We start from the raw sequence: 210600 nt of genomic DNA on the forward strand, positions 1-210600 counted from the left end.
TCCTATTAATGATGCTGCATTGTAAACAATATGTTCATTGGTCCTTCATCACAGAAATACACGTTGGACAAATCACATGGTGAGTTCATGCAAGACGACGACGCGCCGACATGCCTTTGTTTCTGTGTTCTCTTTTGGTGTCAAGATGGCCTCTGGGTTCATCATATGGAAATGCGTGTGAAACAGTCTCTGTCGGCACCTGCAGTACACAATATACCGCTGGGACACTAATAGACTTGCAGGATGGAATACGCGCGCGCACGCGCACACACACACGCACACACACACGCGCGCACACACACACACACACACACACACAAAGAATTTGTGGAGGATCACTGAAGTGTGAAATGATTCTGTTACCACGTCATCTGGGTGGAATATATTTTCCCATCCAACTTCTACCGGGTTCTTCTGTTTTTTTTGTTTTTTTTTGGGTGGGGCGTTGCTAGGCTCGTCGCGAGCACAATGGCCGAGCCACGCATCTTAAAGGGAACACTGCTAATGACTAACTTTTAAACTAGGTTCCAAGAACTGGAAATGGATTCATATTGTATAACAGATTGTGTCTATTAGACCAAGGATACTTGGAGGATTTATTTATTTTTATTCACTTTTCCTTGCAGCCTGCTGCTTTGAAACAGGTGAACGTTTCTCTGAAGCTTTCAGGAACCGGATAATGGTAAGATTATCCCTTCATGGTTGTCAGGGTCGGTCGGGATGGTTACTTTTAAAATGTTCTCCACTATTCTTACTAGTTACCTGTTAAACAATGTAGTTTGTGATGTAATCCAAGTCTCATAATATTAAAGTCATGGAACGCAAATACTTTTAATTATTTTGGGATACCAATGCTCATGAAGACAACATAAAAACAAATCTTGCTGCAATATATATTTGTATACAGTGGACGCCCCTTTTTGCTGGGTATTGAGACAGAGACGAGATAGATATGTTTTCACCCCAATAACGTTCACATTTCAAACTCCCAGTTTCACGTCATTCATTTTCCATTTGCCGATTTTGCTTACAACAAACACCTTTATAACGTCAACTTCATTGTAACGACCGGATTTTTCCCACAAAATAGTGAAAATGACTTTGTTACAACGCACCGTGGGAAGCTAACTGCCACCGCAACCTTGCTTACAAAACGTACAGCGCTTAGCAACGCTACTGATCGACTCGGTTCATTGTTGTACTTTCTGCCATAGCTCATTAAACTTCGTGGTTGGCAGCCATTTTATTTGAAACGGTTACAACAAACTACCGTTAGAAGGTACAGATTCGTTCCGACCGTGAGATCCAGCGGGTCCTCAATGTTTTCCTAGTTGCAGTCTTTTCTTCAACAGAGGGGGCAGTATTTAGTTGAAAAATCCAGAGTTGTTTTGTTGTTATGGTAACCTCACAGCGTCATAGTTACGTGGCAACCTTTCATGGAATATAGACAAGCTTTAGGTAAGTTAAATGCAAGCAAATTCTCCTAGCACGGGAATTTATTTTATGAGCGTAACATAGAGGTGCATTGACTTCCTTTTCAAACATAAACCTGAAAGCAAAACATTTTGTTTGAGAATTATATGACTAACTTCAAAACATAATCATGCTGACGGTATAAAAATATGGTCATGAATTACTTCAATACCCAAATCATGCACGTTATTTCAGACGCACAGTGAGAGCTTTGATGGAAGCAGATTTGATTGTAAAAACTTAATGCTCCATCAGCCGAGCAAGTTTTTACACCTACTGTATGCACATTCAACATGAAACATTTTTGCGAAACAGCGTACCTTTTTTGTTGTTGATTTAAGCAACGGAATTAGCCCTTGCCAAACAAACTCCTTGCGCATCTTCAGTCATTCTTTCGCTGCTTGTCAGATTGTGAGACTTTTTGGGATTCTGACATACGATTACTTCATGTTCTATACACAGTGATTTATATTGACTTTGTAAGGTTCAGGCAAGAATAAAAAAATAGAAGATATTGTCCATTCAATGGATTAAATTAATTGGCAGATGAATGGTTATGCAATACGCATTTGAACATAGTTGAAACGACAATCTGCTTTCAGGGTTGAAGGGTGAGCCTGGAAAGGAGCTTAAAATGCAAAACGTGACGTTTGCTCATACCCCGAGCTCGGCAGCAGGTTGTTATGAGGCACATTCAGAGTACTGCACCAAGAAAGCGGAGCGGCAATAATAATAAAGATCATGATGATGGTTTCTATGGAAGACACGACTCCGACGACGGAGGCCCTTCTGACACCTGGAGAGAAAAATGAGTGTGGAAAAAACCCCAAGGACGATGCAGATTCGCTCAGAGATGTTCCAGTGGAACTGAAGCTTGAGGTGAGGTGATACCGCTCTTGTTGTTGTGAACCTTGACCCCTGAAGGCTCATAAAGAGAATCTCTGCTTTCAGTTCCTCAGAGCTCTGAGGGCGAGAGACTTCCAGCAGGCCAAAAGACTGTGCAATATGAGTATGTACACCGCATCCATCTAACCGTCTGGTGCTGGCAACACGCAAAAATCACTTGATGCTATCTTTTCAGTTCTCATCTATGAACCACATCATCCAGAAGCTTCTGAGTTCCTCCCTCTGATCCAAAGGAAGCTGCTAGAAGGTAAAGACCAAACGCAAATCTCCAAGTGGAGGCTCACAATACACTGCTATAATTTCCTTTTAGAGCAACAGGCAGACCAGGACAGCGACGACAGTGATAGTGACGATGAGGCCGATGACCCTGGATGTGATGAGGAATGATGTCGCAATTCAGTCTGCTTGTCCTCACTGTCAAATGAAGATGGTGGAAGTGGGTGGGAAAAGCAAGTGAACTGACATATAGCTGTTGGGTTTGATAATTATGCCTCAATCAGAATCCCATCTCTTAAATTCCACTCCTTCAAGATAAACTGAATTAGATCACGACCACTTAGTAACTCCAAAACACAAACACCTGTGCAAAGTCTATCAAGCGGGGGTGTCTAATTTGCAGTCTTGGCCATATTGTGGCTTTGGTTTCTGATACCATACAAATGAATAACTCTCATCATATTATTACATTGTGACAACAAATTGATAGATGAAGAGAGGAGAAATATTACCGTCTCTGCTGCCCATGGTTCGGATACGAGACTCCAGTTCCTTTCACAGATGTTTATTGCACAGCAACACACCGTAAAACTAAAAGTTCAGAAATACAACATAAAACAACATATTTCATTTACGACAAAGACAGCTTTGCTAAGCGTCAAAGCTAATCACAAGAGACAATACAAAATACGACTGACCACTTTGGCCTGCTTTCAATCAACGGCAGTCTTCTCACGGAGATAATTCTTAGAGTCAAATATGTGATGCTTCGACAAACTTTCATTAACTTTGTATGTTCGGCTTTGGCAAAACGACGACGGACGATGAGGAAAAAGTACCGGTAAACAACTCGCGTGGCAAATGCCGCTACAAGTGCACCTGAGTTTTTGCGTAAAGTTTACGGAAATTCTGTAGAGTGCTCATTCCGGTATAACATTTTCAAGATAAAGGTATTATTTCAAAATACAGATCACAGTAATGACATCGTCTATTGTTCTAACAGCAAAGACATAGGAACAAAAATGCATGTAATATTTCACTCTTGTTCAAAGTTAAGACAATTGCAACTTTGGTACTGATTTTACCAAGATGCATGAAGAAGACAGTGTTAAAATAGAGATTCTGAAGAGATTCATTTTTCAAAAAAAACGAATTGATTGTTCATCTCGACATTTGGTGACAGACCAATTAAATGCTCTTCCACTAGAAGTTAGAAGGTCCAATTAGAGAGACAACATTTTAGTACAGTAGCTTGGTGTTCAACTAAATCAGATTTCGCACCGAATATGTATATTTGTGAGCAAATTGAGATAAGTTTGTTTATTTCTGAACTTTTTGGGACATTTTTGTTAGGTGGTGTTCTGTGAGATTTTTCCAATGTAAAGTACTTGCCTTGGATCAATAAAGGTTGGAAAACTCTAGTCTAGATGTCCATGTGTTACAGGTGGTGAGATGGTGTGCCCCCATGTACTGTATGTCAATCTGTCTTTTTGATATATTTTAAAAATATTTAATACAGACCGAGCGGTCCCGAAGTCGTGACTGATCAGTTTTCCGGATGTGGAAGGCAATCAGCAGGAGTTCTATTTTGGTTGATTTCACCCTTGCAATGCTCATCTTTTTGAGTTGTCTGCTCACGCAACATGTGGGAAGAGAAAATATGAGTGCCACCTGATATAGGCTGTATCATTGGTGATGGCTGAATGAACATAAGGGCCACTTTCTGCCTATTCAGTGGACCCAGTACACAAGCGCGAGGATGGCAGAAGGACACTAAGTCATCCCTGGGTAGCTGTGGTCCACTGTGATAGCTTGGTGTTATTGTCCATATCAAGGCTATAAAGAGGAGTTCAGGTCACAAGCTTTATTTAGGAATATAGAGATATGTATGTATACATTAATCGTCCTAAATTAAGTACCAAAGTGAATTGCGCTGATTCGAGGGTACTTAATTGAAAAAATATATTTTTCCCAGGTGCTACAACATTGAAAACAGGTTGAGAACCTACGGTTCTATATAATATAATGGCCTCCCTGTGCATGTTAGTAGTGCATTTGCATGAGAAGGCATCAGCAGTTTGAATGATCACAAATAGACTATTTGCAGGATTTCAAAATGGAAAAAGGATCCGAGGGCTGGAGGAATATCAACCTCGTGCAGCGCATATCGGCCCACCACGAAATCACCAAAATTTCCAGATTGCCACTCCGGCCCTGGATGAGTTTTACTTTTGGTCAGGGTGGAATGTACCGAGTTGGGCGTACTGTACAGATTTTTAGGTTTCAGCAAATTTCCTTCTGTTGAACCCCTAGGTAACCAGCTCACAATCAATGATCCAGATTGAGCTGTGACGCCAACGACGTGCCCAGAACTCCCAAAACCAGTGTCCTTGCAAGGTCACATCCATGCAAACGCAACCCACACTGGGCACAGGTTTCACAATCTGGGCTTTCGAGATTCTGTCACATTGCGTGGTGGACCCCAAAAAGCAGGCAGGAGGGAGGAGCAGGGTGTATTTGACGAACTGTATTTAATAAAACAGAATCCAAAACAAACAGTGCTAACAACCAAAACGAATCCAAAGTAGCAAAACAAAACCATGACTGTGGTAAAAAACTAACAGGAACAGAACCATGACAGTTGCAAGCAAACAGCAACAAACAAACATGACAGTAGCAAAGGCAACACACATGACAGTAGCAAGAGCAACAATGACCCGACACTGAATGTTCGGGCTGGGAGTCCTTTTAAACAACTAATTACCAAATGACCAACAGGTGTGCAGCTGCCGGGGGAGCCCTACAGTGCCACCTGTTGGTCCCTAAACCGAATCATGACAGTACCCCTCCCTCAAGGGACGGATCCCAGACGTCCCAAAGTTGTCCAAAAGGGTTGCCTCGCCGGGGAACAGGAATTAAAAGCGACGGCAACCCTTGCCTCGCCGCAGAACAAGAAGAAAAGCGACGGCGACCTTCGCCTCGCCAAAATACAATAAGCGACGGTGACCTTCACCTCGCCAGGGAACAGGAACAAAAGCGACAGCAATCCTTTTGGCTGGGCGTGGCCTGACGTGGACGGAGCTCGACGTAACGGGGGACATGGAACAGCCGGACGTGAACAGGGGCTCGGCCTGACGTGGGCGTGGACGTGGCACGGCTCGTCGTCGACGTGAATGCGACTCGGCTCCAACAGACACGTGACGAGCCTCGGCTCAATGTAGACGTGGACGGGGCTCGGCCCACCGTAGACGCGGCTTGACGAGACGAAAACAGGACAGCCGCATCCCCAGCGCTGCCTGAAAGGGGAAAGGGTGTCGGCCGCAGACGCGCTCCGCCAGGCACATGGTGGAATAGGGAACAGTCCTTAGTACCTGCGGGGTCCAGGTGGTCGGGTCATTCTGTCACATAGCGAGGTGGTGGTGGACCCCAAAAAGCAGGCAGGAGCAGGGTGTATTTGAAGAATTGTATTTAAAACAAAGAAAACTACATCCAAAACGAACAAAGTCCAAAGTATCAAAACAAAAACCATGATTAAAGCTAAAACATAATGAACTAAACATGACAGAAGCTAAGAGCAAACAGCAACACACATGACAGTAGCAAGAAGCAACACGCATGACAGTAGCAAGAGCAACAATGACCCGACACTGAGTGTTCGGGCTGGGAGTCCTTTTAAAGCCCTAATTAGTTATGACCAACAGGTGTGCAGCTGCCGGGGGAGCCCTACAGTGCCACCTGTTGGTCCCTAAACCGAATCATGACAGTACCCCTCCCTCAAGGGACGGATCCCAGACGTTCCAAAGTTGTTCAAAAAGGGTTGCCTCGCCGGGGAACAGGAACTAAAACCGACGGCAACCCTTGCCTCGCCGCAGAACAAGAACACACGCGACGGCGACCTTCGCCTCGCCGGAATACATGAACGATAAGCGACGGTGACCTTCACCTCGCCAGGGAACGGGAACAAAAGCAACGGCAATCCTTTTGGCTGGGCGTGGCCTGACGTGGACGGAGCTCGACATAACGGGGGACATGGAACAGCCGGACGTGAACAGGGGCTCGGCCTGACGTGGGCGTGGCACGGCTCGTCATCGACGTGAATGTGACTCTGCTCCAACAGACACGTGACGAGCCTCGGCTCAACGTAGACGCGGACGGGGCTCGGCCCACCGTAGACGTGGCTTGACGAGACGAAAACAGGACAGCCGCATCCCCAGCGCTGCCTGAAAGGGGAAAGGGTGTCGGCCGCAGACGCGCTCCGCCAGGCACATGGTGGAATAGGGAACAGTCCTTAGTACCTGCGGGGTCCAGGTGGTCGGGTCATTCTGTCACATAGCGAGGTGGTGGTGGACCCCAAAAAGCAGGCAGGAGGGAGGAGCAGGGTGTATTTGACGAACTGTATTTAATAAAACAGAAAACTGAATCCAAAACAAACAAAGTGCTAACAACCAAAACGAATCCAAAGTAGCAAAACAAAACCATGACTGTGGTAAAAAACTAACAGGAACAGAACCATGACAGAAACAAACATGACAGTTGCAAGCAAACAGCAACAAACAAACATGACAGTAGCAAGAGCAACAATGACCCGACACTGAATGTTCGGGCTGGGAGTCCTTTTAAACAACTAATTACCAAATGACCAACAGGTGTGCAGCTGCCGGGGGAGCCCTACAGTGCCACCTGTTGGTCCCTAAACCGAATCATGACAGATTCACATTTTTGTTTGTTTCTATTAACCCCCCCCCCCCCACACTTCTTAATCGATGGTGTGCGTCCCTTGACGAGCCTTCTGAGTCATCGGAGGGTGGTGAGGGTGTGACTCACGACTCTGTGCGCGTGTGTGCGAACAGACCAATGGGCAGCCGCAGCTCCTCATATAAATAAGGCATAAAAATGTTCTTGAGGGGGGGACAGTGCTCACTTGTGCACCACTGGAAAGGATGCTAATGGATGTTCTTCTCGCTTTGCTCTAGTCTCCAGACATCTGCCGCTCTGAGCCTTTTTTTTTTTAACCGTCTACTTTTGTGAATTCCGCTACCTGTAGGCGCTCCCGCGTGCCGGTAAGACGTCTTGCTTTTTTTTTTTTTTTTCCACGGACGCGCTCACGGTGGCTTATGCGTAAATATACTCACGGCGCCTTAAAATCCGTTTAAAAAGCATCTTACACATCAGGGTGATTTAGGACAAACACAATAACAAATGGCCGAAAACGAATTAGATGTGTTTGGTTGTTATTGTTTTGCCAACGATCTTGATTATTTAGCAATGTTCGTGTAAATGTAATGTGTCTTGATTCCCCCCCCACCCCAAAAAAAAAATCTGCGTGTTTCTTTTATCTACCCAAGGTCTTGTGGACAATATGTTTCAAAGTGAAAGGTGGTGGTAGTGGGGCGGCGGGGGGGAAGGGGGGTCATATTTTCTCCAGTGAGTTCTTCATGTCCTTTCCTTGATATCACGTTTCCTTTTTTTTTGTATTATTATTTTAAGGTATCCGTCTTCTATCGGCTGAGATAGACTGCGGCTCTGACAGAACTTAATGGCTAATTGAGTTCAAGAAATATCGCAGCGCATTTCCGAAATGGATGCGCGCGTTACCTATCACCGCGCGAGCGTTTATCCTTATTGTGTCAGTTCTGTCAGTGCGCAATGGTGCTTCCAAATTGCGTATTTCAAGAGTGCCCAAGCTGCTATCGTGGATGATATATCGTTTCTACAATAGCACATGCAAAATTACAGTAGTAATAATATTGACTTTTTTTTTTGTTATATCTTTCAGATTGACATACGCGCGACAAAGTGTCTGATTTATCGTTCCCGCCGGTCTGCTTTGTTTGCAAGTTGAATAATAGCCTTCTTGGAGATCAGATAAACGACGAGAGTGATGGCCACGTCAGAGCCGAGAACCACCAGCGGGGAACAGGACCCCAACACCGCCAATTTAAGACCCTCATCCACAAGTAAGTGAATGTAACACCTTGCTGTAAATGGACCCCCGAGGGTAAGGCACATCTCGTTCGGGCAGCCCCTCGCCGAGTTGCTGTGCATGGCTGACTAAGGGTGCCTTGCTCAAAGAGCGCACACTCACACCCTGCCTCTGTCCGTCTGGCTCGTTCCTCTCTGCCGTCACCCCTCCTTCTTTGTCTGGGGATGGAGGAGGGGGGGGGCGACTCTTGCCCGGGTCATTTGCTGTGTTGGCTCCGTCGTTAATCACTGCGGTTAAAAAACAGAGCCATCACATCTGCCTGTCTCCCGGGTTGTCTGTCTGCCTGTCTGCCTGTCTGTCTGGGTGCAGCGGTGCGAAAAGCAATCCGCCAGGCGAGGAAATGATGTGACATTCGATCTTTATTTCATATATGAAACGCGTAAAAACATATTTTAGGACATTTCAAAAATGTCACCATATGTGCGGAACGGCACGACGTTTGTATTCTTAATAATTACAGATATTTTTTTTCCCTTAGTAAATGTATGATCGAACGGATACATATGGGCAATAATGCTTATTATTTTGATACGACTCGCCCACGTACTGCTGCTGGATGTTGCCATTATCGCTGCTCTATGCTTCATCTCACTCTGGATGGCTTGTGGCGTATGTGGTCGCGCGTGGGCTTGTGCGTGCGATTGCGCTTCGGCCTAAACGCTTGAAAAAAAAATCATTGTTGTTGTTGTGAAGATCTCTTGGATTATTATTATTATTATTTTTGGTTTGGTTTTGTTTTTTCACGCCGTGAATCTATCGCTTTGCTTTCGCTCCACTTGGACGTCATCTCCGCTCACGCATGTCCACGCTCTCGTGTGAGATTCTTGAGTGTCTCCAAGTGTCTGCTGTAGACTTCCACGACCATCACCAGCTCGCTCCCGTCACACACGGCGTTTTACTCAATTAATTTCCACCCTCCTCCGTGAGCTCATTTCACGGGTGTTAATTCCCACTCGGCCTCTTTGGCTGCATGGGCGTGCGCGAGTGTGTGAGCCAGCGTGTCCCTATTGATTTGGCCTTACTGGTCATAAACGTTATGGCTTACCCCTTTTGCCCAGGACAAGGAATCCCTAAAAAGGTTTAATTATAACAACACCAAAAATGACTTTTCACTAAGACAGTCAAATGCACCACTTCAAATCTGGGAATTATTTTGTATCTTTTCGTGGAGTAAAAATGACGAAATGAGATGCAATGGTGTTCCCAAATGAAAGAAGACGCAGAATCCATTGTATATGTTTTCTCCGAGATGATAGCCTCTTTTCATACAGTCTGGTTGTCACACACCCGGCCAAATAGTCGCCCGCCTCACGCTTCCACCGTGCTTGGCCGCCTTTGCATCACCCTCCCGCCGCTGTACCTCCCAAAACCTAAAGGTCTAATTCTGTTTTAGCCTACGAATATGCGTGGATGCATGGCTGTACAAGGAAACTGGGCATGAGGATTTGTGGTAAGTTGTCTCCTGCATCCTGCAAATATTATCAGCGTGCAGGTTTTGGTGGTCCTCGGTTTGCGACGGAGTTTTCGTTCGGACGAATGTGTAAGTCATATTAACGGTCAATATCTGTTTGGGGGAGAAAAAAATCGAGCCTAATAAACAAACAACATCAAGTAGTCCCACTGCAGTAAACGAGCGCGCCGTCGTGTGCTTCGACATGCAAATTAATTCATTGAGCGCCGTACTGAACGCCACCTTGTATGTCGGGGGGGGGGGGGGGGTAAACGGGAATGACATTACTTGCTAAATACATAAATACATAATCAAATAAATCCAATGGATCCAACAAGGTGCTTTTAATTTGAATGACTGTCGTTGATGATTGTGAGTAATACTTGCATTCGTCGTTCCGCTGTCAAAACCCACCTCAATATGACGCCGTCAATACAGCAACAGGTCAATAAAATAAACGTGGCCGCCCTTACAGCGTCGACTATTTCATACTTGCAGCTCGTGACATTTTGTTGGTTTCCGATGGCGTCGGCTGAGTGTTCCCAAACATTCCACCGTGTCGCGATTCTTCTTCCGTTCGCGGCCATTTGCCCGCCCTTCGAAAATAGGCCACTGTAAGAAGCAGTGAGAACAAAACTGTCACAGTGCGTTATCATCTTGGAAAGGTCAGTGGACATTACCCCGTGGGTCTGATGATGAGCGCTCCTCTCACCCACTCTGACCGCCCCCGGATCCTCCGCATGTCTTTTGCATTCAACAAACCCGGCGACAAACCGACTTCAGACAGCAGAGGAAAAATATGCTCGCAAGCATCCGCGGTCAGATAAATTATTGTAAATGTAAAGTTACATAGGTCACAATTTAGTGAGTGTTTTTTTTTGTTTTGTTAAGAAATAACAGAACATATATTCGCAGCTATCAAATGTAAACTCCTAATTAAAAATCTAAATGTTTGTTAATTAACAAGACATTTACCAGACAGCTGACTAACAAAAAAAAATGTGGGATCTTTTTTGCGATTATGATCTATGGGAAATTGACAAATCGATGACAGATTCGTTTAATTACATTTCAATGGATTTAGAGCTTCGTGGCTTGAGATATTGATTTTGAAAGTGTGATATTGGAATTCCCTCTATTTCTAAATGTGAACTGAAAATGATAGAAAATCCAAATGCTGTGTTAATTCCCCCCCCCTCTTTTTTTGTCAATATAAACTTGTATTTTATGTTGCGCAATTAGCGCGGGCCTTATGGCCTTCACGCAGGAGCGGATCAATCACCGTGCAGGCCTATATAGTGGAAGCAGACATGCTGCGCCTCTGGCATCCTTCATTAACCCTCTTTATGGGGGGGGGGGGGGGTCTACTGGCGGTACGGGGCCATAGCTGGAAGCTGTCGGGATCACTGAGTCGATCAGTGTGCGTGCGTGTTAGTGTGTGTGTGTGTGAGTGAGAGAGAGAAAGGGAGAGAGACGGGGGTGTGGTTTATAGCCAAGGTTTGGTTTAGTTTGGCCTCCACCAGAAATTCGTTGTTTTAAAATGATGGCGAAGCACCGCTAGACTAGTGACGCTTTTTTTTAAACATTCAAATCTATACATTTTTACAGCTCGAAATATTGCGTGATGGAGATGTTTGGTGATAACTCGTGCACTTCGCCGTGCAACACACTAGGGTTCCTGCAGAAAAACAACAGCTTGGAGGAGAAAGGCAGACTGAGCCAGAAGAACCTGCTCTCCTGCGACAACAGTGACAGGGACGCTCGGTTTCGACGCACCGAGACCGACTTCTCAAACCTCTTTGCCCGAGGTGAGCAGAAAAAATAAAATAAAAAAGAGAAAAAATGATGGTTCATCATTAACACTATTATATTTAAAAACAAACAATTTAACAAATGTAGACCCCCTCCCCCCCAAACAAACCCAAAAGTTTAATTCAGTAATTATTGTTTTATGAATAGTGTTTGGAAAGATAAAATCACTCACAACTGCACAATAAAAACGTGATTTCTATCAGCCTGAAATGTATGCTAATAAAATATGTGAATAATGAGTGTTATAATTCACATTATTTAAATAAAAGTTGGCAATGCATATATATATATATATATATATATATATATATATATATATATATATACGTACATAAAGAGAGAGAGATTTTTTCTTGGGTTGCATATATATATATTTTAAATTTATATATATATATACGTACATAGAGAGAGAGATTTTCTTGGGTTGCATGGTCAAAAAGCCAAATTTCCAGCCATTTCAAGACTCAATATGTTTTGATTGATCTGCTGATCATTATTTTATGCAGTGCAGCTAGTATTTAAAAAAAAAAGTTAAAGGAAGAGTATAGACTACACATGTACATGATACTTCCTGAGTTGAGAAGATGCATATTGACCGAAACATAAGCATGTATAAAATAGTACTTCCTCCCAGAGATTAAATTTGAATGTTGTGTTTAATACATTGGTAAAAAGGTGCATATTTTCACCCAAACAAATAAGCTGTACTCCGAAATCATTTGCCCCTGCGTCTTCCAGACCTGTTGCCTGCAAAGAATGGCGAGGAACCAACCATGCAGTTTTTACTGGAGGTGGTTGACATCCTAACCAACTATGTGAAGAAGACGTTCGACCGCTCCACCAAGGTGCTGGACTTCCACCACCCTCACCAGCTTCTGGAGGGCATGGAGGGCTTCAACCTGGAACTGTCCGACCAGCCCGAGTCTCTGGAGCAGATCCTGGTGGACTGCAGGGACACGCTCAAATATGGTGTGCGGACAGGTAGGCGGCAACGAAATGGATAAAAAATGTACAACACCATATCTGGACCACGAGGCTTTTTGGTATATTTGCATAAAAGCAGATGAATTGGGAGTGGGGATTCAGGAGGCTTGATTGTGAATCGCTCTTGGCCAATTAAGGGTGGAGGAAAGGTGAATTCATGACACCAATGCAAAGTCAAATTCAGCTCCCCCGCTTTCAAAGAATCTGTTGGCAGTCGACTGCCTTATTTATTGCCCCCGTGGTGTATTACGTCCCTGTGCTCTCCCGTCTCACTTATTAAAGTAAGTGTCGCCTCAGGGCGTCCTACCGCGGCCTGTTTGCAGCTGTTAAAGTGACAACGCTCAAACTGTCCCTTGGGTTTCATACCGTATATCACTTTGCGTCTACGTCACCTTTAATTCGGAGGTTCCTGATTGCTTGGATGAGATGAGGAGCTGGCCGTGGCATTGAACGTGAACTCCACATCCTAGTGTAGTCTGCAGCTATGCATGTCCGACTCTTTTACACGGTAACTCCAATACTGTACGCTCAACTACTAGTATTGCAAATATTCATGCAATATGCAAGCCTTTTTGGGGGGGGGGGGGGTAGGAAAGTGTCAAACAGTCCACAAATTTGCCGTAGCCTCTTCCAAACCAACATTGCAAAACGGGACAGCATTGGCGTCACAGAGTTTTGTATAAACCTTTATGCGAAGGATTACTGAACACAAATGGTGGGGCAAATTATGTCAACAGATAATATAACAATACTTGCAGGGATAAAAAATTGAAAATGACTACCACACTGTGTTCATAATATCGATTGGTCTTTTTAATACTGGCCTGTTGAAACGACAACATTACATTCTTTTTAATGTATGGATGGATTTTTTTGTTGCTGTTTTGCAAAGTTGAAACGGATTAGTAGCGTTTCATTTCATTTTGAGTTTTAAGCATTTTCACGGGATGAATTAAACTCATCACTTGAGGCCTATAAACACCTCTCAAGATGATACGGTGCAGTTTTACATGAGTGCAATCTGCGGTCTGACTGTACTATCGTCGCAATTTATAACAATTGGCTCTTCTGACAGATTGTCACTGTCATTTTTGTATCTCCTTCAATAGCATCGGCGTACCGACTGCTGTGACTAAGCGCAGCTTCACTATAACACCTACTGATCATGTGGGCCTACTAACACCACATTTGCATGCTATTTATATCCATGACTGCATTTAGGCTGTAGGCATTGTTGAGGCCGAGTGTGTGTGCATGCACCTTGAGTCTAAATGGCTGTCAAATTATCACCTTGTTACCAGAGCGGTGCAACAAACCATTTCGGTTTAGTTGCCTTACAAAAGACACAAATTGACGTGAAGTTAGCTTATTGGTGATTGCAGTAGCATCGCCCCAGACAATTAAAATGCTTGCGTTCTCATGTCTTAGTTGTTGTTCAACAACCGGTTGTGATGTGTTCCTTTGCTTTTCTCTAGGTCACCCTCGTTTCTTCAACCAGTTGTCCTCGGGTTTAGACATCATCGGTCTGGCAGGGGAGTGGCTCACCTCGACTGCCAACACCAACATGTAAGTCATACGTGCTTGTCTTTATTGGCGTGCTTGTGTTTGTTGACACCATGAACCATAAAGGGAGACCACCCCTCTGCATGCCGTGACAGAATCTGCAGTTTGTAGGTCACTTGGCTCAGTGGAGCACCGCTTGTCATTGTAAATGCAATTTTTTTCCCCCGTAAAGACTTGTGAGTTGGGAGAGTGTTGGCAGCCGTCGAGCGGCTCCGTGTATCACAGTCTGTCCCGCCGCAGGGGTGGTTAGATTGCATATTGATCCCGGCTCACGGCTACGTTGAGGCCTGGTCTGATCGAGGGCATGAACCACATCAACGTCACACCTTTTCGCCACACGGGTGCACCCAAACACGGATTAAGTCCCAATAAAAAATAAAAATAAAAAAATAAAATAAAAAGCATTCTTGCCATTGTATAACGTCTGAATGACGAATCGCTCACACTTAGCCTCTTCTTTTGGTTTTGGCTTTCAATGAATAAAATGAGGAATAATAAATGAGAATTATGAAGCGATAGAAAGTACAGAACCCGAAGAGAGGCAGATTTGAAAATGGATGGATGGATTATCATTTTATGCTTCATAATGTGCCACATATTTTCAATCAGAGACAGGTCTGGACTGCAGGCAGGCCAGTCTTGTACCTGCAGTCTTTTACTACGAAGCCACAGGGTAGAATAAATACAGTTTTGAACTCCGTGAATAATGGTATTCGTTTATTGGGATTTCACTATTAATCAAAATATTCATGATTATTATTTTTCAGCTCTATATGTATTGGGAATATTTCAGCAGTCATTTATTTTACCTACTTCGTTGAGGAATAAAAGCTCAATGCAGACATAATCAACACAGATTGAGACACTCAAAATATGCAATTTCTCAAAACATTTCTCCTACAACCACCCCCTCCTCTATGTCAGCATATTGTAGGACCACACACACACACACACACACATACACACGCGCGCACGCACACGCACACACATCCATGAGCGAGTGTGTGCTTTCCTAATGACACCAGTTTTTACACTCACACGAGCTCTGGCTGTCCCAGATACAGCAGCAAGAGTTTCCAGTCCATTGACTGCGGGCTCATTGTGAGCTGGTCTTAGCAGATAGGCCAGCTGGGCCCCACACTGTCACAAAATGTCCTCAGGCGCCCCACAAAACACTGCCACACTGTGGAAAGTGGCTGCTGCGGCTCCCCGCGGACCGCTCGTTGCATTGTCCCCCTTGGACATGGTCGGAGTCGGCGGGGGCTGCACGCCGCAGAGGCACGATGCGTGTCATGGGGTTAGTCACATAAAAGCCACACATTCAAAGGGACTCGCGCACGCAAGGAGCGCCCTTGATGATGGTAATAAGGGCATTTAGGGGCTTTCCCTGGAGACTGCCAGGTGACTGAGGGGTAATTTTCACCCTCAAAAGACCCCTGATTGGCTCTGATTGCGATCATCATCACCATCATTGTCATTATGCCGTGAAATGACTCGCAGGGAAGAGAATTTTAAAGAGGTTTTGTGTCTGAGATTGGAATATATTTGTTTGGTCTCCTTATATATATATATATATATATGAGAGAGAAAGCGTATGCCTGCGTGTATGCAATTCACAGTGGCTAATCACGATGTATTTTTCTTTTTTTCTTCCTCATTCGATTTGCCTCGTGCCAGCTCTCCATTATTAAGACTTTTATACATTTTTTTAGTAGCCCTAATGTCTTTTCAATGTCCTCTCATGAAAGTCACCCCCTCCTTTTTCTTTGTTTCTCCTCTCTCTCTCTCTCTCTTCTTTTTTAATCTCGCCTCCTTTTTGCACACAAAAACACAAAGCTTTTCCTGCGCTGCAGAACATGCCGAGTAATTGCGAACAAGATGTTTTCCACGGTAATGGTAGTGCCCTAAGTGGCCTCATTACAAAGAGAGATCAACCAGTGTGGGAGGTGTGGAGTCGGTGTCGGCTACCGAAAGATTTATGTGACACATTTCACCAACTTTCACTTCTGCCCGCATTTCTTTTGTTGTCCGACACCACTTTCATCCCTGTGACTTCTAATCGTTTTCTTTCATTCAACTATACAGGGGAATTCATTATCACATTTTTTTTCGTATGTTGTGGTCAATACACGCGCGCACACACAGACACACGCGTTATCTTTCCCAAACACACACCGAAGCCCTCTCAGCTGTCAAATCAGCAGCATTCGGAATTGTGACTGAGGTTGGCAGGATTGACAGATAGCCATCGCAGCATTGTGTGCTTTAATTAGACTACTAAGGGATTTCACAAGGCATTTGAATATGAATGTTTGCCGCCTGTAAGACTCCTATCGCACGCTTTAATTAGCGCAGTCGGCACAGGCTCCGATTTGCGCTCTGCGGATGGAATTGTGGAGGAGTTAATGGAAAACCAATCGCTATTTATGCGCACGCATACAAAATGCTCTCTTCTTCCTGAACCCGTGGTTGCTAATGACTCAGACGGTGCCGCGATGACCCACGATGCGCTGATGCGAGCATTTTGTGCCTTGTGATTGACAGGTTCACCTACGAGATCGCTCCGGTGTTTGTTTTAATGGAGCAGCTGACCCTGAAGAAGATGAGAGAGATGATTGGCTGGCCCGGTGGCGAGGGAGACGGCCTTTTCTCGCCAGGTTAGCAACATGGATTAGCAAATATGGTTACTTTTGTCTTTTACTGTAAAAATAAAATCAAAAATCGAGGGGGATTAGCAGTGAAACAAAGACAAATGTAACAGTCACTCAGCTTTACCACACCCGCCCGAGTCTATGACAAAAAAAAAAAAAAGTGTATTCCGTAAGTTTAAAGAAAATGTAATAAATTGAAGAGGCGCCACCGTGTGGCGTAAGACCGAACTATAATATTGGACTGTGCATTTGCTGTCAGTTTCCATTATTTTGCTTTACATCTTCCTGTAAACAGTAAACAGTTTTGACCGGGCGACATACATACAGAATTTTTCCCATAATGCCACGGTGTATTGACATGCACCATTGTGCGCCACAAGCACTCTTGGGGGTCACAAATGGACAATTCACTTTGTTTACTCACTTTTCATTGTTGGTGAGCTTCGTCCTCTCCACCTGTTAACTGGCTGTAGTGCACAATTGCGCATGCGCAAGTCAATACCCCATGGCATTATGGGAAAAAATGTCCTGTTTTTAGCAATTTGTCTATATTTTACCAATATGTTCAGACAACCCCATCTATTCATTTGAGCTAATTTACTGTACTATACATTTTGTTCCCGACAGTCCTAATTGTGCTATTACTTGTACTTTTCACGTTCGAGGGAGCCATACTAGTTAATTTAGATTTTTAAAAAAGCAAAAAGATACATATTTGGATGTGAACTACAGATGCTCAGTGTGAACAATGTTTATGCTGTGCGAGGGAAAGCCAAACAGAGAGTTTGGTTGGATCAAACTCTCTGTTTTTGGTTGGAACCAATTTGTTCCTAAACATGGTGGTTTCAAGAACTGAGGTTTGTGTCACTTGATTGAGCCAGATTTCCGTTTGAAACATGAATGTCTCTTCTGCTCCATAGGGGGCGCTATTTCTAACATGTACAGTGTGATGATCGCTCGTTACAAGTATTTCCCCGAGGTCAAGACCAAGGGCATGTCTGCTGCTCCTCGTCTGGTTCTGTTCACATCGGAACATGTATGTTGGAGAAGTTTACTTTTAATGAATGTCCTTGGAGTGGGTGGGGGAAAGCTCGATTTTGTAAAAAAGACAAATGGGCCAAGTCATTTGAAGAAAAAAAAAAGGATGTTGAAACATGTTCATAAAATTGTTTATTTTAACAATAAACAAGTCAATTGTTGCGATCACTCTTTTATTAAAGTAAATAATTATTTGGACTGTATTTATCATTGATCATTTTGTTACAATTAATCAGGTAATTATTTAATAGACGAACTAAAAGCATTTTTAAATGATTAGATTTAAATGTTTTTGTTGATTCATAATAAATCAATTCACCAATTATGTAGTGACATGAATGAATGAAATCGATATATTTTGATGAAATAATTTTATGGCTTAATTGATGCTTGGTAGGCGGGCTTAAAGAACAGAGCAGGTCGGAATATTTTCCCCAACCCGGCCTTAGAGAACTGCGAAGCTAAGATTAGGCCACAAAAGCTCCATCGCCCTTGATGGCTTATTGAGCAACCGTGTCAATAAGCGAGTCACCATGAACTGACGCGTTTTGTTCCTGCAGAGCCACTACTCCATCAAGAAGGCCGGTGCTGCTCTGGGATTTGGCACCGAGAATGTGATTCTGCTGAGCACGGATGAGAGGTAACGCATTAAGTCCATTTGAAAAGTAAAATGAAGGAATGCAGTAAAGGGTCAACAGCTGGACATGGATTCTCTCACAAGGCTTTTTTTCCCAAGGCCTCAATGTATTGACTTTGTTTTTAATGATTTATTTGTTAGTTTCAGTTCCTTTGAACAAATGTGAGGCCTTTGACAGCTTTGGGCGTTGCAGGTTTTGTAAGCATCGCGTTGCCGTGCCCGTGACTCGCCAATTGCCCTTGGAGCAGTGTTGCAAACTTGTTTTTCTGTCCCCGACTGCAATTTAGCGCCAATTTAAGAAGTTTTATGGCTATCGCACTGCTCCAACGCTTGGTCCAATTTATGGCAAGTTTCCCTAAACAGGATCCGTTGTTGATCATTCACGCCGCGTAAAGCCCGCTACGACCGTCGCACGGAGCTCCTACAAGAGGCCTTCTCCAGAGAGTTCTCAAGCTTGTTTGTTCAAAGGCTTCAAGCGAAAGAATATCGAGCTGAACAACTGCAAATCGTTACGGGTGGAGCTTCATCACTCTCCGAAGCGTCTGCTCAATCGAGCTTTTGCTGAGGCTGAATTCCAGTGAATGGGATCGACTTTCTTTGGCTTTGTGCAAATGCCTAATGAAGGAGGTTGACGTTTTCATCCACGGTGCGAGTGGTAGCAGGCCGTCGGCTGTGTGCTTTGGTCGAAAAAAGAGAAACCGTATAGAGAAACGTGTCAAGTATTGCATAAATTGTGCCGAGTGTTGAAGCAGTGTGAGCAGTGCCATAAAGCTTCTCGAACAAGAACAGAACTGCGGTTAGGGGAAGAAAAACGGCTTGGCAGGCCGCAAGAAATCAATTGGGTGAACCGCGGCGAGGGGAAACGATATGCTGACAAAAAAACGCAAACTGTCAAATGCCTGATGGCCAGACCCCATCTAACCGATACCTGAAACAAAATAGAAAGAAAAAAAAAAAGGAAGTGTGTCGTGACTTTTGGGAGCCCCGTTTTTTTGTGTTGTTCCACTCTTTCAGGGGGAGGGTCATTCCTGCGGATCTGGAGGCCAAGATCCTTGACGCCAAACAGAAGGTGGGCTCTTGATTTGACTTTCCTCTTCCTTGTTTGCTCTGTCGCTAACGTTGGTGATCTCCAAGTGTTAAGCGTGCGGCGCCTTTCGCAGGGTTACGTGCCATTATTTGTGAACGCCACCGGTGGCTCCACCGTCTACGGTGCCTTTGACCCCATCAATGAGATTGCGGACATTTGCGAGAAGTACAACCTGTGGCTGCACGTTGACGTAAGTCTCAAACATCATTTAATTGAACCTAATATGCACTGATGCACGGGCAAAAAAAGTGTCGTCTTATCTTCGAAGGGAGCGTGGGGTGGCGGCCTGCTGATGTCCAGGAAGCACCGCCATAAACTCAACGGGATTGAGAGGTAATTTCCGGAAACGGCAGCGTGCTCCCCGTATCCCCGGTCAATTCAATGCAACGGAAACTTTGCAGAGCCAACTCTGTCACGTGGAACCCTCACAAGATGATGGGCGTGCCGCTCCAGTGCTCCGCCATCCTCGTTAGGGAGAAGGTACGCTACGGAGCTCGCGCACTGAATAAGTCGCATTCCGCAGGGGTCACCTTGGTAGCGGCGCGCGTTGTACCGTCAGGACTTGAGAGCTCATTTCTCTTTCTGTTTTCCCAGCGGGTCTTGAGCAGAGGAGTCACGGGGAAAAAGCTGAACAGAGATTTGAATGTGACGCGTGTTTTGCAGGGACTGATGGGCGGCTGCAACTCCATGTGCGCCGGTTATTTGTTCCAACAAGACAAGCAGTACGACGTCACGTACGACACCGGGGACAAAGCCATCCAATGTGGCCGGCATGTGGACATATTTAAGTTCTGGCTCATGTGGAAGGCGAAGGTAAAATTGGACATACAGCTTTAAAACAAGCTTACACAAACACACACATATTTAAAACCACGCCGTCGTTTTAGCGTCATGACGGGCCCCTTTCACATTTTTACTGCGCTGTTTCCCCCTCACAGGGCACCACTGGGTTTGAGCAGCACATTGACAGGTGCTTGGATTTGTCTCAGTACCTGTACAACAAGATCAAGAATAGGGAGGGGTATGAGATGGTGTTTGATGGCGTGGTAAGCCGTCCTCATTTGGTTTTAACGTCGCTCTGCGTCTTCCATCTTGAGTTTAATGCACTTGTGACCATTTCCGCCCCCAGCCTCAGCACACCAACGTTTGCTTCTGGTACATCCCACCCAGCCTGAGGGGAATGCCAGACAGTGAGGAGAAGCGGGAGAAGCTCCACAGAGTGAGATGCCTCTGTTAATATTGTTACCAAAGAGAGATTAGAGCAATTTTCATCAGGGTGGTAAATGATCGAAGCCACAAGAGTTCTGGGTGGCAAAAAAAAGAATTTGGCTACCTCTGACCTGACGTTAAACAATAACAAAAACAGATAGAACCCCAAAGCTTTCGGTTTTCTTTTTACACCCCCCCCCCAAAAAATCCAAATAAATCCAGCAGAACGTGTGGGTGAGGATAATAAGTCGAGTGGACTTGTAAATTGTGATGCAGAGAAGAACACAAGACCGCCTTCAAGCTGACACATAAGCAATTGTTTAACTCGTGTTGTCCTCGGATGATCAATTGGGCGTTTGCCACCCAGATAAACATGTGACGTCATCTTGAAATGTCCTGAGCTGCATTTTTAAAAATGTTTTTCATCGCCAGGTTGCACCAAAGATCAAGGCCATGATGATGGAGTCAGGGACCACCATGGTGGGCTACCAGCCTCAGGGCAATAAAGTCAACTTCTTCCGTATGGTCGTCTCCAACCATGCGGCCACCCAATCTGACATCGACTTCCTCATTGATGAGATAGAGAGGCTGGGTCGTGACCTGTAGACCCCCTTTTCGCACTGCACCTGTGTTGTACGTGTTATATTTCGATTTCACATGATCCTGAGGAGAGAACCAAACAATAAGACTGCAACCCCCCAACCCCGCTCCCCGCACACACATTTGTCCTCCTTTAGCTCCATATATGGTGAGATAGTTTCAGGTAACTGATGGATGTGTGCTGGTGGGAAGTCTTGTACTGCGTGTGTTCAATCTAGTGTCATGTTAATGTAGATTGTTGTTCAACGTGTGTGTGTGTGTGTGTGCGCGCTCGTGTGCGCGAAAAGCAGTAAAGCACAGCTCCAAACCTGACAAGCATCACAAAATTATTCTTGTGTAAAAAACAAGAGTGCGGGTGGCACCCCGCGTGTATATAGAAGTATTTTAGAGAAATGGATTAAAGATAACATAACGACGGCAGTATACGAGTACAGCAAAAGGTACTAAATGCTGAGAGGAACGTCCGGCTGCTTGGATCTCTTATCTTCTGGAAGCTAGACAGGTCACGACCATGTTGGTAGTTCTTCTGTCTGTGATCATGATTTTAAAACGCCGGCTCATTTTCTGTTTCATGCAATCACGTGATACCCGTATGTGTGTTCTCAAAGAATATTTATTCATATTTGATGATATCGGAACTATTGCATTCTCATTGTCGACAGATTCAGGTATTTTCATGTCAATGTATCTTCACGTGTCGTACATGGTGATGATTTGTAAATTTAAAATTGAAATAACACTGACTTTGTTGGCCAAAGAAAGTATAGAGCGGAAATAGTGCGAGTCATTATTCCTCGTCCATAAGTTATCGATGTTTGTAACGTGTGACCCTCAACTGCGATGCAATTTCTATCGTGCGTTTACTGATGTGATTGTGAGTCTTTGAATGTCTGAGGTGACTGACTGGCCTTCCGACGGGATGGAGAAAGAAACCTGCAGTATGTGTTCCTCTGGCTGAGCGAGTAGCATAGTAATGCGAGAATGTACTCTCCTCTGGAGAACGGGTAGGAAGAATCAGTCAGAATTCAAACGCATTTACTGTAATATAATATATTTATTGTTATACATATTTAATGTATTTCTGGTATTATGGGAGCTCAACAGGATATCTTGTTTGAGGAGCTCCTCTTTGTGTCTTTGCACTAGGTTCACCTTTCTTCCATTGTCAATGGATGTGTATTATGAGATATTTGATTTACCAGTGATGGTAACCAGGGACCATGATTTGAATTGCATAAATCCTATTGAAAATTGTTTGTTGTCAGGAACTCCTTTATGTGACCTGTTTGGTTTTGAGATTAATATAGCTGTAAGGAATGTTACCCAGGAGATTATCTGGTGGCACTTTAACAAAAAAATTAAAACAGCGTCTCTGTAAAATGTTTAATAAAGTCTAATAAACTTGAGTGAATGAGTCTTCAATTTCTGTCTTATATTTGAAGCACAAAACACGTACACATGCACGCACGCATGCACGCACACACGCACACACACGTACACGCATGAATACATTTTTTTAGCTCCAGGCTGTGTGTCACATTGTCCTGGATTGTTGTTTGTTGTCATACCGATTCTACTGGTCAGCAGTACATTTTAATCAGAGATGTCAGATTCTAGTTCTTAATCAAATTTGCTTGCTTTACCATAAGTCCCCCGCTCTCTTACATCAAATGATAATAATAATAATAATAATAATCATCATCATCATCATCACGGCAAAGACATCAACAATAATGCTTTGGTGCATCAATGCGCCTTGAAGAAGCATTTTGCTTATTTGTTTGTTTGAAATGTCTAAGGAAGCCTCACGGATTTTAGGAAGGGATGGGAGAACATAATAGGAATCAGTAACTCCGCGCCAAAGATAGAAAGGTTGCAGAGTTTCATCACATTCCGAACGACCTCATTAAAATATCGGAAGGTCATCGTGGCGCTGAAAAAAAGAATACGTGCGTCCTCTGGTGGTGAAAATTAGGTCTTCATATTTCACCTTTTGAGCAAAGTCACGACTGTTGAACTACAATGTAAGGTTTTATCGTCACTATGACAAGTTCGAGAAAAATAATCGTCACCTTATAATAATGACATTACAGTCGTAAATCATATATTTGTCATGTTTTTAGTATTTACATGAAACCTAAACAAATGACAGCATATATTTTGAAAAACAAGTGTTCGTCATGCATTACCGTATAGTGCACGTGTAAATGACTTGCAGAAGGCCTGCAAACAAGAGCTCTCTTTATACTGTACTCATGAAACGTGTGGCTTGTGTCTGAAGCGCTCATAATAAAATGATCATATTGTACGGCGCATTCAGAAAGGATTCACGGAGCTCCCCTTTTCCCATAATTTATTGTTATCAACTGATTTTAAAATGGAATTTAAAAAAAAATATTGCAAAATTATACAAGCAACACCCCATAATTGCAGCGTGTAAAAGGCTGACAAGTTTGCAGTGGCGGGCCGTGCATTTCAACCTTAGGCCTTCAGTGACGTCACATGCATTAACACAATACAGTATAGGCTCGTCAAGCAGCACTTAATTTCAGAAAACAAACTTTTCTTTGAAAATAAAGTAAACAGATCATTTGCATTTTGAGAATCGGCTATACAACAGCAAATAACTGACGATGTTGAGGAGCTGTGTTTGAACGAACTTTTGTGCACGAAGGTGACTACAATGCGCCATTATAAATTGCAGGTGAGCAGATTTATTTGATATATTTTTGTATCTTTTTTTTTTTTTTCGTTACCCTTAACTTAATACTAACGAAATAAAATGACAAGAAGAAATGTAAAATAAAATTCATTTACTCACCAATGTAGTGCCTGTTCACTGATCTGCACATCTGCGCGAGTGTCCCCAAACGTTTTTAAACGCACGGTAGTTTGTAAGTGCCCAGCCGTGTTCCGATGTTTCCTTGCTGCCTTGGGTAAAACAATTTAAATGGGTAAATCCAGTGTGGCTCCAAACACCAAATCGGTCCGTTGCAAGCAATAGGCATTCCCAGCAGCGTTTCTCAGAGGCTGTGAGCCGCGGCTACCGTTCATAATTGCTCGTCTGAAAACGACGGACAAACCCTTTTCTTTGCTGGGACAGGCTAGCTAGCGCAGGAGTTGGGCGACCTCTTCGCACAATATCCTAATTTCGTGGAAGGTCGTGGAAGTAGTTCTGCAACCAGATCAACGTCTTCTTCTTCGGCCATTTTGGGTTAAAATGCAGTGATAGCTCCCTCTAGCAGGTGCTCATCCAATCACCGAACGCGCACGTCCAGTCTCGACGTAAGGCCTTCGAGCTGGCCCTGCTCCGCAGACTCCGTGATCTGATTGGCTATTGCAACCTGACTGTGCCCGTTCACTTACAGCGCACAGGGGCCCCGAGCAAGTTTAATTTACCTGGCAACACAAGCTAGCTGAAATATGATTGGTTAAACACTCTACCATAATCCATCCATCCATCCATCCATTTTCCGAACCGCTTGATCCTCACTAGGGTCGCGGAGGGTGCTGGAGCCTATCCCAGCCATCTCCGGGCAGTAGGCGGGGGACACCCTGAATCAGTTGCCAGCCAATCGCAGGGCACACAGAGACGAACAACCATCCACGCCCACACTCACACCTAGGGACAATTTAGAGCGTCCAATCAGCCTGACATGCATGTTTTTGGAATGTGGGAGGAAACCGGAGCACCCGGAGAAAACCCACGCAGGCCCGGGGAGAACATGCAAACTCCACACAGGGAGGCCGGAGCTGGAATCGAACCCGGTACCTCTGCACTGTGAAGCCAACGTGCTAACCACTCGACTACCGGGCCGCCACTCTACCATAATAAATAAGTTATTCATTATTATTATTCACTCAACTAAGTGGAAATAATATGACGTAAAGAATACAGAGAATAATTTTGTTTACATATTTATGAAAATAAAATAACATGAATTAAATTTATGTTATTGGAGGAATGTTTAGGCCAGCAGAGAAGGCCTTGCTGGCCCTGAGGGTTCGCCACTGCAAGTTTGCCAATCTTGAAGCATCGAACCTAAGTTTTGACGTGACAGGCTGACAGCGTGATTGTGCATGAGATGTTGACGAATGACTTGCCAACATCTGTCATTGTGTGAGGCGAGAAAAATTGTCAGGTGGGTCTTCTGCTTAGAACAGTTAAAGTGCAATTGTCCCTCACTGTCTCTTGAGCGCCACCATACCTTTATTTGCCAGTGACCCATTCACCGATGTTTACAAAGAAAATTTCAAGGTACTACTTTCAACATGCTTATTAATTGATTGAGTGACTGATGCTCGATATGAATTTGGGACGCTAATACTGTATTTCCTACCGAGAACACTGGCGTCTGCAGTATAGTACTTCCTGCCACGTAACGGCGCATGCGCAGCAGATGACTACCCATTTGACGACGTGTACCCAGTGAGTACAAGTAGTTGGGTACTTTGATCGTTCCTCGGAATCAGTTTGCCATAAAACCTGCAAAAGCCTTAAGACAGCTCGATCATGGGAGGATCGCAGAGTGTGGAGATACCGGGAGGTGGCTCCGAGGGCTACCACGTCCTCCGGGTGAGTTCTTTGCACGCATATCCGGAGCGAAATCCTGCTCCTAGCATATAGCCTAGCATTGCTCATTTGCCAGGAGTGTGTTGACTAAGAAACTGGATGTCACGTCGGGCCTGTGTGGTGGAGAACCACACATCTCACGAGGGACTTTGTCATTTTTGTGTCATGTTTGCTACTTGAGCCCGACGAGTGGCAACATGTCAAACATACTTGCCTGAAGCATTACAGTTGCTAAAAGCTACATGCTACGCGGCTACAGTGAATGACACCTGCCAAGGCTGGTTGACATCGATCAGATGGGGCGTGGAACCTATTTTATGTCATGCAGAATATTCAAAATGGGCATGTAAATATGGAAGTTTTTAGACAATTGTGCACCATGCTCAGATTTATTTTAATTTTCGCGTCGTGAGCTAAATGCCAATTTTGGCAGTTGTATGCCATTGACATTCGCTTGCATGGGCAGAAAAAAACAAACCAAAAGGTTAAGGTGTTCGCTTAAGGTTCCGTGTTTCCGACTACTTTCTGACTGTGTGATTCACATCAAATTCAGCGGTCCAATTCCTTGTGCTCATGCCTACTTTCTGTCTTGCAGGTTCAGGAGAACTCCCCAGGTCACCGAGCAGGACTGGAACCTTTTTTTGACTTCATTGTCTCCATCAATAACACCCGACTGGTAAGTCAACAGTGGAATGTAGAAGAGAGGAAAGCAAGCTGCTTGTTTCTGCCATGTTGCTAGTTTCGCCATGTTCTCACGATACATTTAAGTGGATTTTCTGAACCTCCTAGCAACAAGAGAATCGCAAAAAATGACAACCGTTTTCCTAATGTTAGCAACATTTTTATTTCCTGCACGATGGAAAGAAGAGGGCCAAGAAGACTTGGCCCGATCGCACTGGAAATCTTCAGTTTTGTAATACTGTACCTATTGAGTGTACTATAGATCGACCTGGCTTCTATTTGACTCCCGCTCCACAGAACAAGGACAACGACACCTTGAAGGACCTTCTGAAAGCCAGCGTGGAGAAACCAGTCAAGATGTTGGTCTACTCTTCAAAGACCCTGGAGCTGCGCGAGTCCACCGTCACACCCAGCAACCTGTGGGGGGGGCAGGGCTTACTCGGCGTCTCCATTCGGTTCTGCAGCTTTGAAGGAGCCAACGAGAACGTTTGGCACGTTCTTGTACGTAAGCCTCACTGTCGCGGCCGTCTCGCTAACCAACTCCCCAAACGCTCACTTGGCCGCGCGCTTCGCAGGAAGTGGAGCCAAATTCGCCCGCGGCCCTCGCCGGTTTGAGACCACACACCGACTACATCATTGGAGCTGACACTGTCATGAACGAGGTGGGCGATTGCGAGAGAATGTCCAGACATGTCGCTCTCGCACGCTGTGTCGTGATGGGTCCTCCGGTCGTGACGACTGCATCTTTTTCCCGTGCAGTCCGAGGACTTGTTCTCCTTGATCGAGAGCCACGAGGGAAAGGGCCTGAAGCTCTACGTGTACAACACAGACACAGACAACTGCAGGGAGGTGGTCATCACACCCAACGGTGCCTGGGGAGGAGAGGGAAGGTAATGCACTCCAATTTATGCAAGTATGATGAAATTGATTCATCTCGGCAGCGCTGTCTAACGTCGAGACCAGTCTCTCATTTAATTTTTGTATGAGCGTTTATTCCGCCTGCCTCACAGTTCTGAAGTTTAGGCTTCGAATCTCTATTGCAGCCTTTCTGTGTGGAGTTCGCATGGGTTTTCTGCGGGTGTTCCGGCTTTCTTCCATTCCATCCATTCGGTGCATAGAAGACTTATAGAAGTCTTGTGTTTGGAACATTCCAACAATGGGGGATCAAGGTTCCAATTAGGAGAAACATCTTGAACTGGGCTAGTAACAAACAAACCAAGGTAATGAGTCTGTTTACGGCAGATGTTGTTAGTTCAAGCGGCTTTTTCCCCAAGCTGTAATACCAAACATTCCATTTCATTTATGGCGGCGCGCTTTGGGGATTTGGACTTTGAGAAGAAGCGAGACGATACTTTGGGAACCCCTTCGTCGTCATTTAATTAAAACGGTTGCAGGCAATAAACCACAATTGTTCTTTTTGCTTAAGGGCCTCACTTGAACAGTTGAGAAGTATCTTTGGGAGTACAGAACACGGTGAAAAAAACACTTGGCCAAAGTCAAGTGGAGCCAGCAAATGTACGCATTAGACACCAACCAAGACTTCTGTTCCTTGTAGTACAGATTATTATTAAAATCGTCTGTCGATCTGTCGTCTGTCATGTTGGTCTCCCAAAAGCACGTCAGCGGGTGATTTTCAAGCCGGGCTCATCTCAGACAGGTTTGACTTGAAATGTCATCCTTGTTGTTTTGGATCATTTTGCTCCCCGCCACAGCCTCGGATGCGGGATTGGCTACGGATACCTGCATCGGATTCCCACGCGACCTTTTGAGGAAGGGAAGATGATCTGCTTCCCGGGGAATGCTTCTGGGGAGCCGGTCAGTCCGTTAAAGGACGGATTCACTGAGGTCTGACTGCACTTCACTCTCAGATATGAACATTTCACTCCGACAAGCGGGGAGGGACAATGTCTTTTAGTCGCTGTAAAAAGGAATCAATAATCCCTCAGGTCCAGTTGTCGGCCGTGACCCCGCCTCCTACCGCCCCCACACTTCCCTCTGGCCTTGAAGACTCGCTGTCGGGCCTTTCAATCAGTACAGCCCCTCCCACCATGCCGAGCGAACTGCAGACGGGTAAGTCTTGTCTATTTCATAAACGAGGATGTGGGAAAAAAAGCTTGTGAATCTGACATGTTTGAATTTGGGAATGGAAAATGCTCGCCAACCCTGTTCGTGGGGCACCGATAGAAAGTGTGCTGACATGTGCTCTGGTCAACTGTGGCTCTTGCCTCCCTCACCAGGTTTGCCCACAGTCCCTCTGCTCCCCTCCTCCAATCCGTCCCTCAGTCCCCTCACTCCTCTCAATCCTGCCACGGCCAGCTTCAACCCCGCCACCACGTTACCAGGTGGGTCTTTTTGGAGTGCCGCAAGGGCACGTGGCTCGACTTTGCAACGATGACAGTAGTTCGGTGTACCTCTTTTTTTCTTCACACGTTCTTATCCAAAGTGATTTAGCATGTTGTGTTTTCCTTTAGGCTTGATGCCCCTTCCGGGTGGCTTACCGCCGCTGCCCAACCTTCCCAATCTCAATTTGCCGCTCCCGGACCTCGGCGCCATCTCACTAGCGGGCACCAGTACCTTAATGCCAGGTGGAAGCACAGGTACATGACTGCATCATGACATGTTCACAACCCGGCTAAGAAAACACTTCACTTGACTTTGAATTGTAAAAAAAAAAATATATATATATACAGTATATTGTGTATCATGCAACTCACAACCCCCCTGCTCTCCCCCTGTTGCAGTCACCCCGCTGAATATACCTGGCCTGGCACCTCTGCCACCTTTGCCTGCCATGCTGCCCTCCCAGCTGACTCCTCTCCTGCCACAGGGCGTTGCCCCCATTCTGCCCACTTCCATCGCCGTCGCCCCTCCGGCCTCTGTCACGGTAACACCTGCCTCGGCGTCTGTCGGCAACGTCACAAACGCCACGGAACTGCAGCCTTCTTCGGAGACAACGCTTACCTCCTCGTAACCTGGGAATGTATCTCTCTCAACCATCGAACCAAAACACACACACACACACGGCTTTTCTTTCCTCTCATCTCTTTCTCTCTTTAGTTTTCTATTTATTTAGCCGAGAGGGACAGGTTGCACCCAGTCAGAGATTCCAAGTGTGAGTGAGGTTTATGAAAAACATGTCTTCATAAACGGATTGTTATATTGCAGTGGTGGACCGGGCCGCACTGCAGCTTGCCTTCAATCACACTTCACTTTGAGATTTACTTCTGCGTGTTTCTTTATTTGCCCTTCTGCGGTGTCATTTCTTCCGTTTGAGAATGTTCAGTGTTCCGGTATTGACTGAAATATTCATTCATTCCCTTTTTATATACTGTATGAGTAAACAAACAGTTTATAATCATTCATCATGCGGTCTAACACAGAAAAAAAGAAACCGCACTGTTGTACTAATCTTGGTACAGTCATTGTATAAAGTGAATTCCGTATATAAAATGGTGAATAATTAAGAGTCTGTCTAACCTTGTATTCCTGGCATTTACCAGTGCATCACAAAGTAGAATACAGCATTATGAAAAACTTCATTTCTGTAGTTCAGTTCAAAAAGTGAACATTTTCTTTTCTGAAATTACAATATAGAATAATCAAAACGATTTTAATATTTAAAATAGGCTGAGTATTTTTAATGAATCTACATCAACACTACAAATATGCAAGTTTCAATGTTTGAATTGAACTACTGAAAGAAATGAAGGTTGATGTGATACTGTAATTTGAGATGTGCCAGTACTTTTCGATCAGTTAGTTATGTTACCATTACCCCGCTTTATTTTCTTTGAAATGACTAATATAGCCAGACACACACAATAAACCCAAAAAAACGGAGGCAGGCTGAAAAGTCACATCTCACTGACTTGATGTACCGACGTAGTGTGGTCAGTCGCTTGATAGGGACGACGGGGAGTTCAGCTCTTTCCAATTTCCTTTGAGACCATCGTTCCATTGAGTTCGAAGTCACGCAGAACAGCCACAAGATGTCACTGTAAACAGAAACTTGAGAAAGATCTGCGGTGTGCAAAATGCAAGCAATAAAGCCAAACCAATTTTACACGCAGCCTTGTGCTTCCATATGACGACAAGTGGTGGATGGCTTCCAAAATGGCTTCCTTTCGTGCGTCATGGACTATAGTACAATATGTCAAGGCAATGTCCAGTCGACCCTGGCGCCTTTTGTCCAGAATATCACGTTTTTACACCACTGGAGCCCGTCGTGACCATCAACACGTCAATGTACCTTTTGTTAATCGCATGTGATTAAAGGACAAAAAAAAAAAGCGTGTGCTGCAAGCCCCTCATTCACTTCTTATCGTGCTCGTCCATGGGAAGCCAATCGAGCAGACTTCGGTATCCAATCCAATTACTCGCGGGCTCTTTGTACTCACAAAAAGGTAATTCAGTCGGCTGGAAGAACTACGGTCTTACGAGTTAAGTTTTCTTTCGCACCACGAGTGCCGCGTTTGGCCTACTATTACGATGCTAAGCTGAATATTAAAAAAAAAAAAGCTCAAATAGCATTACATATAGCCGTTCAAGCATTTATTTGATATCCTTGCTGTCCAGCTTTGTCAAATGTACTTCGCTAGTAGACCCCATGTGTCAATTAGTGAAGTTTTGCCTCAGTAGTGAGGTTTTGGTCTTACTCGTAGAAACTCGTCAGAAATCAACCATACAATGGGGAATAATATTTTAACTCCCAAGTTGAAACCTGCAAATGCACATACGGGTGAGAGTTCAAGATTAATCTTAAGAAGCATCATCATCTTTATTGGTGTGTTGTATGATTGGCCAGCCTGACTTCGTAAATTTGAACGAGGTAGTATGCGCTCACGTAAGCAAAGAGAGCATCAATGTAGACATTGAAGGCAATCTTTATTGCATTTGAATGGCATGGCCAAGCGTTGACCCCTTCCTGCAAATATGGTCCGACATGTTGCTTACTAATGGCTGCGCATGACGTCTGTTTCCACACGATAAATGTCATTAAACAAGGTATGCACGTCATGCTTCCAACTGAACAAGAGGGATGCATGATTTCTTCCTCCCACCTCCTAAATGGGCATACGTTACAAAGGGGGGGACAAGGACATTGATTGAATTGCTTTCACTCAAAGGAATGCTTCCGTCAAACATACATTAAAAAAATCTTTTTCGGGCCTTGGTGGCTTCGAGTAGTGATGTTTCAACTTAAAATGACACATTAAAGTTAGCACAATATGGGTTGAAAAGACTCATTGACAAGTCCATATAGGCTTGAACAGGGACACCACGCCAAAAGCAACAGACACTCGGTCTGCCCAGTAACTATTAGTGGTGCCTCAAGTGTATGGAAATACAAAATAGGCAAGCGTATCCTCAAGTGTAACAAAAATTGAGCTATTTGCTGTCAATGAGATGAGAACGAGCCGTTAGTCAACCTTTTGCTATGAAACAGCGTCGACCTAAATATAGCAAGCCCCCACCCTCCAAAAACAAAACAAAACATTGAGCTAGCATTTGCCACACCCACTTGGAAACATGGCACACCACGACTTACTCATTCATTCACAAATTGCACTCATGCCCTTTCACTGCCTCACAGATTGCAAGCCACAATCCACATGACACAAAATTGAGTTTTCTGTGCATGTCATAATTGCATTCCATCCTTTTTATGCCGTGCTGCAGCGAGTGGCAACCCTGCAGTTGTGCTATTTGAGATGGGATGACGGCACCGGGCGACGGGGAGTCAGCTTGTATTATTCGGAGCCTGAAAGCAAACAGCTGTGCACGCAGCGAGTTGACAACTGAAAATTCGTAATGACGTCATTAACCTTTGCAAGGACAGCTGTTACTACAGTGGACAGCTTATCATGTTCTCAGGCTACATGAAAGGGTTAATTAATCGACGTCTACTTGACTATCTTCACGTGAGCGTCGACCACAAGAAAATCTGTAACCCCTGATGGAGCTACGCCAACGTATAGCCAGTTGCATTCATGGGAATCAATCACCCCATTTCCTCTCCTGCTCGCAACATGTCCGACTTGGAAGCTGAACAACAATCAAAAGGGGAAAACGATTTCAAGTTTGTCATCAATTGAGGCCGGATCCATTCACACATTAGAAACTAAGAGCAATACTTGTAGCAGCAAAGAGTTGAGCTTCCTGAAGGAAAACAACGGGAGACGAGGGGGAGCAAGGGAAAGCCTCGTCATGTACTTGCGAGTGGGAAAGGAACCCAGTGAGCAGCAGCTCCGGCCCTCGGTTGTGTCCAGGTAACCGCAGGCCGGTGCATGATTTTCCCTGGACAGCAACAATGGATTCTGACATTTCTGTTCTAATGTGCGGACTGTTGTACTTCAACAAACCTGCGGCACCAGAAGAACACAATCTGGATGGGAAGTGGGAAGTGCAAATCAACACCAGATTTTTTTTTTGTTGTTGTTGTTATCTGGATTTCATTAATCATCACCGTCCTGCCCCCTGCCCAACAATGAGACGCATCATCCTTTGTGTCAACGGATGGGCAAACTTCTCCGAGTCATTGTCCTGGGAGGCTGAAGTCTTTCTGACGAAGCTTCCCTCGGCCATCTTGAGCGGCGTAAACGCAACAGGGCGTCTGCAAGCTGTTCAAAAGTCAAAAAGGGTTATTGAATATAGTCCGCGGGGGATGGGGATCTTGTTTCTCTTCCTCGCCGCACGTGGCTCCACTCCAGTTGTTTTCCCCCTTTCACCATTAAAGCCAGAGCACAACAGCCGACTGTGTCATCTTTTTGCGAGGATTTCCCTTGAATTCGGCTCTTTTGCTCATCCATCCATTCATGTTTTTGCGAGGATTTCCCTTGAATTCGGCTCTTTTGCTCATCCATCCATTCTGGAAGTTCTCTGGTTTTAAAAGAAAATCTCCACAAGCGATGATCCGGTGCCATCGATGAAGTGGCCAGGTGGTGCCGTCAATCTTAAACGAGAGCCCGTCAGTAGGTGGCGAGCGACGAGGCGGCGGGCTGCAGCGAGCCGGACGAGTTTGAGCGTCTCATGTGAGGGAGAAGGTAGGAATCGGAGCACAGCTGGTGCACGTCGAACCTGTCCTCCTTGCGGTAGGCCAGACAGCGGCGGATGAACGCCTGCCGAGCAGAGGCGGGATGAGTGCCGCTTTTATATTCGAGGATGACTTTTGATGACGAAACAAATCATTTCACAGCGTTTTGTACATTACAAGCGGAACGATTGCTGCATTGTTAGACTGCACTCAAAATGTATTTTGGACTTTTAATGAAGGCATCGAGTGCGGCGGGCGGTGAGGGTCTCGCACCTTGGCCTCTGTGCTGGCCTGCGGTTTAGCGGGGAACTGGACCTCAGTGGCTTTGAGGATGGTGTTTTCCTGGAGGATGTCCTGCTGAGACTGGTTGTGACCAAACGGCTGGGAAAACAAAAACAAATCACGACGCACACCCACACATTTTTTAAAAAATTGATCTTATCGATTAAATTGTCAGCGTTTTATATGCAGACATGGATCTGTTCATTTGGCGTTTACCTTGCGCCCATAGAGGCACTGGAAGAAGATCACGCCCACAGACCAGACATCCACCTTGTTTGAAATTTTTGGCGGCTCCTTACCCACCACAAAACACTCCGGAGGGAGGTACCTGCACACTCGCACACGTTATTGTTGCACAGTGCAAAGCCCTGACGGCACCGACCCGATACGCTAGCAGTCGTGGTTGCAATTTTTACCAGTAGGTGCCCGCTCCCTGAGATGTGAGGTCCATGCCGTCGACGCCGTAGTTGTCGTCATCCATAATCTTTGACAGGCCAAAGTCTGTGATTTTGATTTCGCCACATGCAGTTCCATCCACTAATAAGATGTTGCCTGCAGCGTTTGGCACAATTTGCAAGACAAACGGTAGTCGGACATTTAGGCAATCCAGAGTCAGTCAGTCGGTACAAGTCATCGAAAAATGGACGTCTACCGATGGAACGCGTGCGATGGCAAAAGTTGCATAACCACCCCGTTTCAGGATTTGAGTCATGAAACATTCGATGGAAAATTTGATTTTGAAGCATGCGTATGCAAATAGTTTGGTCTCTGGTGGGCTCGCAAACCCATCAAGTGTGAACGTGCACAACCCAGCGGGTCTTTTTTTGAGCCGCCTATTTCCGTCTGATGCGGTGAGCAGTGGCTCAATACCACGAGCTCCATCAAAACAAGCAGAGCTCTTGGGGACCTTTCAAATACACGTTTCAAGTGCGCTCCACTTCTTGATCCTCAGGGTATTTAATTTTATTATTAAGGCATCTGGGAACCGTTTTAAACTTGTGAAAATGTGTTCTTGAAGTCAACTAATTCCACTCACCGGGCTTGAGGTCGTAGTGAATGATGGGCGGTTTAATCTCGTTGAGGTAGCGCAGCGCGCTGACAATCTGCATGACTATGGAGCGGGCCTCCTTCTCGGACATCAGCTTGTTTTGCTTCAGGTAGAAGTCCAGGTCGTTGCCTTCGCAGAACTCCAGAACTGTACAGAACCTGGAGGGGAAAGAGAGTGCGGGCATGAGAAAACTATCAGTGAACTGTCGCGGATAAGGTTGAGAGAAAATAATGGAGCTTGTACTCGCACCCAAACTTCGCTTCGACTCATTGTTTAAAATCGGAGAGCCGAATGGATTCCCAATTGTTCAACAAAAGGAAAGATCCAATTTCATCCTAACGGTCAACGGAGCGGATTTAGATCCCGCTTTGCAGCGGCTCGCGAAAGTATCCGGCCCACTTGAACTTTGTGACCTTTTGCTTCATTCCGGGCTTCAAACATCAAGATCTAAAAGTGAATTTTGTTGTGAAGAGTCAACACCAAGCGGCACGAAATTCCTACGATATTTGAACAACCGCAGGGTGCGGTGGAGCCAGCTCCCGGTCAAAGGTGACTCACGTGTCAGTATCCAGGGAGAAATAGTCATAGAGTTTGACTATTCTGGGATGGTCCAGCTGTTTGTGTATCCGGTACTCTCTGCACGCGTGCCTGGGAGGGCATAAACGACAAACACCGTTTTGTTTGCGGCGCGAGCGGGTGCGTCGTCGGATTCAAAAGTCACCGGCGCTTACTTGTGGTAGTTCTCTTTTTTCTCCTCCCTCCAGTTCTTGTTGAGCTGGTGGATTTTAACAGCGGCGTAGCGCTGCTCAAACAAGTCAAAAGCCTGCGGGGTGACAAGGCAAACACGCATTTGTATCGCGACGTGCTGAGCGAAAGACGCAGCGGGTGCGGCCTTCGGAGACTTTTACCTTGTAGACTTCGCTGAAGCCGCCCCTGCCCAGCAAGTGCAGCAATAGGTACCTTTCGTTCAGTGTGGGATGGTCTTTAAAGCTGTGTGAGGTAGGAGGCGAGCCATGTCAGACAAGCTGTGCCTTTGCCTCCATTGTGAAGCAAAACTCTTTCAACGCCCTTTCGGAAATGAACGGACGGAGTTTGGACTTACGCCGAGCTGTCCTCGTTGTTGATCCTCTTCAGCTCTCTGATGTGGAGGTTCCTCACGCGCTCCAACCGCTCCAGCTCCGCTTGTATCTCAGCCTCCTCCTGCACAAGAACGCACCACTTCTAACCATTTCGGCCTTTCTGTCCTGAATTCGGGACCGTCTTTAGCGTTTGTGCGCAGGAGAGAAGGAGAAAAATGCACCAAATGTGCTTTGCTACCGACCTTCTTCAGATGTCCAAGGCGAAGCTTAAATATCTCTTCCTGCTCATGGTACTCAGCAAGGGTCAATCTAAAAAAAAATATTCGGCGATCATGTAAAAGAGTTTGGGCCAATGTTTTGCTGCAAGGTCTCCTTTCGTGTCACTCACAGCTGGGGCAGCGACGGCTTGAGGAAAGGGTCGGAATCGTTGCCGTTGACCACCTTGGTTTTCCTCTGCTTGGGTTCCGAGGTTGAGGCCACAGAGAGGGAGGGTGACGCAGGGTTGGGCGGCTTCCTCTTGGCGAGCAGTTTTCGCTGTCGCTCGATGTCCTCTCTCTGCTGGTTGATGCCTTCTTGTTGCCTGCGCACAGCCGTGCGTTTGTTTTGTGCCGCTAAACGCACCATCCCGAGGTAAAGGAAAGCGCTGATGCACGTTTAGACGGGCTCTCACTTGATCAGGTTCTGGAATGCATATCCGTCGGTCCACTGCTCCGTGTAGGACGCTCCGTGTCTCACCGTGGTGAAATGGCCGAGACGGAGGCGGTCCTGCATGCTCTTCTCACGGCACGACTGCTTCTCCTGGGTGCTCTGTCCAAATGGAAGCGGGGACATGTGCTAACACCATTAGACATGAAGAGCGTGATGGCAATTTCTCTTCCTTAGAACCACTTTTTTTTCCTCTTCGATAATACCTCACATATGGATATGCTCTTATTTTATGTTTAGATACCTTTGGGTGTTTGATGAAGATGACGTTTTGGGGGAAAATGAGATTGCATACACTGGGAGTAGGAGTACAATATGTCATGAAGGACGTTGAAAAGGATGTCTTATTAACCGTTACCTCCTCTGAAGGGATTACAAGTCACCCAATTAACCAAAACGTGAGTAACAACATACTGATTTTGTTCATTTTAAATGACTTCTCTGAACACCGAATGAATACTTCTTTTGTTTGATTACAGGATTGTTCAATTTGCATTTTTTCCAGTATTGTTTTCTGGGTCTGCTATTGGCCCAAATGATCTTGCCTTCTTTATTATTATTTTTATAGTCTTGAGACAAAATATTCAAGATATGACCGCTATTTCAGTATTTTGATACATTGAGGCCGAGAGTCCGCTCGTGTGCCGAACTCAAATAACGCCAACGTGCTTCTCAACGGAGCTTCCGCACACATTTCAAGATAGTTCAACCTCAAAGACATGCAAGAGAACGTGGCTGCGCACGCACGCTCAGAAACCGACCTTCTCGATGAGGAGTTTCTTGCTCATAGTAATACACTTGTTGAGCCTCTCCTTGTATTTCTCCAGGAGCTTTTGTTGTTCATCAATCTGCCTCCGCAGGTCACAGTTAGCCTGTGTGGGATGAACAAAAAAAAAACAAACAAAGGATGGGCGAGAGTTCCTCCGCACGATGGAGAAGACAGAAATAAAACGCATTCTACGGACTAAAGGGTTGCAGCGTCTCTGAGCGAACAACTATCTGGTCGCCAGAAGAGCATCGGTGGTCAAAGCTGACTGCTGTTGAAAGGGCGTCATTCGCAATCGAGTTCAACTTCACCCCAAAGGTGTTTCAAGGTGATCAAATCTGGCTCCCAAACTCATCCAAGGACATCGTTATGGACTTTATATGCTGGAAGTCAAAATTCTCAAATCTAACTGTCGCAACGTAGAACAGTCGAGAATCAGTCAAGGGTCTCGCCCAGCCAGTAAGCACTATTAATAACGAACTGTGTTAAAAACAAATGTTTGCGTCCATCAAACGTGTGCTTGTTGGTAACTCCGAGTGTGTATGGATATTCAACCCACCCTGAGAAGATCATCTATTCGTCCCTCTTTCTTCTCCAGGTCCAGGCTCTTGTTGCTCTCGAGGGCAGCAAGTTTCAGTCCTGTCAATTCCGTCTCAAATTGCAGAAGAAAAGGATTTCGGTTGAGTGACATCATAGCACAAAAAATAATAGAAAGCTTCGGGAAGAACCGCGCGCGCGTGTGTGTGAGATGACGATGCTTTGCAATACCTGGACAAATTTACTGGATCTGGGATTGTGTTCCCCAAAACACAAACTGGTGGGGGAGGAGCTGTTCTGGCGGACCTGCAACGACGGCATCGTTGTTGTTAAAACTGCGTAAATGACGTAGAGCCTCGGCCGCTCTATGCAACGTGTAGTCATGTTAGACGCTTACAATTGAGCCAGGCGCCGAGTGCGAGTTCTGCGGAGAGCGGCGAGCTGATGGCAGGCCTCGAACCGGACTCGAGCCATTTCCACCCTGGAACTTTGCGGGTTCAAGAACACGAATGAATTGTGATTGACATGAAAGGAAACCGGAAGCTTTTTGAGTGCCGAAAGCTAAAGCGGGCCTCACATCGAAGTAGTCGCTGATCTTGGGGCCGCGCGTAGAAGATTTCCCTGCATGATGAATTGGAAGACAAGATGATCACAAATTATACAAAGGCTTGGAAAATTTTTTTTTAAAAAGATTTGTCTTGTGCAGGTTTCCAAACCTTGACTGCTCTCGGAATAGGTGTCAGCTTTCCTTTTCCTCCCTCTGGGTGATTCCGAGTGCTTCTTCTCTGGGGTCTGTAAGTCGACACGGAGAGGAGGAGAGAAAATGCTTAAGCCCCCTGAGTTTTACCTACCAAGGCTCCTGTGGCGGCTTTCAACAGGAAGAGAGAGTACATACTGAGTAAGCGGGGGAGCTCCCTCTTTTCATATCAGAATTCTATGCAGAGAAGAGAAGGAAATGTGCAGGTCGTGGGAGAAATAGAGAAACAAGTGGGTCGAGCATAAAAATAACTGAAAGAAAGACAATCCAGTCCCCTAGAAATCGGACCAACTGTTCTTTTGTACTTATGTGGCTAATTATCTCCGGCTATGACAGTTTCTTTCTTTTTTTTACTTTACTTTGTGGGTCCATTTGTTTATGTGTGACCATCGTCCAAGGAAGGCCTTATTAATTCTGGTCACAAATGACACATTGGTGACTTTACAAAAAATTTGCCTTCAGATATCCACACACGGTGTGACCAATCTCAATCTGTAATTATTTGAAATGTCTTCTGAATTTGAATTCAGCCTGCAAACATGGATGCAATTCAAAAACGCATAAGCCGTCAAACAAGGTTGCCGTGACTTGTGCTAATCTAGCATCCTAAAATGAAGGTGCAGATCATGCAGATCCAAGAAAACGAAACTGGAAAAATTAAATTGGTAGAAGGGGTCCTCACTTAACGTAAACAAACTGAGTGCGCCTTCTTGCGCCGCAGCGCCTCTCGTAACCTCGAATCCTCGTATGTCGGGAAGGTCGCAGACTGACGACCTGCGTCTCGAGTGGTTTCAAAAGTGACAAATGTTTCTGTTTGAGGTCTGCACTTTTCGAGTGGCCTTACGACATGCGAAATTTGACGGTGACAATAAAATGGACGATGCATGTGAGCTACCTCAGACTCCTTGTCGCTGGATGAGCCGAGACTTCCGTAGCTGTGGTTGGACGACTCGTTGGCGAGACCCTGCAAACAAGCACAAAGGACCATTCAGAAAAATAAGTGGACATATGACTGTGTGGTGGGTAAACATCAGCAAAACAAAGATCATTCTCAAGATGTCCGGGAGCAAATGAGCTCTTCCGTTATTTGGTGTGTCACTTGGCCATTTTCCAGCACATGGACTGTAGCACAGAACTGAAATCCACAAAACAAACATTTCCACTTGTAAGATAACTTTGGTGTAGCCTCAGTTTGAGCAAGTGCCTGACTGAATACTCACCGAATCACACTATTTGACAACGAATGCATTTCTTTATCAGTCTTTAGGTTCAAATGCAAACAGGTTGCACAAAAAGGGCTGCCGGGCTAGCTTGGCCGCCACGGTCCCTGCGTTGACTAGCTTTGTGTCCACTGTGTGTGATGGAGAAAAACAAGACTTTCTGCGGTGTGCTGTTACCTTGGCACCTCCACTCATGCTCCCAGTGCTGCCTCCTGTGTTGCCACTGACAGCTCCCGTGAACCTGGCCTCGAGAAGCTCCTGTCTCCGGGGGTCCAAGCTATGCAGCTCCTCCATGGGGCCTGGTGCAAGGTTACATGCATGAAAACAAAAGGACACTGTGTGACAAATAGAAGGAGTGAAAGCAGACAAAGTGACTGGGAAGGAATGAAGTGACCGTATATCATGTAGGCGAACGGAGGGTGAAATAAAGGCAGTACTGCAGGTGGCTCATTAAAAGATGCACTGTCATGCAACGATGACCAATGACATTGGGAGGCGGCACTGCTGATTCTAACAGCAGACAGCAGACTCAATGAAACAACAAGCAGAGGAGGCTAATTTTAACCCCCAAAAAATCTTATTCAACTGCTGCATCTCATTATGTCACTGCGCTATGCCTCACTAGAATGACATATGGTAATAACTAAAAACAGCTCAGATTGGGCAAGAATCACTTTTAAAATCAGGTAACATGCATTCCCCGAAATAGTCTTGCATTACAAAAAAAACAAAAACAACTGCTTTAGATGAAAATATCCTCACTATGACTATGTTAGTAAACCTATCTCAAAACCTGCACAGGCACTACAGTAAATAAGCAGCCTGCCCGAGTCTTGATTTGTGACATTCTCTCTCCAGGGAGAGAAGCTCAGGTTTTCTGCACCCGACTGCGTATTGATGCTGCAGGGTGCAAGCTTCCTTATTGGATATTATCTGGCTGTCATCACTACATAGCTTTTGGCACCAGGGCATGCCCGAAAAGGAATAATGGCTATTATGAAACCCTCAAGCATCGTACCACGGCACACAACAAGGCCTGTGCGAGGTTATTTGAGGACAAAGGACCGTGTGTGTGTGTGTGACTTGTGCTACATTTGCCGGACATACATGACATACATATATGTATGGGTTTACTGTATATATAATTTAAATGACTTTTACAAATTCAATTCCGAACCTCACGGTTATTTTCTTTTTAATAGCGTTATCTTTAAAATGTAAACACTACAGTAGCACTCCTACATTACAACCAATTAATATTTCACGAGTTATTTCGCCACATTAAAACTAAACGGTGAATGGCCTCTGAGGGGCATGTCGAAAATTACAGTTCATTTTAAGGATCAGTTAAATGCCCAGCATCAAGAGCGTCGCAGCGCACACGCCAACTAAGTAGTTGTAATTAAACTACAGCTGGCCACCTAACAGTACCAAACGTCGACAACTATGCAACGAATGACGACAAATTTAGTCATGAGACCTTCTACAGTCCAACACCAGAGGCCACATTTAAGATAGCGCTGCCTTTGTGCACAGTACGTGATAGCTCGAAGCTACGTTCGACTAGCCGTCAACACAAGTGACAGCTGACGTTTGGCTTCCAATACACGCACCATCAGTGAACTTGACATCCATTTTCACTCCGACAAACGTTAACGCGACATTGCTCGAAAAAAGCCACATCGCCCCTCTCCCGAAAATGCAAATTCGGCGCAGAAAGACAGCCGTCCGAACACTTGTCGAGCTCCATGTACCTTCCTTGAGCTTTGCGGTCGCCGTTATATGTTGTTGAGAAATCGTTGGGGAGGAGGAGAGCTGCGACCAAGATGGCGTCGCCTCCAAACTTCCACCACCACTTCCACTGTTACTTTGGACACTCATCAAGCCACTTTGCCGACAAGAGGAGCCTGCCCGCACACGGTCGGTCGAGGAAACGCCGAGCTGCCTTCCATCGAGTCACACCTGCTCTCGTCTTCCCCGAAACCCGGCCGGTGACTTTCGTTGGTTTTCGCTAAACGTCTCCTATGTTGCAGTCGTAGAGGAGGGGCTTCCTCGGAGGCTCGATGGAGCGGATCCAGCGTAATAACCTTTGCATGATGACCGAGCGACTACACCGCGCGGCGCGCCTGTCAGCATCCACTTCTCGAACGGGGCTTTGATTCCAATAGGCGGCTATCGCGAGGCCAGCGCTCACCTAGCAGCGAGATGAGCGGGAATGAGGAAGGAGGGGGGGGGGGCGTGACACTAACGAGACACTGATCTGGGATCGTTTCTTCGGCCTTGACACCAACCGTATGCTCACCGGAAGGCGCCGCTTCACGTTGACTCGAGAACAGCCTGTCGCTTTGACGAAAACAACAAACACCCCGAAAAAAATGGCTGAAACCTTTGGAGGGGACCAGACAATTGACACCTACTGTACTACAGTACAGTACACGTGGGCGCGCGCATGGATAGAAAGATAGATAACCAGCTATCACCTAAAAAAAATACTTGGTTTACAAGTACCATCATAATGACCAACAATAATATATAGCTCATAGTAGGTCCTGAGTGCTCATCAGAAACATTGTCAAAATTAGCCACTGAAACATCATGCATTCCTGTAACATTACCACTGTGTTAAATACAGGGAAAACCCCATCTAAATATTGCTTGATAATAAAAGCATTTTAAAAGATTAAATGCAAATGTATTTTACATAAACGTGAAGTACTACTGAATTGTACGTCACCAATGTGCTTCATGGGATTAAAGTTTTAGCCACTAGCACAGTTTGAACATTTGACTCAGTGAGTCTTTCACGTACCACCAGAGGGGGGCTGCATCGCAGTGGTCGGTCGTAGCCCCTGAATTTTAAAAATTACTGGTCTAAATTTTGTGAGTGTGAATGTTTGTCTTTCTGTGTCCTGAGATTGGCTGGCGACAAGTCCAGAGTGTACTCCGCTTTCCACTGAAGGCCACTCCATCACACCTGCGACCCAAGTGAGGAGAAGCAACTAGGATGGATGGAGATGCTATACATCAAGGGCTTTGTGCCAAATTTTTTCCGTGGCCACTAAAACGATTTTAGATTTTCAAGTGTGTTACAGCGGCGCGCGGTGAGGTTCATGGCTGGTGAGACACTGACATTACGGTTAGATTCTCAATTTCATGAACCAAACATAGTCACATATTTGCCATTAAATTTGCAGCTTGACATTTACTGGTGAACTAGTTGTTTTCTAGTTCGAATTGATTTCTGTATCGGACAGTACTCGAGGCTGCAATATCTGTATCGTACCCCTACACAGTCCAAGTCTTGTGTGTATGTATTTTTAGGGGACAGTGGGGACGGTCTTCGTGCGAACATTTGAAGCATTCCAGAGAACTGTTTGTGTATCCAAGATTGAAACATTATAAGAATGGTGAGAGTGGCATTTGGTCGCACTCGAAGATCCGTGACTCATCAGCGCTGATGACTCTGCTGAGCAAGTCTGGTTCCATTCCTCTCATCATCATTCACGCTTCTGCTCTTTGCTTGACCTTACGAAGAGGAAATGTACTGTATATAAAAGCATGTGCAAAAAAAACAAACAAACAAAAAAAAACCTCAGAACAAAACATGACTACAGAGATATTAGGGCTCAATTTCATACTTGATTCATTTTGAAAGGGAGAGTTTAGTTTGGGTTTAAAATACTGAATATCATTTCTGATATTTTTTCAAGCGTACTGTGTGCTTTGTATTTTGGCATTGTGTGATCCATAAAGTGAGCATGTCTGCATTCGTTAGGGTTGTGGTTGCAGCGAGGTGTGTGCAGGTGGGATGCAATAGTGATCCATCCTGAGCAGCAGAATGTCTTTTGTTCCCAATTTGGTGCAGTGCATGAATATGCCGTTGCCTCCATGTAGGGTCGTAGACACAAGGAGATCAAAATATGTTTCAGCAGTCAGGTATTTGGACCAAATTTTGTCCTTTTGTTACCTTTGCAACGGTTCAGTCCGTGTTTCATTGTAGATACAGTTGGGACAACAACTAACCCAACATTTGAAAATAGAACTGGATCGTACATCCAAGGTTACATCCAGGTTGCTAATTATGAACACGCACGTCCCCCCAGCCCAAGTCAAACCAGTGTAGCAGTCATTTTATAACTACACTTGTCATTCGGGATCAGAGAATAGACAGAGGCACAATCATACTGCAACTCATAAGCACCTGGCCGCGGTTATCTGATTTTTTTTCTTTCTCGGGCCAAATGGCTTCCATGGTAACAGAGCAAGAGTCTTAAAGCTATGAGGAGGATCCTATAAACTGACTACCGAACTATGTTGAACTATGCAACACACACACACACACACACACACACACACACACACACACACACACACACACACACACGCTTTTGGATGTCCTCCCAGGCTGCAGGGTATTCCAGGACATTCTGTCTGACATTTGATAAATTACCTCCAAAACTGCCATTTTTATTGAACAATACAATATGCGGCCACAAAGTTAAGATTAAATACAAAGACTGTGTCCAAAAAAAAGTCTGACTTAAAAGGATTAGGCTCAGTTTTGATGGACACGGCCAGAGAGTTATTACTTTAACTGTGTTATTGTGGTAGGAGAAGCTCAGTTTAAAGTACGGAAAGGTCTTTGTTTTGGCAATCTTATTTACCTGAATGAAAAGGGCAACAATTTGTGATCTAAATCGGTAAGTGGTGAGTGTTTAATGTTATATAAAAAGCATATGTTCGCGGTCGCTGGAAACTAAAGAATGTGCTTCTGTTATACGAATGATTTATGAGCTGCAAATAATGAATAAATCCCCAAACGGAAGTAATAAAACAACAGCTGGAGATGGACAATGTTTGTTTTCATAATTTATGGTCTTGCTACAGTGAGTCTGTACAGGAACATATATATATAAATTATTTCTTCTTCTCAAAATGACAGTATACGAATTGGAATTACCCTGATGAAAAATACAAAATGAAACCTTAAATATTCTTCCTTTATTATGAAGTCTGGATACTCATCTGATCTTAATTACGGTCATGACAGAAGCTCAGGTAAACATGTGGTTTTTGGATCGAAAGGCCTGTCTTTGCCTTTCATACATCCGGACGTATGATCTTAGAAGGTCCTCCATTGTGTGACCCTGAAACGCGGCGTAGCAGTTATCAGCAATCGTTCTTTTTGGAAACCAATTACTTTGAATCGGGAGAATAAAAGTGGTCGCTTCACCTGTGAGGTTTCACAGACAAAGACGTTCCCTCGGACCACGGTGCCGATGGTCATCTGGAAGAAGCCGCCGACGCTGTGGCACTCCGTGATGCGACTGAACGGGTGAATGACCAGCAACTCCTGCAAGGTTCATATCATAACCCAAGATATTAATAAGTCATTTTTGGTCAGCAAGGATTTAAAAACAAACGATGTCATAAAATTGACGATGCTTCGGAATTAGGTAAAAAAACAAATAAATAAAATAAATTGTGAGCCAGGGCCCTGTTGTCTAACATCAGTGAGCGTTGGTGGTTAGTGTGCATACCTTTGACTTTGGGTCGATTAAGCTTACACCTTGCTTGCTGATGGCAATCCAAACGGTACTCGGGTAGCTTGACTCGCATGTTTGCTGCAAAAATGGGAATGACATCATGAATGGTGTGGCCGGGGCAATTGGTACGGACGCTCTAATCGCCTGCGGATGTGTCTTTCACCCCTATAACGTACTTTAACTTCAAAGAAGGTACAGCCGAAGGTCGGCCAGCTCGATATGGCTTGCAAGAAGGCGATTTTGCATTCCTCCACCGTGATGCCACTCTGCTTGTTGTAGGATGACATGATGTGCTGCAAAGACGAACCAAAACGACACACGACTCATTTTCCTCTGATGTCAAACTGCGCAAAAGGCTCCAAGTATTGACGTGGAGCGCACGCTTTTGAATGCGCCGCTTGCCACCCTCGGCTACCTTCTTCCATTCCTCAGGGGAGGCACTTTTGATCTGGTCAGCGGGGACCAAGTTTCTCAACATTTTGGGGATCATGACAAACTGTGACCTGTCGGAGTCCACTTTGGCTCTGAAAAGCAGGCCACCGAGCCTGATCATGTCCTCCTTGCTGCAGTTGTGATAGCCCAGGAGATATTTCGGCAGCTCCTTTACGGCGGCATTGAAAAACATGTTCAAGTGACATGTTGAAAATGATTGATTACAATCTGGAGTGGTAATGAAAGCGAGTTTTGATACCTGTGGGAAATGGAAGGTGAGGTCTGCAACCAAGTCTTTGCCTGGTATCACGTTGAACCAGAGCTTCCTCTTAAAAATCAGCGCGTAGGCTAAGGGGCCTGGTGAGGAACATGTCAGTTAGAAACCATCGGGGAAGCTGAGAAAATCCGGAATTAAAACAGCGCGTCTTGGTGATCTTTTACCTTCTCTGACTTTTTTCCCTTTCTTTGAAATATCGGATGCCTCCCGTAAACTGTCAAACAAATACGTCTGCTCAGCCAAGCTCAGCATCTGAAGTCAAAAGAAAACATTTTAGAAAGTGCTCCCCACTCCTTTGTCCTTGCGTACCAGTTCAGACCCATTTTGCCCGCAAAACAAGGAACGCACACACCTTATTTGGCGTTTTCAAATAGAGGCCATAACCATCGGGCGAGCTCAGTTTTAGCTGAGATGCGATACTGTAGCAAAGATCTTGGATTGTGGTCGTGGATGTCACCTCGAAAAGCTGGAAAAGAGCGCGAGGGGCAGGGAAGAGAGCAGATCTCAGTGTAAACGTGTCTACTTAGATGGACTTGGAATCTTACGAAACAAGAGTTTCGTTTTCAGTGAAAACCAGGATAATATCAAAGTGCGGAGGATAGTTTTGCGACTGACCTCATTGGTGTCATTTGGGAGGTGAATTTTGTGGAAAATGTGGGTGCTGTTCTGCTGGATGGCCTCTACTTCGACCAAAGGTGGCGGACGTTTCCTGGGCTCCTTACTGAGCACATCAAACATTCAAGAGACAAATGTTCAAGGACAATATTGCAAATTTCAATCTCTCTGGCGCTCCGTAGGGAATTGTGCAATGGCGAGAGGAGAGAACCCGACGAGTTATTGTTGCAATCGTCTTCATTGGACACTGGGTTGTAAACAACCAACGGAAATGGGATCCAAAACAAAACATGAATGAAACTTTCAAAATGTAAGTACACTCCCCTCCAGAACCACTGGAGCAGCAGGCCAATACCTCTTTTTTTTGGTTTGTTTTTTTGTCCATATATACACAGGAATGTTTTCAAGCGCAGCCTGACCTGCGCATCTGCTGCAGCCTCTGGAGACATCCTGCAGCCAGGGGTTCTCTGCGTCGTGACTCCAGGAAACGTTGAGCATGCCTCATCAAATACTGACTGGGCGGGAACAAGCCCGAACACAACCATAACAGCTGCCACCCGCGCTCCATGCTCAACCTGCGGAGAGCAAAGAGTTCGGTGGCCTTTAAGAATCGAGTGGCATTGTCGCAAACTATCCGACACACACACACACACACACACACAGGCAGACTGTAATGACCTGTTGTTGTTACTGGTCATCTGTCTCATGATCTGGCAGTAGATCTCATCCTGCAGAAGCTCGTGTTGCGTTGCGGGGCCAAAGATCTGGTCGGTCAACTCTAAGGGACTGCGAACCTGTTTGATGGGGTAGTCACCCATGTACTTCAAAATGGGTAGCGACCGACGTCAAGGACTCACTCATACCGTCATCAGAATCACACCGAAATCCTTTTTTAAGGACCCTTGATCCACATAGCTGACTTCCAGGTGGCATATAATCAATTTCCACTTCATGCCCAGTTCACGACAGACTACGCAATCGAAAACGGATGGCTCATTTTTCAATCGCGAGTGGTTTTGGGCACTCTGGAAAAACACCACGCTACTTCAAAAGGAGAGGTTTGCACACAATCTGCTCGGTCAAAGGCTAATGCTGCTATTCAAACGGATGTTGCAACGGCAGTTGGCGATGAGGATATCAGTGAAGGCACTGCAGGCGATGGAGTTCAGCTCAGAGTTGCGGACCAGACTCTTCATGAGTGGCTGCTTCAGCGGTTCTCTTGAACACACCCACAGCCTTTCCTTACCTAGAGGTCTGTGACAGAGTGAGGGGTTAGACATATATTTTGGGGTCCCCGCAGACATCAATACGGTCCAGTGAAGTGCAAAATCGTTATTGTGGCTTTTATTTTAGTACAGGCAAATGCATTGGAAACACTGCACTAAATAAAACATTTGCTCTATAACTGCAAAATGGAGGTCGACACCACTGATTCTAACATCCGTGTTGCATCAAGTTGGTCAATACGGGCAATGTGGATGTGGAGCGGTTTTCAGAAACAGTGGCTACACAACACAATATTTGTACACTGATTAGAAGACATTTAACTTTGACTTGTAAAGAAGATTGCAGGCATTTTGTTAAGTAGCATATTAATTCCACTTTCGACATTTGATTCAGGTTTTGCTGTTCAATGTAATGTACATGTGTTCGAATTATGGCCGACAAAATAAATTTGGGCGAGGGAAATCAGCCGTAGGCTGAGAAATCATCTGGATGTCCAGTTCTGAAGGATTTTAAGCTTGACTCGCTTCAACACACTTATTCGGAACACAACTGTAAATGCCTGCACATAGTCTGCGTCCAGCAATTGAAAAATGTTGTATAGTGTCTGTATAGTAAAAACAAAACATATCACCTAAAATGGTCAAGCGCAAACTCTCTTAAAGAGACAGGAGCAACTGCTTCTTCTCTTTGGGGCCCACTTTGTGTAACAGATGATTTCCTCTGGCCTGGACTGAGCAGCTCCTGATAGGGGCATTGAAACGAAAGCGAGGCTTCATTTGTTGTCGTCCACACCACTTCCAATATGTCAATATTATCCATGTATAATATTAAAAATGTGGTCCAAAAGATGCCATCCAGTACAAATGCTCAATGATATCTTCTTGGCCAAATCAAATATGATTCAAGATACAATACCAGCACGTCCTCGGTGGGTCTGCTGAGAGTTGGGAGAAACTGCAACGCATCCTTATAGATGGCACCACTGATATTTGTCTTCTGATTTATAGCTTTGACCATGTTCTTGTCAGAGGAATACTCCTGATCAATTTCTATCAACAAGAGGTCTCCTTGTTTATAGCTCAAGAATCGGGGATCATCTGTTGGCAGGGTGCAGCATGAAGGTCAGAGGTTCTTCATGCTTGTGTCTCTTGGCTTTCGAGAAATGCTCGAAACTCCTACCTGATTTATTGGAATCCTGCTGGGCAAGCGCAAACATCGAGCGGGCTCGTAGTCCACTCAAGTTTTGCTCGACAAGCGCAGCCATGTCATCAGCTTCGCCACACATGAGCACAAATTCACCTCCAACTGTGGATACACTCACCGACTGCTCACTTAAAAACCACATCATTAGAACAAGTCAGAGCTGCGTCAGTATGACTTAGCCCAAATTATAACGCGAGCAGCAAAGGTTCAAAACATGGACCGTACCTCAACTTTCTGACTTCTTTTACCTCCAGGTAAGGCAGCTCAAGGAGTTTCTTGTCTCTCCCATCCATGAAGAAGATGCCACTCCAGTTTACAGCCACAACAAACCTGCTTTTGGGCAAAGTAGGTCCTGTGGACGTACATGCAGCGGTGCCTTGACTTAGAAGTTAAATTTGTTACGCGGCCACACTCGCAACTCAAAACACGAGTATCTCAAAATCATCTTTCCCCATTGAAATGGATGGAAATGCCATGAGGTTGCTCGAGCCCACTTTTCTTTTTTTTTTAGGATAAAATACATCCGTCCAAGCATTGTTACATTGTCTGTCTACACTTGTCGCCTCGCTGTGTATGTTCAAATACCCGTTGCTAAAAGGGTTGTAACGCTGCGACATTGATGCTAATTGTTAGCCCGACCACGGCGATTTGCATTGTGCGCTAGCATCAAGCTAGCATACTTTCCTAAAGTAAAATTAAGTGGCTGTATCAACTACACAATGAGCAAATCCCTTTGGTGTTTCGTTTGACAGTAACGGTGTTAAAATACGCCGCATGTCGACTCACCTGACACCATTGTAACTTCATAAAACTTGGAGAAGTGGATTGGCCAGTCCACTCGAGCACAGTCAACAAGTTCTCCTTTCACACTCTCTTTGCTCATGGTCCCCTTTGTGTAATCACCCTGTGAAGTGAAGACAACATTTTGACAGAGTTCTCGCCCAACTCAATTTTTTAATGTAGGCATATGATCCGAATAACAACCAGGATTACATCTTATGTATTATGTTTGAATATATTGTATGTACTCACATACGGTACATTGTGTGAGCAGAACATTTGGAAGTATTTGGCATGAAAAAAGGGACAGGCGCTACATTTTGCCTTACCTGCAAGTACGCTGAGCTGATGAGCTGAATCCACTTGGCCATGGATTTGTTCTCGATCAGAGGTATAGCAATGCAGTCCTCAACCACCCTCTGCACATTCTCTTTGCTGTATGTCGAGCCAAACTGGATGTAATAGTGTTTTGTTGCCAGCTGGATATATTCATCCTCCTGAGGAACACATCGCCATGTTCGTGACTACTGACAGAAAGTGTTTTTTTTTTTGGTTACACCTCACACTGGGCTGCAAAGGATTGTTCCAGTGAACCTACTAAGGGCCTGTGACTGTCTACAATACTGTTTTCTAACACACTGTGTTCCGAGCCTCACCTTCTCACTCGTGTACTCTCCTGACTTGAGGCCCTGAATGACCTGCTTGTAGATGAGATCCGTGCTGACGGAGTCTTCAGCGCAGTTGTGCCAGGGCGTGAACAGCTCTTTGCGGACTGCGAACTGCACAGGGGTGTCCTTCTCCTGCTTGCCCTGTCGCCTCATCTCCTGCTCGCACTGAGACACAGCATCCAGCACATGCTTCCCACAGCTGCCCAGAGACCACATCTGGAGTCAAAAAGGTCAACGCGATTAGTGTGCTGTCAAATATGGCGTCCCTCTTAAGGTTGACGTGAGATTTAGAAAAGCCGGCCTTTCAGTAAAATCCCTCTCCTATTTACCAGAGGAAGGAAAGCTCACTTTATCAAAGAGACGAATGTAGAGGGAGAATCCATATGTGTCTCGCAGATTAATCTTGTCAGCCGCAGCTTGACAGACCTCTGCAGAGGTGGAGGCAGAGTCCAGCTGCAGGCTGACACGACTGCCATCTGTCAGAGTCACAGTCATTTCTATAGGCTCCAAAGCTTTGACGGCCTGTCAAGAGGGAAAACGATCAGCCTTTAAGTGACTCTCTCAGGTTCTCGTTTCGGCACCTGTTCATAAATGAAGACTCTCGCCAACCTCGCATTTATTTGCACCTGCACAATTAAAGAGCTTAGCGTAAGGAAGCGTGTACCTGTAATTCCTTCCAGCAGGGAAGCTCTTTTCTTTCTCCATTGGCTTGAATGCGATGCAGGCGCTCCTTACAATATTCTGCATAACCATTTGGCCCTCTGCATATAAAGGTCTCCAAATACTGTGTGTAAGAGTGAAATAAGACATAAATAATCATTTAAAGAAAAAAAAAGACAGCCCAAAAATGCAATAGGGAAGCTAGATAAGTACCAGAATTAAAAACAAACAACAACAACAAAAAAATAAATAAAAAAACCAGACGAACGAAGCACTGACTGAAGTGGGACATGCAGTGTAAATACAGCCTTGGTCCTCCGTTTATTAAACATGGCCTTTTCTGTCAGGGTCCACACGCAATGCAATTTCAAGAAGGAAAATTGGCAGAAGCTGACCTTGATGAAGAGGTCTGTCGGGGGGAAGATCCCCAGACAGATGGAGAGTAGGGCCCATCCTTGCAGGCGGCTCGCTCGGTTATTATTGTTCGTCAGCTGCTTACAGATCTGACAGTAAATCTCGTCTCTGTGAGAAACAATAAAACAAAATACCCAAGTGAGGGTTCGTATCTATACATACAGCATTAATATACAGTATATATATAAAAAGAAAGAAATTCACTCCGCATTTCATCCTGTTGATGAGCCATTCTGAAGAGCCACCATATTCTCACCTGATGTCTCGTTTGGAGAGCGCATATCCAACAATGATGTGCAGTTTTTCCAGAGGGGAAAGCGGCCTATCCAACGTCGGACCTTCTCCAATCAAAACATCCTCATCCTCTGTGAAGCTCTCCGGCTGGTTTGTGACACAACGGAAATGGTTGAATTCGAAACAAAAGCACAACGAAGACATGGTCGCGTTTATGGAGGAGGTTATGGTCACTAACCTCCTCAAGAATAGCCGAGGGTTTCCTGTTCCCGTGCTTTTTCTTGTTCTTCCTGAGTATTTTCTAAGAGGTAAATGTCAATATTAAACTGTATTCATGCTGAAAAGAGGGACATTTGTAAAACCATTGTTGTCATTTTAGCTTCCCATAACCGAAAATATTTCAGAGGGCTTTGCATTTAGTCTGGGCGTATAATTGCTGACTATTAAAGAGACACTTTTTTTTTTTTTTTAAATGAACACACCACAACTGCGGTTCAAAAGTTCTCCCATTTTTCCTTCCTTACCTGGTCGAGTCCCACCAGGTTGCTCAGTCTCCTGGCCTGCCTGTGAGGCAGATGGCGAGAAATGCTGATCGAGACCTGAGAAGTCGCATCCTGAGATCTGGGCTCCGGCATGTCCCCCATGAATCGTAATATAATCCACCAGACGGTCAGACAGGCCTGTCCGGAGACGACAGGTGGCGGGCGATGTCCAAAGAGAGAAAAATCAATCCCGGAAGCTCAAGTATGCATACCGCATGCTTTACGACTCACCAGTGTGTCGCTCTCATCGTCGTGCTGCAGAAGAGGCTTCCGGAGTCTCTGATTTATGTGAGTGTGGCTCGCATCACCCTGGAAGTGAAGGATACTAAACTTGTAGAACGAATACTCCACTGTGAAATCTTCAAACTCATCTTCCTCTTCGTCGATTGACAGACTCCGGCTGGTTGTGTCTGAGGCGGCGATGCTTATCTCAGACCTGGTCTCCACTCTCTATGTCGTTCAAATAAACTGATGTCAGGCTGTACGGTTTGAAACGCATTTGCTTGATCAGTGTGAGTTTTATTGAGCACTTTTAAAGCTACGACCAAACCTCAATTTCCTCCGATTCCAATTCTTCACACGGTGTAACTGTCACGAGAGGTACGGAAGGGACATTTCTTTTATCGTCCTCCAAATCCATCTCAGTGACTGACTCAAGCTCCTCCTGAGCTTGTTGAGCCTCTACGATGACTTCTTCGAGTCTGCGCTGAAGCTCCAGGGCAACGTCATCTGCGGTCACGTGCTCTTCTGGTGCATACGGTGCATGCGAGTCAGGAAGGCCCTGGTAGAAGTGGGAGATGGAGTGTGGAAAACATACAATGCTTTTCATTTTTCATTTCAACAGGTTGCGCACTTACCTCAATCCTCATTCCTGAAAATAATCGTCGTGCCAGGACTCCTCTGGTGTAAGCTTGCAGCAGTATGACTGCCTCTCTTTTCCGCTTCCAACTCTTCCTTGCCTGGTAACCGCGTACCTACACATTATGTCAGTCATTATTCATCGATTTATGGGTCATCCCAGTTACAGTTGTCCCACCCATCAAATCTTGATTAATCCACATCCAAAATAATAATACATGCAGTTTCTGAGTAAAAATGTACTAAGAATGCTTAAAAATAGTTTTAAAAATAGCTCGTCTTGAGTGCCAAGATGCCGCTTTAGACTTAAGCTGCAAAGCAAGATCGGAAAAAACTTGAAAGTGTCGATCATGATCATCCATCCATCTGTCCATTTTCAACACTGCTTATCCTGTTGCAAGTCAGGTAAGTGTACCACGACACCATCAGCGACCAGTTTCGTGATGATAAATAATAATAAAAAAAATAGATATAGTGCCTTAGTACGAAGCGTAGATGAAAACATAATTCATATTGTCTGTTCTATGTGTGAAGTATAATTAGAAAAAAAATATTAGAAGGAGTTCAATGACCGAAAACATGAATCTCCTTGAAAATGTGACATTACAAGCCGCCTTGTCAAATGCAATACAGTACAGCAAATGGCTACAGACTGTGTGCAAGCACGATCTCGATTACATACGTGAGTCTGTAAGGTGAGCGCTGCTGCTCGCTGCCTTTGATACTGAGACTGAAGCTTCCGACCACGGAGCTTTGACACCAGGCGTTCAAAACCTTGCAGGAGCTATTCAGAGCAAGAGTGGGAGGGGGGGGGGGGGGGTTCGACAATTTTACTGCTGGTGCCAGAATAACAGCAGGATGTCAGATGCTGGTTCCAAACGGTACCTTTTGTCCTGTTTTGTTTTCCCTGTAAGCTCTCCAGTTTTTCTGCAGGACGACAGCCGCCCTCCGCTTCTTCAGAAACGACTTTCTATAAAAAGTGGCACACGAGAACACGTCGATGTAATACAACCGCAGGGGCCACAACTTTTGGTTGTGGTAGTTTTTTGGTCGTTTGTTTGTTTGTGGTAGTTTGGTGGTAGGGCTTTGATTCGTTACCGGGATTTACAACCTGAGAGGGACAAAATAGTTCGTCTCTACGTATGATTACAATATCCAATTAGAACACTTCAATCGACACGAAGAAGCATGTTGTTTGGATCAGGTACTGTCAGTCAAAACCGTCTCCGTTCAAATTATCGTGAATATGAGTTCTGTCTAGAATTAAAACTGCACCTGTGCTTGTATCCCAGCATGAATCGCTGGATCACAAGAGCTTTCACGCTGAGTTCATTTTCCCTCAGCCGTTCCAGGACAGCATCGTGAGCATCCTGGAAAAGAATAAAAGAATTTCCACTCCCTGGATTTGTCCAGGAAATTTCTGCAATACATTGCCAGGTTTTAAAAAATAGCTGTAAGGAAGGTCAGACGACCTGAAAAGCAAATAAATCAATGAAAGCCACGGATGTACAGTTGATATAGACATATTTTGGGGAGCAGACTATAGCGCCAGCGTGTGAGAAAATACTGTCAACTCATACAAGCTAAATGCAAGCAAAACTTGTTCAATGAAAAGTTTTGAGAACCTTCAGGAAAATCTTGGTCTTCCCGATTTTCCACTCATCAGGTCTTGCCAACGCCGTCTGGCAGATGGCGTCACAGCAGGCAGCAGCTGCGTTCTGTGGCGAAAACATGCAAACCGTGAATAGTGACAAGAAGCCGATGCCTCCGTTCGTCCGATGGAAACGTGACATGAAGGAGAAACATCCACTCGGCGGCATCTCATTCGATCCAAACAAAACAAAATCTGTGTGCAAAATGAACGCTAAGGACCAGAGCGTGACTAACTGTTTTGGGGTCACAGATGGCCGTCTTCAGGAGCACTCTGTAGCGAGTCAAGAACTCGGCAAAGGTGTGACGAACAGGATAGCCCAGTTTCCTGATGCGGATGGTATCCATCATGCCGGAGTATCTCAGCTGACGCATACAAAGTTCTCGGTCAAAGTCCTTGGAGCGGCAGAACAAATTAGGGCTTAAGTACAGCATTTTCACCATCCGTTTTTTTTTTTTTGGAGAAATGACAAGAAAGAAGCCAAATTGCTTTTTCGGTGTTCCTCGGCACCTCAGACTGCTTGTTGTTGTTTGGTTTGAAGCAGCGGATGAAGTACGGTTGGCAGACAGAGAGAGCTTTCATGAGGGCATCCAGGGACTGCCGGAACTGACCGCTGAGGGTTGGCACTTGCTTGCGGGTGTCAGCAGGGGACTGCACGAACAAGAACGTAGTGCGCATGGGAGAGTGAGCGGGGAACCGTGGTTATGAGAAAATATGGACGCTTTCATACCCGCATGGAATTCCTGGGTGTGATCATGACCCTCTTGTTTTTGGTCAATTTCAAGCCGTTGATTGAAAACTCTGCCGCGAAAATATGCTGAAGCAGCTTGTTGGTGGACATGTCAACCATGTTGAAGATGTCAGAGCTTACGCCATCTCTATTCTTCTCAAGGAACCCTTACCATGCAAACAGAAAAAACAAGAAGGACTTAGCGTACAACCGGTTCTTTCTTGGGATTTGGATTGGAAATCGGTCCGCCTACCTTTGGAGTCGTAATAAACCACGCCGGCAAAATGGTGAATCCCAAAGTCGGTGTCGTGCTCCCTCTTAGAAGGGATGAAGGTCTTGTCTGCACGGTGCCGCTCATTCATCTTGCTAAGCATCGTCAGATCTGAGCCCTGCCGTGGACCACAATAATAACGCGACATGAAAACTGGCACAAGCGTTGAACATGATGTGTTGCGGCCGAACCATCCGGCTGACGCAGCACAACGCTACCTTAGGAAAATGGCTCTCTTCATCAATCAGAGCAAGCAGGTTACAGGGTTTCCCCGCCAAAAGGTCCAGAATCTTCTGATTGTCACCAAAGTTGATGTTGTTCCACACAATGTTTTCTTTCAGATATTCCTTCTGCTCCAGCTTGAAAATGTGACCCACAAAGAACTGCTGCAGCTTCTCATTTGCAAAGTTGATGCACAACTGTTCAAAACTGGAGAAAAAAGTGACATTTGTTCCATTCCCGAGGCGTCTTTTATGAAAGAACATTAGTGTGCGTGCAAAGGAGCGGGGTGAGTCTTACGACCTGTTTATATGGAAATTTTCAAAACCAAATATGTCAAGAAGGCCGATTGACAAAAAGGATGATTTGGGGTAGTCGGCGATTCTTTTGTGGATGACACCGTTGATTTTCCCAACAATCCAGATGAAGAGTTTATTGTAGATTGCCTGAGAGGAGGCGACACGCACGCACACACACACACACACACACACACACACACACACACACACACACACACACACACACACACACACACACACACACACACACACACACACACACCATCATCATCACCGTTCAATTAGCACTCAGTCAACACTTGTAATGTGTCATGTTCACAAGAGAAGGAAAAAATGTGATCCGATGTTCGTGGATCAGACCTTGACAAAGGCGTCCCGACATTCAGAGGCCTGCTCACAGTCGAGAGGTTTGGTCACCATCTCTCTGTTGGTCATGAAAGAGCGATGGGTCAAGCTGGAAGCCAGCACGGAATTCGTGACCTGTTGAAAACGTGCGCAACAAACAGGATATTTCCACGTTGATGCAGCATTCAATGCGTTACGCCGCGCCGGCAGGTGACGAGGCAAGACGAACCTGTAGCAGAGATGCCGCGATGCTAAAATGTTCCGATTTACTGACGTCACTGGTTTCCAAGTTATTTTGGGTGTTTCCTGCAGAACAAGAACAGAAAGACAACCAGAGCAATCTTAGTTCAACCGCTCAGGGGGCCATACAATGAGTGGATGGCCCTACAAAATGCCCGCAACCATTTGGAAGCAAAAATTGTCTCTGAGGTTTTGCGAATTCAGATTAAGGAAAAACCGGGTCAAGATTATTACCATAGCATCCTCGAAAATGGCACTTACCTTCAAAGTGGACGTTTCCCATGTGTAATATGGCCGCAAGCAGCCTGAGAATTTCGTAACACTGCTGATCGGAGAAGGTCAGGATTTTCATAGCCGATCGAATACGCCTGAAGTCCTTGGCATCTTCCCTCCCTGCGCACGTGATGCAGTCGCCCTGTAATCAAGAGTGCGGTGGACTTGGGTGACGGTTAACGATGTGAACTACGTAGCTTGCACACTGCCTGGACAGTTAACAAATGACTTCGACTGCTGAACGTTTTGACTTCAAAATTATTCCAAATATGAAGCTCAATGGGGTAATTCTAATTTTGTGAGTGTACCAACGAGTGTAAATCGGAAAAAAAAAAAACATTTTTGGAGGTAAAAGTATTCTGAGTAGTCATAAAAAAAATCTTACCTTGGTGAGGAATATGTAGTCCTGTGCATTTTTTAGATGCAGACTTTTCCTTTCCTCTGCTGTGATTCCTGCCAGCATGCAGTAGAAGATATGATAATTTCTCTCCTCCTGGGCCTGAAGTGGAGAAAATAATTTGTTTTCGCCAGGCTTGACGTGTACACAGTGTCGACAACGAGTTTTCGGAGATGTTTAGGTCCTCGAAAATTCAATGTACTCCATCCGATATTTCATACACTCTCTCAAAAGTGAGTACAGCACTTCATTCTAAGAAAATCAACGTCAAAATGTCTCATCTCAGGTGAGCTATTTTTTAGAGGAGGCCTGCAGGCTACTCGTGGGGTCTTTGGGAGTTACCTGGTGACCCCCGGTTTACACCGATGCGAACTCGATGCCAGCCGATACGTACGATGACATGAATAGTCTGTTATAAAGATTTTCTGCGGCCATGTGTTTTCTCTTGTACCAGTGAGAATGCGCTGAAGCCGTTATCTCAGTCCGCCTACAGCTAAAGACCACCACTGGAGACCGACCCCTTAGATAGAGAAGACGTGGCTTTGTCAGTTCCCTCACCTGATGGCAGACCCGAGATTTCTCCAAAAGGTATTGCTCCACACGAGCGCCCTCAATCACTCCAGCCTCGTTGAAGAAGATCTCCAAATACTTTCCAAAACGACTGGAGTTGTCATTCCTGATGGTCTTAGCGTTCCCAAAAGCTTGGAAAGTTTAGATTGCGCAAAACAGGTTTCAGCGTAGGAAATTCTTGAAAATGTTTGTGAACGACACATGGTGATGCAATTGAAATATTTCTGGAGGATTTCATGTAAAAAGCGGGATTCTTAAGTATTGAGGTACCTTCCAATATCGGGTTGGACTCCAAGATCTGCTTTTCAATCTGCTGCTCAGAGAGCTCACCGCTGACTGCTGCCAAGTACTGCAAGATCAACTTGGTGCTTTCCGTCTTGCCGGCTCCAGACTCTCCACTTTGAGAGAGAAATGACGAGAAATTCTCACTTTTTTTGTAATCCGGATTCAGGATTCTCTAAATTCAAAATCATCTGACCTGATGATGCAGCACTGGTTCCTAAGATGGCGTTTCATGTTGAAGTAGCAGGATTCGGCAATGGCAAAGATGTGTGGAGGGAGTTCCCCGAGCTTTTTACCGCGGTACAGTCTTACCTGAAGGACAGCATGATGAACAGATAAAACATGTGGCAAAAAAAAAATAAAAAAATTAAAAAATCAAAATGTATATGATTACTGAGGTACTGACAACTCACCTGCTCATTTGAATATATGGGGAAAAATTGGTATGGGTTCACTGCAACCAGAACTGAGCCCGTGTACGTCTGGGAAATAAGTGTCATGTCAGTACATGCCTTGTCGCAATGTACACAGTTCATCAGAATTTTCGGGTTTCAAGAGATCTGTCGAAAACGTCTCACTCGAGAATATTTTTTCCTATATGATACATCATAATTTGTATCACGCTTTCACAAATAACATTTAACATAAATAATCATTCCCGCGACCCTTGAGAGGATTAAGCGGTTCGGAAAATGAATGAATGAATAAATAATCATAAATAAGCGAGAGCACATCGCCGTACATAAGAAAAGCCACTGAGTAAAAAAGTTTCTGACAAATACATGAGTCCAAAAAATAAATAAATATAAATATATACAGTATATATATACTGTGTGTGTGTATATATATAACATATCTTGTTTGTTCAGTGGCAACATCTAAAAGTTATTTTCTATCAGTGAATGTTACTTTTAAATATACTTTTTTTTTTTTTTTTTTTTGCTGGAGCTGCTCAACATATTTCGAACATCTGTAGCCTACGTTTCATTTTCCTAATACGCCGCTGAAGCAACTTACATAGATGATTCCTTGTTTGTGGCGCAACAGCAAGTTTCGTAGTAGGCCAGCCTCCGTCATGTCACCCAGTTTGATCATGTCGTCCACCCCCTCCACTGACGTAGGGTGCATGATCTTGAGGGAGCCTTCTAGCTCCGGTGACAAACTGTGCTCCTGGGCAAAAAAAGAAAGCGAATTGTAAGTCGGGAATTCAGTGACACAGCGGGTTCAAGTGGACTCTGGAATGTCATCGGTGAGTTTCGAGTCGATTGAGAATGCTTCACCTTTCCCGCATCATCCACCAGTAAACGCTGGCCGCTGGGCGTTACTTTGACCTTAGCTCCAACTGGCACGCCGATGCCCGAGTCCAGCCAAACCCATTCCCCCTGAAAGCAGCAAACCAGATTCATAGATCACATCATCAATTCGCGATGGGCTACTTTTCTTTTTTTGTTGTTGTTGTTGTTGTCATCTACAGCAATTCTTGGATAACCATAAAGCGTCGGGTTTTCCGGCCTCACCTTTCTCAGCATCACCGATTTGAAGTGTTCCTAGCATCCAAAATACAGAACAAGCAGGATAATAATCAACCAGTTTCATTTGGAGAGCAAAGCTCGAACCCAAAATGTATACATCAGTCAAATCGAGCCAACAGTTCACAGTACACTTGATCAGCAGTTCTGTTCAATCTTCTCACACTGACAAAACAAATGTAACCGGTGGGGTACCTTTTCAATTCTTGTATCGGTCTTCTTCGTGAAATCCCTTCGTTTAGCCTCCTGTTGAAAGCTGCTCTCTATGTTCACACCGTCCCACTGTGGAGCGCGAGGAAACTCCCGGGGCAAATAAACTTTATGACACTTTGACTTTGTACCGACAGGCCCAGAAGGAAGTAGGGTAGAAGGTGGCCAGTTACATTAGGTTGATCGTGTCACGCATTTTATAATAAGGCGGCTTACAAGAGAGGTCACGTCGGTGATCTCGATACAATGACATCGACTGCAATACCGTATCGCGATGACGCCCTAAAAGATTCAAATAACTGCTTGTGTTTATGGGCTCAGCTCAAACTTTGAGATAATTGTACAAACCTAGTTGGCATCATGACATGCAAGTGGGTGTAAATGTGGTTTATTGAAAGCTCCTTGTGGGCATTGTGAATTTACTGGGTTCAAACGGAGCGTGTTGGTGAATTTATATGCAGACTTTGGACCCTGGTGGGGTCTACGAGGCGTGCCTGTCAGGAATCTCTCAGATTGTCTCGGCAATAAAGATGTAAATAGGAGATAAAACGAATCAACAGAGAGGGAATAACTGCTCTCTTCGGGGAGCATCCATGTGGTGCTTATCAGTGCGCTCATATCTGTTTGGTAAACGTGAGAGATTTATGTTAAGTTTGCTTTACTGTCGCTGTCAGTTTCCAGAAGCCAGTCGGTTGAATGTATACTTCACACTCTTAAGTACATGCTGCCGTAACCGTCAATCAAGCATAGGTTGCCGGGGTGTATTTTTCCAAGTGGAGACGCCGCAACTGTTATCAGCATGGACACAGTCAAGGCAACCAGATTTAAATTGACGCAAAATAAACATCAAATAAAAGCAATTCCGTTCCTCGCGCTACTGGGCCAATGGTTGTTGGCAAACCAAAAGATGGATGGTCATGACTGGAGCGCTTACTGTCGGTGTGGTGACAACATACCTCGCTGGATCATGGTGACGTGGACTACAAAAAGTGGATGTTTGGCCCGCGTATGTTTATCATGACGCTAGAATGCAAAGTGTATCTTGTGTAACGTTTCTGAGGTGCACCTGGTATAAAAGGTCGACATGCCACAGATAAACGCATTGGCGTTTGTTGAAAATAAAAAATTATAAGCTGCCGCAGTCGAAAAAGCGCTATACTGGATACAAATAATGATGTATTGTACTGTAAGTGTGGAGTGAACACCTGCAAAATTCAGTTGGGATAGCAATTGGTGGGCAGGCAAGAGGGTTAATTAAAAACTAAAATAATGCGGTTGCATAACTTTATACACACTTCAACTATTGTACTTCCGTGTCAAACAACTTTGACACACCCTTGTATCAGCATCACCCATTTTCACGATGCAATATTTGAGACTTCTTCCATGTAAAGTCTTAAACATCTCAGATGTGGAAATCATCTCGTGTAGCATTTCACCACACGTGATCGTCAACTGTCGGCACTCAAGTTATCAAAACGAGAATGTGCTCTCTCTTTATAAAGAGATACGGACAATGCATTTCCAAGTATTTTTATTTCTCCAAAGATCAACGATCAGTCTTTCCGTGTGCAGCTTTCTTTATTGCTGCTTTATGTCATGACCTATTTACAATCAATCCAATACAGATGTAAAAATGGCTGCTGGGAAAAGAGCCAAGCACTTAGGAGGAAGACAGAGAAACACAACTGCACTTTGAACACTGGCAAAAATAAAGTCACACATGGCAGTGACACTGCAACAAAAAAAAAAAGCTGCTGAAATTTGCTCATTATGAAACATATCATAAAATATTCAACAGAATCCGGTTATATGTCAAGTAAATATTTTTTTTCCCTTGAACTTAAAAGTCCCATGCCATATTGTTAAGCCTGTTGTTGTTTAATAACTCCCTTCTACACGCTCCCCAAAATTCACATGTAACAAGTTATGACTGGAAGACGTCTGTGTTACAGTATTTTGTTTGCCACATAGCATTGCCGAGTGGTGACAAGAAATACCTTTTACATTTTATCATACTGCCACCAAGTGCACTGGCCAGATCCACTTGAATCATGCTCGATTGTAAATTTCACATTTCAGGAAAGGGCGTGGCCACAGCAGCGCTGTGAATTCTGATGATCAAAGGCGGCAACAAAATCTGTTGGAACTTGGGTCCAGATGGTCATCCGCCCATTCATTCTTGGAACCTTTTACTTTGGAGTCAGCCTATCCTCCATTAAGCGTCTCCAGTTGGTCCAGAATGCTGCTGCTCATGACTCAGCATGAGACTTGAGGTTTAGTTTGACTGTTTTGTGCTTTCTACTGTCTTTGTTATTCATTTATTGTTTGTTTGTTTGTTTTATGAATGATTTTTGCTCCATGTACAGCACTTTGTATAGAGCGGTGGTTGTTTTAAAGTGTTCTATAAATACAGTCGAGTTGACTAATGAATAGCGCTGACATGAAACGCTTTCACCTTTTATCATCTATTGCAAACAATTAGCAAGCCGCATAGATGTTCAACTCCAACCATATCACAGACTCACTGTGACCTTTACAATGCGTAAAACAGTGAAAACGTTCTGATTTTGATGGCATGGGAGCTCAAAAACACATTTAAAGCTCAGGCTGAAGCAAAACAATAACAGTGCACACGGCATGAACTGGAAACAAACAAGAATCACTTGTTCACTATATTGAGGTACGGTACTTAGGAAGCATGACAGGGGCTTATTCAAAAGTAAAATCTCAACATTTTTAAAAGTCTCCACATTAAAAAAAACAACCCCAAAACAAATCAAAATACTTCGCTGTCAGCTAAGTTCGGCTAAGCTAAGTCATGTTCAGCAGCAATTTATATTCAAGTTTCTCCCAAATCTTATAATAAAAAAGCGCGAATAAATTATTCATCTCATTACAATACATGAGCTTAGTCTCAGCCTTGCCGAAACCATTTTCAAGAAACATATTCCATTGTGACGTCACAAACTGTACTATGTGAAACATACATGTTTCACTACTTAAAATGGAGTAGCCACATAAATAATACAAGTTAAGAAATACCAGTTGAGGTATTCACCTATCTTAGTAAAAGCAATTAGTTTGTTCAGCCATCTACAAGGGCCAAATACATCAAAACATAGGCTGTATGAACTCACAACAACTAATGATATTTTACTTAAAGAAGGTTCAGTATCTTAAGACCGGATGAAATATATATTGCACTAAATGAAATGACATTACAGTCTCTATAATCGATTTTGTCGACTCAATTGACGACACCGGCATGCCATGATTAATTAGTGAGTTCACAAAGCGTCAAAAGTGATAAGTCGCAATGTCAGACTGCATATCTGAGTGTTTTGCAGCTAAGGGAAGTGTCCATGTGTAAAACAATAACACTGCTTACATGACGTGTCAAGCATTTATGGCGCAATCGCATTGGGCCTCTTGAGTAATGCGCTGCATTTCATGGCCACGCCGTCTGCCTTGAGCTGCACCTCCACTCGTGTGAAGATGGAAATGACCTGTGGAGATGGCAACAATTCACAAACACACTACTCATCGCTACAAATGGATTTTACCATCCTGACCACATCTTAGTTGCCTGTTTTTGGGCTTCCTGCCATTTAGTCGTAATTATGGTCTCAAGCAAAAACAAAACAAACAGACAAAAAAAAAAACGAAACAAAAGAGCAGAAAGGACACGACTAAAAAAAGCCAGAGGAAGACTATCATTAAACGTCTCACCTGCTCAAAGGGAGGCTCCTGTGGGTCGTCTGCTGTCCACAGGAGAGTCAACTCAGATTTCTTCCCAACCTTGCGATGGTGGAATGAGGCCAGACTGGTGACAGACTGATGGTCACAGAAAATAATAAAAATGCTTTGATGAAATAAATCAAGCTTCAGGCTTGTGCACTGTTCTTCTGCCCTTTTTATCAAACGCCCGGGGTATCAGGCAGCCAACGTTCAGCTTAGCTGTCACGTCACTGGTAGATAAGAAGTGCCAGAAGATATGCTCCATTCATCAACAGTTGTGAGGTCACAGATAATTCAATTGTTTGAGTGCAATGCTTGGGTTTGAAATTGGCCAGAGTAGCTGCTCTGAGCAGGTGGCAGTACATTGCTTGGCAATGTTTGCCCTCGTTGAAGATGAAAAATGGCGCCATCTAATCGGCTTTTGGATAGATGCACATGAATGTAAAGGCTGAAACATTTGGATAGAAAGTATATGGCGGAAAACCTTGCAGTAGATGCGTTTCTGCACTCCGTAGCGCAGAACCAGCACGTCGAAGGACTGATCCAAAACGGCCATCACCATAGCCTCAGAATCCAGGGGGCCACAGTCCTATTGAACAAAGCCTTAAAATGACCGCGACATTTCAAAGCCATAACAAACAATTGTCTCCAAAATATAGCCTTACAAATAGATACCACGGGACAATAATTAATGATGTGTCGAATCATTTGTAGCCAAAGAAGGGAATAAAAACACTTCATTTCAATACACACTCTCAGTTGGATTGCAGGAAACTCCAACCACAAGAAGAACCGTTGCGCTTAAGTACCCCTCGAAAACCTGAGCCTCATTGTCTTTGTAAGCGCCCAATCTTTCACAAAAGTCTACCTCAAGTCACCTGCATTGACTTGAGGTTGCACCGACCTTGACGAAAACTCCAAAGAAGAGCTCAGAGCTCAACTCTTGCACTCTTTTGGATGCCGTCTTCTTCTCATTGCAGTGTGAAGCCTGTTTGTGGACTTCTTCTGTGGACACTGCTAACTTGGGACCACAGTCTGAATGAAAACATACAAAGCAGAAATTGTCAAAATGTTAAAAAAGTGGCGGTTTTCATGAAACGTACACATGCATTGTGTTGAAAGCATATACTGAGTGAAGATGCCAGCAGTCTGTGCACGAGGATGTCAGCGTAGCGCCTGATGGGTGAGGTAAAGTGAGTGTAAAGAGGAACATTCAAGGCGTAATGCTTAAAAAGCTTTTCCTCTTGGAGCATCCCCGAACAGAAGTATAACGCCATCTAGAGAGCACAATAGTCCAGAGGAAAAAAAAGATTTTGCAATGATTATGATCATTATTTATTCATAAATACAGTACACACTTTGCAGGTACATAACACAGCAAGGAGCATGTTTTTCTGACAATACAGCATACGAAAAAACGTATTTTATTTTTTACCCCCACTTGACCAAACAGCAAACGCAGAGTGAGACAATCGAGCTCACCTGCATAGGTCTGGAGCACATGTGGGTGAGAACTTCTTTCCGGGCAATGGAATATTCATCATTACCCAGAATGGAAAGTAGGCTCTTCTACAAAGTTGGAAAAACACAGAAGTGAAAAGATTTTGGGTGATCTCATTTGAACTTCAGCAGTTCATCGTGTTCGAACGATAACCATGAAACGGTTTTGTCTGAATTGCTTGTATGAAAACCAACGTTCAACGCGCCAGCGGAAGAAAGGTCGATGTCGATGCCCAGCTGGTCACACAGCTCTTGGAGCTCATCCACCATCTTAGCTTTGGGTGGAGGGTGGCGTCGGAGCAATGCTAGCTCAGGGAAGCATTTGTAAATATGGTGGGCTGTGGCAATGTTAGCCAGCAGCATGAACTCTTCAACCAACCTAAAAAAAATAAATAAAAACAGAGGGGATAAAACATATACTGTCTTGAAGTATAACAATGCATCCAAAATTCAGCAATACAAAAATGGCAGTTTGAGATTCAGCGATAGTGTACCGTAGAATACTCACTTGTTACTATCTCTGTACTGGTAAATGTAGCAGCCTTGGGGCATCATGGTCTCTTTATCCAACGTGAAAGAGAGTTTCAGCTGAAACAAGAACAAAAACAAAAATGGGAGTGCTGAAGTTTATAAGAGAGAGACAAGCAGTCCGAGCACAAAATTTCATGTCAGTATCATCACCACCCGTGAGTCGTTCATATTAAAAAGAACAACATTCGGCAAGTGAAGAAACCTGGTCCAGTCGGAGAGCTCCTCCGGAGAAACGCTGAGCTCTCAGGTTCTTGGCAATAGAATGCAGGTTGAGCACAGCTTGGTGGATCATGTCAATGCGGTGCTCGGGGTCCACCGGGGGCAGTTCTTCAGCAGCAAACGTCTTCTCGGGGGCCTCGATCATACTCTGAGCATGATCATAACTCAACTTGACGCACGAGCGGATCACGGAACGGCCAAACCACTCGCTCAGAATCTGTCCGCAGGAAGAGGAATGAGAAATACAAAAGTTATTTCAAGACCGCGGGCAAACAAAATGCATTTTGAATTTTCATTTGACTAACTGACCATATGATTCACTGGACCTCATCAGCACAAAACATTAATAAACCCGTGAACGTACCTTTCCTTTGGGTGTGATTTTCCAAATGACGGAGAAGGTAAGCCTGTCAGCCAGAGGATTCAAGCTACACAGCTCCTCACAAAGCAGCCTTGGCAACATCGGGATGACCTGGATGGCGACAAAAGATCACGGTAAAAAGCAACAGGTGCACCATAACACAAGTCAAAGACCCGTTCTCATTTTTTTTCAGCCATCAAAGAAAGTATGGAAATCATCCAGCTCATTTCAATGACTAAAACTTGAGGTGACTCACTTTTTGGACAAGATACACACTTGTGGCTCGCCGGCTAGCAATTTTATCCAACGCGTTGCCCTCCTCCACAAAATAACTGACATCGGCAATGTGGACCCCCACCTCAAAGTTCCCTGTGTCAAACACAAATATATCTTGAGAGCAAGCTACTGAACAAGTATGAGTTCAAAGTGGAACATACCATCTGGAAGCGGTTTACAGGACAAGGCATCGTCCAGATCTCTGGCGGTTGCTGGGTCAATTGTGAAGATGCACTCCTTCCTAAACACGAGCGCACGATTCTTCTTAGTGCGGGAACGAAATGTTCCAACTCAATACACCATTGGAGTGGCAGACAGTCAATCGCAGGGCTCGTAATCATGCCTATTCACTTTGCATGATGCGGCAAAACTCTACTTTTGGCTAAAATAAGGCTCCTCAACTCACATCAACATAGTTCTTTGGCACTAAAATGGCATAAAATGTCAGAAAAATACTTGAACTGCTTCGGCCAGAGCACAAAAACAGATCTGCAAATGGGTAAATCCGAAATATACAACAGGACAGCGGTATTTATTGCCTAGTGTGTTTTTCATGCAAATATTAACTACGATGATAGCTTTGCTACTATGTTACCAGAGTGTAGCGAATACGTGCGTTCAAACAAATTCGGGGATAAGCAAGTCCCACCTTAAGTCTTTTCTCTTGGCCATCTCTTCAGGCGGGATGTTCCAAGGCACATTCTTGGGCAAGCATTCGAGCACGTTATCTGAGAAGTCTGAAAAATCTACATCATACTCGGTCAGAATGCCCTCCGTTTCTGGCTCAATTTCCCCAGCCTGGCCCAACGTCTTCGCCAGTCGACTGACGGGACACAGAGCAAAGGGAGAGTCAGGAACACGAGAATCCAAGTGCAGTCCGCACACCGCGATATTCACCCGTCTGCAAAGTTGCTGTCAGCAGGACAGTTGGTGATGCGGCAGATGAAAAGTGTGTTGGCGTAATCATCGGGGCGGGAAATAAAATCGTCTGGACAATCAGACAGCGGGACATTAATCCTGGGCACGCGGTGGTCCACAGGGGAGAACATGGCAAAAGGTTTGTCGGGTAGAAATTTCAGGGAGCCTGTCACAGCCCTCGAGTGCTTCTTCTCAACAATGTACACCACCTGGTACATTCGTGATGAGAAAGGTGTCAGAAGGAATTGAGAGTTGATATCGGCTTCCGCAAAATCACAATGTACGGGAAAAAACTCACTTTAGCAGTCATTTGAAGTACGTCACTACTAGACTGTGATGTTGAGGTGTTTTCCAGATGGTCTGCAAACAAAAAGAAACAGCTGCTTTAATTCATTCAAGTGTTGGATTCTAACTAAATCCCAGCAATCCTTTGCACCGTCACAGTTGGTCATGCCTTTTCGCTTTTTTTTTTTGTGCTCTTCCCGAAATGCCCTAAGATGCTGCCGAAGCCATGGCTACATCGGAAATAAAATGCAGTAATTGGTGTGAAAGAGGCACGCTGAAGTGATACATCTCGACTGAGAGACAAGTTTAGCTTGTGTGGGGTTTACAGAATTCTGCCGCACGTACATTGTTCGCTTTCGCTGTATTATCTAAAAATAAAGTGAATACTAGAGAAGGATGAATATGGGTTGAAATGATTGTAACCTGTTTTGTGATCACAGTTTGTTCTATATTTTTTGTGTAAAATATGAATGCAGGCAATTAGAGCCATTTCTCTGGATAGACTAAGCTCTCTTCATTCCCTTCATTATATTCTGCAGGTGTAACGAATCATGAGGCCAAATAGTGTTTGTGAGGGAGGGTCGCGTTCTGACCTTTGCTTGCAAACTGACGCTGCTCTTCCACAGACGTATGCTGTGCTTGCGCAATGTTCTTTTGGATCAGGTTTCCCTTCTGGGCTTCTGCCTCGCTGACTCCCTCGCAGTCAGTGTCCGATCTCACAACCTGCAGGGAAAAACATTTAGATCGGTTGAATTCATGACAATAATGCCACTTCAACCTTTGAAAATGACCGTGGTGGTTTATACTGTCGTGTGGGGATTGAAATCATGACATGGATCAATAAGGAAGTACTGTATAGAATACCTTCCATTGTTCCTGCGGTAAGAGCTGCACCACGACTATGTCACCATTTAATGCCCTGTTACGAGCAATTATGCCATCCAAAAATATATCTCGTGTGTCATCCTGTAAATAAAAAGAAGTAACATAAAAGTTTCTTTGTACATTTCAACTAGACTGGTACTGGTAAAAAGGTTAGGAGTATCACCCCCTCCCCCTCCCAAAAAAATCTCATCAAGTTATTTTTAACTATTGCCAAGATTCACTTACAGGAGATGGGATGAAAGCATCATGGTACTTCTTGGGGTTTATTCGCAACTGTCCCTGAAGAAAAAAAATATTTACATTTTACAATAATCGCGCAGTAAATGCTTCATGCTTCACAAAATGACTCCTTTTGGAGCACTAGCAGAACAGTGGAGTAAATTAGACAAATACAGAACATGGGGTCAAATGATTTTGTGCAAATTCACAAGAACACCTCGAAAAATGTGATGTCAATTAACACCGATGTGTTTTTTCACGTCACATATTCATGTATAAAACCATTTTAGTTTAATCCCTGCTCACAAATGTTGCCACAATCTTTAAGATATGATAAGAAAACCTTTATTAGTCTCGCAATGGAGAAATTCCCAATTCACAGCAGCAAAGTTATGAAAGGAAGAAGTAGAACAACAAAATATAGGAGCTCCTGGAAAGGCAGCCACTCTCGCGGCGCCATTTTGAAGTCAAAATAACAAAAATAACACAACACAACACATAGGACACAGTGTTCACCAGTGTTGTCTGAAGCAGTTCGGAGACCACCCTCGTAACAATAAGTGTACCTGAATAAGTTCTCCTCTTTTAAGGCCACGAGAAACATCTTCAGAGGTCATATAGGGCTCAAACACTTGTTTCCTTGAGCCTCTACCCCCGTTGTTCTTATTCTTGTCTGTAGATAGAATAATTCAAATCTCAATACAAATCAATGAGTTATAATCTTCCAAATGCATTCATTGCCATGATCAGATTTCATTTCTAATGTACCTGTGGGTTTTTGTAGTTTCTTTAAATCATGAGGTGACCTGAAATTGTGACTGTCACCTGAACATTTAGCGATTAGAGCTATTGGCTTCCCCTCTTGCAACTTGGGCAGATTATTGTTCTTTGTCTTTTTCGCGTCTTCCTGTTCCAGTTGGTTTAAATTGGCTTTATCTTGGGTGTTTTCAACAAACTGACTAATGTCCTTCGAGACATTTTCCTTGCTTGTGTCTTTATTTTTCTTCCGCTGACGCTGGTGCTTCCTGGAGTCATTTGGGCCGAAAGAACTTAGCTCCTCTCCCGACTCAATGTCCCCATCTTGGCTCGTGGCAGTATCCCTTCTCTGTGCCTTCCTGTTCTTTTCAGACACACCTGGCTTCCTCTCACTGTCTTGCTGTGCATTTTGAATGCTTAATTTTACCATGTACAATGACAAGGAGCTCTCGTCTCCTTTGTCTTTTAAGGAAGAAGGGGAAAAGTCACTGGAATCGGAGAGATGATTTGATACGAGGTCCCTTTTTCCTTGGGGTATGCTCATCTTGTCACTCTGGGCTTGAAGTAGGGTGTGCGGTCCATTATCTTCCCGAAGGAGGGACGACTCCTTGGCATATTGCTCCAGAAACTTCGTGAAGGTGCTGCTGCGGTGCTGGCTCAGAAGTCGAGCATAGGCATCTTTGCGACCGGGAGCTTTAAACTCACTTTGACCGCCTTTCGCATCACGTGTTGGGTTGGTCCTCTTTGGAGGCCGAGAAGAATCCATCGTGCGTTAAAAAGACCCTCTGAGGATAAATGGGAAAGCGATGCGACAAACAAACGATGAGTCACTACACAGCAGTTCTTCTCGCGTCGCATTTGTTGAGTTAGCGTCACATTAAAAAAACTGCACTAAACTGAGGTTATAAGGGAACCAAGCGCAATTGTCCTCTTTCACACAAGCTTGTGGTTTACTGTGCCAGTAAACTGACGGTGGATTCTAGTCATAGTAAACATTCTAATGCTAACTGTAGCCGCTAACATTGGGTGCTAGCGTTGTTTTGGGACAGCGAGCACCGGTTTTAACGCACAAGAAGATTTATCGGCGCTACACAGACTTAATCATGAACTTTATTAAGAGCTGAGCAAAAAATGTGACTAGTAACTTAATGCCGATCTTAAATCGATTACGTACCAGTTATGGACGCAAATTCTTAGCTTGGCTCAGTCAGTCACTTCCGGTGTTGTAAGGAAAAAAACAAAACAAAACACTTGCCTTCAACACACATTTCTACCATAGGGAAACATTGAATGATGTTTCCTTTTTTTCACAAAAAGTCCCAACGTGAATCAAAGTGTAATATATTTAATTGTGTGTGTATACACATTCAATGTTATTCTTGCTTTATTTTAAAATGTCAAAGAACAACTGGATGAGATTATGAAAGAACGCGCTTGATTTTTTTTCAGGAAAAACACTCCAGAGGGCAGCAAAGATTAAATTACGTACAGCATATGTACTTGGTGAGCGATGAGCAAATTGGTGATGGGAAATGAAATACTGTACATCGTATATTCAGATTTTGCATTTTGCCTCGCTGATTGTCTTTCAATCTCATAGTCAAACAACAGATTCTTAAGCAAGACCAGGACTAAATTTGCGATGAACTGTGTATTGCTGCCAAATTTTCCTTCATAATTGGTTGTTTGCATATTTTGTCACATAAAACATCACGTTTTGAATCTAATCCATCCATTAATTTGCTGGAGCCCGTACCGTCTGTCTTTGGGCAGAAGGCAAACTACGCCCTGGACTGGTTGTCAGTCAATGATTGTTACAGACAGAGACACACACACTGGGAATTGAACCCAGTCTATCTGCACATAAAGCAGGCGATTCACCACCAGCGACTGCATTTACATATATTGTCTGTGAGGAATTTTGTTGAAAGCAATGGCGATGAATCTGCTCTTACTGTTAAGCATTTGTTATTAACAATACAGAAGACCTTTGGATGGAGTGATGTTGGACTAAATACAGAAACTCTATACACAGTACTGTACACATAATTCCCAACATAATCCTCTGAAAATGTGGCTGATTCATAAAAGATAGGACGTCATGCTTGTGAGTCATGACTGGTAACGTTACATCGACAAACATGGCCTCAAAACGCAAGCCGAAACAAAGTGGTACATTTTTCATTCAATGCCACAATCATGAAGCAAAGCCATTTTTAATGCAGGATGCTTGTAAAAGCTTTCTGGTTGCCAAACTCGTTTTTTTTTCTCCATCAACCCCAAAGAAACCTCAAAGTGAGCAGAGCATGTGTAGAAAAGAGGGCTAGTGCAGTCTCTACCATGGTTGTGGTTGCACAAACCCAAGTTGTAAAGCATGCAGATGAAGAAGCAAATGACGATGAAATATTCATCGGGTTAGGAGAGGGAGTGCAGCTGGTAAAAGGGGATGAAATAGATGGGTCAGGAGCACTCATATCACACAGAGTGTCATTTTTCTCTCCCTTATGCATCAGCTTGATACACAACCGGCTCTCTGCTTTCGCTTGCATGTACTCACCATCTTTACCTTCGTCTAATGTCATCATAAACGTGAGATAGTGTAATTGCCAGCGATGTTGGGCCAAACAGGATGCCGTTTTCATTATCGGTTGGAGTGGGCATCATGTCAAGAGGGCTCTGAAATGCACCTCTACTGCTATGGCAACGGCCTCTGAGTCACCCCAGACATTACATCGCCTATCTTCAGTCGTGACCAAGTGCCAGAGAAGACCAGACATGTTTACACAACACTGCAAAGCAATGCTCCCATGGTGTGCTCGTTAAAAGAACTCAGCAAAGAAAAATCACACAAGCACTTGACAGAAATAGAATATGAAAATATTTGATTGATCCATATATGCAACGTTTGGAGGGAATACATCTTTAAAAAAGTACAATGCACCGCAGTAATTATTCATGCTTGGTTTAAATTCCGAAAAGGTAGCAGGGTTGGCTAGTGGTTGGCACATCTTGTTTCACACTTCTGAGCATCATTTTTAATGTTCTCCCCATGTTTGCCTGGGTTTTCTTCGGGCACTTTCCCTTCACTCCGAATTGATGCGTCGTAAGTCTTGAAATTGTCCATAGGTGCAATTGTGAGTGTGAATTATTTGTTTCTATTTTATTTTATGTGCCTTACCATTTGGTTCACAACCAGTCCAGGCTGTCCTCGCATACTCTCACCCCAAGTCAGTTCCATGGGATAGGCTCCTCTGCACTCATGACTCAATGGAAGAGCAGTATATCATATGGACGGATGGAATACATGTATTTTAAGTGATCCCTGAAAGCTGGCTTGGGAATAAGAAAGGAACGATACTCATTTTATTGTATTTTTTTTCATTGGTTGATTTTACTGTTTTAATACCAAAGCCCTTGTAAGTATGCGTTGAGCAGTGTTATATAAATACAATTACTATAATTCTTGTTAAAGGTACAATGATGAATTGTGAGTGTGCCCCCTCAACACCTTAGACGAGGAGAAAATCGAGACGGACCGCACCATAGACAGAACAAGTAAACATCTAATTTGTGAGATGGACGCGGCATGTATTTCAGCATAGCATCAGCTGTTATGATGCCAGTTTGAGTAAATCGAGTAAATCGTTCAGTATCCCACCTTCAGTTTTCTTCCCACGGGCTCTACTTTCAGAACCGGACAGCTCCAATCCGTTCCCACGCCCCGCCCACCTCCGGCAGACTGGCAGGGAGAAAAGACCACACGCAGTCGTGGGTTGAGGCGATTCAGTACCTCAGGTCTGTTGGGATTTTTTTTTTCTTGTAGAGAGAGGAACTTCAAGAACAATTTGCTCCTCGCCTCTTTTCATCAATCATACGGAGTGGCCGCTTCCACTTCGAAGAGGAGTCACGTTGATTTGTACCGTTACGAGACTTGTCTTGCACGCGAGGCTTGGGTGGGGGGAGCTTTGAGGGGATCCTGCGTGCAATGAAAAGTAGGGAATTACTGTCGGCTGTGCCTTCATTGTGCAGGACACATCCTTTTGTCAGTGCTCGTTAAATCGGCGAGGCTACTGGTTATGCTCGCAGCACTTTCCCAAACGCTTTCTTCTCGGTGTCCCTGAAGAAGAAGACGAAAAAGAAGAATGGCTCTCCTGGTCGTGCTTCTGCAAACGGGGCTCGTTTTGGGCTCCAACTACGGCTACGTGGAGTGGTCGGAAAACGACCGTGACGAGAACCCTTCGGTGTTCAGCACGCAAGGAATCAACAGGGAGCCGCCCCACCACCATCCGACCTATTCTCACTCGACGCCGCCTACGGAGCGCACGGTGGTGGCGCACAAAATCGAGGAGGACCTGCCGAGGGTGGTGACCGCTTTCCTCCACAGCGGCGACTCCTCCGCGCTGAGACAGGTCAACTGCTCACGGAGGTACGAGCTGAGCAGCCTGCGAGGCGGCCTGCGTGTCGCCACCCACTACTCGCTGCACGGCATCCTGGATACCATGACGCACGCCACCAACTTTTTGAACATGATCCTGCAGGCCAACAGGTCCCGAGAGGACACCCTACAGCGGGACCTTCACTGGTATCAGGCGCTGGTTCGGAGCATGCTCGAAGGGGATCCCAAAATCCACAGAGCCGTAGTAAGCTTCCACGGGGACGTCTTTCTGCAGGCGACCCGGAACCAGAAGGAGGTGGTGTTGCAGGATCGGCTGCTGAAGAGCAGGAGCACAGAGTCCGAGTGGTTGAACGAATTTGGGGACGGAAGGAGAGCATATACGCTTAGAAAGGCATCGGAACCCAAGAGTGGAGTTTACCTTCTGGACAAGAATCAGATCAAGTGGTCTGCGCCTTACCTGGAATGTGAACACGGGGCTTTTGTGCCCTATTGGCTTCTCACCTTGTCAGCTGGCTTCTATGGACTCAAGAGAGACTCTGCACTAGAGTTCAGGTGAGAGAAATGTGTTGTGCGATCATGCGACATAGAGCTCGGTAGAGACAAACAACTTCAAAATGTTGAAGTGTGGCCGGAAAATAAGGCAGAGGAGAAACTGAAGGAACAGTTTATTTTTTTTGTCTTGTTTGTGTACAAACGACAGCACAAATTTCCCAACATTAATGAAAAATAAATAAAGAACACTTCATGGAAACAAAAAAAGAGCCTCTTTTCACCACAAAATGTTTTATATCAAGATATTATGCAGATATATATCCATCCATTATCTGAACTGCTTTATCCTCACAAAGGCCGCAGGTGTGCTGGGACCGATCCCAGATGAATTTGGGCTGGAGGCAGGGTACCACCGTGAACTGGTTGTCGGCCAATCGCTGGGCACACAGAGATAAACGCCAACCATTCGGACTCCCCGTCACACCTCAGGACAATTTAGAGTGATTAATTAACCTAGCTTGGTACACCCCGTTAGGGTTTGGATGTGACCCCAATAGCACGACAACAGGCAGGTATCGTTGAAGCCAACACTTGGCGTAGTTTATTGAAGAGTCTTCACAAAGTCACTCAGGGGGAAGCACGAGGAGTCCACAAGGAAATGTCCACACAAGGAACAAGAAGCTGCAGGAGATGGCAACAGAGTCCACTGGCGTGGTGACGGTACGAACTTGCACTGAGGAATGGTCTGTGAGTCACTTTGTACCAGTCCAAACGAGCAGATGGGCAACAGGTGGGTGATGAGCTGACGAGTCTCAGGTGTGAGGTGCAGAGCACCCTGGCTGAGGAGGCTGCCTGGCTGGCCCCTCCCTAACACACCCTCTGTCACTGAGAAGTCATCGTTTGATCTACCATCCACAGGCAGGGCTTCATGAATTCAAATGCACCCATATCTTGAACCATTGCTCAACAGACTCATAATACAAACACCATCAACTCAAACTAAAACGCAAGCTTAATTTACTAGCTACTGCCATTTTATTTTCCGTTGTGCTACTTACAGGATCCTGTACTTCTATCTCATGCATCAACTTTACATTTGGCACAAGCTAGCAAGCAGGTTTCAGGAATGGTGGAGGAAACTAGCAAACTCCACACTGAAAGGTCCGAGCGGAGATCCATTCCACGCTGTGCCGCTTGGTAAATCACGATTCCAAAAAGTCGCATAAGGCAAAAGTGATTGACTGTCGTACAGTAACGGTATGGGCTTCGAGTTTACAATTTTGTAGTATCATATGGGTGCCTTAAAAATGATCGCAATAGACCACTTTGAACTAATTAAAATGGTGCTCCGAATTGAAAATCTGGTGTGGTGAAAATATTGCAACTCAAGTATTGGCTCAAGTCAGGTTGCAAGGAGAAATGTGATTTCCTTATCATGGACGTGTGTGCTTGAAATGTTTTGCTGCTTCTTCCAGTCATCTCAGTGCTGCGATGATGTTTCTATAAATAGAACGTCTGGACAGAAAAGCCTAAGCCTTTCTTCCTGTGAAATCTCCCTATTTTTTTGTTGTTGTTGTTTTTTTACTGTCTGCACAGGCCATTTTTAATCGAAAAAATTCACAAAACGTGACAGCCTGACAGTGAGGGATGCCGAAGCAGCTGACACATCTCCCTGCTTTCTGTCTCGGTCAAGCTTTGACCATCTCACACATACGCTGACTGGTTCCCTCCTCTCATTCTGTCTGGTTGTGTACCACGGAGTAGAGGTGGAGGTGAAATCCTCTCTCCATGGTCGTTTGTTCCACTTCCCTGCAGGCAGATGGAGGCAGCGGGTGTTAGGCTCATCTAAAGAAGCGCAAAAGAGAAAAGGAGAATGGCACATTTCAAACCGTGACAAGAGGAGTTCGTTTGAACTTATTTTGCTAGCCAGATATTCTGTCACCTATTTTCGATATGATTCACAAGAAATGCTTTAAAAGTCTTGGTTGTAGTACTTTTTCAAGTACTGCAGTGAGACCGAATTGTAATGAGAGCAACAGATACCTGCATGTGTTTAAGCTAAGTGTCGCTATTTTTTGTTAGCGCTGTTGTCTATTCAACAGAATTTCAAGGACATCGCAGATCATGTGTCTAGTATACTGTACGATATGAAAGATTTGTGTTCTCTCTCTATTGTTCTTTTATGGCTTTTTGAGCACAACATGACATATCTTTCCTTGCGGACATCATAATACTTGGAGCTGTCGCCATTATTCTCTGGGATGCTTTATCTCTTCCTAACCTTTGGTTTGTTTTTCCTCCGTGCCAGGGGTGTTGTTCGTTTGGACGTGAACTTGCAGGATGTGGATATTGACCAGTGCTCCGACAGTGGCTGGTTTGCCGGGACACATCGCTGCAATCTTACCAGTATGGAGGTAAGTGCCGCTTGAATGACCTTTTCCCTAATTCATCCACTTTAACCCCGATGGAGAAAAGTGTGGTTCCAAAAGTTCTCCGGGTGGGGCAGTGCGTACATCTGCTCCCTATCGTAACCGATGACACGCATTCCCAATTATGAAGCCAATGCTCCTGGACAACAGCAACTATCTTATTTTATCTGAATTCAAATGCCATCGGTGGTGGAGGAAACACCGTCATACATCATGTTTGTCACCTTTCGGCGTGCTGAAGGGACAGCGATGACCCATGTTCTGTCTGTATGTGTCAGTGTGCGATGGCTCTTGCGCATTGGCTTCCACCTTCATGTGGGTGCTGATGAGTTTCATGCGATGTATTGTGGGAAACCTCCTTGACCCCACCGGGGGGGGGGGGGGGAGTTCTGTAGCTGTTCATGTGTGCATGGCATGTCGCTGCATAATAGATGCAGTGTAATGGATTGCATCAAGATGGTTTGAATAATTGACTCTGCTCTTTGTCTGTGTGCCTGCCCTCACCCCCACCAAAATTTAGTTTCCCCCCCCCAAGTATGCCTGATTTACAATAGCATGCTTCTCCTGTTTGCACACTGAGTAGCGAATTGCATGACAATTATTCCTCCAGCCCGAGACACTCACTATTTTGTATTCGCTCAAGCGGCCTTCTGTCATGAGTATTTCAATCATTTTAACTCATTCAGTACCAGCCAATTCTAGACCAAGTCTGAAAAGACGTTTAAAAACGTCTTTGGGAGTGAATGAGTTAAGAGCGAAGAAACTTCTTTCGCAGGAGGCACGACTAACTTCAGGAACAAACAATTTTCACCTCTTTTTTTGTGCCACATAAAGAATGTACACTTGACAGTTCACTTGGATCATCGTTGGCACATTTTATTAGCTTCGCTCCCTAATATTTGAAAGATTTTTGTCAACAAGACGCAAAGCAGCGCCAGCCCACCTGGGAGAAATAACATCTTGTCATTAGGAAATGTGTTCTCCTCGGAAGAACGCGACTTGTGTATGACACTACGGCACGTGTGGTGGTCGAAGAAAAGGACGTGTGCAAGCGCGAGAACTTCGAACTGCAGTAAAGACAGTCAGGGTTGCCTCAAGACATAGTTTAGGGTCTGGAGCAGGTCTTTTTCATGGCCCTTCTCCACCGCGCTTGTGCTAGTCCGAGTGCTAGTTCCAGTTCCGGGCCAGTGCTCAGGTTCGCACCAGTTCTTTCTTTTTCCACCACTGAAATTGGCTCTAGCTCGAGCTCTGGTGCTTGAAACTGGTGCTTAAGATACCCACAATTATTAGTTAATGAATAGTTAGTATAATTAATGCTATGCTAAGTTGCCTAGCAGATGCTGACAGCGCATTACGATGATGATGATGATGATGAGCGTCAGCAAAATTACTGCCCCCCCGGTGCCTGTACTTTGAGGTTCACTACAGCTGACGTGAGGGTAGCCTCCCCCTTCGCTTTGAAGGGTGTGAGCGACAGTTCCTGACAGTTAGTTAGTGATGCATAGATGGAGCCACATAATGTGTTGCGGCACACTGGACGAACTGTCGTGATACCGCGTTAGCACCGCGTCGCTCTGTTGCTCAATAGGACACCCGCTGGATCTTTTATCATCATTGCATTGCAGGCTACGCCGAAAAAAGCTTTTGTTGAATTTCCTCAATGTTTCGTCAAGCGGTGGCATGAAAGAGAATCCAGATAAATGTTTTTAAAGAGACTATACATCCACACATGCCGTATTATAGCAGGCGGCATGAGTGTCTTTAGAAGAATTCATGACAATATTCCACATTTTACTAGCTCTTACTCTTCTCTAATGATAATTCTCCTGACACACACGACATTTCGCAGTGAGGCGGTGATTCAGTGGCAACTTAGTCATCACTGTTCATCTTTTTTGAGGTTGCGCGTGGGAGGGGCGAGCCAAGACTTTGACACAGAGCTCTCAATTCAAATTCTCTCCGCAACTGAAGATGTTTTGTCAGAGAAGACTTGTATTGACAAACAGGCAATGAGACATCAGCCTCCCCGATGCAAAGCCGTGATTCTTTTTTTTCTTTTTTCTTCACCAGCTATAAATGCAAAGACACTCTGTGAAATGGCCACCCAAGGCGAACTACTAAAAATAATTCATCCTCATCATCATAAAGCCCCTGTAGCCGTTCAGTTTCAGACTTCGGCTCCCGCTCGCAAAAGCTCTTTTCGAAAGGATTAGCTTGTGGGTTCTGCTCTCTTAGTCTTTTCACTTTGTGTGCTCGTGCTTTTCACCGCTGTTCCCATCGCTTGTTCCTCCTTGATGCGGTGAAATGATCTTTCGAGTTCAAGAGCCCGCGGGCCGCAGCTGAAGTGGATGGTGTTTAAAGTCTGCAAAGAAAGTGATGACACTTTTCACACGCCGCAAACTTTGGTTCATTGAAATAAAAAAAAAAGCCATCTTTCTCACAAAATACATTGTTTGCAGCAATGGCCTGCGGGAAGTCAATTCAATGCTCGTTTCCTCCCCCCAAAAAACCCTGAAGTTCGGTTTCCCAAGGCCAAGTCATAACAATGAAGTCTTTCTTAATGCGACGGAGCGTCGTGTGCTCTGCAGAGTGTGCGCTTCTCACTTAAGGTCAATTTGTGACGTGCCGTTTCAGTGCGGCTCAACGGCATGAGCGCCTCTCGGATGTGTTCGGAGCCGGCAGCGGAGGCATCGTGATCCCGCCTCATCCTTCAAACTTTATGTCTAATTGAAGTGAGAGCGGTGGGAATTGTTCTGCTTGCCAATGTTAGGGTAACATAACAAGCCATAAAGGCACCATGATGCCCTATAAAACCCTTTGATCCAACGAGCTTCCGGGGTTAATTGGAAACGGGTCAATGTCACGATTGCGTGTCAAAGGAGCATTTCCAAAAGGCTCCGTTACTCAGCACTTTCTTCCTTTTTTTTTCTTTTTTACACACAAGCTTTAAAAGTTACTTCTCCACACTACTTCCGCCCAAGCACTCATTTATTTCAAGCTCATGTGCAGCCGCTCGATGACCTTTTTCACTGGCCGGGTCCATCACCTTCAACTTGAAAGCTGCGTCGGAGGCATTTCCTTGCATTTTCAGCATGATGAAGTATGATCCAAATACTTCAAAAGTGTGCAGGAAAGTGCGCACGTAAGCTGCATCACTGTTTAAGCCACAGGGGTTGAAGCTGGGGGGGGAAAAAAAAAAAAGCCTGATCACTTTTTTTTTTCTCGTGTCAAATGGGTGCCTTGGCTTTTTTTTCTTTTTCTGTTAGACTTTTTCACGTCTTGTTTCTGTTTTCTCTTATACGTTCCAGCAAAGGCTGAGTAGGAAGTGGGATCCGTCACCGTGATCTATGCACACACTCATGCATTTATGGATGAGTAGACATAGGGGTGGTCTCTTACATGGTTCCTGGCGTAATTATACAAGCGCTTCGACGTGATTCGTTCGGGTAATTGGGACGGGACGCATGTGAGGATGCGAATCTGGCTTTTCCATCGGGTGTCAGCGTAGTCAGCTTCAAAAGGGGCAGAGTATGTTTGCATATGCACACGTGTGTTTGAGGAAATGTGTCGTCTGAGATAACGGACTTCGCCAGAAGAGCTCTGATAATGAGTGTAAACTGCCATGACAGCCAAAGAGGGTTACCCATTCCTTCCAGCTCTCTGCCTCACTTTCTGTTTCCGTGAATATTTATGCACCAATTTTCCCTCGCTTGTTTGGTCGCTTGTTATCACACTCTCATTGAAATGTGGTCTTCTTGAATGCGCGACTCCATTTTCTTGAAGCCAATTAACTCCTCGGAAAAAAAACACGAGGAGCCCGGCGGGACTGATAACTCCTTTGGTCAGTGCGTTACTCCCTTTTTAATGACTTTTTTTTTTTTTTGGATCATTTAGAACACCATTTCAATTTTGACATCAGTGCTCATCCAATTTTTTTTCATCAACCGCTTCCTTGACACCCTCTTTCATTCTCGGCACACCTCCTTCCAACAAAGACCTGCAACGCCGTTGCAGAGAGCAACGCAATTAATTCTGGCGACAGCTCAGCAAGTACAGTATTTTTAGTGGCGTGAGTTCATCTGAAAAATTAATCGCCTGTACATATGTGGCTCGTTCCCCGCGCCGCTGCGAGAACCTGGACTCGCTGTCGTCCTCTAAACACAACAATAAGATAAGACAAGATGAAAATAAGACAAGAGAGAACTGTTGTTGAAGTTGAAATATTCAGACTTGAAATAGTCAGTCGATATCTCAAGAGCAGCGAGATGGCTCAAAAAACCCTGTGGGGGCAAACGACACAGAGAGGGAAAAACGACATCAGTTGTCTTCATGATATTTACCATGTGAAAAAATGGCTTTTGTGGAGACTCACCGGCTGCCTGCGTTGGATGTGCGTGCATCTTTTTCATCATCAAAGAGATCATTTATGAGTACTTTAAACTGCATTTTTTTTCTCTTCAAGAGTTCGATTCAAGGTTAATAAGATCTCAGTACAGAGCTGTGAACCTGCTGGAACTTTCTCTGTAGCTGTATGGAATTGATTGCTGTATTGAATATACAGATTTACTTGTAAAATCGCACTGCTTGACAAATACGTCACCCAAACTCCAATTTTGTATTGTAAGATCTGATACTCTTGTTCCTACAATCACTCAAAATATTTGATTGCTTCAAAATGAATTGGATGGAAAGTAACATATTAACACATTTCACTAGTTTTTTACATTTTTGTTTAGCTCAGATTTTATAGTCATAATGAATGATGTGCTGTTTCGACAAAGACGCTAAATCTGTTGCTGCGACACCAGTTTTATATCTGGAACATAAACCTTAGCAGATAAATTAACTTTTGGTTGAATTTAAGAAGACTCAGTCATTTACACTTTATTTTGTGATCGATTTTCGAGCTGTAATAAATGATAATGTATTTTGTAGAAGGTGTTGTTTGCTCTCGGTGCGTTTGTGGTGAGAAAGGAAGAATATCACTCAGGCGATAGGAACTGCCACAGACGTCAGAGAAGCATCGGACTGAATCACTGTAGTTTTCAACTGCATGAGGTTTCCATGGTGACGGCAACTGCTTCTCATTTCAGGAGTGCGACAAGGGTCCCGCTGAGAAACTTCCATCATCCCATTGTCGTTTGCTCCAAAAGGCTTGACATTGATTCGACCCCCCCCCCCACCCCTCTGTCCCCCAATTGTATGCACATCGCTCAGTGACCTCATTTAGACTCAATGACTTTTTGGGGTTCAAGTCAGACCTGTTTCACCGCCAAACCATTCAAATTCAGAGAATCCTTTCAAATATTTATTATGTCGTGGAATTGTTCGAGCGACATGGCTGACGGCCATTTTTATGTTGCATCAAAAAGACGCTTTGTCCTCCAGCCTGCCCCCCCCCCAAATATCTAAGGAGTGAATTCCAACACCTCCCACTGAGCGCGCCGCACCAACTGTGCTTGTGCTGAAAGCGCCATCAGTTAAAAACACTTGCAATATTCGAGAAAGACATAAGTGTGGGCATCGTCTGCATTGCTTAGCAAATGTAATAGACCACCATGTAAGGTTTATGCTTGAGCAACATTTTAGTTTTAAATCTCAAACTGGATGACCACTGGGCTAATTCTTTTGTGTGTGTGTGTGTGTGTGTGTGTGTGTGTGTGTGTGTGTGTGTGTGTGTTTTAAGTGTACAATTCAGAACTAATTAGTTCTTTCCTACAATGCTGCACTCCATTACTCCAGTGACAAACAACAAAATTCCAACCGGGAAAGTACTGCACCGCCGATCAAAGAATTACTGCCAAGCTTGCAGGATGTACGAAGTCCATATCCATTCCTTAATCTTTAATTATGCCGATGACTCATGCGTTGCAGCATGAAGTATGCAAGGACGACAATGTACAGAAGACGAGACGAGGAGAGAGAAGACGTAACAGTGGAGAGGGACAATCGTCAAGGAGGATTCATTTTTCCATCGGGAGCCACCAATCACTCCCTAATCTGTTCTCCCGCAGCTCATAACCGCTGCGGCAAAATGCGGGAACTGGTTGAGACGGCAGCACATTCGGATCATAGTTGAGCGAGCACCGCTCGAGTCCAAGTGGAGGACTCGGAGGCCACCAGCCCAGTTCTCGAGAACCCTTTCATAACCGAAATGGCGAGTCTCTTGCTTTGTGTTTGTGTCGTGTTGGGCTTTGCTGTTTGTTTGCTTTTGTGTCACAATTTTTTTTTTTTCACAAGTGGTTTCCAGGTGCCTTAATATAAAGCCCTGATATTCATCGACCTCCGAACTTTGAGGCAGATTTGATATCCAGCTGTACAAATGTGTATCATCTCATATATATATTATAATATACAGACAATTCAATTACATATTCTGGTGCCAGGATGCTTCCGGAAAGCAGAAAAATGATTCATTGAGCTCTATTCTTGGAGACAAGCGCCTCTGCGGTAGATCCTGATTTTGCACTCGTGCCAATTTGGCAGATCGGTCCCCACCACGCTGGCCGTGCCAATGCAACATAGGGAGTGCCGTCGGAGAGGCGCCTGGCCGAATGACAATTTGGTGACAGAAAGTTGTTCTAAAGTAGCACCTGCTCAGACCGTGTCTAAAAGAGCTTCTTGGGCCAAATATGTTTTTACTGAGATTTGGTTGACTTTGAATATCTTCCATTGGGTCTTACTATGCATCAAATGATCCCAAATATCACTTGGATAGCAGTTGATCTTCCCGTCATGTACTGTATGTACTGCTTATTTGGATTAATTTCGAGGGTGTGCAGGAGGATATCTGACATTTGGCAAGAGGCGCGCATGGTACACCCCGGACGGGTTGCGAGCCAACTGCAGCCGATTCAGTTTGTCCTTTGGTGGGAATCGTTGTTGGGATCGCAATAGAGGTGGTGTGCACCCGCACACGCCAACCGTTTCACCATTTCAAATTGGCCAGAAATACAATAATCAGCAGAGGACAAATCTGCACACACAACCAAGTGATATGTTGAGCTGTTTTGTGGCCAAAGCTTCATGTTGTAAATTTAGTCGCCCGCATCACCCTCCCCGCAGAGACGCTGTGCAGTATTTATGAGGGTTTCATGCCAAATTTATTGCGGCTTTAATTTCAGTGCATGTTTGCAACCCGCATGCACGTGCGTATTCAAACCAATGCGAGTGTTTCAGCTCCAGATGGCGCGTTAACTTGCCGAGTTATAAAGTGAGCGGAAATTATGCAGAAGCTTGAATTCCGCAAACAAGCCTTAATTCTTAATTTGGATATGAATTAGTGTCCCTGTTACTTGGCAAAGCTCTGTGATTTCCCCGGACGCCAGGCGTGTTTATAGCTGGGCCTGCTGCCTTCTGCAGAGGAGCATGTGGATAATATTGAAGACTCAATAACACAACTTGAGCAAGTTCACTTATCAACTCACATGGGGAGAGGGAAAGAGCAGAAGTAAAAAGTATGAGCACAGGTTATGCCACGCAGATACGAGTATGTAGATGACACTTAATTTCACACAATCCTCCATGTTGTTCACCTGGTTGTGTAATCAAGAAAGCCACCCCCCCCCCAAAAAAGAAATTTGCTAAAGTGAATGAAAAATATGTGGTTTAAAGTTGAAACTGCACTGAGATGTCATTCTTTGTTTTCTCTTCCCACAGTGCGTGCCCATCGCTGGCCACGGATTTGTGTTGGACAAATACAAGTGCCGATGCAAGAGAGGATTTTACCATCCAAGCCGTGTGGCGCTGAGTGGCTTGAACAGTAGGTTACAAATCCTTTTGGGGGGTTTTACAATACATATTGCCCCTCCTTTGTCACATCAAAACGTTTTGTTCGAATCCTACTCTTTTGGGTTGAACAGGTTTAGCAGAAGGATGAATAGTCCATGTATCATTAACTCTCCCGATCGTGGACTGGAATCAAATGAGTGCGTTCAGTCTGACATATTTGACTGAGAGCACTGCAGTGTCCTCGGGCAGGAAGTTTGGATCCGATGAGTGAAATAATCAAGCGGCTGCAGGGATTCTCGGCTCCGGCAACACTGTGCTTCTGAGGCCATGATATGATAAGCTTCACCTTTATTGTAATGCCGCATGATATGAGGCTTGAGGCCCTTAGGCTCAATCTGTGATGAGACACTCGATTAAGAATCACATTGGTGCACTTTGGCTCACAGGTCCTGGAAACCGCCTGCTGTATTTTTTTGTTTTGTTTTTTTGTACACACGTGAGGTTCTGACAGATAGAAAACAATTTTGCATCGTTCCCTAGCAACGAGGAAAAAGGGCACAGGGGTGAGGTCAAGGCGCAGCATGTGATGTCAAATCAGAAACTCTGCAAAAGAACATCCTTTCTACGACAATGCATATAATTTGAATATGCAGTACTGCTTACATTGCAGTTTCCATTCACCAAATAATAGGCAAGAGGTCCATAAAACGGCAGGGTCAAAAGTTCACAACCTCAAACCTTCCATGAGAATGTCACCGTGGCGAACCCTGATGAGATGTGCCCCTAACGTGCAAAATATTTCCACTAAAAGAGGACGCTAACAGACAGTGAAAAGGCCATATAGACAGAGGAAAATGGTCTTATGTGGCCAGCAAATGACGGCGTGGATGGCGTACAATAATACCAGCAATAGCAAAGGGCAAAAAAAATGGTTTCGACCATTTTTAGTGACTAGTTTGGTCGACTTTATTGCACAACCCTCAACCTGGTTAAGGTGACAAAATATTGGAGGGATTCTGCATTATTTGGGACCGGAGACTGTTGATATTTTCCATCCCTTCTTAATCCGCCGACATATTGTAAGACCCGATTGCTGCATTTGCATATGATACAAGCAGTAAGAATTACCATGGAAATGTACGTTTATTGAGCACACTTTTTCAGAGGTGCTGCAGATGCTCAGTGAAGAAATTGGAGGATTTCTATCAGAACTAATAGACTCCCAATCTGCCCTCAACAGGCATGTTGCCAAAGGAATCTGTCTTTTTGTTTGTTTGTTTTGTTTTTTTTTTGGATAGATTATTAGAGCAAATGACATTAGAAGTAACTCGAGTAACTCGCACAACACTTTCCAGATACATTGGAAAAGCAATCAGGGAGAACAGACTTGATAAATCCATTCAGACATGAGCGATTAAAAATGTAGCGTGTCGGTGCTTTATTCTCTTCTCTCTCATCATTCCCTCATGAAAGCTTTTATTTTTGTCGTGGTAATTATTGTGACGTTTTGATGTATTGGCTTCGTGATTGCTACTCATGAAACAAATCAATTAAAGCCAATCCACTCATTGGGGTGTCACTCCTAATAAAAAACTCAAACACAAATTGCTGTAATCCAAGAAATAAAATAAATCAAAGCAATGTGGAAAAATCCTCAGGAGGGCCTTGCCGCCTCCGCGTCCTCATCAATATTGAAATTTCTGACTAAGCCCTTTTCTGTTCTCAGGTAAGGTGCAGGGCTCTCGCAGAGACGACGTTTCTGATGTGGCGAGTAAGTGCCTTCCTTGCCGGGTGGGCTGTCACTACTGCAGAGACAACACACCCTGTCTGGCCCGGGAGGACAGCGGGCTGCGGCTTGCCGTGGCCTCCTTCCAAGGCCTGTGCGTGCTGCTGGACTTGGCCAGCATGGTGGCCGTCTACCACTTCAGGAGAAGTAAGGTGAGCGGAGATATCATGCTGCGGGCACCTGTCTCATAAAATGACCTACCTTCATGTGCCTACCTGCCAAGCACGTACCTGTCTAGCCATACCTACTCACAAATCCCCCTCCCCACATACTGTATGCCTACTGATATAACCCTAGCTAATTTTCTTGTGTTTTATCTTTGCACCCACATACATCTGTATGCACCGTTATCCGCCCAGCTACAAATACCAAGTGATGGATCAAAGTGTGAATCGTCTAACGAAGCGTGATGCATTTATAGGAATACAATACAGGAAGGAAAAAAAAAATCTTTCTGAATAAAAAACGTTCCCAAATAGATCATGTACATAAACACATCATGTCCCACCGGATTTGTTTCATTTGTACCATAGCATTCACCGCAAATGAATCATCAGCAGATTAAATGAATGAACCCCACAAGATCTAATTATGCTGTTTTAATTCCAGTTATTATTCCCACGCGGACTGCAAAGAAGCAATCACACATCGAACAAATGACACTGAAGGTTTTGGCCAACGGGGAGTTTGTGTGCACTTGAATCCCCAAGCGGTGAAATCTTTTGTGAAGCAGTCGGATGGAAATCTTCAAGTGTTCAGATGGCGTCATCCGTGATGACAAACATGTACTTTGCTTGACATACAGTACATACTTGCCTACGATATGTCCGCCAACCATCAGTGACGGAATGACGGCCCTCCCGTCAGTACTGACGGAACGTCCACCTCCGCTGCCTATCTTACCTACACTGTACCTCCCTTCCTCTATCTGCCAACCTATTTTTCGACTTACTTCGACCTACAATTGCACCTTCCCACATATACTGTACATACCAAAATACCGACACTTAGCCACTCACCCACCTAGCTTACATCTACCAGGCTACGAACCTCTACTTTCCAACCCTCTGACGAGTCTTCCAAGCGAGCTACCCAAAGCCACCTACTCCCTAGCAACTTGCTCACCAAGCAACCTACAGTACATAGCCATCTAATTTAGCTAGCCCTAATCTAGCTAACCAATCTACGCGTCACTAAAATGCCTACAAATATTGCTCCTGACAAACCAATTCTTTCTTTCGTCCTCCGCAGAGTATCCGTACTTCTGGATTCATTCTATTGGAAACACTGTTGTTTGGAGCTTTACTGCTGTACTTCCCCGTAAGTAGATCTTATTTCCATTACTCATCCGTCAGTAGGCTATACAATGCAAGAGATGCATTAACTCGGAATCACTGCGTTGAAAAAACCCCTCCAGGTGCATCTGTGATCTCCAACCTGCCCAGCTTGGACATGAATCTCATGAAGTTCTTTTTAATCACTTGGATAGAACGCTGAACTGCCGCCGCTGATATGATTGACGTTCAACAAGCAGCAGAATAATATGAAACTATGAAGACGTTTAAGACACGATCATTAGCATCGCGGCGCTGCATAGAATCAATCGCCTTTGCGTTGCTCAACTCATGTCAAGTGGTTGACAGTAAAATCATGAAATTGGGATTTTGATTTATTCCTTTAAGGCAGACACGCCCATGAGTACCATAGCAGGTAAAGCCCGTTGGTCACATCTTGAGCTCGGAAACAGATGGATGGAATTTCCACGTGACAGAGAGATCTGAGGGAAACTGGGGATTCTCTCCCTTCAAATACTTCTTGAAGTTTCAAACGCTGGCTTGAGCTTTCCTTTTTTTTTTTTATTCTCTAAACGAAAAAAAGAGCTTTAGAATGTTCAGCACGATACACACCTGTGCTTATTTTTAATGCTTCTGGGGCAGTATCTTGCAAAAGACAGTAAGCACCTGTTATTTTTGTTCCTGCAGACGTTCACCTTCACCTGACAGGGTAGTCAAGATGAATTGGAGTTTGCATCCCTCCGTTCGGTTCCCTCGGTTGCATGAAAGATACCAAAAATAGCTTCCCCCAAATATGCTTTCACTCTCTTCGGTGCACAGCCAGGAGGTCCTCGTCTTCTCTGTGCTCTTTTCTTTTTTTCTCAACACTTCCCATCATCTCGCTACCTTTTAAGTATGTCTCTACCTTTCCCCAGGTTCTCCTTTAAAGCATTTCCCTCTTCATCGCATCTTGATGTCTGCCTCCTCGCCCGTACAGTTACACACACAAAAATACAGTTTGTGTCTTCTCTGCTGTCTTGACTAGCGCGGCGCAGCTGCCCCGTTCTGGTGCTCAATGCATTTTTAAACAGTCCATCAAGTTCCAGCACCGCTTGTTTTAAAAATACAGTACATCTGTTTATTAATTGATGGAGGAAGCATGGTTGGTTGCATGCGAAGCGAAGAGGGCCACCGCTCCCTCGGGGTGGGATAAAAATGTGCGGTCCCCCGTGACTTGTGGATGTCGGTAGCACTGCGCAAAGGGCGTGACACTGTTTGTCGGCATGACTCTCCGCAGGTTTGTGTTCAGAGTAGTAAAGTCGGGAGTGGTCTAATTTTGCCCGCTGTCTGCAAAGGTGACTTAATATTGTTGCGGCTCCGTCACGTGGCATAAAAGGGCCCGTGGCGGAGTGGAGGCTTGCTATGAAGACAGAGCGATGATGAAAGGGCCCGTGGCAGGAGGCAAATGCAAAATACAGGTTGACATGAGGCACCCGCAAAGAGGATGAGCAGGAAATAGTAACCATAAAAAACATAGTAAGGCTTTTTTGTATGATTGTTTGTTTGTTTTTTCCCCCCGTGGGGCTCAGTCTGTTCTGTTCCTGATTGTGTGCCTGTGTGTATTTTATTCTTTTCGTTTCCTGGGTGAATGGTTGATGGGCGGAGCCTCCGAGGTCAGACCCGCTGTTCATGGTAGTCAGCGAGATTGCAGCAGTGACTGAAGGCAGATACGCGGTAGCATATCCTCACATTATTGATTGCGATATTCTGTGCTTAGGATCAGCGCTATCATCGTAAGCAGTGACCGTTTTTATGACCAATAATTGATGAATTGAGCTCACGATGAGATCAGGCGAGCGCCAGGTCCCGGTTGCATGATCTTCAGACACGCCATCGTCAAACGCAAATCACGCGTGGGTCTAATATTTGACACATGTGGACGGTTCATTTACCATTGCACTTAGGCAGTGGTTCTTAACCTGGGTTCAATCGAACCCTCGGGGTTCGGTGAATCAGCCTCAGGGGTTCGACGCAGCCTCTGCCATCCATCCATCCATCCATCCATTTTCCGAACCGCTTAATCCTCACTAGGGTCGCGGGGGGTGCTGGAGCCTATCCCAGCTGTCTTCGGGCAGTAGGCGGGGGACACCCTGAATCGGTTGCCAGCCAATCGCAGGGCACACAGAGATAAACAACCATCCACGCTCACATTCACACCTAGGGACAATTTTAGAGAGTTCAATCAGCCTGCCATGCATGTTTTTGGAATGTGGGAGGAAACCGGAGTACCTGGAGAAAACCCACGCAGGCCCGGGGAGAACATGCTCTGCCATACAATGAAATTTTAAAAAACTATATTATGTCTTGAAATTTTATTTACTTTTTTCTCTTTTTAATAAATGCGTTTTTTAAGTGTCTTCAATTTGTAAAAAATATTTGTATTTTTCACGAATGAAGGGTTCAGTGAATGTGCATGTGAACTGGTTGGGTTCGGTACCTCTAACAAGTTTAAGAACCACCGGACGAAGGTTTTGCATTTATCGTGAATCTTCTCGCCGACAAAGCTGCGGCTTGGGTGGTAAAAAAACGCAAAGCCATCAATATGTTCATCAATCCCCTCCGAGACGAGGAGCATTTTTGGCTGGGCTTAACTGAGGGAGAATCGTCCGTCACCGAGTACTTCATCGCCTTCTGCATTTTAACTGCCGAGAGTGCATTCAACAATGTCCCCCGCAATCCGCGGCCGGGGGATTAAACACAAGTCAAGGATGAACTGGTGCGGTGGAGCTTATTGTCTTGTGTTGTGGGAAAAATCTAAACACTTTAGTAGACAAGAAGACCGCACAACGTTAGCAATGTGAGCGTTACAAGTGAATAACAACGTGCACACGAGGAGTGTGTTAAAATACAACCAGGACGGCGGGCTGCTCAAACGGTGCTTAACTCTTCCTCCTGAAGCGAGGTCATAAACATGCAGATGTCATCTGCCTTATGCAATGGCCGCTGCCCCCGGGCTGCTGCAATCTTGCTTTGTCTCACACCAAGGTGACATCAACAATATCAGGGAGAGAGAGAAACACGGTCTACGTTCTTATCCTTGTCGAAACGAATGCATGAGGCGATCATTCACAGGACAGATATTTTAAGGACAAAGGCATACATTTTGTCATCCGGTTCGACAATCAAAAAAGCAGGGGGCAGAGTTACCATGCCAACAAGTGGTTATAAGTGGAGATTTGGATTTCAGCCGACGCAGACGTGGTTCCACTTGGCGTCACTTCGTTCACAAGTAGACTCACTGTTGCAGCACAAGAACCAATGTGGAGGATGACTCACCTCTGTTTTGTTGTCGTGTTTTTTTTGGTTGTTTTTGAAGTGATTGTAATTGTATTTTAGTGGTTGTACATCTGTCCCGTAGCCAGTGAAAGAAGACTGATTTAAATTCATGATGCTTTTCTTCTTGTAACGGGATACTGTCTGTTTTTATTTTGGTTTAATGATTTATTTATTTTTTTGATGGTGTGGGCTGTGATTGTACCTCCCTGCAGGTTATGATACTATACTTCCACCCTAGTGTGTTCCGATGTATCCTCCTGAGATGGGTTCGCCTGCTGGGTTTCGCCATCGTGTATGGCACCATCATCCTCAAGCTGTACAGGTAAACTGCTAGAATGGATGAGATTCGGTAACTTGAGTTGAAAATATTGTTTGACTCCCAAACGTTTGCCGGATCTGCATCAAAAGAGCACGTTTCAATTTTCACCATTTTCTTTTGCATCATGTTTGTCGACTGTTGCAATACAAAGTCTCTTCTCGGACGCACGCTCGTTTCTGTTTGAGCGCTTCGGAGACAGGAGCAAGAGGTCAGCCCGGTCAGAGTGTTCTCCCCGTCAATGTACCGATTTGATCATCATTCCGAGCTGGCTGTTTGGCTGCGAAGTGTGCCCTGGGGGAGCCCTCTTGCAAGCTGCTCCTTATGACTTTTGACTGTTTGTATATCTGCAGCAGTTGATGATCTTATCTCGACCGCCACATGGCTCCTCATCTCCTCATTTTGGCTGGAGTGTTGTATTTTTATTTTTTATTTTTATTCCCTTTACATAGATACATTACCATTACGTCTATGCAGTGATAATGAAAACTCCTGTGCAGATTATGAATAAAACGGATCTTCCGGTTGAGCCCTATGTCATTTCCAATGAGCTGAATCCTTATTAGTGAAAAAAAAAAAGCAGATGCATTTTTCTTTCATTGAATTCCTCCTTGAACCTCCGTTAGGAATCCCGTGGGGTGGCAGGAAGTTCAATTGGGAAGGCGGAGGTGGTAACACACAAATGCTCACGCATATACTGTACAAGCACACACACATTTCTAATTCAGGCTTGATGCATTCCATTTCATGCATAACACCAACCCAACACGTGCAGGCTATGCGGTAACACTTCTCACCTAGGGCTACCACAAAAGATGATTTTGTGCACGTGTGTCCAATGATGTCTTAAAGCTGTGATCACTGCTGTCCTCTCCTCTCGCTCCATCCAGAGTATTGAAGGTGTTCCTGTCGCGTACCGCGCAAAGGACACCTTACATGACCAGCTGTCGGGTCCTGAGGATGCTGGCAATAATTCTCTTGGTGGTGCTGTGGTTCCTGGTGGCCTGGACCTCTGCGGTGTGCCAGAACCCCGAGCTGAGTCGGGCCTTAATCACAGCCGGCCTCTCATCGGAGGGGCTGCAGTTTAGTATGTGTCTGCTGGACCGGTGGGACTACATGATGGCCGTTGGTGAGTGCGTTCAACATTGTCATGTACAAAAATCAGAGAATTCTAAATTATTTGGAAAAGCCCGGCCTGCTGACAGTTACGCTATGGTGTCAATTAAGGCTGCTTCTTTACTAGAATAGACAGTATGCTTCACTTTGTTAATATAAAACTGGAGGAGAGGGAGAGGAGAAGATAATAGTGAAGCCCTGAAGATGAAAAAGAAGCTGTCAGAATCTCACACACCGGGCGGGGGCTTTCAATGCACTGACTGACGTCAAATACAACAATCTCACCATATCTGTGTGCGTGTGGTGTGTGCAGGACAGGAAATGAAGGCGCCTGCTAGTTACCATGACAACCTTTGAGAACACACTAATGTGTTGAGGCCATGCTTTGAACAGGAAGTTCTCTGCAAAGCTGCTTCCGAAAACTCTTCACTGATGGCATACAGGACATTTGACAATAAAGTGATACTTGATTACTTGATACTCGCAAAATTACCTCAGCGATTTGGCCTGTTTAGTAATACTGCCAACGAGGGAGCACTCATCTACCGAAAAAGAAATATCCATCCGTCCATCTGTTCTCCAAAGCGCTTATCCTCCTGAGGCTCGCCGGCGTGCTGGAGCCTACCCCAGCTGTCTTTGGGCACAGCCCGGAACTGGTTGCCAGCCAATCACGGGGCACACACAGACAAACAACCGTTGGCGCTCACAATCAGGGACGGGGACAATTCAGTGCGTTCAATCAACCTCGCACGCGTGTTTTTATGGAACGTGGGAGAAAATCTCTGCTCTGTGAGGGTGATGTGCTAACCAGTCGTGGTACCTCTAAAAAGAAATAAATAAGAAAGATGTCTTTTTTTTTCCGACTCGCAAAGTAACAGCAGTCTTGAGAATATCAACAGTAAACAAGCATTTGTTTGATTTGTTATGCTTCCCATCATACAAGAGGAGCTCCCTTTGCACCCCGAGACTAAGTGGCATGTAATTTGATGATTTATAGATCGGATCTATTCATGACTTTTAATAGGCTCCAAACTGAAAAGAATTTATGGACTGTTATAGATCTGATGGCAGAGTTAAGAGGGCCATTTGAAGTCTGTAAAGCATAAATCAAGCTTTATAACCTCTGTTCTTTTGCCATTTTCAAAATGTCATTTACACATAATTGTTTTCACTTTGGACTTTTACTAGACGTGTGGGTAGAATGCACCGGTAGCATATTCCGGTGCTTGCGGGGTTTCTCCGGGTACTCTGGCTTCTTTCCACATTCCGAAAACATCCCAAACACAACAATCAAAGACCTTTGTCCCAAATGCGAATGAATGGCTGTTCATTCATATGTGCTCTGAGATTGACTGGCGACCAGTCAAAAGTCTGAAATGACAGACTCCTGTTCAAACGGGGCCCTACTGAGGGCAAACACGATAAAATGCACCCGTCAAGGCTCGAACTCAGCAGTTTCGCATCAAAACGCAATGAATAGCAAAACTGAGGATCACAGACTTGTTTACATTGCATAAGAAAAGAAAACAAATTGGTGATTTGTTACAAGTGTCGTATATTTATGGTTTCTGAAAAACATTTGCTTCTGGGTTTAACCTGCAAATTGTTCCTAAAAATTAGAAAGTTGCTCCTCGAATGAAGTCATTGACGAGCAAAACTGCTCTGCAAAGGGAATTTAATTAATTTTTTTACACACCGAATGAATTTGACTAATAGAGCAAATCCAGTGGAAGTTTTAACATTTCAATCCAATTGCATTTCTTTCGCTTCCCAGCGGAGTTGCTATTCCTGCTGTGGGGTGTTTACCTGTGCTACGCCGTCCGAACGATTCACTCAGCTTTTCACGAACCACGCTACATGGCGGTGGCCATCTACAACGAGCTACTCTTATCGGCCATCTTCCACATCATCAGGTGGGTGCGGAAAACTGGAACGATCCGTTCTAAAAAGCTGATCAGACTTGTTTGGCGCCATTCCGCAAGTAACACGCTCATGCTAGCATGTGTTCACGTCTCCACATTGTAGGACCGCCTCCGGGGTCAGAGTCAAGTTTCAGAAAAGCAAACCTCAAGCAACGAGTCTCCGAAAGAAATGTGTCAACGTTTATAGAATTACAGCGTCAGGTTTTAGAGAGGATCTCTAAAGTCATCAGGCGTCTGGTGAGGCGGACATGCTAGCTAACCATTCGGCCACCGTACCGCCCAGGAAAACGTGTGTGTGCGGTTATTGTATGTCTGGCCGACCAGAAAATGTGTTGATAGACGTGCGTTCGCTCCTCAGAGATTCCTCCTGAAATAAACATGAGTGTGACCCTTGAGTTTTGTTTAAGTGACAACAGTCATCACTGCTCTAACATAACGACCAGTTTGTCGGGTTCATTCTTCTTCTGAAATTAGCCATGAAAAACAACAGCTCGTGTCCTTTCCCCCTGACCTATTTTCAGTTAGACGTCGTTTATGGCTCAATTTATGATTAGTTTGTACTTCCGTTCTTTTTCGTGTTCCTCAAACCTCCTTTTTGTTTCTGAGTTCACATTGGCAAAATGACCTTGTGTCCGTGGCAATCAACCAGTCCTTATTTAGTGGTGAAAAAAAAAACCTTAAAAGCTTTCAGTCCAAATAATTTCATTTGCCACACATTCTCGATCAAAAACTGTGATTGGAGATGTTTTGCACCAGCGGGAATTCAGAGTAACCATCACACCAAAATGGGGAAAGATTCTTCTACTCCACGAAGAAGCTGAAGGGTCCAGCGGACAAGCGTTCATTATTTTGGTCATCTACCGTGTGGTTTTAATCAAGCAGCTCTCACTTGCTGAGAAGGGAAAAACAACTGGTTTTGTTTTAGTTTACAGTTGACGTGGATAGAGAAGAGAAACACCGTGGGCTCTTATTGATGTCTGGCACACCGGAATTTACAGACCGCAAGAGTTCTCAGCTCTTCTCGCTTGTAACTTTCAACTCTGATACCGTGGCTGAACAGAATCTTTGTGTTCCTGCAGGTTCTCCGTGGCGCCCGGCCTTCACCCCGACTGGATGCTAATGCTGATCTTCGCTCACACTCATCTTACCGTCACTGTGACTGTGGGACTGCTTCTTGTTCCAAAGGTATCGCTCCAACATGTGCAGTTCATGAGCTGTGCCCACCTCTGGTGCAGCAGATTGTAAGTTTACATCCGACTGCACGACTTCAGCGCCATTTTTGAGCATCGCAGATCGACGTAGTGTCTCGTAGCCGATTTGAAGCTGTTTTGTCGCATCGTAACATACTCCGCGATTGGTTGTGAGGCATCATGACAGCACAACGGCTCATTCATCTGTTTGAGCTCATGTAATCGGCGCAATCAGAAACACTCACCAAAGCAGAAAGAAGAACATTTGCGGCCTGTGCCGTAAACCGATTTAAATGGCGTTACTCATGATTGTAATTTTGCTAAGCACTCCCATCGGCGTCTTTATATGCAATCTCTTACGTCTGATGGAAAACATTTAATCGCCCCGCTGTGTGATAAAAGCAGTACACCATCAACGTTCCCGCTTCTTTCATTCGGTCTTAATTAGGATCCTCAGATATTCGAGTCAGTCGAGTAGGCCGGGATAATGAAGCGCAACGGGAGTGTGTTAAGCTCACACGGCGTCTGCTTTTCAGTCTGGCCTAAATATTGGGCCTCCCTTTGTTGTTTTGCTTTCACTTGCTCAAGCAAACCTAAATAATTAGACCGTCATCCGCTGCCTTTATGCGACTGAAATTCCCTGAACAGCGGAACCCTTATTTAACTGACTAATTAGAGGGAGGGGTTATCCGATTGTCCAATATTTGGTTTGGGTTTTTTTCAGGCTTAAAAATGCTCAATATAGTACAGAGGAGTTCTGCACTTTTTTTTCTTGGCCTAAAAATAACCAGGACAGTCCAAAGTTATTGTAAATAAATATATGAAAAAAAAGCTTAACTATTTATCCAAACTTTGGTGCTGGGGTGGGGATAACGGCGTGCAACTCCTTTTTTCACTTCATTTATAATTGGACATCATTGATAGTGTAAAATTGCTGAGAAAATGTCTTCACTCGGTTTTGTTTTTTTTCCTAATATTTAATAAAATATTGTCTGTGCCCTTATCCTACGAGCCAATATTATTGGCAGAAATGGCTCATTTGTCTCAATAGAGCAAATTTAATTTCAGAGGGGAAAGCGCTTTAATTTTCGAACATCCATCTCACTAACGTATTTACTGCAGGAAATTATTTTTCACGGCCGTCACACCTCCGATTGCCTTCACGGATATTTTGGACATCATCATTACGAGCGCAAAAAGTGCTCCTTTGCAAAATATTTTCCTTTTGGAACCGTGTACTGATATTTTCGTGGTACTTTTCTCTCTCAGTTCTTTACAAAAGGGACTCAGGCTCGAGATGATATTGCCACGGAGGCCTATGAAGAGGAGCTGGACATCGTAAGGTCCGGTTCTTACTTCAATAACAGCATCACCTCAGCCTGGAGTGAGCACAGCTTGGACCCTGAGGACATACGGGTGAGGAAATGCACACGCATCATCAAGTTGGTCGTCGCATGCTTTTTCTGTCGATTCAAAATGCTGGTCAAAGTCACAGGAGAGGACAAATAATTGAGGATTGGCCATGTCAGACTTCATAGATCAGGAGTGTCAAACTCCTTTTTGTCGCGGGCCACATTTTGGTGACCGTTTTCCTCAGAGGGCCGTTCTGACTGAAACCATCTCAAGAATAACTGTTGATTCAACTCGTTTAAGTTACTATCATGAGAAAATGCTTTGTCTTATTTATTACATATGAGAATAAAATTTTTTTTTGGTCGACATTTTAGAAAGCATCATGGAAGTTGCTGTGTTTAATCTGATTTCGTGGGCCACATAAAATGATGTGGCGGGCCAGATCTGGCCCCCTGGCCTTGAGTTTGACACCAGTGTCATAGAGGAACTGTCGACTGAATGGTGATTTTACTCCATAGATATTAGGATCTGCTTAGTGATCTGAAAAAACAAACAAACAAACAAACATATTCTTCCCTTTATAAAAGGTAGTCATTGCAATCGTAAAAAAACGTGCAAAGCAGTGGGAAATCACTGTAGTGCACGCAGAGATGAATTTAGATTGATCCACAGTTGCCTCTCTCAGGATGAGTTGAAAAAACTCTACGCCCAGCTGGAAGTCTACAAACGCAAGAAGATGCTGGCCAACAACCCTCACCTCCAAAAGAAACGCAATTCCAAAAAGGGCCTCGGTCGCACCCTGATGAAAAGGATCACGGAGATCCCGGAGACCATGCACATACACCGGCAGTGTAGCAGAGAAGACGGCAGCGAGCACGGTAGCAACCGCAGCACTTTGAGACGAAACCACCCGGAGAGCAATCAGCACGGTGAGATCTGAACAGTCGTCATCTCTAAAATATGACTTGGATACCTTTATTTATATTAAAATTGTATGAGACAGACACCTACTTGCTGATTAACCGCCGCTGTGTTAACATTCGAAGAAAAAAAAAGTTCCGCAAAGTGATTAACGGAGACAGTCATAATCGTTGAGTCAAACCGGTGCCATCGTTAAACCTTCATGAATAACTTTCAAGTCAATGTAATTTTTTTTTCGGACCGGGAGTCACACTTTTTGTCGCAGTGTGTCTGGTTGTGCGACTTATGCTCAGTTGCAACTTGTATAATTAGCACTCAGACTGGCACCGGAAATCCCCGTTACAGGGGAATGGTCTTTTCTTTTTCATTTGTTTATTCAACCCCGATTTGTGGACCTTGGCCTCCTAGAAGCTGTGCATTATATAACCGAAACTCTGTGAGCTGTCAAAAAATAAATACACCAAAAGAGGTCCAAGGCATTGAGCTGCGTACTAGCGTGATGCCAGCTCTGTTTTAGGAATAAAATGGAGACAGACAGTGACCTTGCGGGCATCCTGTAAACGGCGTGTGTAAAATTCACTTGCAAAACTGCGCGCCGTCGAGATCTCAAATCCAATTCTTGTCAAGATATTCCAGTCTCGACTGAGAAAGGGCAACCTATAGCTGAGAGCCACAAAATGTTTTGCTGCTGGTATATCAACCAGGGATGTGCGTCTTTCCAATAAATGACGATTCGATATGGATTTCGAGGACGCGTCTTTTAATTCAAAACCGATTTTCTGATTCAAATCATTTTTGTTACACCCCCTGACATCGACCTATGACTTACTTCATTCACATTGAAGTTAGAGCAAGATTTTTCCACAAAGGTCAAGAATCTCTCAAAAGATTCGAATCTCCCTTCAGGAAAACCTCGAGAAGATTCACTCAAGAACAAAGTCGCAAGCTTGCAGAAATCGCTGAGCTACGATCACGTTTGCGACCAAGATGACGAAAGTGGAAGTCAAAGCGGCTCGGCAGCGGGGGACAAAATGACTCCGGTGGGCAATGGCGGAGAGGGTTCGCTACTCGGTTCCCTCATTGGCCGCAAACATTGCAAAAAGCATCTGGAACCGGTCGCGCCGCCCTCCAAGCTGGAACCGGCAAAGTCCACCGAGTCGGTTGCCCTCTTCTGGAAGTCGGCGAGCGTTCACAACTTAACGCACGAAAAGAAACCGGTGCACCTGCGCACCTCCATCATGCAGAAGTCTCTCAGTGTGATCGCCAGCGCCAAGGAGAAGATGCCGGGGCTCGGCAACAAGACGCAGAGCGTGGAGGATGCCAGCAAAAAAGGTGCGAAGGGCCCGGAGGGGAGGATGTTGTCAGAAGTGGATGAGACCCCGGAACATTTTCCCAAAATGATCATCAGCCAGTCCGTGGAGTACTCCAAGACGCATATGAAGATGGGCATCATGAAGCAGCAGGTACCTTGCGAATGGGTGAGGTGCTGCGATTCTTTGGGTCAATTCACGCTAACGCATTTTCTCGCTTGATTCTAGGTGAGCGGTAGCCAGCCATCCATTTGCTCCGAAACCGGCAGGAACTTGTACGATGTGTCCGAAGTTTGTCCCTGGGAGCCGGAAGAGCCTCAAACACCATCTGAAGCCAAGACACAGAAGCACGTGTCCATCGCCCCGGACGAAAGCGACGCCGGGCGAAGAGGGAGCGGCGGCTCGGGCCTCGGCAAATGCGGCCGGTCTCAGCAGAGGCCGAAAATGGGGCAGTCTCCTTCAAACAGACGACGCTCCAAGGACAGAGGAGGGGAGAGGGAGGAGAGCAGGGAAACCAGGAAAGCGCGCGGACCCAGATCACCTCTGCCTCTAAAGCTGGATGTGAGCCCCTGGGATTTTGAGGAGCAGCCCATGCTCGGTGGCGTTTCGGAGGCCATTTCCCCCGAAAGAATCCGCCGCAAAAAGAGCGTCACGCCGACGGACGGTAAGCCCAAGGCACTCCGCTCAGACCACTCCAAGTCCACGGGAAGCCTGTTACAGCCTCCCTCCTTGATGGTGGAGGTCTGCCCGTGGGATTACAACAGCCCACCCTCACCCAAGCAGGAGAAGATCTGCAGCAGCCCTTCCGCGCACAAGAAGAAACGGAAAGGCTCCTGCTCATCCAACCATAAAGCGGAGAAGGAGAAGGGCAGGGAGAAAAACCGGGAACGACGGAGCTCCTCCGGCAAGCCGCCGTCGGAGAGAAGGCGCGTCAGCCAGTCGGCCGAGTGCGGCGGGCTGGTCTCTGAGCGGAGGAGGAGCTCCAGCAAAGACCCAGAGGGGGCAGAGGTCAGGAGGGCACGTGAAACCGAAGCCTCCGACAGCAGTTTTGGTCAGACTAAAACTTCCACCGACAGGAAGAAAGAGCGGTCTCACAAACCTGCGGTCGGTAGCGCTCCAAAGATGGCTGACGTGTGCCCCTGGGACTTTGAGGACCAAGACCCGGCAGAGAGAGCATGATGACCGCTGTCATTGACCGATTGTCGTCACAGACTTACAGCACGACCGAGTCAAGTTTCAAATGTTTGATTGAGAGGAACCAAAAGATGTTCACGGCCATTTTTAAGTCCTGCTTTCGCACTTTTCATTGAGAATGGTGGCAATTTGCCAAAACGACATCGAGATGTGTTAAACCAATTTTATTTTCGACACAACGCGGTCGCTAATGGAGTGGGGGGGGGGGGGTTTGCCAATACTTGGTGCACTGATTTTAATGCACGAGCTGGAGCCAGATCGAAATTCCTACCAAGACAACTCGGTCTGGATCTGATCGTCATGTGGAAGAAAACCGATGTTGCCGATGGTAATGGCATTTGAAGCAATACGTTGTCATTCCACTGCAAATTATATCAGTGACATCATTTGTTTTTCTTGTTTTTATTTTGGACTCCTGAATTTTTGACCGTTATGACACTGCATCAGCGTGTATCGGTTGTTTTGTCCATGCTGGAGACATTTAGAGCAATGAGAGGATTTAGTCAAAGTGCCATGGCTTTTTTTTCTTTTCTTTTTTTTATTTCTTTGCATCAGCAGCGCACTTGTTTTTCCGCCCGTCCGATTACTCCGTCAATGAAAATGAATGGAATATTTCTCGACCAGATGCAAACTCAAGCACGGTTTGATTACATTTAAATCCAATAATAGAAGTAATGAATTAATGTATGACCCATCAGCAAATGTGTTTGACGAATAATTATGTCAGTACTTGTAAATTGTACGGTATGGGCTGGAGTGGGATTTGTTCTCCTTGTTTTTACTTTTATTTTATTGTTCTGAAGTGTTTCCTGATCGAATTAAAATCAACTGGCAGATGCTTCCTGGTCAATGACCCCGATGCCGATGAATACAATTCAAATATTTGCATGTTGCTGTTGCATTGCTTTCAACGCAACATCTAAGTTGCTATGAATGAGAGTTTGTTCTGCAAATACTTTGCTTGCACGCCGCGCTACCTTTCCACATCATATGCCTCCACTTCTTTTACACACGGGAACTTGGATCTCACTTGTATTTTTTCAGATTTTTGACACACAAAAACAGGGGATGCTTCTTCCAATCATGTTGTTTGATATTGGTGCACGCGTTCCCTGAAGAGCAAAGATATTAGATACTAACAATGCACCAAAAAAATAAATAAAATAGAAGCTGTGTGAATCCGACCAAATACTTTCTTCACAGCATGATGATGAAGATGATGGCGTGTGTGTTTAGAAGAAGATGGGAATGACCGAATATTGTTGTCCAGTCTTTATACCTACCGTCGGCACCATGGAAAAGCCATTGCATGGGGTAGCTAATGAGTCTCCGCGTGTATATTGGTTTACTTGTTGCAACGGTGGTAATATTAATGTCGTTCCGGTTCGGTTTCAACGTTTCTAATTTCATAACTGATCTTCTCTGCTCATCAAGCTTTCAGAAAACAGCACAGATGTAACAAGTATTTTCCTGAACATGCATCAACACTCTTTTTTTACTTGTCAAACATTCACTTCTCACTGTTTTTTTTTTTTTTACTATCAACCTTTAAATACATGTTTTGTCCAGTATTTTATGCCTCTTGGTTTTCACTCCCAAATTGCTGCAGACTCTTTAAGCACAAATGGGAAAGTATTTCTTTGTGACTATTCATATTGTGTTGCATGTATATACAATGAATACACTGTTGTCAATTCAGAATTAAATATTTCTATTCAAACTCACGGGTCTCCGGCCTGTCTCACTTATTAATGATTTTTTTTTCGTAGTCTCTACTTCTACTTAAATTTTGTACAATGTGAGTGCATTTTCTATCTCTGATTATTTTCTTTATGGCCTAAAAATGCGCTATTGTGCATCTATGTTAGCGTCACTTTCGAGCGACTGATTCAGGTTGAGGTGATTAGTCTCACCTGCTGTCCTTCCCATCTGGCGTGTTGCCAGGTGCTCTTCAACCAATCGGCTGCCTCGCTAGGTGCTCACCGTTGTCGTTTTCCTTGTTCCAGTTGTGTAAGTAGCTACATTTGTTCATGCTTAATTCTTCTGTTTGTACTCTCGCCTAAATCGTGATTAGGACTGCAATAAACTGTGACGTCTAACCTACGATGCCCGCAAGGGATAAATATATGGTGGATGACATTTCAGGAGGAATCTAAAATGCACTTCGTTTGACCCCGAACCTCAGTGGGTGCTGTTCGTACCCGTGTTTTTACGTCTGGATAGTCGTCAACTTCTTTTTTTCCTCTAATAATCACATTAGACAGTTCTTGTTCACCGATATTCTGCCAGGACATAATGTGATTCTTTTCCTTCAGATTTTGTTTTCTTTTTTACAAAGTAAATTTGTCGTAAGAGTGTCTAACGCCGCTGAATACTTGCTCAAAGGTCAAGTTGAGCAAGTATTCAGACGAAGATTTGACTTTTTTTCACGTCAACACAACAGTGTCGGAATATTTTAGATGTACAATACTGTACAACACTGCTATCTTGTGGAAAAATAGAACGACTGCATCGCTCACACAGTAAATACAGCAACGACAAAACGAGCACACATCATCGAATCCCTCCGTAATAGTCAGATTTTGCTGCATTGCACTTTTAAAACAGAATGTGGCAAAAACTGCATAAAGCTTGCTGCATTTTTTTGTTTGTTTCCTACCCCGATTAATACGTAAGAGTGACGTCATACCCGCGGAACCGGACAGGGCTGATCCTCTCTGCAGGACCTGCCACTCCTCCTCCTCCTCCTCAGCATCATCATCATCATCTTCATCACAGCCTCCGCACTCACAACACACTCATAACCTTTTCTTGTTGTGTTTTTGCAAAAACACACACTGCTCCGGACCATCATGGGGAACGTGCAGGTAAGAAAACGTCGTCAGATGTCAACTATCCGTATTCTAGTAGAATGAGGACGTCATGCTTTTCAGGTTTTGGGGACTCTTATGCGCATGTTTTTCAAGATGGAATGTCCAGATCAAATGTACTGTACGTGGGGCAAAACATTGTCGGCTTTTCTGGTACTTTTCAAGAGGGCGCTATTGAGGACGTTTACGTCATTTCCCTTCAAACGACGCACCTTTCCACCAGGCCCAAATTGTAAACTTTGGACGGCGTATTTAAAGTGAAACAATTTTTTTCCCCGTCGGTGACAATATGTGCTCCACCCTTGAATCGGTATCTGGAGTATTGCATTTATTTTTTTAAGTCTTTATGGCTCAGGCCTGGATTCTAAGCTACTGTGTAACAACATATGGTTGGAGTAAGTGCAAGGTCATTTTTTTTTTCTTAAGATGACTTGCTTTCTTGCAAAGAGAACATGCAGAGAGTTGCTCACCATAATAATGCAAGCGGCAGTCATTTGGAATTTGTGAGGAGGACTAATCGATAATGCTGCATTGTGTGCCCGGCTAGGAGTTGGGTGGGTGTGCCTGGCAATGACTCAGCAGCGCACAGGCTGCACCAGACTGCAAGCGGCCTGGATGTCACACCCAGTGACCAGACCTTGTCCGGTTTCAGATGGGATTAAACATTTTTCATAAGGCTCGCTTTAAAAACTCTCGCAAGCGGCAATGTTGGGAAGGAAGTGTTATCTATAAACTCATCGTGACAAGTTGACATATTTTTCTTTTTAAAGATGATAATGCTGTACTATATTTGACGCAGTCAAGCTGAGAGGTGTTTGCCCCATTAAAAAAAAAACAACAACAACCTTTGTCCAATAAAATGAAAATGAGATGATGATGAAATGCAATTCTGGACCACTGCGCATTACAACAATACTGTATTCGAAATACTGTGACATGAATCTTTCTCAATGAGCTTTGTCTCGGTAAATGCACAATTTCTTTACATTGATGGGATGTGATAACGACTAAGCCCCGATGAAAAGTTTTTTTTGAAACACCTTACAGTTAAACGTAGAGTGCACGTGAGACATTTTCATGATCCTTTCTACGTTTCTCCTTTCTAGCCCACGGTCGTCCCGTTCGAGGACTTTGATGTTACAACTGACATAAAGGCCATTCGACAAGCATGTAAAGGTGTAGGTGAGTACTTTCCTGAGACCTTCATTTCTTTTTAAAGCATGTCAGATTTCTTCTAGGGCACCGGGGTTCAGAATTAACACGTTCAGAAGTGCAAAAAATAGAAATAGAACAATCTGTTCATTGCTCAGTAGTTGTTTGCTCCTGTTGGGAATTCCGGTTCGGCTTGGGGCGACGCGCCACACCAGAGTGAAGGATCATGATTGAAAGGGTCCCCACTTCATCCGATCAATTTATTTCAAGTGGCTGACTGTTTGCGTTTGGCCTTCAGATGACGAGCCCCGGCCGTGGACGGAACCAAATTGTGCTTCAGTCGTGGCTTGTGCATTGATGAAAAAAGCAGCTTCTTGGAGCTGCCGGAGTGTATTTTTACGGTTGCACGAGCTGATTATCGTACATCGCTTCTTGCTTGTGTTTATGAGGCGCAAAACGTATATAAGAACGTCTTAAAAGAGGTACATGATCAAGGACAATTGATCGCCGTCAAGAAGATTCGAATCTTTATTTGTGTATGTTCCCGAATGAAAATGTCCTCCTTCCAGGTACGGATGAAGAAGCCATCATTCAAATCCTGGCCAATCGCTCGGCAGTTCAACGTCTGGAGATCAAGCAGGCTTACTTTGAAAAGTACGACGACGTGAGTGCCCGCCCTCGTCGTCTCGCCCTCGGTGTCGCACCGCCGCGTCGTGCCCTACAGTATGCCTGTTGGCTTAGGAGTTGGAGGAGGTCCTGAAAAAAGAGCTGACCGGCAGCTTTGAGAACGCCATCATGGCCATGTTGGACCCTCCCAACGTCTACTTCGCCAAGGAGCTGGGGAAGGCCATGAAGGGGGCGGGCACGGATGAAGCCGTGCTGGTGGAGATCCTGTGCACGGCCACCAACGAGGTCTGTCAAAATACGCTCAAGTCATTTCGGCATCGCGCAGAAGATGTTCCACATTTTCAAGAAGCAATCGGAAGGAGGCAGCTTGCTTCCGACGCACCAACAAATAACTTGGTCGGACTCTCCAAGTCGGCTACAATATTCCCACCACAAAGAATCGTCGAGGACATTCTCCAAAAACATTCGAGTAGACTCATGACGGCCATCTTGTTTCTGATTAAATCATCTCTCTATTTTTTTCCCCCCCTAACAGGACATTATCAGTTACAAAGAGGCCTATGCCCAGGGTAAGCTCTTCTTCTTGGATGAATTGTACAAATATTCAGCCATTCAAATGTCAAGAAACTTTTTGGGTTTTTTCCGAAGCACGCTATAGCCGAAAGATCTGTTTTGTTTTCTTTCTAAGATATTGAACATGTCCATCCCGACTTGCTACAAGTGTACGTATCACAATTAGGGGAAAAATATTTCCACCAGCATGCTGATGTTGTTTATCATGACTATTGGATGTTTTGGGAGTCATAGCGTTTGGACTCGTGGCTTTCTCAATCTCGTTTTAATCCACGTTAACATACGTTCCCTGGGATCGAGTGCACATTTGATGTTGCCGTTCTTGTTTGTCGAGCATAAAGTGTCCAAGGAGTAATTGATGACTTTTCAGTGCATGAACGTGACCTGGAAGCTGACATCGAAGATGACACCAGTGGCGACGTGAGGAACCTCCTGATGTCACTCCTGCAGGTGAACGTGTTTCATTCTCTTTCACTCCCTCATGGAGTCGTACTTTGAAGTCGCCTTTCAAAATGGACAACAAGGAAGCGTCGGGATTGCATCCCCGCCCCCATAAGATAACGTTCAGACAATTGCTTTGCAGGCTTTTATTCGCCTACTCGGCTATTGAGCGACACACGGCGTCATTGTTATGCCTGCATGCCATCTCCGTCCCTCTCACGCTCCCGCCTGTTTCCTTCCCCTTTGTGAAAAATGACAAACGCAGCATGACTTATGTTCCAAGGACTCGCCACGGACCCGCGGCTTCCAAATGGGGCCTTTTCATAATGTGTTGCGGATGATTGTGATCCCACCAAATGCGTGTGAATATTTGTTTAAGCCATCGTTCGGGCTCCCCCCCCTCCCGTCTTCTCACTAAATCTCTTGATCTTCGTCATCAAATCTGTCTGCAGGCGAGCAGAGACGAGGGCTACGAGGTGGATGAGGGCTTAGCCGAACAGGACGCCACGTCTTTGTTTGAGGTACGTTTTGAAACGCGTTAAGAATAAGCGGCTCGCTCTGAATCCATTATCTTCTAGTCTTCCTGCACGTGAGCTCAGGATGGTTGGTAAACCTTTCTTCCAAGACAGATTAGGTCTTGCTGCTTTTGTTCAGGAGAACTTTATGGAAATGTCACATTCACGGCGAGCAATAATGCGCCGTTACACTTAGCTGCACATCCGAAGGTATTTATGCTCAGTTTTATGGTGATCCAAAGTCTTCTTTTGATTATAATGGTCGTCGCTGCATCAGAATGTGTTTGTAATATTTTGCTTTTCTCACTTCATGAAATCTACTAATTTTGTCAGTCGCGATCTACTTATATATTTTTCCGAACAGTTATTTATGGTGGGTTTTTTTATTTGTTCTTAATGTAAAAAATTGATAACCACTTAGTTGGGAAGTGAACGTGCCATTTAGCGCCCGCCATTTGGGATCCGGCTGACAGATCTTACTCGTAGCGGCTCATGGACATCATGCCCACCAACAGCATGCGCTATTTGGCGTTTTAAGGCTTCATTGTCCCCGATCACACTCCAGCTCCCCAAAAAGTGCTTTAACTCCAACCGATATCGGCCAAATGAGTTTAATGAGCTCCAGATTGAAAATGAACGGTTTCCTGCTCTCGTTTGATTGCAACCACCAGGCAGGAGAAGGCATGTTTGGCACGGATGAGTCGACCTTCAGCTACATCCTTACGCACAGGAACTACATGCAGCTTCAGGCCACTTTTAAAGCCTATGAGGCGGTAAGTGGTGCGCACACTCATTCCGGAGCAGCATCTGACTTTGTCAGTAACGCGTCACATTTTGTCTTTCAATTGAAGCTATCGGGGACCGATATTTTGGACACGATTGACTCGGAGGCCACAGGAACTCTAAAGGACTGTTACGTCACTCTAGGTATGCGAGTTTTCAAGGTGCAGTCTCATGAGACATAAAACTGCAAACACCATATTTTTAAACACATCTTACATCAGTGAACCATATGACAACGGTGATACTGATGTCTTCTTACCCAAGATGCGTATTGTGCATTTTGTATAGTGCGGTGCGCCAAGAACCCTCAGCTGTACTTCGCGCGACGCCTCAATGCTGCTATGAAGGGACTCGGCACCGACGAGGATACGCTCATCCGCATGATTGTCGGTCGCTCCGAGGTGTGTGTTTTGGTGTGAAAATATTGGTCAGCCGCATTTGTGTCTCGTTGCATGCGGATGACGCCGGTTTGCCGCGGCTCTTGATTAACACCAGTCGAGTCGCGCTCATGTTTCATTGTGGCGACGTGAGTAAGCATAGTCGTGTAGCAGTACAACTCGTTGCTTTACTGCTATGGGTTGATGGCCCATTTGTCCACCAGATTGACCTGGAGACGGTGAAGGACATGTACCTGGAAAAGTATGATGTCACCTTGAAAGACGCCCTGGATGGCGAGTGCGGTGGGGACTTCAAACGTCTCCTCCTGGAGATCTTGCACTGAGACACTTTTCTTCCTCTTACTAGCCTTATTTAACAAAGTTAGGTGTCTTCCTCTCTACCTCCTCCAAGCACCTCACCCATTTCCCCTCGTACACTGTGTGTCATTATCACCGGTCTCTTGTCTTAACACGTACTGTACTCTGTATTAGCTTGATGTCCGCTGACATAGTCTCGCGCGTCTTTGCGGCGAGGACCAAAAAGCAAAATGTTGCCACACGTTAACTGCCATTTAGTGCGTCTCCAATCTGATGACATTCAGTGGAAAGTTTCATACTGCCGTTAATCTTCATGGATCCAGCAACTAGCTTTTGGCAACTTTGAAGGAGAATAGGAACTTTAATATATTTACATAAACTATACATACCATTCTTGTATTCGTAAGTACTGTCTGTGTTGTTTAAACACAACACACTGTCTCACCATCTGTGTAAAAACAAAAAAACTATCTGCATTATAAACGTAACGCATTTTGCCTCAAAGATGTCTTTCATAGGCACGCAAATTAATTTCTGCCACACCACTTAACACATAAGTGTCGACTGGCCACATGAAATCAGCAGTAACTTAAACTGTTTAGCTGCACATTGTTGTTAATTCCCTGTCAAGTTTTATTCAGCTCTCTTTAATCATAGTTAACAAATTGCAGTTGTATGACTTGATTTTGCAATGGTACACAATGACAGTTTTCATATCGTTGCTCACTTTCTAATTTGAGGCCCTAACAACAATGGAGAATTTGTGCTTTTAGGATGGTTGGACACTGCTGGTAAGGCAACACTGAACAAGACAATTGCTCTCACTGAAGTCTGAAGTATGTATGTAAGCATATGTTATCCAAATGAAAGTGGCCACTATAATAGACTGTGTCACGGTGTATTCTATTGACATGGAAAGTGTAATACAGAAATAAAAACGGAGCTAAATATCTCAAGTTGTTTAATGGTCTGTTAATGTAGCAGTGTGCCATGGAACACAAAATGTATCCCAAACCCACGTCACTGAGTTTAGCCAAACATTCTTAGGGGCCAATGCTGGTAGCACTGTTAGCTAACGCCAGGCAGCGCTAACACTGCAGCTCTGCTAAACCTTTGATTTTGACTTGATAGAGCCATGGCAACGTTTGGTTTTCACCCTGGAACCAGGCCAGCCTAGTTTATTACCTTTTTTTTTAACTGTAGTTTGTAGGGGCGGTTATTATCAAATTAATCACACGGCTACGTCATAATGGGATAGAAGGGCTCACTCACAAACATATTTTCAGATATGGACAGATAACTGCAGATTGACCTGGTAGTTTAATTTTACTCTTCTTGGGTGGGGAGACATTCTTGACACCCAACTATTTGGGTACAAAACAAAGGACAGGTTTCTTTAATAGTGTATGTGCCTTTTAATAGTGATTTTACAGTTGCAGGGGCAAAAACCGGCCACAAGACGGCAGCAAAACACCTTATGCGTGTGTTCGTTTGACATCATAAATCATGACCAGTTTGATCGTTTCATCTTCTGAAAACCCCACCAAACATTTCTTTCAATGCCCCCCAGGCCCTCCCCATTTTCCCAGCTTCTAATATGCCATTGAATGTGACATCACATCAGAGGCATTTGCAGCGTAATGTGACCTGCTTTCAAGATGTGGCGACGATCAGAAGAGGAGAGGGGGGAAAGTCAGTCTCCTCTGTCATGTTAGACTTTCCAGTCTGCTTTTGAGCTGCCATAAGTCCTCAGCTGCAGGTATGTTTGAATGAAATATCTGTACAGCCTTTATATTTTTCACTTCTACCCAATGTCCTGTCGAGGAATCACAAAGTGAACAGGTCTTCAGACCTGGTAAAGCAGTATGTGGCTCACAGTCCAAAGTTGGGACGATCGTATATTTGTGATGACGAGTTAGGGTTTTTCACAAGTCGCTGCACATCAAATGCTCAACTGGTTTTCATAAGGATTTAAACTTTTAATTTCATGCCTTAGCAATTTAGCCTGGGGGAAAGATGAGGTTTGTCGGAGGGCCACTGGGGGTAGAGAACTAATCATTTCATGTCATTTCAACTCACGAGAAATGAGCTCGTTTGCTTTTCCTGTGTAATCGGTACCACCTGGAATGTTCTGACAAGAATTGTGGTGCAAAACAGGTTGATTTAATTGAATTACATTTTATTTGCATCACTATCAAATATAAATGCAGTACTTCTTTGCTGTGCTAAATGATAGTTACATCTTAACGTGGTGTATGATAAGAAGCTGTCCCCCGAAGACATTTGCACGTTAGCGTGACCTTTGTGGAACACGTGAGTCTGTTTAAGAGGCAGAGCGCAGCCATTAAACAAGGCATGCAGTGGATATTCACATTAGAAAATGGTGACTAACATGAAACACATGTTCACAACAACTACTTTTTTTTTTGTAGGGGGGGGGTGAGGAGGCCTGACAGCAGGAAACGTGGCCAGAAGGGCTATATTACTTAAAAGTCAACAACCGTTGTGGTATTACCCAACGCTACGCGTAGCATGTTTTCCTTTCGTGGCTGCTAAATCACGCTACATGTTAGATTAGAGGCGACATGATTCAGAAGTGGCAGTGTAGGAATAGATGGATAACAAATTATATGAATGGGGTGGAAAAAAATAAGAAAAGAAAAAAAATCAAACTGGTTCCCGCCCACATTTCAAAAACATGCATGGCAGGCTAATGGAACATTATCAATTGTCCCTAGGTGGGATTGTGAGCGCGATTGGTTGTTCGTCGATGGGTGTGGCCTGCGATGACCCCGCTTGCTGCCCGAAGCCTGCTGGAATAGGCTCCGGCACGCCCGCGGCCCTTATAAGGAGAAGCAGATTAGAAAATGGATGGATGGACATAGGCGGCACGTAGTCGACTGGTGAGCACGTCCGCCGCAAAGTACGCAGGGTTCGATTATGGCTCCGACCTTCCCGTTTGGAGTTTGCATGTTCTCCCCGTGCCTGTGTGGGCTTTCTGTGGGTATTCCGGTTTCCTCCCCCAGTCCAAAAAACATCCATGGCAGGCTAAAGGAGCACTCAAAATAGTCCCTTGGTGTGAGTGTGAGCACGGATGGTTATTTGTGTATGTGCGCCCTGCGATGGGCTGGCAACCAGTTCAGGGTGTGCCCGAAGACAGCTGGAATAGGCTCCAGCACGACCCTCGTGAGGAGAAGCAGTTCAGATCATGGATGGATAGATAGATGATGAACTGTATTGTCACCCATTCAAGTAGTAAGTAATAAGATCAATTCTTCATGTTACAACTTAATTCAAACAGTTTGGGGAAACCCAATTTATGTTCTGTTGAGAAAAAAAAATGCTGAATTTGAGAGGCCTGACCTCAACCCACTTCAACACCCAACAGTATTTAGATATTCTGAGCCAACAATAATGAGCTCAACAAATCATCTTGTGGACAAAAATGACTACTCGTAAAGACAAGGCAAACTTTTCAACTGCTTGACTTGTTTGTCTGAATGTCATTATAATTTATAGCGAAAATGTGTCTGTTCTTTTTGTGGCTTTCAGTCCGCTGAAATGGAATGCACGTGGTGAAATCGGGTCAGAGTTGTGATGTTATGCAGACACCCAGAGGACTGACACTCCGCTTCCTGCGTGGTGGCTGACCTGGTTGACTCGCCCTCGTACACAGTCCAGCGTGAAGAACACCGTTGTGCCATTGTGCACCTGGAAAGATGCCCGCAGGCTTACGCTGGCCCACTGACTACCATCAGGCATTTGTCCGCTGACATGCTGGGCCAGGGGGGTGGGCCGTGCGCCCTTTGCCTCCCAGCCTGCTCCAGGGTCATTTAGTTGGAGTAGAGTCACCTTGAGCAGGCTGCAAGAGTGAATCAGTTTTAAGTCCAGAGCCACATTGGCAGTGCCGCTCTCCCTGAAGAGCAAATCTTGGCTGGGTTTAGCGGCGCCTTTCTCCGACAGCCCCATTTGGGACACTCGGGGACTCTTCTGATGGAAGAACAGAGGCTTGTTTCGGACGGCTCCTGAGGGAGTTTGAGCTACGGAGACATAAATGGAGGCGGAGATAGCAGCGGGAACCCACACCAAGCTGAGGCCACTGACGCCTGCGTCATCGCTAAAGAAACGGACATTGCACTGCGCAGGAGACAGAATCTCAAAGGCCAGCGTGTCTCCGGAACCAACTTCAGTCGCTCCGGAGAGAGAGATGGAAGTGTCGCGATAGTGGACACCTGGTTTGAAGGTCCGGCAAAGCTCCAAAACGCTCCCGTTACGATTGACGTATGCCAACATTTGGAAGCCCTCGCTCACACATGCCTGGCCCATGGAGTACAGCGCCTGCTGAAATACAAAGCGCACGGTACCGCTTTCTGCAAAACGTATCCCACGGCCGTCGTGGGTCGGAACCACCACGTAAGGGTCCGAAGTGGAGGTGATACGAAAGATTGGCCGATGGTTTGTGTGGTAGTGAGCCGACAGCGCGGCTTGCGCCGTCACGGCGACGGCGCCGGTATCGTGGGACAGCCACATGAAGCTTAGCGAAGCGGCCGAGGGCTCGTAAAGCCGCAAATTTTCATCGCTCCGGTTGCAGTGTTGGTTAGCGCTCCAAAGGGAAGTGGAGATCACGTGACCCGGGGCGACCTCTGCTACTGCGCTGATGCTGACGCCCTGGAAGGCCCTCGCTTCCCGTTGCTCAATTCTGACACCGCTGAGGTCACGGCTTTCAGAGCCGTCGCTGGCGTTAACGTGAAAACACACCTGAACAAAGCTGCGGCAGCCGTGGTTCACAGAAAGGCTCTGCTCCAGCCACACCAGCCCGTGCTTCTTCATCACCAGGTGTCCGTCCTCGGCCGAGACCAAGTTCATGCGGTCCCCCGCCCGGATGCGAAGCCGCACGCCCGGCGAGGCCAGGCTCACCGCGTGGCCCCTGGTGTCGGGCAGACTCACATCTCCGGTCCAGGAAAGAGAGAGGAAACTCTCACCGGCGGGATGTCCGGAGCAAACGGTGTCTGTCGTAAATGTACATTGCGATGCCGCTGGTTGTCCTTCACACTCGGTGCAGGCCTGACACTCGTCCATGTCCAAGTTGTAGAAATAGTCGTGGCCGCACATGCCGGTTCTGGCGTCTCGCTCTGTCATTCCTTGACATCTAAATCCACCTGGGAATAGAAGGTGCGCCACTCAAAACATTGATGGATGTGCAGATGTGCAATTGCCGTCTAAATACCAAAGAAACTCTGTCAAGCACCCGTGTTGGCTCCAGCTTTTATGCCATCGAAAGGACGAGAATTTTTGAATGGCTGAAGTTTGTGTTGTTGTTTTTTCAAAGACCAGGCTGTCAAACATACGGCCCGCGGGCCGGAACCGGCCCACAATGAGGTTTGATCAGGTCCGCATGATAATTTAAAAGTAAAAAAAATGCATAAAAGACACGGAATTAATATTTTTAATAAGGTGCAATTCATGGCGTATCCGCTAGGGGACACGTTGTTTTGATCAGAGTAGAAGACAACATTGTTTTGATCAGAGAAGAAGACAACAGCAGTCTGTCTGTCACTGAGACAGACCCAACACAGCAGACGCTATCAATAGCACTTACACATTTAATAGCACTCTCCTTAGTTTGTAAGGTGTAGGCAGGGATTACATTTAGATTTTAGATGCACGTTCATTCAATTTTCATGTTCATTAAATGTCAACATTTTCCTAATGTTCTTGTGCTTCTTTAGACCAAAACAAAGGAAAGACATATTATTTTGGTTATTTATAGCAAAGTATGGTATCATTTTAATGGTCCGGCCCACTTGACATCTACCAAGGCCATGTGTGGCCCACCATGTGAAACGAGTTTGACACCCCTGTTTTAGACTAACATGAGACACAACATGTTTGGCACAAAACATTCTTGAAGCGAACGACGCCATAGATCAGGAATGTCTGGGGTCGCCAAATCGCTTGTATCATCCTCGTTAATGTTCCCTGTTTCACATTCTGCTGCAGAAGTCTTGAACATGTCCAGTCAGTCAGTCAATTCAAATCACAACCATTTCATCTCTTTCTGGCTTCCCCGGTGAATTTAAACAAAAAAGTCGAGAGCCGATCGAGATTTTGTCGAATTCCTACTTCTCTGTCAATCAAATGTAGTTGATTTGTGAAGGTGTTCCTGTTTTGTCATTTGTCAGCGTTACCTGGTGTGTTGAGACATTTATGTTGGTCCTCGCAAAGGTCGGCGAGCTCAAGGCATTCATCTCTGTCCTGCAACCACAAATTGTTCTTAATAAGCCGTTTCCAGTACTTTCCCTCCGTTCTGACCCAATTAACCGCTTCAGTCTCACCTGACAGATTCGATCGGCGTGGACCGAACACTGCGCCACCAGGAAGAAGCCGGCGGGACAGACGGTGCATTTTTCACAGCGTGGATGACCACCACTGAAGTCGCAGTATTCCTCGGGGCCGCATCTCCCGCAAGTCACGAGGGAATGGCCCACCTGCTGGGCATCAAACACGTTTGGGCCAAATCTGAGCGTGATCGTACTCGAATTCACGAAACCGCGTATGGCATACGCTGCAGTTTATTATGACGAATGGACGTGGACGTTTACCTCCATGACACTGGCTTCCATGTCCACCTTGTGCAAAGAGAGGGCCTGCTGAAGTCCATGCGGGCCGCCGGGCTCACTCGAGACTTCCCTGTGGCTGTCCAGCTCCTCCTGGAGGTTCTGCATGGACATTTGCTTGACGGTGTCCAATAGGATGTTATACTGTGCCTTGACCTTGAACAAAACCATCCAATCAGGTGAGCGGAACCGATGGCCATTCCGACGCGTATCCGGTCACATCTCACTTGCTCCATGTAGTCGTGCATTTTCCTCTGTTGCGCCAGGATTTCTCTCTGCTGGTGGAGCAGCTCCTCCTGTTGCTCGCCGAAGATCCGATGCATCTCTCTGACCTCTTCCCCCTGACCCTTCAAGGCCTCCACAACCTTCTCTTGGTCCTTGGACAGCTGCAGCTGCAGGATGACCGCGTCGTTGGAAGGAACGTCGTTGCTCCCTGCGGCGAGAGAGGCAAGAGGCCATGTGAAGGATTTTCCCCTACTTCGCAAACCACACCAGGTACAGCAGCTCGGCCTGGACACGACGCAATCACTCTCGGGTTAATGGGAAAGTGTTCGTCCTCACTTTTACCTGATCAATTAATTGTCGATCCATTTGCATCTAAGAGTTAAAAAGTACAGTGTGAACTCACTCGTCTTTCAAAGCATCGGTCGTCCAGTTCCAGAATGGGTACACGTTTGTCCTCAACTCCTTTGGAGTTGTTACGAGGTGATAAAAGATAATGCTGACATTTTTAGAAGTGTTTTTCGCATTACCGGTATATAGCGTTTTTGTTTTGTTTTGTTTTGGGGGAGGTAGAATAGATCACTTAAATTGCCACTGAAGGTCCGGGTCCGAACCTCACTCACTGCCCGCCACCGTGTGGTCTGCAGCCTTGTTTTTCCACCTTGAGTGCTAGTTTTAACCCAATCTGCCAAAACAAAGATCACAACCCTCAGGTGTCGATCAGAAAAGGTTCGAGACAACCCACTCATGCTCACACTGTGACATTGCCAAGCAAACATAAACCCGGTCTTGGTCAGCAGGTCATTTTTGATGCAGTTCTTGTACCATGACAATAAGTAAAATCGCTTGATGATTTTGATACCAACCTGATTTCATGTCACATGTCAACTGTATCCACGCGCCGCCGTCTGACCGCTCCTGCGCAAATTGCGCAGCTCTGTCTCTTACGTGAACCGGCGAAGAATTCCCTCCGGCGTCTTCTCCCCTTTGTGCATTGCAGCCAAGGCACGGTTTTGGTTTCTGGCGGCTGCACTCATTCCCTTTGCATTCCCGTAACGCATCCCTGTCATGCGTTGTCGGTTGGCGGTTGACGGCGGTCGGGCAGGTTCCGCCGGCACAGCCGGGATGAAACACCTCAGCGGTGATAGTTCTCGGGTTGGTCCTTCTTGTGCCATCAGGACCAGTCGGTTGGGCAAAGCCTCTGTTGTGATGGTGGCCGTTGGTCTGGTGATGGCCGTAACGAGCGTCCTGGTGGTAGAAATTGGCGTAGGCTTGCCCTTGCCTGGATTGTGTCGAGAGGTGAAGCTGTGGCCTTGACGCCGCCGCGCGGGCGTCGCTCCGCCCCTGCGCCGCGCTCCAGTCCTGGTTGGAGAGGCATCGAGGCCCCGAGCACATTTCCGAAGCGCTTTCAATTCTGTTCGGTAAGAGAGCGAGACAGAGTAAAAGCACCGCAGAAATATGGGCCATGTTGAGATGCTGGAAGTAGAACTCTGCGAAAGGTTCTCGTCGTCTTCGGTGTTGAGCCGTCAGGTTTGTTTTATCTTTGGTATGTCTTCCCTTGGTAAATGTCCATCGATGTAATGAGCAACTGATTTGGAGTCGTAGTGCTCTGGATGGTCTCTGCCCCCTTTTGCTCCTTGTTGGGGAAAGCATGCACGCATGGCCCACATGTGGCGTTCGCTGTACCTAATTGGCAACAGCTTTTGCTTCCAGTCTTAAATTAACCCGTAGCTTTCCCGGACATGCCACTCTGCCAAGTCACACCACAAAACATACTGCATCCTTCGGGGCTGCTCTGCTCTAAATTAGCCTGCTACCAGATATCTGACAAAACAGTCAGAGTCGGGTTTTGTGCTTGGAGAAGATACTTATGAGCAAGAGGCGTGCAGAAAAAAAAATGTGTAAAAGTGTATATGTGACTTTCCCTTTAAAAAGCGACTATGTTTTGAGTCTTAAAATCTCATTTTAAATAGACACCAGAAGTGTCTTTCTTGTCAGTTATATACTTAGTTGCAGCAGATGAGTGCAATTTAAATTTTCAACCCAAAACACCTCACACAAAACACTCTTGAAAGCTTCTTGCATCAATGTGTGCAAAGCGTTTGTTACCCTTAGCTACACTTCTCTCCCTTTTGCATTTGCACATTTCTACATAAAAAGAATATTTCAATATTTCTGGTCACGTTTTCGATGTCCCTCTTTCACTCACAGGCGCACACAAGAGCCCACATTTCTAAATTTTGATATGAACAGGGAGTATCACTATGTACAGTGCACTACTTACTGTCATTCCGGAGCCTATTCAAGAGTTAAATTTTCCTCCCCATCAGCTATGTTTCATAGCAGCCACTGCAGAGTAATGAGAAAACAGGGTGAAGCTTCGCAACCACACAAAAGGGGAAACATGTTGATTTTACTGCATGCAGGAAACACTTTGGGACTCCTTTCATGCAGTTAAGTCTCAATAAAACACTCTTCAAATACTACGCTCTGGGCTGGGTTTGCTTGCCGCCGGTTCTATGGCGGTTCGTTTGCGAGACGACAGAATGAGAGAGCAGCAGCAGCAAGCGTTTTAATGAGGCTGCGGGATTTAGAAGCAACATGTGCTTTGATTAGTCGACGCTCAGGGCAGCGAATTACAAGTTTGCCGTACTATGCCAAATATAGAAACAGGTGGTGCATTGAAGGGTGAAAGGGAAACATTTGATTGGTTTTAATGCTAGTGTGGTAGTTCTCGCCCACTGTATACAAACGCTATTTACGATATTCCACTTTCATAGGAATCTCACCAAACCGCCTTCTAGTTTAATGGACCATGTGCTAATAGTGTATATGAACAAAATGAGGCCCAAGAGGGGAGGGAACATTTTCAAGGCCATCAATGCCTGAGCTATATTCAGGGACCTATGCTTCTTATTTTGGATCAAAAAGAACATGAAACAAGAAAAAAAAGAAGTTGTTGATTACAGTACAGAGAATGTGTGTGAACTCGTATCCATGCAAAATGCATCGAACTTTCACTGCATGTATTCAGTGGTTGCCACTCAACTTGTTGCTCAGACCGTGAATGGACAGAGAGCTGCAGCGACAGAGGAAGAGTAAAGTAGAACAAAAAAAGAAATGTCTAGGAGCGATTAAAAAAAAAATGGTTTCAGTTCAGTTCTCGGTTTGTATCATAAGCAGCTGTGCACCCTACGGGATGTCAATCTGCAGATGTGGAACCTGTTGAACGCTTTCGTTATTTTGTCCCACCCCTTCGTTTTATTAGTGGCGCCAGTAAACATTATTTTATACTTGCTTAACTCTGGAAATAACTGAAATTCAACACACTTGCAGCTAACCTCTATCGTACTATTTCCACGCTGTAACAGTACTTTTTTGATACTATTTATGGTTCCATTCTATTTTGCATTCATCAACGCGCCTACCTATAGTCGCGGCCCCATTTCATTGTCTCTGTAGCATGCTACAACAATTCAGGCTTTGTTCTCTCTTCAATAGCCATGTCCAAATAGCTAGAAACTCCCCCCCCCCCCCCCCCCCCCCCAGTCTATAAGCTCAAGTACTGTATGTGTGTGACCTCCAATAACACTTGAACAAATGCAGAAACCTTCCTGTTTTGATCCGGAATGGTACGGAACGCGATGCTAACGCTCTAGTGGCTGTCCCACTTTTTACAGTCCGACAATTTCAAAATGAAGACTCAACAACTTTGATTGTTTACCGTCTCGATGTTGATATCCGCCTGTAAATAGCGCATGGGTCATTTTGCATTGAGAAAAAACCCGAGGCAGTTTGACATGAATTAACTTGAGTCACATTCTTTCTCATGACCACGTGAGATGAGCTCGAGCCACACGCTGCTGCATGGATGATTTATTTGAAGTTGGGGAAAGTTACAGGAGGTGATTGGTGGATTGTAATGTACCTCGCCAATCTGGGAATGATCTGGTCACCCCTGGAAGCCTTTGAGGTACAAAACAAACAAAAAAATCGAGTGTGACACAGTGATGTGAGGTCATCGCATCTGGATTTGACCATGGGTCATGGCCACAGATTCCGTCTAAAGCGAATAAGCCTCTTATTGTATAAGAGTGACTCGCCAAGAAAAGCATTGCATACATCTGACTGAGGCAATCACAGCTCGAGATTTGGTTCATTATTGTGCACATAAGCTTGAATGAGAGCGGTCCAAAGACTAGGATCAGGCATCATCATGACATAAGCCATAAACGTCATTGCGGTGAATTCCTCCATGCCACATGCTGTAACTGCACTTTGTTCAAACATAGTTGTGATTAGATTCTCAGAGTTGCGGAAACAAACGGATTTAAACTAATACCACTTGACCGGATTTGATCCATTCTATGCTTTGCTGCCTGGGAGCCAAAAAAAAAAAATGGTGTAAAACAACACACTGTTATCGTAAATGAAAGTCAGACACACTTCTCATCTGAATGGAAAGTTTGGCATTACTAGCGTCGTTTAGAAGTGTGCCTGATGAAAGAAAACCAAGTACCACGTGTTTGCGGCTACTAATGTTTTATCCTTCCACCCCTCCATTTCCTAATCCGCGTATCCTCACATGGGTCGCGGGTGTGCCGCAGCATACTATTTTTTCATGATATGGATTTCGAACATAAAATTAAAAACAGTAAAACCAATAAACCCGAAAATGGATTAATTGATGGTAATTCAAGGTAAATCAGACAATGATGCATCCATCATCAATATGCTCGACGGGTCTGGTTGTACAGATTTTTTTAAGCGTTCTCTAACAGCGTTCCCATCTGATACGCGCCATTTACGATGTTACTTGATGATTTTTTTTTTTACTTTTGCCACACGTTTGTTGTCGTTAATGAACTATGCCTTCATAAATGAAAATGCTTTTAGTGTCTGACTAAAAGAAGTCACGCTTATAATGCTCGGCGACTTCCAAAGCTTCAGTGCAACCTAGCTTAATTTACTCTGCCCTCTGCTGGATTTAAAGGAAACTACAAGTAAGCGTCCAACATGACGCAACTGCAGTTGCCCAAACTTTCTTTTTGACTGAACCGTATCTACTTTATGCGCAGCATATGGCATCTTCCTGCAATGAAACCTTGGAACTTATTTTTTTTATTCCAATGTATGGATTGGAATGAAAAAAGGTTGGAGCACAATGACGTTAAAGAATCTCAATAATTAACATGACACGAATCACTTTTCCCCCCATGAATGTTTTATTACAAAAAGACTGTACATGAATTTAAATGAACAACAGCTATGTACAAACCGAGAGAAGACTAATATTCCGTTCTCTTCTCATGAATACTTAAGTTACCAATCTCCGCCATCATCATACAAAAGACACATAAAAAAGAAATGGGCGTCTACACTTGTGATACCCAGAAATGACGTTATGTGATAAACATTACAAAGTTCTGCACATTAGTGGTTGTCACATGATTTCTCTATGAAAAAGTATAAATAAACCCTTGACATAGAAAGTGTGCGCAAACATTTGTCCGCTGCTCCAAACAGACAGTAGATGTAAAAACGAGTGGAATGCAAAGCTAGAAATACATAGAAAAGTAATTTTTGTTTCCCCGCACAAGTCACCGCATGATGGAAACGTACAATCGTATGTGTGATGTGTTCACAGGAAATGTTGACAAATGTTCATGCAAAGTGGATGAATAAATACTGAATTGGCAGCATGTTTTTTTTTATGAAAATGTTCCGTATGAACATAAAAGGCATTCCACTTTTGTTCATTTTTTTGAATAAAAGTTCACAATTAAGCCCCTTTAATATACAGTGCTCAACATAAACGTGTACACCACGGGTTTTCAGATTTTGATGAATATTTGACTCAGCGCAGTTGGAAACCTTGTGAATTCAAATTTATATCTACGGTCGATTAAGTTTGAGTCAGAAAAGTTTGAGTAAATGAGTACAACCCGGCGGGTTGTACTCATTTATGATGAGCGCCATCAATGATTGTATGATGGCATCAGACAGCAAGTTAGCTCAGGCATTGTTTTTTTTCCCCATTAACAGTATGTGAAGAGTCATGCTATGTGCTGCATTGGGGATTTTCCATGTAGCTCATGACATACACTATATGGATGACGCCAAATGACTCACTTGATCATTTGGGAGTTCAACCGCACCCCTCGGGCTCTTGATACTGCAATTCGATACCTCCGACTAGAAGGTAGAATTAGGAAAAGGGTGTTCCAATACTTCTGTCCATACAGTGTGTATTGTACTTTGTTTCAATCGTGCCGCTCTGACAGTAGATCAACTACATTCACGACATTGTCAAGACGATTACAATCAAAATGGCCGACTCTTCTCCCACTGCAAAATGAACCAACAAACAAGGCGCTACCTTGTTACATTTCTCCTTTGAGTCGAGGTTGTTTGGGTTGACGATTGCTGCGGTTCAGCACCGATGGAAAGCACCACACCGGCAAGCGCTCGACCGGCAGGCAACGGCTTTGCGCCAGAATTCTGGACTTGTGTGATGCAGTCAGGAGAAAAAAAAAAAAAAGAAAAAGCAGTGCAGCTATTGATACGCGGTGACCTGACGCACACTCGACTCCTTCACTGACTTCAAGACGAGACACAACTTTGCTACAGTGGCTGGACAGCACATTAGTCATATGCGGCGGCGGTGATAAATATCACTGACGGTTCCCACGGTACAAGTTCGACGGCAACGTGGCCGATGAAGAAAATGCGCACGTACAAATGAAAAGAATCCAAATGTGTCATCGACTCTTGGCACCGCCTGTACGGAAACTGATGGAAATTCACAAGGAGTTTTCACAAACAGACAGATGCACTTTACCCTACTGTTAGTGTCTCACGTCACACTTTATGTACAAGTTAGAGCAGACGAAAGAGTGTCTTGTTTTGTTTGTTTGTTACCTTTTTTTATATTCTACATCAACCCGGTTGACCAGTTTTAAAGGGATTCTACAAATATCATCTCAAACATTAGAAAATGTGGACTTTTAGAAGATCGAGTCACTGGTGACATCGTGTTATTTTTTTTTTCTCCATTTGTGGCACAGTTACACATGCGGCTCGCCAGGCGGACTCACAACTAAAAGATCTGGGCTCCGACCTTTCCCCGTATGGTTCTTTCTGTGCTTGTGTTTCTTTCGATGCCGGTTCGTCTTATTTCCTCTGATTCATAAAACGGGTGTGCCGGGTCAACGGTTGGTGACACGTGTTCAATCATCGAGAGGCAATCAGAGCAGTAGGTAGCCTGCCTCTTGCTGACAAGTCAACCAGTGTAAGCTCAAGTTTACTCGGAACAAAAAAAAAGTGGTCGAAAATGGACGTTTTCCTGCCCACTGCAGATCTTCTACTAAAAACATTTTCAGTGTTTTAGGTGATATCACAACAAATCCCTGAAAGGTGAGGTTGCCTTCTTCCCTCTGTAACATGGGAAGATTGACATTCAGTCGCGTGCTAATGCACTTTTTGACCTTTTTTTTTTTTTTGTATTTCAGTCTTGATAAGGTAGAATGGAATTTGCAGGCAACATGGCCAGTCCGCGTAGTCTACGGCGCAAGATGGCGCGGCGACGCAATAAGTTGAATTCACAGTGATGCAGCACCTTGTGGAAGAGCCGGCCGGGTTTGAACACGGCAAACATGATCAGGGCTGTGCTGCACTAACATATGAACGCAAACATTGACAAATATTCAGCCTTCTCATTTCTCGTGTGGCAGAGAATTGAAGTTGGGAATCAAAAGCGCTGCCGCCGCCCACCGCCGCGTGGCAGCACTCTGAAACGCTTTCATCTCCTCCCTTCGTGTCAACAGTGTAAAACTAACAGAACGGGCGCTTCGAAAAGCTTCGGCGGCCATTGTGCTTCTCTCGAGCCAAAGTGGTAGACTGTTATTTCCAAACATTTTGCCGTGGCGCTTCCATCGAAAAAGGAGAGATGACAGCTGTAAGAACTGCAATCATCTAGACACCTTCCCTGTTTTACCTTAGCATTGCGGGTTGTTTTTTTTTTTCTTCCCGCTAGTCAGCATAGTGCATGATGGACTCGACGTAGTTTCCCGGGAAGAGACCGGTGACGCCGTTGCAGACGCCTTCGAACCAGCCGTCGTCGTTCTTCTTGATAATGTAAATGATGGCTCCTTCCATGAAGGACAGCTCATCCTCTTTGTCTTTGCTGTAGTCGTAGATGGCCACAACTATAAAAATGACAAAAAATCATCTTCAACGAAGGTGAAACCCCCCACCTTGCCGAAACCAGGTTGTTTTTCGACATACCTTTCTCTAAATAGGCCTTTGGGGCCCACTGGGGATCTCCATCGGCATAGGGGTCACTGTAATGGACAACCGCAGCCTCCTCTTCTTCATAGTCAACAGGTGGAGGAGGAGGTGGGGGCGAGGGCTCATCAAACACACCCATTTCCTCTGGTGGAGGCGGAGGAGGTGGAGCTGGGCTGTCTGTTACTGAAGGTCAACAAAATCAGAGGTTATCATAAATTACGGACGCTAAAACTGAAAAAAACCAAAACATTTTCTTGAATGAAATACACCTAGAGACCATTTCGAGTGTTCTGTTAGCCTACCATGCATCTTTTTGGAGTGTGGGAGGAAACCCGGAGAAAAGCCACGCAGGCACGGGGAGAACATGCAAACTCCACACAGGAACGCCAGAGCCAGATGTGCTAACTAGTCACACACCGTGCCGCCCCGCCCACACCCCCACAATCCCAAAACATGCATTTTAGCTGAAGTGAGGACTCCAAATGGCCTGTAGGTATGAATAGTTGTTTGTCTACATGTGCCCCACGATAGGTTGGTGACCAGACCGGCGTGTAACCATTCAGTCTAACACAGGGGTGGGCAAACTCGGGGGCCGCATTGACTTTTAAAATTTGACAGAAGGGCCAAGTCAGCACGAGCTATGGTACATTAAAAAAAACTGCATTTGTTGACAGTCCATATCAAACATCAACAGAACAAAAGCATGAAAGTACGGTATTAATATACTTTTTTTAAATGACAAAAGTGTTGTTGATGACCTATTTTAGCCTGTGCATCACTGCAGATGGGTTGTGATCAGACCAGTAGAAGTAGAGCGATACAGAGGTACTAGGTGGTCGAAAAGATTGCCCCGCCCCCCCGTGTTCTGCAACTTCAAGTCAATGCGCCACCTGGCGGTGAAATGCCTGTCATTACAAGTCCAATTGAAATGAATGCAATCATTCACATCGAACCTTAATTGTGGACCAACCTTCGGCGGGCCGGATTAAAAAGACCAACGGGCCGGATTCGGCTTGCGGGCCGTAGTTTGCCCACCACTGGTCTAACACCTTGTGAAAGTCGAAGATGAATTGAAAGGAGGATGCAGTGATCTTTCTGCTCAGAAGAGGGCGACAGAGTTGTTGAAAATCTGGGGCACGTTGTCGCGTGAGTGTCTACTGTGGATCTTCAGTCCACATTATAACGGTCCAGAATTTTGTTTTACCGGAGATGATCAACATCAAACTGTTTTTCCGACAGACAGTCTGATGGTGGACGGGGAAATCGCCGTCAGGTCACATTTGCGCCCCTCAACGGAGCGAGAACAGGTCGCTCGCTTTATGTGATCCATCGCCATGGCAACAGACAGACGTCCCAAGGACTCGGCACACAGTGCAAGCAGAGGTACGAGTGTTCAAGTCGCCAAGCAAGCAGAGTCCATGTTAAGCAGCATGTGGACGCTGAGATACATTGAATGCTCTGAGAGTGCGTAAGGAATGTGTTTCTACTCACACTTCCCAAACCCGTTTACATACGTCGTAGCAGCCTGTACATGTTTATTGCAGTTAAACACCCAGCAGCAACGCAATGTCTGAGTACTTACTGCTCTCCTGCATTCTGGCCACAAAGCCGGTCAGAGGGATCTGTGGTGTCAGCTGGACCATCGGAGGAGGCGGAGGAGCCACAGACACTACAGCGGCAAACCGGCAGATGAGAGGAGGCGGCGGCAGAGGGGAGGTTGATGCGGTGGATAGAGAAAAAGACAAGTGAGGAGCGAAGCAACGACATGGACCCGATGAAGCATCGAAGAGTGACGAATGAGGGAAGGTGAGGACAGAACGATAAAGTACTGCTCGCGATGTTTGCGATGAGCAATCTTTTGTGTGAGCGTGAGGTGAGACTGCAATAGCTCTGTGTTCAGACGGCAACAACGAGGCACATCTTTGATATAGAGCAGAGGCGCCTTCCTTGCCAAATGACCCTTTATTGAGAGACGGTATTTTGTTCCTGTCTAATACCCTTGAAGATTGGCTACCTGGGGATAAGATATGTTTTAAAATCAATGAGTGAACAGCTGCATTTTAAATAAATAAAAAGAGCAAACGTTTTCCCAATATCCTAACCCAACCTTAACCTAACACAGACCCCGAAATCCAACCTCGACCCTAACCTAACCCCTAACCCTAACCTTACCCTGGGACTACATACTACACCAGGCACCATGTACTGCGTATGTCCGTGAGCAGTAAAAACATTCCAACAGTCTCAAAGAGGATGTCCCCGTTTTGGTAGCCTGCTGATGGGTCATTATCGCTTCCCACATGAGACCACAAACCTCCTCCCTCTCTGTTTTATGTTGTCCTACGAGAGAAGCCATTAGAGTTAAATGGCGCCGAGTGATGCTGCCATGATAAACTGCGCAGTTCCCCAACAAAACAACAAAGCCAAAGGTCTGGGTTTCTCTTTCCCCCCCCCCCCCCCCCCCCCCATGAAGTGTCTCCTTCCTCTGTTGTAAAAGAGGCCGGCGCCTAGCAGCTGGCTTAGAACTGGTGCGGACCAGGGGAATCCGACTGTTTAATTAAAACAAAGCATCGCGAAGGCCCGCGGCGGGTGTTGACGCGATGTGATTTCTGCCCAGTGCTCTGAATGTCAAAGTGAAGAAATTCAACGAAGCGCGGGTAAATGGCGGGAGTAACTATGACTCTCTTAAGGTAGCCAAATGCCTCGTCATCTAATTAGTGACGCGCATGAATGGATGAACGAGATTCCCACTGTCCCTACCGACCCTCTAGCGAAACCACAGCCAAGGGAACGGGCTTGGCAGAATCAGCGGGGAAAGAAGACCCTGTTGAGCTTGACTCTAGCCACTGATTAAAATTTCAATCAGAAAGAGCAATTAGGAACATCCAACGTCAGACTTTTGAGCTCTTTTCCATAATCGGAGACTGAAAATTCCTCACACCAGATTTCTGGCAAAGCTTTGCAAATGGAGTCATTGCACACGACAAGCCCGCCGTTACCTGAATTCTGCGGGAATGCCGGACCCCCGTTAATATGGGGCTGCTGAGAGGAAACGGAGGGAGCGCGGCGATACGTCCCCGTGGCCGACACCATGGAGGCCGAGGAGGTGGTGGAGGAGTTGTGACGCGAGATCTGCCGAGAGATGGTGCCAAACTGCGACATGGGGATCGGACCCAGCCCGGGCCCTTGTGGCACTGAGGCGGAAGATGTCGCCGCTGTTGGAGCAGGAGTAGCAGCTTTACAGCCTGAAAATTCACTTCTGTGATTTACATTGACAACATATTTGAAATAAATGCATTCGGTAGACTTCTAAAAGTAAGAAGGTCAAAAAGACCGAAGCATAGAGAGTGGATCTCAGAGCTGCAAGAACTCACCTTGGCCCATACTGGGGGGAGAAGGTGTCGGGACCGCCAAGGGGACACCCACTCCACTGTTTCCACTGCTCTCCCTGCCACCGCTGCCACCACTGCTGCCGCTGCACATGAAAGAAGACTCCACTCAACTTTTTTAAAATATTTTTTTCCGAGCAGTATCTCAGGCCAAATTAGCTCGCATCTACCGTACATGCGGTCCTGAGCGTACCTGTGTGTGCGGGGCCTCTGATTGAGTGAGGCTGTACGCGCAGGGCTCTGCTGGCCGCCCAGCCGGGCTGGGCTTGTCATGTAGTCGTTGGGCACCACCGGAGGCTTCACCGGTTCCAGCGTCTTGTAGGGGGTGTTGCGTCTGTAGGCAGAGAAAAAAAAAATTGTGACAGAGGTTCAACCGACTGCATCGGAAGTATGTAACTTGGAGTTTGAACGTGCAGAATAAACACAAAACACACAGTCGTTTCCTTTAATAACACAGCAATTTTTATCCACCCTTACCCCAAGGTGCCACGGCCAGCCATTGGGGGGCTGGGGGGTTTTTGGGTTGGTGGGTTTGTCCTGGACAGTGTCCCTCCTCCTCGTCCTGCAGCATTGTTCCCATTTTGCTGGAGAGAAAAAGAAAAAGCCCTGTCAGTGACACTTCCAATTACTCACTAAAACTTGGATTCATATTATTTAAAATGGCTGGGAGAACTTGGGGGGGGGGGGGGCATGCCTATTGGATGAGCAAATGCCCATATCGGGTTGCATGAATATTGTGAGTGCATGGGGTTTTAGTACATTCTATAAACATAAAAGGTAACTTAACTCTTACCTTGGCTTTAAGCCACTGAGTGCAAGCAGATAAAAAAAAAGGGGGGGGGAAAAAAAAAAAAGAAAACAGTTTATGCATGTTGGTTAATGGTTTAATAGGCAGTCATTTATTTCAGCAGCATTATGTGATGGGCTGTTAAGAAATCATTGGAGGCGAGTCACAGATGCATTTGACACAACAGCAAGTTCAGCTTCCGGCCCATTCCACTGACGCTGGATAAACCGGCGACGTTTGGAGCGAACACATTTCAGGAAAAAGGGGACTTCTCTCAGGCTGTCTTAGGAACTCAAGCTGAAACTTGGGAAACAAATTGCTTCCCTTTCTGGCAGGGAAATGTGTCCCGTCAAGGGCTCCTCTATTTATCTGCCTCCCATTCCTCATGCCAAGAACCCCGCGGGGACACTTGACAACCGACTGCCCTGTTCTGCCAACAAAGTAACAAAGTACAGTAGTGGAGCCTGTTTCCCAACCGTTTTTTTTTCCAAACGGTAGTTGAAGATACATGTGACAACATCTTGCTGTTGTTGTCAGCACGGACCGCTTTAGAATCAGTTGAAGACAACAAACCGTCGTTATGGACGGGCCAAAAGCGGGCCGTGCCCGCCCACTCGAGGCACAGATCTCTAAAAATGAACAAAGCTTTTTCAAAATGGAATGCGCGTTTTTGTTTAGAATCTTAGCTTTTTTTTTTGTTCCTGTGAAGAAATACAAGTGTTGAAGTCGTCGTGGCTAAGACAAGCCAAATATCAAGAAGCAATGGTGCCATTTTGTCAGATTGATAACCAGGCTCATCCACAACACTACGGAGTTGATCGGCAGGTTTATCTGACAAATACGTCAAAGTTGGCGCGCAACAGTCCCTCATGTTTTCCCAAGTGGATTTCTCGTGTGATCATCAAAAACTTGGAGAAAAGCAAAGCACGTAGGGTAAAGATAATAATTGCCCCCCCCCCCCCCCCCCCCCCCCCCCACCACCAACGCATTTTATGTGCCACCATTTAAACTGAGGTCTGGCAATGACGGCGCTACGAAGCATGGCGGCCCAGATTGGAAATATTTTTGAAATAGTAGCGTGGTTAGAAAAATCTTTCAACCAGTCGTGATTTTTGCTGAGATTCATCATTTCCAGCAATTCGGACCAATCCGGAGGCAAAATAAAAGCCGCCGATTTTAAATCAGGAAATCCTTGAAAACCACAAGACTGACACTATCTTGGCGGACACAGGGACAGAAAACGGGATGAAGAGGCCGACTAAAACGCTGCAGGGGGAAGAAAAAAATGACACCAGCAATCAGTGCACATAATTGTGTCGACACTTTCAGAGGGGCACACACACACACACACACACACACACACACACACACACACACACACACACACACACACACACACACACACACGCTGCTTGGTCGAAAAAATGAGCAAAGAGGGGGGAGCAGATGGATCATGTGGAAAGTGAATACACATCAAGCATGACGCAGGAAAGAGTCAACAAACCATTTCCTGCGGATTCTCCGTAGAAAGCGATGGGTGACATTAGGCAAAGATGACTCTTTCCTGTACACTAGCGGCCGATTGTGAGCTTGTCTTTGGCGCTTTTGCTCGCATGTTAAAACGACAGCCTCTTAGCATAAAAATCTCAATTGGCGTTGTCGAAACAGACTGCGGTGAAACAAAATGACCATTGATTTTATCCGGACAGAAATGAATCTTACTTTTACTCCGTGCCCGACATCATCCAGCAGCGTGTAATCGATCGGTTTTCGAATGTAGCGCACGGGCCGCTCCATGTTGCCCGGGGCGATGATCTTATGGGTGCGAGAGGTGTTTTTATTGGTGGTCAGGATGCCAATCTCACGACGGGCGACCTTCTCCTTGTGAATGTCCACCGTCTGCGGGAGATAAAGCAGGGAAAAAAAATACAAATAAAAACAATAATAATGCCAGTTGTTCATATATGCACTGTAACTACGTACTTGCTCTTTGGCTGCGACATTTTGACTGATTCGCTTGATTTATTGGGATGTAAAATGGAATGGAGCATCATTTTCGTTCGCTGTGTCGCGGCGTGACAGGTTGAAATGGATGCGATGGAAAGACTTGAGATCTGCTTTCCGTCTGCCCTTCAGCGGGCAATGTGAGGAACTGATCTATGCCGTCAGTGCCCCGTTAATGTCAAAGCCCAAATATCAGGAAGACGAGGGGCCATTTTGGACCATCATCGACTATGTGTGACGACAAACGCAAAAGAGCAGAAAGCATCGCGCTGTGCTCCGCCCGGTGGAGTAAAACGGGAGCTGAAAATGCTAAGCAAGCATGAGTGCCAGTGTCGGGATTTCCCTTCATAGGCTTAGTAAAGCACACAGGAGGGGGGCAAGGCGGGGGGGGGGGGGCATTCACTGGTTGACGGGCAAGGGCCGTGGCCTTGTGAAGCACAGAAAGAGCACGAGAAAAGGAATAATGAAGAAAGAGGGGTCGAGGGGCCGTGGGTGTTTGGCAGCTCTTGTATGATTGATGCCCTTTCTATGCGGTGGACGGGTGGCGGGTGTGTTTTTCTGGCATCGGCTCGGTTCCACGCGAGCTGAGTGCTTGAGACTTAAGGTACTTGCGTATGATCAGCCTCCATCCTCGCAATTCACCTTAGCTGACTTGTGAGCCAGTCACACTGCTACTTCATAAGGAAAAAAAAAAAACGACTTCGCATTAGTCAGTGGCTATAAAGGGGCCCGGAGTTGCTCCAAAACACATTTGAAGACGCCGAGTTGAGCGATCCATGGAGAGCCATTTAAAATATTTTTCATTAGTAATCAGGACAGGAGGAGCGGTTTGGAAAATGGATGGATAGTAATTCATGTGTTTTAACCTCAGTGTTGATTAGTTACGTATCGGTGAAAAACAAAAATGGCAAAACCGTTGTGTAGATGTATGGTCTACTTTAAAAATGGATCTGGATGCTTTTTGTTTTTTTTCCAGATATGCAGAGCTTCCATTGGAGTTCCAAATTCTGTCGTCTTGGATTTCAAGCCGGTGGACTCATTTCATGCGGTGACTTTGGTGCCGGTGTGCCTCGATCTTTCTCGGGTGTGCTTTCTGTACCTGGGAGATGTGGTTAATGGAGGACTCCATGCGTCGTAGTTGCGAGGCCTGGATGTCCAGTAGCTGGAGCACATTATTGGCTAAGGCATTGATTTGGTAAGCCACGCTGGCCAGAGACTGAGTGGTGTAGGACTTGGTCTCCTCCAGGGCCTTCCTCTTGTCTTGAGCCTGAACAAAGAGAAGACGATCTGAAGTGCTCTCCCGTCGTAAAAATCCCACGTGTGCAAGGAATGTCGACAGCAGCCAGTAAACGCGCTGGCATGCAAACCATTTGGGTCATTTCGGCGGAAATCGTTCCGATGGAAGATCTCGGGTATATTGTTTACTCTGAATTAGAATAGCCGTTTTACAGACACGTGACACGCTCAGATGGATGTAAATACCCCGCATTTACGTCGAGACGAGACACGCGCGGTCAGAGCGCAGCCTGACAAGCGACAACATTCCGATTGGCTGTTTACGTGGCGAAAAATGACCTCTGATGGATTTGGCAGAATGCATATTCCACTCGTGTGAAACCAAATGAAATTCCATTCGGGGGTTGGCCTGTTTTCTCCCAACGAGGTGTTTATTAGAGAGCATTTTCATTCAGTTTGGGCTTCTAACCCCGATTCTGATCGGAAAACAAGGCGACATGTGAACGTTAGTGTCTGAGGGAAGTGTGTAGACTTTGTTGTCACAACTTTGGGGCGATGGACAATGCTGGAAAGGTGGCGTGGCTGGAGTCGAGCCAAGTGAATAGGAACGCCAAACGCATTTCATCGAATCACAAACCTTCACTCGGCTGCTTGAACCATCTGTTTCCGTGTGTCTTTAAATAGCTGGAGGAACTGAAAGGCATATTTATAGTTTGGAGGCAAAAGAAGCCTCCACATTGATCAAATCTTTTTTGGAGGATCTTTCTTTTTGAGGGTGGTGGGGGGGGGGGGCGGTCCTCGGGGAACTGTCATCAGGACCGCAACGTTTCAGATGCTACAATTTATCTGTTTCATACACTTTATTAGCTTGTCCATGTCCTCTTGTATATCCAAACATCGCACACACAGTCAAGCCCAAAATTATTTATACCACATTACACCATACAGCAACGCAATGAAACCGTTGCTGTGTGTATCTGGTGCGAAATCCACAAAAAAATAAAAAATAAAATAATACCCACACATGGTTGTCATCAGGCACTAGTGACATTAGGATTATGGTTATGATTAAATGACACTGAAATCAACAACAATTTCCTCTTCTGTCATGACAAATCAATTGATTAATGGCTTCAGACTGAATGCATTTACAAAATCGATCGGAGTGTAGTGAAAAACACCAACTGCTCAAGGAGCAATTGACGATTTTCTACAGTAGTTACAACACTCGAATGCATCCAAAAGGTAGACCGACAGTTTTGAGGGAGCAAACCATAATATTAGAACTGACTTTTGAGTATGAGACAACAGCCCAGGGAATATTTTATGTTGTTAGTTAACCACAACAATAAGATCAGGAATAAAAAAATAGCTGTGTATATGAGTATAGAAAAAAAAACATCTCAGCAGCTAAAAATAATAAATGAACATATTATCCTAATTTCCAGCTGTTTTGTAAAATGTTCTAACGCTTGGATTTGCTGTTATTCTGTTCAAGCGGAGGGATTATCCTTTGCCTCGTTTTAAATCTCTAATCTAAAATCCCATCAGTGTTTTTTAAATATCAATGCCATTCAAATACATGCGCACATTAGGTTCACCTGCACAGGCTAATGAGAGGCACTACAGGCTGATGCGAAATTCTTCCTTGATTTCGATGAGTTGTTATGATTGTTGACAAAACAGTAACCAATGTGTATCACTGTGGCTGCAGTTCGCAGGAGTGTAGAACTGCATTACATCATACCGAATTATGGGCCTCGTATTTTGGTTACTTGATTTAGCTTCAAAATGCCCACCCGTGCAATAAATAGCATTCTTACACAACAGAAACACGAAGCCTTTGCAATGAATCATGAAATCCCATATGTGAGTACATATTCAAATATACAGACCACTGACTAACCTGCACCTGCATTGGAAATCCATTCAATTCCATCACATTCAACTTGTAATATTTGCAGACTAATGTAATGACTTGCAGGAGATACGAATTACACATAGTAATGAAATTGTTGTCTCACCGTGAGGTGGTAACGAGTGCCCAATTTTTTCGTGTAAGTGTTCTGTAAAAATCGAATGCTAGCTCACCATTTTCAAAGGGAAGAAAACGCTGTATTACGATGCCCACCACCCACCCCAGATCACCCCCAAAAATGTTATGACGCTCACATGCGACAATCGGATACTTGTTAAGGCATAACCGGCCAAAAGACATAGCAAATGCCATTTTATATATCGGCCAGTAGCACGTTACGCCGTAAACTGCAGTCAGTGACTAAACACTTGGCCAGAACAACGACACACCCTCTACAACCACCAGCAGCTTTGAACACATCCATGAGAGGCTCGCTTTCCACACCTTCAAAATAGTCGTATTACTCTCACCGCATAGACGGCTGAATCGCGACAAAGGGTGAAATGGGGCACTTTTGGATCGGTTTGAAGATCATTTCCCTCACAAGACGTGCATTTCCTGTCGCTGTGGTCTCATTCACTTCTCCCATCCCAGCACCGCATAGACGACGAAGATAAGCATCAAATCGTCGCATGGAAAGCCTTCTATCTTACCTGAACATAGTTGTTTTCGCAGTATTCCGCCACCCGGGAAAGGTTCTGATAGCTCTCGACAAGAGCTCGTTTCCCGGCAGGGATTTCCTCCTCTAACAACATTTGTAGCTCTGCCATCTTACATCCCTTTGCATTTCTCTCCTCTCCCTGCCTTGTTCAGTGAGGCGAGGCGGTGATGCTGCTCCACTGTGGCGGGGAGGGGGTGTGAGTGAGAGAGAGAGAGAGAGAGAGAGAGAGAGAGAGAGAGCGAGAAAGAGAGAGAGAGAGAAACGGAGCCTGCTATTCGCGACCGCTGCTACGAAGTCAGAGCTGCGGTAAAAAGAAGAGAGGAAAAAAGACAAAAGCAATGACTGGTGGGAAATATTATTATTATTGTTATTATTATTATTAATAATAATAATAAAAATAATACACCTTTCCACGATCAATTCTACGACGAATTGTTATGCTTTTAAATGCTTTATTTCATTACATTGAAAGATTTTAACAAATAATTGGTACCGAAAAGAGAATGGCTTGTCCCGTGCGATCGCCGTTATGGCTGTCAAAGAAAACCAAATTGATGAGTGGATGCACTACGTTTCCCATGCATGACTGCGGTTTAAATCCCCCTTTCCCAAAGCATTGTGGGAATTGAGGAACTCCCTCCAAAGGTCATCTGATTTTTAAAAACTACATTTCCCGAATTGATTGTACTATACATCTCCTGCTTATTTGGCTCCTCCGAGTCGAGATTCATTTGAAATATTCGGCATTTGCAGATTTTCGCTGTAAAGGCGTACTTTTTGGTGAGTTAAAAACACGTCACCTTATTTACGCGCTTTTTAGTGATCGATAAAATGGCAACACGGCTATAAAATAGGGGGTTATGATTAGGATTATATTTTTGACAAATGACAATTTACCTTGGAGGGTTTTTTTTACATTTTCTCCATCATGTATTTATTGTTGAAAGGTGAGGACTCTCGCGTTGACGATATCCATGGCGCAGGAGGATCAACACAGCCCGCAGGCTAAATTTGCTGCTGCGGTTAAAGTCATCTGGAGTTTACCGAAACAAGGTTGACCCTTCTGTACATCATAGGGAAAAAATATGATCCGATGGCACAAATTTTTATTTTTTAATTAGTTGGAATTTTGCACAACACAGATTGACATGCTGTATTTGTTCATGTGCAGTGTGGGTCAAACTGACCTACATGCAGAGTTTCAAGCTCACCTTCTGTTCATCAAGCTGATTAACTGAACAGTCAAGTCTAATAACATCTCCCGAAGCTCTCATGTATTGCCCTAGACGGTGAAACCCATATTCATAATGTCCAATGTTACACTTATCGCCCTCAGGTCCTTTCCAGCTGTCTGATGACATGATGCTCATGTTTTATAGTTATTACAAGCAAGCCACCGTAGGGCCTTGCACCTTTACCAGACCAACTGGTTTCTGGGCGTCACATGAAAAAAACAAATGGTAAGCACTTTTGAAAATGCCCTTTCAAGTTACATGCATGCAGTAGTAAATATGTTATACTGTATATACATAGTTTATTATCATGCCAACTTTGCACCAAAAGGTCATGAGTCCCCCTTTTGGCCACTGTATGGCTTCCAAGAAAAATATCATAGGTTCAACTCTCAGCTGGTTGAGATCGAGATCACGCTACCGGCATTGATTTTTGTATTTTTATTTTATTTTATTTGCCAGGGATGCATGGAGCTCTTTAGGAAACATGTCAAAGGAAGAAGCCATGAAGAATTATGTTGAAAACATCCAACTGGTAAGCCTTTTGTTGTTTTCAAGTTAATAAATTGTAATGGAACCGATAAATACAATTTATTGGAACAGTTCACCATTGCCTTAAATCACATACTGTATGTCTAACTGGCGGAATGCGGCCCGCCACATCATTTAATGTGGCCCGCAAAAGCAATTCATGTGTGTCAAATTCATGTTGTTTTGCTAAAAAGGTACTGTTAAGTATTTTATGTATTGTTTACAAAAAAAAAAAGATCAACGATAGAAAATTTGCTGAAGATGTCAAAGTATAGTTATTGTCTTGTCTATTGAATTCAGTTTACAATTCCTTGTTACTGGCTCAGATGGTAGAATATTGAGAGCATACTGAAAAAAAGGAGGAGGTGGTCGAACACATTTATTTAGCATTGCGTATTCATCATATACTCCATGTAATAATGATTACTTACTAAAACTCTTTCAACTGTACTATGGCAGATTTTGGAGACGATGCCGGTCTCAAATGAAGTTTCTGACTTGGTGCGGCAGCTTGGCAACTTCTACTCGGAAGAAGAGGAGGGCGGAGGTGAAGAGAATGAAGCGGCGAGCAGACCTTTCACAAGGCCTTTTGCAAAGCAAGCAGGTATGACTTAAGCAGCAGCCAGGCTGATGCAAATACTTCTTTTAAATGGTCTTAACTTCACATTATGTGCACTTCGCCTAATGACTGATTGTCTTTCTTTGTTTAATCAGAAGAGCTGGTCAGTCCAAAGAAACCCGCAATGGAAGGCAAGTATTTTAATTATCAAGTAAATCAAGCAAATAATCAACTGCTGCTCAAAGTCAAATGGTGTATGTGATGTGCAGTTTTACACATGTTGTGTGTTGCACTCGTTGCCCTTTTTGTCTGTGGTTGTTTGGTTGAAATATATTGTAAGGAGAATTAATACAACAGAGTTGTCTTCAGTATTTTGGCTGACATGGACACAAATATTTATGTGCAACCAACTCTGTAAGTCTGGAAATGAATGCACAGTGCTTACATTCTTCTTCTAATTTGTTGTAGATTTAATCACAAGTTTTTCTGTGTCCCTTTACAGGCTATGGAGATCTGTGGGACGATATACAAAACTTCCAAGAAGAAACTAGCATGAGCTTTAACGGGGCGGAGGCGGTAGAATGCGAGGAGGATATCGGATATCTGAGAAAAGAAGAAATGGGTGAAGCGGACAATGTAGACGAAGAAGACGAGGCAGATGGAGAAGGCCAGCATGAACAAATTTCTCGCTTAAAAATGATAATCTGTACCTCCATCATTTTTTCAATGATTCCTGTCTTTCTTTTCCACTCTCGTCACAGGGTGGGGCCTCGAGCCGAGGCCGCACGCGCCACAGGACACAACGTGGAGGTGTTGCACCGTGGGGTCCGGCAGCAGCGTAGAACCGAGCATGTCGTCGTTGACCAACGGCACCCACAGCTCCCTCGATAGTGAGGTGGAGGAGGAAGAGCTGGCCTACTCTAAACAACACAGCACATGCGGCCCCATCTACGTGGACTTTAATGGACACTTGCTCGGTAACAATGTGCATTTGAGATACGACCGCGGACATCATTGTATCCATGTATGGAGTGTTGTATTTGTACTCATGGAAACCATTAAGTGTGTTTATATTTGTTGGTGACGCTATTTATTTTGATCTTGTCTCACCGTTTCAGATGTACTGTTGTTAATCTGATTTACAGAACATAAACTGCATTTGCGTTTTAGATCACAATGATGCTGTCAAGCAGAGCTACCACTTGGCAGACTCTGACAATGAGGAATTCTGTGATTCAATGGATGATCCAACCATGGGCAAGGTTGGTTGAAGGATTAGGTTCCACAATGTGGGAAATGTGCAGATTTTATATTTGTTTTGGAAATGAGCTGAGAAAGTTGCTTGCAGCTGTGAGACACTTTGCTCACAGCTGCAATTGTAACACATAGACATGATTTCATGTTTCTCCAACAAGCTTCTGTCTACGTCACAAATCCAGTCAGGCGGCTCAACATGTACCTTGGGGAAGGAGCACGGTCTTTGGTTTGAGAGCTCCTCCGCCCTTAAAGCAAAAGACCGTTCACTTCGAGTCAATTCTTGCGACGAGGAGCCTCAAAAAGGCGTTCGAGGTAAAGACACATGAAGTAAATGAAGTACACTGTAACTGTAGCCCGTTCTACAGCAGTACTTAAATTGCGTCATAGCGAGCTTGCACACGATAGGTTAACCCGTCACTTCCTTCTTTACCTTTCAGAGTCTCCGTCACCAAAGACTGCTTGCAGCTGTCAACTGTGGTTGCGTACCTGTGACAGCGTGTCAGAGTGCACGCGCCACAGCGCCGCTTCTTGGCCGAACGTCAATGAGCAAATAGTTAAGGCACTTTTGAAATTGCAGGACGACATGAGCGATGCGCTGCATCGGCTGCACACTTTAGAGGCACAGGTAAAGCTCCGAAGCTTTCAAAAAAGGTGTACTGTAGATTTTGCTGCTCTACAAATTACATTATCATAAGAGTTAACCTTGATAACACAATGTGATTTTAAATTGATCTTCTTCCTAATGACAATATAACCACTGTAAATGGTGACACTAGACACAGCATACTCACACAAAAAACCTCTTATGATCAGAATAAGAAATATACTTTTAAAAAATTGAAAATTGAGCCGAACTTTCAGAGAGGTTATAATTTGCAGCGGTGTAGAACTGGACAAAGCAGCATACAACGGCAATCAAAATTGAGCATTTTTATCTTGCATTTTTTTGGGGTGTTTGGTCTCATTCGATCGTCCACTTGTTTTGTTTTTTCAACCCGTATTTCTGCATTTCAGCATTTCAAGTCAAGCTCATCCTTATCGAGGTGTGCAGATACTCCACCGTTAGCACAAAAGGTATTCACACACAATTCCCATCGGAGTGTTTAATTTGAACGATTGACAGTTAATGGTCAGGTTAATCACTGGGACCAGATGATAGGATATTTTTCTGTTTCTCGAAAGTTTTTCACACCTTCCTGGTGGCCGTTTGACCATTCTCCAATTACCATGGTGATGACAGCACTTTGGCCTGCAATTGCATTTGGTCTGGTCCAGCTTTATTCACGGCGAAAGCGACGGTAAGCGTGATGCTGATTTTCGTACAGTATGTCTTGGTCTTTTGTTTTTACTTCGCAAACAAATATAATGTAGTCTTGTTCCAGGAAAATCACTTGACGTAATTGTTGTAGTTCAACATCATGACCCCTGGGTGATATAGCTGCACTCTTGTTTCTCTGACAGATGAAGCATCATGGAACAGCTTTAACTAGAATAGGCATGACGAAACTATCAAGATTGAAACATTTGGTGAGAGCTTGTTGATTCGCCACTCAGTTTCATCACAGCAGTAAATGTTATTGAGCTACATTTCCGATTGTACATCTTATTTTATTATCAGTTGCAGAATAAACAAGTCACCAAGTGTAGCTGCCCCATTGTCTTTTGGTTCATGGTATTCACACAGGTACTGTAACATTTAGAATTTGAGGAAGGAGGAGGAGGAGCTGCGGTTGCCAGTGTGAGTTTGTCATGGCTGTCGCAGAAGGCCATTTTCAATAAAAGTGTGAACATTACAATAATAAAGATAAAATGTTGGGAAAATGTGTACCTTTGTTATCCATCCATCCATCCATTTTCCGAACCGCTTGATCCTCACTAGGGTCGTGGGGGGTGCTGGAGCCTATCCCAGCCATCTCCGGGCAGTAGGCGGGGGACACCCTGAATCAGTTGCCAGCCAATCGCAGGGCACACAGAGACGAACAACTATCCACACCCACACTCACACCTAGGGAGAATTTAGAGCGTCCAATCAGCCTGACATGCATGTTTTTGGAATGTGGGAGGAAACCGGAGCACCCGGAGAAAACCCACGCAGGCCCGGGGAGAACATGCAAACTCCACACAGGGAGGCCGGAGCTGGAATCGAACCCGGTACCTCTGCACTGTGAAGCCGACGTGCTAACCACTGGACTACCGGGCCGCTACCTTTGTTATTTCTTTTATTATTATTTTTTTTTACTATTGTAAAACATCCATGTACCGCACAATTAGTTAAAGCTAAGATTGGAGTCTTCGGTGCAAGAACAGGTGGATTTGAATCTTTACTCAGGCCTGGGGCCCTTGAGCATGGCGTTTAAATGTTCTCCTTTTATTTGCATATGCTCTCAGTCTGGCAGCTTTACAATCTAAAAACATGTTTGGTTGCTTTCAGACCTGCAGCTATAGATGTGAATGTGAGTGAACGGTTGTTAGTTTCTAGGTGTCAGTCAGTATTAAAATATTGTAGGTATTTATTATCCCCATTGATGCTCATTTATGTCATTTCTAGTGTACGGTAGCGGTTATCATTTGTCCAGTTGACTGTAATGTAGTGCACTGCACTGAAATCAGATTTTTTTTTTGTTGTTGTTTGTTTCAAATACGCAATACATAAAAACACACAAAAAGAATCTGAGATGAAGTGGGAGGAGGGGAGATGCGGAAAAAAAAGAGGTATGTTGCCGATACAAAACAATGTTACATCATAATAGACGTCACATCCGGATTTTCCACGCTAGCTGTCGCGCTTGCAAAAGTTAAACGTGACAGCCGCGGACAAGTACGTGCGAAGAGAAGTTATTTAGATGCGTTCACGGTCGCTGTTGGCTTAAAATGCTTTCTTTGTCAACGGCTGTTCAACCACAGGTAAGAACGCATCGGATGTTTGTCACGCTAATAATAGCAGAGTGTTTATTTGTCTCTAACCTTTAGAAGTTGAGCCTGTTAGCTAGCTAACCTTAACTATAGCTTTCAAACTCATCCTGCTACATTTGTTTACGTAGCAGATTTTAGGCTCGTTCTACTTAAGAAAAATTAACTTATCTACATTATCAGAATATTGCCCGTAAGATGCGGTAATTTACGTGACGTGCGTGATCGTTGCGCGATGGCGTGAGGGGGAGGCAGATGATGGGTTATTGAAGGCTAAACTACCCAAGCAGATTTGACAATGCAAAGCATTTTGAGCATCCATCGATATCAGTGGTATTAAGATGATCGTCCATGTACTAGTACGCCCTTTGTCCTCACTGTAGACAGTTGAGCGCACTGAAACGAATGCGTTTTACTGATGATATTTTTGGCACTACTGTACTGTATGTCATACGGTGTATGTTTCTGCACACTTGTAGGACAATTTGGCATCCTACCATTTCGGGGGCGGTCTATAGCCTTGCTTTAAACTCGTTTTGTTAGCTTATAATAGAGCTTTACATGTGTAAGACTCAGCTTAGTTGGAATTTTCCCAAATAAAGTACCCTTAAAACCTTAACCCAGTAATCCAATGGACAGTTTCAATCACACTGGCCCAATAGGGTGAAATCATCATTCCCCCAAAATATGGAAGTGGCCATCTGATGTCCCCCCCACATTTCCTCCAGCGGTAGTGGGATCACAATTGCGTTTGTGCAATATGAATTACCGTAAGAAGAAAATCCATCCTTTTTCATCCATCTCAGAGGCGGGCATTTTGCCACTTGCTGTCGACCGAAAATGACATCACAGTAACTAAGGGCTCAAGTAACGACCACTCATGACTCACCTCTTTTCTCGGTTTAATCATGTGATGTTTGCAAGCTAAGCCTATTGCCACTGTGATGGCCATTTTCAGTCAACAGCAAGTGGCAAAATGGCCGCCCCCTGAGATGGATGGAGTGGGTTTTGCTGTCTTAATATTCCACAAATGCAAAATTAATCAGAATGCCAAGTTTAGTTTAGCGTGGGGGCATGAAACATATTATTGGAAAGAGAATTTTTGACTTCCCCTTTTAATGGGCAAACGTTAATCTTTCTTGTTTTCTTGAAATGGCAGGTGACTGTTCCCCTGAGTCACCTCCTCAATGTTCTCCACGCTTTGAAGAGCTCAGTTGGAAGCAGCAGCACCTTAAGCAAATCAAGACTCCCCAATGAGCATGTCTGTCAGGCAGAACTACATTATCCTGAGGTAATAATGCCCAATGATACGTTATTGGATACTACCTGCAATATTGATAAGGATGACATTGATAATGAAAGTTATGCGTACAGCCCCTGTGGAACCTGCGGGACCTTGGCCTGTCTGACCTGGGAACGCAGCAGCTGAACGAGTTGGCGATTCGGGTGTTACCATGTTTGAATTCACAGGAAGCACCAGCCCCGATAGTGGGCAGTCGGACAATCTGGCGAACGTCTCACCTTTCCACGCACTCTTTTTTCCTAAACAAGCATGGTGAGTTTTGGTAGTTTTTGCTCTGACTAAATCGACCACCGTTCATATCGTTCCTCTTCATCAGAATATTGTGTAATTGTCTCTCAAATATGCATAATTCAACGTTGATGGTTAAAGAAGAGGCAAAATACGTTATAAATCCAAATATCGGATTTGCATGAAGTCATCCAATACTGGGCCTGTTGTACCCAAATGCACGCAGACATTTTAATCTTCCCCCGCCAATTTCCATAAGGTGACCGTAAAATGCCTGTTGCTAATTACCACCTGTCCTTGTTGCTAGGGTTTTCTTCTCAGCGAATGTCAGCTTCACTTTATTCCAGGCAAAGGCCGTCTCCTCTTCAGTCAGTCTGCAAAGAGCTGCAACACTGTTCAGGTGACACACACGAGGTCACCTACTTATCGACATTCACTGCCAGTCCAGCTCAAATCATAGACCTTTGACATCTCAATGGCAGTGAATGAGTTAACTCAAACCCAGAAAATGATGTAAAAAAATGTTGCCTTTATATTTTCAAAGTGTGGATCCAGCACAGAGGCTTTAAAACATTAAGGAGCAAAACCAAAAGACTGCAGTCAGCTATTGAACGCCCTGTGGAACCTGAGGGATTCCCTCCATCTTTAATGAAGGTAAAATGCTACTTGGAGCTGTCTTTCTATGAATGATACAGACTTTTAAGTTTCAGCACTAAAATTGTCTCACTGATATCACAATTGACAATGATGCAATGATTTTTGGGTACGTTTGAAGCATTTCACACAAAAAGCTGGAAATTGTACTTGGAATTTATTCTGTGACGCTGCAGTTCTTTCTCTGCATTCATTCATCTTAAGTGAAGTCAACTTATTTGTAAGGGCCACTAAATGTGAATTGCTATCATTCACTTATAAATATCTCATTCGAATAGGGCTTCCTGACACGAGACAAGGGGATCGATATAGAAAGTCTTGAAAGTCTAACGAAAAGTGGGAACGTACCCGATGGACAGCAGGATGCCTTTAAGAGGGGCTTTGCTGAGGGTTTCCTGAAGGCCCAAACACTGACGCAACGCACACAAGGTAAGTAAAAACGGATGAATTACATTTCCCTTAGTGGACAAGAATAGTTACTTTCATGAATAATGTCACAAGCTGCTTTACTTGTCCGGTTTCTGCCACAAACACATATTCATACATACATTACACACTCACTTTATCACAATTCTAATGAAGTCTCTTTCACACTTCCCCTTAAAGTTTGCTCCCATTAATGGCGTTGTTCTGTATAAAATAAATTGACACAGAATGGGACTCACTTTTCCCGCCCCCGTTGTGGTGAACTGGGCGTGTTTGTTTGGATCGTGTAGTATTCGTCACATTTGTGCGGACATCACCATGGATCTAATGATCTGTTTGCATGACGCCGCCTTGCCACGTGAAGGCGCACAGAGTCGCTTCAATGTCTCGTTTTCTTGGATTCCGTGTGGCAGGCACAGGAGAATAATTGCCTGTGCCAGTGTTGCAGAAACTCTGTGGAAAGTTGATGTCTCCATGCATCCAACTGTTTAGACTCCCTGAGACGGAATCGGCTCATCTTGTTGGTGTTGCTTCTTGTCGGGCTCTACGGCATCTCAAAGATCCCCTTCATATCAGGTAAAAAGTCCCTCTCCCTTTCAGACTCATCTTTTTACTATGAAAATAATAGCAGTAATAATGTTCCAATATGACTAATTATTGTGCAGCATGTTAACCCAAAAAGTATCCTCTATGTGAACTGAAAGACAATGTCTACTTGTCGTGCAGAGTGATTTCGAACTTCCCGTTTTTCACAGTGCGGTTCCGAACCACAACAGGCCTGGACTCCTCAGTGGATCCTGTCCAGATGAAAAATGTGACATTTGAGCATGTCAAAGGCATCGAAGAAGCAAAAAATGAGCTGCAGGAAGTGGTTGAGTTTCTGAAGAACCCTCAGAAGTTCACCACCCTGGGGGGTAAACTGCCAAAAGGTCAGATCAATGAAATCAACAGTCCAACAAAATCGTGTCGGAAATCATTGAATCAGGTGCAAAGGGATCATTGATGTATTTCCCTTATTTTTCTTTCTCCCTTTTTCCACATCACTCTTTAGGTGTCCTTCTGGTTGGCCCACCGGGGACCGGAAAGACTTTACTCGCCAGAGCGGTGGCGGGAGAAGCAGATGTCCCGTTCTACTATGCCTCTGGGTCGGAGTTTGATGAGATGTTTGTTGGCGTCGGAGCCAGCCGCATCAGGAATCTTTTCAGTATGTCTTTTTATCAGGATTTGTCAAATACCTTACACTTTGAATTGCTTGAAAAAATATAGAATCATTCGCACTGAATGGCCGACTGTTCTTGTTGGTCTTGTCCAGGGGAGGCGAAAGCTAACGCTCCCTGCGTTATCTTTATTGATGAACTGGACAGTGTGGGCGGAAAGAGGATTGAATCTCCCATGCATCCTTACTCCAGACAGACCATCAATCAACTGCTTGCTGAGATGGATGGGTAATTGCTTGAATGATCATGTATATATCGTCACGGAAATGAAATATTTACTTTTAAAAGTCAACTACGAAGCTACTTGGTGATGTTGATCCTCACTCACTTGCCTTCCTGACTAAAAACTAGAACGGTACAGCCGCCCTCTCCTACCCAAACATTCCATATTTTGTTTACAAAGAAAATAAATTGCGTTCGGTATGGGGAAAAAAATGCTGTTTTTATTTACCCAAATATTAAAACAAAACATTTTTAGAGCTGTCATTTTAACACTGTGTGTCAGTGATACTGTGTATGTGTTCACGGCACATGCCTACTGTGGAATTGTGACTACATTTTCATTTTTTGACAGAAATAAGTAGCCAGAATACAGAAGAGCATTCAAATCGAATGCATTCACCGCCACAATGCTTCATTAACTCGTCATTTTTATGAAATCGTTCTTGTGTTGAAGATTCAAACCAAATGAAGGAGTCATCATAATTGGAGCCACCAACTTCCCGGAGGCTTTAGATAAGTATGTTCACATTCGGCACATGCATACAAAAAATGTGTCAACTGTCCTGCGGAAAGGAACCATATGTAAGCTGTTGATGTTCTCCTTTAGTGCCCTCATCCGCCCGGGCCGATTTGACATGCAGGTGACCGTCCCCAAACCAGACGTGAAAGGACGAACCGAGATTCTCAACTGGTACCTCAGGAAGATTAAAGTGGATCCAGGTGTGGCATGAACATCAGCAAATTGGCGTATTGCTGCATGCGGGTGCTATTATTGGAAGGCTTGGGTAGATTAATCAGTATCGTTCTCTTGCAGCGATTGAGGCGAAGATTATTGCGCGGGGCACCGTGGGATTCTCTGGCGCTGACTTGGAAAATCTGGTCAACCAGGCTGCCCTGAAAGCAGCAGTCGATGGTAAAGACATGGTCACCATGAAGGAGCTGGAGTTTGCCAAGGACAAAATTCTCATGGGTGAGTCCAGTTATTGAGCTCTACAACAATGTCAGACAGTGAACTGTATCAATATGGAAGTGGATTTTTGCAGCTCTTATGACTTCTTCCAATTCATTAATTACCACCAATCGGGCCACACCCAAACAAAAAAAACAATGAAACCTTCCTTTAATTAAGGTCCCGAGAGAAGGAGTGCCGAAATCGACAAGAAGAACAAGATCCTCACAGCATACCATGAATCCGGCCATGCTATTGTGGCTTATTACACCAAAGACGCCATGCCTATTAACAAAGCCACTATCATGCCAAGGGGCCCCAGTCTGGGACATGTAAGTCAATCAAACACTTGTGCTGTATGCTTCAAAACACATGCTCTGCAAAAAAACCCACAAAAAAAAAAGAAGTGTTGTATTTACCTCACCTTCATTTTGTAGGTGTCATTGCTGCCAGAGAATGATCGCTGGAGTGAGACACGCTCTCAGTTGCTGGCTCAGATGGATGTCAGCATGGGAGGGCGAGTCGCTGAGGAGATCATATTTGGGCAGGAGTACATCACAACAGGTTAGAAGTTGAAAGATTCAAATTAATGAGAGAGTCACACAGATGATTGAAGTCGTGATCAAGAACGTTCTTTCACTTTCGGTGTCTTTTCTTCTCTAGGAGCATCAAGTGACTTTGATAGTGCCACCAAGATTGCAAAGATGATGGTGACAAGATTTGGAATGTGTGAAAAGGTGAGCTGATTCGAAAGAAACACCCAAACGTTCGGGCTGTTTTATTCATTTGTGATGTGTGTTCACGTGTTTTCATTTCTCCTCATCTGCCATCACAGTTAGGTGTGATGACCTACAAGAACATGACAGAACAAAGTCCAGAGACTCAAGCAGCTGTAGAGCATGAAGTCAGAGTTTTGTTGCGGGTATGTACGACTGTTAAAGACCGGTGATGAAAACAGGACCATTTTATCCTCCCTTTTCTAAATTGACATGGTCTTCTTTTGACCAGGAGTCTTACGAGCGAGCCAAAGCCCTCTTGAGGTCTCATGCCAAAGAGCACAAGAACCTTGCCGATGCGCTGCTGTCGTATGAGACGCTGGATGCCAAAGAGATTCAGCTGGTCTTGGAGGGGAAGACCCTGGAGACCAGATAAAGGCAGCTGGGAGACACAACAAAGGGGGGCTGGTTTGGGATTTTCTAAGGACTCAGAGCTGGCGGAAAAGAGCTGCGAATCTGTTTTAGAAAACTTGTGTGCTTACATGCTCATTTACTAAATTGCCTAAGTGTGGTAAAGTTCAAACTTGTGCATAAACATAGTGAATTATCTGCTAGATGTGCTGAAACCTCCTCGATATACACTGAGTCATCATGCTGGCCGAATAGTAAATACACGTTTTGAATATTGATCGGGACATGATTGTAAATACTCATCACAACCATAAAAAGCTGCTAGCTGTGATGATCTTGTAAATTACAGAGAATTAAGAATTATTTACTGGTAAGTTCAGCTGCGCGGTGCATTTAACGATAGCATTAGGAGCCAATTCTCAAATTCTTGACTTGAACTGTATGTCTGTTATCTACTTGTCTTTTTTTGTCATCCATTGCTCAAAGGCTGGTTGGCCAAACTACTGTCGACCTAATTTTTCAATCAGATGGCCCTTGAGGAATGTATTGTAGGTTGAGGTTTGTCTATTATGAAATCAAAATTTGGCCCGTGACTACAAATGAAACATACCTGTACATGTTGTGTGTACAAATGTGACATAAACTGCTAGTGAGTGGCAAGAAACTGCAACTGCGTAGGGCGCTACACCAGTTTGTGAAATAGTTGCTGGTACTTGGAAAAAAATGCTCATTTTTGCTGTTTGTACATTGAGAATAAAGCTATCTTGTAACCAATAACTCATACTGCATGGCTAAAGGAAAGTACTTTTTTTTAAAAGTAGCAACTTATGTTATTACCACAACCTTTTGCTGCCCAGTTTTAGCTTTTTACAATATTGATTCATCTGGGGCAAAAACATGGTGAAAATGTCAATTTTAGTTTTATGGGTCTTATTTCTTCCCCCCCTCCCTTTTAATGTGAGGGTACATTTGTATTTTTGGCCTTTGCCCATACATAGCTGTATATAAGAGTGGGTTTCTCATAGCAGGATGGTAAATAGATCTCTATATAAGTATGTGTTTGTGCGTTTATATATATACTGTATATATATATATATATATATATATATACAGTATATACAGTATATATATAAAAACCTGTTTGTGATCGCATTACACATCCATGTGATTGGCAAATCTTGTGTAATAAAAATGATGTGAATACAATAAAGCAAAACCCCAGCATGAAGAAATCTCTTTTTGCTCACACACACACACACACACACACACCACTGAAAATGTATCTTTCTCTCACATACACTAATTCCTGCAGTTCCACAAAATTTAATTTTACTTTTGGAATTTATTACATTTTAGGGTATACTTTTTAACTTTTATTTTGGGAATAGAGTGGAAGTAGCCTGTGTTCAGTTTTGACATGCCAATATTTTCGGAACGTGACGACTGTTTCATGTGAACGTTATCCGTGACGTCAGACGTAAACGTTGGGCGGAAGCTGTGCACGCCGTCAACAGCTGCGCACGGGAAAAACAAACTAAGCACACTCTACATTGTTTTTCAAAAGCGTAGCAAAGTACCAAGGTAACTAACGTTACATTAAAATATGGATGACGACGTACTGACAACTCTGAAACTGTTGATAATCGGCGAAAGTGGAGTGGGGAAGTCCAGGTTGGTTTTGCACTGAGCTAGCTTGCTAGCTTAGCACTGTTAAGTCTGTTGTCATTAGTTCATTAGCACTGTTTTGCCCGGCGGTCGTTTCGGCCGCCACGTAACGCAATTATGTTTTTCAAGGTCGTTCAACTTTGTCAGGAGTGTTGCCAGTAGTGTAATATTTTTAAAACACGTGTTATACTTACTTTTGGCTGCTTGTTTATTTTGGCTGATGCCCCTCGTTGTTTACAGCCACCGAGGTGGAATGCCCACTGTTACATAAAACGTTTAAAGGGTTTTGTCCATCGTACATTACCTGCCTGTCTTTTGCTCACAGCCTTCTCCTGAGATTCACAGAAGACACATTTGATCCGGAGCAGTCAGCGACAATTGGTACAGTATACGCCACACACGAACTCGCAAGTTCACATTTTTGGAATGGTCTAAAAAATTTTTTTTTGCACTCTGAATAAGGTGTGGATTTCAAAGTGAAGACACTGGCCATCGACGGAAATAAAGCAAAACTCGCCATATGGGTAAGTCGGATCTATTTTGTTGACATCATTTTATTGAAAAACGATGCAGTGCAATATTTGTCCACTGGGTCGCGACATTGTACAGAACAGCACCCAAATTAATGGGTAAGACTTGCGTCACTCTCTTAGAGAAGTGAGCTAGAATATTCTTGACAGGGCTTTCTTTCAACGTCACTGTATGTACCTAAGTACATGGATAGGCAACTTAAATGATGGAGGGAGTTACAGTTTTTCATCAGGCTTTCTGGGGTCCCACATAGGACTGCAGACTTCCTAGCCAGAAAATAATAAAAAATAACCTTTTAAATAAGCACACAATACATTATCATTGGGCGCGTTGAAATATACCGTTTGTTTGGGAAAATCCCCAAATTCCCCTGAAATTACCAATTGCCCTTGATCAGTACCGTAGTACATTTAATGACGTTATTTTAAGACCTGTTTGGGAGATTCTACAATATTAAAACAGTGGACCCTCAACAACTTGCGGTTTGGCACCCGTGGATTCACCTATTCGTGGATATTTTTTTCTTCAATATTTTTGCCAATATGTCTGCCATTTTTTAGAAAACTTTTCCTCTTCAAATAGGACACAGCTGGACAAGAAAGGTTTCGTACGCTAACACCCAGCTACTATCGTGGTGCACAGGGAGTCATACTCGGTAAGTGCTTTTTTTTCAATCACACTCCAGAAATCTGTGTGCCACAATTTTTTTTTTCTTCCTATAATTTTATTGCTGTAGACTTCCTTTTGCATCACATAAAAACTGTCATTTGATTATATATGACTTGTAAAGAAAGCACAGTAAATAGGCAGATTTAATGTCATGAATTGCATAACGCTGTCTGTTTCTATTCATTATTTCTTTTGGGTTGGCAGTATATGATGTTACAAAGCGCGACACCTTCACAAAGCTGGAAAACTGGCTGAATGAACTGGAAACCTACACAACTCGCAACGATATCGTAAAAATGCTTGTAGGCAACAAGATTGATCGGGTGAGTGCAAAGAGAATTTGCTTCTACAGTTGACTCTTCTTCTTACGAATATGAAAGCACATTTATATTCCTGTAGGACATTTCACCATAACGAGTTCAGTCATCGTGAAATCTATTTTTTTTAAATGGTTTTAAATTGACTCAATTAAATTTTGTCAAGTGGTTGCCCAAAATAAAATGATAAGAATATTATTTTGGGCAACCACTTGATGAAATAAAATTGAGTCAATTCAATGACTTTTTTTCACTGTTTACATGTTAAAAAATGTTTTTGGTTTCTAGGATGACCATGAAGTGGACAGAAATGAAGGCCTGAAGTTTGCGAGAAAGCACGCAATGCTTTTTATTGGTAAGTGTCCATTTTGGATCGGGCTGGGCAATTAATTGACATGTAATTGTCATGAATGGGTATGCGCGCACGTGTGTACGTGTGTTTGTGTATTAATCGTGATTTCAGTCCAAATAAATGTGAATACAATTTTCCCCATAATCACCCAGCCCTCGTTACACAGTTGGAAAAGGCCTGCGCATCACTCAGCAAGTCATGCTTTTGATTTGTGCTTCTGGCCTGATTTTCGCGGCTTTGCTCTTTTGCTTGGATGCGGCCTGCCCAGATCATTTGCATTGTGATTCTCATCTAGACAGGCTTTAAATGTTGTTACTTTAAATGCGTGTCTGCACGCTTTCCTGAATTTCTAATTCTTGCCCTCTCTGGGAAATTAGGTTAACTTTGCTTTGGAGTTTCCATTTTAGTGCAGCGACATTAATGAGTTGCTTTGGGGCGAGCCAGGCAAGAATATGTTGTCCATTTGATCCACTGTGAGCCCACTGCATGTCTTTTGCTTTCTAAATTGAGTCATCATGTCTTCTTTTTTTTTTAATCATTACTTGTGTTCCTTAAATGTCATTATCATTAAAAACCTACATATTCAAGGAATCAGTTTTTTTTTTGAATGCGACAAAAGGCTTTTGTAGATTTTCTTGATTTTGTTTCATGGTAACCTTCTTCCTTTTTATTCAGAGGCAAGTGCAAAGACCAAAGACGGCGTACAGTGTGCCTTTGAGGAGCTTGTAGAGAAGATCCTCCAAACTCCGGGGCTTTGGGAGAGCGAAAGCCAGGGCCAGACGCTGCGCCTGGGGAATCAAGAGCAAGGCGGCGGCAGGGCATGTGGAGGATATTGCTCCGTACCGTGAGTGGACAAAACAAACATACAAACAGAAAAAAAAAGAAAGCTTGATTGAAATGACAACAGTCCAGAAACGGGAAGTAGATGGGAAAAATGTGAGTTGGTAAGCAAGAGCAGGGGTGGACTCTTTGCACATGACACTTCTTTCTGTTGAATTGAATGGATCCGGTAGAAATAAGGCTTTAGGCCCCGTTTAGAGTTTGAATTAAATGTATGCCAGGGTGGAATGCGCGCGATGTCACTCTACAACAGCGAATGTGAGAATGTAGCCGATGCTTTGAACCAATGTTGAGGTGACATGGCCGATCCTGACCATCCTCCGCACGGAGCGCCATTTCATACGGGGAATGGAGAACCTCCGTTCACCCGCTGGCCTTTTCATCTTTTACCACAACACTGTGCGTACAGTACTTGCGTTTGACTGTAAACTCAGTGGATGGTCATTTAAAGGCCTTATCCATTAAATGTATTGATCCATCCCTTCTTTGTCTCACGCAAAATCCCCTGATCAGTTGATCATCATCTTGCTCCTCAACAAGTTTGTCAAACCCTTAACTATTTTTGCTATATGTACCTCACGATGCAAGAAATGTATTCAAACCAGTTTCATTTAACTGCTTTATCACAAATGCTTAGCTTGCTGTTTTCTTATGTTAGGCCAGCCACCGTTTCTCATGATTTCATTTTCGATTTTACTGTTTGTGTGCGATGTGGTCCATATTTAGTCTTCTAGGTGATTGTTTCAGAAATCATTCCCGGTCGCTTTTTCTGCTCCGCAGCGTCCAGTTTTTGTCGCACTGTCGCTATTTGTCAACTTGTTTTCACACTCTCCAGCAAATTTATCTTCGTCCCTTTCTGCGAATGTTTCCAATCAAATTTCGCAATGTGGAATGTCCCAATGAATCCTGCCTTCACAATGGATGACATTCTCTGTGTTTTTTCGGTCTTGTTAAAATTGTCCTGTTTCAAAAAGAAATAAATGACATTCGGGGTGCAGCCATTCAACACTCTTATTTAGTTGTCATGTAGCTGTCATGTACTTTCCATTTGATTTCAAGGCCCATCTAATGAAAAGCAGGCGGGAGAGAGAAAGCGGGGTGCCTTTCCACCGGCAACTCGATTGATGAAAACACACGAGTCCGCAAATATTCTCAGTGCAAAATGTAAAAATAAAAACGTGAATACAAGTAGGTCGTGAGTGGAAAGATCATGCTAATGATCTTTAGTCCAATAACTGTGCGGCGGTCGATGTGTGATTACAAGCTTATGTTTGGTGTCAGGATGTGCTCACATGGAACAGGATGCTCCCACTCTCCACTCAAGGCACACACAGTGTACCAGGCGTTTATTATTTTTTTTTTCTCCTGGATTACCATCAGCCATTGCGGCATGCGGTGTCTCTCGTTACCAGTCATTGCGTTGCGGGCGGAGGAGGATTCTCTCATCTTGGCAAATGTCGCAACTTGGGGAGGTGTTGTCTGCATATTTTTTTTTCACCAGAAGTATACAGTGTGCCCGCCACGCATTTGCGGTTCAGCATTTGCAAATTTGCCTATTTTTGAATTTTGAGGGGAAAAATGGGTCTTTTATTTCCAGTTAAAACATCTACTTGCTGTTTTTGTGCACAGGAAAAGCCATGTCTGATATGAACATATTGCTTAGGCGATGTCTTGTTGTCTTATATATTTACCTCTTCCAAAGAATCCTTCATTTTTGGATTCTTTCTTTTTGGGTTGGCTGGAATAGAAGAATGGCATCCTCATTTCATATCAATGGAAAAGGATGACTCGTCTGTATATTGCATTCAAACCTGGAATATGTCCCACCAAAAATGTGGAAAACAAGAGCTTGTTTTTGGTTTGTTTTTCCTCTGACATTATGGAAGCGAAGTGATTAATGTGTTGTGTAATGCCGAAGCCAGAACACTCGAGGGGAACTTCATCCTAAAAGACAATCACTGTTTGCGCATTCATGAAGGCGTGGGTCAGCCAAGAGGTGCGTTCTACTTAAACATTGATTGATTACAATTGAGGGGCTCATTCTTGAGAGACAAATGATGAACGCCTTGTGTCAAGTGTGAGGAAAACAATGGTTGAGAGACTTGCGTTGTGTTTACATGCTACAAATGTCATGGCCAAAGCAATGACTCAATAAGACAATCTCTTGAGTGGGTTCTTTCCATATTGTTACCACGATTTGAATGCGGCCATCGCAAAATCAAGAACTTCAAATGACACAGACAAATACATCATGGCAAGGGCACATTTGGCACGTGTTAGTGTGTTACGGCCTTCATGTTCGATATTGAACCCAGTGCAGTTATTTTTGTCCCCCGTCAAATAGGAGACAGGGCGACGTTGGAGAAAAAAAAAGGTTCGGCGATGGCTGCAGAACAAACAATTGCCAGCCAACGGCGACTGATTGCGTGATGAAATGTGCAGCGGAACATGAGATCAACTCACCTTCCAGGTCTTTGTCCATTTACTCCCCCCGCCCGCCAGCCCCCACCCACCACCATAGCAGTGCCGTGACCAAGGGGCTGTTCCTGAATGATTCAAGGGGTTAAATGCACACTGTTGTCATGTTCACAAATGAAATACCATGACATCCACCATGGACGGTCATGGTTCTTCTCAATCACAACTGATGAAGAGACTTCACGTTAACTTTATTGAAAAGCTGCTGTCAAGTTAAGCGCATTGGATGATGATCCAGTCTCCAAGAAGTTAACTTACACAATAGAAATACATGAGCAACATTGTAATTAAAAAAAAAGGGCACGAATGCATCATAGAAGAATACAGTATACACACACACACACACAAACAGTTTGGTCATTGCAAAGGAGAAATCTCAGAGTTGAGGCATGCTGTGTTCTCGCGCACGTTGATGTGGAATCCCTATGCGCTGTTAGCCAGGCCCACTTTGATAGTCTGCACTTCGGAAATGTGGGATGACTTCTGGATGATGCGGCTGGTGAGAGCGCAGCGCTCGGAAGCGCAGCTTTGCCTCAGGGCCGAGGCGGGCACCGCGATGGGCGTCCTGCGAGGGATGTTGGTCCTCGCGATGCACAGCGGCTCCCTGTGGCAGCCGCGCCCCGCGGCGCTGCCGAGCGCCGTTGCGTTGTTCCGACAGCTCTGCCCGTGGGCCAGACTGGTGAGGGCCACAGCGGCGTTGAGCTCTCGCCAGCCTTGGTTGCTTTGACTCTGTTGACCCCTTTCCGGAGGCTGACCGCTGTATCCACATCCAAGAAGAAATGGGAAATAAAAATCAAATAGAGTTCGTTCGCCACAACAAAACGAGACCCGCTTTGACTGACAATTGTCAAGAGTGATGCAAGTAGAAAAGGGCCGTGAATAATTACCTGTTGGATTTAGATGATGTATAGTCCAAAGCTTCTGCAAGATAGGAGAAAACAGTTTCCCAAATAAATATTTGTAATTGGAAACAGAAATTCTGGACATTCACTGTTTCGATTGATTTATATGGGGCGGGCGCTATTTGAAATACATGACATGATGTTTTAAAACCTTGGTGAGCCAACTCCTACTTCCTTATGATGACATAAAATGATGTTTGTATTTGATTGCAGTGAGTAGTTGTTGTCATTTCGAGTATAGACCAAAAAACATTCATACCTATGGACAATTTCGAGTCTGAAATGGTCCTCACGTGCATGTTTTGGGAATGCGGGAGGATGTCGGCGGACCCCGAGCAAACTCAGGCAAGCTGCAGACTCAACACAAGAAGGACTCACGACCTCAGAACTGTGAGGCAGATGTGCTAAGCACTCGCTCCCCGTGCTGCCCTCCGTATGTCTAAATCAAGTGAAAAGAAGCTGATCACATCTAGACCGAAAGATTGAAGTGCTCACAGCCCAAACTATTCCATCCAGGATCTCTTCGCTGGCCGGGTACCAAGAGTAACAATTGACTAAATCATTTTCGCATTGCTTATTTTTTTTTTCCCCCTTGCTACTGAACGTCTTCAAGCATTCTTTTTTTTTCTCTTTAGCCCACAACATCCTTTTCCAAGAAACTATTTCTAAACCTCTTATTTTATAAAGCGAGAAAACATTGTTTTTACCTCTTGCCAGTTTGAAATTTACTGTAAAGGGAACTTTGCAGCAAGTGGAATGAAAGGCCTTGCTGCTTTTTTTGTCCGGTTGTGCTGCAGACCGACTTGACAACTTCTGATTTTGGCCAGGCTATTTCTTGACAGAGTAATTGAAATGAAAACAGAAATAGCGATTTGTCCTTTTATTCTTTGTCGTTTGTGCAAATCAAACAGATGAGCCGCTTGTATTTATAGTTCCACATCTTTCTGTAAACGGGAGCTTCTTGAGCTACGTGATCGGAAACACTTTCGATGGCGAACAAAGCCACGGCGGACGGCGTCGTTGTCACGTTCAAAAGTGAGGACGATGGGACAGAGGATGATCCAGATTGAGTTGATGTCCTGCTGCAAAGCTTGTCCTCTGATCCCCAGATCTTTCAGCAGCTTTGTTGCTGATGTCCCCGCAAATCGCCCGCACCCCACCTCGACTGGGTACATCTTAGTCTTCCATCCGCCGGGTGAGACTGTTGGGGGTAAGGTAGAACTTTGGATACAGATGGGCGATAAGGACGCTGTTTGGATGTGCCTCAATCCCACCAAAGTCTCCTCCCGTCAATCTCTTCCCACCGCATCCGTTGGCCCAGCTTTGCATGCGCGACTGCTTGAGTGCCTATTGTGGACCTCTTCGACCGCCAGCCGTGAGCGTTGTGAAGAAATTGCTTCCAGCCAAGATGGTCTCCTCTCCCCCAGTTCCAAGCCTCCTCTCCCCAGCTGGATACAACCGACGATCTCCTGATGGTTGAGAGCAGCCACCGCTTGATGAGTTGCAGGCGCGAAGGACCACATCCTTCCACCCAACACGGCGGGGATGGTTTGGGCCACCGCGGGGTGTCGGCACTGCGCCAGGGTTATTTCCAGCGTCACCTTGGAGTATTGAAACTCCTTGTTAAGACAGTTTCAAAACTTCCTTTTCCATACAGTGCTGTGTTGGTGATAGACCTTGCCTGGCCGTGCCATTTTTGGGCCAACTTGTTGACTTTGGAAAGTGGGACGTTTTGGATGATCAAGAACAGAACGAGACGTGGAAAGAGGCGAAACTGGAAGCACCAGAATTGTAACCGGTCAGCCAGTAGGGAGTTATCGATCATCTTCATAGGCTGCTGATGGCGTCTTCCCGAGTTTGGTCCATCTCCGCTACCGCATGTCCCGAAGTGAAGCGTCATACCAATGCCTAAGACTCTTGACGGATTAACATTAAGCCGCTGGCAGAGAAACCGCCGTTGGCTTCATGTCTATCCAGACCCACTTGATGTTGTCCTGCAGTTTCCCCAGGAGTATCCTGGTACCGGCCTTCGCGGCGATCAGAGTGTGAAGGTCATCCGTAAATGCCCTGACGGGAGGGAGCCTTAGTCCGACTGTCAGACATTTTACTGCGATGCTATTTGAATCTACAACCGCAACTAAGGATGGACTTAGCATTAATGTCGCCATATGTCTTTGCGAACGAGAAACTCCCAACACAGCATGCAGGCATGTTTTCATTTGAAACAAAAAGGGGGCACTGTTCTGCCGTGCGTTCGTCCAAGCAGGTTTTTCATAGCTGCGTGGTGTTATAAAACACAATCCTGGTGACATTGATGGCCCTCTGGGCTTTTCAGGGCGAGGTATCGACCACGGGAGAAAGCACCGCGTCTCTCGTACTGGAATATAAACACACTTTAGGTGTTTTATGGAAATGTGACGCTTCCATCCTGCGAAATCTCGACAGATATGTTTGAAGCGACCTTGCGAGTAGAGTCGTGACATCACTTTTAAAGTCCATCAGGTGTTTTTGTGGCCGTTTTCGCCTTCTCGTGCTCCGCTAACGCCTGTGTTTTAATGGTGTTCGGACCTGTCATGAATCTGGCAGGCTGACTTTCCACTTCAGTTCCATGGAGGAGTCGCGCAAGGTTGCAAAAAGTCATAACATAGCCAGCAGGGATACATTAAAAGTGTTCGCAAACATTTCAACAGGGCTGTCGCGGTGGGTAATGAGTTCAAGAAAGCACAGAATAGTCCAAAGGAAATATGATTTGTGGCGTGCTAACTGACATGTTTAGGGGAGCACTTTTGCGCATTACCCCCCCCCCCCCCCCCCAGTGCAAAGTTGATATGACCCCATGTGACCGGGAGCTTACTAGCTTGGCTTTGCATTGCATTGGGAAATAACTAGCCCTGTCATCTTTTGTTTTTCTTTGCTGAAAACATGAGCGTTAAAATGTGTAATGTGTTCCTTGTGTTATCAAGAAAAGTGGTGGCCTGCTCCCCCCACCCTTTTTTTTTTTTTTCTGCTCTAAGACAACCAGCCTCTTGTTTACTGTAACAAAAAGTCAAACATGATTCCGAGAGCATCTTTTGTTATTCTCGAAGGTCTTAATCATCAGAATGGATAAAAGAGTGTAATAACATCTTGTAGTCTTTTCGGGGGGCGGGGGGGTTGCAGTGCATCATACGCGTTTGCATTTTACCGAATGGCCGTGTATACCTTTTAGTCAGTCTGAGGTTGAACTCAAGGTTCCCGAAGATGAAGTGTTTTCACAGACCGTAACCTAAAAAGCACTCGTGCAACTGGAAAGATTGATTTGTTTTCGGGGCCATAAAAACGGAACTTAACGCAAAATTGTAAGCAATCAATTGTGGTTTCCCGAGTCTAGAATCGTAACTTTTTTTTTTTCACGAGAGCAAGTAGGAAAGCGGCACGGAGAGAAACGGGCGGCCAACGTGTACGTGACTCAAGCAGAAAACTCCAAATTGGACGGAGCCAGACGGACATGAATGCTCTCGAGCTGTATTCTCTCAAAGCCGAGTTGTCACTCTGAGAGACGTTGGTGTGTCCTGCTCACAAATGGCTCTATTCCTTGAGATTTTGCCCGACTTTTTCACTTCTCACTTTGGGAAAAATACAATCTCAGACATTGTGTAATTGTCCTTAAGGCCCAACTGGACATTTCCACCATGGCAAGAAGCTGAAGCGGAACAAATGGCACATACTCCTGTATGGAAATGAGATTTACTGTGTGCAAGCAGACGAAGCCAGCATCGACTCCTTCCAATTTTAAAAGAAGGGATTTGTGTGGCGGCGGCGGCAGGGATTTGATTAGTAATGTTCATTAAAAAGGAAAAAAAATTGGCTCTCTGTGTGGCTGCTTTGTCGTAAAGGGATGTCAGAATTGTTCAAAATGTATTGATTTAATGTTGCATTGCTACTGAACACCAGCAACCTGAAGAATCAAGTTCTATTTTGGTTTTACTACACTTTGTACTGAATTTTTATTCCACGTCTCTCCTGGAAAAAAAAAATCTTCAACTATGCAGGCACTCAGTCAAGTAATGTTTAAAAAATAAAAAAATAAAGGGGACAAGATTTTTTTTCTCTGTAATTAACAAATAAAAAAGGGATACTCTTGTGGGGGGGGGGGGGGGGGGACTATGATTGAATGCAAAAAAAAAAACTTTCCGTGGACCAAAACGCAACAGCCTGTGTATAGCTGATGTCTTCTTTTGTGTCGGGACCCGGCATATTTTCATCCCTCAGATTATGACATGCTCATTGATTAGTGAATAAATAAATTCATCATCACACGATACTGCTCATACTGGAATTGATCTGCCAGATTTGCAATTTGACTGAACGTACATTTATGCTGATTTTATCTGGGTAATATTGGGCCTTCCCCCCAACAATTTCATTCTTGTATAATCTTAGTCTTGTATTATTATGATGATGATGATGATTATTATTATTTGTGGCAACAATCGCTCATCTGTCATGACGTGGATCATGTAAAATGGTTGGAGAGTTGCCAGTCTGTTTCCTGACTACTGTTGAGGAGCCCTTGAGCAAACGTGAAGATTTATCAGTGGTGAGCTGTCAGGAACAGCAATAATTTATTTGCCGCTCTCACTAACAGAAGCGCTGACCTATAATTACAAACTCCTTTTCATTATCTGCCCCATGAAATTGTATTATTTTTCTTCCCCCCACCAACAGTCTCTCCTATTCAGTTTGTAGTTTGTCTTTTGACTGCATTGCTTGCAGTACACGTGCGTAAATGCTATAGTTTTTTTTTCTGCAATATGTAATTGAAATGATCTGAAAATAGTACTTATTTTCTTTGAGCTGATCATATTTGTAATTCGCCTCACAGCTGGCCCACGGTGATGTTAGCATTTTTTCCATCCCTTGATTGATTGTTCAGACTAAGCCAAGTTGGACTCGTCTGGAGCAATCTGCAAACATTAATAAATTTAATAATCAACATTTCCGGTTAGTATGGTGTATTTGATTGCCATCTGTAATGTTTTTTTTGGGATGTTATTAGCTAAATTTTGAATCCGACCTGCTCTAGATGATGCATGTGGCACAGAGGCAGGCCATTATGTGTTTTTGTGTACTGTAATAATCATGGTTTCTATAATTGTGACCCGCTCGTGCTGGGATTCAAAATTGGATTCAGTCGGGCGCATCCCCACTGAAGGCGTAGGGACCAAATGCCGCGCCGGCCACTGAGCTTGATGTTCACTGAGAAATTAATCAAAATCTTGTCATGCTTATGTACAAAATATCCTGTTTTGTGGAAACTGCCGGATCATGGAATTAGAAATCCTTCAGCATGGATGAAATATGAAAGACGAGCGACACTATGGAGTCTCTTACCCATTTGGTAGATGAAGTTGGTCTCCGTGTCGGAGGAGGACGCCGGGGACACGGCGTCTCGGTCGCACTCGTTTGAACTGAAGGACTCGGAGTGGCTCCTCCTTTTGAGGGCGACGCCGTCCGCCTTGCCCGCCATCATGTGCCGTAGGGTGTCATTCAGGTAACGATTCAGCAAGCTGCTCTTGTACTTTGACGGAGGCGAGGCGCTATCATCGCTGTTGGCGGGGTCCGCCATCGTGAGTACGCCGCCCTGGTTCTTTATGGCACACATGTGGGACGAGGACCTCCCCATGTCTGATGAACACATCGGGGTTTGTAATCGACAGTCATCATCTGCAGCAAAGCACGTGCCCCCCCCCCCCCCAAAAAAAACAACCATTGTAAAGGTTGACTGTGGGCAGTCAACTGATACATCATTTGTAACACCAGCAGTATCTTCCAATATCCAATCGGAGATGTCACTGCTTTAAATGCGCCGGTGGCGCTCGGCGTTCTACTGAGAATCATTCTTGTTATCTTTTTTAGGCAGCTGGCTAAAGTCAAGCCTCTCTTTTCTCAAGAGTACTTTGAAAGAGTCATTCATGCCTTCGTCACATCCATGCTGGATTGCTGTAATGCACTTTACTTTGGAGTCAGCCAATCCTCCATGAAGCCTCTCCAGTTGGTCCACAATGCTGCTACTTCCTATGCATTTTAGAGTTCCTTTTAAGATCCTATTATCTGTTTTCAAATCTTTAATTGGCCTGGCCCCACCTGACCTTTCTGAGCTCCTACACATCTGCCCGGTGCCTCAGGTCTGCAGAACAGACACTATTAGAGGTACCGAGAACCAAGCGGAGGCTCATAGGGGCTCGAGCCTCTTCCGTTGCCGGTCCCTCCCTTTGGACTGACCTCCCACTGAACGTTCGGCAAGCCTCCTCGCTGCCCATCTTTAAAAGTCATCCTAAAACTCATTTTTATTCTGTGGCTTTTGACTCGGCATGAGACTTGATTTTTAGTTTGACTGTCTTTGTTATTAATTTATTACTTCATTGTTTGTTGTATGAATGATTTTTGCTCCACAAGCAACGCTTTGTATACAGCGGTGGTTGTTTTCGAGTGACCTAGAAATACACTTGAGTTGAGTTTGAAGTGATGCGGCATTGACGAGGTGAAAGTTGCCCTCACCATCCGAGTCGGTGTCATCGCTGCATACGCTCAGTCTCTCTGCATTTCCCTGGATGTATTTGTTGTACAGTTTGATCCTCAAGGCCCAGCTCAGGTCTGGCTGCCGAACCGTGTTCTTCAGCCTCCGTCGGGCGTTTGCAAACCAGTTTGACACCTAGACAGAGTTCGACAATGATCAAAGTGAAGGCCCGACCAAAGTAGGAAAGCGCCGTACGACGGGGCACCCCTTGACCTTCGCCGTTCGCATGTGTTGTCTCACCTGTACCAGAGTCATATGGGAGCCCAGAGCTAACAGAACCTTCTCTGTCTTGGTGGGGTACGGGTTGTCCCGATGTTTGTACAGCCAATGTTTGAGCGGCCGGGCCATGTCCTGCAGCACTTGTCTCTTGTGGCGAACTTTGACCCCACCCAAGCGAGATCTGGAGGATTTCAGAAGCTCAGACTGTAGTCGTGCACAACATCATCAAACAGACCCAATAACTAAATCAAGGATTCCCGCCAAGCGTGCGTGACGGAACTGTCGTAAAAGGTGCGCTTTGGAATATGATCCCGTTTCATTGAAAATAATGAATTTATGACAAATCTTTGGCAGTTTGTGTGCATTTTTTGGGGTGGGGGCGAGTGACATGATTGTGGTGGTGCACCTTGGTTTCAAAGTAAAATATGTGTCTTGGCGCCACGGTTGGAAAAAGCGGATCTAAATGTTGCACCTCAAGAAAAAACAACCCAGAAGAAAAACTTTGATTCCAAAAGCAAAGGAGCATACCCATATCTCCTGTACTTGATGGCGCTGTCGTGAGTGGTGGTCTCCTTGTATTGCAGTAGTTCTGCATTCTGAGCGCTTGCTAAGCTGGCGTGAACTACGCAGCTCAGTCTACTCCTCTGTTCCTCCTCCAAATGAAGAAGAGTATGAGATGCCATCCCGGCACTTGCGTTCATTCTCAAGCGAGCAGATTGGTCCCGAGTCAACAGGTGCATCAGCAGTTTTTTTGTTTTTTTTACAGAAATAAATAGATGCGGTTGGCTCCCATCCCGGACAAAAGTTGAAGTCAAACCAAAAAAAAAAAAGGGAAAAAAAGGAATAGTCCGTGGCCTTTTCTCTGAAGGCGAAGCCAGCACGTCAGGCACGGTTGGGGAGCGGAAACTTGTTTGAAAAGTCAGTGGATGTTCTCCGGTTTTGTCAAGCAGCACTTTGGAGAGTTCAAATAACCTGTTTCACTCCTGCCCATTGGTCCTCCCACCGTCCAATCGCGACTCTGAGGGAACCCTCGCTGAGCGGCAGCGGCGGGACCAGCCCAAGATATGCAAAGTATTGCGTGGCAAAGGTGCTTATTAGATTTCGCCTGCTGTCGAGCAGTTCAGCATGATCTCATATTTTCTTCATGAGGCATACGAGCCTCCGCGCAGCTTGCGGTTTGACCAACAATCGTGTCAGCAAATAACACGGCATGTTTTACCAGGGGATTCGGGAGCTGGAATTACAAGTTTCCTAATAACCAGCAAAACCACCAAGCGCTGCCTCGTGCTAGGCAGAGAATGTTGGATTTCAGAACAAATTGGGCCAGTAGTAATGTCAACACCAGCGCTGGAAAAATCACACCGGCTCCGCTCATCCAATCCTCGGCAAGTGCTGCTTATTTTGTGCGCGACCCTGCGTACGAGGGTTTAGGGGTGGCGAATCTTTTGCACTGTCTGCAGTCTGCGCATTGTGGCTTTTTTTTGGGTGGGGGGCGTCGAAGCTGTTTCCATTAAGTGGGACATATCATTTCAGTATGGTTTGGGCCGCCGAACCCTGACTTGGCTTGTGTTACAACCACGTGGTCCGCAGGCAGGATGGTGAGAGGCGAGTGGTGTAATCGCGTGACATCATCGCAATGTGACACATTTGTGAATTCGACCAAGAGCAACAGGGAACAACAAATTCTTCAGATTTATTGTGGCAGAACTCATTATTGAGAAGAGAGATCGTGTTCTCTCATTCCGTTCTTGTTGGGAAACACTGGAGTATTTCACTCCGTTTGTAGGTTCCGTGCCGCTGCATTTTGGAACCCCAAAAGTCCAACTCGATGCAACCCCTTGCGCTTGTTGACGAATTTCAAGAAATCGTCTTCCATCCGTCCATTTTCTGTACGGCTTTTGCGCAACCCCGGTGAGCTGAAGACTCTTCCAGGTGCTTTCGGGCGACAGGCGGGGCAAAGTAAATCCACTTGCGCAAACTGTCAACGTAAATGTGCGATTGTTACATGGTAAACACCGAAAGAAAAATTCACAACTGCGTGTTAAAACGCAATACAACATAAATAGAGTAAAACGACTCTCCCTTCTAAGCTGCCTGACAACAGACAAGAGAAAGCGGAGGGAAGTCACAGGTGTTTGTGGGGCAATATTGCCAACTAGTGGTGAATTTGTGGTAGTGCCGTCAGGAATGAATCTCCTCTTGCTTGGGCCACTGGCCCGTCCACCTTCCCTGACTTGTGTGCAGGCAGCGCAGGTTCACTCAGAGATGGTGAGAATTCGACGGTTGTCAGTCCCTCTCCGTGCCCCGCGGTTGGAAGCGGAACAGAAAAAGGATGTTTGGAGCGGACACGTCTTGCGCGTTGTTTTGTCCGGACGCACTGCTACGTAGTTAAGAAATCGATGTTTTCTCAAGTGGCTAAAATTGTTTCACGGCTAGCTTCTAGGCAAGGGTCATTTTTGTTCTAGTCATCAGCTGTCATGCATGCAAAAGTTCAGAGGTCAAATGAAGTTGACCAGTCAAGCTTCCCGTGCATTTAAGGTTGTTTCTGAACTTTCAACGGAAAGTAGAATATCGCCAACATGTTCAGTTTGGTAAAAAATTATGTATGGAAATGATTGCACCGAGACATCTTAAAAAAACAAAAACAAATGCGCATGTGATAGATAGACTTTATGGATCCAGTGAGAGATCTTGAAATATGAAAACAGTCTTACATAAGAATGACTTTTCCATACCACATCATCATTTAATCATACTCAGTGCAGTCTACAAAGGTTTGAGTGGCGATAGAATATTTCTAGAATTTCTTTTTTTTTTACAAGCAAGCACTCGACTCACATCCTGGTTCACAGTTCAGCAGCATTACGTTCCAGATGCGACTGCTAAAAAAAAACAAAAAAAACAACAGAGCAGACTCGTTCCTCGCTCTCCGCAATAAATTCCTCCTCTGACATTCCTCTGCAGTTGTCAGACTGCTACATGCTATTGCGCACCATTTAGTTCTGTCCCCAGTGACATGTTCCCTGGCTCGCGTGTTGCCATTAGCGGGGAACACACCCCCACCTTCAACGGCCCAGAGAGCCCCCCCCCCCCCCCCCCAATAAAAGTGCGCAAGGACATACAGTCTTTCTCTAGTCTGGGTGGGATGCAACATGTGTACATATGAGACACAAACTCAGTTCCCAATGCTGTTTTAGTAAAAAAATAAAATAAAAAAAATAAAACCCCGCAAACTTAGGTTGACAAAAGAATTGTATTGGAGTCACCTACTAAAATATATATATATATATATATATCTGCTGTATATATATCTATATATACAGGTATATATATAGTTTTTTATTGGGAGTTGGAGGGAAGGAAAATCTGGCTAGAAGTGATTAAAAAGTGAACCGAAAGCTTCCTTTGCATGCTGAATTTTGAATTGAAGATGAGAAAAAAAACTTGGACGAAAGACAGGAGAGAGTTTTATTTGGAACAGTTTGTGTTACAGCAGTACTTATTTCAACGGGAGACACACACAAAAAAAAGAAATCACCTTCACCTTTGACAAAACATTTCTTTGTTTTAAAGGGTTGATATTGATAACATTGTAATACACCACAAAGAGATTGATCTGTTACATTTTCTGGATGAACCTCAGAGGAAATGTCTTTTTTTTTTAAGGTGACCCTAATCTTCTCTAAACTTTTGACTGCGCATTTTTTTTAAATTTTGTTGCCGTTCTCGAACAAGATGCTACAGAGACGACAGTGAGCCTGGAAGAGGCACAGAAAGGCATAGAAGCGAGTCCTAGGAAATGTACGGACGATTTCTGGACACCTGTTGTGACTTTTGACATGCAGCTGCATGCTTGCACTCATTAAAATGGAATCCCTCAAAGAAACTCTTTCCCGCTGCTAAAATTTGTTCACTGGGAAACGGATAATCCATCCATTTCTGATGTATGTGCTCGGTTGTCAGTTTTTTGCCGGCCCAACACCTCGCAGAACGACAGCATTTCTTTTACCCTTGGCTTTTCTGGAGGTTTATGCACTCCAAGTGGGCCATCCCTCCACACATTTGTGCAAGAACACCCTCGGACTTTCCTCGGCTGTCTTTTGACTGTCAGAATGACGCAAATAGTACAGAGGGGGTTTCGGGAGAATGGGAAACATTAGAGGGGGGGGGGGGGGGAACGCTTTTTGGCAAATGTCGATGTGTAGATTAAAGCTTTGGTCAGACATTGAATGTATTTTGACAAAAAAAAAAACTTTCTGGACAGTCTCGTTCTATCTCAAGAGATATTACAGGACGTTTGGCAAAAGTCTGATGATTGCAAGTGCACCTTCATTGTGATGGATTATGTTTTTGCGCTATATGGACACCATTTTTTTTTTCAGCCAAACCCACTTCCATGACCAACTTTTGAATTAAACATTGGTCAGGTTTGACTTTTCTTCAACCCCCCCCCCCCCCCCCCCCCCGCAGTCTTCATTCTTCAAATCGACACCACCTTGTTCGAAAGCCCTTTCAGTTCTATGCCTCCAGGTCCATTTTGCCATGTTGGGTGATTTCGGTGCGGAAGAACCTGGCAGATCTTGTCAAAAGTCTTCCCGAAGGAGTGCAACTTGTTTCATTTGACTTCCACGTTCGGTTCCTGGGGGTCGGTTTGCTCGGCTGCTGCGACGGGCAGTGTAGCTCTGATTTTCCTTGCTGCAGATGAGTGATTGATGCAGCGCGAGACACACAGTCTTCATGCGGCGACATTTTATACGGCAGCATCGATCCCGACTTTGCTGACGGGCCCCGATCGCGAGCCAGCATTCATCGCCGACCACGGCAGCGAAACCACAGAGCGTGTAGAAATGAAGAAGGATCTTCTGCTTCTGGGTCCACGTTTTCATGTTCGTGCGTTTATTATCCCGCCACGCAAACCAGACCTTTGACGCCACGTTGTGTTTCGTGTCATTCAGTGACCAGCGTATTGTTTAGCATTCGTCGCGTTTCGGTTGTCATGCTTTCGAATGGACACGATGGAGCCAAACGATCCCCTAAACCCGCTGACGTTATCGTTTTCTGCGTCGTGTTTGAAGTCGGACGGGTTTGCATTGGATCGGGGCCGCTTGTCTTAATGGCATCGTTGTGATCTCAGAAGGCGCCTGCAGATCGTCAGCGGCGTGATGAAATGACCCTGCCGCGTTCTGCTGAGGGCCGGGCTGCGCGTCTGCCAATGGAGAGGCTGTTCCTCTGACATGTTGTTTGGAGCATTTTGGGGGGATCCGGGCACATTGTGCAACAAATCCATCTTTCCTCCACTTGAACATTGAGGACATAGTGTAGAAATAACGAACAACTGATGTTTTGTTATTTTTTTCATGACCCCTGAAGCCTAATTGCACTTTTGCGGCGCCTCGACGCGCTTGTGTGAATGTGTGCTTTTAAGCAGTGAATTTATCACGACAGTTTTCGAGGACACTTTGTCATGCGCGTGCGATGTTGAGTCTTCCGCAGGATTTAAGGCAACGGTTTCTTGTCTATGCCTCAAAATTGTGCAGCCTCCGCGCCCGCTACGAATTATACTTCAGTGCAGCAGCGGTCCGGATGATTCCATGCTGATGTTTGCCACTTGGCAGGGAAGCGTGACACTCTGCCGCAACTCTTCCCAACTTTTTTTTTCCAACTTAATGGTTCGAGCCGACGTTATTTCAGCCAAATGCCAATAGAAAACTCACACTGTGACAAAAAAAGAAAAAAAAAGGTTGTCTGGTTACCTAATTAACTATGCAGCGTGTTCAAGGACATCTCGATGGAAAACTCATCTTGCAGTGATCACATGCCTTGTTTACAAATGGGGGAGAGAAAAAAAATCGAATATGACAGAAATGAATACTACAAGCAGAAATGGTGAGACTGCAGCTTACTTCTGAACACATTCGGAAGCGGCGGTGTGTGGATTTCCCCCCCCCTTCCATCATTCCCAAATGACCTCAAGTTCAAATCCAGCCGGCCAAAAGGCCACAACTCCTCCTCGCCTTTGTCGGCGAGGAGCAAAGCCACTCCGCCGGTATCCAGCGGACGGCCGCCTCCCGCAGCCGCTGGAGGTCCGCCTTCAGCTCTCCGAAGGCCACGGCGACGTCTCCGTTAACGATCACCTTGTCAAACATGTGACCGTGCTGGGCTTCCGTGGTTTCGGCCGAGTCAATCATATCTTCAAAATCTTCCTCCTGTGGAAAGAAAACAGTCCACTGTTTATTTTGGCCGGGAGGATGATCGATTTGGTTATCGCGAAGTCAATTTACGGCCGCACAGAGTGAGTGCCGGTGATGGAATAATAATGGGGCCAAAAATACGTTGCGGCTTGGCCTCAAGGTGACCAAACATCCTCCGGGAAGTTGTTTTAGAAAACACACATCCACATTGTGTGTCCTTCCTTCCTAAAATTTCAGCGAGCCATACAAACATGCGCAACATCTTGCTCATAAGGTCTGTGTCAAAACTCACCAAAAAAAAAAAAAGATCATCATCATCACTGCATTTCGTCTGACAACATTGGAAAGAAATTCTAGGCAAAGTTGCGGGCCACTCTTGCGATAAATGAGCGGGTCAGATCTCGCCTAAGGTGCTTGCGTTTTGACACGGGTGAGCCCCACCCACTGGGACGTGGCACATGCAGAGAGTTGAGAGTCAGAGACAGTTTCGCAGCAGCGATTCAGAGTCATCGTTTTTAACGAGGCCAAGACGCGGTCAAACAGTGAAAGAGACCCACCCACTTTTGCGGGAAGGAAATGCTGTTTGCTAAAATTCCAACAAATTCCAAAAAGAAAGAAAAAAACCCCCCCTCAGACTTCATACCAAAAAGTCTCATGACCCCCACCCCCAACCCCCCTTGTCTCTTAAATGTCTATCACGTGCAAGGCGTGTCATGTTTTGTAAACTCCGATCGCCCTCGCGTGCCCGAGAAGAGCACCTGACTGAGCAGAACAACCGAGGCGATGTATCGGGTATTTTTCTTACTGAGAACATCCTGACTTGATTCGGGTCCTCTTCGTCACAGATGAATTTCGCTCTTCTCCTGGTGAGGCGCAACTCCTCGATACGCGGGGGTTTCACAAAAACCACGTAGGGTTTCAATTCAAGTGTGTAGACACGCTTTAGTTTCTGGTGTGGGGGGGGGGGGGAAAGAGCAAATATAGGGTAGCCTATTGTGCTTCTTGTAAAAAAAAAAAAAAAAAATCTTTTTTTAAAGTGAAAAAACAACAACAAATGAAGTACACAATTCGAAAAATAACCACGTGGTAAGTTGCAGCGCTGAAAATCATGTCTCGACTTGACAATGGAATTTCCAAAGTCGAATGTTGCGAAGGAACCTACGTAGCATATCTCATGAAATTTTGCAATTCAAACCACAAATGTCACGGAGGACATTTCAGTCAGCACGGAGTCGGCTGCTTGTGGCTTTTGATGAGACGGCGTTTTGCTGCATGCTCACAATTTGAAGCTCGCAACTCGTGGACTCGTATGTTGCCAAAATACTCACTTTACTATTTTGTTGTTGTTTTTTTGGCTCATGCCAAAAGCAATGAAAATATTGCCATCTTGATACCAAGGAACATTGTTGAAGTGAGTTGAGGAACTTCATTTCGACAACAGCTGCCATCTTGGTGCGAGGGACCTATGCCGCAGTCAGTTGAGGGGCTTCATTGAGACAAAATGAATGCTTTGCCGACTTCTTGTGCCATCTGTAGGCAAAAGGGTGCACGTGAAGTGGTGCGCCGGTGCGCCTTGAGCACTGGAAATGCTCCAGTTTAAATCCGCCATTGCGCTTTTTGCGCACTCAGAATATTTCAGGCCAGCCTCAATTCAAAGTCATGTCGATGTACAGTCTTACTTTTATGCTTTTATTTTGAAGTTGACCCTCACGGCGCGTTGCTTAGTAGCGTATGAACAACAGTTGTTGCGCTTAGTAAATGTCGCTCCGAATTTTTTTTCTGTAGACAGAATCTGGCGTCGCAATGTTCTTTTTTTTTCACCACTATTAACTCTTCTTCAGTTCAAGTATACACGTCATGGCAGACCTTATCCGATACTTACACAAGGATGTACATCCAGAAGGCACACTTTGCCCTCAGCCATCACCCGGTAAACCGAGTTCAGACTCGTTCCATAGTAGTGGCCTCTGTACGTCCCGTAGTCTATAAACCTAAAGGCAGACGTTCACGGGGGCAGACAAAGACATAAAAGTCAGAAAGGAAAAAAAAAAAAGAAAGAATAATGGTCTTTCCTTTCAAAACACAGATGAATAGTATGGAATGACCAACACACATGTCAGGCTGCAATTTCATGTACCTGCGGTTGAGAATGTCCTCTTCAAATTTGTGGACGGATACAAAATGATAATCCATCCCTTCGGTCTCTTGGCTTCTCTTCTCACGTGTGGTGTCTGGAAGGGAAGATGTTGGCAAGCGGATGACAAAAGCCCGAATAATAAAAGGGGCTCACAGAGGGAAAAATGGAGCGGATTGCCTTTTTGGCCTTACATGGTACGCTTGTACCGTAGAGGTCAGGATCGGAGAGCAGGAGCCTCCTCTTCAGTTCATTAACGCCAACACCGCTGGGTCCTCAACACAAAGAGCAAAAGTCCGTGCCGTTATGTTTTGTTTTGGGGGGGGGGGGGGGGGTTGGTCACGCCAGATTTCGGCATCTATGTGCTGTCATGTCAACGGAATCCACATTACTTCGGAATCTACTGGCCATTTTTATTTCAATTAAATTAGCGTCTGGACTGTTTTGCGAACTAACAATATTTCAACTTCATCCTCACGGGGCCCGAGAGCTGCCTTTAAATGCCATCAGCATTTTTTTTCCCCCCCGTCCTCTCATTAGTTGGTCGGCGCAAAACTTGTTACAGCCATCATCGACTCGCAGAACACATTTGAGCAATCGGCGCACGTGACCGCATTGAATAATGTCCCACCATTCGGTTTCTTTTTACGCCACTTATCCGCTGAAGCCTATCCCAGCTGACGGCGGCAGGTGGACTACACCCGGAATTGGTTGCCAGTCAAATCGCAAAGGACATAACGAGCATTCGCGCTCACATTTAGGACGACTCGGTGACCCTAACGCGCATGTTTTTGCACAGCTCTCACTGCTGTGATGCTCTCCAAAATGGCAGCATCGCCGTTGGGAAATTCCTCTTTTGACTTGAATTTACACGATAAATAAAAAGACTTCATTGAGCAGCAAAAATTACTCTGCGCGTGCCAGTGAGCACTGACGGTTTCTTCAACAATAAATCCAGCATCGCATCGGTTTGGTGATCACAGCGGTGCATCTGCGTTTGCCATCAGAATAAAAGAAAAAGTGAGCAGAGCAGTCAGACAGACAGAGCTCTCATTTCATGCTGTTTTTAGTCTGAGAACCATTCTCCAACCGGACTTTTTTTGGGGGGGGGGGGGTCTTCCTGTGCCACGATTAATGCCCTTGTACCCTCTGGAAAATCCATAGCGTCTGTAACATCTGCAAAGTTACACCGTATCAATGTCATTACTGTGTAGGATGTACAGGATAAACACAGGCGCAGGCACACACACATATGTGTACGTGCACAGACACACACATGCACATAGGAGCATCTGGGATTTTCCTCTCAAGCAGGTTTCTGCCGTCCGAGATTGCATCAGACTCTTTGGAGTGCATACGAAAATGCGGATTCCTGAAATAGCTGCCTTTTCCATCCCAGTGTCGAACGGGCTCAGCGCATTACAAAATCGAAAGTTTTTAGGACTCTCTGCCCTCACGCCGCTGATGGCTTTCTCAGCGGCGCTGCGGAACCGGAGACGTGCCACAATCGGGACGTGTGGAGACTGTCAACTGACCTTTTGGCTTAAGAGACATGACATTTAACACCAGTAGTCGTTTTCACCATCCGATGCGGGGCATAACGGATGATTGTTTTGTTCGATGGCTTTTCAACCTGGGAAAAGATTCTCTGGCTGCTTCCCGCGTGAAGTCTCCGGGTTCAGGGTTTTCCCGTCCATAACTTTCAATGCCAAAAGGCTTTTTTAATGATGACCTCTGGCCCTCGCTGCAGACGGTGAAACCCAGTCCAGAGTGCGGGTAAACTCCAACCCAATTAAAAGAGATTCAAATCCAAGCTGCGTTCGGTCTTCCAGTGAGTCGGAGCACTTGGCTGACATTTTGAGGGGTTTTATTCCCAATCAATTCATTGGCCTCTGTCCTTTCATCACTCATGTTTCTGGCTTCCTGTCTCGATGGGTTCGGCTTCCTTCTTCTCCTGCCATCTCTTCGCGCTCGGTATAGGTTGCCTTGTTTAGCGAGCGGTTGCCTACAGTTGGGCCACAAGGTTACGTGAAAAAGACCTTAGGCGGAGCTCAACGTAAACTCTCAAGGGAACAAAAGTACATAAAGCAGGCCTGCAAGGATTGGCAGAGAAGCGAATCAGGGGTGGGCCGGCGCACAACTTAAAATAATACAAACTATTCCGACGTGACGTTTTTCTGACAGTGTTTATACGGTTCTGATGGGAAAGGTTCACTCTTGCATTCATAAGTAGGAACATAAATCTTAATCAATGCCTTATTTTCTCCCCTTTGATCAATTTCAGCTTCAATAACTGCGGACTTTGCGGTAAATGAAATGCGGGGCAGGCAAGGGGGGCAGGGGGCACAGTTGAGCGCACGGCTAATTCTATACAAATCGAATGTTTCGTCGGGATGAAAAACAAAACATTCCTGACGGGAATCATCAGCATAGACCAGTCCTACTTACCAACCAAGACAACCAGACGGTGTCTTTCTTCAGAATCTTGACGGTAAGGGATGACTTCGATGTAGGTCGGTGGACAAATAGACTCCTGAACTCCTGAGCTCCACCTTTTGGAACGTGCTGCTTCTTTGACCCAGTTGCTCTTTTTGCCCAGCCGGAAACTCTTTCTTAAACCAGCTGGGATGGTGAGAGAGAGAGGGAATGAGAGGCCTCAAGCTTTGTCAATCAACTCGTGAGCACTATCGATTCATCCATCCATTTTCTGATCCGCTTCTCCTCACGAGGCTTGTGGGGTAGGGGTGTGTGCTGAAGCCTTTCCCAGCCGTCTTCGGGACACCCTGAACCGGTTGCCAGCCAATCGCAGGGCACACACAGACGAACGAGCATTTGTGCTCACAATCGCATCGAGGGACAATTTCCAGTGTCCTGTTAACCTGCCGTGCATGTTTTTGGAATGTGGGAGGAAACTGGAATACCCGGAGAAAACCCACACAGGCACACGGAGAACATGCCAACTCCGCACAGGAAGGCTGGAGCTGAAATCGAAGCCCTCACCTTTGCACTGTGAGGTGGACGCGGTAACCAGGCGAGCACCGTGGCCTGGTGAGCACTAGCGTAGGTCAATTATGTCATCGAAGGACTCATCTATCCATCCATCCATATCCACTTTATTTGTTTAATTCCACACCAATGGGCAATGCGCGCATGTTTTTTGGGATGTGGGATGAAGGCTGAAGCTGATGTCCAGTTATCCCTCACTATGTGAAAGCGCTATATAAATCAGCATGTATTGTATTGTATTGTATAACACGGTTCACCTTTCACGGCTTTCCTGTTTCACAGAATTTTTCCCGTGCAGCCCCCCCACAGTGCATTGTGTTCTGCGTCCTGACTGGCTAAGGGAATGTCGACTCGAGCATGAGCTCTAAATGAGAACTCTCCATGCTCGCGCACCTCTCGGTCTGTATTTAATTTCCATTATTTCATTATTGGAGGCGATTCCAAGTGAGCGGGGAGGCCTTGGAAATGGAGGTAGTCTGCATATGACGGCGGTAATTCCCCTTAAATGAAAGATTAAATCGACTCATTAATCACGCTGCTTGTTTGACTTCAAATCCACTGTGGCACAATCGCCAACACTTTTATTTGGCCAGTCATTTTGGACCGAGCTAACTTTGATGAATGTTTGAGGTGGCTCCAACTTTTAAACAAATGTGACCTCAAGACCCCTTTTAAAAGATGTTACGAACAATGCCTTATAAACCATTCCCGCCCCAAATCTGTTGCCAATCGGCATTTTCCATCAACAGTCATTGGCACGAAAAAAAAAAAAAGTGAATATTGGACAAGAGGGGGACTCAGCACCCCCCCCCCCCCCGAATAAAAGAATAAAAGTGTGCCCGTGGTGATTTGTATGCAGCCTGACAGCCAACGTCTGCCATGCGCCTGCGGTCTGGCCTGTCTTTGTCCGCACGCTCCCTTTCATGACGTTAAGTACTGCGCGGCGGTGATGTCGGCCGGGCTTACTCTGACATGGGCTGTAATTTGACTTTGTAAGCATATCTGTCTGTTTCCTCTCCTTACACCGTGACAAGCGTTTGGTTACATGGCACGCGAGTTCAAGATCCGACAAAGTGAACCCCGTTGCTCAGAGTCAAGGCAAGTTCCAGAAGAAAAACATCCTGTCATTGTCACTGCGGCACTGCAATTGCCCTCTGTGACTGAGACGCTGTCGACCGGAAACTTTTTTGGTTTTTTTATAAGTAACTGCTGTTGTGTCTATTTTGCAGGATGAAAAAGACTGTAGATTTCAGATCCACACAAGAAGTCATTGGATAGGTCTGACGACCGGGAAAATTCTCGGCTTGTTTCATCTTAACCAGAAACGGTTACCGGGAGCCGGGAATTCCACGATGTGGACAGCAAAACAAGAAGGAATCCGGAACATAGGATAAACTCTTCTAAAAACTAGAGAATACCCTATTGGGCATCGTCCAGTTGTTTGTCGTATCCAAATTTTTGACTGGTACGCAATGCGTATGCACTATCAAAGCACTAAACAAAGCGATAACCCGGTCACCCCGAATTAAACGGTTTACTGCTTCTCTGAGGAGGCGGCATAACTTGATAACATTTTAAGAACGCCAAATTCCATTTTTTTCAGTCTCCAGAGGCTTTCTTAAAATAGGGGGAAGGATGGAGAGCAATTTCAGGGACAGATGCAAAATGTCCAGTTCAACAATATGCACGGCCAAAATGATCTGTCATGATCAAGTCATTTATCGTTGACGGTAAAACGAGGTACCGTGTTTTCCGGCTCTATAAGGCGGAAAATACGGTATACGACGTATAAGGCGCACCTTCAATGAATGACCTACTTTAAAGCTGTTTTCGTATATAGGGCGCACCACATTATAAGTTAACCATCCACTAGATGGAGCTAAGGGGAATACAATACAATGCAGCTTTATTGATATTGCACTTTCTCAACCGCTGAAGCTGTCTCAGAGCACTTTACAGATCATTTAAAAAACTACATCCACGAAATCAGAATATTGATCCATATACAAGGCGCATCAGATTATAAGGCGCACGGTCAGCTTTTGAGAAAATGTAATGCTTTTGGGTGCGCCTTATAGGGCGGAAAATGCGGTACTTGTATTGAATCATTTTACCACTCATTACGCGGACTGAATGAGCACAGCAGTGACAAAATCAAGGACATCCTGAGTCCTTTCTGCCCTCTCACCACACCGAACCAAAATAATGCAGTCTCTTGGACCCATCCGGCCTGAGACGCGATTGAATAAGTGCACGCTGCTATTTGCACGTCGTTATCATGCAACTTGCAAGGTCCTGGCTGGATGAGATATTTTACAGTCGGGAATGGCTCCAGTCGCTCATGTGAATCGACTTTCTTCGCTCACGTGCACGCATGGCAATCGGCACAAACATCATCTGCAATCCATGAGCTGGAGACAGATGGGGAAACTGGTGGGCTCCAACCACATTTGCTGTTCTGGTCCTTTCCCTTAAATCGTTAAAGCCATAAAATGCTTCATCAGATGAAGCGGCCTCATATATCTGTTTTTCTTGGTGACTGTACTTGTGACTTGTCATGTCCAATTGCCCCAACTTGTATCGTGCTCTGTTGCGCAAGTCCTCTTTCCAATATCATCGGGATTTATGTGGAACAAGTCAAACATCTTACCAATGTGGATTCCAGTTATAGCTCCATAGTCAACATCCTCGTCAATTGGAAAAACTAGAGTGGGGGAAATCACGAACATCAACCTCTGAAATTTCACACTCAAAGTATTAGCACATGTTCAAACTCAAGTCGACAACTATTTTGCTTTGGAAATTCTAATTATGGTTGGATTGAGAAACGCTATCCAAAATTTAGGAACATTAATAACGACATTACTCTTAGAAAGTGGTTGAAACATTCCACAGAATCATCCCACATGTTGGGGGAGAAAAATAGAGTGGCAACATTGCAAGATGACTTGTTTTGGAAATTAAATCCCAAAGAAAGTCAAACAGTGTGATTTCAAAATGGACATGTACAGCGGAACCCCAAAAGCCGATTGCTCCGTACAATTTGGAATACAAGCAAAATGTTGGTTGCCCCAAACGTGAAACCAAATGGCAAATCGCTTCTCACGCTTCTACTGGGGGAAAAAAAAAAACCCACTTGACTACCAAGAGCTGAAAACAAAGTCCATCTGAATCCAAGTAAAGGTGCGCTACCGCCATGTCGAGTTGTATGTAACTATGGCGCTACATTTAAAGGGAAGGAGAGGGGCTGCTTTGATTGGCTAAGATTAAAGTTAGCTGTGACCACTCCTACAACAGCGCAGCTCCCCTCATTACCTGCATAGCCCTTCCTTTACTCATCTGTAAAATTACCAACAGCAGAGTTGCGGTGGATTTATGCTGGTCATGAATACAAAGCCCTCAATATTTTCTTTTCCTAACCAACAGCCGCACATCCGGTGCACTTTTTTAGGTCCAGCAATGCCTAGAAAGCATCAGGTGAGAGTTGCACTCTTCAAACACCTTCCTGTTGGCTATTATTTGCACGTCTTTGCTGTCTCGACCAGCATCACGTCGTGGATTGTTTTGACTTTGGAGGTTCTACTGTATTTTGGATTCCCAATTGTTGTTGCAGGTCAATATACGTGTAAACTGCAAGTACCTTTGCCCTCATCTGCAGCGCATGTGGAGGAAAGAACAACAGTGAGTACAACGGAACAGGTGTTTTTCTGACCTGAACTTTTCCCCCCCACACACGTCGAGCGTTCGTATTTAGCTTATGGGCTGGAATGGAAATGTGTTTTGCTCGTTTTACCGGTGATGTGGAAAGAAAATGTTCGCCGATCACCTGCTGCCTTGACTTGTTGTCGTTGGAACAAGGTTTGGGGTCGCTGTAGCGCGACTCTCCTGAAGATTGTTCATTGCAATTGGTGCCGGTTCAAATGTTGGTCAAGCAAAAACGGTTGCACGAATAACCAAAAGATGGAAAACATCACCTCTCCTGGAGCTGCTGCGAGGGGATAAGCCCTGCTCGTGCGTTACTCCCGCCGACATGGCACGCTTGCCACCAGGTGTCATCCTCCGTGGTGACGATCTGGAGGATGTCGCCTCTTTTAAAAGCGATGGCCGCGTCCTTGCACGGGACGGCCGAATCCTCACTCGGGCTGTAGTCAAAGAGAGCCCTGACAAACAGCTAGGAAAAGAAATTTCTTTTTTAAAACGACGACACTGACAAATCTCACAATATCTATCTTTAGACGTATTTGTTTCCCGACTTGGAAAACGATCACAGCCTCGTCATTCGACGCATAAGCTTAGCATGGCTCTGAGAAATGACCATCGGCACCGACGATCATTTGTCTTCGTCCGTTGCAATAGAGTCACTTGAGAGTTTCCACCAACTGTCGAAATCGTATGCATAAACGCACTGGTGGTCTTGGGTCGAGGCTGTCACGATGCGGCGGCGGCAAACACATGACATGACACTTTTCGTAATCTCCTTTTACTGTAACCAGATGGGCAGTTGTGCGCATAAAAAAACCACAATGCGGGGCTCATGTCAAAAGGAAGACCACAAGAGAAGATGTCATTTATTGTACCTTCTTGGCGGATAACTCTTCTTGCTCGGAGAAGGCAGGAACAATGGTGAATGTCACGTCACCCCGAGAGCGTGCCTGCACACCATTAGTGACAAATTAAAGGAACGCGTTCAAAGTTCGGAAATATGTCAGTTTGTTATTTTGTGACGCCGGTTGAGTGATACTCCTGTTTTTGTTCGCGGGGCATGAAAGTGCAGCTGGGTGACGTTAACTTAGCGTTGAGAAATAAAGCGGGGGACAGGGATAAAAAAAAAAAATCTTAGGCAGACCTAGATCTGTCAAACATGTCAACAAAAAAAGCGGGGAGTAGTACCCGCAGATGGGCAAAAAAAAGGGAAAAAAATGTTTCAAGTGTCTTTCTAAAGTGTTTGGTCAGCCTCACTGTAACTTGGCAGAGTTTAGAAAAGGCTACTGCAGTGATTCCAAAAGATGATTCCAAAAGAATTGTGTTTTTTACATTTTTTTTATCATAGTCATGGAGAGTCTTCTAAAATCTGCCTTATGCACGTTCCGACTCCGCAAAGTAATTGTATTTTACGGCTTCTATTAGTCTGCGGCTTCTTTCTGCACGGGCATAGCGCACCAAAATATACAAACATCCGCTCAGCGCGACAATGAATCATTTGTATCTAACATGTATACGACTTTAATTTTCTCATATGCCGTTTTTCTAAAATATTGTCCACGTGATTCATATGTTTTTATTTGCCAGCCGTCCACACGTCTGCATTTTCCAAGCTCAATAATAAACATGAAATGTCAGGCACATTTCATGTAAATTCTGAGGAAAAGACCATTTCTTGGCAAATTCTCTTCACTTTCAGAATCCATTAAAACCTTTTTCGTCAACGCTGAGCTTACCATTTCTTGGCTGCATAGCTTCAAATTCCCAATGTTTCATATTTTGTTGCCTCCATAAAAAAGACCAAACCGAACATGAAATTAATCTTACTGACACGTGTTGTTTGTGTAGCCAAAACAGGAAATACTTTGTATGCTCTGTCTTGTGTTGTAAAAACTTGTAAAAACTCAATGAGACATTTTGCGTCGTGACACAACTACAGGATAGTTTTGTCAGAAACACTATCCAGTGTGCTAAATGTGGGTTATTCTTTGGTCAGACCTCACACTTTATACTCCGGCCTCGATTAAAGATGAATAAATTAAAAAAAAAAAACACACACACAAGGCTGGCAACACGGTCATATAATCTGAAACGAACCAGCAGAGGAAGAATTTCTTTCGGCTTCCTGCGATCCACTGCGACGCCGTTGACTTCTTTTAGCTCATCTCCTTCGTGAATCAGGCCTTCAGAGTGGAACGTACGGTAGATTTCATGAACAGCAGTCAAGTCCCGTGGAAGGCACTCTTTCATTAACCACGTATTTGTACCAGAAAAAAAAAAAAGACTCAAGAAGTCCAATTAAAAAAGTAGCAGAATTATCATTCATGATACTACTACTCAAAATTGGAGCATTTTCACACGCACTCTTGGTCGCATGTGTGCAAAAGATTATCCTGAGTGATTACTCTTTGGTGTGGGGTGTGTTAAGAGTTGAGTGTCTGTATTGAGTGTCTCCCAAGTCATTCACCGCAAACGAAATGACACGGGGAAGAGTTTGCTAACAACGCGGTCACCAGATAAGCTAGCAGTTAGCCTCGCTTCATCTCCCACTTCTTTGTATATTTTGTTGCAGTCTGGATGCCAGACTTATTTGTACACTGAAAACCAACAACTTGGGAGTCAAAACCAACGGTACAAAACAGATTTGAATTTGGGGACTCCAAAATGTATCACTGACACTTCCATAAACTTGAAGCGAAGCTTACCACTCTTGTGGGCAGCGCCTCCTCGCATGACCCTCGCCACCACAATCGCCCCGGTGGATTGATCCCTCTTAATCGTCGCACCCTCAAGGGTGTTGATATGTGGGGGAGAAAATACGATGAGTTCGAAATAAACTAGATCGTGAAAATAACGTGTTGCAAGTCTCATTAGAAGTCGCTTCATTCCAATGAAAGATGATTTCTATCGAGGCGGGGACCATTTGCAAGACGCCAACCACATGCAGAAGGTGATCCAAATCTGCATTATTTTCAATAGACAGTAAAAGTCATGAGTGGAAAATGCATCTTGTGTACTGGACAACAATCGTCCCAGACTGGGGTGTAGTCCCGTTGTGTGGAAAACTGAAACATGTTGGATCAATCAAACCGAGCATGTCAGACAAAGGTCACGCTCTTTCCAGTTGGGTTTTGGGATCTATACAAGCGTCTGTTCCCCATTATTGGGTTGAATCTTCACTCGGAGAGCAAAGAAAACGCCACTCATTAGGTGAATTGCCGCATTCTCCAATTTGCGCTCGACGCCAATCATATTTTTCAGATTAGTAAATAAACTCACTTTGAAGAGGTATCTTTCAAATGAGCGCGGCGAGCATTTTGTTGAAATCTTCCACTTCTCTCAAATCCTCTTAACAGATGTCAAAAACATTTCAAGGGGAGTCAGACGATATGATAAGAAACAAATGCTTTACTTTTGATGAGGATCCGTGGGGCTTAAATATGTTGCGGCCATTTGCTAATGAACTACTGGACCCGCTCGTGGAACAAAATCTGGGAAATGTTACTCACAGCAGACAATCACTAGAAGAACTTTATGAAGACCTTGATCGACATTTAAGTCCACCAAATTCAGGTCCTTTTCATTTGAAAGGGGAACAACAAATTTAGAGGACTTTGTGGCCTTGGTGGAGTTGTGTTCTTTGAACTTTCATCCCTGTTTGGTCCGGTCCCACCTGATCCAGGAAATTTCCAGATACAAGTGACAATAGTTTGGACCACGGCGGAATAAGACATTCTGGTAGGACCAAGAAAATTAGTCATGATTAAAGACCGGCCTTGAACGTTAATTCGTATCAGACGCAGCACAGGAATGATCTCAGTTAACGTTAATGCAAAGAAACCATCGAGTGATTTCAACAGCGCTCGCCAGACAAGAATATTCAAACTCGAGTGACTATCAGATGAGATCCATAGAAACAACAATTTTTACGGCGCTACAACATTGCTGAGAGAACATTTGCTTATGTTCACTCGGTGCGGTCTTGTCGGCGTCCCCGCCCCCAAGCTTTTATGCTTTATGTCGTGACATCGAGCAACTTTTACTTTGTGCCCATTTGACAGCACGACATAATTGTAGCTGCCAACTTTGACCGCTTGAGCTTTACAGTGCCTTCAAATGTCTCGTCGCAGAATGTGGCACGCTTTGGAGAACAATTATCCGAGTATATAGCTGTGTGAATAGGAATAAAAAAAATGGATGTCTGGTTTGTGTGCAGTAAGTATGCACAATTAGGACAAAATAAGAACACGTATGCTTTAGGCTGCACACCACACTTTGAACTTGAATTCTTACTAACTTAAGCAAACACTTCATGATCATAGAAATACTTTTGGGGGGGTGGGGTGGGGGATTGTACAGTAAATAGCTACTGACCAGCGGCTCCTTGGTTTTGACCAGACTGACAATCTTCACTGAATCTTCTTCCTCGTCAATAATGCCTTCGGGTACTTGAGGTAGAGTCGGCTCGTAAGCTCTCTGAGCTACTACGTCATGGACGTACAGAAGACTCTGTCCAAAAAAATAACAAAACCACAGCGCAATGTGGAAGATGATCGTTTGGCCTCGCAACATCTAAACAATCTATTTCGAACGTGCAGGCGTATAAATTAGAGTCGGGAAGTTGGGTCAATTTAGAAAAAGGTGACGAAGCCTTACTGACGACTCAAAGGCATTTGAATGAATGCAAACATTTGAACAGGTTCTCCTGGCCTGTCTGATCGCTGACAGCGAAATGAGGACAAACGCGGCACTTTCCGCTAGCAACATGCCAAATGTGATTACGTTTGGAATGCGCGACCAGCTTGCGGGCCACCTGAAAGAACGCCGCCGAGTGGGTCCGCTCAAACACCGTGTCTTACGTCACGCGTTGAGCGCAGAACAGTTGAATATAAACATTGTATTGGTGATATGTTCGATGAAGTGCCATGGCCCAGACAGGTACTCAATGTGCCCCGTCGACGGTCCTGGATTTGTTGCAGGAAAATGTTGCGCTGTGCTGGAAGTATTCCCGATGCAAATTTCGACCATTACCATACAGAGAATTTAGATATCTGCCCGTCATCGTGAACAATGACCCAGCATGTCTGTTGGCTGGTGGACTTGTTATCGCACTGTACATCGACAGCCTCTCTGCTGAGACGCCGTTATTACCTGAGATGTCCCTGTGACTACAATCAAGTCCCCCCCGCCACCCCCCCCCCCCAAAAAAACTTTCATTCACACTATATTGAACCATGGCGTCTCTCCTAAGTATGCTTGCGTACCCGAGCTTCAAGCCAAGAACAAGCAGGTCATTAAGACTGTTCAAACAAACTTGCTAGTTGTCAGTTCACTCATTGGACGATGGTGTGAGTCTGTACACGAGTCTGAGTGGGCCTCCACATCAGTTAACACTAATAAACACGACTGAGAGGTTCGGCTTGATCGAAGGCAGCAACCCCCTCATTCGGAGAAAGAGAGGCAATCAATTTGAACGTATTTATTATTTCACATGACCCGTAGAAGAGGGAAACTGTCGGAAAGCAAGTGTTAAAAGCATTTGATTGCACCGGTCGAAGCTCGCGACGTTACACTCTCGCCGGGAGCTCGCAGGTCAGAAATCGGGCCTTCAGGTTACACGACAATGTTTTTGACAACTTCTTCAATTGTTCGTACAACACACTTGCGAGACAGAATCTCCGCACAAGGTGCATTTTAAAGTCACCTTCCAAATTAAACACGCTTAGGGAATGCGTGAACTGAAAACAGAACTGCAGCTAGCCGCGGGCTCATCACCAAGGAGCCGGAACTCCAGGTCGCGCTCCATAGGGGGGCTCCGGTGAACCGGGTTTTTATTTATTTTTTGTTAATCATCACAGGGGGTCTGTGAACCGCACTTTGTCTTGTCACTCACCTAGAACCTGTTTACCAGGGGAATAAAGCCCCCGGCAACTTAGCTCCTAGGATTCTTGGGACACACAAATCCCTCTATAACGAGTAGATTGAAGCAAATATTAAAAATAAAAATAAAAAAAGCAAATATGTGTATGTATATAAGAAGGCTGAACAACTGAGGCCAACTTCATCAAAACTGCACCTTGACGTGAGGTTTACGAAAGAGGACGAGAAGGTCTTTGACTTCCTCTCTCCACTCATGGTCAATCAGATCTTCATAGAGCTGGAAATAGAGAAAACACAGCGCGCACTTGAAAAATGGCAGGTTATATCGATCCTGTATTTAGCTCCAATACTGCAGCCTCGCGCTCAACTCAAGGTGCAATATGGGCGAGGCGAGAACCGGAAGATTGAGTGAAATTGAGCCCCGTTCAGACGACAGCGGCATCGGCGTTCTCGACGGGCCCCATTCAACTCGCCGCAACTCACGTCGGCCATTGTAGGAAAAATAAAAACGAACCGCCGGCGTCTTCAAGGCTACGCGACAGCTGCGGCGACAGATAAAAAAGAGCAGCCTTGACCGACAGGCGGCCAGTGTCTGCGCGCAGTCGCCCGCTTGTCAAGCGTGTTACTGTAATGACTTCTACTGCTTCAAGATGTCGAGGCGCACTCTCGAGACGCAAGTATGAAGGTCATTAGTTTCCACTGTGAGCAAACGGGAGCGTCTCTGAGGGGAAACAGGCCCACGCTTTGGCCATTCCAGTAGGTCCTGATGATTTAAGCCAGGCAGAGAGTGGCTGTCGGATGAAATCAGGAGCAATAAGAGTGAGGCAAGGATAGGAGTTGATGGTCAAGATGGAAAAAAAAAACGGCAAGAGTTGCTCTTCGTATGACAGGGTAAACAGGGTGAAGAGAACGCATGCTGGGAAAGACCACTATGAGTATTCACGTTGAACGTGTCGATAAAGAGGTGGCTAGGAAAGAAGATGATGCATATCACAGATGGGGTGTGCCACTTTGGGCAAACATGGTGAGCGTGTGTGTGGGCCCTGTCACTTTGACTTAAATGTGAAATTAATTGTGGTCCTCCAAAGTGAAACATTACACAAAATGAGTTTAGCAGCCTGCACATTGTCCTCAGTGACCGAATTCACCGCATCCAGATTAAAAATGACGCCGTATCTGCTTCCAGACACAATTCGCAGAGTTTAGGGATACAATTTCCTTTAAAAAAAAATCCTGCGCTCCATTCATTGCTTCTGCGTGACAGTAAAGCGATCTGTTCGGAGAAGGAAACTATTCAAACCATGACAAATCTTTCCCGATGCCTCTGCAGTCATCCCGTCATCTTTCGGCAGCGTGATCGTCTGCAAAAGATGTTTGGGGAAGAGTCGCTTACATGCGAGGCCAGTCCGGCTGCACACTCTTGGACGGGAGCGGGTCCTCGTTTCACAAAGTGCCTCAGCCGCTCGTGGATCTGTGGGGAGACATTCAAAGTATGAACAATAAATATATCCCCTGCGCTAAAAGTGCATGCAATTGAACGTACTTTTGGAACTGCCACAGGTGCGAGTCAACTACTCAAATGTTCATGACTCAACTTAATGCTACGCGAAAAAGCCCATCACTGTCGTCTTTTCCGAGTCTTTATTCAAATTTAATGTAGTGGTGATTCATTCATCAATGTTCTTTTTATTAGGGAAATATTGACTCTTCCAGACGCTGGAAGCTGGAAACTGGGTCAGTTTGCCGGAGTTTACGGATTACACAAGAACACCTCTCCTCATCAGTCTGACATCTGCCCCTGATGCATTGCTCATTGCTCAGTGCTGTGTGTACGTAAGTAAAGATGTATTTGTTTTTAATATCAGTGCATCAGGTCACACATTGTGTGAGTGTGTGTGTGTGTGTCTTTGAAATTTACCAATATCGGGACAAATGAATGCTGCTTTTACTCTTATTTGATATTTAGGGCCTGATACGCAACATTTTGGGTCTTTTGAATGGAATGCCATATGTTTACATGGTGAAAACAAACAAAAAAAATCAAGAAAGTAAACAAATGTGCGAGAATCTTTTTAATACAAATATAACATCACCTTAAAAAGCAGGTGGAGCTTCTTCTCCATCAACGTGCTGTGGAGGAAGCGGTAGTCCTCCTCTTGGTCACTTTGAGACACAGTGCCAGACATCACTGTTGGAAACGGAAACGTCAGAGTAAAGGTACATTTAAAATGTTAAGATGGAAGAAGTCCCGTGATGAAAACAGAAAATCCCAAATGTAATTCTTTGCAAATCAATGATAGAGGCGTAGGCTCATGTGGCGCACACCCCGCTCCAATTCTGACATACCCTCTTTATGCTGAAATATTTTTTCACACTGAAAAGTAAAACAAAAAGAAATCAATGAAAACTGTGATTATTTTTCAACAGTCATTTAATTTCCTGACATGAAATATGTACTCAACAGTCAACGATAAGATAGGAATGAATAGTTATATATCCCAACTTGTGAGATGTTACTGCCCCCCACTGGTTGTACGATATAGCTCAGCAATTAATACATTGTTGGAAGGTTCTTGTGTAAAGTTACTGTAAATGTCCAAACCAGAGTGAGACGTGTTTTTAAGTAAATAGTTCAATGAAGTTATACACAACTGCAAACGCACTTAAAATAATAAACAATTTGTAAATGTCAACCTAGCTGACTATTTCAATCCAAATGGAGCGGTATTATTTTAGAAAAGGCAGATTTTTGAATTGTACAGTATCTAGTTAGATATAGTGCATGTGGTCATATTGCAAGGGCTCGCCTATGTGCACGCCATTGTAAAGTGAAGCAAAGTCATGCAGAATCACGCTTACCAGTCAGGATGAGGATGCCGATCACACTGTTTTCCACACTCACTTGCACAGGATTGTGAAGTGTTTGAGCCAGATTGTAGCACAGACTCTTATTCGGTCAATATATGTCAGTGCTGACCTAAATCAATCCAGCAGACAATCAATACACCAATGTGGTGGTGAACATAACAGCCTACACTTGTTCATTTGCCACACTAAAGAAAAACACTTTTAGAAATAGAGCTGAACCGCATCAGAGCGGGGATGGAGTTTTTTTTCTTAAATCAACTAATTCAGTTTTACTATGATCCAGTTGGCTCAAATGTTCAGCTATTCATTAAAAAAAGTCATTATGGTCATGGGTGAATTGTAGTCTACCCCAGCTGGATATGGATGATTTTATTTATCTCGTGCCAATCCAGAAGTTATCTCAAAACCATTTACACATCGACCAAGTCAAGAAGCACAATCCTCCTCCTCCATGATACACTGTGGCACAGACGTAGAACAAAAACATCAAAGAGAACATTGACTCTATGGGGCCATTGTTTGCCTCTTTGCTGACAAGGAAGAGACAGGGGAGAGAGACGGAGGACAAATCAACTGTGAGACAGATGTGCTAACCTTGCAGCCTCACAAATTGTAATATATTTAAATATTTTGCTGGTTGATACGTTATGCATCAACTTACGTTCACAGGCCGAATACTCACACCAATGAGAGCGGCTACAAGAGCACTATTTAAAAACGTTTTTAAAATAACAATGCTTTTATTGAGACTGCAAAAATAGTATTAATCAAACAACATGTTTCTATGGTTGTGGATGTAAGGGTGCTGGGCCACAAAGGCAATTGCAAGCATTGTGATGTAATTGTATCGGGTTCATATGAATTTTGTTAACTGCATTGACAACCAATGCATCACAAATGGAGTAAGTCAGATGGAATGTTGTGTGTTGATATTGATTAAAATGTGGTTCATTTTTAAAAACCTAGTTGTTGTTGTTGTTGCTTTTGCTGTTGTACTGACTTTACCGACACGCTGTAGTTTTCTGACGCATATATAGCATTTATTTTTTAAATTCTACTATAAGATGAGGCCGACTAATATGAATATGCAAGGCATTGCTGAACAGAGATCAGCTGACGTGGGTGTGTCGCTGACAATCGCCACAGAGGCATCATAGCACTCTCTCTTTTCGGCTTCGTCATGTCGTCCTGTGACAGTGACACAAACACCGGAAATACAATATTTTCTTCAACATAAAGTATACTGTTGTAACGACCAATATAGAGAAGAGAAGATCATCAAACAAATATCATCACATTTGAATGCTAATGATATAATGTTTGTGTAACGATATTTACATAATTTTAACCTATCCCAATATGTCTGATGTTTTATTTTTTTGCAACGCAGTCGAATGTTTATTTTGAAAGAAAAGAAACGGAACTTGGATTCCTGTGGAATTCGTCCTCGTCCCCCCGTCACTGCTGCGTTCTGCTTAGCGACATCGACTGAGCCGAGTTTAACGTGTCTATCTGCCAAATGATGCTCGTACGGTGGTTTTAGCTCAACACCACCCGCTATGTCGCGCTGGTTGTCGGTGCATTGCTTTTAAATCTTTGTCCGTCTTAAAGAAAGTGAACCAGGAAGCTTCAGAAAAGAGCCGAGAGCAGAGCAGACAGACCGGAGGCCACGGTTCCCCCCACATCTCGCTAACACACACATACACGCACACATCACTCCGGCCTTGATGGTGATGTATGCAAGGAAACCAGCAAGAGTCAGTGATGGGTAAATGAAGCAATATCTTCAAACTTGGGATACATCCCACTTTAATATACGCGGTTAATCGCTGGCTATGTTGTGTTGTCTGGTAGCGGTTAGCCTCTAGTGATACATGCTAACAATTTGCACTCGGTTCAGAGTTGCGGTTGCTTCCTGAAGCTTTACCGCTAGCTCAGCATCGAGGGAGTAAAACAATCTAAATTGCGAAGCTTTCGTGAACACACTAAGTAATAAAATAATACCGCGTGTTCAGATGTAAGCAAAAGACCACTAAACAACCGATGCTATCCCGAGTTAAGCTATTTTGGCTATCGCATTTTAGCACCTTTTCATGATTTATTTCTTGATACGTATTGACTGTCAAAGGAGACAGCAGTGATCTAAGAACACTATTTTTTGTTGTCTACACAGGTGCACCGACAGAAGGGATTCCCAGTCCTATCAGGTATGAATAAAAGAGAAAACCAATCAAACGGGCCTCCATCAGTATGACGGCGAACGAAGACAACTTACTATTACACGTTTGACATAAATTGCTCGTTTTGGTGCTGTTGGTACATTTTACCACAGACGCTTGTCAATATCAACATAACATTTGAATAGCTCTCCTCAAATTTGGGAACAAATGACACAATAATAGTGTTTTTGCAAAGGTGCCCATTTACTATCCTTTTTCCCTGCAATACCTAATAAACATCAGAATCCAACTAACATGTTTTCCCTGTGGTTCTATTTTCCAGACCCATAAATCTCAGCCAAAGAGCCAGACCAGCAGCCTTCACCGTTACGACAAGGTGCGTGATGGCCCATCAGAGTCCACGCCCCCTTATAAGATGCTGCGGCGGTCAGATGAAAGTCCTGTCAGCAAACAGGGAGACGGCACAGGGCACGGCAAGGCCAAAATCGCCCACACTGTTCGAGCTAAAAACGGTAAGCCAGTATCTGGGAGTCATGCACTGGCTCTGTTTTTCGAAAACATTTTTTAAATATTAGGACTGCAACCCTACCACTTATTTTTTAGAGAGAGTACAAGTACACGTATGTGTATTTGAGCACTCATTGAGAGGCAGAGCTCGACACTAACCTTTGTGTCGGTAGCAATGTTTTCAATCGGTTGCATATTTTTTTCCCCTCTTTTTTTATTCCTCCATATTGAGGGCTAACATTTTATGCGCGGGTCGTTTCTTGCATTTGCTTTTACGTTCTGAATGGGTTTGTTGCAGGCACCAGCGAATCTCCTCATGAGAACTCTCAAAACAACAGTTCCCACCATGGTGCCGACTCGCATTCCGTTCAGAGCAAGCCCGCAGAGCGAGTAAGATGATGCCCAAACGTTCTCTTCAACTTAGTATACGCATACACCAAGGGCTAGGCGTTGCTCTCATTGGGGAAACGCTGCCTTCCAGAACACATAACATCAGTATTTAGTCTTCTCCTATTTGGCTGTCATAATAATGATGAAATATAAATGCTCTTGTGTTATGACCAGGACCCAGCCGATGACTGGACAGAACACATCAGCTCCTCTGGGAAAAAGTACTACTACAATTGTCGAACTGAGGTCTCTCAGTGGGAGAAGCCCAAAGACCTGTTGGAGAGGCGAGCCACCGTCGATGAAATGCAACCATTGAGCTCAGCGTCCTAAACCGAGAGTTTTATCCCCCGCAGTTAGCGCGTGACAAACAAGAGCCGTCGGTGCCCCACCCGAACCCGCCGGGTGTTTGCGCCTCATGTCCCAACGCTTTGTTTCTTACATGTAGCAACTGCTGTTTTGCATCTACCACAGAGAGCAACGGCAGAAAGACCCGGCCAAGATGGCGGCCAACAATTTCCCCAGGGACATGGACTACAGACAAGAGGCCTTGCAGGACAAAGCTACGAGTAAGACAGAAGCCCGCTTCAAATCGAATGAAATGCCTCAGCCGTATCGATGGATGCTGTCTTTGCACCGAATGAGATACGTAACGCCCTCCACCGATCATCGCCAGACAGACAACTACGTTGAAGCCATGTTGGTGGCGGCGTCATGCTTTGGGCTCTTGTTCTTGAGCTGGAACTGGGTTCTCAGTCAAGGTGGAGTTCCAAATGCTTCATCGGTGTTAGGACAAAAGCTTCAGGCTTTACTTTGGGTCTATCGGAGGCACTTTGTGTGCTGACTCCCATTTCGATGTGGCTGGTTATTACCGATCTTTAAACATAAGCCCGCATGTTGTTGTCTTTGCAGAGAACACTTCCGGGGACCAGTCAAATGCGTCCATTTCCGTTCCCGCATCCTCTTCCTCTCAGACCCTAAACTCATCTTCCACCACATCGACCACATCCTCTTCGTCCTCTTCCTCCTCCACCGGGCCGTTAAGTCAAAGTGCCCAGTCCTCATCACCAGTGCTGCTCCAGGACCCGGCCCTACTGCGCCAGCTTCTGCCCGCACTTCAAGCTACGCTGCAAATGAACAACGGCGGGATGGACATGGCCAAGCTCAATGAGGGTGAGAATGACAAATGGATTGGGCCGAACCTCTCGCATTTTCATTAGCGGCTGTCATCTTTCCGCTCTTAGGATCTTATCGAATTCAAATTATGCATCTTGTTCATCCATCAAGTGTCAAAAAAGGCTGTCGGCGTTGTGCCGTTACTCACACGCTGAGTCTTGACCATAAATTGATTGTACCGATGAGTTCCAAGTTCACCGCTCAGGATGAATTCATCAGAACCAAGTAATTTGGGGCTCCTTCCGTCGTTGAATGCGTTCTCGCTGACGTGCACGGCTTGCACTCACGACATGGCTGCGAACACAGAGGTGCTTGTTCACAGAACAATCCATGTTGACGTGACTTTTCTAACAACCATTTTTTTCAAACCAGGCACTCGTGAGTTTCAATCGCAACAAATCGCACGACATGAGAGGATTCATTTTCCACACTGTATTCTGCATGACAACAAATGAGTCCCTCGTGCTGAACATTTCCAAGTGCACATACGTGTCGGCGTTGCAAAGCATGTTGGAAACGTATGACCGCAGTATGTGCTTCCAAGCCACAACTATTTTGCTGAGCTCCGCCAAAAGTGAGGGAGGTGGAAGATGGAGATTTCCATTCGGCCGAATAAAATTCATGAAGCACTACAACATGGACGATTAAATACTTGTTTTACACAAAATGAATTGGCCATTTAATGACGTACGAAGACTTTTCAAAACACCCATATGTGTTCAATTCTAATTCATTTAGAAAATATTTATTTAATGGGATACTTATGGATGTTGAAACTTTTATGTCAGCTCCTCCCCCACCCCCCCTTTTTTTTCCTCAGATAATCAGATATACATATTTGCTTGTAAAAGTTGTTTTTTTTTTTTTACGGTAACTGTTGCCGGTGACATTTCTTCCATCCGTTGTCTTTTCAAACTTGGCTGTAATTTTTTTTTTTCCTTCACTCACCTGTATGTACGTGTGTTTGCGTTGCCTTCTTCCTTCCCCCCCAGTCTTGGCAGCCGCCGTCACCCAAGCTTCCTTGCGGTCTGTGCTTCATAAGCTGCTCGCGGCCGGACCCGCTTTCAACATCACCGCTTTGCTCTCAGCCGCTCAGCACGCCAACCAAGGTACGACCTCCACGCTGTTCCTCACCATCTGCCCATGCCAGCTCAAAAACCTCTTTCAAAGGTCCCGCTGTCCTTTTTTTCATGCCTTTAGCGTTCTCAAAACCCCACCGTGTCGTCATTGACTTTCAAGCGCATTTTGCATTTACTGAAAGTGAACCGCCGTCCTTCTCTGACATCTTCAGCGCAACACTCCAGTCAGTCACCCGCATCCCTGACGTCAGACGCCTCGTCGCCACGACCTTACGTGTCACCGCGCAACGGCACGCCGCAGAGCAACCAGAAAAACCTTCTGAGTGTTCACCAGAGCGGCATTGCGTCTTTACAGACGAGGGTGAGAACCGCGACATTTTCCAAAGAAAATATTGAATTCACCTATTTGTGACAACCCTCCTTTTTTCCATATCTCCCGTGCGGGTGTCACATGTCCTCTCACCCGCAGTCATTTTTGTCTCTGCAGGGCAACGCATCTTTAGCTAAACAAGGCGGCGCCCCTCCGGGTCAGACCACGGAAAAGCATCCCGAAGACCCCAGGACTCTCCAGCAACGGAGGTACAAGTGAAATGCGTTGAATAATCGATCCCATTGTTCTGCTTCCTTTGCCAAACATTGTGGAAGTTGATCTTTTTGCACGTTGTTACATCACCCGCAGCCAGGAGATTCTCTCCTCTGGGTCAAACACAGCCGGTGCAACTTTGTCCCAGCCCACTTCCGGCGCAACTGGTCAAAGTCAATCGGAGGCTCCCATGTCCTTCACCCCGTCCCTGGCAGCTCATTTTGATGAGAATCTCATCAAACATATTCAAGGATGGCCTTCCGAGAACACTGAAAAACAGGTAGAGAGACAGCATTGTCATACTGCGTCGGCATCCTCCTTTGGTACGGAAATGTGCGGCATTTTTACTCGACTCCAATTACGTTGCAAGAATTAAAGTTAATGAACTGTACTCCGGCTGTCGTACTGAAATGTCGATGCGGCGTTTTGTTTCGCCGGCGTGAGAGATGAAGTGATTGCCACGCCGTTCTCTCCCCTCTCAATAAACACGGTCTGTGTGGCAGGCGGCCCGGCTGCGGGAGGACATCCACAACATGGGCAGCCTGTACATGTCGGAGCTGTGCACCGAGATGAAAAACCTTCGCTCCCTGGTCAGAGTCAGCGAAATTCAGGCCACGCTGAGGGAACAAAGGTGAGGCCGAGGTGGAGGTCAAGGGATTAACACCCACGCTCCTCTATTCTTAGACTGACTGTCCTCTTGCACCTTAACTGCAGAATCCTGTTTCTGAGGCAGCAGAGCAAAGAGCTGGACAAGCTGAAGAACCAGAACTCTTACATGGTCTGATGGACCCGACGGGGGTCGGATGGCTCACAATGTCGAGAAAACGGCCCGCCAGACGAGTGCGGCCGCTCTTCCCTGCTTAGTGCCCTCACAAGAGCGAGTGAGCGAGGCTCTTAGACAGCCGCGACTTTCCATGGGGCGACAGTCATCATCCTGAACCTGTCTGCCATCACCCCCCCCTCCCCCCCTCACCCCCCTCCTTATCCCATTCCCATGCGAGTCGCTCTGATTGAAAAGGTGAAACGATGGCTCACCGAGCCGGACACCGAGGACCTCAGGCTCTTTTCAAACGGCACCTTCTTGGCTCGTGTTTAGCGTTTGGACTTTGTTTTCAGGTGCGTTTACGAGTGTCTCATGGATCCATGGTCTTGTCAGTCACATCTGCCTTCCAAGCCTCTCACGTGGATTTTGGTTGAATACGTCCAATGAGTCACGCGTCTGAAAATGTATGGCTTCATTGGCAGTGATGTTACTCTTGTTTTCTATTGGGTTGTTGTTGTTTTTTTTTTCTTTCTTTCTTCAGAGTAGTCACCATTCCATTTAACTTGCAGCTGATTCTCATATCGTGACATGAGATGAACCCGACATTTCTAAAGTTCAAGTGTTGGTATTTCAATTCATGAGGTTCCACTAAGGCCACTGCAATGGCAAAAATCAAGTTAGGAAGTCTCCAGATTCCTGATGTTTAAAAGCCATTTGGTGGGGGGGGGCATACATTATTTGGACCTAGTACAGCTGCTAGTATAATGAGGTCAATTTAATGTGATTGCTTGATCAGTTATGCTTTAGATTTGCTTTTTGGGTTCTTTTTTGTTTCCCGAACACGCGAATTGGGGACAAATGTTTCATTCCTTTTGTGCTGTCTAGCAAGTGAGTGTAAAATAGCAAAGTGACTGAATTAACAGTCATGTAAATTATTGGTGATTAAGTTTGTGCTTGTTGTCATACTGCAGAACCTTGTTGGAAATACTTTTTTTTTTCATTGAATTTTGCGTTTTTGATTGATTTTTCACTTTGTTATACTGCAGTGACCGTTGAGTTCAACAATTTGACTTGCAAGGCTTTATTTGTGACTTTTTTTTTTAACAAAATGTTTTTGCTTTAAATATATTCGGTCACTGAACAACTCGGAGCTCACGTTGAACTGCATTTGTACACACCCAGAAAGCAATTTATTTTGTCTTTCAGCCCTTGTCCCTCCCGCTTTTGTTCCGTAGATTTCACCAGATTATGTGGTGCACACTTTTTCTCGATGGGGCGGGTTGGCCGGCCTGACTGTAGGAGTTGGCGCGTGTGGGGGGTGCCAGGACTTTGTATTCCGTACAATATGAGATTAAAATATAATACCACACTTAGAGTCGCACAGTTCTGCTGTTCAAGATGGTCATTAAGGTCATGCCTGCGTGTGTGTTTTAAGAGGACGGAGAGGAATTTGGTCGTCTCAGTTCAAACAGCGTGTTTGGAATGCTCGGCTGCCAGTCTTCGGATGACAATTTCAACGAACCACTCAGAGAAAAAAATCCTTTGCGGAGTTTTGTGGTCCGTTTAAAATGACAAATTATCCTTTGTCCACAAGGTGGTGCCAATGAGCAGGTTAGCGTGCTGCCATGAATGGTGAAGGCTGCTCCCGAAAACAGTCAATTGTTGAAAGCAGAATAACACAGACCACCACGACTGAATGATTTAAATTTGCACAATTAGAGACCTCCAGCGTGTTTGTGATATTTGTTTATAGTGATTGTTTTGCCACTTGACAGAGATTGCATGAAAAATCCAATTTTCAAAACGTTGCTCAAAAAGTAATCATAACCGCAAAACTTGCTAAATCGTGATTGAAGACTAAAACACCAATTACCAACACTATAATTACGGCATGCCTTTTGAACCACTGATGCATTGTGCATCTATTAGCGCCGTTCCATCTTCCTATCATCAGCCCAATTTTATCTGTATGGAACCACCCTGCAATCACTTTTTTCACTTTACCACCTTACACTGAGAATTTCCAAAACTGCGCCTACGACAAAGTAGACTTTTTTTCTCCCCCCTTGACACATTTTCCATACTTGTTAGATGTGCGTTGAAAATTCCCCCTTAATGTAATTGTCTCTTCTGCAAAGCCGAGTCCATTCCTCTGCTGAATCATCAGCAGTGGCGTTCCGTCAGGGCCAGCAAGGCCTTCTCTGCTGGCCTAAACATTCTCAGAAAAGTAAATTTAATAAATGTTAATGTTATTTTAAATAACATTGAAAGCCACTCGCTAAATAACTTATTTATTATGGTAGAGTTTTTAACCAATCATATTTCAGATAGCTTGTGTTGCCAGGTAAACTAAACTTGCTCGGGGCCTTCAGATTGAACAGAGCAGGCCCCTGTGCGCTGTAAATGAACGGGCGCAGTCAGCTTGCAATGGCCAATCAGATCACGAGTCTGTGTACCAGGGCCAACTGGAAGGGTTTACGTCGACACTGGACGTGCGCGTTCGGTGATTGGATTAGCGCCTGCTAGAGGGAGCTGTTGCTGCATTTTGACCCAAAATGGCCGAAGGAGAAGACTTGATCTGGTTGCAGGACGACTTTCCACACAATTTTCAAGACGGACCTTCCACTGGATTTACCAATTTAAGTTGTTTTACCAAGGCAGCAAGGAAACATCAGAGCACAGCTGGGCACTTACAAGCTACGGTGCGTTTAAAAACGTTTGGGGACCCCCGCGTAGATCTGCAGCTCAGTGAACAGGCACTACATTGGTGAGTAAATGAATTTTATTTTACATTTCTTCTTGTTATTTTATTTCGTTAGTCTTAATGGTCACGAAATAAAATGAAAAAGATACAAAAATGTATCAAATAAATCAGCTCACCTGCAACTTTTAATGGCGCATTGTAGTCAGCTTCGTGCACTAAAATTCGTTCAATCTCAGCTGCTCAACATTTTCAGTTATTTGCTGTTGTATAGCCTATTCTCAAAATGCAAATGATCTGTTAATTTTATTTTCAAAGAATAGTTTGTTTTGTTATTGTGTGGTTGGTGTCTTATATGAAACTGCGACATTGCGCAATTTATTGGACAAACTTGTTTATGATCACGCAGCGTAATTTGGGTGGCATTTTATTTAGTATTTTTTAAATCTTTTTATTTTTGACAATATCTGTAAATTTAGTTTCCTGCTCTTAATTGTGAATGCATAGTTCATGGTTTTAAATGCTCCTGAAATTAAGTGCTGCCTGACGAGCCTATATTGTGTTGATGTATGTGACATCACTGAAGGCCTAAAGTTGAAATGCACGGCCGCATGCAGTATGTCGAGATCACCTCTGTTTGGTTCATGTTCACCTAGGAGAGATTTGTGGCGCACTCTCCTTCCCCACCATTTTGGTCTCTTGTCTGCAGCTCACTCACATAATAGAAAAAAAACCTGTTAAAAATCCACTTGGGTCCATTATGTGGTTTATGGTTCAGCCTGGACCCGTTCACTTTACGATTAGTCTGACAAAAGATATTGAAACCTGCGTGGGAAAATTGCTTACAAGATAACTTGAAAAAGACAAAAGACCTTTGCTCAAATGATTTGTTTTGGCTCCTTCGTCAATGGGGCTTTTGTTTAAGGAGCAACAACAAAGGAGCCTGTGTCAATGCAAGATTAAATTGTACCAAACATAATTCAAAAACACACATAACACTATAAGGGATTCAGTTTCCCCCCAAAATTGATTCAGACGTCAGCCTGCAGTCAGGGGAGGGAGAGTCGCTCCTTGAGTCCTCAATTTGAGCATCACCCCAATTTGATGTCACGATCGCGATTGAACAAAACCTTTGTAACGTTCGTGCAGCCGGACGATTTCTTCACTTGCTCGTTGAATCTTGTGAGTTGTGCCATTTTTCTGAGGGTTGGTGACATGCCCACTCTTCTGGGCAACATACTGTACGTTTGAATTTTTAACTGATGAAATGGTTTCTAAAGAAAAAAAAATGAAAGAGAAAATCAATCTAGCAAGTGAACATAATGATGTTGAACCCATTCGCCCTGTTCTATGGTCTTGAATCATGATGTCACAGTTGCCCTTCAATCACGGACGCCGTCATCCTGTCATACTTTGCTACATCGGTCAGCCAGTGTACATGCAAAAAAGGTGGTCCCAATTTAAATGTAAATAGAGGTCAGTGCTTCCGATAATGTCTTTACCAGCTGTATTGGATGTCCTTGTGTAAAGATGGACGACCTGTTTATTAGCCCCCGCAACCCCCCCCCCCCCCCAAAAATATTATTGCAAAAGTGACAAGATATCTATGAACACAAATTTCTGAAATATATTACACAGCAGAGATGCTGTGCAATTTAAAGTTGCAGAGATGTGAAACTACTTATTCATTCACCAACTTTAGGCTTGATTTTTTTTTTCCCTATCCAGCCATTCCAATTGTCCTGTCTTATCCAACGTTGTAATACTAGAGATGCACCACAAGATAATGCTATTTTACATAAAATGCGCCCATACTGAGCCACTCTGGGACTGTCTTCGGATCTGCTCCGCCTCTGCTGCTCGTGTTTACAGTACAAATCGTGAAATTGAATGGGACCGACCTGGTCATTGAAAAAGGCAGAAAAGACACAGCAAATGAGCCGATTTATGACTTGGCTTTCAAAGAGCCGTTCAACAAGAAGGTTGAACGTCTTTTATCATACGTACTACATCCTGGAAATCCCTCTTCATAAAATGGGACACTCACACTCAACTGTAATCCCAACAAATGAGGATTCAAATCAGATTAAGATGAATTGCGACCTCAGCATTTACCTCTCCAAAAATCACTGAACCACCACCTCAGGCTGAGTGTGCAACGGGGAAAATGAAAAAAAAAATGTTCTCGCATTGATGCCACAGCGGAGTGCCGAAAAGTGTGACTCCTCAAGATGAATCTCCATGCTTTGTACAGACCTCCTTCGACAGCTTGGAGCCCAATTAGACCAGGCCAATTAGTGCACTGAGAACAACAACCAATCAGGACTAATCGCATGTTGTCAGGAAAGTTTTACTCTGATGGAAGAACATTTTCATCAATAGCAAACGCTCTCTACCGGTGACTCTGTGGAGGAAACTCATTTCGTCCGCTTGTATCTATCTGAGATCTTGTTCTCTCGTGACTGTAGGGGAGACTCGATTGGTAAATTGAGGGTTTCACCTTTCAGCTCAGCTCCTTTTTTCGAGGATTTTTTTTTTGTCATGTTCACCCAGCTTGTTGTGGAAAAGCTACTTTTGACATTCCAGTGTTTTTGAAGGATTTTCTGGCTTTGAAAAAAAAAATATTCCACCCACCGTTTTTTTTCCTTTCATTTTTTGGGGTTATTATCACGGGCCCCAAGCACCGCCAGTTGCCCATCACCGCTCGAGCTGGAAACATGAATACTCTGGTATTTTCTGATCGCTTAATAACAACAAAGTTAAACACACATCAATTGCCGTGTGCGCCAAGCTAGCACTACAGAATTCTGCCGGCGATGGATTAGCATTTGAGCACGAAAGTCATATTACAGGCTTGTTTGATTTAGGCTGTGATGAGCCGGATTTGATTATGCGGGCAGAACAACAAAAACACTTATCGCGGTGTGCTACTGCATCCGAAGGACTCCCCGATGTCTCATGTTTCACCATCAACCTGGCGGGATTAAATGAGGTTTAAGGAGGAAAGAGCGGCTTGATGTTTGAGTGACGGAGGAGCTCGCACTTTTCATGCAGGTGGGAAATTACTTCAGGACTCTTGAAGATGGACAAAAACCTCACACAATAGAACAGCACGCAAGTGTGCCATGCACCTGTCATGGTTTTGTCTGTCTTGTTTTGGGAGAAAGTGAGATCGGAGGGCGTGTCCTCCAGCTGCGCACCTGCTCATCATCATCCTCGTCATCGCCTGCCTTTAAAAGACAGTCACGCTGTTGTTGGATTATTGCTCATGGGTCTCTTACCAAGTGTCTGAATTCTCTCGTCGTTCTTGATCTCGCCTCGTAGTCCATTTGCCGCATCCTATTTTTTGTCTTCATAAGTGTTTTTGCATGATAGCTGTTCTCTGTTTCGTTCGGTATCGTATTGGGTTTCACTCTGGTTTAAGAAACAGTCTCATTGCTAATATAGTTTAAGTTACGTTGGCCAGCACTGCTGATTCTGATTGCTCTGGGCAGAATATGGTACATGTACTTCATGCAGTGCGGCAGAGAAAAGATTAGGAAAAAAAAATGAAGAGAATTGACTCTTGGGAATAAATTAATTAAATTTTGTGGCACACATATTTGAATTTGGGTTGTCAATGTAGGCCAGTGCTTCTGTTAGGGCCCTTGCGGCTCACCAGTGCCGACAGCAAATCATGGAAATTCAATCCAAACTTTAGCCATCGCCAGTCTTTTATTAACTGCGCAGACATTTTTTTTAAAGTCACATTTCAACATTAGCAGTTTTGTTGAAATGTGAAAAAAAGCAAATCGTCCAGGGGATACAGTAGTCTGCCGACAGTAGGCAACAGCTCCTGGGGAAAAAAAAAAAAGAAACAAAAGACTGGATTGAAATATAACGAAAACTCTGTGTATTTGTTTTTAGCTTTCATGACAGTCATGTTTGGTTTAGTTTCATATTATGCTTTGTATTGTTGTCGTTGATGTCTTTTCCATTTTGGCAGGTCTTCCCCTTATGTCTTCCAATCAGCTCCCTCAGCCGCTTGTGTCTCGTCCCGATGTTCTCGTTGTCTCGTCAGTTTGTTTGTCTTTAATTCTTTGTTTACGTTCAGTCCCCGTTGGCTCATTTACTTCGGTTTGCATCAGTTGTCACGTCCGTGCGAGGCCTATTGAGTTTCGTGCGGTTGCTCGTTGAAATTGTTACTTTGACGATGCCTTTTGAGCTTTTATTTTATTTTTTGAGCATCCCCAACGTGCCTCGTTTTTTCTTTTATATTCCTGAAATGAAGTCTTTTTAAAGAGCGCCGCTGCTTTGCTTCCTCACAATTGGGTCCTGGACCAAGCCCTCCCTTGACAACTGCTTTCCTCGTGTTCAGAGCGATCACATGGATCAGATTTGGAAATTGCTGCTTATTCGGATGAAAACACAACATTTTACACCGTCAATCAAAATGCATTATTCCACAAGTGCGAAATAATCCAACCGATCTCGAAGTGTCCGATGCGTGACAGTCAAAGACAAATGTAGCATGGAGATAAAAACGTGTGGTGTTTCGGTGACGTGCCAGCAATCAAAATGAGTTTATCCTCCTAAATATGGCCGAATGTCGACTACATTAACTATTGATCTACCTTAAGACGAAAGTCCGCAAGAGCAAACGCGTGAGAAGAACAGATGCAAAGAATGAAGAGGCCTCATTGACGTCGATTGTGTTTAGCTTGGCTCTACTTTTTTTTTTTTTCTCCCCATTCGCCTTGTTGAAGCGATCCCTCCCCGTTGCGCGCTCCAGCAGGCCTGTGAGGCAAGCTGAGCTGAAGGTGTGGAGGTCAGCTGTCTGGAAAGAGCTGAATCAGAAATTCTCCTCCACTGTAATTTCCCCACTCCAATCTGTTTGATGTGCTGAATGAAACATCAATGTCCCTGTCTCTTGTGGCGCTAAATCTGGCAACCAATGGCTGGCTTTTAATCCACTATTCATTTCATGGCGGGAAAAGAAAATAGTCCGTCGTGTGTGTACTGTACATATATTTCGGAATCTTTTCGTGTGAGTGCTCCAGGTAAGCCCTGAAGGGATGTTTTACTAAATCTACTTGATGGCATCGGAGCGGCCATGGAGCACATGACAAACAGCTTGGTAGCGCAAGTGCAGCCCTTTACTCAAGATCCCATCATCTTCGACCCATCTCCTGTGTGACGGACGGACAATAAGAAGAAAGACGTACTGGGGTCCAAAATATACATTAATATCCAAACGGGCAGCAGCGTGTAAAAAAAGAAAGAGATTGGGATACTCCCACACAGCTCTATGAAATGTAATGCCGAGGCACCCAGGATGAAATATTGAGCCTGAACTGAGTAAACGCCCTGCTAACTTGCAGGGCTTCTACCAAAAAGACTGTTTAACGGCGTCCACACGTCAGAGACGCACCACTCTTAAAGTGCATCGAATCGAACAAAATCAAATTGTTCCATTTGAAAATTAAATCGGGATATGTATAGGATTGTCTTTAACCAGAGAGATATACAGTATATCATCACACAGTAGACATTTGTTCTTTGGGATGGCATTGGTTGATTTAACCAGTCATGCATTCTCGGCTAAAATGGGACACATTTTTTCTCAATTGAATATTTTTTATTTTATTTTTATTTGTGAAGATGTTGAGTATGCGGGGTACACAGTTGGGCCACAGCACACTTAGGCAAGTGGTTCATTGATATCCATACAGCATAGTGTCAATTGAATTTCGTCATGAAGCTACAATAACATTTAGGGCATGAGTTATTCAGATTATTCATGCTAAATTGCCTAGTTATACATTTTCAACACGCTGTTGGCAACAAGTGTAGAAGTCGTGGGGGGATCGCCTTGGTTAAGAGGATTTTGCGCTTCCAAAGATTTTCAGCCTGGAAAATGTCCATATCAGCCCTGAGACTCGTCCAGAAGTTCCGAAATTGCATTACCGGATAAATGATATGTGACGACAATTTTTGCTGACATTTCAAAAATGTTTACCTGAGCACAATCTCCGTGCCACCTGTCATTTTGTTTGTTCGAGCCTCGTACCGCTTTGTCTGCTCGTTTGGAACTGCCTTCCAGACACGCTATTTAAAGATGCAATATCAGCCAACGCAATTCGTCTTAGGGTTGATAAATCACATTGTGCGTGCTAAATTAATCAGTTTGCCTAACCTCCTTCCACAGCGCACAAAATGAGCTGTGCAGCAATTTACCATATTTGGCATTTCCAATCGTGGTTGTATATTCGCACATTTTTAATTCGATGCCTGCAACATGTTCCAAAAAGCTGTGACAATCGGCAATTACAGCGAACATACTTGCCGCACCTTTTGAGGTGACAGACGGCAGGTCCCGGCACTTGTCTCGCATGTCTCCATCGCCGCCCCACGCGAGCGGCCGCTTCTCGCCAATTTTACCGAAGATAATTAATCGAGTGGGGATGAACTACAGAGTCGAACGGATCACAAGTGAACATGCGGGAACTGCAAGTTTCTGCCTTACTTGTTTTTTTCCACAGTGACAGCCAGTTCTCCGCTCACCGAGCGGAGAAGACTCTTACACCGCATTTAATGATCGCCGTCATGATACAAAATCACCTTGATTCAAAGCGTCACACTTAATTTGATGTACTAGCTCCATTCGCTACAGCTAACAAAAGCGATCTCGCTGCATTCGCTCTTTTGCACATAGACAGCCAAATTGAACAAACTGGAGCTGAGAGCGTATTTGTTTGGCCTCCTCAATGAGTTTCGGTGCCGACTGCTCTTCGTTGCGAAAAGAGACTCAAGTTGATGCATTGGACTTGATGAGTCCAAATGGCTCTCTTACCAATTCTGCTGGACATTTAATGATGTCGAAAGGCCTGGCTCAGGAATCGGTTGTTTCTCGTTGCGGTAAAGACATGCAATTGACTCATTTTAAACTTTGACCTGCATAGATAAAAGGAAGTTCCTTGGTACGGTGACACGCAGCCTCACCCGCTAGAACAGTCCACACGGCTTGTGTTCTCGGTGGCGCGGAAGGGCGAGCGGTTCCTAAATAATGGCTTGTGGCCTTCCATTTGGCAGTGATGAATGGTGCTGAATGCGCACCGCGTGGTTTTGGGATCATCACAATGTAGTTGCAGCCCAAACTCGGCTGATATTTACTCGACCGTGGGCTGAGCTAGTTAACTATCTGTGGCTTTTTCCCCAAACAACCCCACAAGACTCTTGATGATGGATTGGCCAAAATGAAGAGAAAAGCCGCCATGCTTGCAGGAAAGAATTGGGAAGTGCTCTAAATTACAACTCGTATCCAATTATTTATACCCTGGATATATTCTTTGGTTCACAGTTTTTTTTGTTTTTTGGGGGGGGGCGGATATATCGCTAGAGATGATGGCAGAATACTTTTTGAGGTGCTATTAAATAAATCATAATGTTTAGATTTTGGTGAAAGAAAAATCCATGCTCAAGTTCTCGATCCAACCATATTTAATGTTCTAAATTTAAAATGAATTAGAATGCTTCAAATCGTTTTGGGCGTTACCAGGATTGCGCACAACCGAAGAGGGAAGGTGAAGAGTTTTTCTTCTTCGGGTTACTGCTTTGGCAATATTCCTGATATTTGAAGTGGACGAAAACCAGTTTTGATGTGAGTTCGATTTTATTTCACGTGCCAGCTTGATGATTCTATAATCGTGCAAATTATTGAACAATCATCATGCATGACTTTTCACATTTTAATTATAAAGGCGAATTGATGGTGGCATATAATCCAAAGCATCAAATTGTTTCTATTTTTTTCCCCCTCAGATTTATGACATCTTTGATCTCATTTGCAAGGTATAATCGGCTCCAAAATAAGACGCCTGATTGAACCGCCGTGGACGGAATGCATGATATTGGAACGCGACGCTACACTGCATCTCACGCCACTTTTCAATTTTGCTACGCGGCGCGCAAGGTCGCATTTGGAGATATTTTTAATTTGCGCCCCGAGACGTTTGGTTTCCCGCAGAGTACGCCGGGCCTCCGCGCGCAGGACGGAGGCGTTGTCGCCGGGTGCAGCCATGGCTGTGTTGCTGAAGACGAATGGCTTTGTTGGTGACAAATCCGTCAATTACGCAACAGTGGGAGAATTAACATTTCCTCGGGATGAACGATTGACTTTAAGGAAACGATTCACAAATATGGTTTTGAAATACGCTCATGGTAATGTCCTGCCCTTTTAATGACCTTCCAATATCATCGCGGCCAATTCGCATGGAGCCAAACCTGATATGCTGCATCATTACCCTCATTATTGATTTGTGATGTTGCCCTTGAATTGATTTGTCGAAATGGACGGACTGTAATTGTCTTTTTTTTTTTTTTTTGGTGTTCCTGTCCGCTATCTCTTGATGCACGATTGTCACAGCGAACCCAACGCTCGCTACGGCCTGAAAGTAACTTATTAAACGGGACGAACGTGAGATGAAGTTGTCGTCGGGGATGCTAAGGGATGCATAAACGTTTCCTTATCGGCGGCACGGGCGATGACAAGGAGATGACAGAGCCTGCGATTTCCATTCGCGTGCGCGCGTGACGCGAAAACCCAAAGGTTGATGATGACCATGAAAGCGAGATGCCCCGTCAGTGTGCAACTGGAACCGGAGGAACGATGCTGATCGCGCGATATGGATGATGAATACTTTCTCCTCTATTGTCTCCCAGAGCGGGAAGACAACCGGGGCCGCAAGCCGGTCAGCGCTGTTCAGGGCCATTTAAGACCTTTCCCGCTCTGGCTTGAGGTCCACGTCCAGCTGTCCGATGCGATGATCCAGTCGAGCGTCCCGAAATAAACACGGGCCGACTTGGGTGCTCAGGACCCCGAGGTTCTGTCTGACGTGTTTTGTAAGTAGCCCAAGGCCTTTGATTGATGATTCTTATTTTCTTGTCAAGCCACGACTACTTTGATGTTTATCTTGAGATCTCGTTGATGGGCTTTCATTAGCCGGGACAGAACTGGACATGCGGCAGGTGAGAGGCATCGAGTAAAGAGGCAAAAGAACATCAGCGGAGGTGGAATAGCAGCGGATTGATACGCACGCCGGGCTTGTCATCAAATCAAATCGTTCTCTCAAAATGATCGGCTTCGATCGTTGCGTTCGGTTTTGTGAGTTGCGACGATTAACCGAGAAACTCACCCGCGACCTCCGTCTCCACTCTCGTCTATTGTGATTGACTCGCGCTCGCAATGTCAGTACGTCTCTCGGTCCACATTTTGGCGTGATTTACGACAAGAGGAACTCTCTTGTGGGCACTTTGTAACACAGCGCCGTCATCGTTACGTGAAGACATCCCGTCGTTAGTTCCAGCAAAATCAGAGATCAGCATCAAGAGATCGCGATCATCTTCAGAGCGAGATTAGGCAACGTGAACTGATATTCATCCGAGCGTTGCGTGAGCGGCTGAAAAGCGTCTTACATTGTCCGACGACCGAGACTTCAAAGCCTCGAATCAAAAGTGAGTCAGCCGACTGTGACTCAGGCTCAAAGCAAGTTTAATTTGCAGTGTGTTTTCCCAGCTGTGCCAGAAACATTGTACATTTAAAATGTCTTAAACTCCAAAGTGCCTTATAGTGCGGAAAATACGCTAAACAAAATCAGCCATCTGATCTATCAGGGGTCGGGAACGACCAGCTCATCAGCTAGCTTTGTCCAAGTCTGAAACAACCATCATCAATTGAATCGGGCGTGTGGGCAGTGAATCCCCAATTTTTTTTTTGATGGTGTTGTCATTCTGGGCTCTCAATTTGCAACGAATCTTGGTTTGTGTACTGGGGGTTCGGTCATCGTGCGACACAAGCGGACCTTCTCGGCCGAGGGGATTGAAAGACGCCGTGTCGTGTAAAAATTAAAGAGGTCTTGTTGGCAACTTGTCCTTACAAGAAAATCACATGCAGATATTTGAGTCGTTCGACTCAGTGACTGTGCTGACCTTGAGCGTTTTTTTTTTGTTTGTTTTTGGAGAAATGACGACCATTTACAGTGTCGGCAGCAAACGCGGCAAACAAACCATTGATTTTGTCCTCATCTCACCTTTGACATGTAAAAGAAAACAAAAACGACCTTGATTTTCTCTGCCAAGACCTCATCATCCACGCTGACTTTGTATGAGAGTTAAAAGGCACCATTCATCACAACTTACCTGACACGCTCGCAGAGGGGCGTTTGTGATTCACCCTACGTGACAAACGCACTCGCCCACTCTCCAAGGACGCACGTTGTCACAGCTCCCACTTGTTCGCCACACCAGCGCACGAGCTGTCCTGGTCACGGCGGTGCCGTTCTTCAGAAGACGCGTGTAAGTTGCACCCACGTATGAGAAAAAGCCTCATTTGTGTTCTGGAGGGAAGCACAATTCATGATTACGTACTACACACAAGAGCAACGCTGGTCCAGAATACGAGCAATCCCCTTTTACAACTGAATGCAAGTGGCCAAGCATTACATCTTTTTTTTATTTTTTATTTTTTATAAGGGACAGTTTGAAATTTTTATTGGGCCAGATCCAGAAATAGTTGTTGGCAGATCGGGCTGAGCTCAGCTGAAAGGAGGAGAATAACTTGTACATGACAAGGACTGAGCATGGTTGATGAAGCGTGCGGCCGTATGCATGTGCTACACCACTGTTAAAAAAAAAAAAAAAAAGGTTGTCTCTCAGCCCGAAGGCAAAACATAATCAACCTGCTGTGTGAAGTGTCCTGTGTGGCGAGTGCATGCTTGGCGCATTCGCGATGCACTGGGAATTGAGGGAGGCTAGGGGTCAACGTGGAGGTTCCAGAGTTCATTTTCGCCCTTGGGCACCCTCATGGGCTTATCCGCAGCCTCATGGGTTTATCCACAATTTTAAAAAAAATTAAAAAAGGATTGCGAAACTCTTCATTCTTGCTCACTGGTTCAGAATCGGTTGTCGAAACTCAAGTAATACCCAATAGAGGTGGCCTTTGAGAAAGACTGCAAGATACTGTCATTGAGCGGGCAAAGCAAGTAATGAGCTCCCCCGTTCAATTATCGCACCGATTTCTCTTGTTTCAGTTTGACCGTTTCACAGCTTCTCCATCAAATGTCACCTGGTAGGCTCTTCTGTATATTCACGTCTCTTTCAGGCTTAAAACCCTACAATGCTATTTGTATCGTATTTGATAAATGCATTTTCATTATGTAACTCGTTCTTTATATTACATTAAATCATCTGTATCAAATTTGATACTGCAGGTTTAAAATGTGATTTGTCCCCCAAATGATCATTTTCAGATGTAATCTACATAATGCTTATCAATGTGATACGACAAATATCTAAAACAACATGATATGGCAAAAATAATTTTGTGGATTTGGTTATAAGGGTTTTAATGAATATCTCAGTTCCCAAAAATCGGATTTTTCTGGCTATTCCTTGATGGGTCAGGCATTACAGGGTTAAGGCATCAGGCTTGCTTTTGGAATCTTTGTTTGACCACCAAGAAAAGTAAAGTGAAACCAGAGTACCCGGAGAAAACCCACACAGGCACCCATATATTTACGTGGTGTGGCATGCAACAGGCGTATGACTGCCTGCACTGGATGTCAATCAAGTGACAAAATTCACAATGGATGATAGGCGGGAGTCTACTTTTTTTTTTTCTTTCAATTCATTCACTGACAGTCAGCTATATGAACGGCATTAAACCGGGAGGGCTGGCAGTGAACGATTTGATCCCATGAGAGCTACTGACACTCCTACTTGGTAGCTCAACAATCCACTTAAGAGGACTTTCAAATGGCTGGTTCAGGTGCCCTTGTTTTTGCGCGCCTACAAAGTTTCACGCACGTGGGCAAGTCAGGAGCTCGCCGAGGCGAAAAAGGCATCGGAGAGCTGTCGGCAGCTTGATGGATGGCTCGGTAGCATGCGTCGATCTGGCAGAAATGGCCCGCCGTTACTCAAGTCATGCGATGGCGGCATCGCAGTGAAAGAGGGAAGGAGGAAAGGGGAATAAGGAGGCCGGGAGGAGGTTGTGAAAGGCAACGGCAACTGCAAAATGTGCGTTTGTAGCTCCCAGTGGGCGGCCATTTTGACATTCTCTATCCACTGAAAATGATATCACAGTCGCTCAGGGCTCAGGTAACGACCAATCACCTGATTTCTGAAGCTGTGTCATGATTTTGATCGTTAGCAGTCACATCTCCTCTTTTCTCCGTCCAAGGACTTCCAAAGCTTCCAAAATAAAGGCCGCGGCCTCGTCATCCCACCGTGTTCATTTGTGAGGTGATTGCATTTTTTTCTTCATGCGTTGTTCCGTTTATTATCCTCTCTAAGAGTTTATGATTGGCGTTGTTTAATTTAGAATTCATTTGTCGAGAACATGTCTACAAATGATCAGAAGCAATCTAGTTTTTCCCCTCCCCGTAATGATACAACCTTGCGGCAATATTTTTCCATCAGAAAAATAATCTACGAGCCAATTAAACAGATGCTCGGAGCTGTAATGCCACGTGGAGTCTCCCCAATCTCATGCGTTGCTGAATTGATTGATTGTTTAAATAACCTTCTTCTGACTTTATGATATTTCCTTCGACATCTTTTATGACTGGCCAACAAAGATCATTGGATTTGTAGGCCGCCCGTGGCCGAGTGAACGTACCGGTGGGCTGAAACGAAAAGAGAAACGACAACAATAAACAGAAGCCTCAAGGTCATGTTAATTAGACTGCGTTATCATCGGTTTTTTTCGTAAGGGGAAATCCAACGTTCGTCGCCACCTTGAAATAAGACCGATATCGGCCTGATGCCGATACCTGATACTGTATCGGTAATCTACCAAGCCTAATATAAATAGTATCGGTGTCTTAGTTGCTAATTTCAAAACTGCTCCACGAGCCGCCCGGGGAATTGTCAGAATTCTCAGATTACCACTCAACCCCTCATTCAAGGAAAAAAAAATGAGGGGGACAAGGGTCTCCCCCCCCCTCCCTTGCCATTTTATCACTTTGGGTGAGTCTGACAAGAGCTGCCTTCATTCATTTTGTGGAATTCACACATTGTGTTTCAATAACTTCCAATCTTACATGCAACTGACATCTACTAATGCCACTGGCGAACGATAAAGTCATCCCGGATTCTGCGTATTCAGCAAACTCGGGTTGCTAACAAACGTAATAAATGGGATGCCACATTTTTTTGCCGATGCTTTTGCTGAGCTGACGTTCTAGCGCCTTAAGGTAAATGCTCATCCTAAGCATCTCCTCCGTGCCGCTCTCTATGCTTCTATTTATCCTTTTATCTTCAGTTCAGTCCCTTTCTTTTCCAGGATGAAAAATGGAAAAGGGGGTATCGGCGGCAGAGCAGGCAAAGAGTGCCCCAGCCCGCGTCAGTCTCTAATGCTTCATTAAGTACTCGGCGGGGCCATTCATCGCTGTTATCGCCTCACCACAACGGGCCGCCTCTGCTGTCGCCCGCTCTTTCCGGCGCGCAATCGTCCACTGTTCAGATGCGCGCACAAACAAACGGTAGGAAATGTATTCCTTTGGCATTCGCGCCACCTGGTCCTCACTGATTCCGACCCGCGAATGTCTTACGCAGCCCGTCGTAGCAATGTTAACGTCTCGCAAGCACCGGCGGGATATTGATCAGCCGAGCGAGTTGACGTTCATACTCCATCATGCTGTTAGGTAACTTCAACTTGCACGAACGCAGTCATTCTTGATTAATTGGACCCTCGGTGTTCATTAGATAGTGCCGGTTTACCTCATGAGGTGATTGACGCGTCGCCTTTCCGCAACGTAATGCTGCCATAACCGACCCAAATGCACTGCTCGGCTCGGTCACAGTGTCCTTCTCAGTGCTGTCGCGCCTCCCTCTGACAGCGCCATATTTCAGTGCGACGGGTGTGCAACCTTTAGTCTGCAGGGGGGCACAGCAGAAGTATGGCACCTACACAGCGTTTATTTACGTGCAGTTTCACAGCGCATCCATAACTTACACAAAGCCGGCTAGCCGTTTGGGCCCTCCCAGAGGAGAACACGCAATACTCAGCAAAACCGGATGAGGTGGCCAGTGCATTTTGACTGGTTCATTCCAGTATGTTGGCTGAAAATATAAATATTGTCTCCGGCACTTCATTTAAATCTTCCGAACTCAATACAGCTAGAGACGTACGAAATAAGGCTCTTGTGGGTTACGAGTGTGAGGGATGGTGAGCAAAGGTCCTCCTTATGGAGGGAGATATCGAGCCATGTTTATTGATAGATTGCTCTCAATGCCTTATTGATCCCTTTCCACATGACACAACGGAGTTTGAGGTAGTTCGTGTTACATTTTCGGTGCTTAATCAAACACTAATTGATGAGGCCCGGCAATGCAAGTGGGGAAATAAATCTTTTTTTTTTTTGTTGAGATATTGAATAATATTATCACATTATGACTATAGGTAGAGTAAAACCATTATGACAGCAAAAAACAACAAACAAACAAAAAACGTGTTACTATTTTTTTAAATTTATTTTAATTTGATGTGCCTGTGTCTCACTTGATTAATTTTGGAATAAACATGTAAATAACAAAGCTACTTAACATGGTGCCTCTGGATGCTGGCGTATTAGGCAAGGCAAGCCATCTTTATTTATGGAGCATATTGAATACACGAGACAACTCGGTGGGTTTCACACCAGCCAAGACATCCCACCTACCAGCATTTACAAACACAGCAAGGCAGAGAAAACAAAAATGGGTTACCAAATGTACTGAAAGAAGGTACAATGCCCAAATTTAAACACACTAACATAAAACTTTAAAAAAATTTCAACCGGAAAGAAAAAAAGCTTTCCCACCTTGGCCACGTGTAAAATGACCATTTTGAGTCGACTCTACCACTCGCGTACTCATCAGAGCATGGACTGGCTAATTATCACGTGTCCAGAGTCTCTCTACTAAGTAATGACCATGTGTACCATTATCCAAATTTCCAATTAATCGTGAGTAATCAGGCTTACGAAAGGAGTTGGTCAATGAAATGATTTGCTCGGAGGCGGAGCTGCAGTGTACGCTTGACAGTCCATCGGTCTGTTTCTAATTGTCCGCCTTATAGGATCATCTTCAATAAATACTTCATTGAAAAACAGCACTCGATATTCTCATTTCGGCAAATGGGGCTGCCTTTGAAAACGAATGAGCACCAAGAAGCTATTTTCAAACCAAGATGTCCTCCAAATGTTCTCGTACACACACACACACACACAGTCACACACTGGTACTGCGGTACCATACAACCCGCTCCGCATCCATTCCGTCTCCTCCTCTCACAGCTTTCAGTCTCAGGAGTTGCCAAAATTAATTAAAGGTGCGCAAATGACAAGCTCTCTTTCTCCCCTCCAAGAGCCAGAGCCACCTTTTTCACTGGACCTCTGGGATGCCATATTGATTTCTCCGCTGTCTCATTTTCACATGCCGTGTCCTTTCCAGGATATTTTTTTTCAACCTCAGAGGCCCGAAGTGAAAGAAAAATGACATAGAGGAGGTGTTCGCACGCCTGAGTTTACGCCGTGTTTCGAGTTCTTTGGCGTGGGCCGCTTTCGTTCACTTTTCATGTTTTATCTGCATGGCGGTTTGAAAAACACTTGATGGGTTTGTAAGTTTCCTGGGTCCAGTCTCTTCCCCGCCCCCTCCCTCAGCATTCACGATCAATCGCAAAGTGTAACACCGTCGTTCCACAAAGCTCGGGACCTTATCAAAGCCTGGTTTTCCTAGTTTGCGCCGCATTTAGCACGATCCGGCGGGTAATGTTGAATCAGACTCAATCAGACTCGGCAACGGCACGCGCGCGGGATTGCAGAGCGACCGTATTGGTATTGGACGTTGCCGTATCGTTAATCAATCATGGCAGACAACCGCGAGAAAGCAGAAATCCATGTTTTGTCTCACCTTTTAATTGGTACTCTTGATGGCGTTTTACCACAGAGTAAAACCGGCGAAAAGCTCAGATTCATCAAACTGCTCTGGATAGTGTTCAAATAAAACAATGTGCAGAATCATGCGTGCCTTTTAAACAAGTACAACCGGTAGTCATATATACATCGTTGTTTTCATTGCTGTCTCTTGTAACTGTGGGAACATTTGAAATCATAATTATTCCAGGAACATGTGTCCCACATCACGCACAAAACTCTGCTGGCATCATCTTTTTATTTCAATGAGCACTTTTACTTTGTTAACGCAAGTCATTGTACTTCTTCTTTCTACTCAAGTAAAGAATGTGAGTACTTAACTCATCTCTGGTCATCCACGTGCAGCTC

At 44.7% G+C, this 210600-nt stretch overlaps 16 protein-coding genes across 37 annotated transcripts; 9 read left to right on the forward strand and 7 right to left on the reverse strand.

Moving 5' to 3' along the window:
• The first annotated feature begins 456 nt into the window (after positions 1–456).
• erich2 (glutamate-rich 2) lies at positions 457–4016 on the forward strand. The gene is made up of 5 exons (XM_086129431.1): positions 457–682; positions 2076–2352; positions 2425–2482; positions 2555–2626; positions 2690–4016. The coding sequence occupies exons 2-5, from the start codon at positions 2215–2217 to the stop codon at positions 2764–2766; spliced, it is 345 nt and encodes a 114-aa protein (XP_085985557.1). The 5' UTR covers positions 457–682; positions 2076–2214; the 3' UTR covers positions 2767–4016.
• Positions 4017–7477: 3461 nt separating this feature from the next.
• Positions 7478–23015, forward strand: LOC147194979 (glutamate decarboxylase 1-like). Of its 4 annotated transcripts, none has more exons than XM_086128773.1 (17): positions 7478–7655; positions 8372–8552; positions 9972–10028; positions 11702–11836; positions 12579–12821; positions 14300–14390; positions 16932–17044; positions 17959–18074; positions 18637–18716; positions 19728–19782; positions 19874–19990; positions 20069–20133; positions 20202–20280; positions 20464–20613; positions 20739–20846; positions 20930–21019; positions 21442–23015. In XM_086128773.1, exons 2-17 carry the CDS (start codon positions 8477–8479, stop codon positions 21613–21615), a joined length of 1749 nt encoding a protein of 582 aa, XP_085984899.1. In that variant the 5' UTR covers positions 7478–7655; positions 8372–8476; the 3' UTR covers positions 21616–23015. The 4 variants fall into 4 exon arrangements, with proteins under 4 accessions (XP_085984899.1, XP_085984900.1, XP_085984901.1 ...); XM_086128774.1 differs by having other exon boundaries at positions 8434–8552; XM_086128775.1 differs by lacking the exon at positions 9972–10028 and having other exon boundaries at positions 7479–7655.
• A 2988-nt stretch (positions 23016–26003) lies between these two features.
• Positions 26004–30329, forward strand: gorasp2 (golgi reassembly stacking protein 2). The gene is made up of 10 exons (XM_086128777.1): positions 26004–26185; positions 26778–26858; positions 27161–27364; positions 27439–27525; positions 27623–27753; positions 28576–28708; positions 28810–28933; positions 29101–29205; positions 29335–29460; positions 29605–30329. The coding sequence occupies exons 1-10, from the start codon at positions 26123–26125 to the stop codon at positions 29832–29834; spliced, it is 1284 nt and encodes a 427-aa protein (XP_085984903.1). The 5' UTR covers positions 26004–26122; the 3' UTR covers positions 29835–30329.
• Positions 30330–31728: 1399 nt separating this feature from the next.
• LOC147194981 (serine/threonine-protein kinase tousled-like 1-B) lies at positions 31729–42492 on the reverse strand. 3 transcript variants are annotated; one of them, XM_086128769.1, is made up of 22 exons: positions 42045–42492; positions 40468–40589; positions 39966–40034; positions 39209–39247; positions 39030–39105; positions 38891–38934; positions 38711–38800; positions 38545–38619; positions 38336–38428; positions 37772–37882; positions 36976–37112; positions 36694–36885; positions 36548–36614; positions 36329–36426; positions 36135–36216; positions 35958–36049; positions 35785–35874; positions 35215–35384; positions 34595–34730; positions 34395–34506; positions 34170–34277; positions 31729–33981 (listed from the first exon to the last, which is right to left on the reverse strand). In XM_086128769.1, exons 1-22 carry the CDS (start codon positions 42169–42171, stop codon positions 33832–33834), a joined length of 2280 nt encoding a protein of 759 aa, XP_085984895.1. In that variant the 5' UTR covers positions 42172–42492; the 3' UTR covers positions 31729–33831. The 3 variants fall into 3 exon arrangements, with proteins under 3 accessions (XP_085984895.1, XP_085984897.1, XP_085984896.1); XM_086128771.1 differs by having other exon boundaries at positions 41904–42046; XM_086128770.1 differs by lacking the exon at positions 39209–39247.
• Positions 42493–45272: 2780 nt separating this feature from the next.
• LOC147194982 (unconventional myosin-VIIa-like) lies at positions 45273–60883 on the reverse strand. Its single transcript, XM_086128778.1, has 50 exons — positions 60748–60883; positions 60541–60570; positions 60304–60405; positions 60041–60193; positions 59437–59505; positions 59220–59335; positions 59012–59139; positions 58730–58872; positions 58160–58273; positions 57763–57916; positions 57491–57567; positions 57277–57396; positions 56921–57063; positions 56617–56827; positions 56381–56516; positions 56128–56294; positions 55908–56048; positions 55634–55792; positions 55372–55464; positions 55022–55116; positions 54632–54716; positions 54429–54530; positions 53746–53862; positions 53439–53669; positions 53120–53338; positions 52871–53026; positions 52585–52647; positions 52369–52493; positions 52094–52220; positions 51703–51822; positions 51387–51560; positions 51027–51254; positions 50700–50867; positions 50377–50494; positions 49816–49942; positions 49567–49718; positions 49303–49484; positions 49019–49128; positions 48299–48414; positions 47839–47992; positions 47580–47735; positions 47161–47266; positions 46898–47011; positions 46710–46797; positions 46528–46625; positions 46252–46437; positions 46013–46129; positions 45831–45914; positions 45524–45643; positions 45273–45437 (listed from the first exon to the last, which is right to left on the reverse strand). Exons 2-50 carry the CDS (start codon positions 60550–60552, stop codon positions 45345–45347), a joined length of 6369 nt encoding a protein of 2122 aa, XP_085984904.1. The 5' UTR covers positions 60553–60570; positions 60748–60883; the 3' UTR covers positions 45273–45344.
• A 1396-nt stretch (positions 60884–62279) lies between these two features.
• dis3l2 (DIS3 like 3'-5' exoribonuclease 2) lies at positions 62280–71675 on the reverse strand. Of its 3 annotated transcripts, XM_086129487.1 has the most exons (21): positions 71628–71675; positions 70466–71238; positions 70264–70370; positions 69704–69757; positions 69458–69559; positions 69187–69316; positions 68607–68668; positions 68288–68517; positions 68040–68213; positions 67552–67631; positions 67371–67483; positions 67118–67225; positions 66737–66970; positions 66512–66591; positions 66199–66382; positions 65986–66072; positions 65633–65780; positions 65408–65538; positions 64988–65092; positions 64495–64599; positions 62280–64271 (listed from the first exon to the last, which is right to left on the reverse strand). In XM_086129487.1, the coding sequence occupies exons 2-21, from the start codon at positions 71217–71219 to the stop codon at positions 64170–64172; spliced, it is 3090 nt and encodes a 1029-aa protein (XP_085985613.1). In that variant the 5' UTR covers positions 71220–71238; positions 71628–71675; the 3' UTR covers positions 62280–64169. The 3 variants fall into 3 exon arrangements, 2 of the variants coding, with proteins under 2 accessions (XP_085985613.1, XP_085985614.1); XR_015102870.1 differs by lacking the exons at positions 62280–64271; positions 64495–64599 and having other exon boundaries at positions 65607–65780; XM_086129488.1 differs by lacking the exons at positions 62280–64271; positions 64495–64599; positions 64988–65092 and having other exon boundaries at positions 65379–65538; positions 65607–65780.
• Positions 71676–74236: 2561 nt separating this feature from the next.
• On the forward strand, positions 74237–101414 carry gpr158b (G protein-coupled receptor 158b). The gene is made up of 13 exons (XM_086129679.1): positions 74237–75401; positions 77650–77755; positions 85430–85532; positions 87228–87439; positions 88539–88607; positions 92110–92219; positions 93104–93342; positions 95104–95242; positions 96331–96436; positions 97711–97857; positions 98480–98723; positions 99622–100178; positions 100254–101414. The coding sequence occupies exons 1-13, from the start codon at positions 74596–74598 to the stop codon at positions 101202–101204; spliced, it is 3789 nt and encodes a 1262-aa protein (XP_085985805.1). The 5' UTR covers positions 74237–74595; the 3' UTR covers positions 101205–101414.
• Positions 101415–103175: 1761 nt separating this feature from the next.
• Positions 103176–109831, forward strand: LOC147194985 (annexin A13-like). 2 transcript variants are annotated; one of them, XM_086128326.1, is made up of 12 exons: positions 103176–103229; positions 103896–104086; positions 105196–105271; positions 105811–105905; positions 105983–106153; positions 106404–106437; positions 106812–106891; positions 107335–107403; positions 108069–108170; positions 108249–108324; positions 108469–108581; positions 108782–109831. In XM_086128326.1, exons 2-12 carry the CDS (start codon positions 104072–104074, stop codon positions 108899–108901), a joined length of 951 nt encoding a protein of 316 aa, XP_085984452.1. In that variant the 5' UTR covers positions 103176–103229; positions 103896–104071; the 3' UTR covers positions 108902–109831. The 2 variants fall into 2 exon arrangements, with proteins under 2 accessions (XP_085984452.1, XP_085984453.1); XM_086128327.1 differs by lacking the exon at positions 103176–103229 and having other exon boundaries at positions 103238–104086; positions 105986–106153.
• Positions 109832–112475: 2644 nt separating this feature from the next.
• Positions 112476–117367, reverse strand: LOC147194986 (uncharacterized). The gene is made up of 6 exons (XM_086128328.1): positions 116581–117367; positions 115720–115925; positions 115478–115648; positions 115211–115363; positions 115064–115130; positions 112476–114034 (listed from the first exon to the last, which is right to left on the reverse strand). The coding sequence occupies exons 1-6, from the start codon at positions 117365–117367 to the stop codon at positions 112476–112478; spliced, it is 2943 nt and encodes a 980-aa protein (XP_085984454.1).
• LOC147194987 (acyl-CoA-binding domain-containing protein 5-B-like) lies at positions 113787–139402 on the forward strand. Of its 8 annotated transcripts, none has more exons than XM_086128318.1 (18): positions 113787–115428; positions 115516–115671; positions 115759–115987; positions 125243–125386; positions 125612–125809; positions 134946–135051; positions 135335–135458; positions 135693–135765; positions 136221–136365; positions 136476–136511; positions 136823–136987; positions 137082–137297; positions 137491–137582; positions 137736–137889; positions 138015–138202; positions 138592–138651; positions 138760–138875; positions 139039–139402. In XM_086128318.1, exons 6-18 carry the CDS (start codon positions 134973–134975, stop codon positions 139040–139042), a joined length of 1452 nt encoding a protein of 483 aa, XP_085984444.1. In that variant the 5' UTR covers positions 113787–115428; positions 115516–115671; positions 115759–115987; positions 125243–125386; positions 125612–125809; positions 134946–134972; the 3' UTR covers positions 139043–139402. The 8 variants fall into 8 exon arrangements, 7 of the variants coding, with proteins under 7 accessions (XP_085984444.1, XP_085984449.1, XP_085984448.1 ...); XR_015102746.1 differs by lacking the exon at positions 113787–115428 and having other exon boundaries at positions 115527–115671; positions 139039–139104; positions 139196–139402; XM_086128323.1 differs by lacking the exon at positions 113787–115428 and having other exon boundaries at positions 115527–115671; positions 137760–137889.
• Positions 120917–134145, reverse strand: LOC147194988 (abl interactor 1-like). 3 transcript variants are annotated; one of them, XM_086128317.1, is made up of 11 exons: positions 133991–134145; positions 131283–131450; positions 129902–130078; positions 128186–128200; positions 127870–127976; positions 127586–127726; positions 127378–127478; positions 127003–127218; positions 125586–125672; positions 124001–124186; positions 120917–123921 (listed from the first exon to the last, which is right to left on the reverse strand). In XM_086128317.1, the coding sequence occupies exons 1-11, from the start codon at positions 134105–134107 to the stop codon at positions 123746–123748; spliced, it is 1491 nt and encodes a 496-aa protein (XP_085984443.1). In that variant the 5' UTR covers positions 134108–134145; the 3' UTR covers positions 120917–123745. The 3 variants fall into 3 exon arrangements, with proteins under 3 accessions (XP_085984443.1, XP_085984441.1, XP_085984442.1); XM_086128315.1 differs by having other exon boundaries at positions 127003–127248; XM_086128316.1 differs by lacking the exon at positions 128186–128200 and having other exon boundaries at positions 127003–127248.
• Positions 139403–140341: 939 nt separating the features above from the next.
• yme1l1b (YME1-like 1b) lies at positions 140342–147390 on the forward strand. The gene is made up of 18 exons (XM_086129849.1): positions 140342–140481; positions 141647–141778; positions 141862–142042; positions 142326–142418; positions 142563–142672; positions 142951–143101; positions 143591–143674; positions 143854–144027; positions 144150–144302; positions 144411–144543; positions 144992–145054; positions 145145–145257; positions 145352–145507; positions 145667–145818; positions 145924–146050; positions 146150–146223; positions 146322–146408; positions 146495–147390. The coding sequence occupies exons 1-18, from the start codon at positions 140449–140451 to the stop codon at positions 146636–146638; spliced, it is 2160 nt and encodes a 719-aa protein (XP_085985975.1). The 5' UTR covers positions 140342–140448; the 3' UTR covers positions 146639–147390.
• Positions 147391–148095: 705 nt separating this feature from the next.
• On the forward strand, positions 148096–151988 carry LOC147194990 (ras-related protein Rab-18-like). Its single transcript, XM_086129398.1, has 7 exons — positions 148096–148284; positions 148604–148659; positions 148741–148802; positions 149392–149464; positions 149683–149801; positions 150084–150150; positions 150823–151988. The coding sequence occupies exons 1-7, from the start codon at positions 148217–148219 to the stop codon at positions 150993–150995; spliced, it is 618 nt and encodes a 205-aa protein (XP_085985524.1). The 5' UTR covers positions 148096–148216; the 3' UTR covers positions 150996–151988.
• A 1900-nt stretch (positions 151989–153888) lies between these two features.
• LOC147194991 (homeobox protein Mohawk-like) lies at positions 153889–161885 on the reverse strand. 2 transcript variants are annotated; one of them, XM_086129399.1, is made up of 6 exons: positions 161674–161885; positions 161167–161326; positions 160908–161061; positions 159741–160034; positions 154353–154386; positions 153889–154222 (listed from the first exon to the last, which is right to left on the reverse strand). In XM_086129399.1, exons 1-6 carry the CDS (start codon positions 161883–161885, stop codon positions 153889–153891), a joined length of 1188 nt encoding a protein of 395 aa, XP_085985525.1. The 2 variants fall into 2 exon arrangements, with proteins under 2 accessions (XP_085985525.1, XP_085985526.1); XM_086129400.1 differs by having other exon boundaries at positions 159741–160073.
• Positions 161886–165597: 3712 nt separating this feature from the next.
• LOC147194992 (MAGUK p55 subfamily member 7-like) lies at positions 165598–184963 on the reverse strand. The gene is made up of 18 exons (XM_086129391.1): positions 184918–184963; positions 184152–184246; positions 183452–183529; positions 182255–182335; positions 180553–180687; positions 178884–178965; positions 178276–178361; positions 177054–177128; positions 176451–176647; positions 176303–176361; positions 176117–176128; positions 175127–175180; positions 171919–172092; positions 169665–169745; positions 169474–169567; positions 169219–169327; positions 168142–168285; positions 165598–167351 (listed from the first exon to the last, which is right to left on the reverse strand). Exons 2-18 carry the CDS (start codon positions 184242–184244, stop codon positions 167121–167123), a joined length of 1785 nt encoding a protein of 594 aa, XP_085985517.1. The 5' UTR covers positions 184245–184246; positions 184918–184963; the 3' UTR covers positions 165598–167120.
• LOC147194993 (WW domain-containing adapter protein with coiled-coil-like) lies at positions 183954–192970 on the forward strand. Of its 4 annotated transcripts, none has more exons than XM_086129397.1 (13): positions 183954–184275; positions 187100–187133; positions 187429–187618; positions 187912–188003; positions 188178–188287; positions 188475–188569; positions 188913–189173; positions 190169–190285; positions 190468–190616; positions 190725–190834; positions 190935–191118; positions 191342–191469; positions 191553–192970. In XM_086129397.1, the coding sequence occupies exons 3-13, from the start codon at positions 187522–187524 to the stop codon at positions 191620–191622; spliced, it is 1413 nt and encodes a 470-aa protein (XP_085985523.1). In that variant the 5' UTR covers positions 183954–184275; positions 187100–187133; positions 187429–187521; the 3' UTR covers positions 191623–192970. The 4 variants fall into 4 exon arrangements, with proteins under 4 accessions (XP_085985523.1, XP_085985520.1, XP_085985521.1 ...); XM_086129394.1 differs by lacking the exon at positions 183954–184275 and adding an exon at positions 186375–186694; XM_086129395.1 differs by lacking the exon at positions 183954–184275 and adding an exon at positions 186375–186694 and having other exon boundaries at positions 190743–190834.
• The last annotated feature ends 17630 nt before the right edge of the window (positions 192971–210600 follow it).

Source organism: Hippocampus guttulatus, chromosome 14, assembly GCF_054856545.1.
Source record: "Hippocampus guttulatus isolate MCC_2025c chromosome 14, RoL_Hgut_1.0, whole genome shotgun sequence".
Lineage (NCBI taxonomy): Eukaryota > Metazoa > Chordata > Actinopteri > Syngnathiformes > Syngnathidae > Hippocampus > Hippocampus guttulatus.

What these genes read in the sequence shown, in the direction of transcription:
- dis3l2 (XM_086129487.1), bottom strand. Translation starts at nt 71,219, where the DNA reads ATGGATTCTTCTCGGCCTCCAAAGAGGACCAACCCAACACGTGATGCG. An exon ending in AAATCACACCCAAAGGAAAG is followed by an intron (nt 66,971 to 67,117) that starts GTACGTTCACGG and finishes TCCTGCGGACAG; the next exon opens with ATTCTGAGCGAGTGGTTTGG. An exon ending in TGTGCTCCAGACCTATGCAG is followed by an intron (nt 65,781 to 65,985) that starts GTGAGCTCGATT and finishes TGTGCTCTCTAG; the next exon opens with ATGGCGTTATACTTCTGTTC.
- LOC147194992 (XM_086129391.1), bottom strand. Translation starts at nt 184,244, where the DNA reads ATGTCTGGCACTGTGTCTCAAAGTGACCAAGAGGAGGACTACCGCTTC. An exon ending in AAGAAATTCTTCCTCTGCTG is followed by an intron (nt 177,129 to 178,275) that starts GTTCGTTTCAGA and finishes AATGGTGTGCAG; the next exon opens with GCACGCTCTCGGGGTGACGT. An exon ending in CTACGGTACAAGCGTACCAT is followed by an intron (nt 169,568 to 169,664) that starts GTAAGGCCAAAA and finishes CTTCCCTTCCAG; the next exon opens with ACACCACACGTGAGAAGAGA.
- LOC147194990 (XM_086129398.1), top strand. Translation starts at nt 148,217, where the DNA reads ATGGATGACGACGTACTGACAACTCTGAAACTGTTGATAATCGGCGAA. An exon ending in AGTGGAGTGGGGAAGTCCAG is followed by an intron (nt 148,285 to 148,603) that starts GTTGGTTTTGCA and finishes TTTTGCTCACAG; the next exon opens with CCTTCTCCTGAGATTCACAG. An exon ending in TAGGCAACAAGATTGATCGG is followed by an intron (nt 149,802 to 150,083) that starts GTGAGTGCAAAG and finishes TTTGGTTTCTAG; the next exon opens with GATGACCATGAAGTGGACAG.
- gorasp2 (XM_086128777.1), top strand. Translation starts at nt 26,123, where the DNA reads ATGGGAGGATCGCAGAGTGTGGAGATACCGGGAGGTGGCTCCGAGGGC. An exon ending in CCATCAATAACACCCGACTG is followed by an intron (nt 26,859 to 27,160) that starts GTAAGTCAACAG and finishes CCCGCTCCACAG; the next exon opens with AACAAGGACAACGACACCTT. An exon ending in CCCCGCCACCACGTTACCAG is followed by an intron (nt 29,206 to 29,334) that starts GTGGGTCTTTTT and finishes GTTTTCCTTTAG; the next exon opens with GCTTGATGCCCCTTCCGGGT.
- LOC147194991 (XM_086129400.1), bottom strand. Translation starts at nt 161,885, where the DNA reads ATGCACCTGTTGACTCGGGACCAATCTGCTCGCTTGAGAATGAACGCA. An exon ending in ATCAAGTACAGGAGATATGG is followed by an intron (nt 161,327 to 161,673) that starts GTATGCTCCTTT and finishes GAAATCCTCCAG; the next exon opens with ATCTCGCTTGGGTGGGGTCA. An exon ending in CAACTTCATCTACCAAATGG is followed by an intron (nt 154,387 to 159,740) that starts GTAAGAGACTCC and finishes CCTATCTTGCAG; the next exon opens with AAGCTTTGGACTATACATCA.
- LOC147194987 (XM_086128318.1), top strand. Translation starts at nt 134,973, where the DNA reads ATGGCGCAGGAGGATCAACACAGCCCGCAGGCTAAATTTGCTGCTGCG. An exon ending in GCCTTTTGCAAAGCAAGCAG is followed by an intron (nt 136,366 to 136,475) that starts GTATGACTTAAG and finishes TTGTTTAATCAG; the next exon opens with AAGAGCTGGTCAGTCCAAAG. An exon ending in CTTTAATGGACACTTGCTCG is followed by an intron (nt 137,298 to 137,490) that starts GTAACAATGTGC and finishes TTTGCGTTTTAG; the next exon opens with ATCACAATGATGCTGTCAAG.
- gpr158b (XM_086129679.1), top strand. Translation starts at nt 74,596, where the DNA reads ATGGCTCTCCTGGTCGTGCTTCTGCAAACGGGGCTCGTTTTGGGCTCC. An exon ending in GGACTACATGATGGCCGTTG is followed by an intron (nt 93,343 to 95,103) that starts GTGAGTGCGTTC and finishes TTCGCTTCCCAG; the next exon opens with CGGAGTTGCTATTCCTGCTG. An exon ending in TGGGCATCATGAAGCAGCAG is followed by an intron (nt 100,179 to 100,253) that starts GTACCTTGCGAA and finishes GCTTGATTCTAG; the next exon opens with GTGAGCGGTAGCCAGCCATC.
- yme1l1b (XM_086129849.1), top strand. Translation starts at nt 140,449, where the DNA reads ATGCTTTCTTTGTCAACGGCTGTTCAACCACAG. An exon ending in TCCCTCCATCTTTAATGAAG is followed by an intron (nt 142,673 to 142,950) that starts GTAAAATGCTAC and finishes TCATTCGAATAG; the next exon opens with GGCTTCCTGACACGAGACAA. An exon ending in CTGCTTGCTGAGATGGATGG is followed by an intron (nt 144,544 to 144,991) that starts GTAATTGCTTGA and finishes CTTGTGTTGAAG; the next exon opens with ATTCAAACCAAATGAAGGAG.
- LOC147194979 (XM_086128773.1), top strand. Translation starts at nt 8,477, where the DNA reads ATGGCCACGTCAGAGCCGAGAACCACCAGCGGGGAACAGGACCCCAAC. An exon ending in TTTAAGACCCTCATCCACAA is followed by an intron (nt 8,553 to 9,971) that starts GTAAGTGAATGT and finishes ATTCTGTTTTAG; the next exon opens with CCTACGAATATGCGTGGATG. An exon ending in CCATCCTCGTTAGGGAGAAG is followed by an intron (nt 20,281 to 20,463) that starts GTACGCTACGGA and finishes CGTGTTTTGCAG; the next exon opens with GGACTGATGGGCGGCTGCAA.
- LOC147194986 (XM_086128328.1), bottom strand. Translation starts at nt 117,367, where the DNA reads ATGCTTTCCCCAACAAGGAGCAAAAGGGGGCAGAGACCATCCAGAGCA. An exon ending in TGCACGACTACATGGAGCAA is followed by an intron (nt 115,649 to 115,719) that starts GTGAGATGTGAC and finishes GTTTTGTTCAAG; the next exon opens with GTCAAGGCACAGTATAACAT. An exon ending in ACGCCGATCGAATCTGTCAG is followed by an intron (nt 115,131 to 115,210) that starts GTGAGACTGAAG and finishes TTGTGGTTGCAG; the next exon opens with GACAGAGATGAATGCCTTGA.
- erich2 (XM_086129431.1), top strand. Translation starts at nt 2,215, where the DNA reads ATGATGATGGTTTCTATGGAAGACACGACTCCGACGACGGAGGCCCTT. An exon ending in CAGTGGAACTGAAGCTTGAG is followed by an intron (nt 2,353 to 2,424) that starts GTGAGGTGATAC and finishes CTCTGCTTTCAG; the next exon opens with TTCCTCAGAGCTCTGAGGGC. An exon ending in CCAAAGGAAGCTGCTAGAAG is followed by an intron (nt 2,627 to 2,689) that starts GTAAAGACCAAA and finishes ATTTCCTTTTAG; the next exon opens with AGCAACAGGCAGACCAGGAC.
- LOC147194981 (XM_086128769.1), bottom strand. Translation starts at nt 42,171, where the DNA reads ATGAGTGTCCAAAGTAACAGTGGAAGTGGTGGTGGAAGTTTGGAGGCG. An exon ending in GAATAGATGATCTTCTCAGG is followed by an intron (nt 37,883 to 38,335) that starts GTGGGTTGAATA and finishes CATCCCACACAG; the next exon opens with GCTAACTGTGACCTGCGGAG. An exon ending in AACAACGAGGACAGCTCGGC is followed by an intron (nt 36,217 to 36,328) that starts GTAAGTCCAAAC and finishes TACCTCACACAG; the next exon opens with CTTTAAAGACCATCCCACAC.
- LOC147194993 (XM_086129394.1), top strand. Translation starts at nt 186,654, where the DNA reads ATGGTGATGTATGCAAGGAAACCAGCAAGAGTCAGTGATGG. An exon ending in CCAGCAAGAGTCAGTGATGG is followed by an intron (nt 186,695 to 187,099) that starts GTAAATGAAGCA and finishes TTGTCTACACAG; the next exon opens with GTGCACCGACAGAAGGGATT. An exon ending in GGGATTCCCAGTCCTATCAG is followed by an intron (nt 187,134 to 187,428) that starts GTATGAATAAAA and finishes TCTATTTTCCAG; the next exon opens with ACCCATAAATCTCAGCCAAA.
- LOC147194988 (XM_086128315.1), bottom strand. Translation starts at nt 134,107, where the DNA reads ATGGCAGAGCTACAAATGTTGTTAGAGGAGGAAATCCCTGCCGGGAAA. An exon ending in GCGAAAACAACTATGTTCAG is followed by an intron (nt 131,451 to 133,990) that starts GTAAGATAGAAG and finishes CTCTTTGTTCAG; the next exon opens with GCTCAAGACAAGAGGAAGGC. An exon ending in GCTGGCCGTGGCACCTTGGG is followed by an intron (nt 127,727 to 127,869) that starts GTAAGGGTGGAT and finishes CTCTGCCTACAG; the next exon opens with ACGCAACACCCCCTACAAGA.
- LOC147194985 (XM_086128326.1), top strand. An exon ending in ACAAGCATGTAAAGGTGTAG is followed by an intron (nt 105,272 to 105,810) that starts GTGAGTACTTTC and finishes TCCTCCTTCCAG; the next exon opens with GTACGGATGAAGAAGCCATC. An exon ending in ACGCCACGTCTTTGTTTGAG is followed by an intron (nt 107,404 to 108,068) that starts GTACGTTTTGAA and finishes TGCAACCACCAG; the next exon opens with GCAGGAGAAGGCATGTTTGG.
- LOC147194982 (XM_086128778.1), bottom strand. An exon ending in CCTCGGCTATTCTTGAGGAG is followed by an intron (nt 52,494 to 52,584) that starts GTTAGTGACCAT and finishes GTCACAAACCAG; the next exon opens with CCGGAGAGCTTCACAGAGGA. An exon ending in CGCCTGCAGTGCCTTCACTG is followed by an intron (nt 47,993 to 48,298) that starts ATATCCTCATCG and finishes GTCGGTCGCTAC; the next exon opens with CCATTTTGAAGTACATGGGT.